Here is a 288,358-nt window from a genome sequence, read left to right as displayed (position 1 = left end):
ACACAATCGTCTCCCGCCACAGCCATGATCAAACATTAATCGAATATCATGTGATTATTTATCTATTTATGCATTCGTGCTACCCACCGGCGCGCTGCCGTCATGACCACGACGCTCGTTGCGGACTCGCGAGGAGAGGTCCGAGCTGGCGACCCGGTGTCCACGTGTTTTATTTGTTTGCGACGTAAATCCTCGTCGAGTTTTACTTGAAACAATCGAAACGTCTCGCGCGTGGTTTAAGCAAACCGCTGAAATTTGCACTACAGCGCACGAAGATGAGAGAAGGAAGAGCGGTATTGCGTTCCTGTGTTTGTAGAATACGTACATATCTATATTATTTAACAAAAACGACTATTTATAATATTTTAACTTATGGCTGAAAATTGACTTTGACCCTTGATATCGTGAATATTTAAAAAAAAAATAATAACAAAACTGTCTACATTTTTCAAGACGTTAATTTATTCAAACGGCGCTGCTTTTTTTTGCGCAGTCGGAATTTCGTGTGCGGTTACACAACAAACAAAAAATGTGTTTTGCTGTCGGTCGCCCGCGATGGAAGGACCCGGACTGGATTCGTCCATCGCGCCGGGCAGCGAGACGTTGCGTCGTGCCGGGATTGCGCCGCGTCGGCACGGCAACGCTTTTTGATGACCCACTCGACCACTGTTTTTGTATTGACGCATTCTGCTTGTTGTGAAAACAAAAAGAATCAACAATGAATAAAAAAAAAACTTTTTGCAATTTACACAACGGCCGACTTTTCATTTCATGGGACGCGTTTTGCAGCAGGGGGGGGGGGGTAGGGGGGGGATGCCTAATGCCAAATGCCAAATGGAATCAATCTTCTGACAATTACCAACTCAACCCGCTCACTCTGGCCACGACTCTCACACAATGTTACAATGTTAGCCAGGCAGTTCAACACGTAGTAGGCTATCACGACCAATGTTATCAATCATAGAAGTTTTTGGGTTAGATCGCGAAAATAGAAATATATTGTTGAACCAGACAATTAGTAATGTTCGTCACGGAAACAAAACGTGCCAATTCGTTAGTAGTACAGCACACCAGTGTGTTGGAGAGTAAACCCAAAATATTTACAATTCGAGTACGACGTTTCGCCAGTAATTACAATTAGCATCATCAGGCAACAGCCAGAGTTGTGGAGAAATCCTCATGTTTCGGTCTTAAATATGGCCATGCACGTAAAAATTTTGCCAAGCAGCATAGTAATTTTCCACTTACTAGTGAACAACTGCATCCTGGCACTCCTTCAACAGAGGAGGAGGAATATCAAAACGACGCCAACTTTCTTGTAAAGCCCTCACTTGGCCAGCAGAGCCTCGACATTGGCATTTAGCTCGTGAGCATATTGCCATCGTGCGCACGAATAGAATGAAAGTTGCCATTTCAAAATAGCAAAATTGTTCTTTGATGGCAATAAAGTGATTGCAAAAGGAGTCGGCATAAAAAATACAGTGAGGGAAAAAAGTATTTGATCCCCTGCTAATTTTGTACGTTTGCCCACTGACAAAGAAATGATCAGTCTATAATTTTAATGGTAGGTTTATTTGAACAGTGAGAGACAGAATAACAACAACAAAATCCAGAAAAACGCATGTCAAAAATGTTATAAATTGATTTGCATTTTAATGAGGGAAATAAGTATTTGACCCCCTCTCCATAAGAAAGATTTCTGGCTCCCAGGTGTCTTTTATGCAGGTAATGAGCTGAGAATAGGAGCTTACTCTTAAAGGGAGTGCTCCTAATCTCAGCTTGTTACCTGTATAAAAGACACCTGTCCACAGAAGCAATCAATCAATCAATCAGATTCCAAACTCTCCACCATGGCCAAGACCAAAGAGCTCTCCAAGGATGTCAGGGACAAGATTGTAGACCTACACAAGGCTGGAATGGGCTACAAGACCATTGCCAAGCAGCTTGGTGAGAAGGTGACAACAGTTGGTGCGATTATTCGCAAAAGGAAGAAACACAAAAGAACTGTCAATCTCCCCCGGCCTGGGGCTCCATGCAAGAACTCACCTCGTGGAGTTGCAATGATCATGAGAACGGTGAGGAATCAGCCCAGAACTACACGGGAGGATCTTGTCAATGATCTCAAGACAGCTGGGACCATAGTCACCAAGAAAACAATTGGTAACACACTACGCCGTGAAGGACTGAAATCCTGCAGCGCCCGCAAGGTCCCCCTGCTCAAGAAAGCACACATACATGCCCGTCTGAAGTTTGCCAATGAACATCTGAATGATTCAGAGGACAACTGGGTGAAAGTGTTGTGGTCAGATGAGACCAAAATGGAGCTCTTTGGCATCAACTCAGCTTGCCGTGTTTGGAGGAGGAGGAGGAATGCTGCCTATGACCCCAAGAACACCATCCCCACCGTCAAACATGGAGGTGAAAACATTATGCTTTGGGGGTGTTTTTCTGCTAAGGGGACAGGACAACTTCACGGCATCAAAGGGACGATGGACGGGGCAATGTACCGTCAAATCTTGGGTGAGAACCTCCTTCCCTCAGCCAGGGCATTGAAAATGGGTCGTGGATGGGTATTCCAGCATGACAATCCAAAACACACGGCCAAGGCAACAAAGGAGTGGCTCAAGAAGAAGCACATTAAGGTCCTGGAGTGGCTAGCCAGTCTCCAGACCTTAATCCCATAGAAAATCTGTGGAGGGAGCTGAAGGTTCGAGTTACCAAACGTCAGCCTCGAAACCTTAATGACTTGGAGAAGATCTGCAAAGAGAAGTGGGACAAAATCCCTCCTGAGATGTGTGCAAACTTGGTGGCCAACTACAAGAAACGTCTGACCTCTGTGATTGCCAACAAGGGTTTTGCCACCAAGTACTAAGTCATGTTTTGCAGAGGGGTCAAATACTTATTTCCCTCATTAAAATGCAAATCAATTTATAACATTTTTGACATGCGTTTTTCTGGATTTTTTTATTCTGTCTCTCACTGTTCAAATAAACCTACCATTAAAATTATAGACTGATCATTTCTTTGTCAGTGGGCAAACGTACAAAATCAGCAGGGGATCAAATACTTTTTTTCCCTCACTGTACTTACCAGCACAATAAGCTCATACCGCTGAGATAATACGTTTGAATGTGGGGAACTGCAGATGATTTATGGGCTTCAAAATTAAATCCCCTGGGTCTGTGAGAAGAAAGCCGACGTGTTAAGTTAAGCACCGGCCTGGATCTACCAATCAGAGTTGCGAGTTCAAACTCAAGTCAAAGTCAGCTTAGTCCATTAGTCTTCGGGAGTCGATCAAATTGGTACAATTTTGTGGGATGTTAGGCATACTTGCGCTCTGGATAGACTGATTCCTAACAAATAAACGTGCAATTTCTTCCCCATGGTTAAACATCTGAACACTGAAATCAGCACCACCCATGTCGATCCCTAATCTGGGGATTTTAACTCGCAGCGTGCTAGTAAAGAGTCACGTGCTAATGTTGCGCACCACACCGATGGATATTATAAATCCCTGAGCATTGCATCTATGACGAAATATTGCACCAGTGGCAAACTCCGCGAATGTCTGGGATAAGCTCTGGATCCAGTGGTGCGGAACTTCCCCGGCGATGGAACGCAAACAAAGTGCTCTGGTTCGGGACACTGAACACATTCCACTCGGCTAACGTTCAACCAATACAGAACCTGTCCTTTCTCAGAGCAGATGGAACGCACGCCCACTCCGCAGCCGACTTGGAATCCAAATAGCGGTGGAAAAGTTTCTACTTAAAATAAGTCACCGGACAACTCATTGGGCCTCACGTAATAACGGAATTGAGGACTGCTAGTCATCTCTCCGGAGGAAGTTGCCCCTACGCTCATTTGTAGCCGCTGCTGGGATTTACCCAGACAGTGTACTTCGTGTGTATGTGTGTGTATGTGGGGAGCGGTAGTGAAGTAGATATCATGTTGCGATATGAACCCGGTCACCCGGGTTCGTTTCCCGCTCACGGCCAACACCAGTGACGATTATCTGAACCGGTCCTGGGCCTTCCCATAGGTCGACTCAGCCTCAAATGAGTACCTGGTGCGATGTGTAAACTTGGCCACGAGAGAGACAAAGGCGGCCGGGCGTGGTACTGCCCCCCTCGTGTGCCGTGCCGGCCTTCATAGGTGCTCGCTAACAGCACTTGCCCCAATAGTCTGTTAAGGCTATACGGGGGATCTGTGTCTTTGTCTTGTGTATGTGTGTGTGGAACTTTTTTCGCACACCGTGCATCGCCAACCGTTCTGATCGGGGGTGCAGGAGGAAGGACAACACGGGGGTGGGGGGTGGTGAGGGCGCACGCAATGCAATGGGCGCCGGTTCTAGTGCCGGATTAAGCTAGTGCGGGGCCTCTAACATACGTTATAAAGGGGTCCCAAAATAAAAAAAAGAAACACATTTTAAACTTGCATTGTAAAGTAATTGTATTTTTTCATTTGCTGTACAGCAGGTTAATACGACAAATCGCTAACCTTTAACACCCAGTCGTTCATAAAAGTCGAAGGCGGTATAGTACTATAGTAATAGAGCAAGTGCAGAATCACTGAACCGGAATAAGATAGCTTGAAAGCATTTAGCGCGGGGCCCTTGAAAGTGCGGGGCCCCTTGCTACTACTACTACATATGCAGCTACTTTTGCTCCGGGGTACTCAGTCTGAAACAACGACCACGTTTTGAAATCGCCCAGTCCTTCTGTCCACATGGCGGCATTAATGGGGTACACCGCAGTTAGTCAATCGCGCAGGTACACGTGTGTGTATGTGTGTATGTATGTATGCTTATGGGGAGCGATAGTGTAGCGGTTAGCGCGCTGCGCTATGAACCTGGCGACCCGGGTTCGATTCCCGCTCACGGCCAACACCAGTGACGATTATCTGAACCGGTCCCGGGCCTCCCCTAGGTCGACTCAGCCTCAAATGAGTACCTGGTGCGGTGTGTAAACATTGCCACTAGGGAGACAAAGGCGGTCGGGCGTGGTGCTGGCCACCCACCCCCTCGTGTACCGTTCCGGCCTTCATAGGTGCTCGCTAACAGCACTTGCCCCTACAGTATGTTAAGGCTATATGGGGGATCTTTGTCTTTGTATGTATGCTGAACTGTTTTCACACCGTACGGAGGCATGGTGGGGGTAAACTGTGGAGTAAACCAAAAGAGCCTCAGTAGGGAATCTTTATAGCCTGACAGCCTCTTCAGCACCTTCGATGAGCACGGTTGGCTGCGTAGGGTGCAGAAGAAGTTCAACGTACATACATTCAGTGGAGGACCTTCAGCCAACAGGAGCGTGAGCTCGCAAACGCAGGGCTGCGTCTTTTACTTTCACGCTTGAGCAACAAACAAGCTGTGCAAGGACATCACGTGTGTCGCATGAGGAATCTCCTCTTTGGTAGTTGTGTCGCCTGGCATGTGATGTTGTTTTAATGTTTCCCTTTTGTGTAATAGCTTCGTCGTTTTGCGCTTGCAAAGTGTAACTCACAATCACTTCATGCAGAGTGCAACTCACAGTCACTTCATACAGAGTGTAACTCACAATCACTTCATGCTGAGTGCAACTCACAATCACTTCATGCAGAGTGCAACTCACAATCACTTCATACAGAGTGTAACTCACAATCACTTAATGCAGAGTGTAACTCACAGTCACTTCATGCAGAGTGTAACTCACAGTCACTTCATGCAGAGTGTAACTCACAGTCACTTCATACAGAGTGTAACTCACAATCACTTAATGCAGAGTGTAACTCACAATCACTTCATGCTGAGTGCAACTCACAATCACTTCATGCAGAGTGCAACTCACAATCACTTCATACAGAGTGTAACTCACAATCACTTCATACAGAGTGTAACTCACAATCACTTAATGCAGAGTGTAACTCACAGTCACTTCATGCAGAGTGTAACTCACAATCACTTCATACAGAGTGTAACTCACAATCACTTAATGCTGAGTGTAACTCACAATCACTTCATGCAGAGTGTAACTCACAATCACTTCATGCAGAGTACAACTCACAGTCACTTCATACAGAGTGTAACTCACAGTCACTTCATGCTGAGTGTAACTCACAATCACTTAATGCCGAGTGTAACTCACAATCACTTAATGCAGAGTGTAACTCACAATCACTTAATGCAGAGTGTAACTCACAGTCACTTCATACAGAGTGTAACTCACAGTCACTTCATACAGAGTGTAACTCACAATCACTTCATGCAGAGTGTAACTCACAGTCACTTCATACAGAGTGCAACTCACAATCACTTCATGCAGAGTGTAACTCACAGTCACTTCATGCAGAGTGTAACTCACAGTCACTTCATGCAGAGTGTAACTCACAGTCACTTCATACAGAGTGTAACTCACAGTCACTTCATGCAGAGTGTAACTCACAATCACTTCATGCAGAATGTAACTCACAGTCACTTCATGCTGAGTGTAACTCACAGTCACTTCATGCAGAGTGTAACTCACAGTCACTTCATGCAGAGTGTAACTCACAGTCACTTCATACAGAGTGTAACTCACAGTCACTTCATGCTGAGTGTAACTCACAGTCACTTCATGCAGAGTGTAACTCACAAGCACTTAATGCAGAGTGTAACTCACAATCACTAAATGCAGAGTGTAACTCACAATCACTTCATGCTGAGTGCAACTCACAGTCACTTCATACAGAGTGTAACTCACAATCACTTCATGCAGAGTGTAACTCACAGTCACTTAATGCAGAGTGTAACTCACAGTCACTTCATACAGAGTGTAACTCACAGTCACTTCATGCTGAGTGCAACTCACAGTCACTTCATGCAGAGTGTAACTCACAATCACTTCATGCTGAGTACAACTCACAATCACTTCATGCTGAGTACAACTCACAGTCACTTCATGCAGAGTGTAACTCACAGTCACTTCATAAAGAGTGCAACTCACAATCACCTCATACAGAGTGTAACTCACAATCACTTAATGCTGAGTGTAACTCACAATCACTTCATGCAGAGTACAACTCACAATCACTTCATGCAGAGTACAACTCACAATCACTTCATACAGAGTACAACTCACAATCACTTCATGCAGAGTGTAACTCACAATCACTTCATGCTGAGTGTAACTCACAATCACCGATGAACTGCAGATGAGTCCAGGCTCCTGCCTGGACTTGCAATGCAGAGGGCATTGGTTCGATCGCCCTGGCTCATTCTCCCCCACGAATGAAGCCTGCATCGAAAACGAGCATTAAGCTGAATACACGGCTTCCTTCCGATGTAAACATTCAGGGTGGGAACGAAACGGCAGCGTGCAGCTGGCAAATACCCTTCAGGGCTGCCAACGCGGGCATTGCGCGTCCCAATGTCAAAATCAGAATATGCATTCATGCTGGACGAATCCGATGAGCTATGAAGTTTTTTTTGTTACAGATGTACAGTAGGTGTGGGTCAGAAAGTTCCAACAACAAACACTACAAAATCACGATTGGAGTGCAAAATATAGGAAAAGTAAACAAATCACTTAATATATACAATTAAACTAAACTTTATGTACCTTTCGATTTAAAGCTTTCGTGACTGCAAGGATTCACCTTCTTTGGTTCTTTCGGTAGTCACGTAGAATGAGAATAAAATAATAAATTGATAAAATCAAATGACACAATAATATTCTCACGACGTTTTGGCCCCTTCACCTGATGAAGGCCGCTTGTGTTGTGGCCGAAACGTCGTGAAAATATTATTGTGTTATTTTATTTTATCAATTTATTATTTTATTCTCATTCTACGTGACTTTATGTACCTTACTAGCTAAAGCCCACAGAGCTATTAGCTTATTTTTTTTACAAAAGCGATCTGGCTATCACAAATGTTCTCATCAAGGAGCGAGCAGTGGTAGCTCGTGACCCCGAGTTTAACGCAACGATCCGCCTCTATCTTGGCTTCAAAAGTTCAGGTGACTCCTGCTGTTGTGTTACAAAAACAACACAAGTTTAAGTGCTTTCTTGAACAAACCACGGGCCAGCGCTCACCCCCTCCCCGCCGCCCAACCCTCAGCCAGTGGTGGAAATTCCAAATTCCTATGTTGGTGACTATGGTCAAGGATAATGATGGAGTGGCTCCCAAGGAATGGAAAAAAAACGTCCTAGCGCACGTCGGCGAGGAGAGATGGAGTGGCAAAATTAGCTCGTGTTAGGTGGATAATATCAAAGTGGGGTCACTAGACGTACGTAAAAAAAGAGCTGTATAGCTCATCGGATGCTTTCAGTATAAAATATTCAGATTTTGTGGACTCGTGAGATAGCAGCGGCTCGAGGAGGCCTCATCAAACCATGGATTAAATATCGCCGACTATGAGGATGACGACGACTGAAAATGACTGACAAGTCCCCACACTGCACAAGCCATGGGGCTTCGAGGCCTACCACTCCTTGGGGGCGCACGGTGTCGAGATGTCAATTACCTGGCCTGGTATACAGGAGGTCGTTGGTTCGATCCCGATCCTGACCCCTGTATATTTGGAGTTTGCGTGTCTCTCTCCCCGTGGGGGTTTTCCCCTCCATTTGTGATAGCCAGGTCGATTCTGAAAAATGGGAGGGAGGGGGGAGGGTGGCACACTCGACAAGGTTGGGCTAGACGGACGAGAAGCTGAATGGAACACGGAAGTTGTTTGAAATTGCAATCTTCCAATTGGGAGCCACAAGCTCCACCACACCTCGTCCACCATACCGGTCGCCAGGTTTCATCGCTGCTGTGTCCGCACCGGCCGGGAAACCAGTTAAGAGCCACCCTTAACGCAGCGTCGTCGGAACAAACTGAAAAATAAGTTGAGCGATCGGGGGGGGAACTGAATCGTCCAATTACTTATTCACAGGGTTAACTATATATATATACACACACCGCGGAACATTTGCTTACACGCGAGCCGTGGGAGATCCACCCGCCAGGAACAAAGAGCAGCCACTGATCTACGAGACGGTGAAGTGGCATGGCTATCGGGTGGCGCGGTTTGGGGCAAATACTTTCAGCGGCGGCCAGGGTTCGAAGGGGCGGTGAGACCGGGACAGCTCCCGCCACCCCCCTTTCCTCCTCCACCCCTATTTAAATTGCTCGTGCCACGACGCCGTATACCAACAGCGCTGCTTCGCCAATGCCGTAAGGTTGATACGCGCACAAAAAAAACCAAACAACCCAATGCCCCGATGTCTCGTGCTATGATTTACATGTTAACAAAAAGGAACAAAGTAACCCTTGTACTTGTACGTGCACACATCCTGGCTGTTGGCACGATGATTAAAGCGCAAGAAAACGGTGAAATGCATAGCAAAGCTCGATTGAACCCATCCTTCCTTTGGTGGGGGGGGAGTCAGTACAACTTTATAATAAGTCGATTTAATACGTAGGCTTTTGCGAGCAATATTATTCATAATAAAGGTTTTTGGGTTAGATCGCGTTATTTATAAATGTGTCACAACCCTCCACCACCCGACACGGCCAATCAGTAAAAAAAGTGTCACGTTGACAAAAGACAAAAATGGTTCACTACTTTAGCCCACCGGTGTGTCGAAGAGTGAATCCACAACATTTACAATTTTTTGAGTACGACGTTTCGCTGGTAATTAAGATTAAGATTGGTTGTCCGATGGAGTGACTGGCCTCAGAAAAGAATGTGGAATTTCCACGACGTCTTCTCCTTGTCGTACGGCTGCTGATGTAGATGCAGAGCTACAACTACAATGTCACATTCAGGCGGTGAAAACCCAGACAACCGCGTCAGGAGCAGTGGAGCGTATCATCGCTGTGATGTCTCCTTTCGTATTTGTGGATCGGGCATCTCGGCGTCAAACGCCGTACGGTCTGTTCTGGATGACCACAGTCGCACACTGCTGGAATTTTTTTTTTTTTTTTCCATTTGTGCATCAGGTATCCACATCTGTCATGGTTTGTGGCAGATCCCAAGGATCGTCTGTGCTGGGTCTTTCATTCGGTGTTTGTGAATTCCTTTGAACTCCATTCAGCTCTCTAAGCTTCATACTCTTTGGTTCTATTTGGTAAAGACACGTAGGTAAAAAATAAAACAACAAAAATCACGACGTTTCGGCCACAACACAAGTGGCCTTCATCGTCGTGATTTTTGTTGTTTTATTTTTTTACCTACGTGACTTTACCGAATAGAACCAAAGAGTATGGATCCTTGCAGTCACGAAAGCTTTCAATCTAGAATCTCTAAGCTTCATTGCAGTTGAACTCGCATTGTTGAAGTTTAAGCGAATAGAACCAAAGAGTATGGATCCTTGCAGTCACGAAAGCTTTAAATCTAGAATCTCTAAACTTCATCGCAGTTGAACTCGCATTGCTGAAGCTTAAGCGGGTGGCTCCAAAAGGGGCTTTGCGTGACTTCAAGCGATGTCGAGAAGACGTTATTGCGGTCCTGATGAATGGGAAGGCGATTGCTTTCCTCAATTCGCGGGACTTCCTGGAGGGCTGCAGTGTTGCGGCGGATGGCTTGAGTGGAGAAATTTGCGACGGCACGGAGAGCCATGGCGTTTGGGGGTCGACTTCCAGTGACACGACGCATTGCAGTGTTCAGTTGGACATCAACAAGTCGGGTGGTGACTACTTCTGGTCGATATTGGTGCACAGTAGTCGGCTACAAAGGACACAAAGGGCCATCGTTGATGTCCGTAGCACTTGGTGTGTTGATGCTCCCCAGTTTCTGGACCAGGTTGACCCTTGTTTGGGGTCTTGACATCTTTCGGTATTTCTGCCGCTGACTCAGGCTTGCCAGAGGATATGCGCTCTGCCACCACACTCGCCCCTATCAGGCAATCACTGCAGCTCGACTCGTGAAAACAATCTTAGGAAGTTAGTCAAATACAAAACACGTGTGAGGCGTTGTGTAAAATCGGCAAGCAATCCATGACTTCAAATTTACTCTTCAAAGCTCAAAAACCCAGCTAAGCCGCAGCGTGAGCGCTGGAAATCAGTTGATCTACTGGAAATCAGTTGATCTACTGGAAATCAGTTGATCGCACACGGAATGCAGCTTGCACCACGCGCCAGCATCCGATCGCAATGCTCTCTTTGATTCAACTTTGAGAAATCCGCCCGGAAGGCCAATAGGGGTGCAAAAAAACACACGTGTACGCTTTTGTTATTTAAACACATTTGCATCTGCCAGCGATCGTTGCCGATGTACACATTTTTGTTCGTTAAACTTAGCCACGGTGTGACCATCCCCCTCCCCCTCCCCAACGTCGTCTCAAAACCCCAAACGCCTATTGTGTTCATTACTTTAAACGCTGCGTTTGGATTTCCCCGAAAACGGGAGCTTTTGGACGGGAAACATTTTCTTAGGCGATAACATTTGTTTTGACTATCGCACTCACGATAATTGTGTGGGTTGCATTGCAGACAACGATTACATCTTTTGTTACCCTCATGTCCTGAGGCAGGAGCATCCCTGGAAGTGCGTCTTGTTTTTGTTGTTTTCCCTGCGGTCACTGCCAGAGATGAGTCCGTATTCTGGTACTTTATTTCTCACTTTATATTTTCCACGACCATGCTGGCCTGGGCTTTGCTTTTTTTTCTTTTTGGAGTTCGGGATTGTCGGCGGGCGGTAAGGCCACCGCGACTGGACTACAAAGTACAGCGAGTCCTCGCTTAACGCGGTAGATACGTTCCTGACAAATGCAAACAACTATTTCCCCATAAATTATGTAACGATGAAGTTTGGCGAGATGTGATGTACTACTACGCGCACCGCGCAGTGAGATGGCGGGACAAATAATTCGCGGGTACGCCGCCGCGTTCCTGTATCATTCCGTATTGTATCACAGTACCGTTCAGCCGCGCAGTTCAGGAAAGTAGATCTAAGGCTCATTATAGCGGCGTGTGTTCCGCGTCATGATGGGACGCGCATTACACGTAGTGTCAAAAGTGTTCCCGAATGTAAGAACTGCGTCCCAGCGAAAACGCATCATCGTGTGAACACACCACGTGGTAAGTGAGGACTTATCATACGCCTGTTCATACAAGTCCGAGAGTGCCAAGAAAAAAATTCGTGAACCTCTTAGAATGTTCACATATTTTAAAGATAAACCGTCATTAGATGTTAATCTAAGTCCTAATAATAGATAAAGATAACCTAATTAAACAAATTACACAAAAACATCGTAGTCTTTCAATATTTATTCAGCATAAAATATGTGAACCTTTAGATTCAGTAACTGGTGACACCCCATTGAGCAGCATTGATTGCAACTGAGTGTTTCCTGTAACTGTTGGTCAGTCTCTCACATCGGATTTGATAAAATTTTGGCCATTTCCTCCTGACAGAACTTCTTCAACTCGGTGATATTTGAGGGTTGCCTTGCATGGACAGCTCGCTTCAGGTCCTGCCACATCATTTCGATGGGGTTTAGGTCCGGACTTTGACTTGGCCATTGTTAAACGCAGATTTTCTTCTTCTGCAGCCATTCTTTTGTAGATCTGCTTGTATGTTTAGGGCAACTGTCTTGCTGCAAGACCCACTGTCGGTTAAGCTTCAGCTCACGGACGGATGGCCTGGCATTCTCCTCTAGAATGTTCTGATACAATGCAGAATTCATGGTTGTGTCAATGATGGCAAGCCGTCCAGGTCCTGAGGCAGCAAAGCAGCCCCAAACCATCAAATTCCCACCACCACCACGATGCTTGACGGTGGGGATGAGGTTCTTCTGTTCGAAAGCAGTGTTTGTTTTTTGCCAAACATGACGTTTCTCATTCTTGGTTCTTTCGGTAAAGTCACGTAGAAGGGAAATAATAAAACAAAAACAATAAAATTATCACTTTATTGTTTTATTTTTATTATTTTATTGTTTCCCTTCTACGTGACTTTACCGAGAGAACCAAGAATATGAATCCCTGCAGTCACAAAAGCTTTAAATCGAAATATAACTTTTCTCATTGAGGTGAAACATCTTATTTGGTTCTTTCGGTAAAGTCGCGTAGAATGAGAATAAAATAATAAAATTAAACCATAAAATTCTCACGACGTTTCGGCCACAACACAAGTGGCCTTCTTCAGGTGAAAGGAACAAACCTGTCGGGACGACAGAGCTACAATGACCGCTGCTAAGATTTGCAGCGTCTTTTAAGCTGGTTGAGAGAAGTGAGGCACCCTGACAAAGGGGTTTACATATCAAACAGGAGACTTTAGCATTGAAACAGTTGAGGGATTAGCTTGTGACTGGTCACAGAAATAGCTATGTTAAAGTCAAAGCCTACACATCCACAGAGGCACCTAGTGCATGGACGCCAAAAGGGCTGCAACAACTCAACTATCATACAGTAAACCGATGTGAAAAAAAACCTAAGTCTAAATTACATCAATATAATAAATGTACTCAATATATCCTTCAATAAGCAGAGCTTTTAACAGCAACTGGGTATACACTACACTATATAATGAATACCATATAGTAAACAGATAAAAGACTAGAATATAAACTACCTCAATCTTATCAATAAACTCTATATATTCTCCAATCAGCTGAGCTACCAACAATAAGTCGTTATATATCACGATGCTATATGGTGAAAAAATGGGCGGATTCTTACCCTCCACATCAGCACCACGGACTGCTTCGAGCCCCGTTCAGACGGACGAGTCCATCATGGTCGGAACAGAGGAGAGAGACAGCTGCGAGGCGCTGTTATACTCCATGTTATAAACCATACCATTAACCGTGGTGTGAGAAGTATTAAGAGCCAACGCCAGCGAAAGAGCTGCGGTCTGAAGGTCACCATAAAATAATTAATTAAGAACCGAAATGGTTTTAAACATCTTCCTTCTCACACCACGGTTAATGGTATGGTTTATAACATGATTATAACAGCGCCTCGCAGCTGTTTCTCTCCTCTGTTCCGACCATGATGGACTCGTCCGTCTGAATGGTTGTGTCAATGATGGCAAGCCGTCCAGGTCCTGAGGCAGCAAAGCAGCCCCAAACCATCAAATTCCCACCACCACCACCACCACGATGCTTGACGGTGGGGATGAGGTTCTTCTGTTCTCATTCTTGGTTCTTTCGGTAAAGTCACGTAGAAGGGAAATAATAAAACAAAAACAATAAAATTATCACTTAATTGTTTTATTTTTATTATTTTATTGTTTCCCTTCTACGTGACTTTACCAAAAGAACCAAGAATATGAATCCCTGCAGTCACAAAAGCTTTAAATCGAAATATAACTTTTCTCATTGAGGTGAAACATCTTATTTGGTTCTTTCGGTAAAGTCGCGTAGAATGAGAATAAAATAATAAAATAAAACAATTAAATTCTCACGACGTTTCGGCCACAACACAAGTGGCCTTCTTCAGGTGAAAGGAACAAACCTGTCGGGACGACAGAGCTACAATGAACGCTGCTAAGATTCGCAGCGTCTTTTAAGCTGGTTGAGAGAAGTGAGGCACCCCGACAAAGGGGTTTACATATCAAACAGGAGAATTTAGCATTGAAATAGCTGAGGGATTAGCTTGTGACTGGTCACAGAAATAGCTATGTTAAAGTCAAAGCCTACACATCCACAGAGGCACCTAGTGCATGGACGCCAAAGGGGCTGCAACAACTCAACTATCATACAGTAAACCGATGTGAAAAAAACCTAAGTCTAAATTACATCAATATAATAAATGTACTCAATATATTCTTCAATAAGCAGAGCTATTAACAGCAACTGGGTATACACTACACTATATAATGAATACCATATAGTAAACAGATAAAAGACTAGAATATAAACTACCTCAATGTTATCAATAAACTCTATATATTCTCCAATCAGCTGAGCTACCAACAATAAGTCGCTATATATCACGATGCTATATGGTGAAAAAATGGGCGGATTCTTACCCTCCAGATCAGCACCACGGACCGCTACGAGCCCCGTTCAGACGGACGAGTCCATCATGGTCGGAACAGAGGAGAGAGACAGCTGCGAGGCGCTGTTATACTCCATGTTATAAACCATACCATTAACCGTGGTGTGAGAAGTATTAAGAGCCAACGCCAGCGAAAGAGCTGCGGTCTGAAGGTCACCATAAAATAATTAATTAAGAACCGAAATGGTTTTAAACATCTTCCTTCTCACACCACGGTTAATGGTATGGTTTATAACATGATTATAACAGCGCCTCGCAGCTGTTTCTCTCCTCTGTTCCGACCATGATGGACTCGTCCGTCTGAATGGTTGTGTCAATGATGGCAAGCCGTCCAGGTCCTGAGGCAGCAAAGCAGCCCCAAACCATCAAATTCCCACCACCACCACCACCACGATGCTTGACGGTGGGGATGAGGTTCTTCTGTTCTCATTCTTGGTTCTTTCGGTAAAGTCACGTAGAAGGGAAATAATAAAACAAAAACAATAAAATTATCACTTAATTGTTTTATTTTTATTATTTTATTGTTTCCCTTCTACGTGACTTTACCAAAAGAACCAAGAATATGAATCCCTGCAGTCACAAAAGCTTTAAATCGAAATATAACTTTTCTCATTGAGGTGAAACATCTTATTTGGTTCTTTCGGTAAAGTCGCGTAGAATGAGAATAAAATAATAAAATAAAACAATTAAATTCTCACGACGTTTCGGCCACAACACAAGTGGCCTTCTTCAGGTGAAAGGAACAAACCTGTCGGGACGACAGAGCTACAATGAACGCTGCTAAGATTCGCAGCGTCTTTTAAGCTGGTTGAGAGAAGTGAGGCACCCCGACAAAGGGGTTTACATATCAAACAGGAGAATTTAGCATTGAAATAGCTGAGGGATTAGCTTGTGACTGGTCACAGAAATAGCTATGTTAAAGTCAAAGCCTACACATCCACAGAGGCACCTAGTGCATGGACGCCAAAGGGGCTGCAACAACTCAACTATCATACAGTAAACCGATGTGAAAAAAACCTAAGTCTAAATTACATCAATATAATAAATGTACTCAATATATTCTTCAATAAGCAGAGCTATTAACAGCAACTGGGTATACACTACACTATATAATGAATACCATATAGTAAACAGATAAAAGACTAGAATATAAACTACCTCAATGTTATCAATAAACTCTATATATTCTCCAATCAGCTGAGCTACCAACAATAAGTCGCTATATATCACGATGCTATATGGTGAAAAAATGGGCGGATTCTTACCCTCCAGATCAGCACCACGGACCGCTACGAGCCCCGTTCAGACGGACGAGTCCATCATGGTCGGAACAGAGGAGAGAGACAGCTGCGAGGCGCTGTTATACTCCATGGTATAAACCATACCATTAACCGTGGTGTGAGAAGTATTAAGAGTCAATGCCAGCGAAAGAGCTGCGGTCTGAAGGTCACCATAAAATAATTAATTAAGAACCGAAATTGTTTAAAACATCTTCCTTCTCACACCACGGTTAATGGTATGGTTTATAACATGATTATAACAGCGCCTCGCAGCTGTTTCTCTCCTCTGTTCCGACCATGATGGACTAGTCCGTCTGAACGGGGCTCGTAGCGGTCCGTGGTGCTGATGTGGAGGGTAAGAATCCACCCATTTTTTCGATGGACTGACAGCCAAGCAAAGGAATGTGCCCGAGAGGACGACCACCATGATTATGGAGTAACTCCATTAACTATTACTACACTGAAGACCCATGGGCGATAGCAACGGCTTAGGGAGGCCTTCATCCAGCAGTAGATTGATCATTACTGCTGCTGCTTATGATGACTCTCAATATCCATTTTAGGTACGAATGAAAACCAACATCCTAATAGACTGTAGAGACAATATCCCCCATATAGCCTTAGAGACTGTTCGTAATAAGGCTGTTTGCTAACACCTATTAAGGTAAGCATGGTACACAAGGCAGCACTAAACCCAGCCAACTTTATTTCCTCACTGTTGATATTTTACACACCACACACAGTATATCATTTATGGTTGAGTCTACCCATAGGAGGTCTGGGTCTGGTTCCGATATCACTCGCCACTGTTTCCGGGAGTTAAATTCAGGAAGCCCGGTTCCGGAGTGCTGTTCGCGAACCCCTACATGGCCATTCCCCTTTGCACGTGCTTCGTAATTTTATGACTCAGCAAATCCAATGTGTTACTCAACACAAGCGTCACTTCTTCCCGTGTTTTCCTCTTCCGGCCGGACGTGTCTCTTCGCCTTATGAAGCAAATATCCCTCCTCACGATCTCATAAGTGCATAACTTTCTCCTGATGTGGTCATGTGCAAAAGTTTTATAATTGTGACGTGTATTGCATCTCGATTCAAAGCTTTCGTGACTGCAAGGATTCATCTTCTTTGGTTCTTCCGGTAAAGTCACGTAGAATGAGAATAAAATAATAAAATAAAACAATAAAATTCTCACGACGTTTCGGCCACAACACAAGTGGCCTTCTTCAGGTGAAAGGGACAGACCTGTTGAAGCTCTGTCGTCCCAACAGGTCTGTCCCTTTCACCTGAAGAAGGCCACTTGTGTTGTGGCCGAAACGTCATGAGAATTTTATTGTTTTATTTTATTATTTTATTCTCATTCTACGTGACTTTACCGAAAGAACCAAAGAAGGTGTATTGCATCGTCTGTTATTCTCTTGCAGCACCCCCCCCCTCGACCCTGGATCCCTTCCACATCGCCATCCGCTCTGCAAACCAGCTCAATCCCGTGCGCAGGGGAAGGATGCAGAGCATAAGCAGAAAGAGGCGGGGCCTATTCAAGAAGGGATGGGGCCTATTCAGGAAGGGGCGGGGCCTAAGGAGTAAGGGGGCGGTGCTTAGAACAGTAAGTGCTGGGTCCTAAAGAGGAAGAGACAGGGCCTGCAGAGGTTGAATTTCACTGTTCATTTAGGGTGGACATCTGTGCAAAAGAGCTTTACAGCTCATCGATTTCCTCCAGCATACATCAATATTCAGATTCTGAATCAAATACGTGCAGCGGGCAGTACATTGCAGGCCAACTAGCCCAACAATGATGTCTCCATCATTGTTAGGCTAGTTGGCATTTTATATAAGCCACACAACAAAGCGGAAATCAAAGCGAAAGTGTCTCCATGATCCATTTGTCATTACCCACTTATGTTAGCAGGTTTCGTGCCAGGGGTGGACATGGCACTTTCCGATGGCCAGGAATATCCAACCACGGTTGATGCCTCAAAAAGTGGCAGTCGTTTTATCGGTTCCTGAAGAATTATAGGCTGTGAACAATTAAAATTCATTTCACCGCTCCTCATGCCACTGCTGACGAAGGCCCCCTGATGCTGTCAGTCACTGGGCTTCTTTGACCATACTTCACCGCACTGGTGCATTCGAGCAGGTGAAGGGCGGGCCCGGGAACAAGCGGAGCTATCACTTGCCACTTGATGCGTATAACACCTCCGACTAGCGTGGTTGTCTACGTGCGGTGCGAAAGGAGTTCAACATACGTACATATATACATTGCATATTCCAGTAAGAAAAATTGCGTGGCTGAACATCACTGCCTCGCTGGGCACTTGGAGCTGGGAGCAGGTGAATTGGGACCCGCGATGCATCCTCGAATCTCGTGGGCAAGCGTGGATGGTCGAGCCACAGCAGTGCGATCGGCGAAGACCTCTATAAAGTACCTCAGTAGATTTGGCGCGAATGGGCAAATCCACGATGACAAAAAAAAAACTTGCGGCGATGAGCATTGGGTTTAGTGTATTTTATGCAGTATAAACATTTCTGTGGTGGCATAAGTCACGCTACGTTGTAGATGCCACTTTTGCATGAAAGCACTGAATTCAATTCATGGATGTCTGAGAATCACAGACCGTGCCAATTACAACATTGGCTGTGACGAACGGCAACGTGTTAATATTTCCCCAGATGACTCAGAGTGATGAAGGAAGTGAAGGAGCTCTATGTGTAAAAAGAGAAAGCCGTTGATGATCATTCCGGGGGAGCGTTGGCCTTGTAGCCAAATGTCGCATTAAACTAATAATTGCTTCACGGCACGATTGGAAAAAAAATACCGAATGAGCTCAACGGATGCCATAAAACAACTTGCATTCTCAAAACCATCATGCGATGAATAAACACGTCAAAAACTTGGGACTCGCTCAGCAAAAGCAACGTGACGTTAACCGCACCGTGGTTGGGACCTGTGCAGTGTCATCTTGGCGTGGTCTGGGATTGTTGCCCCAATCTTGATACATCGGACTTATATCATAAATGTGTGCATTATTCATTTATATTCTTTAGGCTCTGTCGGTAATGTCACGTAGATAGAAAAATAAAACAAAAAAATATGTTAATTATTATTATTCTACCTACGTGACTTTACCGAAATGACCAAAGAATATGAATTCCTGCAGTCACGAAAGTTTTAAGTCCCTTTTATTTATTTATATTTCGTGACTCGCTTGCCATTTTTCCTATTTTGCACTGCTATCGGTGTTTTGTTTGTATAATTGACCCCGTGCCCATATGGGACATCTGCGAAAAAAGCGCTCCATAGGTCATCGGATTCCTCCTCCGGTCCAAATAACGATTCTGATTCTGACTTGAGTCAGCAACCATTTAGTATAGCCTTGTTTAAGAGACGGGGGGGGGGGGGGGAGGTGGACAACACAGACCCCAGGGTTGGGACGTGACGCAGCGAAAATGTGAACAAAACTCTAAACGCGCGTTAAACGTTAAACGGGAAACGCACACGGATCTGCTCGTGCCATTCTACACTAGCCCTGCCCCCCCCCCGTGTAGAAGTGGGCAGGGCGTTCACGACGCCCGTCGGTTGACTCGACTCATCTGTGCATTTGTCCATGCAGAGCGCCCCTCCAACGACTGCGGGCAGCCGATTAATTGAACAGACGGAAGCACTGACGCACGGGCGCATTTTAGACGGTTGCGGGCGTTTGTTGAACTGAACTTCGGAGAAAAGAATAATAATAATAATCCATCACTTCTGTTAAATATTGCACCGGCAATGTTTTTACTTGACGCTAACAATTTAGACGTATGGCTGAGCGAGACGCTGCGGGGGCTTGAGTCCATTCAATAAAACCTCTCGACCACAACGTAGATGTTCCCTCCTCTATGCTCCGTAAACTCATCTGAAATGTGGTCATAAATGTTACCCCTCGCGGATGCGATTGACCCAATTTAAGTCGAAGGCAAAAAAAACCACGTGGTTTTGTGCAAGCATTATTTAAAAAGTTTTGCTGGCTGTCTGCCTGCCTGGCGCATGGGTGGGCAAATGGTGACGTCACGGCGCACATCTACGTTGTCAGCCGCGTCCCACAGCTTCGAGCCAGATTCGTGCGCGCTGACGTCACTCCTCCCACCCACTCACCCTCCATCCCGGACCGTATATCCCACGCAAATACGCGGGCAGTGCGAGCAGACTCAAAACAAATAATCCTCGTGTGACTGATGTAGAGCCACATCTGGCTTGTTCGTGCCTGTGAAGATGGTCGTTATGGTGGCACGAGAAGTTGTTCTGGAGATGGGCAGATCGATGATCGATGTTCTATTGCCGAGTTGATGATGGAATTCGTTTCGAATTTCCACTCCAGAGTGGGCCGCATGAAGGCTGCCCTCTTCCACTCGAAAAAAATGAAATTATTACAAGTTATTAAACTGTGTATTAAAGATTATATTATCATTCGAGGCCGACAACAATAACATGCATTTCAGCACGTTAAAGACCTGGAGCCATGAGGCCAAGGCTCAGGTAGAGCCTGAGAATCACGCAGTCAAGAAGTTCAGCGTACATACAAGCCGTGGACAAGACCGCAAGCCTTTTAGGTGGTTGCCAGTGGCAAGATCCGTGCCTATCATAATCATTATTTGATTTGTTATGTGGCGCCTTTCATGGAAATATCACTAAGCAGCTTACGTGTGTAGTGACTGTACTTGTCACTGTATGGTGCCGGGCTTGCGAAGTCACGGCCGGTAACGTTGTCATTACGGGCAGCCCGGGTTATGGGCTGCAGTACCAGCTCAAGCGGAGGTTGGGTGAGCGCTGGTTAGCGTGGAGGCACCGCGAGCTGGCTCCCAGTGAGGGAGAGTGAGGGAGCATCGGCCAGCCAGGGTTACTCTGGGGCATGACACTCTGGCTGACCTGTTGTCACGTGACCGGACGGTACTGGAGGGGCCGGTGGACGGCGGCCGAGGGGCGGTCACGTGGTTCCGAGAGGCTCTCGGGAACATTCGAGAAGGAGCTCGAGAAGCCTGGAAGGTGGGCGGGGCTGAGGGCGTAGCCAGCCCCAGCCCGGGAGCGTATAATGGGAGCTCCGTGAGGAGCTCGGGGTTCTTGAAGTGTTGGTGTTGGAAGATCCACGTCGGGGAGAAGAAGCCTCTAGCCACGCGGTCCGGGACCCAGCTCGTGGTCCGGACCGGGATAGCGAACCGTGTCTAGTTCTGCCGTAGCGTGGTGAGATGGGCATTCGAGACCCGAGCGTAGTTCGTGTTACTTTACGTGTTGGTGTCAATGAATAGTGTTGCTCCCGAGATAACGTCTGCGACTCAGTTGAAATCGCTACACGTGTAAAAAAAAAAACCCGCAACTCCACGTGCAAAACAAGATCAATCGGGGCAATGAAGGGTTTGTTAAAAGAGCCAGACCATGGCTCCCACCCTCAAAGACCAAGGTTGAGGCCACAAGAGCTGGGAAAATGTCATTGAGGAGCCAATGATGAAAACGTTGCATGGATGACCTTTGTAACCCAGTAAATGTGAGGGTTTGCCGAGAGACAAAGGCTTTTTGGAAATAAATAAGTAAATAGCCACTCACCTAGCCTAACGGCTCATGAGTTCGAACATTCTGGACGTCTGTGAAAAGGGGCTTTATAGCTCATCGGATTCCTCTAGTATAAGTACATTTTCTGATTCTGTCTATGGGACCTTTTTGGCAGTACCCAAGATGATGAAAAAATAAGAATAGGTTTTAGCCTTTCTGGCAATAAAACAGGCGGTGTTAAGATATTCAAACATCAAGTTGCAAGGCATGTTTTGCCACAAGTATGTGCGGTTAATGCAGACTTGATGCCTTGCATTTAGTGTTTGAATATCTTAACACCGCCTGTTTGATTGCCAGAAAGGGTAAAACCTATTCTTACTTCATCATCATTCTGATTCTGACTCTTATTGGCGAGGAGCTATCACGGGGGATTTGGGGGGAGGGGAGGTTGAGCTGACATAGGGGTCACACAAATCGGATTTTAAAGGTGGAGAGCTATTCAACTCGGATTGGTCGTCGGAGAAAACTCAATGGTACCAAGGGGTCGCTTGGGAAACCGTTATGGGGGAAATGAATGAGATTGGTGGAGAGTTGTGGAAAGTTCGCGAACGGACGGGGAAGAGAATCCACGGAGGGGTAGACCTGGGCTTACGGTGGCGTCAGAACGGAGTTAATTCCCTGACGCGTGACGCGTTGCACAGAAAACATAATATAGGCGAAGTTCAAGACTCACCCTTCTGGAACTCCTTTACAAATGTGTTAACATTGCATAACAACAACTGCAATATAATACACGAGGCATATATATACGTACTACTTGAAATCCCACTGAGGCGGAAAGAGGAACTCATTACTCCCTCAGCAAAGATGATGGTCGGCGGATTTTTGCATCTCTGATTAGCGCGGTTGACTATGTACGGTGCGAAAGAAGCTCACCGTACATACTTGCATGAATTAGAGAACGTATATGCCAGTCAGAGTCATCATCTTGACCGTTGGGAAATATGAGTACAGTACGTGATGATGGGGAGTGACAATTCGCGAGAAGGGATGACGGTCAGTGGTTATTTTGGCTGCTATAAATGTCCACGTGATAAGCCATTTCGTTGAGCTATCATTAGTTATAGCCAGTTCGTTTCTAGAAAAAGAAGCTAATAGCTCGGTGAGCCTTACCTGGTAATATACAAATAGTTACATTTTATTGTTTATTCATTTTTAGTGATCTGCTAACCTTTCCTATACTTATCGTGTTTGTTTCATGTTTGTTGTTGTAACTTTCTTACTTGGACATTTGCGAAACGACTGGATATCTGTGCAAAGAGCTTTATAGCTCATCGGATTCCTCCAGTATAAATACATATTCTGATTCTATCATACTGGACATCTGTAAAAAAAAAAGGAGCTTTATCGCTCATCGAATTCCTCCGGGATAAATAAATGTTCTGGTCGAGACTCACAACGGAGTGGCAGAACAAAGGAGGTGGGGGGGGGGGGAACCACACCCTAAAGGATCTCCACCCACGGAGATGGATCACTTAAATGAACTGCGCGTGCTGGAGTGGGATGGATCGTTGTTAGGTGGCGAGACTGCTAGAGACGGCGGCCTTCACCAAACGGTAGGGAGATCAGGGCCGGCGGTGATGGGCGATGACATTTGTTGTTCAGCGCTTTGTGACAACGACGATGATATTCTTCGTTCTTTCGGTAAAGTCACCACGTAGAAGGGAAACAATAAAATAATGAAAAATATCAAACAATAAAAATTCTCACGACGTTTCGACTGCAACACAAGCAATCATCGTCTGGTGTGAAAACCACAGCAAGAAAAATTTTTAGCCACTTTTTTAAAATGTTCTTGCTGTGGTTTTCACACCTGCTGATGATTGCATGTGTTGCAGTCGAAACGTCGTGAGAATTTGATTGTTTTATATTTCTATTATTTTATTGTTTCCCTTCTACGTGACTTTACCGAAAGAAATCCCTGCTGTCACGAAAGCTTTAAATCAAAACGACGATGATGTTGTTTTTGTATCGCCCCTTTCGTTGTTGCCGAACAAGAATAAAAGTGTCATATTGGAGGTAATTATGTTCGTTGAACCGTGAAGCCCAATGTCTATAAAAGGCTAAAATGTTATTCAGAAATGTTTGCCCAAAAAAAATAACTGAGAAGATACGAATCAATATGGCTCAGCTTGCACAACGACTCGCGTGAATTGACGAGGAACGTATGTAGCTTTAAATCCCCTTTCATTTAAAGTATGCGAGCTGTAAATGTCCCATAAAGTGCGTCTAAATCTTCTCGAATTAGCACTTGGACCCACCCCGCCAAAAGGTTGAAGAGTACAAAGGGAGGCGTCATCAGCTGAAATGCGAACGAACGGAATGCAGAGGAGCCCGCGTCGAGATGGTTGATAAACAAAAGCGACAAACAGGACACTGCCGAATGATCTCTTTAATGGGCGATGATTCATGGGAAACCTTTCAGTAAATTTGCGCACATTCAGCGCTGCCATTTACCGACGAATCGTCGTAACATTTTCCTAAAAGGCCAAAGAAGGGGCGAGAGTGGCCACGAGAGCTCCTGGTGTCGTCTCGTGCCAAGGCGCTCGAGAAGAATCGCAGCGCCGAGGATGCTGCGGTGGAAATTCACGAAATCTTCGTCGTCATAAGGGTGCGGAGGTGACGGCGATGGTGTCAGCTCGGTAGCCGGTGATGGCAGAATGAAAAACAACAAAACATCAGGACCCTTGTGGAAAAGAGTATCGGGACCCAGAGCATTAATGACAGCTTCCCGTATATTATAATAATTATATATTTTTTATTATTAATGTGGTATATGTCACTGATACGTGTATTTTTTTCACCTATGCGGTCTTTAAGGTTTGTTAGCATTCGCACATCGCCTGTACCCCCACTTCTGTACAAAAATCCCGTGTGTCTCTGTCGGTCTCTCTCTCTCTCTCTGAACGCTGAACTAGAAGCAGCATATTTATGCAGAGAAAGAGACGGTCAATCAAAGAGACAGACGAAAACCAAGGGATGTCTGCAGCCCAAACTAAAACAGAGGCAGGGAGCTGACGGCACGGGCGGATAGAGGAACGATGTTCTAGACAATGGGGGCAGCAAAGGAGAAAGAGTGACCTCCCATTAAGCAAAGGTTGACTGCGGGTTTTGACGGGAAGCCTCGGTTGATGGAGTAAAGAATGCTTGGGGCGGAGTAAGTTATAAAAAAAAATAGTTTACCAGATAAGACTCATTGAGCTAAATACCTATTTTCAGGAGCAACCTGGCCACAAATGATCTTGTGGAAATTCATAGCAGCCAAACAAAACAATAAAATTCTCACGACGTGACTTTACCCAAAGAACCAAAGAAGATGAATCCTTGCAGTCACGAAAGCTTTAAATCGAAATTTAGCAGCCAAATACTCTAAACGCACGTTGATTCTAAATTTGGGGGTAACAACTGGAGAAGAATCCACGCGATAGAGAACGGGGATATGAAAACATGCAAATTCCAAATACACAACAGGCGCCAGCGTCTGGATCGAACCCACAAGCTCCTGTATACCAGGCGACGCAGCTAACATCTCGCCACCGTGGAGTAATGTGCGATGAGAGAGTAGAGGTAGACAAGGAAATTGGGAGCCAGTGGAGCATAAATTGTAATATTGGGGTGACGTGGCCTCACTTAGGGGTTCAGTTTAGGAGTCTGCCACAGGCATTGTGGATCATCTTGAGTTTTAAGACGAGGATTTTTGGAAGGGGCGGAGATGTGAAAGAGACGAGTTACAATCGTCGAGTCGGGATGCGATGAAGTCATGGATGCAAGTCTCAGTGGCAGCCGGCTGGTGGGGGGTGGTCATGAAACGTGAGGCGTGCGAGATGTTGCACACGTGAGCTCGGGATCATAATCCATTTTAGTCACTCTGATTTGTTTCTTGCACTACGTCTCTCTCCTTGCATTGTCATCGGACGGCTCTGCGCATAACAACAATATCTACGCTCAGCCCATTACCTACTTTTTGGGTCGATAAAACTAGTACCAACTTCGCGGGACCTTAAAAGTGGTTCCGTGTTTCAACTGGCCCTTGCCATTGGAATGTCGATTTGTTACATTCCAAGAGTCGCCAAGAGAGCTGAGCACTCCTCGACATTCATTCGACAGAAGGGTTACACAAATCGATCACGCTCACTGGGGGCCAAAATCACCCAGAATGCCTCCCCCGACCTCATCAAAAGCCCGTTGGCGGCTACGCACGTGACCCGCAATCCAGCACCGTGGAGGCAGCGAGGATTAATGGATCGCCACACACATGCTGTGAAACTCACTCGCCAATGGGCGTCGAGGAGGTGCCGTACCCTGGCTCGCCGGAAGGCAACACAGCCCGTCGAGTGATCGCCATCCGTTTCCGTGAGTGCGGGGATAGAGTGTTGCCCCCTCACGCCCGTGCATTTTCTCCGGGTGCTCCGGGTTCCTCCGACTTGTATCACGCATTGCTTTTTTGTGTTTCGTTTGTTGTCCTTCCCCCCGCACCTACTATTAGCATCGCCGGTTACGTACGGTGCGAAAGAAGTTCAACAGATATACATCATTGGCATTAAAACACGTCTAAAAAAAATAACTACAATGTCGGACCCTCCTGGTACGTGGGAGTCCTACGACTCGACAGTGGTGTCCGTCGACAAATTCAGTGAATTATACGCGTTGTTATATTATAGTCGTCATTACGCTTTAGTTTTTCGCAAGCCAAGGATGGGTGGATCCCGCAAAGCGCTCGGATAGGTGGCTTGCGCCACCACGCCCCGGCTATAGAAATCCTTCAAAGCCTCGTGGCTTCTCCGCGTCGTACAGCTAACGACGCATATTGAGCGTGACCGGAATGTCCCCCCCACCCACCCACTCCGTCCCCCCTGGGTTGTATCGGGGTAACACAAAGCGAACGTAACTCAACCCGAAGCGTCGCGACCACCATTCGGACGGCGGAGCAGACTCTCGTGACATAAAAAAAAGACTCACGCGATGCCCTCTCCTCTGCGATTGCAATCCACTGTTATTTTTAGAGAGAGGGCTGGGGGGTGGGGGGGGGGGAATTGGGGTATGGTTGCAACCCGCGTTACAAACAGCCGCGCGGACCCTGTGAGAAATGTCAGCGCACACGCACGCGCGCGCACACGCACGCGCACGCGCGCTGTGCGCTCCTTGAAAGCTATCACTTCTTTGTAGATGATGCTTGACGTGCGTTAGTGTAAGTGTGTGATGCTGCCCCCCCTACCCCCCCCCCCCCCCCAGCGACTCGTGTGCCGTGCCGGCCTTCGTAGGTGCTACTCGCTGACAGCACTTGTCACCTAACAGTTTGTGAAGTCTATGCGGAGGGGAAATCTGTGGTGTCTTTGTGCGCGCGCGCGCGCGCATGTACGCGTGAACGAGGTTTGAGTGCGCTTCACACGCGCGGGTTTTGCGCGTGTGTGCGTGTGTGTTTACAAACACCGTGAGAGAGCTGGGCTTTTTTTTTATCTCTGTGATGGCCGCAAAAGTTAACGGCAGTTCCAGTAACCTGTGTCTACTTCCCAGACAATCGCAACACCATTGTAACATTGGTATCTCGGAATCAAAATCTACACTTAGAATCGGCATACGGTCGTCCCATTTGTTTACACAGCGACAATGGCCTTTTCAGTCCATTGTCGATCTACTGCTGGATGAAGGCCATGTCACTCACGGGGCTTGTTTGACCATACTTCCCCATGCTGGTTATTGGGGACCCAGGACCCGGTTCAGATACTCGCCACTGATGTTAGCAGTGGTCGGGAATCAAACTCCAAGATATGCCTGCGTTCACAGCACAGTGCGCCAACCACTGCACCGTCACTCCACCACCCCTAAATTTACTCATACCTAAAATTAAATAAGTAAAGTCGGGTGTGAATCGTTTATCATGGCAGTAGCAGCAGCACTGTGGACGCGTGTGGAGTGTACATCGCAGTCCTCCGCTCGTGTGTCGTACCGACTTTGATGAGCGATGCCCAACAGCGAATCTTCTACTTCTATGTTGAATACATTTGAAATTAGTTTCAACCATTGTCAATCCACCAATGGAGGGATACCTCCCCACGCCATGCCGATCATGGGAGATTGTTTTTTTTTACTTACCACACTTCACCACGCCGATCAGTACAGGGTGGTGATAGTGGGAGGGAGAGCAGGACAGCTTCTGATATCACTGATGCTGGCCGTGGCCAAGATTTGAACTGGGGCCCTGCGTTCATCGCTCAGCCTGCGAACCACGAAGGAAAAAGTGCTATGAAGAAGGGACATTACTCGAAACGTCGCCTCTTTAGAACTGATATTTGTGTTTAGTTTATTGTCCTTCCCCCGCGCCTCCGAATTGGCACGGTTGGCTCCGTACCGTGCGAAAAAAGTTCAACGCACATATAGTGCAAAGTGTTTTTATTGCTCCTTATGGACCACTGCCAACGCAACAGCAGCATCAACCACGACCCAACAATTTGTCTACAAAGCAAAGTCAATGACCGACGCCACGAAGCCCAGACACAAGGGCCACGCTGCTCGACGACGCATCCCACTTCCCCCCACAAAGTGAGACGTGCGCTGCATTGCAGAGGCATCGCGTGGCCCGGGCAGCTCCGCTAACACAACACAAAGACAAAGACCCCCCCCCCGTGTAGCCTTAACAGACTGTAGGGGCAAGTGCTGTTAGCGAGCACCTATGAAGGCCGGAAAGGTACACGAGGGGGTGGGTGGCCAGCACCACGCCCGACCTCCTACAGTGAGGAAAAAAAGTATTTGATCCCCTGCTGATTTTGTACGTTTGCCCACTGACAAAGAAATTATCAGTCTAAAATTTTAATGGTAGGTTTATTTGAACAGTGAGAGACAGAATAACAACAAAAAAATCCAGAAAAACGCATGTCAAAAATGTTATAAATTGATTTGCATTTTAATGAGGGAATTAAGTATTTGACCCCCTCTCAATTAGAAAGATTTCTGGCTCCCAGGTGTCTTTTATACAGGTAACGAGCTGAGATTAGGAGCACACTCTTAAATGGAGTGCTCCTAATCTCAGCTTGTTACCTGTATAAAAGACACCTGTCCACAGAAGCAATCAATCAATCAGATTGCAAACTCTCCACCATGGCCAAGACCAAAGAGCTCTCCAAGGATGTCAGGGACAAGATTGTAGACCTACACAAGGCTGGAATGGGCTTACAAGACCATTGCCAAGCAGCTTGGTGAGAAGGTGACAACAGTTGGTGCGATTATTCGCAAATGGAAGAAACACAAAATAACTGTCAATCTCCCTCGGCCTGGGGCTCCATGCAAGATCTCACCTCGTGGAGTTGCAATGATCATAAGAACGGTGAGGAATCAGCCCAGAACTACACGGCAGGATCTTGTCAATGATCTCAAGGCAGCTGGGACCATAGTCACCAAGAAAACAATTGGTAACACACTACGCCATGAAGGACTGAAATCCTGCAGTGCCCGCAAGGTCCCCCTGCTCAAGAAAGCACATATACATGCCATTCTGAAGTTTGCCAATGAACATCTGAATGATTCAGAGAACAACTGGGTGAAAGTGTTGTGGTCAGATGAGACCAAAATGGAGCTCTTTGGCATCAACTCAACTCGCCGTGTTTGGAGGAGGAATGCTGCCTATGACCCCAAGAACACCATCCCCACCGTCAAACATGGAGGTGGAAACATTATCCTTTGGGGGTGTTTTTCTGTTAAAGGGACAGGACAACTTCACCGCATCAAAGGGACGATGAACGGGGTCATGTACCGTAAAATCTTGGGTGAGAACCTCCTTCCCTCAGCCAGGGCATTGAAAATGGGTCGTGGATGGGTATTCCAGCATGACAATGACCCAAAACACACGGCCAAGGCAACAAAGGAGTGGCTCAAGAAGAAGCACGTTAAGGTCCTGGAGTGGCCTAGCCAGTCTCCAGACCTTAATCCCATAGAAAATCTGTGGAGGGAGCTGAAGGTTCGAGTTGCCAAACGTCAGCCTCGAAACCTTAATGACATGGAGAAGATCTGCAAAGAGGAGTGAGACAAAATCCCTCCTGAGATGTGTGCAAACCTGGTGGCCAACTTCAAGAAACGTCTGACCTCTGTGATTGCCAATAAGGGTTTGCCACCAAGTACTAAGTCATGTTTTACAGAGGGGTCAAATACTTATTTCCCTCATTAAAATGCAAATCAATGTATAACATTTTTGTCATGCGTTTTTCTGGATTTTTTGGTTGTTATTCTCTCTCTCACTGTTCAAATAAACCTACCATTAAAATTATAGACTGATCATTTCTTTGTCAGTGGGCAAACGTACAAAATCAGCAGGGGATCAAATACTTTTTTTCCCTCGCTGTATGTCTCCCCAGTGGCGATGTTTACACACCGCACCGAGTACTCAGTTGAGGCTGAGTCGACCTAGGGGGAGGCCCAGGACCGGTTCAGATCATCGCCACCAGTGTTGGCCGTGAGCGGCAATCGAACCCGGGTCGCCGGGTTCATAGCGCAGCGTAGCGCTAACCGCTGCACCACCGCTCCCCCATCCACAACACGAGCACGCCGCCACACACACACGAACGCGCGCGTCAATGCAGCCTCTGCCTCACTCTTGCCACGCACTCCAGCAGGAATCTGGCAGCGATGTGTGAGGTTTTTTTTCTTTCTCCTACTACAATTTTTCCTACATTTATCTTCGTTGAACAGAGTTTGTCAATTGTCGTCAAGGAATGCGCTGGAGAGACGGCGCAGAGCGCTACGAAACCCCGCGCCTCCGATTATCGCGGCTGGCTACGTACGGCGCGAAAAGAAATTTCAAACCCGCATGGCAATCTGGGTTCTGATGAAGGCCGCTTGTGTTGTGGCCGAAACGTCGTGAGAATATTATTGTGTTATTTTATTTTATCAATTTATTATTTTATTCTCATTCTACGTGACTTTACCGAAAGAACCAAACAAGATGAATCTGGGTTCTGTTTTCCAGCCACTTTTGATATCAGTGGTGAGCGATACCTGAACCGGTTCCCTGGCAACCCCTTGATTGCTCACACTGATCAGCGTGGTGATGTATGGCCAAATATCCCCATCATGACTCGTGACAGAAAGGGGTGGACAGGAAGGGAGTTTCGCAACATTTTCGTGATCCCACAAGCATCGCCTCCACAGTGCTGGATTCGAGGCCCGCATAGCCACTACTTTTGATACATTCCTTTTGATGAGTTGTCAAAAGTAAATTGTGAAAATAGAGAGCTCAGAGACATCGGTATTGTCTGTTGCTTATTACGTTTGTGGGTGTTGAACTTCGTTCGCGCCGTACGTAGCCAACCGCGCAAATCGGAGGTGCGGGTTGGAATGACAACAAAACGTGACACACGCATGTCTAGTGAGGGAGTGTCCCAGAACTTCTACAAGCACTTTGTCGAAGAGTGAACAGCAGATCTGGGCAGTAATTGTATAATCCTTTATGAATTGCCATCACAATGCCATTGTCATTTCGGCTGACGACGCTTTTAGAAGTGTAATTATAATTAGCCCCAGGTCTGGGGATGGAAAGGTCAAATTTTATATTTAAGAGACGTGTATGTGTGTGTGTGCGTCACTTTATGGCTCACAGAGCTGAACTTTAACGACTAGAAAATGCGCGTACCGTATGGCCCTTGATAAAAGCGGCATATGCAGAAAACGCTAGGGATTCCATGACGGTATGAAGTAAAAAAAATACTTGGAAGTTTGGGATAAAACGTAGCAGGGGAGTGTTGTGGGTGCGATCAAGACGACGCCATTGTGACAGGTGGTGCACGTGTAAACTAAAAACTAAATAATGTTTTAGTTTATTTTAGCAGGTAAGGCCCACTGAGCTGTATAGCTCTTGTATCAGAGGTGGATTATAATGTGGAAAACAACCGGAGGATCCGGAGAAAAGTCCACGTGACCACGGGGAGAGAGAGAGAGAGAGACATGCAATCTCCAAATATACAATAGGTGTCAGGGTCGGGATCGAACCGACAACCTCCTGCATAGCAGGCGAGGTAGTTAACATCTCGCAAGTTATACCCAGAAACAACCATTGAGCTTCCTTGTTAAGGATGAACACGGGTTGGCGAACAAAAGGAAGACCTCAAATGAAGTGATGGACGTGTAAGAGCAGACCTTGATGAATAGGCGTACAAGATCTGCGAGCTACGGTAACATTAACAACATTGTCCGTGATGACCTGTTGACCTTCACACCAATGCACGTAATTTATCCTACCCCCTCCCCTCCCACTACAATCTTATTTAAATCCCACACACGTGTATGTTGAACTTCTTTCGCATCCTACGTAGTCAACCGTGCTAATCACACAAGAACATGACGGTGCTGACCACATTGGAGCGCAGTCATGTATAGCAATGACCATAACAATAACAAACCGGAGTGTTTTCAACACGCGGCATTGTCATACCTGAAGTCAGCTGTGAGGGCATGAGGAGGAATCCCTCGATCCCCACAGGTCAATGCGTCAGGGATCTGCTAACGCAGAACAATGCTTTGTGCATCCTCCGGCCCCGATTGGTTCCAGCGGAGGTACGGACGTCACTGTGACGCCATAGGCCCATGTCACAAAAGCCCTTCGCACGACCACCACCAACATCGCCACCGCTGCCACTAAAGACAAAGACCCCCCCCCCCCACCCCGTGTAGCCTGAACAGACTGTTGGGGCAAGTGCTGTTAGCGAGCACCTATGAAGGCGGGCACGGCACACGAGGGGGTGGGTAGCCAGCACCACGCCCGGCCGCCTTTGTCTCCCTAGTGGCGATGTTTACACATCGCACCAGGATGCTCACTTGAGGCTGAGTTCACCTAGGGGAGGCCCAGGACTGCTTCTGATAATCGTCACTGCTGTTAGCCGTGAGCGGGAATCGAACCCGGATTGCCGGGTTCGTAGCGTAGCGCGCTACCGCTACACCACCGCTCCCCTCACCAAAGACAAAGGCCCCCCCCCCCCACCGCATAGCCTGAACACCACCAGCAGCAGCAGTAGCAACAGCAGCAGCAGTGACCCCATCCCCCACACCCACAATCTGGAAGCACATGCTTTAACGTGCCGGGTATCTCATGTGTGCATGTACTACGTTGAACTTCATTCGCACCGTGACGACAACGAGTGACTGTCAACACGAGCTGCAGCACGCTGGGCTGGTGCCGTGCACGCAGAGCGAGTGCTGGGGACGGGCCAAGGATTGGCTCGTTAACATTCCCAAAAGGGTTTTGCTCCCATATCTGCGATCATAACTGCTTCTATCAAACAGTTAAGAGAATGAGCTCGGCCACTTGAGTTCAATGCACTGGCGGGATCGAACCCACGACCTCCTTCATCCCAAGCGAGGCAGATAAAAACCTCGCCACCGCGCCACCCAAACTAATAGAGGGTACAATAATATAGGAGCATGAATAGGCACACCTCGTGGTCTTGTGGCAGTGCCTTACACTGATCATCCCAACCGCAAGGCAGCATAGCAGTGTGTCGAAAAATATCGAGTGAGAATTTAAGGCCTGAGTATGGTCACACGATGTGCATGACCAATACGGCATGGAAAAAAGGCCGTCATCCAGCAGTGGATTGATAATGAGACATGAAGGAAAGTAAGCCGATGCCGTGGCAGCTGGGGAGGGCTTCATTCAAGGCCGCGTTCATAAGCCACGCCTGCGATTCAGCGCTTTGGAGGCAGGGGTTAGTGGAGTGCAGCGATCTCATTGAACTTATAAATCCAGTGAGATTGCTCGGTGGCCAGGAGATGGCCGTAAAGCAAGCCGCTTCGTGAACCCGTCTGTGCTGACCTCCGATTGTCAACTCATGAGGCAGGGGGCATACGCGGGGGAGCAGTGAGGCCGTGGCGCACATCGGCTGTGAAGACCGAACACCCCGGCTCCTCCTGCACGTGCTGCAGGAGGAGCGGGGGAGGTGAGGGCTGTCACGTGGCTCTGTGCCTCCGTGGGGCTGACGTCCACTCACACCGATGTATATAACATTGACATGCATACGTATCCATTTATTCTTCTTGCATATAAGACGCTCTAACTGTTTGACAGTCAAGTGTAAAAAAAAGCATTCGCCGAATAAATAGGCAACGATTTCGCCTAAGATCTCTCGTTTACTCTGACACGCAAAGGGCCCAAATGCAGGACCCTCCTGGAAAACGTTGCTTCAGACTCGGCGAGACTTTCGTCAATAAATAAAGTGCATTTTTAGTCATATTCATCAAAATTCAAGGTGTCTCCCTGCTCCTATAATTATCGTCGGGGGCAACGAACATCTCCACCGTGGCCCTTTAGCGAGTGATGGAAATTCCTCATTGCTATGGCAGGAGTGAGTTTGTATGTATGTACGTACGTTGCAATTCGTCGCATGGATTTTTCGCAGGATCCTCCGGTTTTCCCCTCCACATTTAGAATCTACATCGCGCGTTTAGAGTATTTGGCTGCTGTACATTTCCACGTGATAAGCCACTTGGTTGAGCTATCATTTGTGGCCAGATCGCTTCTGAAGAAAAGCTACGTAGTTTAGTTTAGTTCAATGATGATGGCATTGGTGATTTCTCACTTTGCACTTGTCACTTGCACGTACGTAGAACTTATTTTGCAACGTACGTAGCACACCGAGCTAATCGGAGGTGCGCAGGACGACAAACTAAACGCAAAAAAAGCAGTTCTACAGAAATTAGTTTTCAATCGAGATGATTCAAAAGTGCATATCTTCAGCGGCTTCCTAATTTCCAGATTGCCGTAGGGGAGCATCTGAAAGCACGTGACCGCGTTAACCATTCCTCAACAGAGTTAAAAGCTGCCATCATGTGCACGTAGATGAAAACCAAAGCTTGCGGTCAGTTCCTTATAAATAAAAAAAAGCTTCGCCTTGCATTCGGCGGTCCCCCCAGCGACACGGTCCACATGGTCCGGAACAGGGCCCACCGTGGCGGAGAGAGAAAAAAAAGAGAGGTGACGCCAAATACGGGGCACGGGAGGAGCGGGCAGCCATGCGGGGGCACTCGGCCACCGCCATCCCGGGATGCCAGCGCGTCCGGTGATCAGCGGAGTTGACGGTCTTAAATGCTGCGCTAAAAATATAATCTTACGATTTTCTCTCTCTCTTTCTCAATCTCCAAACAACACAGTAGCTCTTATTCAGTAGATACACACACACACGGAGGCTGTGTGCACCAGGCTGCTCACAATGAGTTGAAGCTTTTGTTCGTGAGGAAAAAAAAACCCACAAAGGGCTTTGGAGCGCCTGTCATGGGCACAATTGCTGTACTCCAGTGATGTCACCGCAGTGCCGAACACAATATGCAGGGCATATAAATACACGTGCGCCCAGTGTGGATTCTACGCAACTGAATGACCTCAGAAGAAGTGGTGTGACGTCACCGTCCAGACGCCCGTCCTCCGCCGTGGGCTGATGTGATGTGCTGCAGCTGTGTGCGAGGGTTCACGATGGAAATCGCTTTGTTTCACGATTGCACGATAGCAGCAGCAGCAGCGGCGGCAGCGGCAGCACAACTGCAAAAAATAATTGGCAGAGGAAACAAAAAAACTAAATTTGTGCTCATGCTGTGTCGCTAATTAAACAGATTATTATCTGTTTAAGTAAAAAATAGGTAAAGGCGCAGCACTGTAATTGCTCGCTCAACGCCACTTATTATTATAGACTGCCAGTGCACTCACTCAGGTTAAGAACCAGGCTACAGTCTGCATTATAGACTGCCAATACGCTCACTCTGTTTAATGCTACAGTCTACATTATAGATTGCCAATACGCTCATCAGCTTAAAAACCAGAATCAGTCTACATTATAGACTACCAGTACACTCACCAAACTTAATTACCAGGCTACAGTCTACATTATAGACTACCAGTTCACTCACCAAACTTAATTACCAGGCTACAGTCTACATTATAGACTACCAGTACACTCACCAAACTTAATTACCAGGCTACAGTCTACATTATAGACTACCAGTACACTCACCAAACTTAATTACCAGGCTACAGTCTACATTATAGACTACTAGTTCACTCACCAAACTTAATTACCAGGCTACAGTCCACATTAGAGATTACCAGGCTGCAGTCTACATTAGTGTTTTTTTATTTTATTTCTATTATTTTTACTCACTTTATTTTTATGATTCTTTTTATATCTACATGACTTTACCGAAATAACCAAAGAATAATGTTCATGATTGTTAATTAAGGGGCCTGGTCGACGTGGAGTGACGTCACGTGCGTTACACACCGACATTCTTGGGTAAATATCGGAGTAAATAATAATGGGGGGGGGGGGGTGTGTCCATTTGGAGGACGTCACCTGCTCATGAATATTAATGAGGGGGGCTCTTCGATGTGGAGTGACGGGGGGGAGTACTCCATATTGAGTGACGTCACCCGCTCATGATTATTAATGAGGAGGGGTGGGGGGGGTGTCCATTTGGAAGACGTCACCTGCTCATGCATATTAATAAGGGGGGCTGGGCGATGTGCAGTGACGTCACGTGCGTTAAGGACATTCCTGGGTGATTATAGTAGGTATAGGTGACATGTTTATGCTTAGTTGCAGCTAACTGCACAATTCGAGAGGCAGTATATGAAAGGCAGCAGTAGTAGTGCTCTTGAATGGAGATGATATACCTACTCCTGTAGCTCACCTGGACGCGACAGATTATTTTTCTGAGCTCTCTATTTCCCCACTGTATTTTTTTGTTAAATCAAATTTACGTTCGACAACGCATTACTTTGGTTATCAAAGTGGCGGTGACACGAAGCTGTTATCCAGCGGCGTGGTGGATCGCACAAATATTGCGAAAACTCCCTTCCCGTGGGTGTCGAGGAGGGGCCCGTACCCCGGGCTCGCCAGGACAACGCAGTACAGCAAAAAACAATTCACTCCACCTGTTCTGTCTGTACGGGATATAGTGTTTCCCCCTCGCACACGTGGGTGTTCTCCGGGTGCTCCGGTTTTCTCCCACGTGTAAAGACTCATGAATTGTGGGCCGCCACGGTGGCGAGACGTTAACTACTTCGCCTGGTATACAGGAGGTTATGGGATTCGATCCCGACCCTGACGCCTGCTGTATATTTGGAGTTTGCGTGTGTCTCTCTCCCCGTGGTGGCATGGGTTTTTTTCTCCGAGTCCTCTGGTTTTTCCTTCCACATTTAGAATCAACATCACGCGTTAGATTATTTGGCTGCTATGAATGTCCACGTGATAAGCCACTCCTTTGAGCTATCATTTGTGGCCAGGTCTCTTCTGAACGAGAGCTATACGGCTCAGTGGGCCTTACCTATATATTCTCATCAGTTGCATTTGAGTTCTAGATTTGAAGTTTTCGTGGCTGCAAGGATCCATACTCTTTGGTTTTTTCGGTAAAGTCACGTAGGTGAAAAAATAAAATAAAGTAATAAAAAAAGATTTAATTAAGTAGTTTTCATTTTGTTTTATTTAATTATTATTTTTACGTTGCTTTATCGAAAGAACCAAAGAGTATTCATTTGAGTTGCCTTATTGTGATGTGAAACTGAACCCTCATCTGAAAGTAACGGGGAACTTCCACGATTGATCCAGTATATGAAAAGGCATGAGCACTGCCCTGTGCTCGCTTTAACATCTTTGTCAATAAAACCAAACTAAAGAGGAAAAAACAACGACATAAAACACAACGTTTTGGGCAATGGGTCTTTCTTTCTAGCAGAAGAGGCAAAGAGATCGAAATAGTGAATAGCAGTGGGAGAGCACGCTATACACCATGGGACCCGATACAAATTTAGTTTAAGAATGTGTCTACAACGTCACCTCATTACATATCATTTCCTCTTGAGGCCAGTGCAACTCACGAACGTGTAGAATTTTTGTCTTCGTATTTGCTTCTGTGCTCCTGCCAACGGCCGCAGTTTGACAATTATTGCACGCAGGGACCTTGACCTCACATTCCATCGGCAGTGGTTACAAGAAAAACCGGCGGACGATGTTTGCTGAAATCTGTACACAGCCGACACAAACGCCGAGTTGGTTATCTCCAAGGCGAACAAAATATCTGAAACAAGCAAATAGAGCGCACCTGCGAGGCAAACGCGCTTCCGAACTCCAAAAAAAACGTCGCCCCGGTGTCGTCGCGAGGCCTCTTACAAGTTCACAAGTTTTCTGTGGTGGCATCTGCGCAACCCTCAGCCAGATGCTGGGGCATGCGCGAATCTCATTGCGGTACGGCGGCTTTCACGTGATGCCCCGCCCGACGTATAGACGCGAACCCACACAACCCCATTGTTGGTCCCACGCATATAAAGCCGATGCCAAAAAGACGTCGTTCCCGGGGAGATGCACCAACAACAAACAAACACGCACACTTTGCCCTAGCTCGCCCCTGCAGAGGAGGGGGGGGGGGGAAATATGTTAATTTTCACCGTGACAACCTTTAAGCCACGCTGTTTACGTAACCACCTTTCTCAGACAGGGGGGAGGTGCAGGGGGGGTGGTCAGAAAGGCCAATCACCAAAGATGCAGAGGTTCGTGTTTTCTTTTTTCATTTACGCATTGTGACGGGACACTGACGCCAAGTTGTCGACCGTGTCTGGCCGGTACGACGTGTAAAGTTGTAACCACTCTCAGGAGTTGTGACATTCTCACACGCACACACAAAAAAAGAAGCCTTCAGCCGTGCGTCACAAGGGGGTGGAAGAGCCCGCTGGTTTTTGTTTGAACATTTGAGGCTTGAGATTCCTAGACCATGGATTCTAAATATAAACCAACGCAGCCACGGCAGCCGATGCAATAGAGTGTCAAAACCTTGCAACTTTGTGTTTAGCCTGCCTCACGAGTCAAGTGGTCGTGTTACACGGTGAAGAAACGCCCCTTCTGGAGCTTTTCTCGAGGCTCTTTTATTCGGAAGGTTTCTGCAATTGTGATGTGCGTTGCATAACCATAATCGTGAACACAAAAAAACCTCTACGCTCATTTACTCGAACACCGCACCAAGAGTAAAATCCTCTCATCCACGACCATATTAGCGGCAACTCCTATTGTCTACGGGAGGTGTAGGGTCTATGGAAACTCCTAAATCCTTCCAAACAAATTTAGCAGATACAGGGGATGGGGTGTTGAAGGTTGTTCTTCAACTTGCCGGTGAGCTGAGCCACCAGCAAAACACCACGTGACAATTCCTTTGTTTGGCTGTGTTGGGTGGTGGAGGGTTTCCGAATGACACAGATACGGTCAGATCATTCCATGATCTAACCCAAAATAAAAAAAATTATGAATCGTAATGTTGGCGACGGAAACGTATGTGTTAAGTCGGTCAGATGATATATACACCAGCGGCGGGAAACTGGCGTCTCCCGAGCTGCATGTGGCTCTTTAATCCACCACGTGCGGCGCTACTCGAAGGGACATAACGTAGAACGCACTATCACAGTAGTAGCAAAAAAACAATGCGTGTCTTCCGTGCAGTGCACATGCAGTGATACCCGACACAGTAGTCTCCAAGCGTCCTGGGCTCTCTCGCGTCCCATTTATATATTCCACAAGCCCCTTTCCTGAAGGTTCCTTGACCTGCTTTCCCTCCCAGCCAATCGCCTTCCACTTTTCATAACGGATTCCAAACCGTCCACCCTGTCAATCATCCCCCGTTGCCTGCCCTTTCCATTTTTTATTTACATCTAAAATCCTTTCCTATCCCTGCCTCTAACCAATCCCGTTCCAGGCCCGTTGAGTTACCAATCAGAGGGCTTTGTTTTTACTTCCTGATCATCCGTGTCACGCCGTGTCTACCACATGAGGTAAGTATCGTTGGTAGTGATACAATATCTACATATACATAAACACTTAGATACACTTGGCTCTTCGCAGAGCCCATGGGTACTTGTTGGCTCTTGGTCTCTTCCAGGCTGGCCACCCCTGATACGATGTGGTGTGCACGATAATTATAATAATAATTAAGATTTATATCGCATAATTCATGCTAATTGCATGCCCACGACGCTGTACATTTAATTATAGAAGAGGGCCATATCCTATTAATGAAAACTAACCAAACGAATGAAACCCCCCCAAAAATGTTTTATAAACAAAATGAAGAAATGGCACCGAAACAAAAGGCACACAACAACAACAACACGTTATCACAAGACAAATGAGTCCATGTGGTCTAACTACACATCCCAGAACTCAGCCCAAACTTCTGAAACAAGCCAGAGCACCTTCGTAGGAGGGGCAGTGGAGAACCAAAAGTGATGAGGAATTTAGACCAATCGGTCAAACGTCCAAAAATGCGATTTCCTATTTATCCGAAGTGCACTATATCCTTTACTGTAAATGTATTTGTGAATGCGTTAGCAAATTGGTGATGAACAAATCACCCCAAAGGCATGCGATCTTGTTGAATCTCAGAAGCTAAGAAACCTTGAGCCTGGTTTGTAGAGCCCTGGGGATGGGTGACCACCGCAGTTTGCCAGGTATACTGCAGGTGTAATATCTTCACACTTGGCCAGGTATGGTCCGAACGAAGTTCAACATAGATACGTTTAAGGCTGCAAGGTGGCAGTAGTGTTAAATGTTACACTCCTGGCACGTGTGAGCTCTCTGCAGTACAGGGATTTCCTCCCAAATGCCAAACGTTCATGAATGGCATTGACACAACATCCCAATGAGAGAACCCTTCCCCAAAATGAAGTCTCAATAAAAGTCCGTGAAGTTTTCCTCTTAAATTAATGGGCTTCATTATAATTCTTCACACACATCGGGGAGTGTTTCTAATGTAATTGTCGCGATTTTGTTCACGATCTGCTGTGTCGCCTCAAAATGTATGTGCATGCAGACACAGATCTCCCGTGTAGCCTTAACAGACAGTTGAAGCAAGTGCTGTTAGCGAGCACCTAGTAAGGCCTGAACAGCACACAAAGGGGTGGGTGGCCAGCACCAAGCTCGGCCGCCTTTGTCTTCCTGGTGGCAATGTTTTTACACATCGCACCAGGTACCCAATTGAGGCTCAGTCGACCTAGGGGAGGGTCCAGGAACGGTTCAAATAATCGTCACTGGCGTTGGCCGCCGTGAGCGGGAATCGAACCCGGATCGCCGGGTCCGTAGGGCAGCGACAATTTTCGAACACTCGTGTGTCCACAGTATAACCTTTTTGGCTTCAAGCAGAGCACAACAACATTAGGTGTGTGGCCATGTTGACATATCCTGACGTGGTTACTGCGCTGGAATGGGCCAAGGGTCGTCGTCTGTGTTGGCGTTTGTAGGCTGCTCGCGTTGTTGTCCAGGTGATTACGGAGGAATGGAGGAGGAGGAAGGCATGCTAAGGGTATTACGGAGTGAACGCGGGTTTCCCGAGGCCGGCTGTGTCCGCACGCGCCTAGGCATGGCGACGGCACTCACAGGGGGCACATTCCACGGAGGAAAGGGCATTCAACAGACGGTGGTGGTGGCGTAGGATGGGGCATTTCTTCTGCAAGTGTGCTTATTGGCCGCATTTGTGAATCTGCAGTCTGGTATTTTTAAGGATTAGACTTTTTTTAAAGCATGTAAAAGTATTCGCTGGAATGAGTTTAGGTTGATCCTTAATCCCAGTGTCTCGCCACGGCCTGCTTCCCCGTATTACCTCTCTCCCTCCCGCTTACAGTACGGTGGAAGTTACACTGAGGCGGACGATCACACCCAGAGGCACTTCGTAAGCGCAAGCTCTATGCAGCAATGGTACTCATAAATTATAGGTCAAGGAAGTAGCTTATCATGTGGAGATTTATAGCAGTCAAATACTCTAAACGCATGTTTATTCTAAATGTGTAGGGGAAAACCTGGAGGACCGGGTGAAAAATCCACATGACTACGGGGAGAGAGGCATGAAACGCCAAATATGCATTATGCGTCAGGGTCGGGAACTATCCCACGACCTCCTGCATATCAGGCGAGGGAGTTAACATCTCGCCACTGTGGTGCCCCTGGATTCTTCGTCTCATGAAATCATACCCATTGCGCAATTGAAATTGGGGGGGAAATATATATATATTTAAAAATAAACAATGGAAAGCGTGGTCATGACTTCAAGTGTTATTCATGAACCAGTGGTGGAAATTCCACACTCCTATGGCAGGGAATTTCCTATTCAGAAAAAATCACTGTCATTCCAAAAGGCCATGCAGATCTAAACCCACCGATCTCAGTGGGGCCGGCTCAGTGTTTTGAGACATTTAACCCATTGAGCGACCGGGCCATCTCTGTTGTTAAATAACATTTAAGGGAGTCTCCCATAAAATGCCAAAACGGGGCTTAACGAGTTTTACCGCAATATAACTTTGTTGCGATGACAGGGCCCTGCCAATTAGAGGGAGTGCCGTTGGCATTAACATATTGCAAGCAAAAAAACACTATTCTTAGACTACAAAACCACCTCAAATGAGCAATTGTATTTAAGTGAATGTAATGTGACGCTGCGTACCAGTGCGATTTGCCCACGAGTGTTAAGGCACTCGTGTCTTCGAACTTGTGCGCTTATTTCTTTCCGTGCACACATTTACTTAAACTATAAAAATATAAGCTATTTTTATTTTACCAGGCAACGTCCAACTGAGCTGTAGAGCTCTTATTCAGAAACAACCTGGCCACAAATCATAGCTCAACGAAGTGGCTTATAATGTGGAAATGCGTTGTAGCCAAATACTCTGAATGCGCGTTTATTGTAAATGCGGAGGGAAAACCCGGAGGACCCGGAGAAAAATCCACGCGGCCACGGGGAGAACACGTTAACTCCAAATATACAAGAGTCAGGCTCGGCATCGAACTCGTGTATACCAGGGTAGGTATTTTTAACATCTCGCCACCTGCACAGCCAAATCCCTAACAAAGTGGAGACTCTCTTCTTGGGTTGGTTTCACCACTTTATTTTCCCTTCACATTTGCAGGCCTACATTGAAACGACCGATACACTGGTTGTTGGCATGGATCTTAAACGGATACGATAACCAGCGCTGCAATGTAATGTCTTAACAAGGTAAGGTCCCAGCAATGCCACACTATTACTCCATTGTCGGTGTGTAATCAGATTATGTTTCACGCACATAGCGGTCAAATACTTTCATTATTATAATACTGGCATTAAAGCTATTATAAATATTCCAGTGGCAAGAGTGGGAAATGATCGAGTCAGCAGCTTTTTGAATGCAAGGGCAGCATGAGGCAATATATACAGATCGCGATATAAGGCCAACATTTTCTACAGACCAAACTCAGACATATTCCCCAGTCAGCACGAGGCCTATCAAAACTACACACCTACACCAATCCCATGGCTTTCTGTTCTACTGAACAATCTGCCACCAAATATCCACAGACATGCACAACTGCAAGGGAGTTTTCTTACCAACTGCAACCATCAACCAAGATATCAACGATGTTCCTCCCGATATCTCCCTCTGCCGCATTGTTCCGCTCTGCCGAACAGAGCGGAACAATGCCCACGTCCATAATAAACACCAAATTGGAGACCCAACATGACACAACTCCTGGCTTTGACATTCCTCGAAGACACCGGTTGTTTAACCATCAACCGCAAGAAAAACATCAACAGGCGATTAATCAGAACCAGAATCACAATCTTTATTTAGACTGGAGGAATCCGATGAGCTATGAAGCTCTTTTTCACAGATGTCCTGTATAGGTGTGGATCAGCAAATAAAGGCAAGCCACAATAGTGCCATTGTGCCCATGCAACCCAAGTATGCACCAGACATAGTAATTCACTGTAGTCTGCGCTATTGCAATGAAGGAGGTGCCCAGCTACACCAACTCTCGCCCGAAGCCTTCTCGTGGTAATTATCTCCAGAACATATCACCATACGCAAGAATAGAATAATCGACTGCAATAAAGTTCAACACAATGCCGGTTTCAGATCTCAGTATAATTCAATTCCTGCCACTCCAATACAGATGTAACCCATTCTCAAACTGTTCCGGTCCAACCCAGACAGTTGGCAACGCGAGAGCCAAAAGTCCTTAATACAGCTGTGTGATTTGAAGAAAGTGATCAGGATTATTATTCACTATGACTTTTAAAAATACAGTAGCAAACACTAGGGCTGCATTTACGATACGCCTAAACAAACCGCACGCGATATCAAGTAATCAGAGACCGGTTTATCAATAACTAGCTTTATTACCCGGCTTCGCCTGGGACTTGGATTCACCACGCCCAGCCGCCTTTCTCTCCCCAGTGGTGATGTTCACACACCACACCAGTTACTCGTTTGAGGCTGAGTCGACCTAGGGGAGGCTCAGGACCGGTTCAAATAATCGTCACCGGTGGTGGCCGTGAGCGGGAATCGAACTCGGGTCGCTACACTACAATGCGTTACGCTTCCACACACACACACAGACACACACATAGACACACAGACAGACACACAGACAGACACACACACAGACACACAGACAGCGCGCTAACCGCTACACTACAATGCGTTACGCTTCCACATGCGAGGGTCACGTGACAGATTTGACGTCACAGCTCACTTGCCGTGCAAAAAATAAATGCATTATTGAGCTCCCACGCCCTAAAAAAAAGTGTATTTGTATAATTTGTGCATGGTGTACAGTCTGGAAAGTACCCAGATGGCAAATTCAAGTTTCTTGCATGTCGGGAAGTACGCTAAACATTTTGAACAGACACACATATTCACAACTTTGCCTTTTATATATATGGAGATATAGGGTTTGTTTTAAAAAGTCACCCTGCAAGCAATGGTGGTTGATGATGGTGACGATGGGCACGAGGAGATGGAGTATCCGGTCCCTTAGGCATAACCCCCTCCCTCCCGCCTCTGCCCATGTCCGGACTGGGCCATAGGGCAGCGGTCTATTGGGCCAACGCCTGGCGGTCCGGTCCATTCCGAGGGCCGGTGGGCCCGTTCTGTATGGGGAAATTGCTAATGTGGCCAGAATAATAAAAAAAAAAACATCTTCTTTAGTTCTTTCGGTAAAGTCACGTAGAATGAGAAAAAATAATAAATTGATAAAATAAAATAACACAATAATATTCTCACGACGTTTCGTCCACAACACAAGCGGCCTTCATCAGGTGAAGGGACGAGACTGTCTGGTAGGACAGCGCTGTCCTACCAGACAGTCTCGTCCGCTTGTGTTGTGGCCGAAACGTCGTGAGAATATTATTGTGTTATTTTATTTTATCAATTTATTATTTTATTCTCATTCTATGTGACTTTACCGAAAGAACCAAAGAAGATTAATCATTGCAGTCACGAAAGCTTTAAATCGAAAAAAAAACATGTTTTATGAAAAATATTTCATTACCTCTAATGTCTTATGCTTCATTGCTTATTTACCCTCGCAGTTGGCATTAAGTCCCCGCCGCATTCGGCAGCCCCAAAGATTCCACCTCACCGCGGCCACCTATTTGTGTTTTCATGGACCCGGCCCAAAATGGGACCAACGAGATCGCACGGCAAAAATCACGCCGACACGTCGTCACATCGCTAATCGAGCCATTCCATGGGCCGAATTTGAACCGGTGAGTTTACGAATGACTGGGCCGATTTTTTTTTTGTCCCAGTCCGCCACTGCCTCTGCACCCCACCCCGCAGCCACCGTCCGTGAGTCGCCAGTAAACAGGAGCTGTGGGTGACGGAGCGGATGCGTTTGAGCCTTCTCAGCGTGACTCCGTCTGGCGTCATTGGCCGGGTCGCCTTTCCTCCCCGCAACAGTGAGGCAGGAGCGAAAATAAATGATTTAAGTGTGGGGAAAGAAAAAAAAAACACGGCTGGGTTACGGCGTTGCAGACTGCCACGCTGCGCACAAAACACAGAAATGTGAGTAGACATCAACACAGCCATAACGATATTTACGATGTGCACGCACGCATACCATAGGGCGAGTCTCCCCCCCCTCACCATCCACGTTCATCCAAGGAGAAGAAGCATCGACTGTGCTTTGTTTCACCTTCTTTGGTTCTTTCGGTAAAGTCACGTAGAATGAGAATAAAATAACAAATTGATAAAATAAAATAACACAATAATATTCTCACGACGTTTCGGCCACAACACAAGCGGCCTTCATCAGGTGAAGGGACGTGACTGTCTGGTAGGACAGCGCTGGAGTGATAATATTCTCACGACGTTTCAGCCACAACACAAGCGGCCTTCATCAGGTGAAGGAACGTGACTGTCTGGTAGGACAGCGCTGGAGTGATAATATTCTCACAACGTTTCGGCCACAACACAAGCGGCCTTCATCAGGTGAAGGGACGTGACTGTCTGGCGGCCTTCATCAGGTGAAGGGACGTGACTGACACAACACAAGCGGCCTTCATCAGGTGAAGGGACGTGACTGTCCTACCAGACAGTCACGTCCCTTCACCTGATGAAGGCCGCTTGTGTTGTGGCCGAAACGTCGTGAGAATATTATTGTTATTTTATTTTATCAATTTATTATTTTATTCTCATTCTACGTGACTTTACCGAAAGAACCAAAGAAGATGAATCCTTGCAGTCACGAAAGCTTTAAATCGAAATGTGCTTTGTTTACCAACGTTGGAAGGTGGTTGGTAAGCATTGCACAAATAAATCTTGACTTAAAAGCTTTCGTGACTGCAGGGATTCATATTCTTTGGGTCTGTCTACGTGACTTTACCGAAAGGCCCAAATAATACGTTGCATCAATGTTGCCCCAACGTTTGTGGGAAAAGACGCCCTTTGGTGCTGTGAGTGTAGTCGTCATGATTATCTATAATTGCGAGTGTCGTGTATTTCTATAAATGTTATATTTATGTACTGTGTTTTTTTTGTCGAAATGAAAGATGCTTTTATAAAATAAAGGTACCATTATTTTATTCATTATGTATTCCACTGAGTCCTAACTCTGAACTGTTGTTCTAAGAATTAGCCGAGACCAAAATCTTACCTCTGAACCTAATCGTAAGATCAGCTCTGCCTCCAGGCTTGCACCTGACGCTGAAACACACTCTGAATCGCTTCCACGAATCCTTACATATGTAGTGACACAGCGCCGACTGCTGTCCAGCTGCTGCAACTGCAGGTGGACGCACGCACACGCCGCTGAGCCACATACACGGCTGCGTGCGCCGGCAGGGCGGAGGAACTGGGGCAAGGGCCACGGAAAACCTCATCGGTAGGCCCCTGGAACCCTCTGCTGGGTTCGAGAAGGGAGGCGTGGCCAGGGCGTGGCCAGGGCGTGGCCAGGGCGGAGCCAGGGCGGAGCCAGGGCGCGCCGAGTAGGATAAAAGTAGCGGAGAGCGAGGAGCTCCGGGCTGCCGCTTCTGGGAGTGGACTCGTCTCGTCGAAGCGGCTGCCTTCGCCCCCGATCATTGCGCGGCCCCAGAGTAGTTAGCTGCCTGGGCCGACGCGTTCATGGTCGTGTCTCGGCCGGGCTGTACGGCAGCGTGGTCGAGAGAGAGGAGGTCGGAGTTGGTGTGACGGGATAGTACAGACAAAGAGTGAGACGGTGCCGGCTGCAACTACTTCGTCTCCGACTGAGTGTGCGTGGCCGCACACACAAGCGCAGAGAGAGGAGGACGCTACACTTATTAAGTACACTCGCAAAGACTGCGCGCGCGAAATCAAACAGTCGCTCTTATCCTGAAACAGCAAATCGCTCCACCACACTCTCAACACATCTTCACCGAGGCACACACAATGTATTCCAGCGCACGCCCTTACTCAAAAAACGACGGGAAAGACAAAGATCCCCCGTATAGACTGTTGGGGCAAGTGCTGTTAGCGAGTAGCACCTATGAAGGCCGATAATTGCCGCTCACGGCCAACGCCGATGACGATCATCTGAACCGGTCGTGGGCCTCCTCTAGGTCTACTCAGCATCAAAATGAGTACCTGGTGCGGTGTGTAGTAAACATCGCCACAAGGGAGACAAAGGCGGCCGGGCGTGGTGTTGGCCACGCACCCCTTCGTGTGCCGTGCCGGCCTCCATAGGTGCTCAGTCACACACCGAAGCACACAAAGACCCCCCCCCCCGCATAGCCCAAACATACTGCTAGGGCAAGTGCTGTCCGCGAGCACCTATTAAGGCCGACACGGCACACACAGGGGGTGGGTGGCCAGCGTCACGCCCGGCCACCTTTGTCTCCCCAGTGGCCATGTTTTACACACCGCACCAGATGCTCACTCGAGGCTGAGTCGACCTAGGGGGTCGCCGGGTTCGTAGCGCAGTGCACTAAAAAAACACAACCCCACTGCGACACTGCCACCATACTCAGAAACAACTCGCACACCCCCTCGCTTCAACGCACACACGGTCATGCGTACACACGCATGAACGCTCTCATGCGTACACACACGCGTATCTTCAGCAGCAACAGCCACTCATCGCCACTGTTTTGCGCTGCTGTCATATATTTTGCATCGTTTTCTTGTTGTAACTTGCCTAACCCGCCCCTACTGGACATCTGTGGGTGGGGGGGGGGAACAGCCTTCATAGCTCAATCTAGACTCTTTGGTTCTTTCGGTAAAGTCACGTAGGTAAAAATGAAGTTAATCAAATCACGACGTTTCGGAGGCAACACAAGCGTCCGTCATCAGGTGGGACAACCACGGCAAGAAACAATTGCTGAAGTGGGCAAAAGAGCTGCTGTAACAAGAGGCTATATATTGATTTAAAGCTTTAGTGACTGCAGGGATTCATATTCTTGGTTCTTTCGGTAAAGTCACGTAGAAGGGAAGCAATAAAATAATACAAAATATATATTTTTAAAATAATAAAAATATATATTTTTTATTGTTTCTCTTCTACGTGACTTTACCGAAAGAACCAATAATAAGAGGCTATATAGGTAAGAGAGAGCGGAGGAGCCAGGACGCTCATTGGATTACTCCTGCAATCAAAATAAAGATTCTGATTTTTAAGTGGCGGTGACATCACCATAACGCCAGTGCCAGGCGAGGTGCACTTTGAGGCCACGTGAAGTGTCGAAGGCTCGCTGACAGGACGTCCCCACCTGTGCTCCGCACTGTGCCACGGTCCTGTTTTATTCACCCTACGCTCCGTTCGTTGTTGTGAGCGTCACTCCTCTTTCCTCCGTTGTTGTTGAATGGCGACTGCCTCCAATTGTTCAGTAGCGTCCTTCACAAGCCTCCTCCATAGAGGCCGATCTTGACACCGCAGGTACCAGTCATTGGCAAGTCCACTCAGCTCCACGTTCTCCCATACCATAACAGCTCAATCTAATCTCTAGCCTGTGCCGCGCCCGTTTAACCCCCTCTATCCAGTCAAACAAAAGCTGATTTTGCATGCGGTGACTGGGTATGCGGGCTACATTACCCAGCTATTCTAGCCTGGTCTGCTGGATCTTTCCAGATTGTGAGCTCCTCGCACAATACGGTCTGGTTAAACCAATTGTGGATCATAGGCAGGATAACCTGAATGTTTCAAACCAGTGCAGATGTTCAGAGGGGTTTCGTAAACATAGATAAGGGAGGGCATAACTATGCTTCGCATGGAGCAACAGGCCAGCTAGCTTCCACACAGCGTTACGTAGCCGATGAAAAGATTACGCAGCTTGACTCATTCGGAGTGAAACCTCTGCTGCCAAACCGGAAATAGTCATAAGCGCACTACCGAGGTATGGAAACTCCTCCACTCTCTCAAACACTGCTCCGTTACTCAGTGGGAGTTGAGCGAGTGGAGTGTTTGATGACACAAAACTCTCAGGCAGGTGCTTTGATTTTGTGGGGCCGATGGTCATACCACACCTCTAAGTGGCACATTCCAGGTTCAACAGCAGAGTTTTCAAACGCCTCAGAGTGAGCAGCAATTATCAGGCCATCAGCATACATTACATGGTTGGCAATAGGGAGACATCCTTTGACCGCACCTGGGTATAAATCAGCCTCCCATTATATCCCGCACCTCCGATTAGCACGCTTGGCTACGTTGGGGGCGAAAAAGTTCAACAAACATACATTATATCTGTACCAGATGGAAATCTGTCTGGTACAGCCATGGAGAGTTTATCAAGCTACACGGTCGAAAAAAATGTTTTAATAGTTTATGAGCCAGAGGACATACCTGTTGCACCCCAAGCTGAACAGGGAATGGCTCCGACTTCCAGAAATTCAGCTATATCCGGGCCTGCCCACCATCATGAAGGTCTTTAATGATTAAGAGCCGAGAGTCTGGGACCCCTAAATCACGAGGAATAACCCTTCCCTATTCATGGTATCATAGGCCTCGATCAGCTCAATCAAGGCGAGATGTAAGTTATTTTTAAACACCCTGCAGCAGACGGACAGAGATTATGGGCGTCTGTGCACGACAACCATGTTCTGAAACCACAGTTTGGGGTTGCGCAAGTTTCTACTCAGCGTGCCTGGCAAAGTGATGTTGGATAATTAATTCTCTTTGTAAGAGTGTTTCCAGGCACACCGAGAAGAGTTGGACCACATCAGTCGATCTCTTCTCGAGCCACTGCCGCGCCCGTTGAGCCCCCTCCTTCCGGCGGCTCTCCACGCCTAACGCCCATGTGTGTGTGTGTGGGCGTGCGCCCGTGGAGGTGATGTGCACTCGGCATTCCTCTGTGGCTTTACAAGTAGCTACTGCGAAATGCCTGAACAATCGCCCAACTTGTCGCTCGGAGGACGTGACTAATGCATCACTTTTACTCTGTAGCCACGGCGACAAAACGCCTATTATATTATTAGCCTCCCTTTAACACACACACACACACCCACACACAAAGATCCCCCCGTATATCTTCCAACAGACTGTTGGGGGCAAGTGATGTTAGCGAGTAGCACCTGCGAAGGCCGGCACAAAGAGGGGGTGGGTGGGTGGCCAGCACCATGCCTGCCGATGTATTTTTTTTTTTACAAATCGCACCAAGGTACTAATTCGAGGCTCAGCCGAATCGGCCCTGGACCCATTCGGATAATTGTCACTGGTGTTGGTTGGCCGTGAACGAGAATCGAACTCGGGTGTCCGGGTTCGTAGCCCAGCGGCGCTAACCGTTGCGCCACCGCTCCCCCACATAACCCCCCCCCCCCCCACGCGCGTGCGCGCGTCTTCCCAAGCCCCGGGGGGTATTCCGGTAGCGCCACTCAAGAGACGCCACCCCCCCCCCCCCCCCATCAGTGCCACGCCAAGACACACAAATAGATTCTAGAAATATGCCCGCGAACGCACGGACACCCCACTGGGCGTTTCCACGAGGAGGGCCAGCATTTTGTGTGCGCGTCGAGTGCAAAATATGTGTTGCTCACGCCAATTGCAGGCGGAAGGGCCCTTCCCGAGTCAATATTGCAACGTTGCGTGAACGTTAGACCAACGTTGGGAAAACTTTTCGAGTCCATTGCGTTCACTCGAGTGCAGCCCTACAGAGGCCCCGCCATGTAGAGGGAGCTCGAGAGAACACTCCAGAGAGCCCATCGACAGCAAGTGATCCTGAACTTTGTTTTGGCCACTTCTGTTACCACCCCTTCCCCCCCCCCCCACTTATTGAATTTTGTTTCCACCGGGTACCCCCCTTGCCTGACCCAACATGGTTTTGAGAAATAAATATAGAAATTAATGAAGATCAAATATTTGAAGCACTCTTCCATGTTGTGAGCTATCCTTAGTAGCCGGTAACTCTAAGCGAATAAAAACTAATTCAATGGACGTAATTTGTTCTCGCTCGCTGGTTACCCTTGGAAACCACTTTGTTCACGATCAATTAGTTTCTAAAGGTCTTTCATATCGTTCTAGGTTACAATAAGGATTTAAAACTGTTCGTAGTTATTTTATATTGGCAGATTCGCACGCGATTATTCACGAACGACTCTCGTGTATGATGTAATTTCACATATTTATAAATCTACTCACGTACCCCCAGGGGTTCGCATACCACCGCTCTAGAGGGTACTTGGCCTACTCTTCTACGCTGGCCACTACATCTTGGTATATGTTGATGTAATTTACAGTATATAGTGGTGGTAAACGTGGGCCTCGGATCTTAATAATTTAGTTAAATTCACGTTTATTATTGCATGTGATTTAGAAGGAATCAGAATCTTTATTTAAACTGAAGGAATCCGATGAGCTTTGAAGTTTGTTTTCCATAAGATACACTGTGTATTGTGACTTAAAACTTTCGTGACTGCAGGAATTAATATTCTTGCTTCTTTCGCTAAAAGTGACGTAGATAGAAGACAAAAATCTCAATTAAAAGCAAAAAAACCCACGACGTTTCGATCGCAACACAAGCGGCCTCCTTCAGGTGGAGAAAAGACCCACGACGTTTCGATCGCAACACAAGCGGCCTCCTTCAGGTGTAGAGAAGACCCACGACGTTTCGATCGCAACACAAGCGGCCTCCTTCAGGTGGAGAGAAGACCGCTCGTGTTGCGCTCGAAACGTTTGGGGTTTTTTTGCTTTCAATTTAGATTGTTGTCTTCTATCTACAGTGACTTTACCGAAAGAACCAAGAATGTGTGTATTGTGAATCAGACAACACCTGCGAGTCAAACTGTGCGAGCTGCAACCTCGGTACTGAGCAATGCATACACACCTCGTTTGAGAACCTAAAAACATCGCCACCTCCTTTTGTCGAAGACACCGGCGTAACCGTCAAACGAGTCAGAACATTCACATCTCCTTTACACATGGGAAATTAAAGACACGAGCCATAGGGCGACTGTGCTCATGCAACCCAAACGATGGACCGTAGCGCAAACCACTGCGCTCCTTAAACAGAGCAGGAGGAGGAGGAGGGGAAGCAACATTACGCAAAGTCTGTCCTGAAGCCCTCTCGCGGCCCAGCAGACCTCGACATTGGAACATAGCTCGTGAACATACAGCCTTGTTTATAATATATTACGTAATACTCTTTGGTTCTTTTGGTAAAGTCACGTAGGTAGAAACAATTAAATAAAGCAAAAAAATAATAAATCACGACGTTTCGATCGCGACACAAGCGCTCGTCCTCAGGCGGAAAAAAAAATAGTCCAGCAGCGGAACTGCCGTGACCGCTTGTGTTGCGGTCGAAACGTCGTGACATATTTATTTTGTTGTTGTGTTTCTCTACCGACGTGACTTTACCGAAAGAACCAAAGAGTATGGATTACTGCAGTCACGAAAGCTTCAAATCATATTATGTATAAGCCCATAAACATGCCAACGTCGGGCCAACATTGGCATGTGGTTAGGAACGTTGGACCAAACATGGTCTCGAACGTTCGATTGCTTTGCGGGTATAGAGCGGCTGGGGCCTGCGGTTTTGGCTTGTTGGTTATGGGGGGTTGTTTGAGTATACCTCACCACGCTGGTGGGTTGTGGGAAAGTGCTTACCCGGTAGGGGATCTCATCCCCAACCACGTCGGAGGCCTCACCACGATCAGGCACACTATTTGTATTTTACCAGGTAAGGCCCACTGAGCTACGTAGCTCTTTTTCAGAAGCGGCTTGGCCACAAATGATAGCTCAACGCAGTGGCTTACATCACGTGGAGAATGTATATCAGACAAATACTCTAAACGCACGTTTCTAACCGTGGAGGGGAAAACCGGAGGACCTGGAGAAAAATCCATGCGACCACGGGGAGAGAGACGGACTCGAACCCACGACCTCCTGCATACCGGGCGACGGAGTTAACATCTCGCCACCGCGGCATCGGGAATCGAACAGAATTGTAGAATTCACGGGTGGCGTACTTTGTTCCCAGCAAGCCACTCCGATCGACCGCTTGAACAACAAGCACCATCGCTCGCGAAACGCTTGCACGCTGAGCTCATTTTGCAAAGAGGCATTCTGAGTGTTTACAGCCGGATCCTAAGCAACCTCAAAAAGTGGTGGCGAGCACCCCCCCCCGCTCCCCCCCCCCCCCCCCACCTTGAAAGGATCTTCCTCGGTCATTGAACAAATTCACTTCAAAGCCAGCCGCGTATTTCCCTCGAGTGTCACGGTCAAATCGTGGCCACGCGACGTCATGAGGCTGATTTCACGCAAGCGTGGCGAAGCAAGTGAATATTTTCAGCGGCGTGTTAGAACACAACTCCAGGATACTGTACGCATCTTCTCACGGAGGAATTTTGCACCAACGACTGCTTACTTTCAAAACGGCGCTGTTGGCAATTGTACACGGCGGTGGCGATGAATTCAGTTTGGCGAAACTGAAGCAATTCACAATTGCAAAATAAAAGTTTACACTGAGTAAAGATTCCCATTGGAGTGGTGCACCTCCTAAACTCTGACAGAGGACACCTCGTCTCAAACGGTGTTAGACCAGAGGACGCCAAAAGGCGGTCTAACACCGTTTGGTCTAACACTGTTTGAGACGAGGCTCAAAAGATAGCTGTCTCTGGTGTGGACCAATCAGTTTCAAAGACAGTGTATCATATTATCAGAGTTTGTTTTTTGTTTGCATTTCGACCACAAGTATTGTGGTTAATGCAGACATGATTCCTTATAAAAGGTGTCTTTTTGTTGCCAGAAAAGGGGAAAAAAACTATTCTCACATTTTGGTACTGACAAAGAAGGTCCCATGATGTAAAATAAAACTAGTTAGGATTCGTTTTTCTGTCATTACGTAAACAATCTCTCGATACTCTACCGAGTGCGGCTTGCCTTTCACTCTCAATACACGGGTGAATGTGCAAGTTTGTCTATAATAAATTACTCTGCCACTAAGTCTCATCTGGTGTTTATATGGAAAAAAAACCCCGTAAACCCTGAAGCTTTGTGTGGCAGACAATTCTACATCATTGACCAAGGATGAGTAAAAGGTAAAGGCGCAGCCCTGCAATTTCGTGCTCACGCCACTGCTGGCAGAAGGGGTCTCCACTCGAGGGAGGGCCTTCCCCAGTCGATGTTAAGGGCTGACAGTGGTATTTGAACTCGTTGTTGGAAGTGACGCTGTACTGCACTGAATGGGCTGCACCATGGTGTTTGTGGAAGCCCTCTCATCATGAAACCCAGCAGCATTTGTTTGATTGGCCATACGCTGCTGGCGAGACTCAGAGAGGTGAAATTGGCCCAGGGATTGTCTGCTTTAACGAACAGTTCTGGAAAGCATTCGTTCGGAACAGAAGTCCTGATATTCCTAAGTGTCACTTTACTTCTTGGTCGTGAAAAGTCTTTTTCCCACATCCTTTAACCTGTACACATTTTCATAAGTGTGTGACTTTATAGTGTAATGAAATACTCGAGAGAACACCGTCGTGAATGGTGATGCAGTGCTGATTCGTGCACCGGTCTCTGACCCCCCCGGAGACCTGAGTTCGATTCCTGGTCACGATAAGCATCAGTGCTGAGTGATACCTAAACTGGTTCTGGAGCACCCTTCCAACCCCCCTCACTCCCACAATTGACACATCACGGGAGGGGGGGGGGGGGGGGGGCTTCGTCCAGGGCTCTACTTGATTCGTTTTATGATAGTGAATGCTTTAAGTGAGTGCGGACACTTGTTATCGCGCACCCTTATGGGTTCTCGTCAATCATGAATGTGCACTGATCACACACAGCATGGTCTTAGGAACAACACCGTCTTAAGTATCTTGCAAAACTGGCTCAGACTAAAGTGCGGATCCAGAACATCTGCCAGCAACCGGTTCCAGGTTTTCGGGCCAGAGACCCCGTAACTGCTCTGGCCGTATCGCCGCACCAAAGGTTCGTGTGTGGGTTCAGCAGCAGCTCACCGTGGGCTGGTGATCGTAAAACGATGTCGACTGGGTGGTCCGTGGAGGCTGCTACTGCTCACTGCTCCGCGAGATAAATTCCATTTAGTTCCATTTATTTGGTATAGCCCTGTGAGCCATTCGGCTCTTGAATCGGGTGCAACCGCAACAAACAAAAAAATGAACAAGAAAACATCTTAAAGTGACTAAGATGGAGTGGATCGGTGCAGAACCTTGTAGACGCGTAGGCGTAGTGTCTAAACAATCCTTGTTTGATCGGTAGCCAATGTAACCCGTCTCGTGTCGAGGTAGTGATTGAACAGACTGGAGCGGATGCAGATTCACGGCGCTGGCACAGCCGAAGATGCAGTTACAATAGTTTACTCCATAATGGGTGTTTTAGAAAGATGAACCCGATCTCAAATCGCGAAATCTCTGCAACCACGAACCGCCCATGAATGAAACTCTTACCACTTCAAAGGGCGGGGCAGAATTTCAAATGATCACCGCTAGATGCCTCTCCCAGCGCACAAACAGCCCCTAGCCTCAGTCATTCGCTAGACGGTGACCCCGCAACACAAGGGGCGTTTTGCGTTCTGCAGTTCAGCAAGACTGAATCCGTAATTGCGGTGCGGCGTGCGTTTCAACGGCGTTTTGGCATTGATCCGCCAATGTCAAAGAGCATTCGTCGTGGGTACCGACCATTTGAGGACACGGGCTGCTGTTTATGTAAGGGGAAGAGCACAGGGCGACCACGCACCTCAGAGGAAAACGTGAGAAGAGAGGCGTTTGGGACGAATTCAACTATCGTCTCGATGTTGTCCGTACAGCAGGTGAAGGGCACATAGAGCATTTATAAAATTGCTAGTAAAACTTAATAACGCATTAAACCGTTTGTCACTTTTTGTGTAATTGTAACATGTTGCAATCGTGAAATATACTGCTTTGAAATTGGGTCTATATATTACAAACATCCTGCGTTATGGGATACTTCGGTGACTTTGGCTTTGTATGGGTATGAGTCAAACGCTACCCCGCATATTTTCATCAGAATGCAATAAAATGCCGTGATGTAGCGACTGCAGCGTCTCAAGTCGTGATGTAGCCCTGCACAGTTGCATAGTGAGGGGCACGTCACGTGACATGTGCACGTATTATCTTGGTACTGCAGTTTTCTTGCACACTGCAAACGCTCATTAATGGCAGGGTTCGATCCCGACCCTGACGCCTGTATATTTGGAGTTTGCATGTTCTCCCCGTGGTAGCGTAGATTTCTCTCCGGGGTTCCTCCGGTTTTTCCCTCTACATTTAGAAGCAACATTCGTTTAGAGTATTTTGCTGATATAAATTTTCACGTGACAAGCCATCTCGTTGAGCTATCATTTGTGGCCAGCTCGCTTCTGAAAAAGAGCTATATGCAGTGAGGGAAAAAAGTATTTGATCCCCTGCTGATTTTGTACGTTTGCCCACTGACAAAGAAATGATCAGTCTATAATTTTAATGGTAGGTTTATTTGAACAGTGAGAGAAAGAATAACAACAACAAAATCCAGAAAAACGCATGTCAAAAATGTTCTATTTTGATTTGCATTTTAATGAGGGAAATTAGTATTCGACCCCCTCTCAATCAGAAAGATGTCTGGCTCCCAGGTGTATTTTATACAGGTAACGAGCTGAGATTATGAACACACTCTTAAAGGGAGTGCTCCTAATATAAGTTTGTTACCTGTATAAAACACACCTGTCCACAGAAGCAATCAATCAATCAGATTCCAAACTCTCCACCATGGCCAAGACCAAAGAGCTCTCCAAGGATGTCAGGGACAAGATTGTGGAACTACACAAGGCTGGAATGGGCTACAAGACCATTGCCAAGCAGCTTGGTGAGAAGGTGACAACAGTTGGTGCGATTATTCGCAAATGGAAGAAACACAAAATAACTGTCAATCTCCCTCGGCCTGGGGCTCCATGCAAGATCTCACCTCGTGGAGTTGCAATGATCATGAGAACGGTGAGGAATCAGCCCAGAACTACACGGGAGGATCTTGTCAATGATCTCAAGGCAGCTGGGACCATAATCACCAAGAAAACAATTGGTAACACACTACGCCGTGAAGGACCGAAATCCTGCAGCGCCTGCAAGGTCCCCCTGCTCAAGAAAGCACATATACATGCCCGTCTGAAGTTTGCCAATGAACATCTGAATGATTCAGAGGACAACTGGGTGAAAGTGTTGTGGTCAGATGAGACCAAAATGGAGCTCTTTGGCATCAACTCAACTCGCCGTGTTTGGAAGAGGAGGAATGCTGCCTATGACCCCAAGAACACCATCCCCACCGTCAAACATGGAGGTGGAAACATTATGCTTTGGGGATGTTTTTCTGCTAAGGGGACAGGAAAACTTCACCGCATCAAAGGGACGATGGACGGGGCCATGTACCGTAAAATCTTGGGTGAGAACCTCCTTTCCTCAGCCAGGGCATTGAAAATGGGTCGTGGATGGGTATTCCAGCATGACAATTACCCAAAACACACGGCCAAGGCAACAAAGGAGTGGCTCAAGAAGATGCACATTAAGGTCCTGGAGTGGCCTGGCCAGTCTCCAGACCTTAATCCCATAGAAAATCTGTGAAGGGAGCTGAAGGTTCGAGTTCCCAAACGTCAGCCTCGAAACCTTAATGACTTGGAAAAGATCTGCAAAGAGGAGTGGGACAAAATCCCTCTTGAGATGTGTGCAAACCTGGTGGCCAACTTCAAGAAACGTCTGACCTCTGTCATTGCCAACAAGGGTTTTGCCACCAAGTACTAAGTCATGTTTTGTAGAGGGGTCAAATACTTAGTTCCCTCATTAAAATGCAAAACAATTTATAACACTTTTGACATGCGTTTATCTGGATTTTGTGGTTATTATTCTGTCTCTCACTGTTCAAATAAACCTACCATTATAATGATAGACTGATCATTTATTTGTCAGTGAGCAAACATACAAAATCAGCAGGGGATCAAATACGTTTTTCCCTCACTGCATATAAAACGCAATAGGCGTGAACAACTTTGAGCAGCTGGCATTATTACCCTGGACTCAAAACTGCCTTTTAAGACCCACACTGATCACATAGCCAATAATATGAAAACCAAAATTGGATTCATATACAGTAACAAACGCTGTATTCCACCTCCACTTCGTCTGAATGTAGTTAAAGACACCAGCATGCCCATTGTTGGTTATTGCCTCACTTCCGAATCTACCTAAAAACGTCTCATTCCACGAAATCACTCCGCTCTCCGTTTTGGCATTGACGCCCCCGATATATCTCCTCATTGCGACCTGTACACCAACTTCATTGTGTCCCCCTCCTGGATATCCAGAGAGAGGCCATCACTGGGCTCTCTTCATCCTAAAGGCCCTCTTCAACAAATCTGCCAACTTCCTAAAGGTCCACTTAGTTCCTTCTAACTCCCTCCCGTAACCTCAGAAGTTCCTCCTTACAACCGCTAAAACATACCATTTGTTCAAACTTTGCCTGCTAAAAAGTACGTCCGTGTCGCTACTCAACGTTGCTTGAATAACCCTCGCAGCTCATCCACAGCGTTGTTTCCCTCCCTTCACTGCCCCTCTTGATGTCCCTATTAAACCAAAACTCGGACTTTACTTGCACCTGTGCCTAACTTTTTTTCTGGAGCTTCATTATATTTGCGCTAGTTTTTTTATTCTTCTCGATCCGCCTGCGTTTCGTTTACGACTGCGAAATACCTCATTTGTTAGTCCTGCAATATTCCAGGAGGACCCTGTACCCATTCTCTCCAATATCGCTGCTGCCCGTGGTCACGCACCACGGACCTCCTTTGTAAAATAAACCCGGAAAACTGGCTAAACGACACCATCCGTGGAAACAAATACAATAAATTCAAAACACACACCAAATCACACCGCGCATTTTTAAGAGTGTATCCCAAACCTGTATATAACACATGCTCTACGCGCATTCAACAACACAACGACACCCCGCTCCAATCTTTTCTGAGACAAGGCACGACTCGGCCCCTGCACGACGCTTGATCAGGAAGGAAGCCCCATTTCCCGTTCCTCTTCCCGTCTCCACTCCGGCATCGATTCCTCCTTCAACCGACCTTTCCCCCCCGTGCATCCAGACCACGTCACGCAAACTCTTCGGGTAACGCTCCCAGAAAGCAGTCGGGCAGAAGAAAAAAAAAACCAGAGGGCTCGGCATTCACAATGCCTGGCAAACCTCTCCACTGTTGCTGAGTTCCACCATCTGCCATAGAGGGTGCCACATTGGCGAGATGTTATCTCCCTCGCCTTGTGTACATGAGGTCGTAGATTCTATCCTGGACCCTGACGCCTGTGTATATTTGGACTTTGCACATTCTCCCCGTGATCGTGAAAGCCTTTTGTGTTAAAGTCAACATTTCGATTTAACGTGCGTTCAGAGTATTTGTGCTGCTATACATTTCCACGCGATGATAAGCCACTTCGTTGAGCTGTCATTTGTGACAGCCAGGTCGCTTCTGACAAATACCTATATAGCTGAGTGCGCCTTACCTGGTAAAATAACAAAAAACATAGGCACAACACCATTAGGCTCGCTGTGGCAATACCCTGCCACTCACTGCAATCGTTCAATAAGTGAGTTTAACACGTAGGCTTTCGCGACCAATGTTATCCATAATAATGTGCACTCAAATGGTAAATGTTGTGGGTTTACTCTCCAACACACCGGGGTGCTGAACTAGTACCAATTGGCATGTTGTGTTCACGTGACAAACCTTAACTAATTGGCTGCGTTGGGTGGTGCCTGGTTTAACGACGCATTTATATTTACGCGAAAAACCTCTATTACGCGTTCAATAAGTGGTTACCGATCTGTTTCTCCGCTCTCCAAAATTGGATAAATTGAGTTTGCGAGCCCCTTACACAAAAGTGGAAAATTCCTGCTTAAAGCACATAACCTACCCACTCAACGCTTAAGCAACGCCGACAGCTCCTGTTGGGTCAGCTCAACGATATTTCTCATAATGCCACATTCTGACAGACAGGAAGCCCAGACGACCCACAGGAAATCCTCGCGAACGAGGCGATAACACTCGAAGCTCGGCACAGAGGGGTTCAACCCACGAACCAAATTCAATCTACGTTGACCGACCCCCAAGCCATTCTGCCATCTTCTGACCATCTCTCAACCTGACAATTGCACCGTTGAAGTCACGCCACTTTTACCGCGTCACCGTACCGCATAGACCAGGGGGTCGGCAACTTGCGGCTCAGGTGGCCCTTTACGGCTCTTAAAGGATCTGTTTCGTGACGTCGCTTAATAAGAAGTCACCCTATCATATCCACCACAGTGCATTGTGGCTCTTCAAATACTTTTTTTTACCGAATTAGAAAATAAATTGCTCTTCTTGTTATGTTGGTTGTCGATCCCTGGTCTCGAGGCTATAAACTCTCTCGACCAGCAACTTCCTCAGTCGGCAGTCTCAAACCATGCCAGCAAACAGTGCTGGAAGATAAGGCTACAGAACAAGTCGCCCTCTGTCACCGAACGCCAGAAAACGCAGCTCATTCATTAGCCGTGAGAGAGTCGTTCGGAGGATGAGCAGCACACAAAGGTGTGCATTGCATGTTCAAAACCTTATCTTCGCCACCAGCTCAAAATAACCGAATATGTAAGCGCTATTTTACCTTTTAGAGTTTAAACCACCGACACAAATAGTTGAGAAAATGTGGCCATCCCATGTTAAATCGATTTTCTATCTGCTTTCTAGCTTGCACTATTTTTGTTTCTGTTGTGACGGAGTTTCCCGTAATTTTCAGATTTCAATTGTTGAAGTGGTTCATCATCACATATTTGAACCATCCGATGTATGTTAAATTTATTTCGCACCCTAAGTGGCCAACTTCGCGCTATTCGGAGATGTCCAATTTGCTTGTATAGTTATTAATATAAAATTACGTGGTAAGCTTAATTTATACAATTACAGTATTCTCTTATTATCCGTTAACTTGGTATCCGCGATTTTGGCTATCCGCGAATCGCATCTGGAACTCTACACGACTGCTTCGACAGAGAGAGAAAGATGGTGATTAGATAAAGTGATGAGAGAGAATGTGATGAGATCAAGTGACGTGTTTATTGAAGGTTATTCAGATAAACACCGCTGATATTAGCTGTATTCGGGAATCTAACTACGATGATTGGGTTCTGAGCTAACCACACAAACACCAGCTACTCATTTGCGGCTGAGTCGACCTAGGGAAGGCCCAGGACCAGCTCAGATATTAGTCACCTCTCAGCCAAATTCGTAGCGCAGCGCACTAACACCCACGCTACCGCTGCCCCACCAAGGCCAAACACACAACACCCCATTTACACAACACTGCTGCCACCTGCAGTGTTGTAGCTGATGATGCAGCCTATGCGGTCTCGTACTGCACAGCAACGGCACTCTGTCACGCATTCGAGCTGCAGGATTTGTCAACCACAAGACCCCCCCATCCCTCGGCACTGCTTTGGAAGAACTTGAGGTGTGACGCTGCGGTGAACATTTACCCGCCTATAATGGACATCTGCGCAAAAAAGAGCTTCACAGCTCATCGGATTCCTCCAGTCTCAATAACGTTTCGGATTCCACAACACGAAGAGAATTGATCGACGGGAAGAGTGAAGAGAGCGTACATATGACGCAAATCATTATTTAGTATTGTATTATATATTTTGCGAACTGACAGGACTGGTATCTTAAAGAGAGGGCGCTTTGCCTATTAATATCTGCCAGTTCACCAGCATTGCCTACAGCATCCCTGGGCTCGCTGATGAGGATTATGCTGAATGTCGAAACCGGTCCAGAGATTGTTTCCCAGCAGCATTTGCTGGACAAGTGTTCTGATTACAAACACCCAATTGACCTGACCAACCTGGACATCCATTGGTTGGGGTGCAGAGGTGACCTGATTTTAACTACCTCGCCTGGTATACAGGAGGCCATGGGTTTGATCCCGACTCTGACGCCTGTATATTTGGAGTTTTCAAGTTCTCCCCGTGGCCGCGGAAATGTTTTCACCGGGTTTCTCCCAGTTTTTCCCTCGACATTGAGAATCAACATCACGCATTTAGAGTATTTGGCTGCAATACATTTCCACACGACAAGCCACTTCGTTGAGCTGTCAATTGTGGCCAGGTCGCTTTTGAAAATGAGCTACATAGCTCAGTGGACCTTACCTGGTAAAATAAAAAGTTTAGTTGAGTAGATCAGGTAATGACAATATAAATATCACGTTATTAATTCAAGCTTTACTGAAACTGAGGATGACTTTTGAAGTGTCTTCAATCGGAACGTTGGGACAATTCCTTATGGCATGAGAGGACACTGGAGAACCTGGATAATATGGAAAGAAATGGATGGGCACTAAAACACGTGTGCACATACAGGACAATAGTAACCGACATGTACTTACAATAAAACTCATCACATTCGTCAAAATCAGTGGCCTTAAAATTAACCGTATAACAGGCAACGTTTGAGGCAATGGCTGTTAATAGTCAACAATTTCAGGCAACGCCTCTTCTTCATAGCAAATGTTGCTGTGTTGTCCAAAACGCACCTATTATATTTATTTTTCATTTTATGGCAACGTTATTGACGAATGTTGAGTTTTTGTGTTGATGTACAACAACCGACTCACTTTCGTGTCTTCATAGGGTACCGCCAATCACATATCCATGACGGATTTTAGGGCCGATCGTTGCTTTCAAACATTTAAAAATCACGAGGAATTTCAAGAGCAGGGCCCAGTAGAAATAAAGCCGATCGGTTCTAAACGAGATCTTCCTCACTACGCCAATAAATTGCGTGATGCATGTGACGTCATCACGCAGACGTGCGCGGTGACATCACCCGCAACTGCCATAGCAACTTTTTTCGAAAACAGTATACTGGTAAACGGTAGCAGGAATTGTCCGATTTCAGCATAATTCTTCACAAGAAGCCAAGTACTTGATCAATTCAACAGAGATCATATCTTTTTAAGTATTCTTGGTTCTTTCGGTAAAGTCATCACGTAGAAGGGAAACAATAAAATAATAAAAATATAAAACAATAAAATTCTCACGATGTTTCGACTGCAACACAAGCAATCATCATCAGGTGTGAAAACCACAGCAAGAAAATTTGAAGTGGCGGTTTTTTTAACGTTAGCACCACGGAGAGCGATTTGGCAGTTTGTTCAGATGGACGAGTCCATCTATGTTCGGGAAAAGAGAGGGGAGACGAAAAATAATGGATGCGGTCTGAAAGCCACCGTAAGCGTGAACAATCAATTAAGACGCGAAATGGTCTTTGAAGTATTTAGCATGAGACTTAAAGCAACTTGAAACTTGAAGCTGACCCTTCCCTATGAATAAACCCAATAAATCTTAATGCTGTAACATTTGGGTTGCTCATTATAAGCAAAGTTTGTGCCAAATTTCAGTTTTCAGGCTCTTTCAGAACACCATTAGAATTTACTTCAGTCAGTTACAATCCTCAGTATTAGATACATTCTACTGTTTTCGTCTATATTCCTGATCCAGGTTATGCCCTGAAGTAATTTCAACATCCTCAATTTTATGCAATTGTAAATTCATGTATTAAAGAGCGGGGGCAATGATGAGAATTGTATTCATGCTGACCAAGTTGAAGCTGTGAATCATAAAACTGAAACTATAAAAAAAATATTGTATTTTATCAGGTAAGGTCCACTGAACTATGTAGCTCTTTCTCAAAAGCTACCTGGCCACAAATGATAAACTCAACGAAGCGGCTTATCATGTGGAAATTTATAACGGCCTAATACTCAAAACGCATGTCCCTGAATTTGGAGGGAAAACCGGAGGACCCGGAAAAAAAATCCACGCGACCACGGGGAGAGAGACACACAACCTCCAAATATACAGCAGGCGTTAGGGTCGGGATCCAACACACGGCCTGCTGCATATCAGGAGTTAACATTTCGACACCACGGCATCCCACGACCAAGGACGTGCCACACTCCCTGACCCTATCAGCCGCAAACCGAAAAATCTTCATCGGGGCAGAGATTCACAGGCCACACACGTCACGTTCTCACACAGCCCTCGTCGGCCGTGGTAGTTTTGAATTCAGAAGTCCGTGGCGAGGGCCCTGGGAGTGCTCACATGCCGCTCTGCTGCCAGGGGGCGAGGGCGAGTGCCCCGAGCCGCTCCCACTTCCGTAGAGTCCCGTAAAGTTTGTAAGTGGAGTAACATTGAAAACGCTGCAAATTCGCTCCGTGGAGCTGCACTTGGATTTCCCAGGAGGCCGCATGCAATTCTGGAGCTGCAGTTTGGGCAGCACCAGAGGACAAAAACGGAACAAAAAAATCGATTCTTGAATGACTATGTCACCTCGTATGTATGGGGCCTATGTTGTGGCTGTGATGGTGCCAATAGTGCCACAGCCGTACCATGAATTGTGAACGTATTTATCAATTTACTGAAAGAGCAGTGTCGGGCTGAGCTGATGTGTCCGTGCAAAAATCATCACGTTGTCTCAGTGGATTGTGGGTAATGGAAGGGTTTCGTCGCTGAAGCGAAATATTCTTCGGGGCCACGGAGCAATGTGCCTGCCCACGGCATTTGCTTTTGCACTAAACCCTGGAATGGTTTCGACTTCCCCTAGTCTTCTCGGCAGTATGTGTATATGCTGAACTTCTTTCGCACCGTACGTAGCCAACCGTGCTAATAGGAGGTGCGGGGTAAGGGCAACAAACGAACACATAGCAGTTTTAAGTTAGTTTTCAATCTAGATATAAAAGTGCATAGCTTCAGTGGCTTAATCGTGACAATTCACCAATCTGTTGATTTAAAGCTTTCGTGACTGCAGTAATTAATATTCTTAGTTCTTTCGGTAAAGTCACGTTGAAGGGAAACAACAAAAGAAAGAACTAAGAATATAATTCACCAATCCTCTGGTTTGTAAATCATCACATGGCTCGTATTAGTAATCTGGCGAGTCAAAGGCTGTGGCTGTGCGAGAAATGTCAACTCTTTAGACTCAATTCACACTCGCACACCCACGCAAAACCACGCAAGAACCAACACAATGCGGCCCATTTATTATTATAGTTTAACGTAACAGTTTATTAATTAACAGACAACTTTACAATATACAAAGAGTTTTTCAATGCAAGGGACTTCTTTCAAAAATGTAAACGTTAGAAAAAACGCAACCGTGGTTTAAAGATGTGTTACGTTGAAGTGTGCGCGCACGTGCAGGTGCGCGCGGAAAATTGCACGTGCCATGTGTGACTGGAGGCGACTCGTGAAAGACTCTCCAGGGCAGTTTGGGTGCAAGTCGCCCTCAAACAATGCGTTGAAACACACAGCGCGTTTCGGTGTGCAAGTTCGCTATTTCACAATACGAGCGATGCCATTTATGCTGCGGGCAATTCAAAGGACGGAACTCGTGCAAGCATTGCTACAAATCTTTAATCGCTGCATGAGAGGCCAATGATGTTTCTCGAAAACTTGAGCCAAACATTCCACGCAGGACCCTCTGCAGAGAAAGAGGCCCTTGCGACTCGCAGAGGGCAGGTGCTTGGTTGTGCATTTAAACAAAACAAAACATCTATGCAGTACCAAAATATATGTAAGGCTCTATTCAGTTGCGATAGAAATTGGAGGGAACCCGAGTGTTCTAGGCCGAGTGTGCGTTCGCTACGACGAGGTGAAACTGCATAGCCGTGAGACATTGCGAGCGCTTTGCCTCGGACATGTCGCCAGTTAAATGCGCCTGAACGCATGGCTAGCTGAACACGACTACGGCGTGCCATACACATGGCAATCAAGACGCATGGATAGTTGGTCGTTACTATATTGTTGAGAATGGCCGTGTGTGTGCGTGTGATTGTCGGTTGTATTGTACAAGTACAGAGTTTGAGTATGGTACTCAGTTGACGTCGTTGTTATTATAATGCACTGGATATACAAAAGCAACAGGACTTCCAAGCATAGAGCTGTGAGTGCATATGCAATCCAGGTTTCACATTACCATCATCATTGTCATCCTCACTTGGTAACTAAAATGAGCACCGCTTAGTGAGTCTATACCACTGGATCCTGTGGAGTAAATGGTCCCCTGCCATAGGAACATGGGAGTTTCCACCACCTGCTACATCGCTTCAAAGTTGTCTTTACCACACATTACAACAGAAATTGTAGTTGCAGTCTTTTACGACTGCGACTAGATCGGGCTGCTGTGACTTATGTACTTCAATACACTTAAAGTATTGCTTATTACGAGCATGTCCTAAACATCTTCCACTGCAGCATGCATAGCAACCTGGCGTTGTCCCAAGGGAGACCGATTTTAACGTCAGATATAACAGTGCAGGTTCATTGCTGTGGCAGCGGCAGCATCACACAACCCCCCGGAATAACCGACCGGATCACTGATGTCCGGGGGATGAGCACAAGCTCCACCCCCCCCCCCCCGTGCCACTGGCTGATCGGCGAGCGGTCCAGCTGGCTGATCGCTGAGCGGTCCAGCCGCAGAGCGGTCCAGCTGTCTGATCGCCGATTTAAGGGTAAAGGCGCAGGCAAAATTCCAATTGAAAGAGGGGCCCCGTTTGAAGATCCCTTGAAGGCAGAGGGGCCGGATGTGTGTAGAGGTCCACGGAGGTTGAAAAGGGTCGAGAAGGGGGTCCCAAAAAGCACAACGGATGGGCTAGGGAAAACTCAGTGGAGCTTTTTTGAATCTCGTTCGCTACGAGCACATGTCACTGTGTTACCGGAATAAATAAAGCCCTTCCACCAGTATATCTCCTGGACTCCTTTCCAAAAAGTATCGATGTGCACTTATTTAAGAAAAGCGTGCATGTGCCTGTGTGCACGTGTGTTCGTGCGTGTTTCAACGGAGCACGTGGACTGCACGCGGACACGGAACGCGCTGCGTCTTCTGCTACCAAATGTGAGATTCACACTGCGTCATTTTAACCACTCCAACCCCTCCTCCAAGGCGGCGGTAGTTCATGCCTCCATACAACCTGAAACGCAACACCAGCATCACCACCGTGAGCATCAATGCTGTTGTTAACCTCGCCATAATTAGCACCACCGTCATCACAACACCCGCGATAATCAACACCCACATGAGCAACACTACCTTTAGAAACATCATCAGTGCCTTCAGGATCACACTCATTCAAGTACAGCCCTTTTGTAAAATCCACTGCTGGATGAAAGCCTCTGCACAAGGGCCATTTTACCAGACTTCGCCGAGTTTGTCAGCGTGGGTTGACGGCAGGTAGAAGAGACATGGGAGCATATAATACAGTACAACAATGGATGCTGCTGCACTGCCCTCTGCTGCCCACTGCAAATGGGTGATCACCTACTTTGCATAGTGGTCACCCATTCAAGCACTATCCAGTCTCACACTTGCTCAGCTTCCAAGATCTGATTAAAGCGGGCACTTTTCACGTGATTTGGCCAAAGGCGACGTCAAAATAGCCATCGAGCAAAGACGGTGATTACCACGTCGCGCGCTTTCAGATCGCGCTTCTGCTGTCATCTGGAACGCCTTTCCTTCCGACATTAGGAAGCCACTGGAGCTATGAACGTTTAAATCCAGATTTGAGAACTCATTTCTCTCGAACTGCTTTTTAGGTTTTAGCTCGTTGTCCTTCCGCCGGTTGGCTACGTACGGTGCGAAAGAGGTTCAACGCACACATGTACAATCATACAAGATAATCAGAACAGATCTCATTAGCACCACCATACTCATCACCACAGCCAACGTTACATAAACAACGCCACCGGAACCAACAACTACCCACGCAGGCCCCCTGTCCCGAGCCTACCTCCACGTGTTGGCCTCTGCGTCGTAGACCTCGATGGTTTTGAGGTAGGTGGTTCCATCAAACCCTCCGACGGCCATGAGCTGTCCATTGACGACGGCTAGGCCCACCTGTACCCAACGTCATCATCACTATCATCACCACAATCTTATTTGACCACAGCAATATTGTTGCACGCACACCCTGCAGCATTTGTCGCTTTGACACTGAACGTTCGATATATAACAGCTCGGAGTAAAAAAAAAACACACGTCCCAAGTTGTGTTTGCGCCAATAATAAATGTAGAAGAAAATAAGTGTTATGCCACTGCTCAATTGGCAGCTTGCCTGGAAGTTAACTGTGCTCTACAGCATACTGTGTGCGGAGCTGTAGTTTTTAAGATTGTAAGAAAACAGAGGTTCATGTTTCTGCGGCTGTGGCCACTCTGCTTAATACTATAGGTGCATGAAACAAAAAACACATTGATTGTAATCTGCTTCGCAGGAAACGTAAAACAATCATGTGACGTTGTTAGAAAAAGAGCAGGACATGCGTGCAGGTATCACGGGCCAGATTAGCCAAATTGTAATATTGCCCACAAATGACATAATGGGGTAAAATCAAATAGTAACATTGCCCCCTACCTGTACGCTATATCCGTGTGTTAAACATAGCGTCTTCGTGACAGCCTCGTGCTACAAGAATGGCACGAGCACCAAAAGCACTTTATTATTAATCATCATTCTGTTGTATAGTACTCGCTGGTTAAAATAAGCGGAACGAGCAATTGGACGGAAAGGCAAATGTATGGCTAGCGAGACAGAGGGAGGGACACATGGACAGAGGGATGGATGAATATATGGGCAAGAGACAAAGATTTCCCCGATAGCCTAAATAGACTTTTGGGGCAAGTGCTGTTAGCAAGCAGCTATAAAGGCCAACACACAGCACACGAAGGGGGTGGGTGGGTGGCAGGCACCAGCCTTCATCTCCCTAGTGGTGATGTTTACACACCACACCAGGTACTCGTGGAAGTACGGACCGAGGGGCACGACGTTCATTCGGCGGCACAGATGGATGGAACGTACCCCGCTCCGACGGGAGCTCATGGCGACGACCGGGCTCCACGTGTTTCCGCGGGGGCTGTAGCGCTCCGCCGAGCTCAGCTCGGTGGTGTCGTCGCGCCCACCCACCGCGTACAGGCAGTCCTGGTAAACAGCGCAGCCCAGGTGCTTGCGCCGAGTGCCCATTGGCGGCACCGGCGCCCACCGGTTATCGGCGGGGCTGTATCGCTCCACTGCGCGCACACGCGCACACACGGCCATGCGTAATGTACCTTCACGGGCTCTTGGATGGGGCGACACCAAAGGAAACAATGAACGCCAACAACTGAAAAAGTGTGCAAAGAGCCAAATGTGGCCCTGGTGAAGTGGGGTAGGATTCGTGGGAAGGGCGAGTGCTAGTGGCCGATTGGCTAGATGTGGCAGTGTTTGGTGGGCAAGTGCTCCCCCTTCAAACCCCATGCTCTAACTCCCCAGTGAAATGTTTGCTTTTGCAGTTTTTGTCCCAACTTTCGTGGTGTTTGTGGCATGGCACTGACCTTGACCCAAAAGCCACAGAGGATACCCAATGCTCAAGTGAGCATTGGGTGGCGCTCATCACCATTGGCAGTCTCTGGGCCAAAGGTGAACATTCTACATCCTACAGAAATGGCCAACTATTTTGTCACGTGTCAAATGCTTTCACTCCATATTTACCGGTGTAGGCACACTTGTGGCACCACGGTGGCAAGATGTTAACTACCTCGCATGGTATACAGGAGGTCGTGGAATCGAACCCAACCCTGACGCCTGTATATCTTGGAGTTTGCACATCTCTCTCTCTCCGTGGTCATGTGGGTTTTACTCTGCGTCCTCCGGTTTTTCCCTCCACATTTACAAAACATGCCTTTTAGAGTATTTGGGCTGTTATGAATATCCACATAAACCAATTCGTTGAGCTATCATTTTAGGCCAGGTCTCTTCTGACCAAGAGCTATGGAGCCCAGTGGGCCTTAACTGGTAAAATTAAATTTTGATTTAAAGCTTTCGTGACTGCAGTGATTCATATTCTTGGTTCTTTCGGTAAAGTCACGTTGAAGGGCTTCTTGCCGTTGTTTTTTGTTCACACCTGATGATGACTGTTTGTGTTACAGTCGAAACGTCGTGAGAATTTTATTGTTTTATATATATATTGTATTCTTTTATTGTGACTTTACCGAAAGAACCAAGGATATGGTAAAATTAAGTTAATAGTTTAAAAACAAATGAAGCCATGGAAATTGGTAAATGTCAATGTGCTTTTTCTAACCCCTGCGTGGGGCCAATTTTGCCCCACGTATCTGGCAAAACAAGGACTGCTTGGGCATGCTGTGCCATGGCATGAGAACTACATGAATCATCACCTGCAAGACGGGTCCACTAATGTTACACTTTCCAGCTTGTTACATGCAGATCCTCCATATAGCCATGCACACCACAGTTGGGGAAAGTCCTGTTAGCTGTTAACGAGCACTATGTTATTACTGCTGTTGTCAAGCACGCATTGGGTGTAGCCAGCCCCACAATGGATGCCTTTGTCCCACCAGTGCCGATGCTTTTACACACTGCACCAGGCACTCATTTACAGCTGAGACTGGTTCAGATAATCGCCACTGATGTTAGCCGTGGCTGGGAATCGAACCCAGTTTGCAGGAATTTTAGAATAGAGCGCCAACCACTACACCACCGCCCACACTCAAATACTGAAGCACACACAGATACACACAAGGATACATGACAAAGATCCCCCATATGGCCTTAACAGACTGTAGGGGCAAGTGTTGTTAGCGAGCACCTATGAAGGCCGGCACGGCACACGAGGCGGTGGGTGGCCAGCACCACGCCCGACCGCCTTTGTCTCCCCAGTGGCGATGTTTACACACCGCACCAGGCACTCATTTGAGGCTGAGTCGACCTAGGGGAGACCCAGGACCGGTTCAGATAATCGCCACTGGTGTTGGCCGTGAGCGGGAATCGAACTCGTGGAGTAGCACACTAACAGCTAAGCTACCGCTCCCCACACAACATACATGCCATGCGCACACACACACACGGCAACACTCAGCATTGGCTGTGCGAGCCAGATGGGCACGAGAGAGAGACCAGTGTTGAGAGGCGATGTCCCGTCTGAGCCCCCGACTGCATACAGGTGTCCCCCGAGCACAGCCACCGCCACCCCGAGTCTCCGCGTGCTCATAGATGCTACCCGGCTCCACTTGTTCTCCTTGGGGTCATATCTAATGATGAGCGCGCACACACAGAGATTCACACACGCACAGGGAGATCAGATCAACACACACACAGAAACATCTGCCCCGTATAGTCTTATCAGACTGTTGGGGCAAGTGCTGTTAAGCGAGCAGCACCTATGAAAGTCGGCGCGGCGCACGAGGCGGTGGGTGGCCAGCACCACACTCGGCCGCCTTTGTCTCCCGAGTGGTGATATTTACATATCTCTCCAGCTACTCATTTGAGTCTCAGTCGACCTCGGGAATCGAACTCGGGTCGCCGGGAGCTGAACGCAGCGGCGTGCGAACCGCTCCACAAACGCACGCACCGCTCCACAAACGCACGCATGCGCGCGCATTCACGAGTACGCACCTCTCCACAATGTTTAGGCAGCTCACTCCGTCCTGCCCGCCGACGGCGTACAGGAATCCGGCGAGCACAGCCACGCCGACGCTGGTGCGGCACGTGCTGGTGGGCGCCACGTCGCTGCTCCACTGGTTCGTTTTGGGGTCGTACCTGCGCGAGAGCAGCTCCACCGATTGGACAATCACACCGTCAGGTTTCACTGGGTACACCCACAGTCGATCGGCAGGCCGCGTGCGGGAAGGCACACGGCGTGGGTGTTCGCCCACCGATTCCTATTGTTAACTTAGAAAGCAATCAAACATTTTGCCCCAGCCTACATCATTAACACGCTGGGGATGCAGATCTTCTCTAAATCCCCAGGTCGAGTCTGTGGGTGACCGAGATTCTTCCCGTGTAGCCCCCAGGCTATGGAACGCTCTTCCAAGAGATATCATGATCTCCGAGTCTGTAGACATTTTTAAAATGCGTCTTAAAACCTATTTATATACGCCTCCACTTATTACACTTTTAGTTCATTTAGTAAATGGATTCTTAACATTTATTTATAATAAAAATGTTATGCCGAGTATATGCTGCTGCTGTGTCCTGTACAGCACTTTGAGATCCTTGATGAAAAGCACTATATAAATGGCATTAATATTATTTTGCACTATACATTAAAACCTTGGATTGTGAGCATAATTCGTTCCGGAAACGTGTTTGTAATCCAAAGCACTCGTATATCAGATGTGATCACGTGACACTCGGCAGTACAAAGCGTATACGTACTACTCGTATTACAAGACCTCGCTCGTTTATCAAATTAATATTTATTTAACATTTATGCTCGTCTTGCAAAACACTCGCAGACCAAGTTACTCGCAATCCAAGGTTTTACTGTACTCAAGTGCATTCTACTGTACTCCTAGAAGGCAGCGATGGGAGACGAGGATGGAGCTGCTGCACTTCCAATCTGGGTATTAGTGATGCCCTCAGTCTAAATTTCCGTAAAGTTTCTCTTCGGTGGCGCCTGAGACTCTTTCCTGGTCTCATTGACTGGCTAAACGCACTTTAATGGCATTCGATCACAAATCGTGATAATCGAATCGCGGGCGGTGGGGGTCTGGTTGGCTCAGCGCGTGCGTCGCTCTCATTGGCTGAGCAAGTAAAGGGAGCGGGTACGTTTCCTTGGCCGGCGATGCCGCGTGTTCTCACTTCTAAGCGCTATTTAGATAGACATTTTTTTTTCGTAAAATGTTCTCCAGGACCAAGAGCACTATAACGAATCAACGTTCTACGTTGTCACGCTATGCGAGGCCCGCCTGTAATTGTTGACGTTTCGGGGAACGGCCCTTCTTCATAGCACGTGCGTTGAAGGAAATGTATACAATGGCGAAAACTAAACTAAACTATAGACTTTATTTTTCTCTAGATAAGACCAACTGAGCTATGTAGCTCTTTTTCAGAAGTGACCTGGGCACAAGTGGATAGCTCAACCAAGTGGCTTATCACGTGGAAATTCATCGCAGCCAAATACTCCGAACGCGTGTTTCTAAATGTGGAGGGAAAAACTGGAGGACCCGGAGTAAAAATCCACGTGGCCAAAAGGAGAACATGCAAACTCCAAATATACAGGTGTCACAGGGTGAGGATTGAACCCATGAGTTCCTGTATACCAGGCAAGGTAGTTAACATCTTGCCAGCGTGGCACCATAATTGCTATGAAAAAGGCACATTGCCAGAAACGTTGCCTATTACGCATGTATACTTTTAAGGCCAGAGTGTTATTGACGAACGTGTTAAGTTTCCTTGCTGTGCTTGTGCACCACTGTCAATGCTGCAGCTCCACCAAATAATTTATGAACAAGTTAGTTTGTCCGAGTACGTCTGATCCCGTGGCATTCTGAGCATTTATCTAGTACCAAAAACAGTGGACAAATTATGTGTAATGTGAATTAAGATTCCTAATTAGTTGATATACTTATAACCAAGTGAAAAGCCACTGAATGATTTATACTAATAATTATCCACATCGTTAAAGTGTCTGCCATGTACGTCCGGAATCGTCTAAATTGTGGAAATGCCCGTGCACATGTGCATGCATGGATTAGTATGCACAAGTGCAAGCTCATGTGAGAAGAGCCGCAGGTGGAGGTGTGTGGAATAGACTTATGTTGCATGCCCGTGGCCAAGTCTGTGTTTTATGTGTATCGCACATGTAGAGCAATGGCAAAACTGGAGAAAACATCACAATCAAAAGCAGCAGTTCACTATTTCAGGTCTGTACACGAGTGCTGTGGGTCAGCCTTCACATACACAGCAGCACACAATCACTCATTAGCAAAGCAGCACTCGCACAACAGTACACTGTCAATCATACATCATCCACTCATTCACAGCAGCACTCACTCACATGCAGCAGCACTCAGCTACTCACAAACTCATGAAGCAACCTTTACTCAGCGTGGCTGCGTACGCAAGGATAAGATCGCCTGCCGGCGTCTCATGGAGACCTCCACGCCCTGAGGGGTCCGCGCATTACGATCATACATCACTCACCATAGCACTCACACGTGCGTCCCTCAAGCACTCACTCATCCACTAAAGATCCCCAGTGTGGCCTTAACAGACTGTTGGGGCAAGCGCTCCAAGCGAGCACCTATGAAGGTTGGCACGGCACACAAGGGGGTGGGTGGCCAGCACCACGCCTGGCCGCCTTTGTCCACCGAGTGGCGATGTTTACACACCACACCACATACCCATTTGAGGCTGAGCATACCTAGGGGACGCCCACAACCGGTTCAGATAATCATCACTGGTGTTGGCCGTGAGCGGGAAACGAACTCGGGTCACCGGGTTCGTAGCGCGGCCCGCTAACCGCCACCGCTCCCCACAGAGGCACTCGCTCATACGTCCCTCAATCGCCCCCGCTGACGCGCACCGCTCGCTCGCACGCACCGCTCCACACTGTTGAGGTAGGAGGATCCATCGTGGCCGCCCACGGCATAGAGGAGGTCATCGAGCACGGCCACCCCCACGCCGCAGCGCCGCTTACTCATGGAGGCCACCATGCGCCACTCATTGGTCTGCGGGTCGTAGCGCTCCACGCTGGAGATGGCGTCGCCGCTGCACCAGCCACCCACTGCACCGTGATGGACAGGGAGAAAAGATCCCCTTATAGCCTTAACAGACTGTGGAGGTAATTTCTGTTAGCAAGCACCTATTAAACTAAACAAATTATTTAAATGTTAACCTGCTAAGGCCCACTAAGCTGACTAGGTCTTTTTCAAAAGCGACCTGGCCACAAATGATAGCTCAAAGTGGCTAATCATGTGGAAATTCATGGCAGTCAAATATTCTAAACACATGTTTCTAAATGTGCAGGGGGAAAAAACTGGAGGACCTGGAGAAAAAATCCACACCACCACGGGGGAGAGACACATGCAAACTCTGAATATACGGTGGGCATCATGGTCGGGATCGAACCCACGACCTCCTGCACCTGCGCACAGCCCATAACAGCTCACCTGCGAAGAGCACCTCCCCGCAGCGGATGGGCTTGCGGGGTTTCGTGCGGGGGCCCTGCATGAGCGGTCTCTCTTGGGGCAGAAGCAAATAGTTCTTGGCTTCATCCACGAGGTCTCTTGAGCGGCGAACAAGGGAAAAACAACAAAACATTAATGCACGCAGCGCACGGCACAAAAAAAACGAGGGATGGTGCAGGGGGAGGAGGATAATACAAGAATCCCCTGCGATACGTAAGGGATGCGTTGCTGGGAAATGCCACTTAACTCAAAATTACTTAAAGCGAGCTCTAAGTTCCTGTAAACATAATGTTAAAATTAGGGGTTGCGTTGCTAGTCGACATTTCTGGAAAATGCGTGACCAAATGTCATTAAGTGTACAAAAATGTATATGATTATAAGTGAACATACGTTTTAAATAAGAATACAAATAATACTAAAAAGACTTAATACCAGAGATGGTTTAAGAGCTTGCTGATTGAGGCCTCTTGGGGATTTCTGGTGGTACGTGCTATGCATGTACAGCTCGGTATTGCATCGCAAAAGTCCGCTTTCTCCCTCGTTCATTCGTGTTTCGCATATACATTCCTTTTAAAAATCGTGCAAAGAAAATTTGCACAATTATTAAACTAGGAACGCAATTGCGCAAAAACTAATTTGCAATTTTTTTTCCAGAAAGCATAAGAAAAACATTACACTTGTGTGATGAAATATTTCTTAACTAGGGGTTGTTCAAGGGCGCCTATGGCGCCCCTTACAACCATTTACGGCCTTAGGCCACGAAAATCACAAAAAAAGTTGAACACGAACGACGCATTCACGCAAGCACCCGATGCTCCGTTTTGAAGTTTTAAAATGAAACATCTTTGAATTGTATTATGTTTAGAACTAGATAATTGTATTTCTTCATTAAAAGCTTATATCATTTTACATCTGGAAGACTTAATTGAAAACGACATTCCGTGTGAATTTTCCCTCGTCGTTAAGTAGATGGCCTTGCTGGGGGTTCGGTTCGATGCGGACTTTCACCTGTTTGGGATTGCGGGATCGAGTTAAGGCGACATAGAGCTGCTGGCCGTGTGAGAAGACCGCCGTCTGCAGATCGATTCCAACGTAATCGAACGTCTGTCCCTGCGCCTCCGTCGTTCATGCAGGGGGCGCGTAGGTTTGCAGCGCCCCCTGCATGAAGACGATGGAAAGTGCAGCGTTCATCACAGAAAGTTGCGCGCTTATATAAGAGTATTAATCAGAAACGTATATGCAAAACAATGCACAATGCGGAAACTTATCGCGGGGGATTTCCTGTACCTTTGTCATGATTCGTGTGGGTCACCACAATCTTCTAATGTCAAACCGAGCCATAATTAACACTGTAAAAGTCCCATATTGCCAGTCAAGGCTCAGCCCAAGCTTGGCTCTGGTTCAAGTAGGCCATGGCTCAAATCCATGTGCTTCATTTGAGCCGGCCTTGGAGCACGATCCCAGCCATGCTCAAGATTTTCTCCTGCGCCAAGCCATGGATGATGAGCCGCTAACGCGTCTCTGGAAGCAACTCAGCAGTACACGCCTGAACTGAGCCATGTTAAGCCAGGGCTGAGCTGAGACTAAGAATATGACCCGAAGAAGTCTACAGCCATGCCTCACACTGGTCTATCCAAGCTAGGGGAATGGATAACCCAGAATTATAATAGAAGTGGGTGGAATGTGTAGTTGATTTTTGTTGAAATTATAAGTTATTTTTTTCATTTCATCGTTCAAGCTGGCTTGCATTCTTTGGGAAATATTCCCTTCTTGGTCAAAAAATGTAGATCATTCTTGTCAGCAGCAGGAAAACAAACCTGTTATATTGAATTAACAGTATCATTGTGAGTGTACATGTTCGCAGGAGTGTCAAATTTATGCATCTACGTTCTTGACTCGCCTAGTTATTTTAAGTAGTACCATTGCGAAGGTGTAATTAAAGGATATTCAAGTATTACATCAAATTCCGGGGTCCACTCAGCCTATCTTTCCTCCAGCATGGATACAGCACGTACCGTTTTGTGAGATGTCAACAGTGGTGATCCCATGCAGAGATTGGCATGTACAATAGACCGACCCCAACTGGACGTCTGTTAAAAAGAGCGTCAAAGCTCATTGGATTCCTCCAGTCTAAATAAAGATTCTGATTCCGAATGTGATATCTCGACTACAGGCTCTGCCTTCAAACGAGGTGAGCTCAAGCCCCATTGCTCACTTGATCAAGGATTCTGACTTGCGGAAAATGTCACGAAGAAGTCACGGCAGGGACCGCCGGAACAATACATCACCTTCCTGAGCCAAGGTGACGGTTTTTACGTTCACAGAAAATGTATTCCAACATTCGTGATTTTCTGCGAATCCTGTTCAGCTGATGACGCGGAAATTGGCATGGCGGCCTCCCGTGAGTTTCACGGAACACAAGCACCACTCGTGACAGCGTGGCCGGCTACCTGCATGCCTCATCACTCTTCACCAGAAGGTCCGTCCCCACTGTGCCCACCAGGAACTTGGGTGTGAGCAGGGGCAGACGGACATGTTGCAGCACCTACACAAAGACAAAGATCCCCCGTATAGCCTTTAACAGACTGTTCGAGCAAGTGCTATCATGGGGACCTTGTTGACCAGTATCAAAGTATTAAAAGTAAGAATGTTTTACCCTTTCTGGCAATAAAACAGGTGTTAAGATGTTCAAACACCAAATAGAGTCATTTTGCATTAACTACACGTATCTGTGGTTAATGGAGACTTGATTCCTTGCAAAAGGTGTCTATTTGGTGTTTGAACATCTTAACACCTAAATTTTGATTTAAAGCTTTCGTGACTGCAGGGATTCATATTCTTGGTTCTTTCGGTAAAGTCACGTAGAAGGGAAACAATAAAACAAAACAAATATAAAACAATACGATTTAATTATTTTATATTTAGTTTTATTGCTAGAAACGGTAAAACCTATTCTTATTTTTCACTGAGCAAATGCTGTTCGCGAGCACCCTATTGAAGGCTGGCACGGCACACGAGGGGGTTGGTGGCCAACGCGACACCCGGTGCCTTTGCCTCCCGAGTGGTGATGTTTACAAACTGCACCAGGTACTCGTTTGAGGCTGAGTCGACATAGGGGAGGCCCAGCGTGATAACCGTTACACTAATGCACACAGACGCACACACACACACACGGAGAACAAGACCCCTCGCTTAACCTTATACGGCAATAACAAAAGTACAGCATCTTGAGATGCAGCTGCATTTAGATGCTATACAGATATACATTGTATGGTTTCATTGGATTGCATCATTGCCTGCTAGAGAGATCCACTGACGGGACTTTGTCCAGATTGATACACCCATACACAAACAAGACACAGGCCTTCCTAACGACAAACCGGCTGCTTAGGCACATGTGTGGAGCTTATTATTTTGGCATCACACATACCCATACACCTGTGCAACCCAAGAATTGATAATACAAACACTGGATGCTCATCTTCTTTGGTTCTTTTGGCAAAGTCACGTAGAATGAGAATAAAATAAAAAATTGATAAAATAAAATAACAATAATATTCTCACGACGTTTCGGCCACAACACAAGCGGCCTACGTGACTTTACCGAAAGAACCAAAGAAGATTAATCCTTGCAGTCACGAAAGCTTTAAATCGAAACTGGATACTCATTTTAGGTAGAGTTCACCAAGAGGAGACGGGCTATAATCAAGTACCATGCGCCCCATGTGTGTGGCTAGGAATTCAGGCTGGGATGCTGTGATTGCGTCAGTGCGTTTTCAGAAAACTATTTCACTGCTATCTATGCTGTAATAAATGTTCAACAAGACGAATAGTCACACACTGTTGACACGATTAAAGCACACACGAGATTTGGGTGGTGCTCATCAATGTTGGTGGGGCCCCGAGCCAGTGGTGGAAGTTTTGTCGTCGTGCAGCCACTGTTTCCTATTGCCATCAGCAAGAGGAGCGATATAGTTACTGCTACTATGTGTGCTTTATGCGCTTTTATGTTGTCAAGCATGCGCGCCACGCTCAACTAAGTGGGGATGTACTGAATAATTGATTAAAAAATTGGTTCTTACGTTCACAATAAAAGTATCAAATTTAGTTTCAGGAAGAAGTGATTACTTGATTGATTGACTGAGGGACGACCAAGCTACGTATAACAGATTGTTATCGGGTGATATGGTGCTACGATACCAGCAGATGGCAGTGCAGCAAGATCAACTGTTGTGCTAAACTGGTCAAACATCTCTGTGTTGCTTTATATGGTTTCCAAATTTTGCTAAACCCTGTCTGTTTGATATGCTTCTCTCTCTGTGTCTTCTGTTGTGTCTGTGTTAGTTCCCCCTACTTGGGTGTCTGTATATACATCTGGGGTTATGTGTTTCCCCTCTCTCGTAAATTTAGCTCTTCTATACCTGATGATGGCTGCTTGTGTTGCAACCGAAACGTCGTACGCTATGTTATTTTATAATTTCTTATTTATACGTGACTTTACCGAAAAAAAACACAAAGAGTAATTCCTGCAGTCACGAAAGCTTTCGCACCAAGTCTGGTCAAACATCTAATAATAGGGTTTTTCCACTTTTTTTCTGGCAACAAAACTCACCAATTGAGGCGAGGCTCAAAAGAAAGCCGTCTCTGGTGTGGACCAATCAGTTTCAAGGACAATGCATCATATTATCAGAGTGTTTTTTGTTTGCATTCTGACCACAAGTATTGTGGTTGATGTATACATGATTCCTCGTAAAAAAAGGTTTCAATTTTGTTGCCAGAAAAAAGGGGAAAAACCCTATTATTATATTTTGGTACTGGCAAAGGAGGTCTAATGATGGTCAAACATCTAGTCTCCACCTGAACTAACACGCACTGCTTAGCGTGGCAAAATCTGGTCGTGTCACCTCCACGACCTACACAGCATGGGGAGACTCTCAACCTGCAGTGGCTTTACATTAGGGGCGTACACGTTTCCTAGCGGAGGCCTAGGAAGGACGCAACCACCGATCAGCGGTTACGCAAGCGCGCACACCAGGCAGGCACCTGAGGGAGCTGTGGCCGGCGCTCCTGGATGTTGTATTTGACCCAGGCGATGACGGCGCTGTACACCTGCTCCTCGCTGCGCACGTTTAGCTCATCGCTGGATATGATGTCGATGAGCTGGTTGGCAGGAAGCAGCATGAACTCCTCACTCTCCATTACCTGCGAAGCCACAGATGCCCCGCTTCATATCAGCCTGGATTACTGGGCACAGTGTTATTAGGGAGCACCTATTGATAGCTGGGTGGTGGTGGTACATGCCTGTAATCCAGCGCCGTGGAGACGAGGGGTGGTGGATCACACAAATGTCATAACTTAATTCCCGTGGCTTCACCGACAGGATAAAGCGGTAAACCAAAGATGTGAACTCGGTCCGTTCCCTCTGTATAGGACAGTACTGTCGCCTCGCACATGTGGGTTTTCTCCAGGTGCTCCGGTTTCCTCTCACATATATCAGCACATTAAAACACCTTCGTGTATAGAGGACCACAAACATTTGACGCCGGCTCACCACCTGGCTGCTGCTGCCTTCCCGTTTGACTATAGTTCCTCCTAGCACACCTCCGAGTCATTCTCTCGCTCGTCTTCGAGAGCGAGTGGATACTGTGCGGCACATTGCGAGTTGAAATTGTTTATTGCACCGAAAACTGAAATTGTTGGAAGATTCATTACGCTTTGTGGAGATTAGTATAGTGCCTTGACAGCCACACGTGCTACTTGCAACACACACTTAATTGCATTACAAGTACCCTCAACTGCCCACGTAAGCATAACTTACATACATACAAAATTACACCCACACAATAAGTTACCAATACAATGAAAGTGAACGGCAATCTCTTTTGCACGTCACAATGAAAGTGGCGGAAGTATATTTTTTAAATGAATCCACAGCCAAATAAAACAAGAGCCTCTTACAGACACACTCCTTTGATAATAGGTTTTTCCCCTTTTTTTTGGCAACAAAACAGCTGTGTTAAGATGTTAAAACACCAAACTGAAACCTTTTACAAGGGATCATGGTCTGCATTAACCACAATGCTTGTGGTCAGAATGCAAAAAAATCTCTGATAATATATGCATTGTCCTCTGGTCAAAAACGCATCCTCTGGTCTAACACCGTTTGAGACGAGGCTCAAAAGAAAGCTGTCTCTGGTGTGGACCAATAAGTTTCAAGGACACAAGCATTGTGGTTAATGCAGACATGATTCCTTGAAAAAGGTTTCAGTTTGGTGTTTTAACATCTTAACACCTGTTTTGTTGCCAGAAAAAAAAGTGGAAAAATCTATTTACATATTTTGGTACTAGCAAAGGAGGTCCCATGATGTGACACACACTTAGGCTCTGTTCCAGGTTGTCCGAGATGAGTCTGCAACTTCATTGCGCAGAAGCAAAATACTTAAAAGTTACTTTAAGTCTTGTACTCTCGTGAACTAGTGATATCGTTGCAGCACGTTAATTGAGTTACATTAATGTGCTGCAATGATATCACTAGAACTTTTTGGCAGCACTTCGGAAAGTAAATTTTAAAAGCTCTATCATAACCAAAGATGTGTTGGACAGCCCAGCATACACAGGCTAGGTGCTTGCAAAAACACAACTCTGTCTCGGCTTGCATTTTCCTTTAATGTGGCTCAGATGATAAGAGCACTGAGGTGGCACTGTCTAGATCCTGGCTTTTGAATTAAGGCCTGTGATTAAAATGGGTTTTAATGTGTAGTGATTTGATAGTATCAGCCCAGTGACCAATGACTACACACACAAAAACCCAACAACGTTCTATTTAGTTCTGCTGTGTGTAGAGTGGGTTGTAAAAATGCTGTTTTTTATGGTGCAGATCATACGCCACAAAAGTAGCTCTGTGATACCCCGCCTCTGCAGGCTGTCCTTGAATATGGGAAGTTGTAGCACTGCACTGCGAGAGAAACCAACGAATACTTGGGGGCTCGTGACAAGACACCCTAAAGTACAACTGGCCCAAACATGCGCTGTGAGAGTGAATCTGCATTGACTTGGTGGCTGTGTCGTCTGGCACGTGTGTCTGCAGAGGGCCACCTCCTGGAAGTTGTGCTGCGTGAACTTGTCGGCGGTGCGCAGGAGGTCTCGGCACGCGTGCGTATCGGCAAAGGCGCGGATTCCCAGGCAGTTGGAGGGATCGAGCTGCCGCTTCAGGAACTCGCAGCAGGTGTCCTGTATCTCGGCCAGCTGAAGCAGGCAGGCGGCCGGCAGCAGGGCCTGCACGTTGCACTCCTCCACCGTGATCTGTGATCGCAGCAGCGCAGACTGCGTTAGAAGCAAGCGGTGTTCTGCTCAAATGCAAGAATAAGTGAGATTCTCATCTCGTTTTACGGACCTTCGCTGGTTGTGGAAATTCTGCTGTCCTGTGGTTCAGGGGTGAGCCAAACAGCTGCCGACTTTACACAAAGTGGTACTAATTTTATAGGCCCCAGCGGCAAGGTAAGCCGAGTAGAATTCCAACAGGGATATGAACTCACAAACTTCTTATTGGGTGTCACGCTCTCTAAGCACAGTGTGGCTTAGCCAAGTCAAAGTAAACCCCAAACAAATGTCATTTCCAGCTGTGATGGCATGCAGCTGTAATGAATATACACATATTTGATTAGCACGGTTGGCTATGTATGATGTGAAAAAAATTCAACATAATACAATATTTCGTCATGTACTGTAAATCTATCAACATAACCGATTATATTTTCCAGGGTCTCCCTTGCAAGAGATTAACTCATTATTGTCAAGTGTATATAACATTTTAAATTGACTATAGATTACATAATGTCATGTAAAATGTATTATGCACTGCCGAACATCTGCAAAACCAATTAAACCCATATTCTATGGGTCTTTCGGAAAAGCCACGTAGATAGAAAATAATACAAATATCACCACGTTTCGATCGCAACACAAACAATCGTCTTGAGGTGAGAGAGCTCTGATATACAGCTCTCTCTCACCTGAAGACGATTGCTTGTGTTGCGATCGAAACGTCATGATATTTTTATTATTTTTCTATCTACGTGGCTTTACCGAAAGACCCATAGAATATGTATTCCTGCAGTCACGAAGGCTTTAAGTCAAATTTTTATTTAAAGCTTTCGTGACTGCAGGAATTCATATTCTTGGTTCTTTCGGTAAAGTCACGTAGAAGGGAAACAATTAAATAATAAAAATATAAAACAATAAAATTATCACGACGTTTCGACTGCAACACAAGCAATCATCATCAGGTGTGAAAAACCACAGCAATATATTTTTTTTAAAGTGGCGTTTTTTTTAAACGTAAAAACACACCTTTTACTATATATTTATGAATCTACATATAATCGTGCATGTAGTGGGTGTTACAAATAAACCACTAAATACAATGTACTTACTGTATGTTATGTGTCGTGTACCATATAACACAGGAATTCCACGCTATACGTTGCATTGTTTTGCAAATTCGTCGTCGAACAATTTGGGAATAGAATTCCTTACGAGTGCGGAATAAAAATTGGCTTCATTTTTTTACTTGGGACGCACGTTGTGAAAACTGACGATTTTGCCGTGTTATACCACACGATACACGCATAGCGCGCACCACCGAGAATCCCTCCGCCACACGGCGGAAGCTGGACTCGACAACGTGGAGGAGTCGGTCATGGTGGCGTTGAGTCCCATGGTGAGGACCTGTCAAATGAGGATCTGATACAGCTTGAACAACAACAAGCGGAGGAAGAGGCCAATGAAATTATACCACCACCACGAATGTTAAAAAACTTATCAGGGCCTTTTATTAATTTGGAAGCAGCAATGGACATCTTCAGTGAGGATGATTCAAACCGCAAAACGTAGCTGTGCAGTTAACAGGATATTAACTAGTAGCATTCACAGCTACAAGCTGGTACCAGCAGAATAAGAAAATTCTGTGCATTTATCTTTCGACAGATGCTTTTTGAAATGTTCTTCCATCAGGCCAGAAGGTCTGGAGAAGAGCCTATGAAGAGAGACAGAGGCAGCTGGTCCTGCTCCTTCATCTGCATAACTCCACCACTGCTCACCACAAGAGGCCTCGATGAGAAAGCTTTTCAACTATCTCTGGTAAATTATAATTATTAGCATTTATTATTAGTTAAAATGAATGTCAGCTTACAATCATATGCATTTTGGTACACATTATGACAGCTATTTTTTTTATGTTGGCTAGGAACACAAACCCTGGTTTTAACATTATGTCTGTGGAATATGATAGTTCACTTTAAGTAATTTTGAGTAAAGTAGCATTTTCCTGTAACGCATCGTGGGGGATTCCTGTATTATACTCCTCGCACTCCACCCCTCCACCTAACCCCCCGCAACTCCTCCACCATCCCCTGTGTATCCAAGCACTATCCAGGCTCAACAACCCTGCTTTGCTTTTGACATCCCATAAGATCAGGCGCATCCCAGCTGATTTGGTCATACACAACTGACATTACCCTTTGCCTTAAACACTCAACACAAAGGTTGATGTCTTTCGCTCTCCTAAAGTGGATGAGAGTCCATTAATGGCCCAGCCTGCTAAAGCAACAACACTGTGTGCACGGCTGGTGGCATCACCTGTGCCGTGTAGGCAAAGTCAATGAGCAGCTCCATGGCCGTCTCGTCGACGTCACGGATGGACACCTCTGTCTGCCGCGACTCGGCCAGCTCGCCCGTGAACATGGCGTGGAAGTAGGGGGAGCACGCCGACAGCACCACTCGGTGCGCGTAAATCTTGCGGCTGCCCACCTGTCAAAGACAAACGGGTTGGTGGGGCGTGAATGTGCGATGCTATCACTGCGCCTCCTCTACTGGGAGGTGGGTCTGTGGGAGGCGAGAATGCTATTGCTTTTGTAAGATTATAGAGCACGGGGCAATGGCGAGATTTTTATTCACTGCAGAGCAGGGTGAAGCCATCAACTCGCTACGAGAGCTATATTGTGTTGCTAAAGCTGGTGGTGGTTCAAACTGTGGCGGTTGTGTGGGTGATGATGTTATAGAGATGGGGAAGAAAATATAATCTTGTGAAGGTGGTATTGGGGATTGCGACGGTCCGCTGGTGCTTGTGACGTTGACATTTGTGACGCTCGTGACAACGCTATTGGGGGTGGCGACGGTGTGTGATGATGGTATTGGTGACGGTGCTCGTGGCAACGTTCGCGTGCGTGTGCGAGCACGAACCGCCAGCACGACATCGCAGAGCTCGCGGTGTCGCCGGAGCACGCTGATGGCCTCCAGGGTGATGCGTGGATGCTTCTCGGACATGTAGACCATGCGCGCTGGTGTAGGCACGCCCTCGGGCAGGGCGTTGGGGTCCCCGCCGCCGCTCGGTCGGCTCGTCACGTCCATCGCTCGCAGCATTGCTGCGCACGCGCGCCAGCACAAGCCACAGTGGCAGCGAATACAAAGTCGAGGCGAGCTTCAGTCACAAGAATTAGCAGAGGCAAATTTTTGCTGAAACGGCCAAAACGCATCACCCTTCGTGACTTGCATCACTGCTTGCCGTGGAGATGTTGGCACGTTTTTTTTTCCAGAATTGTAACAAAAGGGGAAAAAAAACTGTCAACAAGCATTTAATGGTAGTCATCTTCATCGAGAGTCCTGAGCCTGTGATAGAAAATCTACACTCCCCTGGTGGGGACCATTCTATCCACTTTCATAAATACTTTATTCATATTATACAATTTCATTGGCAGGGGCCAGTCTCCCAATAAGACAAGCTGTATTGGCTTAAAAGTGGTAGTCATTATGAATGCAACAGAAAATGTTTCTCAAGTCCAACTCCAACTAGGTTAAACTGCAACTCCCAAGTGAATCTGAACTCGCAGCTTATGATTGAGTTGAGTGCTCTATAAACACTGCGCCGCTCAGCTATGATCATATCCTGTGCTGTTATCCTCTACAATCCAATACCCAACTTGGAGTTAACCGAGTATTATTTTAATTTGATTTGGGTTAGACGTTGACCAATCGCATAGTCATCATCCCTAAGGGGGGTCTATAAAATTTGTACCATTTATGAGTGAAACAAACAGTGGCCATTCTACAGAGACTGGTCTCTGCCATAGCTCTCTCCCCTGGCTCAGGATTACCAAAAGCACCAAAAACCATGTTAAGGTCCACTGAATTTATTTCCTTTTCACAGACAGTTGCCCAGACACCTCGCAGAAATAGTACTACTGTATAATATATTTCGCCTGGCTGAACAGGGAATAAGGTATTGACTTGACAGCACACGACTATTTCGTAATTATTTGCATGGGTAAATCCAACACTACGTCGTTGTTAGAATGCTCAATTGCTACTCGGTCGCTAAGCAGCAGTCCAACCGCATAGAAATTTGCCATCTTGGCATCTACTAGAGCCAAAACCGAGGCTTTCACAGTCACTCCTGGATTGTTATGACGCCACGTGCAGTGAAACATGGCAAAGGTTTTGTGACAAGCAGACAGTGCAGGCAAGTGAAGCATGTGATTTAATCAATAATGCTTGTGGTAGGGTGCTGTTGGCACACCTGTGGAGGAAATTGTTCATCGGTACACAGTCTGTTCTCCTATAACACAGTAGTTGCGTTCGTGAAGAACACTGGGTTGTGGAAAAATTGCGTTGTAATAAATACTATACAATATAGGGTAAAGCAATAAAACGTGAGATGCATACGCAAGCTGAGCTAACACCGAGGCGTGTAGGTAGCATCTAGAAGCGTTCAGCAGCATCCCGCCTTGTGTGATGCTACGCCGAGGCATCCGCACAACCTCTTATTCCTCTAAATTGCGTTATATCCAATTGACATCCGCGTTATAAAAAAGGTGTTCCCTAATACGTTCATCGCGTTATATCCAATTGGCATTATGAAAATACACGTTACAGCACTGCAGTTACTTAAGTACATCCCCGCTCAAATTACCAATGGGCCAGCACACATCTCTGCAGGTGGTCAAGAACCGAAAATATAAATTCTATATTCCCATGACAAGCACCTTTTTACTACTCTTGGCATTCCACAATGTGGTATTCGTTTCATCAATCTCAAAGAAAATTGTCTGAGGTAACCTCTGACTGGGATTTGAACAAGCAACCTATCTCGTAATTTGTGAGTCAACAATTCTGACAACATAAGAGCACCACCAAGGTCACACAGAAAATAAACATTTATACACACCATAATTCTTTATTCAGCGAACTCACTGAATATATCAACACTCTTGTGGTGTTGGGAGATATGATCATTTTGTAAATATCAATAAACCACAGTATTACAATTAAATCCATGCATGAGAAGTTCGCACTTAAAACGTCTGCAGAGATGGGTTGAAGAAGCTGTTTGCTACACTGCCATTCCTGGCCACCGCATAACCAAGTGGGTTGGAATTGTGACACGTGAAAAAAATCTGTAATTAGCAGATAACCGACAGCATGTATAAGTTGTGTGCAATTTAAAATTTTTACGTTTCAACTATGTTTCTACAAAATATACGGTTTATTTTTCAGAATATAAAAAGCAGTTTAGTTAGTTAAAAATATATATTTAAAAAAAAGTGTGACTATTTATATGGCTCATCATGCCATGATTTCAGAGATACAGATGCAATAGAGAATCACATCGGGGTACAGCCATGGACGAATTGCTTCATCAGGTGTCTCTCACACAACACTAGATGCCATTTTTAAACTCTAAAAGAAGCAATTCTCTGCAAACCAATAACTATATATACTAGCCTTTTGCCCATCCAAGGACGGGTGTATTTCAGTAAATCTGAAACTTTCAAGCGAAAAGCAGACCGTGACGTGATATTCATTGCATCAATTCGTGTGCAATTTGTAAGGCCGCGGTGACAGTCTTATTTCATTTTAAGTTTATAATCCCTTGTTCATCATGACGTCCTTTTTACTTCGATGTCTCAATAGCGTTACGGAGAACACGTGGAGGGGGGAGGAGGCCCCTCGCCCCCCCATGTGGAGTGACGTCACCAGCTAATTATTATTAATGGGGGGGGTGTCCATTTGGAAGATGTCACCTCTTCACGATTATTAATGAGGGGGGCTCTTCGAGGTGGAGTGACGTCACCTGTTCATGATTATCAATGAGTGGGGCTGGCCGACGTGGAGTGCCGTCACGTGCGGGACACACAGACATTCTTGGCTCATTATAGTAGTATAAATACTGTCTTTATCAATACCAGCCCTTTGAACTAGGCTGCACTCGTTTGTATATATTATGCAGTCATTAGTAACCGGACAACACTTGGAAATCTGGCTTAGAATCTAGGCACGTGTATATTTTTCACTGTTCTTAAAAGCTTCCATGTGCTCGTATTCCATGGTCCACAAAGTCTTTCATCAAACCAAATTACACATGTTGGCACCTTCACGAGTGCAAGCAACTGCAGCTGTGGAATCTAGAGAGGTGGAATAGTGGGTTGAGTGATCAACCAGAATGGCGAATTACAGGGGTACACCACCTTTTGCACTCTCATTTACAGTCATTTCACAGTGCCTTCAAGAACTCCTGCATTATAGCCTTGCCATTTGTCAGTTTAATGTTACTTATAATTATAACGTTGTATCCCCTAAAGTGCACGTAATTTGTAATATTGTTTAACATATAGCTTTGAATGACTTTAGTTATTCTGAGAGTAGTGGCACAATCATTAGCGCAATTGTGTATTGACTCTGTGAACGTGGCAGACAAAGTTTGATCCCTGGCCATGACTAAGAATCAGTGTAGAGTGATATCTGAATCAGAACTTCATCCAGCAGTGGACTGACATGGTGATATAGTTTTTGTTTTGTTATTTTCATGAATGTACAATTCATTTTGTGCATTGGAGCCTTGCACCTGCATGTATCCTTGTCAATATACTTACACTAGTCTCCTCTGCTTGAGACTTGAGAGCTACTTTGTGATGAGGGGAAACTTTCTGCCAATATTTTGTGGAAAAATGGTCAAACCAGCAGAAAAGTTGATTTGGCCGTTTTTATTATGATTATTGATGTCAACTGCCTTTCCCTAAACCCATTAATTATATCGCATTTATCTGAATAGGTTCTTAGTATGAATCAAGATACGTTCCTACATACCCAAATAACTTTCCACCAACATACTTGATTAGTGCCTCCATAGGGCATAGGTTAGAGAAACATCTTCATCTAAAAGGACATTGAGCATAAGCCATAAGAGTGGTTGAACATGAGGAGCGGCAACTCAAAAGATAACAATTACCAGTCCAGTAACCACATTTTTTAAATAGCAAGTTTCATGTAAATCTGTTTAAACCCACATATTATTAGAGCACTACACAGTGCTCATCTCTTTTGCTGGTCCTGAGCCCGAAAAGGGATATTCCACAAGTGCAAGTCCAAATTTCACACAGCAGCCACTATTATTTGGGTCTTTCGGTAAAGTCACGTAGAACTTTTTTTTTTAGAAAGACCCAAAGAATATTAACTCCTGCAGTCACGAAAGCTTTAAGTAAATATTTAACAGCAGCCACCGTCAAACTCCCATCAAGTGGTGCTCATTTTACTGCCTGCTAAAGGAGGATTAATACATGGGTGAGATAATTTAAGTAATACGGGTAACAGCTGTTTCACTAACTATTGGTAGCAAGCCATTTTTGGAATTCTGCTCCTCCTCCACTAATCTCCTTCAAGGGACATCCACCCAGGATATGCAATATTGGCCCCGAAATTCCAAATAATCCCCACACTTTAATTATGGTGGTGATGGGTCAGTCTGATCTAGCTGGGCTTTTACCACTTGTGTCCTCAGGATTTACAAACTGCTTTTTCATTTCTATGGCAGTGTGGTGCAGTATTAGAATGTCCTCACCTAGCTGGTCACGTCACGATGTGGCACAGCATTTGACTAATAAAGGGAACGCAATAGCTTTAAACTGTGGTCAAGAGTTCAGTGAGTCCATATTTTCCCTGGTGCTCATAAATCGAATACCACTGTTTATAGTGATTGTCCGACAGAGGCTGGCCCCTTCTGTTAAATGATGAATGTCTACCACTGGCTCAGGAATGCCAACACAGATGAGCAATGGGCCACACTCATAAGCGGGGAGCCACTTTAACTTACAAGTTTAATTAATTCAACATAGACATAGCATGGTATATGAACAGTATAATTTTTCTCGACTGAACAAACGACCAAAATAAAACCAATGCGGCATTATGAATGCAACTAAATATAAGAAATCTAAACTTAACACAACGCACAGCCGTCCTCTGAACAGCTGGTTCAGTCCTGCTCTAATAGGGCTCTCGCCATAACACACGGAACATTCCTCTCAGCAAGTTAACAGAAATAAAATGTAAGATAAACACTAACTTAAATTTATTTCTCCAACTCACCCGGAGCACAAGTTAACCGTAGCCACTTAACCAGTGCGCGGTTGCACTGTAAACACTGTGATGGAAAAGTGGCCAAATACATCAAAATTACATTCGTGGCAACAGATAAAGTGAGGCAAGGAGTTCTGAAGTGGGGGTGATAATCCCACCAGGTGATAATTGTACTCCTAAATCACAACCAACCAGCCACGAGTAATAGCCATTCCATTGATCCCAATCAACTTGCCAGCACTGGTACAAATTTTGCTCTTTGACGCTTATCAACGTGCCATATCCATCCGCGTGCATGAGCCCTCCAAATTGACCCAAAACAACTAGGCATGAGCACTTTCCCTATCCCAACCTATTCGCTAACCAGCCACTCGTGTGAGTATTACCCTTGACGCTCATCAACTAGCCAAGCAGCCATGCCGATCCCATCTGTACGCCTTCTCCGTAACACCTTTTGCGCTTCGCACGGGCAACCTTTAAAGCTACTGACGGTAAGTGGGATCGTGGACCCGTCTGTGCAGATCTTAAGTGTTATACAACTCGCACGTTGAGTTTTTTTCTCTCTCTCTGGGTATTCCGGTTTCCACCAATAAGAATGAGCGAAGATTCGTAGTTTTTTTTCTGTGCTGCGTAATCAACCGGAAAACCACTGCAACGTTATGGAGACTAAACTGAATACAAGGTGCCTAAACTTAATACTCCACAGCTGATCCTGCGAAAAGATGATCCCGGTGCTCTCGCTGTCCTGGATAAATGCTCTGACAAAGTCAACAATATTAGAATTACCTGCCAGTGCATCCGTGGTCAGATTTATAAAAACAACAGAACATATTAACAGTTGGGAATCGATTATTTTTGTTTACGTACGTGGCGGCATTTCTGGCACAAATCTGCCACTCACAGCGCCGTCACATTAATACTCTACAATAAAATAAAACATTTCTAAACAATCAGAAAAATGCTTGTTTAAAATACAGTATTCCCCGACGCGCGACTCCCCTTAGTGTAGCGACTCAGTGACGCTTTCCTGGCTGGATGCCACTGCAGACTGAATCCCAATAACTACGTTATTATCAGAATCGATATTATATTATTAAAACTATTATAACAGTTATAACCTGCGCACGACCAGGCAAGAAGAGTACACTGTCCCCCCCCCCACACCCACTCCACCGACTCTCGACTAGATCCGCAGGCCGGGGGAGCCTCCACCGTGTCCCGTCTGGGCGTCCAGGCGAGACCGAGGTCTCGGATGAGGCCCCGCAACAAACATCACCGCAGCGACACTCAAAACATAATAAAAACTCCCGAGTGTCTTTGAGCAGGAACGCTCAGCCGCCTCGCTCCCTCACCTGCACTGCAAAGCCTCACGTTGCGGCGGCGGCAGCAGCAACAACAACAACAGCAGCAGCAAGCAATCAGCCAGCAGCAGCTCCGAAGCGATCGTAGAGGCGAGGGAAGGCTTGGTGGAGAAGGGGGCGGGAGCAGCGGAGACCTCAGCGACTGCCTCCACCCACTGCAGGAAGTCGGCGGCGGAGCCTGGGGTATGGCCGGAGCCTGGAGTACGGGCGGGGCCTCAAAGTTCACAGAGGCTGAAAAAAAAGATCTCCAAAATCTTGAATAAACACAAGATCCAGGTCCGTTTTAACAAATTACATAAAATCCGTGATCTGGTTCCGTCTGTAAAAGATGTGATTCCGGACATACAGTACCCTGGTGTCTACAAACTAAGTTGCCCCTGTGGTAGTAGTTACATTGGAGAAACCAAACGACATGTCTCGGACCGCATTCGTGAACACAAAGCAGACTTTAAACACGGTAGGACCAACACCTCGGCCGTGGCAGATCATTGTTATAATTCAGTAGGCTCACATGACATTGACTTTTCCAAGACAGAGGTTCTTTGTAAGCCATCTGGCTACCATGAGAGATTCGTTCATGAGGCTATCCACATATACAAGCACAGAGACAATTTCAACCGAGAAGATGGATTCTGGCTTAGCAATCATTGGAAAGATTTGATAAACCATTTCAGGTCTTAATTGATTGTTCACGCTTACAGTGGCTTTCAGACAGGATACATTTATTTTTCGTCTGCCCCCTCCTCTTTTCAGAACATAGATGGACTCGTCCTTCTAAATAAACTGCCAAATCGCTGCGCGTGGCGCTGACGTTTTTTTAGAAATAAATACACCGTTTTAAAAATAAATAAATAAATGCAAACCGACACACCTGATGACGACCGTTTGTGTTATGGTCGAAACGTCGTGAGAATTTGTATTGTTTTATATATATTTTATTATTTAATTGTTTCCCTTCAACGTGACTTTACCGAAAGAGCTAAGAATATGAATAAGCTGAAAATACTCTCTGGTTATATTCTTGGTTCTTTCGGTAGAGTATTATTGTTTTATATTTGTATTATTTTATTGTTTCCCTTCTACGTGACTTTACTGAAAGAACCAAGAATATGAATCCCTGCAGTCACGAAAGCTTCAAATCAAAATTTTACTCTTTGGTTCTTTCGGTAATGTAACGTTGGTATAAAAAAGATATAATTAAATTTTAATTACGACTTCAGCAATTGTTTTTCTTGCTGTCGTTGTCTCACCCGATGACGGACGCTTGTGTTGCGCCCGAAACGTCGTGATTAATTTTTTTTAATACCTAAGAGTATGGATCCCTGCGGTCACGAAAACGTCAAATCTAGACTGAAAATACCACAATTAAGTACACTATTAGCATAATTGTAAGTGATTCGTAACGCAAAGAGTGCACGCGATAGCAGCGCTTCGCAAGCACCTCAATGTTAAGAGCCGTTACACACGCAATGTTGCGCACATCCATGTCATCATCGGTCATGACCAATCCACTGCTGGGTGCAGGGCCCAAAGTGATTCATTGGTTGGGTGCTGTAAAATGAAAAAGGTCGAGAAACACTGACGTGCAGCATCTCCGTCATGCATCTGTCGCTTCTCATAAAGGGACAACATCTAACAATAGATGTTTGCACATCTATTGTTACTTACATTAAACCTTTATTTCACCAGGTAAGGCCCACTAAGCTATGGAGCTGTTTTTCAGAAGTGACCTGTCCACACATGATGGCTCAACGAAGTGGCTTATCATGTGGAAATCTATTGCAGCCAAATACTCTAAACGCGTGTTTATTGTAAATGTGGAAGAAAAACCGGAGGACTCGGAGAAAATCCACGCGGCCACGAGGAGAGAGAGGAACGGAAACTCCAAATATACAGGCGTCAGGGTCAGGATCGAACCTAACGACCTTCTGTATATTAGGCGACGGAGTTAACATCTCGGCGCCCACATAATCTCCCCGTTTCTCTCTCTCACCATCGCTCTTCTTATTCCCATCTGTCCCTTTCCTGTCTCAATCTATCTTGCCTCTCACTAAACCCTGCATCCCACTGCTAGTCGCTTGCCCTCGCTCTACTCTTTCCGTTTTGCTCTCTTTCCTATCCATTTGACGCCCCTTTTTTCTCATGTTCGTTCCTCCCCGATTCCTCAATCCCTCTTAATATCCCTCCCTCATCTCCCTCTATTCCCCCCCTTCTACCTACCACCTCAACCAATTCCTCAACAGTGTACTTCACCGCTAACTCACCACCTGAACCTCCCTTCTAGTTTCGTGCTGTCACCATCCTAGAATAATTAAAAAAAAACATATTCTCTGAAAGTAGACTTCCTGTGTAGGAATCAAATGTTAGTGTAGCCCTTTCTTGGTGTTCACTTTCAGTTTCTTGAGTATCTGCCTCAGTTTCTAAAAGTTTTTTTTTTAAGAGGAGTCTAACTTATTCTATTAATACATTACTCTTTAACAAATTAGCTAATAGCTCAGTGGGTTTTACCTAGTAAGTAAAACAACTTTTATTTGCATAGTTTGAAGGTTATTTGTTTACCTTTGATATACTTTGCACCACTGTCGTGTTTTTTTTGTATTGTTGTAGCGTTGTGACCCCGTGACCCTACTGGAAATCTGTGAAAAAAGAGCTTTATAGCTCATCGGGATTCCTCCAGGGATAAATATTCCGATTCTGCCTCTGAGTCGTTCTTTATCTACGAGAGTCAGAGAAAAAACTTTTTGCCGGTCGGCTCGTTACAAATTTACATTTTTTATCATCGTGTGTCATGTATTTATGATGCCTTTATGGTGAAAGCACCGCTCCTACCTCGCGCGTTGCAGTTCATGAACGCAACCCCGTACGTGACGAATGTGGGGGGAGTTGTAGTGCGCGAACGCTCCCTCGTGGCAGCACGTGTGTTCCGCATGGCGCTCCGTGAGTCGCACGTGTTCCCACCACAGTGGTGTTTGAGTGCGGGCAGGGGTTGGTGGTTCGTGGTTGTTCTTGCAGTGCATGGGGTGGCCGGTCGGTCAGTGCGGGTTCGTGAGTGCGGGTTCGGATATCACACATACCTCTGTCCATAATACAGGGTTTTTTGGGGGGGTTTACCCGTGTTCTTGTACAGGGAAATTGAGTTTTCAGGTTCATACGAAGTACAACCCGTTTCAATACGGGCAACATATGTTTTGTCTATTTGTTTGCGTTTCTCCCTTGTGATGTAACTTTGTATAGGATGAACGTTGAGATTTATAAGGGCATGGGGTGACCAATAAGGTTTGAATTGGTCTGATAAGGGACAGGTACGTATCACTCGCCACAGATGTTGGCCGTGGTGCGAACCGAAATCTTGTTGACCGGGTTCATATCTAAGTGCGCTCACCACTGCGCCACCGCTCCACCCATTGCACCAGCTTGCTTCATGTGCCGTACTGGAATATGGTTTATAAAGCGCCGTACCCGTGTGCCACGCGTTTCACACGTGCCTCTCCTGTGCCTCTCCTATACATCTGTGAAAAAAGAGCTTTACAGCTCATCGGATTCCTCCAGTGTAAAATATATATTCTGATTCTGTGTAACTCTTTCACATCGCGTATATAACTCAAGGATGACCTCGGTGGAAATCAAAATATCCGGAGCTGCGCGTGAGCGTGACCCGCGACTTCCGCCACATAGTTCAATCTACTACTGGAGGTTATTTGACCATACTTCACAATTAGCACGGTTGGCTACGTACAGCGAGAAAGAAGTTCAACATACAAACTATTATACACACCACTACTATCCAGTACACCATACACGACACGGCTACATACTACACTACGATATACTACAATATTATACACTACACTACTATACACTCTACTCCATTGGGAACTAATTTCTTTAGAATGTATTTTTGTGTTTAGTTTTGTTGTCCTTCCTCCGCACCTCCGATTTGCACGGTTGGCTATGTACGGTGCGAAATGAGTTTTACACACAAACTACAATACACTACCACGGTGGTCATTCCTGTAATGGACTGCTGTACTTAAGTACAGCACAATTATGCATTGTGTTGCGCTGCCATCTGCTGCCCACTTAAAATTACCACGTTATTGACCTGGACTGTATATGCGTGTGACCCACGTGCTAGTACTGGGTGGAGCCATCCGCCTATGGGTGAGGCACGCTGCCCCTCGTGCCCCGGGGCTGCCCTGTCCGAGGGCCCACCCCCGTGGGGCCTGCACGGCCTCCTGCCTGGTCTACGAGGCTCACGGGGAGCCACAGCACGTGCTCCGGTATGGCCCTTCAGATTGATTCTCTCGGTCCGTCTCGTTGCGTCTCATTGCCGCTTGAGAGGACAGCCACCGTTAGGTTGAGCTGTGACATTGGCTTGTGTGTAGGAGCTCGATGGATTGTTGCATCGCGAGACCGTGAGCAACTCCAATGGCTTTTGTTGGGGGGGGGGCCTTACTTCGGTAGTGGATAGATCTTGGCTATTTGTTTGATACAGCGGGTAGATAACGAAACGATAAGGTTTTATTTATTTTATCAGGTAAGGCCCACTGAGCTATATAGCTCTTTTTTCAGAAGTAACCTGGCCACAAATGATAGCCCAACGAAGTGGCTTATGTGGAAATGTATAGGAGCCGAATACTCGAAGCGAATGTTTATAAAATATGGAGGGAAAACCCCAAAGGAAACCGGAAAAAAATCCATATGACCACATTGAGAGAGAACACGCAAACTCCAAATATACAGGTGTCAGGATCGAGATCGAACCCACAACCTCATGCATACCAGGCGAGGGTGTTAACATCTCGCCACCGCGGGCAGCTAAAACTCCAGATTCATACCTAGGGTCTCAGCAGTGCTGGCGCGGTGCTACCGACATTCCCCTTATGAGCCGCCCGTGCATCACCTGGGCACCCTACATGTCCTGTCCTCACGTTGCCCGCTGTGTTCGCTTGTGCCAGGTTAGAGGAGCGGACCCTGCCCCCGGTTGGCGAGGGAGAGGTACGGGTTCGGATGCTCGCGGCTCCCATCAACCCGGGCGACATCAACATGGTGCAGGGTGAGCAGCGGCAGTGGCGGCTGCTGCTGCTAGAGCAGTCGACAAAGCCCCGCGTCACGCAAAACGTGACTTCCAGGAGCAAAGGGCAGACTTGTCGTGGCTTTGTGGGTTCGATCCTGACCCTGACGATGCATGTTTATTAGGAGTTTGCATGTTCTCCCCGTGGTCATGTGGATTTTTCCTCTGGGTCCTCCGGTTTTTCCCCCCACATTTGAGCAACATGATAGGTCAACTCGATTAAAATTTTAACACGCAAAGAGTCGAGCACTCTGCAGAGGCATCAATCAGCTGTATGTTTCGTGCGCCATTTATCTGTATATACTGTACATTTTTTTACCCTTTGCTTAAAGGTGTAAAGACAGTGCGGAGCGATAGTGGGACAGTATGGTTCCCCGGGACCATGGCTACTAATGGACGTGCTAATGATTGATGAGGCAAACGTTGGCAGGGTCACGTGAGGGGGAGCACGGGATCCAGTGGCGGGGGAAGTGTAATTAGAGCGATGATTGACAAGAGCAGGTGCGGCGAGGAGGATTCGAGAATATGGGCGTGGCCGGACCGGGCGAGGCTTAAGAGCCGGCTGCGAGTCAGAGCTGGTGGCTGTTGGTGTGGGGAATCATCGTCTTCTCTATCGTCTGCGAGTTGTCTTGAGGCCAGAAGCTATGTTGTCTCTGAATAGAGTTGTCTTAACTTCTCCAGTGTACAGAGTCACTCGCCAGAGTCACTCGCAGTTGCTCGTTGAGTTGTCAGTGGACTTTATTCATAATAAATATACGGAAGATAAGACGGTGTCTCTGAGAGATACATTACAAAAGTATAAAATTACATCTGATTTTTCTTTTAACTGTTTTAAATCAGTTATCTATTCATTAGTGGGATGGAGCGGTGGCACAGTGGTTAGCGCACTACACCATAATCTCAGTGACTTGCGTTTGATTCCCGGCCATGACCTGTGTGGTGAAGTATGGTCAAACAACCTGACGACTAACATGGTGTTAGCAGACCTTTGTCCATCAATGAATTGACACAAAATTGGAAATTAACTTGATAATCAGATGAGTAATCTTTCGTTGTGGTTCATGTCACTCTAGCCATGAGTTTGACTGTGTGTTTCAGTAGGTTTAAGAAAGGCTTGTTGTGGTGCATAGTTTTACAAAATGGTCATGGTGTGTGTTTGTATTGGACAGGTAAATACGTGGTACAGCCGCCCCTACCTGCAGTGGGGGGGAATGAGGGTGTGGGGCAGGTGGAGGAAGTTGGGTCAAAGGTCACGACCCTAAAACTGGGCGACTGGGTCCTGCCATGTGACTCTGGCTTCGGTGAGTACAAGTCGACTGGGCGTCATTTCACCGCACGATTTACGGCACCGATTAAATAACAGACACGGCCATGCTTATAATGATGAAATTCAACAGGGAACATTCAGTCCATTCATTGTTTAAGCTCAGTTTTTAGTGCCGCCTGTTACCAAATAACCCAGATTGTGCCCGATAGTGCTTAACTGCATGACCACCCATGCATGACAGCTTGTTATAGGCTGATGTGGGGCTACGTGGTGGGCAGAAGAGATTAGTGCAGCAAAATATATCGTGCTGTATTTCTTTATTTATGTATCCCTCACAACCCAACTCGCATGCTGTGGGGAAACCCTAAGAGCTGTACATATCTGGCAAATACATGTCCCTCGTTGTAAATTAATTAGTTTTCACGTGACATTTAGAGTAGATCCATCTGCAAAATCCTGTTTTCTGCTAGTGCCAGTAGGTCTGCAATTTGTCCTGTTATAACCAAACAAATCTATCTATCAGTGGCAGGGTGGGTGGCAAAGTATTTTCCCCTACTGTGTGGATCGGAGGTCATTTTATGGAATCTCAGGTAGTTCTGTGGTATCCACTTCCACAGGCCGTTCTCTAACACAAATGGGCGCAGTGCTCTGCGAGAGTTACGAATGGATTCTTTGTCTCATGGCACGACAACAATACCACAATCGGGATTACATTTGGGGGGCAAGGTGGCGAGATGTTCACTACCTCGCGTGGTAGTTAAATGGTGGGTTTGATCCCGACCCCGACGCTTGTATATTTGGAGTTTGCATGTTCTCCCTGTGGTCGTGTGGATTTTTCGCACATCCAACTAGTACGGCTGGCTACGTACGGTGTGAAAGAAGTTCAACATACATACAAATGGCAAAAGCCCAATGCTGAAGTGCCGCTATCATGGTCGTCAGAACGTCGAGGATTTTATTTGACCGGCAAGTGGGTGCCACTGGTTTTTCCATCCTGTCCGTGCGTCCGTGGCGGTGACACTCGGGAAAGGCACATGGAGGACGAGGGCCGTGTGCCCGGAGGCCGCCCTCCTGCGCGTGCCGCCTGAGCTGCCCCTGCTGAGCGCCGCCACCATCGGCATGAACCCTGCGAGCGCCTACCGCATGCTCCACGACTTTACGATGCTGAGCCCAGGCAAGACCGGCACTTCCATGTCTGCCACACTTTGGCCGCACAAGCCACGCGCCTGCTCGTGATTGCAAGGATTTAACCCCCACCTCTCCCCGCCCCTTCTACGATTCGACGTATCATCACGATTCAAGGGCTTCTATTTGTGCATCGTATTTGTGTTTGGCACTGCAGTGCATTTAGTTGGTCGTTAGTTTAGCACATATGCTGTCGTGACCAATATTAGCCATAAAGGTTTTTTGGGGTGGATCGCCTAAGTATTAATGTGCCGTTTAACGTGCCCCCACCCGACACAACCAATTACTAAGTTTTGCCACGTAAACAAAACGTGCCAATTAGTTACCAGTTCAGCACACCGGTGTGTTGGAGGGTAAATCCACAATATTTTCAATTTGAGTACGACGTTTCGCCGGCAATTACAACTAGCATCATCGAGGAGACGGCCAGAGTTGTGGAGAAATCCTCCTGCTTGGTTTTGACTGCTTGGCGATCTGGCACTTCACGCAGGTGACACGGTCATTCAGAACGGAGCGAATAGCGCAGTGGGCCAGGCCGTCATCCAGATCGCGGCGTCCCTGGGGCTCGTGAGCATCAACATCGTCCGAGACAGGTGCCCACGCACGCCCGTGTCCTCCGCACACACTGCAATGTTGGCACTGTCGTCTGCCCACCATTACAGCAGTGTTTAAGGCCCGTCTTATTTGTCTACCGAAATCTATTCGTGCTTGGCGTGAAACGGTCCGTGGTTAAAAGTAACAAAATATATACGCACACAATGCAATTTTCACCTGAACATGTTAGACTTTCATGACCAATATTATTCGTATTAAAGTTTTTATTTTATTTTTGTTATCGTCAAAAAATATTCACATATCCTTCTCTCCACGTAAAATATTTTTTTATTATTTCTTACGCATTCCATCAGCCACATGGCCTTCTGGGAGTGTATCATTTTAGCAGCATTGCTTCACAACCAATGAAACTCTAGACTGGTTTTGACATTCGGTGTATGCGTGTATGTATGTTGATCCTCTTTCGCACCGTATGTAGCCAACCGTGCTAATCGAAGGTGTGGGATGCTGGATTGAGTCATCCTTTAACCGAGATTTGAACTCATGTCACCCAGGGCTGGGGAACCTGTGGCCTGCTGGTTTGATACAGCCCGTGACTTCATGTCATTAGGCCTGCCACTTCTAAATGACCCGGGAACAATATATTTATCCATCGCCGTGAGCAATCGAACTCCACTGTGTCTGCTTTGGCATCACTGTGCTAGTGAGAAGAGAGCAGGCACAGATCTCGCACAAGCATCGTAAGGGTGAGCCATAGCTATCTTTCTTATTATCGTTGGACAACGCTGAGGCATGTGTTAATGTGTCCCGCCCTATACCGAAGTTATTTGAAAGTCCAATTTTGACCGAAATCTGTGTGCTGCGTTTATTGTTTCAGGCCGGAGCTGCCCAAGCTGGTGGCAAAGCTGAAGGCCCTGGGCGGAGACTTTGTGTTCAGTGAGGTGGAGCTTCGAAGGCCAGACGTCAGGGAGGTGCTGAAGGTGCCGTTGTTTGGTTCAACACGTTCGTCAATAACACCGTGGCCTTCAAATAAAAAAAATCTATAATTGCCAATGTTTTGGGCAACGACCCTTATTCATAGCACAAAATTATAGAGGCGAGAGAGATATAATGGTGAAGGTTTGGAGACTGTATTTTACACCATGGGGCCTGATGAGAATTGAGACAAAAAAGTGGTCCCCAATGCTGATTCACTTTCTCCGGCCTCACTGTGTGCTATTAAGAAGGGCCATTGCCCGAAATGGTGACTATTATATATTTTTCCTTTTAAGACCACAGTTTTATTGATAAATGTGATTTTAATTTTTTATTATTTGTGGTCATGGATAAACGCCAATACAGCATCACCGAACATGTTTTCGGAATGTGGAATTTGGTATCCTTTATTTAACCTGGAGATTAAATAAACCCATGGAGACGCATGAAGCAGCATCGCCTCTCTTGCAAGGGCGGCCTGGTTCACATCAGGAACAGCTGAAGAGCACAATGAATTTAAAGCATTTAAATGTATCGAACGTAGACTAAAATTGACGATAAATCAAAATGTTACAATGAGGCAATGCTAAAAGGTAACCTTGCACTTAAAATAAAAAGACTTATTTTTTTTGATAAAACTTTACGAGAGGAAGTGACTACATTAGGCAAGTAGAGGTAATGGAGAAATGTACGTAGAATACGATCAAGTGTTAACAAACTGGCTGAGGCAGTCATGAAACATTCAAACAGTCACTCAAGCGGCTTCATCAGTTTTTCTTCGAACTCGGCTATGGTCTAGGATAAAATTTAGACGCAGCTGGCGAGGCCAAGCGCTTTTGTTAATGCAGTTTGCACAGATGAATAGTGTGCTTTCCCACCATCACTGTGCAGATTGAAGCACATTTCCAATTGAGAAATTATTCCCCAGCAAGATAAATAAATAACAACAGACCTTCACCTGTGGAAGCTGAGAAAACCAATGCACACAAGGGAATACTACTCATAGGTGTGTGCAGATGGGTTAATTAATCTACTTGCTGTACTTTCATTGCCTGGCCACCTTACGACCCAGCAGGTTGGGGAGTTTCACAAATCTGCACTGTCCACCAGTTCACAGCTCTGGGTCACACGCATGGGCCTTCCTGCATAAACTAAACTTAACAATTTTTTTTATTTTACCAGGTAATGCCTACTGAGCTATACAGCTCTTTTTCACCTGGCCACAAATGATAGCTCAACAAAGCGGCTTATCACGTGGACATTTATAGCTCTTTTTCAGAACCGACCTGGACCACAAATGATGGCCCAACAAGTGGTTTATCATGTGGAAATGTATAGCAGCCAAATACTCTAAATGCATGTTGATTGTAAATGTGGAGGGGAAAACCGGAGGACCCAGAGAAAATCCTACACGACCACGGGGAAAACACGCAAACTTCAAATATACAGGGATCAGGGTCAGGGTAGAACTCACAACCTCCTGAATACCAGACGAGGTAGTTAACATCTCGCCACTGTGGTGCATAGCAAGTACATGAGTTTAATTATTGTTTGTATTATTACAGATGGACCAGCGTTTAATGCTCTTCCATAGTTGCATTCAGAAGGTGGTGGTGGTGGGCCTTCCTTTTGAGTTGCTACATCCCTCTTTGTTAATCTGCTGCTGGATGAGGGCCTCCCCACGCATGCATAAACACAGGTGTTATTAATGTAGACTGACACGGCAACATGGGCAGCAGAGGCAGGAGTGCAGACACATCCCTTGTACTGCACTATGCTCCCAGTCGTGTGCCCCTGCTCGTAATAAACATACGCAATTGTGTTAATCGTCGGCTGTATTCACTTTACACAAGACACTCATGCTGATTTTTGTTTCCGAGCAGATGCTCTGCAAACCGCGACTGGCGTTGAACTGCGTGGGAGGACAGAGTGCCATGGAGCTCCTTCGCAACCTCGAGTGAGTGCAGATGGCTCAGAGCGAATTCACTTTTTTTTTTTTTTACAATAGCTGTGAACGTTTTTACATTCAGACCCTTTCTTTGCGTCCAATGAAAGCGTTCGCATCAGTTCTGTCATTCCAGTCAGCTTGGACGTTCGTGAATGCTGAGCCAGCAGGTAATGTTAAGAGTTAGAATTAATCTTCTGAAAAGATGTTGAACGATTGTTCTCAATATGACAGGAATCGTCGTCAGTGTTGATGCGTAGCGAAGTTCACTCGCTCGAACTTTACCGATTGCTACATGAAGCGGCAGCCAGTCAGGGTTGGAGTGGCACAAAGGGGGCGACTTTGTTAAATTTCAATCAGCCGTCATAGATTAAATGTCGCTCGTGGAATGCGGCGAGAGATTAATAGCAGAAAAGAGGGCATTTCCATGGCTGTATGATCATAACAAGTTGAGGTCACAAGAAAATAAAATAATTCCTTGGACGTTGTCAATGTCAAACTTGTGAGTTCATTGGAAGTTTGTTGGAGGGGAATGGAAGGTGCTTGAGGCCTGGGTCTAGTCAATTTATAGGCAATGTTTATATTTTAAATGAGTCAAACTGTTAAAACATTTGTGTGACCTATATTGATATTATAATTCATCATGATAATTTGACTGTATTGCTCAGAAATAAATGTGTTTGTGTGTTGTTGCAGCTTCATAACATTTACGTAAAATGGGCTTATAATCTCTGCGGAGGACCTTGAAATTGAAGTGACGTCATGTGTGTTCGCAGTTTGGGCCGAGCGTAGGCCTAAACTCGACCCAGGCTAGAGAGGATATAGACACCACGTGGTCTACCACGGGATCCCAGCATGTTTCGAAGCCCTACTGCAGTGGTGCGAACTTGTTTTACCTAACGTAAGGCACGTGCCGTTCACTAACCGTGCGTAAACCCAGCCTAAGTCTGATCGGTAGACTTTTTCGACCCCCCCAACTGTGCTTTGAACCCACAGGCGGCACGGGACTATGGTGACCTACGGCGGAATGTCGATGCAGCCCGTCATCATCCCCACGGCAAGAGCACCGCCCTCGCGTACCACCAGCAGCATTCTTGGCATGCAACTTGGCCAACTCCTAGTAGACTAACTCAGTGGCAGTAGACGGACACAATGAGTGGGGAGTACCTACCACCTAACATGAGGGTGGCACCCATATGCACCCTCAATGTAAGATTACGGATAGTCCCCGAGTTACGATGGTCCGACTTACGATATTTCGATCTTGCGATGGCGATACGACAAAATTGTAAAATATTTTACATTTCGCGCGGCAGGCAAACGCAGCGGCGTACGAGGTACGATACTGTACGTTGGGACGCTGCCGGGATGTACGCGTCTCCCGCCTTGTGTGGTGATCCCTCACTCTCACCCAGCGGTCGACGGAGTTAAGTTGTCCTCGGTGTTAGCACGTGTATTTGTTTCCGTGTTTTTTGTGTTTCAAAAGCATGTTCAAAGTTTTTATAGCAGATAGGATTGATTCCTGAAAAAACGTTCTATTAAATTGCAGTTCATATAGGTAGGCTAAGAATTTACCTTGTTTTTTTACTTTACATTTTACTGTGCAATACAGTATTGTAATTAATAAATACATACAGTATATAGATAATACAGTACGGTACTGTAAATTGCTCTGTTTTGCTAAATTATCACCATTCTTTAAGACTCCTGGGTAGGCTAGGCCATCATATTTTTGACTTACGATGGGGTCGTCGTAACGCATCTCCATCGTAAGTAGAGGACTACCTGTACATGAGATGCGCATCTCTGAATAGCACGGCTGGTTACTTAGTGCGAAAGAAGATCAACATACACACGTGAGAGCACACCTTGTGGATCAGGTGTTGACTGTATAAAAGCTGAGGGATCTAGCAGAAGGAAGGTGGTAATGGCGAGGTGTGGTGGCATCAGCGGCACTGGCTATGATGATGACCTCTTGACCTTCATTGGTGGAATCACTAGTCAATTTTGACGTGATCGCTGAATAATTTTATCGAGGATTCGAATGACAATCTCGGTGAAGCGAGCGGCAAAAAGTATCTCCTTGTGGATGACGTGTCATTCCTCTGATTATGCGTGTAAGAATACATGGAAGCAAAGGGCAAGGTGTGGTGGCATTGGCTACACACTGGCAATGATGACTTGTTGAACTTTAGAAACACGCGTTTTAGACTATTTGGTCGCTATAAACGTCCACATGATAAGCCACTTTGTTGAGCTATCATTTGTGGCCAGATCGCTTCCGAATAAGAGCTATATAGCTCAGTGGTAAAATAAAAATAGTTTAAATAGTAGTTAACTTGAATGCCTCCCCAGCCATCCCAAGTAACTGCCTCTCAATGGGGGGGGGGGGGCACATTGGGAGATTATTCGCGTTCATAATAGCTTGGCGGTGATGGCTATGCATGCCTGTAATCCAACACTGGTAGGCGAGGATTGGCGGAACGTAAACATGATGTTTGCGTTCAGGAGAAGGCATTACAGCGCGTCCATCAGTTTCCAGCTGTATGGAGATACGGGTGTTGCCCCCTCGTACACGTGTTTTTTTTCCTCTGGGTGCTCCAGTTTCCTCCCACTTGTACAAACACTCATCAATTGACTGAAAACATCTTAAAAATAAAAGCGAATGCAGGACCCTCGTGAAAAAGTCCAAATCAACATCACTTTCCTGGAAAAATAATGATTATTACGAGGGCATCAACCCTCCAGGCTCCCGATAAGATTGACACTGCTGACACGGTTACCTTTTCCGGCTCATTTCCTTTCACCATTAATATGTAATGATGGTCCTGGCGGTGTTGGTTGCGTGCGCGCGCTTCGTCTGTCCTCGTCAATCTCCCAGTGGTGCCTGCGATGATTGAGAGCTGGGGCCCCAGGCCGCAAGTGGCATGCAGGAGATGGGTACAGCGCCGTGGGCTAGGTGGCCGGGCCTATCGCGAAAGCAGCAGTAATGCCACAGAAAACCCCTGTGTCGCTGCCCTGCTCGTCCAAACACGAAACCGTGTTTAGTTTATAAATTACAGGTATCACCTCGATTTACGAACGTTCGGTTTACGAAATTTCGCGTTAACGCAATTGCCAAATTACAAACACTTGTTGATTAACGAAATCGAATATCCGCGGGAACTGAATTTCACACGGCAGGCACTATGACATCATCTAAACAAGAAGCACCCTGGGAGTCACGGTATCCCCTCAGTGTAGCAGTAACACCTCCACATCACCTTTCCAGTCATTCCAGCATGCAGATCTTTTGGCGAGTGGCCTGAAAAGGTTAATTATTTTTGTTGTGCATTCATTATTGTTCCACCGCTTTAATATTTATGTTCTTGATAATTATTTTTGGTTCGTGAAAGGTTACATCCGTGTATGTTTTTAGGTTGGGAGTTGAGTAGGAATGACTGTCCAAAACACATCCCTAGTTTTTTCGTATGAAATGAATGGGAAAAGCTACTGTGATTTACGAACATTCATTTTACGTGCGTTTTTTTAAGAACGCATCCCTTTCGTAAATCGAGGGATACCTGTACATAGCAAATTGCATGAACTACATTCCTATATATCACAGGATAACCAACTGTATATTAAACTTCGCATAACAACAAAACACGTTTCTGACCATACCACCCCACCACTGATAACTAGAATCGTGCCTTCCTACAGCACACCCTCACTCTAGACCACATGGGGTGTCGAGAATATTACACCACCACACCGCTACGCTAAACTGCATCACTTGTACATATATTACCTCCGATTTTGTATTACATATTACCCCGCACCTCCGAGTAGAATGGTTGGCTACGTACGGTGCGAATGAAGTTCAATATACACACATTACCTTTTGTGAATTTTCACAAATAAGAGGAGCTTCCTGGCAAATACATCTTAGGTCTTCACATTATCAAGGATAAGAATGTGCGGATAAGAGGGATTGAATTTGCAAATAGGATTGAGTAACTGTGAAGGGGTTTCCTCTGACCTCGCCGAAGAAGTTCCTCTTTAACTCCCGTTTTCTTTTGTTGTTTTGGTCTACAGAGCGCGCTCATCTTCAATGACATAAAGATTGTGGGGTTCTCGGTGACTCGATGGAAGAGGCTTAATTCTCATGGTGAGGCGAATGAGAGAAAGGTGATCTGAGGGTGGCGTCGCGTTATTACCGTACACGTGCCAAACGTGAACACACAAGCCACTTTAATCCTTCGGTGGCGGCGAGGCTGGGCATGTTGTCACAGTTCTATCTCGCTTGGTAGTCACCGTTGGCCATGAACATTGTGTGTTTGTGTGTGTGAGATTCCCAACCACAAGAACAGGCAGTGGTGCTTTGCAGATTCATCGTTGGGAGTTTTGGGTGCTATGTCCGCCCTGGACAGTAGGGTCCCACACACTGCTATAAAATCCAACAACCCGAGTTCAGTTTCTTGCCACGGCTAATATCAGTGGCAAGTGATGTCTGAACCAGTCAAGGGCATGGTCTTTTATCAACCTGCACTGACCAGCGTGGTGAAGTAGGATGAAACAACCCCCATAACCAGCACTACGTAGGAAGGCCTTTACCCAGGAGGGGCTGTAGCCTGTTGTTGGTCTTTATCTCCTCTATGGATGGAGATTCTCCTGCCACTGGTTTTCTCATACTTAAATAATTTCTTTAAACCTGCAAAACCATAAAAAGCTCGTCGTAAAATGAAGTCAAATAGGAGATTCCAAGAGTCGCCATAGACTATTGATCAAATTAGTTAATGTTTTATATCAGTCTCGAGTTACGTTTGTGTCCAGAAACGCAGAGCAACATCGAATACGTTTAGACCACAAGCCATCGTGGGAACTCGTACTCTGCTTTGCATGCTCTTAAGTGTGCACTGGGCCAGTGTTGTTTTTCACTGACACTGCTGAGGAGTCGGTGGTGGAAATTCCAAGATCCTCATGGTGGGGAACCATTCCAATCATAGAGACGACTATTGCTAACGTCTCATAAAGTGGTTTCTCGATAGACCATGGATGATTGATTGCTGGAGTCAACCCCCAACCTCTTCCAGTTGTGAATCGAGCATGCTAACCAAATTAGCACCGTTGGCTATGTACAGTGTGAAAGTGGTTCAGCATACGTACAATAAAAATCTGAGCATAGCAATGATAGGTTGTGTTTTTAGGAGACAGCGCAGTGTGTGCGAGAAATACCGGGATACATTCAGGGGTGCTGTGCTCTGATACATTTGTTTTATTAGTAAATCCTGTTATTTCCATGAAGACAATTAGAGCACCCCCCCTCCAAAAAAACCAAATATCTGCCAACGCTGTTTTTAGCACACGCTGCAATTGAATGGTATGTTGCAATATCAAGAGGCGGGTGGTGATGATGCTTATGCGTGTGGTCAGATGGCTCGGCGTACAAGCGAATGCTGGCCGAGCTGTGCTGCCTGGCTCGCTCGGGAAAGCTGACCGCCCCGGCGTGTTCCGAGGTTCCGTTCCGGGATTTCCGGGCGGCGCTGGAAGCAGCGGCAAAACCATTCACTTCGGAAAAGCAGGTCCTCGTGATGTGACGTCCCACTGGTGCTGACTTGCTCAACGGCGGTTTTCTCGTTCATTCGTGGGCGCTGATCAAACGCGGGCAGCCTTGTGGTGTGACACCGGAAGTTAGGGGGAGGTAATTAAAATATATAAATCCACATTTTATTGTATCCATCCACCAGCCTTGCCTCCATGGTGCTGGTTTACCGCCATGCACCACCAGGCCTGGTACTTGGTGCAGGCACAAGTGTCATTTACTTTTAATTTTACCAGGTAAGGCCCACTGAGACGTATCGCTATTTTTCAGAAGCGACCTGGCCACAAATTGATGTCTCAACGAAATGGCAAAAGTCTGTGGCTTGTTGTGCTCCTAGAAGAGCAATGCATAACTATAAGGGTATTTCCAGTGCCGTCAGGCCAGATGCGTTCCGTTCCTTGGCTGCCACTGCGTCATTTTTCTTGACCTACGGCCATCATCCCTTTTAGCAACTTGTCCTGTCCAAAGACACTTTTAACATTTCGATTTAAAGCTTTCGTGACTGCAGGGATTCATATTCTTAGTTCTTTCGGTAAAGTCACCACGTAGAAGGGAAGTAATACAAATAAAACTATGAAATTATCACGACGTTTTGATTGCAACACAAGCAATCATCATCAGGTGTGAAAACCACAGCAAAAAAAACCCACTTTTAACAGTTTAAATTGTGTCAGTAACCGATGCCCTCCTATACTTGTTTTCCTCTTTCTGTCAATGTCATTCTAAACATGGGTCACTTCATGCTTCTTTGTCACGCTATTATACATTGTCAGCATTTTGGATGTTATTGTTACGTTCGTATTTATATGAATTGGCTCCTATGTTTGTTTTGTACTTGTGGTGAACTTTGTGTATGATGAAAAGTAATAAAGCGTTGAATTCGTTATGGAGTTCAGCTATTAAAAAATACTCCAACCTGCACTTTGTCCCACTTCATGTCCGGTTCACCTTCAATTGCCGTCTCCCTATGGCCAAATCACCCGGGATGCAACCAGTCTCATCAGATCTTGAGCATGGATAGTGCCTGGATCGTGACCACCTTGTGTAATAGATGTTATAGGCAGAAGGAATACGTAGCAGGCAGCAGGGAAGGGTGCAGAAAAATGCATTATTGTAATTATGTGATTTGGAGCCTTCGTGACTGCACGAATTACTCTTTGGTTATTTTGGTAAAGTCACGTAGAAAGAAAAATAAACTAAATAATAGCATACGACGTTTCGATTGCAACACAAGCAATCATCATCAGGTACGAATGAAAGAGAAAACAAACCTCGTGAACTTAGAAATACAATGCAATACAACACAGAGAGTCGGCTAACATAACAGTCAATACCCTACCTGGTTGATTACGTTCTTCCAAAGATTGCTAAATTTGAGAGAGAGACAAAACACAGACACGGAGACACATAGACACACATGCCAATCGATGTGCACATCTCAATGAATTGGAACTAAAAGACAAGCCACACAAGTGTGATTGTGGCCATATAACATGAAATATGGACCATATAGTAAACTCATAGACCCAGAGATACACAGAAATACAAAGAGATACAAACAGATACATTTCAACTCATCCCCTTGAATTCCGGCTCACTCCCCCAATGTCAACTCACCCCCTTGAATTTCAACTCAACCCCTTGAATTTCAACTCACCCACTTGAATTCCGGCTCACCCCCCAATGTCAACTCACCCCCTTGAATTTCAACTCAACCCCTTGAATTTCAACTCACCCACTTGAATTCCGGCTCACTCCCCCAATTTCAACTCACCCCCCCCCCCCCCAATTTCAACTCACCCCCTTGAATTTCAACTCATCACCTTGCATTTCAACTCACCCCCTTAATTTCCGGCTCACCCCCTTGAATTTCATCTCACCCCCTTGAATTTCATCTCACCCCCTTGAATTTCATCTCACCCCCTTGAATTTCATCTCACCCCCTTGAATTTCATCTCACCCCTTGAATTTCAACTCACCCCCTTGAATTTCATCTCACCCCCTTGAATTTCATCTCACTCCCTTGAATTTCAACTCACCCCCTGGAATTTCCGGCTCACCCCCTTGAATTTCATCTCACCCCCTTGAATTTCATCTCACTCCCTTGAATTTCAACTCACCCCCTTGAATTTCATCTCACCCCCTTGAATTTCATCTCACCCCCTTGATTTCCGGCTCATCCCCTTGAATTTCCGGCTTAGGCGACGACCCCTGCGTATTAAAAAGGAGGCATTGGAAAGCTGAAATTGAGCATAAAATTCACTTGAAAATATTCAACGTCTAACTAAAACTGCAGATGTTCAGAATATTATATTGAAATTCTCTCATAATTATAAAATATTAAAGTAATTATAACTATGTAAAAAATACTTGAAACTTTGTAGTAGAACGAAGCTAAATGGAGAGTACAATTATAACAATCACATTCATTCCACAGACTGAAAAGCCCTGGTAGAATTATTAAAATCTAAATGTTTAATGACAATCATTAAACATTTTTACAAAATTTATGCTTCTCCATTCTCCCATGGAGAAGCAAAATGCTCCTTCATGGAATAAATAAAAGGTGACCTTAGTAAATTGAAATAATCAAATAGTTAATAATGAAAATTTATCAAAATTACTGTTATGACAATTATATTGTTTATATGTATTCAATGTTGCGCATTTTGATGTGACGTCACATTTCTCAACCCCCCCCCCCCTCGTCACACATCGTCATAAATGTCTGAACCCCCTCCCCCCGCCCCCTAGGTGTGTGACGTCATTTATGGACGGCCCCTTTCCCTAAAATTCCTACTTACCCCCGAATTCCAGTTTACCCTCAAATTCCGGCTTACCCCCGAAATCCGGCTCACTCTCGAATTCCGATTTATCCCAAAATTCCGGCTTATCCTCAAATTCCGGCTCACCCCCAAATCCCGGCGCACCCAGAATTCTGGCTTACGTCCGAATTCCGTCTTACCCCACCCTCCCAATTTCAACTCACGCCCTTGAATTTCATCTCACCCCCTTGAATTTCAACTCACCCCCTTGAATTTCATCTCACCCCCTTGAATTTCAACTCACCCCCTTGAATTTCAACTCACCCCCTTGAATTTCAACTCACCCCCTTGAATTTCATCTCACCCCCTTGAATTTCAACTCACGCCCTTGAATTTCATCTCACCCCCTTGAATTTCAACTCACCCCTTGAATTTCATCTCACCCCCTTGAATTTCATCTCAACCCCTTGAATTTAATCTCATCCCTTGAATTTCAACTCACCCCTTGAATTTCAACTCACCCCCTTGAATTTCAACTCACCCCTTGAATTTCATCTCACCCCCTTGAATTTCATCTCACCCTCTTGAATTTAATCTCATCCCCTTGAATTTCATCTCACTCACTTGAATTTCATCTCACCCCCTTGAATTTCAACTCACCCCCTTGAATTTCAACTCACCACCTTGAATTTCATCTCACCCCCTTGAATTTCAACTCACCCCCTTGAATTTCAACTCACCCCCTTGAATTTCAACTCACCCCCTTGAATTTCAACTCACTCCCTTGAATTTCATCTCACCCCCTTGAATTTCAACTCACCCCCTTGAATTTCATCTCACCCCCTTGAATTTCATCTCATCCCCTTGAATTTCATCTCACCCCCTTGAATTTCATCTCACCCCCTTGAATTTCATCTCACCCCCTTGAATGTCAACTCACCCCCTTGAATTTCAACTCACCCCCTTGAATTTCATCTCACCCCCTTGAATTTCATCTCACCCCCTTGAATTTCATCTCACCCCCTTGAATGTCAACTCACCCCCTTGAATTTCAACTCACCCCCTTGAATTTCATCTCACCCCCTTGAATTTCAACTCACCCCCTTGAATTTCAACTCACCCCCCTTGAATTTCATCTCACCCCCTTGAATTTCAACTCACCCCTTGAATTTCATCTCACCCCCTTGAATTTCAACTCACCCCCTTGAATTTCATCTCACCCCCTTGAATTTCATCTCACCCCCTTGAATTTCAACTCACCCCTTGAATTTCATCTCACCCCCTTGAATTTCATCTCACCCCCTTGAATTTCAAATCACCCCCTTGAATTTCAACTCACCCCCTTGAATTTCATCTCACCCCCTTGAATTTCATCTCACCCCCTTGAATTTCAACTCACCCCCTTGAATTTCAACTCACCCCTTGAATTTCAACTCACCCCCTTGAATTTCATCTCACCCCCTTGAATTTCAAATCACCCCCTTGAATTTCAACTCACCCCCTTGAATTTCATCTCACCCCCTTGAATTTCATCTCACCCCCTTGAATTTCAACTCACCCCCTTGAATTTCAACTCACCCCCTTGAATTTCATCTCACCCCCTTGAATTTCATCTCACTCCCTTGAATTTCAACTCACCCCCTGGAATTTCCGGCTCACCTTGAATTTCAACTCACCCCCTTGAATTTCAACTCACCCCTTGAATTTCATCTCACCCCCCTTGAATTTCAACTCACCCCCTTGAATTTCATCTCACCCCCTTGAATTTCATCTCACCCCCTTGAATTTCATCTCACCCCCTTGAATTTCATCTCACCCCCTTGAATTTCAACTCACCCCCTTGAATTTCATCTCACCCCCTTGAATTTCAACTCATCCCCTTGAATTTCAACTCACCCCTTGAATTTCAACTCACCCCCTTGAATTTCATCTCACCCCCTTGAATTTCATCTCACCCCCTTGAATTTCATCTCACCCCCTTGAATTTCAACTCATCCCCTTGAATTTCAACTCACCCCTTGAATTTCAACTCACCCCCTTGAATTTCATCTCACCCCCTTGAATTTCATCTCACCCCCTTGAATTTCATCTCACCCCCTTGAATTTCATCTCACCCCCTTGAATTTCATCTCACCCCCTTGAATTTCATCTCACCCCCTTGAATTTCATCTCACCCCCTTGAATTTCATCTCACCCCCTTGAATTTCATCTCACCCCCTTGAATTTCAACTCACCCCCTTGAATTTCATCTCACCCCCTTGAATTTCATCTCACCCCCTTGAATTTCATCTCACCCCCTTGAATTTCATCTCACCCCCTTGAATTTCAACTCACCCCCTTGAATTTCATCTCACCCCCTTGAATTTCATCTCACCCCCTTGAATTTCATCTCACCCCCTTGAATTTCATCTCACCCCCTTGAATTTCATCTCACCCCCTTGAATTTCAACTCACCCCCTTGAATTTCAACTCACCCCCTTGAATTTCAACTCATCCCCTTGAATTTCATCTCACCCCCTTGAATTTCAACTCACCCCCTTGAATTTCAACTCACCCCCTTGAATTTCAACTCACCCCCTTGAATTTCCGGCTTCGGCGACGATCCCGGCGAGGAGGAGGCTCCTCCCCCCCCCCCTTCCTTGCTCGCGACAGCTTTGCTGCGACACCTCGTTTCACGACACCTCCTCGTTTCACGACACACCCTCGTTTCACATCGCGGCCTTTGGCGCGCGTGCCCCTCGCAGCTTTACGGCAAGGTGGGTGGGGGGTTGTTGGCGACGTTTCGCGATGGCAGACGCTGGCGAGCCCGGCACCTCAGCGTCGCTCCGCTCCCGCTTCGACGGGGCCGCCTCCCGGGTGTCCGTGCTGGCGTCCAGCCTGCCCAGGGACGCGCTGCTGCAGCTGTACGCGCGGTACAAGCAGGTGAGCGACGGCGGCCTCCGCCGTGCGCCGCTGCGACGCAGGTCGCGGAGTACGGGGGGGGGGGGTGGAGATAGGCCCGCGTCTCCTAGTTTCTTGGCCGCAGCCTGTAGCCTAGGCCCCCCGCTGAGGGGATGGCCGTGACGAGGGGTTCGAGTGAGAGGGGACCGGGTGAGGTGGTGGTGGTGGTGGTGGGTGGGTGGGGGGCCTCAGGCGCAGCTGCCTCGGCTGGTGAAAGGCAGCGGAGGTGGGTGGCACAGTGGGGGGAGCGCAAGTGTGGTGCGTGTGTTCCAGTCGTCTCGTCGACCCACGTGCAACCACCTTTTTTACCCGGTGATCATCCCGCAGCGAACAGCTCCGCACTTGAACCGTGGGCCGCGAGGTGCACCTGGCCTGGCACGAGCGCTGTGGCGAATAGGCGGGGCGATTTTGTGAAGTTAAATAACAATCAGAATGTTTATTTAATACTGGAGGCATCCGATGACCTATGAAGCAATTTTTTTTTCACACTCAACGGATGTCCAGTAGGGGCAGGTCAGAACGTTACAACCTCAAAATATACAAAAACCCGAAAAGAGTTCAAAGTATAGGAATGGTAAACAAGTTAATTAATATATACAACTAAAACTAAGCAATGTTTCTTACATTACCACTGCTACTCGCTTCTTATTCAGAAGAGACCTGGCCACAAATGATAGCTCAACGAAGTGGCTTATCATGTGAAATAATACTAGAGCGTTAGTCATTGTGGGGTTTTTAGGATATCGTACGATGTAAGGTTGACCATAATCGTGTCGTTTTCAAAATACAATTATTGTTGCTCATGTTATCATAACTGTCTCATCTGCCGACAAACAGAAAATAAACCGAGCATTTAAACTTGTAATTAGCTATGCTTTGTTAAATGTGTGCTTTGAAAAATGTGGGTGTTTTTTTTCTGAATAATTAACGGCATAGACCATTCCAGCGCATGGTTGGGGCAGGTCGCTTGTGAAAAGGAGCTGTATAACGTAGTGGACCTTAACTTGTCAATATTCTGGAGCTAAATGCCACTTTATAGAGGTTTGCTGGCCACGAGAGGGCTTCACGAGAGAGAGAGAGTTCGTGTAGATTTGGTATTTCCCCATTTAAGGAATAGCAGATCAAAGTACAGGGGATTATTATATGATCCATAGTTCTGGCTGCATGGCCAAAATCGCATTACTGCGGCTTGTGTTTAATGTATCTCTATGGGTCTCAATGTGTCTATTGGCTTACTGTTTGGTCCATAGTTTTGCCACAGTCGCACTCCTAATTTTCCAACGGCATAGTTACATAGAACGGCATTTAGCATTATGTATGTGATGGACACAATGTGCATTATAAACGTTATGTAGCAAGTTATTATTTGTAAGACTTAAGGTAGGGTTATATTGAGTGAACTGCAGTTGAAATGTTTTTCGTACCGTCGTACAGCAAAGCAGAAAACAAGAAGATATAAATGTAACCTATAATTACTAAATTAATGGGAAATCAAGATTAATGGAAACTGATATTGGAATGATCGCGATATTGTGCGATTTGATATTGTATCGTGAAAAATTATATTACGACCACCCCTGTAAATCACCAAGTCACTATGTTCACAGTTGGCATATTCTTAGTCTGAGCAAACAAAAGCGTTTGGAAATCAGTAGGACATATTGGATTATGAATCTTGTATGTGGTGTACACCCTGCAGGAGTGTTGTATGATATTAATATAACACTCTCCTCTTGCGTGCATGTCACCAGGCTTCCATTGGCAAATGCAACACAACTAAGCCAGGCTTGTTTGACTTTGAAGGCAAGCAAAAATGGTAAGCTCTATTTATGAGTTGCTGCGTGCCGGGTGATAGATTTATCCATTCATTACTTGACTTGTTCGCCTGCATCCAGAGCAGTAATACAATTGTGTTGATTGCGTAATGATGCATCGATTCATCAGCTCGTAATACCTGCATTACATTACATGTGTAAGAATATTATTGGTTCTTTCGGTAAAGTCACGTTGAAGGGAAGCAATAAAATAATAAAATATATAAAACAATATAAAATATATATAAAACAATATATATTTTATCATTTTATTGTTTCCCTTCAACGTGAGGAGAGTGTTATATTAATATAAAACAATATGTATTTTATTGTTTCCCTTCAACGTGACTTTACCGAAAGAACCAAGAATATGAATCACTGCAGTCACGAAAGCTTTAAATCAAAATGTGTAAGAATGTTTTTCAACTCATAATGTATACAGTAAAGAATGGGTTCACATGGCCAGTATAGCCACAATTGTCCGATGTATTCACCACAATATCAAAATAATTGATTCTTGAATATAATTGTGACATAGAATATTAACAGTTCATTGAATCGATGGGTGGGATGCATGTACACCTGTAGTGTGGCGAGATGTTAACTACCTCGCCTGGTATACAGGAGGGGACATGGTTTCAAGCCTGAACCTGACACTGGTATATTTAGAGTTTGCATGTTCTCCCCGTGATCGCGTGAATTTTTCCATCCACATTTAGAAATATGTGCTTTGAGTATTTGGCTGCTGTACATTTACACATGATAAGCCACTTCTTTGCGCTATCATTTGTGGCCAGGTCGCTTCTGCAAAAGAGCTATATAGCTCAGTGGGCCTTACCTGCTAAAATATAAAGAGTTTAGTAGTTTCAGTAAAACATTTTATATTACAGAGCTCTGGAGGTTTCATCGAACATTTTTAGTTACACGGATACATTGTCTGCAAGTATCTGCGCAGCTGTTTGTGGAGAATCTGCAGACATCGAATGATGATATTTCACAGATGTCAGCGGGTGTCGCACAAGTGCACAACCATTGCAGTAATTGTTAAGCATCATCAACTGGGATGAATGCACAAAGGCCTTTTGGTGCTTGCAAGAGGGTCTCCTACTTCTTAAAACGAATGTGTTCAGTCATGGTCAGGGCATGCATGAAGGTGTCCGCTCTCAGTGGGCAAGCAGTGCCTTAAGGGAAATTCGAATGGCCCACGACTAAACTGCTTACAGATTCACTTTAATAGGTTATATCCAACACTAGACGCCACTGTTACATTCTGTAATTGGTGTTTTGCTGCATGTCATTTTCACCGTGTATATTTCAGCTCTCGGTGTAGAACAAGGCTGAAACTCAGTAGGTGTTTGGAACCATGTGTAAATAACCACGAGGAACAGTGATGCAAAAGCTGTTGGGTTAGATACTGATCCTATCAGAGATTGTGCAGACTGCTGATTGTGCCATCCTAAGGGTGGCGAGATGTTAACTACCTCGTCTGGAATGCTGGATGGCTTCGGTTTGATCCCGACCCTGACGCCTGTATATTTGGAGTGTGCATGTTCTCCCCGTGCTTGTGCGGATTTTTCTCCGAGTCGTCCAGTTTTTCTCTCCACATGTAGAAATATGCGTTTAGAGTATTTGGCTGCTTATAAATTTCCATGTGATAAGCTACTTGGTTGAACTGTAATTTGTGGTCAGGTCACTTCTGAAAAATAGCTATATGGCTCAATTAAACAAGTTGAGTTATATTTTGATTTAAAGCTTTCGTGACTGCAGGGATTCATATTTTTTGTTCTTTCGGTAAAGTCACGTAGAAGGGAAACAATAAAGAGCCAAGAATAAGTTTAGTTATAGTTTAATAGATTCTAGCAACATTTTAGCACTTATTTTGGGTAAAGAAACAATCCATGCTGTTTGCATATGAATTAACCTTAGTGTGTGCACATTTATGTACCTGTGTGTTGTTGTGTTTTAGGGAGGCATGGAATGCACTGGGAGCCATGTCAAAAGAGCAGGCTATGACTGAATATCTCGCTCTAGTCAATAAACTGGATCCCCAGTGGTCGGAGCAGGTGAGTAAGCTTTTAGGTGTGCTCTAGCCTAGAAAATGGTATACGTTGCATGGCATATGTGTATTTGTCTGCACATGATGTTAAAATATAACAGAAATCAAATGTGTGTGGCCATCTGGCCCTTATTGTCACAAGCTGTCATGTTTATCACTTGTGTCTATGGTGGTCTAATTGTCATTTACAATTGTTACCACAGTTGTTTAAAGCCCCTTCTATAAATGAGCTACAGTGTGCATCCTGTGTCATATCTGTGCTTGTACATACTCTATGTACAGGCTTCCAGTTTTAGTCAGCTACACGTAGCAATGCAATGCATATCGCGTAACCAGTAATTTGATGGGGCACCTGCAGTGTACGTGGAGGACAGAAGTTAACTAACAATAACATTTTAAAGTGATAAAAAAATCACCAGCAATAAAATAGCCTTATAATTACATCTTAATAGCGTGAACCCTTGACTCTTTTGAAACTTGTTTGGATAAGACTGACTGATGGGTGGGTTCAGCGATGGGCAGTTTTGGTTAAAAAGCAAAAATAGTAAAATTTCGATTTGAAGCTTTTGTGACTGCAAGGATTCATCTTCTTTGGTTCTTTCGGTAAAGTCACGTAGAATGAGAATAAAATAATAAAATAACACAATAAAATTCTCACGACGTTTCGGCCACAACGCAAGCGGCCGTCTTGAGGTGAAAGGTCGTCCCGACAGTTCTGTACCTTTCACCTGAAGACGGCCGCTTGCGTTGTGGCCGAAACGTCGTGAGAATTTTATTGTGTTATTTTATTATTTTATTTTCATTCTACGTGACTTTACCGAAAGAACCAAAGAAGAGCAAAAATAGTAGGTAAGGGCTCAGGGAGTCAACTATTTCAAGGGAGACCTGGATAGATAAATGGGGCAGATGTGACCTTAAGTAGGCTTTTAGAGTACAGGCGTTAAGCCTATTGGCTGTCTTTTAAATGGAATAGGATCACCATTTGATCTTTTTCCTGTCTATGAAGTGACTGGGCCTGTCAAATGAGCGTGGAATTACCACCACTGCCACAGGTCGTAGACACACATTAAGTGCCTCCCCACATTAACTCGAGTGGGGAAACTGCTGACTCGTGTCACTCACATGAATGCTGCCGACCTTGGATGTGCGCCTCTCTCGACCCGCACAGGTGAATTTGGAAGGGAACCGCAAAGTCACGTCGGGCTTTGGCCCCGTTATGAGCTCACTCTACAAGGAGGAGATCATCAGGTGAGTGTTGATGGTGGACGGCGGTGGTAACTGCCTTTCAGCGAGCCGTTTTACAATTCCGTCGTCCCATGTTCATTCCCAGCACTTTAACACCAACGGCAAATTAGGCATTTGAACCTGGCCTGTGGCTCACCTTGGTTGACGCAAACTAAAATGTATAATATTATGTTCATTAATGTGAATAAGAGCGCTAGCAGTGAGGCAAAGGCTGCTTTGTGTGGGCGGTGCTGGTCAGACCTCCCCTTTGGTGTTATTTGCTGACCTATATAGGTGCTCTAAAACAAGGAAAAGCAAGCAAAATGAGCTATAAGACTAAACTGAACATCTTAAGAACATGCGTGTTCAGTACAGCTTCGTATGCCTGCGAGACATGGACGTAAAAAAGACTGACAGAGCTAAGATATTGGCACTCGAAATGTAATGCGACAGAAGGATACTTAATCTAAGCTGAACCAAGAAGAGGGTTGTGCATAGAAGAATACCTGATGATGCAGGCAGTGATGAGTAGGAATCTGGAACTATTTGGACACACGTGTAGGATGGACAACAACAGGAACATTAAAAGTGTTGTTCGGGGAAAAATGGAAGGAACAGGAAAGGGAGGAAGACCTAATAGAGAATGGCTTCTTGATGACGACATAAGAGATTGGTGTCAGAAAGATGTGGTACTACTTGAGCATATTGGCACAGGACAGAGGAAAGTAGAAACAAATGACGACATGTGCAGTGGAGACCTACGGGCTATCTGCCCATGGATTGTGATGATGTGATGATGAAAACAGCATGTGCCTCCACCAGTTGGTATGACCATTATATTTTTTATGAAGAAATCGCTCGTGAAAGCTCATTGTATGGTTCTGATTGTATGAACGTGTGTGCAGGGAGGAGGACAAGACTGTATTTGATCATTGCAAAGATAATGAGGTGAACCGACTGGCAGCAGCCCTCAAACAAGATGCCTTTGACATAAACCAGCGAGATGAGGAGGTGCGTGTACCTGTGTGTGTGTGAAAGAAGTTCTACATACATACACGTAATAATTATACGCCTTTACAGAATGCAGACTTGTGTAATTGTGCGTGCGAGCTGTGTTTGTGTGTGGTAGCTCACTACGAGAAGCTCCTCTTTGATTTTAGTGGCAACAGCTATATTTAAAGCATTGCTTAGGACCAAATCACCCGGAATGTGCTCGATCTTGTCAGATCTGAGAAGCTGAGCAGAGTCTGAGCCTGGATAATGCCTGAATGGGCAAACACCTTTGCTTAAACTGTTATCGATTGATGAAATTCGTGGTGGGAAGAGGGCAGTGCAGCGAAATGCATTGTTGTACTGCCCTCCTATGCTCCCATGTCTGCTCCCGGCCTTCACCGACCTGCACCTACCATCATGGTGAAGTCATCCGTGTCGTGGTTCTCATCCAGCGGCGGATTGACAAGAGGGTACTTGTCCATTTGAAGCATCGTCAGTTGGTTAATTTGCCCTGCTGTACAATGTGCTTTGTTAAACTAGTACTCAAATGTGGCTTCTGTGGGACTGGCTGCACCAGCCACTCATACATTGCTGGCCTGTAATCAGTAACACCCTTTGTAGCCAGGTAAGGATCCATGAAGAAATTAATTGCTTTAAAAAAATTGCGAAATTCAACATAAGCATCGTATTGACCACACCACCCCAATCATGAGCCACGCTAGCCCTAAATAGTGCTTACTGACAGCACTTGAATCCGTTTATGAGCTATAAGGGATAATAATGGTCTCTTCTGTATGTGCGTGCTTTATCATACTTAATGTGCACGGCAAGAGGAGGGCCTTCATTTCGCAGTGGATTGACAAAGGGCCATAAGTTAACCATCGTCTGTGTGTGTAACTTGCGTGTGTGCAGGGACGCACACTGCTCCACTGGGCCTGTGATCGCGGGCACCTTGAGACGGTGGAACTTCTGTTGAAGCGTGGCGCAAATGTCAACTCGCAGGTAGTACCGGCCGACGTGCACATGTTGGGGTGGTTGGTGGAGCAGCTATGCCGGCTATGTTGGCAGTATGGCAAGTGTGGGCTAGGTTCCATCTGTCCCATCTGTATGGGATAGAGTGTTACCCCCTTGTGCAGGGGTGGGTTTTCTCCCAGTGCTCTGGTTTCTCCCCTCATGTATAAACACTCACCATGATTAATTGGCTGAAAACGTTTTAATATGTGCGCCTCCATGTTCGCACATTGGGCAGTGTTGTGTGATGCACTATATAAAAACTCAACATTTTTATTGATGTATGCCAGTGTGTTTGTATATTAACGATCTGTTTGGCATCCTAAACTGATCTTGGCCTCTATTCGGTTGACTCAACTTCAAATATGTACTTGGTACAGCATGTGAGCATCATAACTGGGGATATCTGCAGCGAGGTATGATGTTGGCTACACCACCACCACCTTGTATGTCGTTCCAGTCTTAACGGGTGCTCACTAACAACACGTGCCCCTGTGGTGTACAAGGATAAACAGTGGATCCTTGCAATTCTGCTGCTGTGTTCATCATGATAAGTGAATGGTGGAGCTGGCTGCATATATTTGTTTGGCGGTTGATGGCGTCAATGATATCATAGCATCTACCCTGTCACTGGAGCGCTGTGGTGGTGAGATGTTAACTACCTTGCCTGGTATACAAGAGGTTGTGGGTTCGATCCTGACTGACACCTCTATATTTGGTCTCATGGATTTTTCTCCGGGTCCTCCAGTTTTTCCCTCCACATTTATAAACATGCATTTAGAGTATTTGGCTGCTATACATTTCCACATGATAAACCACTTGTTGGGCCATTATTTGTGGTCCAGGTCGCTTCTGAAAAAGAGCTATATAGCTCAATGGCCCTTACCTGCTAAAATAAAAAGAGTAACTAGTTAATACCAGTGGTGCCTGCACCAATTACCAGGCCTGGTGGTGCACGCCTGAAAACCAGCACCATGGAGGCAAGGCTGTTGGATGAATACAATACAATTTGGATTTATATATTGTCTAAAATGTAGCCACATCTCAAGACACTGCATGGACTAGTGGCCATATGTATTACGTAGTGAAACGTAGACAAAGACTGAGATCACCTGTATAGCCTTAACAGACTGTTGGGGCAAGTGCTGTTAGCAAGCATCTATGAAGGCTGACACGGTACACTAGGGGGTAGGTGGCCAGCACCGCGCCTTTGACCGCCTTTGTTTCCCAGTGGTGATGATTTTTATACACCGTATCAGGTCCTCATTTGAGGCTGAGTCGACCTATGGGAGGCCCAGGAGCGATTACAATCATCGTCACTGGTGTTGGCCATGAGCGGGAATCGAACTCAGATCACCGCGACACCTAAACGGAGATTTATACACACACACCATTGGTTGCTGTAAAACTCCCAACGTGTAGAGATGCGAGGTGACCAGGAGATGGCAGTACATCAAACGGATGGATTTGTGACCCATTTATGGATGTTTCTTGTCCGCTTTGTAAGCATAATTTTTCTCCCGCTACTATGGTATCCTGAAAATGTTTTAAAATAAAAAAATAAGTTGCCCAACACCCAAGTGCTCACCCCCCTCCAGAGAGATGTTGAGGCTTTCCTGGGTAGAACTGCTTTTTGTGTTTGAGTCGGTTGTCCTCCCTCCGCACCTACGATTGGCACGGTTGGCGATGCACGGTGTGCAAGAAGTTCAACATGCGTACGTCAATAAACCGTTACTGGGCACGCGACAAATTGCCATGCTCACAATTCGATGAATCGTGTTGATTGGGGATCACATTGTGATTCAATAATTATTTTATTAGCTGTGGCGGGGGTATCGAAAGCCCCTTTTGGCCGCAGGGTTTACATGAACCAGTTTCATCATGGAATCAGAAATAATTGATATTCACACGCACGGTGCCTCTGTTCATATAATAAATATCCTTTATGAATTGATGCATTGCTAATTATTTGCTTGATCACATCCCCATCATGTGTTTGTTCATCCAGTCTAGCTCTGAAAATAATGTATAATAATGGACATTTGATCATGGAGCGGAAACTCTCTATCGAGCCTTGTAGTATTGACTGAGAGGCATATTGAAATGACCACAGTGTTTGTCTTGTTTGGAAGCAGGTTGTGGATGTTTAATGGCCTAAACCTGTGTGATTTGTGGCAGGACGATGAGGGACAGACAGCTCTGCATTATGGTGAGTTGCCACACGTGGATAGAGACATGCATGTACACACTCACACCTATCTGGCACGCATGCACACTCACACTGCATTTACTGGATAATGCACTCTCGAGCACATTTGTATCCACTGATACGCCTTTTCCCTGATGGTGCCATTGGGCTTGTGACATAAAATTGCTTGATTCAGCCCATCATCATTCTGGGGGTCGATAAAAACGAACACCACCTTGTCGAAAAGGCTTCATAGAGTCACCGGCTCCATCTACAGCAATGGAAAATATCCACCACTGGCTTCCCGCTGTTAAGCGAGATGAGTATTGAGTGGAGAAACACGTTTATTTTTGATGACACGTAATTACCCCTTACACTTGCGTGTGCATTTCATGTCGTGTTAGTACCGCGCACATTGAGCTGTGCACATTTTTCGGTGGACACTCAAACCCTTCTGTCTCCCATTTCTTTCGCTTGCACACAGAGCAGCCACCTGTAGATTGCCCGAGCCTCATGCTGTACCTGAACACGCGTCGGCTAACGACATGCCCGTATGCCCTGCCCCCTTGCTCAATGGGACAAGCGTGCGGCTGCGACTTCCCAGCCGCCGTTCGTCTTCTCCTGGCATTTGGTGCCGACCCATCGATCCCCGACTCGGAGGGGACGCTACCCTCCCAGCTGGCCGACACCGCGCAGACCGCACAGGCTCTCACGCAGACGGGATAGCACCGCCCACACTCGCCCACAGGCAGGCTGCCTCAACACGGCAATCAACGCTACTCTTCTCGCACCACAGACGTGCGCTCGCTTTGGATGGCAGATGCCCGATTGGGCTGGCACCATCCGCGTGTTCACGCAGACTCCCACCAGCACCACAGGCCGTGTTTGTGTGACCGGTTTTGAGTAGGTTGGGCACGGATACTGCTATCGTCCTTTTATCCACCCTTGATTGGACCTGGTTTATGAGTGTTAGAGAGTTGATGGTCTCAGCCTGGTCACCAATGGTCACTTAATTTGGAATATTAAAGTTTTGATTAATATATGAACATCACCGTTACGGCAAAGCACTCTTGCGGGTCATGCAGCATTGCAACTTGTGACTTCGCAGGAAGATCCGTGATGTCACGTTCCAGTGCCATTCTCGGACAGTGCGTAATGTTGCACGGCTCGCTGTGAGAGTTTTCGAAAGGTCATTGCTTTTCTCAAGAGCGCAATGGCTGTACACATCAAACGGAATATAAATGGGAGAGAAAGAACCTCGGCATCGGTGGCTGGGCTTGTCACCTGCTCCGTGACCAAAGTGGCTTAAAGTTCCATTTAGTCTAGTTTAATAGTCTCTTGTTACGTTTCATTTTATCCCCTTCAAGTTTTTTTTTTTAATCGAAGCTTTTCTGAGTTTGAAACTATTACAAGTGCGCAGCGCATTGTTACCCACCTGCAGCCACCAAGGAGCTGGGGTTTGTTTTTGCCAGTCATTCAAATTAAAACAAAGATACCCCGTATAGCCTAAACAGACTGTTGGGGCAAGTGCTGGTAGCGAGTAGCACCTATGAAGGCCAGAACGGCACATAAAGGGGGTGGGTGGCCAGCACCACGCCCGGCCGCCTTTGTCTCCCTAGTGGCAATATTTACGCGTCATGCCAGGTACTCATTTGAGGCTGAGTCGACCTAGCGGATGCCCAGGACCGATTCAGATAATCGTCACTGGTGTCGGCCGTGAGCGGGAATTGAACTCGGGACGTTGGGTCCGTAGCGCAGCGCGCTAACCGCTACAATACCGCTCCCCACAATACAAACTAAACACACATCCACATGCATATGTAAACACTTATACACACTTTCGTATATAATTACACTCTAGGGCACAATCACGGCACAGTCACGTAAATAGTACAAAGATTAAGATCCTCATAGCCTTTAACCGAATGCTGGGATGGCGCTGTTAATAACATTCACAGCCCTTTGCCAATCCACTGCTGGATGAAAACCTCCCAAAGTCACGTCAGTCATCAGGTTTGATTGACCATACTACACCACATTGGTCATTGTGAGTTGGTGAAGGGAGGCCCGAAACTGATGTATATTTCACTACGAACTGACGTTAGCTGTGGCTGGGAACATGAACTCGGGCCACTGGGTTCACAGCACAGTGCATTAACCCCTGTGCCGCCGCTCCCCACAAACAACGCAAAGATATACATACACACACAATGCAAACGTATAGACAATAGACTTCTACACATTCATACATGGTTAAACATGAACACACATTTTAAACGTTCGCAAATAATTTTGCACAAGCATCGCTCGGACGCGTAAATATTCACATGCAAAGTCACACTCTCATACGATCAGTGGTCACAATGTAAATGTAGAAGTACCGGTGTGAAACCTATTCATCCTCAACCCAATGTTTCACTGCCGTCTCCACTCTGCGGAGACATCGTAGAATAGGAACCGTTCCGAAATGTACTGGTAGAAAGGACTGGTGTTCTGAGAAGTTCTGGTATATTTCCACCACTGTATATGACAACATATACACTTAAAACGAACACACCCACATACACACACAGTGAAACGCGGTGTAGAAAAGCATAAACACGCGTACAAAATAGGCTGTGCAAGTTTATAAACACGGCTCTGGTCCTCTTTACATGCCGACCACTTAAAACTGGTCATGGAAATGAAATGTTTGTACGCTTGAATCAGGATTCATGCACTTACATGCATGTACACAGCAAGTCCTCGTTTATCGCACTCGTCATGTATGCGTTTATGAAAAAGTGCAGCATTTAGCGAAAACGGCATCGAGCGAAAACAATTCCCCCCATAAATGTAACGGTAACATTTGGCCGGATGCAGTGGATGCGCGCACAGCGAGAAAGCGAGACCAATAGCTGCGGGTATGCACCGGCGTGTTGCCGTAGCTCTCCGCGCAGCGTGTCACTGCACCGCTCGGCCACGCAGCTTCGACAGAGTAGTCCGGCGTCGACCCCTCGGAAAGCGCATTCGAACGGTGCGTGCACGAAAAGCGTTCCATAACGGTAGGAGCGCGTCGTGCCGAAAGCACCGTCGCGTGAGTGCGCGTTAAGCGAGGGCTTGCCGTACTGGCACGAACATGCCACACTCACTGCAGCTTGTAGCATCTCCACCGGTGCGCAACACATGCCACGTGGCCTGTGAACTGTCGAACATTGATGTATGACGATGGTTTTGGGCAGCTCCGTTCAGACTCGCGTTGCCATCCACAAACTTTACCGGTCACAGCAAAAAATTACTTACAAATGAGCGCTTGCACACAAGTCTACTCCCCCAACCCTGTGATGTACATATATTTGAGTGATGTATTAATATAGCTCCAATGACAGCAGGATATTGATAATTGAAAAAATAAATTGCGTACTCATTCGGCCTATCATTGTTTTTTGTGACATTAATTTATTTCTTTAATTTAATTATTTTATTGCATGCCGTTCACAATTCTCTTTGGAACGATTAACACAAGGTCACCAGTCCAAAGAACGTGTGGTGTATAAATGGGTACGTTATGCAAGCCGTTGTTTTAATAAAAAAAAACATACACAAAGGAATGAGGCACTCGTGTTGTATACGATGCAGTTTTGTGTTTTCAAGACTTTCGTAATGCTTTTCTCTATTAATTTTCACATATTGGCCATGGACATCCATGTATGTAACTCACCACGGGTGCAGCTCCCATTTGGAAGGTCCCAAGAGTTCAATGAAGCCATCGTCACTGCGCTCGATACAATTCTTGCCACTTTGGGAAGCGAAAATTGGTCATCGTCTGCTGGAGGAGAGTTGGATCCCCCCTGCGGAATGTCTGCCACTCTTGGGAGCCACGTGTTTATATCAGAATCATGAATCTTTATTTATACACTGCAGAAATCTGATGAGCTGCGAAGCTCTTTTTCACATCTCCTGTGGGGGGTCAGAAAGTTACAACAACAACAAACAATACTAAAAAACCGATAGGAACGCAAATTGTAGGAAAAGTCATCAAAACACTAAAAATAAATACGTTAAATAGATCATGTAAATTCTCATTGCAAAAGTACAATTCCCAAGCTTGTCCAAAGCAGCAAACAAGCTATGATGTGTCAACATAAGCATTGTGCTGGCCACACCAAAGTATAGGAAGGAAGTAAATCACTAAAATAAACTAAACTTTGTATTTATTCGATCAGCTACAGTGAGGGAAAAAAGTATTTGATCCCCTGATGATTTTGTACGTTTGCCCACTGACAAAGAAATGATCAGTCTATAATTTTAATGGTAGGTTTATTTGAACAGTGAGAGAATAACAAACAAAAATCCAGAAAAACGCATGGCAAAAATGTTATAAATTGATTGGCATTTTAATGAGGGAAATAAATATTTGACCCCTCTGCAAAACATGACTTAGTACTTGGTGGCAAAACCCTTGTTGGCAATCACAGAGGTCAGACGTTTCTTGTAGTTTGCACACATCTCAGGAGGGATTTTGTCCCACTCCTCTTTGCAGATCTTCTCCAAGTCATTAAGGTTTCGAGGCTGATGTTTGGCAATTCGAACCTTCAGCTCCCTCCACAGATTTTCTATGGGATTAAGGTCTGGAGACTGGCTAGGCCATTCCAGGACATTAAAGTGCTTCTTCTTGAGCCACTCCTTTGTTGCCTTGGCCATGTGTTTTGGGTCATTGTCATGCTGGAATACCCATCCACGACCCATTTTCAATGCCCTGGCTGAGGGAAAGAGGTTCTCACCCAAGATTTGACGGTACATGGCCCCGTCCATCGTCCCTTTGATGTGGTGAAGTTGTCCTGTCCCCTTAGCAGAAAACACCCTCAAAGCATAATGTTTCCACCTCCATGTGTGACGGTGGAGATGGTGTTCTTGGGGTCATAGGCAGCATTCCTCCTCCAAACACGGCTAGTTGAGTTGATGCCAAAGAGCTCCATTTTGGTCTCATCTGACCATAACACTTTCACACAGTTGTCCTCTGAATCATTCAGATTTTCACTGGCAAACTTCAGACGGGCATGTATATCTGCTTTCTTGAGCAGGGGGACCTTGCGGGCGCTGCAGGATTTCAGTCCTTCACGGCGTAGTGTTACCAATTGTTTTCTTGGTGACTATGGTCCCAGCTGCCTTGAGATCATTGACAAGATCCTCCCGTGTAGTTCTGGGCTGATTCCTCACCGTTCTCATGATCATTGCAACTCCACGAGGTGAGATCTTGCATGGAGCCCCAGGCTGAGGGAGATTGACAGTTCTTTTGTGTTTCTTCCATTTGCGAATAATCACACCAACTGTTGTCACCTTCTCGCCAAGCTGCTTGGCAATGGTATTGTAGCCCATTCCAGCCTTGTGTAGGTCTACAATCTTGTCCCTTACATCCTTGGATAGCTCTTTGGTCTTTGCCATGGTGGAGAGTTTGGAATCTGATTGATTGCTTCTGTGGACAGGTGTCTTTTATACAGGTAACAGATTTGCATTTTAATGAGGGAAATAAGTATTTGACCCCTCTGCAAAACATGACTTAGTACTTGGTGGCAAATCCTTTCTTGGCAATCACAGAGGTCAGACGTTTCTTGAAGTTGGCCACCAGGTTTGCACACATCTCAGGAGGGATTTTGTCCCACTCTTTGCAGATCTTCTCCAAGTCATTAAGGTTTCGAGGCTGACGTTTGGCAACTCAAACCTTCAACTCCCTCCACAGATTTTCTATGGGATTAAGGTCTGGAGACTGGCTAGGACACTCCAGGACATTAAAGTGCTTCTACTTGAGCCACTCATTTGTTGCCTTGGCCATGTGTTTTGGGTCATTGTCATGCTGGAATACCCATCCACGACCCATTTTCAATGCCCTGGCTGAGGGAAGGAGGTTCTCACCCAAGATTTGATGGTACATGGCCCCGTCCATCGTCCCTTTGGTGCGGTGAAGTTGTCCTGTCCCCTTAGCAGAAAACACCCCCAAAGCATAATGTTTCCACCTCCATGTTTGACGGTGGGGATGGTGTTCTTGGGGTCATAGGCAGCATTCCTCCTCCTCCAAACACGGCGAGTTGAGTTGATGCCAAAGAGCTCCATTTTGGTCTCATCTGACCACAACACTTTCACCCAGTTGTCCTCTGAATCATTCAGATGTTCATTGGCAAACTTCAGACGGGCATGTATATGTGCTTCCTTGAGCACGGGGACCTTGCGAGTGCTGCAGGATTTCAGTCCTTCACGGCGTAGTGTGTTACCAATTGTTTTATTGGTGACTATGGTCCCAGCTGCCTTGAGATCATTGACAAGATCCTCCCGTGTACTTCTGGGCTGATTCCTCACCGTTCTCATGATCATTGCAACTCCACGAGGTGAGATCTTGCATGGAGCCCCAGGCCGAGGGAGATTGACAGTTCTTTTGTGTTTCTTCCATTTGCGAATAATCGCACCAACTGTTGTCACCTTCTCACCAAGCTGTTTGGCAATGGTCTTGTAGCCCATTCCAGCCTTGTGTAGGTCTACAATCTTGTCCCTGACATCTTTGGAGAGCTCTTTGGTCTTGGTGGAGAGTTTGGAATCTGATTGATTGATTGTTTCTGTGGACAGGTGTCTTTTATACAGGTAACAAGCTGAGATTAGGAGCACTCCCTTTAAGAGTGTGCTCTTAATCTCAGCTCATTATCTGTATTAAAGACACCTGGGAGCTAGAAATCTTTCTATTTGAGAGGGGGTCAAATACTTATTTCCCTCATTAAAATGCAAGTAAATTTATAACATTTTTGACATGCGTTTTTCTGGATTTTTTTGTTGTTATTCTGGCTTTCACTGTTCAAATAAACCTACCATTAAAATTATAGACTGATAATTTCTTTGTCAGTGGGCAAACGTACGAAATTAGCAGGGGATCAAATACTTTTTCCCTCACTGTATATAGCTGTTTTTCAGAAGCGACCTAGTCACAAATGACAGCTCAACGAAGTGGCTTATGTTTAAATTCATATCAGCCAAATACTCTAAACGTATGATTCTGAATGTGGAGAGAAACACCGAAGAACCCGGAGAAAAGCCAATGTGACCACGGGGAGAACATGCAAACTCCAAATATACAGCAGGCGTCAGGGTCGGGATCGAACCCCCGCCCTCCTGTATACCAGGCAAGGTAGTTAACATCTCGCCACTGAGCACTGCCCGTTTGTCATGAGAAGGGAAACATTTGGACTCTGCACTGGCTGCATATGTTATACATCTGCTGGAACTAATCCTTGGCTCACTGGTAGCATGCACGTCTAAATAGGAAGGGTTGGCGAATCACACATAGATGGAGTGTGCATGAGAAACCTACCCTGATATGAGGCAGTGCAGCAAGTAGGTTGCTAATGTACACGTGTGGCGTTTGCACAGCTAATTCTGCGCAGACGTGGGTTTTATTTAGGCATGGCCGTTTCCTACCTTGCAAAGAGTCGGATAGGAATTGGAAAAAAGACTGAACAAATTAATATGACCATACTGTATACACATTTTCCTCATTTACTGCTTACGCAATCCTATACCCAGGGTCTGTTGTATCCTGGAATGAGCTAAGGTCAAGAGCCTGGTTATGATCTGAGGAAGGTTCTGTTCATCGCTGTAAAAACCTCTCAGCCGGAATTTGGGGCAAGTGGGAAGGCCATGACCGAAATAAAACATTTGCGAAACAACTAAAACTGGTCCATAATTTATTTACGCGCGAATTAAGCCATGCGTGGTAAGGGACGGGGTGTGTATGTGCACGAGCAATTCTAAAGCTATACGTACACAGCACTACTTAACTGTTGCATGGAATTGATAAAATAAAATAACACAATAATATTCTCACGACGTTACGGTCACAACACAAGCGGCCTTCATCAGGTGAAGGGACGAGACTGTCTGCTAGGACAGCGCTGGAGTGTCCTAGCAGACAGTCTCGTCCCTTCACCTGATGAAGGCCGCTTGTGTTGTGGCCGAAACGTCGTGAGAATATTATTGTGTTATTTTATTTTATCAATTTATTATTTTATTCTCATTCTACGTGACTTTACCGAAAGAACCAAAGAAGATGAATCATTGCAGTCACGAAAGCTTTAAATCGAAATTTGTTGCATGGAATTCAGCAATCTCTTCCCCTTGGACCGCCTGCGTGCTCTGTTCGTGCTCTCGTTCACATCAATTTTACAGATGTAATAAATGTGTGTGCGTTGAACTTCTTTCGCGCCATACGTAGCCAACCGCACTAATCGGAGGTGCGGGAGATGCTCGTGTTTCCCGTCGCAAAAATCTGTCCATCGTGCAACGTCCAGTGGAGCCCTCGGCCTCTCTTCCAGCCTCTGCTTCACAGCGATGCTGGTGACTCCAAGTGAACTGAACAGCTGTTCATTTGTCGTTATTAAATTGCATAATGTTTTGCTGATTGTTCAAGAAAGAATGAAATGTCTTGGATATGCAATTCCGTATGAATGTGTAGTAACGTAAACGGAGTCACTATGGAATATAGCAACAGCTACTGTCACAAGAGTGGAACTGTGCGTCTAGGTATGGCATGGATGCAGATTTTAGAGGGCATGGTTCAGATGACGGTCAGGGATAGGGCATGTGAGGATGTGACTGTCTTTGGGCTCGCCTTCCCTTCAATCAGAGACGAGGAGTGGTGGTCGTGGTTACTTATGCCCCCACTGAAGACGAACACCTGTGGAGGGATGCAGGCAAGCCGATGAGTCAGATGCCTTCTATGACTTGTCACAGGTGTTAGCTAAAGTAGCCCCCTGGGATAGAGTCATCTTGTTGGATGACTTCAATGCCCGAGTTGGTCATGATGATGGCAACTGGTCTGGAGTAATTGGAAGGCATGGGCCAGATCAGCTCAATAACAACGGCAGGAGACTGCTAGATTTTTGTACAGCCCATGGGCTTGTAATTACCAACACGCTGTTCCGGCATTGGCGCATCCACACCACATCATGGATGCATGCCGGGTGCAAGCAAGAACATCTGCTGCACTACGTAGTGATGGAACAGCGGATGCAGGCCCATGTCCTTGACACCAGGACCTACCGTGGAGCTGATCTGCCCACTGACCATCGACTTGTCATCTGTAAGATGCGCTTGCCATTCTTCCACTCCGGTGGTGGGTGTACACCCAGGACCCCATTCAAACCCTTAGTGGCTTGGTCTCAGCAAGCTGATGAAAGTTGCAAGCGAGAATTTAATCATCGCTTGCGGCGGGGGTTGACATCGTCCCCCACTCCTGATGTCGAGGGGAAATGAGTGAAGGTTAGGACTGTGGCTCATGCAGCTGCAATGGCTGCTTTGGGTACACGGTCCAGACCTCTCCAGAGACCCTGGCTGACAGAGGAGGTGTTCAAGCTGGCTCAGAAAAAGCGACAGGCCACTCTCATCGGCTACAGCATCCCACGTCGGAGAATGAGGAGGCTTACCGCAGCCTTCGCTGCAAGGATGGGTGGTGGTCGTGGGTTGCTGAGATGGAGGCTGCCTCAGTGGCCCGCGATCACAAATAGCTCTTTAACTCCATCAAAAAAGTAACCTGCACTGCCACACCTATTACCATTGATAGGGGAAAGAACGGGGATCCAATCTCCGACACCCAGGAACAGATGTTTTTATTTAAAGCTTTCGTGACTGCAGTAATTCATATTCTTAGCTCTTTCGGTAAAGCCACGTTGAAGGGAAACAATAAAATAATAAAATATATATAAAACAATAAAAATTATCACGACGTTTCGACCATAACACAAACGGTCGTCATCAGGTGTGTCGGTTTGCATTAAGTTATTTATTTTTAAACGGCGTATTTATTTATTTATAAAAACGTCAGCGCCACGCGCAGCGATTTGGCAGTTTATTTAGAAGGACTAGTCCATCTATGTTCTGAAAAGAGGAGGGGGGAGACGAAAAATGTATGTATGCTATCTGAAAGCCACTGTAAGCGTGAACAATCAATTAAGACCTAAAATGGTTTATCAAATCTTTCCAATGATTGCTAAGCCAGAATCCATCTTCTCGGTTGAAATTGTCTCTGTGCTTGTATATGTGGATAGCCTCATGAACGAATCTCTCATGGTAGCCAGATGGCTTACAAAGAACCTCTGTCTTGGAAAAGTCGATGTCATGTGAGCCTACTGAATTATAACAATGATCTGCCACGGCTGAGGTGTTGGTCTTACCGTGTTTAAGGTCTGCTTTGTGTTCACGAATGCAGTCCGAGACATGGCGTTTGTGGTAGTAGTTACATTAGAGACACTTCACGTGGCCTCAAGGTGCACATAGGCTGGCACAAGTGTCGTGATGACGTCACCGCCACTTAGTGGCGAGTGGCGGTTGTTGTTATCTGGGTGACGCCAAGAGGGCACGTGACCAGCACAGGATAGCGAGGGGGCCCAAAGGGTGACTTGAGGGACACGTGATGCTCGGTCGAGAACCTTCTGGTGAGATCCAGAAGGGGGCGTGGCCGAGGGCGGAGCGAGGCCACTCTCGGGAGCATAAAGCAGAGGTCCCGAGAGCAATCGCGGCTGTCTGTTGGAATGGAACCCGTCGGTGCTACGTCTTTTCAATCCTTGGTCTTCGGTCTTTACGCTCGGCTTTGTGGGTCAGACAGTATGTTACTGACTGACCCGGTGATGTATTTACCCCGTTGTGGTATATTTACCCCGTTGTGGTCTAGTTAACCAAGTGTACGTTTATGCAGTTGCCCTGTTGGGGTGTTATAATAAACGTGTTGCTTCCAAGTTCTAGTGTGTGCCTCCTAATTGGTGTTTTCACTGTTCCAGACATTCCCAGAACCATAAATACCCCACTGAAAATTGGCGAGACGTTTTACGATTGCATAAGCAGCCCTAAGGAGGCTTTAAAATCCAGCAGAGACATTGGATGGTCACCAGCGATTCTATAAGCAAAAAAAAACCTGCACTGTTTGGAAGTTAGCAACGTCAAACACTGCAACTTAAATATGCCGTGTGGTCCACACTTGGCAATTCACTCGAGAACAAATAGACACGGCCAATTGTTTGATGAGAGAGACGCCCATTAAAGCGACTCTAGAAGACAGCAGGAAGACTCTAAAATTGGCCCAGGTAAGGGGCACGATGTGCATCACAGGAATTAGGATGGCGAGATAGATGCATGTCGTGGGTCACAAAGACTGCATCGGGTCACGAGCGAAGATGGGAAGAGAAGAGCTGTGGAGATGAACTACTTTTATTTTACCAGGTAAGGCCCACTGAACTATTTGGCTCTTTTTCAGAAGCGACCTGGCTATCACAAATGATAGCTCAACGAAACGGGCTTACTTATCACGTGGAAATGTATTTCAGCCAAATATTCTAAACGCATGTTTCTAAATGTGTGTGTGTGTGGGGGGGGGGGGGGGGGGAAACACCACAGGAGAGGCATGCAAACAGCAGGTGTCAGGGTCGGGATCAAACCCACGACCTCCTGCATCTCGCCACCGTGGCACCCTGCCGTGGCGCCCCAGATGATGGCCCAGAACAAGACTGAGTGGAAACGGAGGAATGGCAGGTAGCGTGAGTGGGAATAGTGCCATGAAGAGGAGTTTATTTTTGAGGCCCGTTCCCTGACATGCCACGGCGGTCTCGCTGCTGTCTGAGAGTTTGAGGACAATTCCATGGTAGCATTGGCACAAACCGCGTAGAATGTAGGTTAAATACCAAGCGGTTGTGTACATCTAGCTATCTAAACCAGCGCAAGGCTCCAGAAAATCACGTGACTTCTGTGTGGTCACCACCTATCGGAATTCATCCCCTAATTTGTATATCTCTTATCTCTCTAAATCATCTCAAGCCTCCCTTAAATCACGTCACGTGTGTATGTGTGTGGCCACCCCTACTCTCAACGCTCCCCTCTCACCTGTATATCTCTTATTTCTCGAAATTAGCTTAAGCCTCCCGTAAATCACGTGACTCGTGTGTGTGTGGCCACCTCCACTCTGAGCTCCTCTCTCCCCGCCACCGCCCGCTGTGAAAACAGACGCTGCTGCTGCCCCGTGCTGCAGCAGCAGCATCGTCGACGCCCTGATGTAGCTTCTTCCTCCTCCCTCTCATCTCCCCCGACCGCTCTTGCTCCCGTTTCTCCGTTCCTTCTCCACCCTTTCCCCTCTTAATTCCCAATTCACTCCTCTCTCTTCACTTTCATCTCTATCTCTCTCTCTCTCTTTTTCCCATTCGTTACATCCTCGACTCTCTCTACCCCCCTTCCCGGGGTGTGCCACGGGTACAACGTTTTAGACACTCTCCTTAGTTACACAAACTCAACTGGTATGGACACTTTGATTTACAATAAGCATCCGCTAGCATTACGAGTTATGGCCGTAAATGAGCTTAAGACCGTTCCGTAGAGTTTTACTGTATAGTTGTGTTGTCGCTATTAACTACATGATGTGTAGCATTTGTTATTTAAATAATTGAAGGGTAAAAAAAAATGACTCCAGTAATCTGAACGCACAGTAACGTATGCCATGTGTTGTGTGCAGGCATTTTGCACTCCACTCTCCGTGCGTGTTTCATAATTGCCAAGTTCAAGTGCACATGACCATACATGTTCACGTGTGCGTGAGTGCTTACATGGGGAGCGGTGGTGTAGTGGTTGGCGCCATACGAGTTCGATTCCCGCTCACGGCCAACATCAGCGACGATTATATGAACCGGTCCTGGACCTCCCCTAGGTCGACTCCGCCTCAAATGAGTACCTGGTGCGGTGTGTAAACATCGCTACTGGGAAGACAAAGGCGACCGCGCGTGGTGCTGGCCACCCACCCCCTCGTGTGCCGTTACCGGCCTTCAAAGTTGCTGCTGCTACTCGCTACTAACACCACTTGCCCCAACAGTCCGTTTAAAGGCTGTACGGGAGTGGAGGAGGAGGGAGCGGTGTTCTATCTCTTTGCTTGTTTTGATTACAACTTAAACCTTCTCCCGCGCACTCCATCATTGCGAGCGCACGTGCGCGTGAGCGTGCGCGTGACCGCGTGCGAGCCTCTACCAAACATAACACGATGTAACACAATTTTTGTTCGTGGGTACTAAGTGTTATTATTTTTTGTAATTGCTTATGCCTAAAAAGTATATATGAAATGGCTATTCCCCCGCAAACTTTGCTTTTGTGAGCAGGACTTCATGTGAACGAAAGACACAAATGCACACCACGTTTTCTCATTGAAAATATGTCAATTTCAAAATATCAATGTCCCGGTCACAAAAGCAAAGTTTGTGTGGAACAATAGCCATTTACTGTACTTTTGAGGCATTAGCAATTAGGAAATAAGACTTACTACTCAGGAACCAAAAAAAAACCTGTTTTTTTTCTTACACAAGTGTAATCGCTCCGCCCGTTGTGGTGTTTGGTTTACAACCATCCCGTGGGGATGGTCGCGGCAACAAAACTCGAGACGTGATGTCACCCCCTCCTCCGGTACCCCTCCTTGCGCTGCGAGTCGTCCCCCCCCAACCCCCCCCCTCCCCCCCAGGGCTTGTTTACGTCCTCAGACGGCTCACTCGGCATCCATCTATCTCCGTTTCGGAAGGTGTGGCGGGGAGAGCGAAAGAGTGCTCTTTGCCAACTGTGTCAGGGCGAAAAGCGTCCTATCTATCGTTCTCTGCCCTGTGTGTGTGTCTCTCACACGTACGCAAGGGCAACATCCCGTAGGGCAGTGCGCGGCGCCTCTGTCATCTCGCCACGCGGTGGGAGAAGCAGCGGCTAACGCGCTCGTCGCTTGAACGCGCTGTAGAGTTTTTGCGACCAATATCATCCATGATAAGAGGTTGTTGTTTTTTTGTGGGGGGGGGGGGGGCGGTTGGATCGCATGAATATGTGTGTCGTTAAAACCCGCCACCACCCGACACAGCCAACTAGTAAGGGTTGTCACGTAAACAGAACGTAGCCAATTCGTCACTAAGTACAGTACGCCGGTTGTGTGTTTGAGAGCCAAGCCACAACATTTACAATCTGAGTTACGAACCCGGCAGAGGCGCGGGTTCGATTCCCGCTCACAGCCATCGACACCGGTATTCTGTGCCGGTCTTATGCCTCACCTATGTCGACTCGGTCTAAAATGAGTACCTAGTACCGTGCGTGAAGCATCGCCACTGGGGAGACAAAGGCGGCCGGGCGTGGTTGCTGGCCACCCACCCCGCTCGTGCGCGGTGTTCGGGCCTTCATAGGTGCCACTCGTTAACAGCGCTTGCCCAAACAATATGTTAAGGCTATACGGGGGATCTTCGTCTTTGTATATATCCATACACACACACACACACGGAACATGCGTGTGATTTATATCTTTTACGCATGTGCCAATATGTCTCTGTCTGAACCCGCCTCTCGCCTTCACCAGCCAACCAAACAACCTCTTGAGGGCCCCCAGATTATTAAAACCAGCTGTGGCTTTCCTCTCAACCCTCTCTCCTCTCTCTCCCTTCTCATCCACGCCCTCGATCCACGTTTAATCGCATCCACTCCCTCCTCAACCGGCCCTCTCTGTGGCGTTCGCCGTACGTGGTGTGTCCTCGTCAAATTAAGAATAAATACGCGTCCCGAGATATATATAATTGATTTTGCTGCTGTGAATTTTCACATTGATGATATCGTTTTGTGGCCAGGTCGATTCTGAAAAAGAAGCGAATAGCTCAGTGTGCCTTACCTAGGAAGATAAAAAAATAATACAAATGCCGTTTTATTTTTTATATATTTTTAAAGTTTTGTTTACCTTGTTTTTGTATTATTTGCTGTTGTAAAGTTCTGACGGTGCCCCAACTGGACATCTGTGAAAAAGAGCTTCATAGCTCATCGGATTCCTCCAGGATAAATACATAGTTTAAAATATTCTGATTTGAACATTGCGGAGAGTTCAAATACCACAAGGGGTGGGGGGGGGGGGGGAACTAAGCCCATCGTCGATGGACTTTCCCCCGTCATGCGAATGTGGTGTGTCCACGTGTTTGGTCAGGATGCTGCCACCAGAGGCGTGATGGACTTGTCCCCGTCATGCTAATGTGGTGTATCCACGTGTTTGGTCAGGATGCTGTCACCAGAGGCGTGATGGACTTGCCCCCGTCATGTGAATGTGGTGTGTCCACGTGTTTGGTCAGGATGCTGTCACCAGAGGCGTGATGGACTTGCCCCCGTCATACGAATGTGGTGTGTCCACGTGTTTGGTCAGGATGCTGTCACCAGGGGTGATGTAATGGTTAGCTTTACTGTAATGGTCAGCTCACTAGAAACCACAGGTTCGAATTCGATCCAGCAGTATAAGCGTGTACCGCCACAGTGTGGTGGGGTTAAAGTGTGGGTAACTCCAACTCTTCCAAGACGTCTGGCCCAGTGTGGAAGAGTAAGCGAAGTATGCCGTCTAGAGGGGCTCTGCAGAGCTCCCTCTATTGGGAGGCCCTTCTGCCAGCACTTGCTTGGGTAAGCAATTGCAGGGCTGCACCTTTCTGTTTACCCTGCACGGAAGTTGAGCCAAAGCTAAATATCCCCCGTATAGCCAAACAGACTGCTGGAGCAAGTTCACAACCACTTATAAAGGCCAGAGCGGCACACGTTGGGATGGGTGGCCAACACCACGCCCGGCCGCCTTTGCCTCCCCGTTGGCGATGTTTACACACCGCACCAGGTACAGCCCTCATTTGAGGCCGGACCAGCCGAGAGGAGGCCCAGGACCAGTTCAGATAATTGTCACCTGGTGTTGGCCGTAGGCGGGAATCGAACTCCGGGCTTGTAGCGAAGCGTGCTAACCGCTACACACACACACTCCACTCTCACCCATCCCACTCCCTTGAACATTGAGACCACGAACCGGACGAGTACCCCCTACAAGGCTGGCTTTTCTTGGCTTGGGGTCTGCAATGAACCCATCTCGATGTATACCAATCACCCCCCGCCCCCCAACGCACGTCTGTTTACCCACAAAGGTCTCCACCCACGGAGTCGAGAGACGCGGTCGTTTGCAGTTGCGTCTCACTGTGGGATATTTGGCCATTTCCTTATTAGTGTGTGGTAAGAAAACAAGAGTAATTATCGAATGTATAACGTTCAGATCTTTGTCAATCCACTGCTGGATGAAGGCCCCTTCTCCCTATGACGTGTCGGTAACAAGGTTTGGTTTGAGCATACATCACCACGAAGATTATCACTCCATTGATGTTTGCGATGCCTGGGAATGAAAGTCGGCCCCTGCCACGATCATGGTCGCATTTCGCTAACGCGTCGTCAACCAAAATAACAAGAGCAATTTTTTTTTAGGTCAGATTCGGTAAAAAAAATCCTTTAATATTTCAAGAGCCGAATCGCGCTGTGGCGAATACGAGACGGCGAGTTATTCATAAGTAACGTCACGTAGCCAGTCATTTAAGAGGTCGTTCCGTAAATGACGTCACGCACCTGGGGGGGGGGGAGGGGTCAGATATTTGTGACGATGTGTGACGAGGGGGGGGGGGGTTTGAGAAATGTGACGTCACATCAAATAAATGTTTTCTCCTACAACATCAGAGTGCAGGGGCACATTAAATACGCACTAGAATGACAATAGTTTAAAGCGATTTGAAGCATGTTTTTTTTTTTTTGGGGGGGGGGGCAGAGCTTTGTGACGTCATATTTTTAGGGGGGGGTCTCACTTTTTGTGACGGCGTGTGACGCGGGGGGGGGGGTCAAAAATCGCCCAAAATCGCGTGACGTCATTTATGGACGGCCCCCTAAAGAGACACGCGTGCGGAATCCGTAGCTGGACGTTACTGACCAACGGCACGAACCACCGCACCACTTCACGGGACCTCCTTTGCCAGTACCACAATATGAGAATAGGTTTTCCCCTGCAGCAGACCTCTCCAGTGCTGCCGCCGTGGTCCACTTTACTTCAGTGACCCGGGGCTGCTGCGGGGTCAACTTTCTGCCCCGCCTCCTCCCCCCCTTCTCTCCCCCCCCCCCTTACTGCCGAGGCCTACTATATAACCTCGTGCCACGGCAGATCTCTCGCCTAAAATTTCGATTTAAAGCTTTCGTGACTGCAAGGCTTCATCTTCTTTGGTTCTTTCGGTAAAGTCACGTAGAATGAGAATAAATTGATAAAATAAAATAACACAATAATATTCTCACGACGTTTCGGCCACAACACAAGCGGCCTTCATCAGACAGTCTCGTCCCTTCACCTGATGAAGGCCGCTTGTGTTGTGGCCGAAACGTCGTGAGAATATTATTTTATTTTATCAATTTATTATTTTATTCTCATTCTACGTGACTTTACCGAAAGAACCAAAGAAGATCTCTCGTCTACTTCAGCAGCTTTTTTTTCTTGCTGTGGTTGTCCCACCTGATGACGATTGCTTGTGTTGCGATCGAAACGCCGTGATCTAATATTTTTCTACCTTCCGTGACTTTACCGAAAGAACCAAAGCGGAACAAAACAGCTGTGTTAAGATGTTAATACACCAAACTGAAACCTTTCGCAAGGGATCATGTCTGCATTAACCACAATGCTCGTGGTCAGAGTTAAAAAAAAAACTGATAATATGATGCATTGTCTTTGAAACTGATTGGTCCACACCAGAGACAGCTTTCTTTTGAGCCTCGTCTCAAAACGGTGTTAGACCAGAGGACGCCAAAAGGCATCACACAGCACAAAGATAATGCCACTATCAGAGTAATGAGAGCTCGGGTCGAGCAGTTACATCATGGGACCTCCTTTGCCAGTAACAAAATATGATAATATATTATATTCGTATATCATCAGAGTATGTTTTTTTTTGTTTGCATTCTGACCACAAGCAGTGGTTAATGCAGACACGATTCCTTGTAATAGGTTTCAGTTTGGCGTTTTAACATCTTAACACGGCTGTTTTGCTGCCAGAAGAAAGGGGGTAAAACCCTAATCTCACTGCACCACTGCTCCCTGACCCAGAAGCCACCAGTGCCCGTTGGGGCCACGCATTCGGGTGAAGAGCACTCACGCACCGCACCGACCCTTCGGTACTCCATTCGCTTTTACCGATTTCTACAATGGCAGTGTCCTATAACGTGTGCAGTTTTCACGACAAATTTTAATGCAATGCGATGAGGAATGTATTAGGGAAACATTTTTTTTAAATATATGTATAACGCGGATGCGAATTGGATAGAAGGCGATCGAGCGAAAGGAACTCTGTCGCGCGCGAGTAGGAATAAGCGGTTCGATCTTGACTTAAAGCTTTCGAGACTGCTGGAATTCACATTCCTGGGTCTTTCGAGGTGCAAAGAAAATAACAAAAAATTACGACGTTTCGATCGCAACACAAGAATAGGAATAAGCGGTTGTACCGCCTGCCTCGGCATAGCATCACACAAGGTTGGGATGCTGCTGGATGCTTCTAGATGCTACCCACGTGCCTCAGTCCTTGTTCAGCCTGCGTACGCATCTCCCGTCATTATCGCGGACTGCGCTTTACCCTACCCTACGTTATATATCATTATTATTATTCATTAACGCAATTCTTCTATAACGCGGTGTTCTTCAGGAACAAAAACTGCTGCCGCGTTAGAGGTGAACAGACTGTACCTTGCTGTCTCATGCAGGCTCCATCTCAACGTGATCCACCAACCCCAGCCAGATTACAGCTGTGCCACTATGCCTGGCCGCCCGAGTCTCTCGAGTGGAGACGTTTACACAAACTTGCCAGAACACAAACTCTCTTTGGTTCTTTCGGTAAAGTCACGTAGGTATAATAAAATAAGATACATTTTTATCACGACGTTTCGGGCGCAACACACAAGCCGTCCGTCATCAGGCGGGACAACCACAGCAAGAAAACAATTGCTGAAGTGGGAAGCTTGCTGTGGTTCTCCTACCTGATGATGGACGCTTGTGTGTTGCGCCCAAAACGTCGTGATTAAATGTCGTTTATTTTATTTTATACCTACTACGTGACTTTACCGAAAGAACCAAAGAGTATGGATCCCTGCAGTCACGAAAAGTTCAAATCTAGATTAAAACTTCAAATCTAGATTGCCAGACACTTATTTAAGGCCGAGTCGACCTAGGGGAAGTCCGGACCGGATTTGGATAGCACATAAAATCTTTCGTGGCCCGTCACATTATTTCAATCACTCGGGTAAAAAAAAATCACTGTAGCACCACTCCGAATCAAAGGAACACTCGCACGCACACACCAGAGCGCACATTTGCTCGACTTTATTTTGTGAAATTACATTTCGTAAAACGTATCAAATATATATTATTTGTATTATAATCAATTATACAGAACACAATATTAATATAAAACACGTAAATGATTTGTAACTTATGTACTGTATGAAAAACAAGAATCCTTTATGTGTTTAATATGCATTGTTAGGCTGCGAGCGAGGGTCACCAAAAGCGCACGTGGATTCTCAGGACTTCGACGCAGTCGCACCGCACGGCCCGGCAAAGAAGGCACGTGGGGCAACATCCGCACGCAGGCACGCAGGCACGCACACCTCCACATCCACACCACGAGGACAACACGAGCTCACAAAACACGGGACGGCAACATTTGCACAAACAGCTCTTTCCGTATCACGCTGTTTGATTTATACCAAGTCTCCATGAGCCACACGAACTCGAGTTTGAACTCGAAATTGTCATCCGCCGCCAACCCCTTCCCATATTTTTGCGCCAACTCGAGTGGCCCACGGTGGTTAGGGCTGCGGCTTGGGATTCTCTGGGACGGATTTGGCGTTGTTACAATAAGAAAACATCGCAGGTGGCGGGGAAATTTTGACGTTACATTAAAATGTTGTCTTCACCGTGCTCGACTTGTGCGTGTGTCAGGATGGAATTGTATGCGTTTTCTTTTTCTGGAAAAGATTGGCCCAACTCCACGCAATAACTCAAGTAACTCGGCAGACCATGGGCGATTCCTATATTTTAGCCGACCAGAGTTGTCCTTCAACACAACTGGAGTTCTGGAAGAAATTAGGCTAACTCTCATGGAAACAAGGTATTAGAAATTAGTTGGCCAGGTACTGTTAGTGATTATCTTTTAAGGGTCAGCGGCATGAACCGCTCCGCTACCTTTTCCCATTGCCAATGAGTTGGCCACACCATTACGCCTGGCACAAATGTTTAGGCGAAATGAACCACATACCCAAGGACGCACACGGCAGGATCGGACCACCAGCCACAGCGCACGTGCATCGCAGTCAGGAATCGAGACCGGATCACCAGGATCGTAGCGCAGTGCGCTAACCACCACAAAAGAAATACTACGCTGTTGCTTGTACATGTGGTTAAGTCTTTTGTGACTAGACTTCTTGGCAAGAATAAACCAGGGCCCGTGTGAGTTTTAGTGTTGCACACACACACACAATACAAAAAAAATCGTTACATCTCTCATTTGGATATAAAACATAAATCGCATTAAATAACAGACATCAGTCAATGAAAATACAATTCGCAGGCTCTCAAAACAAGTTTCAACAGTTCCCGAGGACCCAGTTGCTTTTTTTCCGACCAAAGCTTAAGAAAGACTTCACATTGTAAACATACGCAGTATATGGTACGATGAAGTGCTATATAGATTAAAGTATGACATCGGGTTAGTTATTCATGTACATGCAGTTTCATAAACAACAAAAAAAACCTGCAGCCGCACGCGCGAGCTCGAGTTTTCTTTTAATATAAAATAAACCTTCACTTCATCGTTGTAAGTCTGGGCCGTGTGTGTCATGGGGGTGGGGGGAGGGGGTCTCATTCGACTCGGGGGAGGGCACAGAGGGCCTCACTCACTGTCGTCATCAGCGGTTGCGGAGAAGCATGGTTCATTCCGCGAGCGTGGTTTTTTTACACGCTTTTTATTTACTCATTCCGTCTGTTGTTGTTGTTGTCATTGCTGTCGTTGTAGCCTCAAATCTTGTAACTCAATTTATACCCACTTTCCAATGTGGTATCGACTGCAGACTTGGTATACTTGTGTCATACTGATGACAATACTATATTCTATCATAAAAAAACATATTTCATAACATTATTTTTTATAAGTTATGTTTCAATTTGGTTCTAATTGTGCACGGTCAACTCACGTTGACTATAATTGGCCAAGGCCCCTTACGTTGTGGCAAGCTTCGGGGCCACTTCCTGGAGTCGTGGAGTTCTTCCATTATTAGTACGGTACATTTCATTACAGGGTGTTTAAAAAAAAGTTTTTTCTTTTTAAATGACTTATTTTTGTCGTGGCCGAGGCAGCGTGCTTGTTTGGAGAGGGTACCGTCTCCAATAGAAAACTCACATTCATCAACGCCGTTTGTGGCCTTAAAATACATATAAGGCGAAGTTTTCACAATTGGCCCGTCTTCATAGCAGATGAATTGACAGGGCCAGATAGTGGATAATAAGAGTTGGACACTGCACTTAATGTCATCGGGGCCCCATGAGAATTATATAAAAATGCGTTCCGATGACCAGGTTATTCAATTGGCAGTATCTGGTTAAACCAGCAGTATTTGTTGACCGAGGCGAACTGATGTTTGAGAGGTGATCAATTAGCTAAGTTTTGTTGGGTAGCTATAGAAAGGAAGTCAATTTTTTTTATTTCGTGATGACACAATTGTCAGGCAATGACAGTAATCTGACATGGACTTCCTACGGCATCCTTCCTGTAGCAACTGTGACCTGACAAGCGTTATGTAGTAACGTAGTTGTACTTGGCAGTTCTCGCCATCATTGATACATTGCACGCCCGATGACTCTGCCGACGAGACACTGCGTATCGGAACCAGTCCAGGGGTTGCTTGCATTGAATCAATACTGCTGAAATTATGTACTCCCACAAGGCCGTCTGCCCGATGGGGTTGTGTAAAAATAACTGCTATTTTTATTTGGAGAGACAGAAATATGAAAGGAGGCATTGTGTCTGTTTAGGCTCCTCGCCTGTCCAGGCTGGTGGAGTGCAATGGAATTGAGTTCTGGCTTCGCGCTTCCGAGTTCTGGATGTAAATTGTTTATTATTCTTGTTGTTGTCCTGATAAAAGTAACTTTTTTTTGCCCGCCCACGAACGGGGTTATTAGAAAGTAAATCTGAAATATTCAATAGAAAAATTGTTCAGCTCATTATTAATGAGGGGGGTTGCCCCATGTGGAGTGACGTCACCCGCTAATAGTTATTGGGGAGCGGTGCGGCATGTGGAGTGCACGACCTTCTTGTGCGTTAGTGTAAATTTCCACGCGGGCTTGAATATTAATGAAGGGGGGTGCTCTTTTGCAGTGACGTCACGTACGGATGTAGCACTGCTGCATATATTTATTTGTTACCGTCACTTTCTGTATAGACACGTCATATTTGAAGCGACTTGGTGTCACACATTATTTAATCTCGACCTGCGTTAGTGTAAAAATCCACCCACTCATGAATATTAATGAGGGGGAGTGGGCATCTGTAGTGACGTCACGCGGAGGGGTGGGCCTCATGTGGAGTGACGTCACGTGCAGGACGGAGACATTTCTGGGTGACTATAGTAGGTAATGGTTCTGAACCCACGAGGGCCGTGTTGTCCATTGACCAGGATTTGAACCCTCACACTCATGCGGCTACAAGCCAAGCCATCGGGACACAGCAATACTTAGACGATACCCACCCCGTGGCAATCACTCAACATGTTGAGACACTGTGGAGACGTTTTATTTTGGCGAGGGCAGCCGACTCGCTGTGTGCATCCAGGAGTGGAAAGCAACCTCCCAAACTCGAATTCATAATTAGTTTACGTTTGTTCAGATCGTCGTGTAGTGTATGACGCCAATTTTCTTACAATTATAACCCCACCTGACAGAGCCAATTTAATAACGTTTTCACGTGGGCAAAACCGTAATGTTAACAAGCAAGCACAACTTCTTTGAAAACTAATTTCTTTCGAACGGCTTTTTGGTATTTGGTTTGTCCTTCCCCCGCACCCCCGATTAGCATTGTTGACTACGTACGGTGCGAAAGAAGTTCAACAGACACACAACTTGGACTTGTATAAAAAAAAAACTCCGTTCGAACGGCAGAGCTATTGCTAACGTTAAACAATTGAATCATTTGGCGGGACCCTGGGGTCCGGCAAAAATCAGGTCAATAATTTTTATTTTTCTTCAGTCCGCCCCACTCGTGACCCCGACAGCAACGCGCCGCCCGCCCAGACTCGCGCCAACAAGCGCCACCAGCAGGCGGCGATCGACACGATGGGCGCCACCCCACCGGCCAAACGCAAGCCCCGGGGGGCGTCCGCCCTCCGGTCAGCCGTCGACCCTCAGCTTCTTTGCCAAGGCGAGCCCCGCCCCCCAGGCAGTGAATTTAACGTGTTTATGTAATTTTTCAACTTTTTACGAAACTTAGTGCCCCGAGTAGCTCTCGACGAGGCCAATCGATTGGCCACTAGCTTTGTTGTTGGTAAGGCAAGACTCGTGTCGCTACGCGGGTTTTCCCACCCCGGGGCAGTGATGGGACCCCGGGGTCCCGCCAATTGCTTCAATTGTTACAGTTAAAAATATGGCCGTTGTACGTACGCGATCGAACCCAATACAAATGATGTCCATCGGTCATGGAAGCCTACACCCCAAATTCTCCCTCCCCCCCCACCCAACTCCACGGACAGCTCACCTTCGAGTGGACGGCTCGCTTTGCCAACATCTGCCACAAACAACGCATACGGGGGCCATGTGGGGGCCCATTAATATAGTGGGGCCATGCATGAGTTGGCATACTACGTATCGACTAATATATACTTATCCTTTATAAGAGTAATATTTACAACAAAAAAACCACACACACATACTCCCTATACATTCGTCCATGCTATACGATGTGGATATATAACTTGATATGCGAAATACTGTAGCGCATAACTTGACAGCCCGACCGAGATAAAAAAAATGTTCACCTACGGCGAAATAACGCAAGCGGAGCGGAAGGTACAATCGTTCATTTTCTTTTAAATCCCACGAAATCCTTTCAAATCGTAGTGACGCAGGAGAAGCGTTCGCCTCTCTAGTGGCTGATAATGGCGCTGCCCCCCATCCCAAGGAGCATGGCAGTGGCGCATTTAAAAAGAGGGTCTCGCGATTATTACACGCTGCACGGCTGGCTTTTAATTACGGACAATTATATTTTTAGAAAATGTCGACTTGGTGGCAATCTCCGTCTTAAGTCAACGATTGTCATTTTAAAAATCAGCTTCGACGACTGGCCAACTCTATTCATAGAAACACACTAAACTATTGGGACCTATAGTGGGGCACAGGGGAACACTTGTCACAGAACAGGGCCAACATTTAATTTAAAACGTAGAGACACGCGGCAGAGCAAAGGGACGTAGAGATGCATGGCAGGGCATAAGAACGTGTCAGGACAAATGGACACATTTCAGGACACGAGGTTCGATGTCAAACACCTCGTCAGGGCTAAACGCGGCAATGTTTGCACAATGATTCGATGCGAAAGGGCGCCCACTCATTATCGGAATACGGTAATATGTGCATGCCTAGAGCCTAAACCATCACCGACGCAACCCAAAAGAAACCTAACTGTTATGCTGTCGTTTTTTAACACCTCGACTGCGTGTCCTTGCCGTTCAACACAAGTGTGAAGCTTCGTTAAAAAGGGAACAAAAGAAGTGAAAGTTACAGTCACGTGGCTTTCGGGAGTGCTGCCCTAGAGACTTCAACTGCGGAGAGACCGCCGTAGCTTTTAATGAAAGGTAGAGGGGGGGGGGCATGGCATTGCGTCGATGCCACGATGCACAATGCATGCTGGAAGCCGGCCATATTAGGCCAATGCAGGTCTGCGCGCGTTGGGGAATTTCAAACTCACTCCATCTGAGAAGCAATTGGCCACGATTCGAGAGTTGAATCGGTGGTCTGCCACGCTGCCAGGGATCAAATTAGTTTTAGCAACAAAAGAAGCGAGCACCCAAATGTGTTGTCGCGTTATGTCCTCCGTTCACAAACATGCAGCCCAAGGACTTTATCTGGCTAGAGCGATATTCTGGTCAATGAAGAGCAGAAGTTGACACGCGGGAAAGAGAGGGGGGGTAATGTACTGCTACTCCCACAGTTACCACTGCCATATTTTCTTCTACAATGGGGGATGGGGGGGGAGGGGGTGTTCTGCGAGACACAGATAGCAGTTTTAAGGGGTCATTGGTCCAAACGCCACTGAATATTAACGGACCTATTTCTCCACGACGATTGTGCCAACACAGGGGTCAGCGAACCAAAGTAACAAGAAGAGGCATTTTTCGAATTCGGTACAAAACTCAATATTTCCAAAGCCGCAATGCATGCGAACACGTACTACACACATTACGTCACGGAGCAGTCCGTATAGAGCCGCAGGTTGCCCGACCCTTGAGCTTACAAGAGGTCATAAACCGACCGCAGATATTGTCCTTTCGCTCTGGCTGACGTTCCGCGGCATAAGCTTGCAGGACCATTCTAAACACCGCGTCCGATGAAAGCAACATCGCGTTACGGTCATGCTGAACTGTACCGAACCACACAGAGGAAGGAGGCCACACTCTAGGCCTGAAATTACCACGTGCGTGCGGCAAAGGGCTGTGATTCGCTGGCTGTGTTTTCCAAGTGGGACGGTGGGGTTGGTGGGGAACTATTTTATTTTGTCGTCAACACACGGGGCCCAGAAGCGAGTCTCCTGTAGCCAGGAATCAAAGAGGCCGTGGCTCCCCTCCAGAGCCATGTCAAAGAGCATCTCCCAGCTCCCAACGAGCGCACGGGCTGGTAGGCTTGTCACTTCCTGGCGGCCCCGAGCCAGCGGTGGGATTTCCGCATGTTTGAGTAAAGCAGGCGGGGGAGGGGGGGCAAGTCTTTCCCGTCTGACCTCTGTTGACTTCCCACAAAGTGGTGCTTAATTTACCAACCCCCCCCCCACCCCCCCGGGAGGGATGATGGGTCGAGTCGGCCCCTGACTGGCATAACGAGCAGGCATCATTTGGCTCTCGCCACCCCCCCCCACCCCCCCACACTCGAATGACCATTATATCTAAAGTTGTGATAAACGAGGTCTATTTCAAAAGGGCATAAACATTGAAAGCTTTTGTGGAAAATTGTACAGCATAAAAAAAAAAAACCAGATAGGTCTTATGGACAAACGGGGCAAAATATGGCAGCTTCATCAGATTTCTCCTAGAGGTTTCCATTGAACTAACATTTAAAACTGTTCCTAATTGTTCTTCAGGTAAAAAAAAAAACTGCTTCAAAAGTAGAAAATGTAATAACAATCGCAGTTTGTCGCAATATTTCAATAAATATACGGAAAATAAAATAACAGTTTCAGATCGGTCGACTGAGAAGAGCATGGTGGGTCTGACCGGCAATGGGAAACTACCATTGCTGTAATGGCAGATAAGTGCTCCGGATGGTGACGGATACCATGCGACAAGTGCTCCGGACGGTCACGAGAGAATGGGACCAAGCAGAGAGGTTGGTGCTCTCACTCACGGCGGCCCACTACCCTCGTTGCGCCTCTGCGTACTAAGAGGGCTGGTCCCCGCCATCAAGGCTGCCTTAGGGTGGACACCAGAAGGTTTTTTTCAGGCCTGGGAAGAAAAAAAAACTTCCCCACCTGCCACCCCCTTCTCTACGGCCCTCCCGAGGCTGTACGTGAACCTATCAGTTCACGCCAACGCCATAACCCTCCAAAGCTTCAGCAAAATCCAAACCACTCTGCTGGTGATTTGATGGCACCACCAGCTTCTCACAATGGCCATCACATCGACGATGTTGATCAAGATGATGGCGGTGATGACGATGATGACGATGATTAACATGGAAACAGCAACTGGATTCACATCTCGTTAAAATCCTCAAACGAATTTGGATTGAAATCGGCTTTGCGACAGAACGGACTCCGCAGAACTGGAAACCGGCAGAGCCCTTGGTGAAGCGCAAGCATCTCACCGGGGTTGGCTGCACCGGGCATCGACTGGAGCATTGCTGGCTACACGTTCCTGGAGCTGGGCCTGCCCCCAACTCAAATCTCAACCACAATTAGCCAGCATTGTATTTCAGTTGTTCCGCGTGATCCAACGCCAGGACTGGTTTTGCCAGATAAATGCCCCCCCCCACTCCTCCCCACCACTGCTGCTAGGGTTGCCACCTCTATCCTGGTTCCCTCAGGATCGTCCATCCTCATGTCGAGGTAGCCATCCTGGGAAATTTGTAAACATCCCGGTTTTTGGCCGTCTGCGTTATGACGCGCCGCTCAAGGCAACGCGATTACGCGTATACTAGTTCTTCCCCTCTTGCGCTATCCATTCCCACTTGTTTTTCTTATTGAGAATATTACATGCACGTATTTTCGAATCGAGGAGACGGCAACCCCGGCAGGCTTTCCGCGCCTGCCCCCCCCCTGCCCCCCCCCGGGGGGCAGGCGCCTCTCTACTTGTCGCTGTCGGCACAGCTGCTCAGGCTCTGCGTGGTGGTGCTGTTTTCCGAGCCGGGGAGCGGGTCCGAGTCGCGCGTCGCGTCTCCCCCGGGGAGCAGGGCGGGCGCCGCCTCCGGGGCGGTCGTGACGGACGCGGCGGCGGGGGCGGGGCCGGCGCGCGTCGCGATGGCTGGAGACGGGGTGGTGGTGGTGGGGGGGAAGGGGGTGGGGGGGTGGGGTGGGGAGACGCGGTACGGAGGGAGGCACGGGCAGAGAGAGAAGGGGTGGGGGTGGGCGGGGCCTCCGCGTCGACGTGTGGGAGCTGTGCTGGCGACGCGCGATGCGACCGGCTAACGCGCTCGGGTCGTGGACCCAGATGGGCAAGCGGAGAGGCAGGGGGAGGGAGAGAGAGAGAGACAAAGGTTCGCACCGTTGGCTACGTACGGTGCGAAAGAAGAAGTTCAACGTACACACAAGCTAAACTAAATTTTTTTTTATTTTACCATGTTAAAATTCCCGCTGAGCTATGTAGCTCTTTTCGTGAAGCGACCTGGCCACAAATGATAGCTCAACGAAACGGATTATCGCGCGGAAATTTTAAGCAGTCGAATACTCTGAACGCTTGGTGTTGATTCAAAATGTGGAGGGGAAAACCGGAGGACCTGGAGAAAAATCCGCACGGCCACAGGGAAAGCGAGACACGTAAACTCCAAATATACAGCAGGTATCGTCAGGGTCGGGATCGAAACCCACAAACGACTTCCTGTATACCAGTCGAGATGGTTAACATCTAACCACAGTAGCACATATATACATATATACAGAGGAAGGCCGCTGCGGAACACGAGGAGATGGACATGGTGAGCACCAGGGTGGGAAACCAAGAGGCAGGGTCTTCGGAAATTATGGTGGACATATGTTGAACTTCTTTTGCACCGTACATAGCTAACCGTGCTAAATCAAACGTGCGGGTAAGGAGGTCCCTTGCCAGGATATGAAGGATTGTGGAGTGGACATGGAGATGATGGCCCAGGACAAGAATGAGTCGAGAGAGAGGAGCAGGAAGCCATATCCACACAGAAGTGGGTTAAAATGCCAGGAAGAAAATAGGAGGCTTCAGTTGTTTTATTATAGGGAAGACAGCTCTGAGATCTCGAGCCTGGTGGCGCTGTGGTGGTTGGACCTGTCCACTCACAATTGAAAGGTTAAAATGTCCAGTCAATGATCGACTTGACCCATCATCATGGTCAGCACCTTTCTATGATCAGCAAAATAAGAACCACTTTGTGGGAAGTCGGCTGTCCCACTGAAAGACAGGCAAATCGTAATGCCATGGGGATGTGGAATTTCCAACACTGACAGGGCTACGAAGAGATAACAGCACCGCTCAATGCCCTTTTGAGCGGCAGGGGAAAACAGTTTCGTTTAGACCACCGGGTGAGATAAAGGTGGTTTACACGTGGCTGACACCGGCCAACACTCTCCTCTTGCGCGCCCGTGCCAGACCCAATTAGGCGCTCGTCAGCGGCAGCAAGGAAGTGCCAACCAGCGGCTCCGCGTCTCTTGTCTATGCGCGCGTCCACGAACAGGCGTGTGCTTTTCTACCTAAAGAGCCAGTCCTGCTGTGGATGAGCCAGAGCGCAGCGGTGAGGAGAGCGCCGATGAGGAATGCGCCAAACGCCACTCCTAGCACCGACGGCGTGTCGACGCCACGCAGAGCTGCACCGCGGAGAGAGACGCGCGTGGTTAGCCGGGCGCTGCCTGCGGACATACGTACGTAGAACTCCCTTCGCACCATACAGTCAACAGTGCTGATCGGAGGTGTGGGGGAAGGACAAGCGGAACACAACTAGCAGTTACAATGAAATTACTTTTCAATCTATATTTAAAAGAAGTGCATAGCTCCAGTGGCTTCCTAATACAATGCAATCATCACACTCGCATGCACCACCAAACACCCACACTGTCACAGTCACATCGTTAGCACCCTGTGCTAACCCCGCACCTCCGATTAGCACGGTTGGCTACGTGCGGTGCGAAAGAAGTTCAACGTGCATGCAAGCACCAAATACCCACACTGGTGCAGTTGCTCACCGTTACCGTGCAGCTGTTCCTGGCTGGTGGTGGTTGCGATGACGTGTCGCAGGGTCGGACCGCGGAAGTTGATCATGCAGGGTCGCGCGGGCACGTCCGGGCACTGGGCAGCACGGCATGGAAACAACAGCAGAGGGGGGAATGTCAGCAATAATGTCATGAGCAATGCCAAAGGACCCAAAAACAGCTGTCAGACAACAACGCCAACAGGCCCAAGAACAACGTTAACAACAATAACGAGAACCTCAACAACACCAGGAACAATGGCGACAACAACATTAACATCATCAATGCCAAAAAGCGTCACCTCGACAACTGTGGTCTATGGGTGGCCACACGGAGTGGCTTCCCACAGTACAAACACAACACAAGTCCGTTTTCGCACACGAACCTAATTGCACGCATAAGGCGAGCTCGCTTTGTAACCGAATCAAATCGCGTGCAAATGCGACACCAACATTAAATTTGGGCCAATGACGCGAACGAGACGGAATAAGACAGAACAACCAACCAACATGTGACACAATTAAAGAGAGACGAGAAAAAAACAATTCTTTAAATCAAACTGCGATGCCCACCATGCACCTCCTTCTCCGTGCCTCTCTGGATTACACGGAGGCACGGAGGAGGGAGGGGGGTGGGGGAGACGAGGTGGAGGAAGGGGCGGGTCGTACCTGTATCTGTGGCAGCTCCATCATGGACAAGCACACAGACACGTTGCAGTGCAGGTACTGGAGACGCGCGTCCGAGCGAGGGGACAGCGGGAACCGGAACCTCATACTCGCCTCTGCCATCGCAAACAGAAAGACAAGGGCAACCACCGTCTCCCATGTGGCCCACACAGGCCGTTCGCGAGTCACATACGAGGGGCCCGCACGACGCACGAGGCGGGCGTTTTGTGGTGCGGTCAGCACCGCCAACGCCTGGCCACCAAAGGTCTCGCGCTGGTGCCGATGTTTTACGCGCCGCACCAGGTAGTCATTTTATTCTTTAGGGAGAGGGACAGAAAAGGTCTTGTTCAGAGGCGCCCTGGCCACACACGATAAGCTCATCGAAGTGGCTTTATATCATATTGAAATTTACCAAAGCCGAATAAAAGCTACAACGAATGTTTCTAAATGTGGAAGGCAAAACCGCGGGGAGAGAGAACACGTGAATATTCATATGTACAACAGGGTCGGGATTGAACCCACGACCTCCTGTGTACCAAGTGAGGGAGATAACATCTTCTCGCAACCGTGGTGCCCCGGTAAACTCGGCAAAGCCCAGGACCAGTTTCAAATAATTTGCCGCTGTGGGCCTGGGCCGAGAACTCAGGTTCGTAGCATGGTGCACGCCAACCACTCGCTTGCACAATTCACTTACACTGAGGAAATCGGTACCAATCAGGGTTGGTCCCCTCAGGCGATATGACCAAGGGGGGAACATCTGGGTCAGGCCAGATGTGTTTTTGCAGACTACAAATACAATTTCCATTTGATTTATTAAACGACTAAATGTCGTTTCACAAATTGGTGTCTCAAGATGTGTAAATTATGGGCTTTTTACGTGATTAATGAGGCAGGAAGAATTTTGGGGGGAAAATTGGGGGCAAATTTTTCTCCATGCTGGAAAGAAACAACGGAGCACATTCATCATCACCGTCATCTCAGCCACGATCCATCCCCCACGGCTGTATGAAGATATTCACATTATCTGTAGATACAACTGAAAGATCACGGCTGCTGTGATGATAATTATGATATCCAATGCATTACCTCAAGGCTAATGGAACCGGCAATACAACAAAACAAGACATATGAAACAGGAAATAGGACAAACGAGACATAAACACGAGATTTTTTTTTTTAGATAAAACGTTTTACTTCAGAACCCTGTAGAGTGATAATGAATCCAATCATTAGGGAGCTGGAGGGGAATAGTGATGACGGTGCCGAACCACCACCCTCCCCTGCCACAGTGTGTCCACACGGCCCCGCTATAAGCCCCCCCAAGCACTAACAGCCCGGGCCCAGTCAACGTGGAATGTCGGGCCAACGTCGGGCAAACGTTGGTACATTTTACCAAGTGGGCCCCATTTGACCAAACCGCATTGACCAGTGCGGGTGATGTATGTTCAAACGATGCCCGTAACTGACACGGCGCGGGGAGAACCTCTATCCAGTAGTCGATTGAGAATGGGCTGTGTATATACTTGCATTACCGGACCACTCCCCCCCCACCCACCACCCGCGACCTCAACGTTTCGTCTCACGACGCATGTGGTGGGACAAACATTTCGGGTGAACCTCGAGCTACCGTAGGAACGTACCTTCACCGGCCGGGGCGACCCTCAGAAGCTCCACGCGTGAGTTCACAGGACAGAAGTTGGCAATCAGCGAGTCGGCCTGGGCAACACAGAGGCAGCGGCGGCGCGGTCACACGAAAAACAAGCTCGTTTTGTGAAGTTAGGAGAAGAAGAAGAAAAAAACTCAACGTACAGTATGAAAAATAAGAATAGGTTTTACCCTTTCTGGCAATAAAACAGGCGAAAGGGTAAAAACATTCTTACTTTTAATACTTTGATACTGGCAAAAAGATCCCATGATAAATGTACAGCGTTACTCGTGTAAAGTGGGTGTACAGGTAACAAACAACACACCCCAAAGTCACTGTCATTACCACTTCCTTAGAAGAGGATAGATTAACCCTTTCCCGTTCGTAGACATCTGGAAGTTGTAGGGTGTGGGGGGGGGTCCTGCTCACTGCTGAATCTCGGAATGCGTAAGCGGTTCGGCGTAAATTTTATTTAGAGAGGCGTAGTGCCGTTGTTTTTAAAGACATTGTTGCTCACTGCAGAGAACCGTAGTGACATGACCTCTGCACTCTACAAAAACTGGCACCAAATTGTGCCACACGCCTTCCCGCGTGGCCTTGTGCGAGTCTCGTACCGATAAAGTTTTGATGACGTACACATACAAATCACACGAACGTCGTCGGAACGGAATCGGAAGAAAAACTGATGACGTACACGTGCAGCATTGGAATGGGAAAGGGTTGAGCAGGTCGCCATTTCAGGCAATGAATGACGCCAAAGTCAGGAATCGAACCCAGGCCCCTTCTTGCTGCGAGGCGCGTACATTACCACTGCGCGGCCACCCTGATGCTCCATGCCCCATTCCAGATTGTTTAATCCCTTTGCAGGCCAACCATTTTTTTATTATTCTCAGAGCTGTGATTTAGCCAAATTATGATTTTGTTTTTACGTAATGTTATTTCGTACAATAATTAGTGGCAGAGCTGGTACCAGAGATCCGCTAAAGTTGAAGATCTGGTTTCATCACAAGTGGCCGAATTCAAATCCAGAATTTCAATTTGTGCCTTTTTCCTATTGTCGTATGGCTGCTGATGGAGATGCAGAGCAACAACTACAATTTCACATTAGGGCAGTCAAGCCGGGCAACCACGTCAGGAGCAGAGGAGGGTATCGCCGTGATGTCTCCTTCGTATTTGTTGAACAGGCACTGCGTTGTCACGCATTGTACGGTCTATTCAGGATGATCAGTTGCACACTACTGGGAGAGTTTTCACATTTTTCATTTGTACATCAGGTATCCGCATCTGCCGTAGATTGTGCAGTGGATGCGATTTAGGGTGGACCATGAGCTTCTTGGAAGATAAAACCCAGGGATCTTCTGCGTTGGGTCTTTCACAACTGGGTGTTTTGTTCGTGTTCATTGGTGCCAGCTCAGTGCTTATTGACCCCCGGAGGCACCTGGCCAACGCTGTAGTGCAGTAACCTCTCGTCACACACCTCTGGGGGTAGCTGTGCAGGTCCCTCAGATTCTGATAAAGCTGGTGACCCCACGGCAGGTTTTCGGGAATCCGAGACAAAGCACGCTTGCGCAAAAATCTGCGCTCCCGGAATCTGTGCGGAAATCTGCGGAGCCAAACCAAGACGGGCACAAACTAAGATCGACAATTCAACGTGTTTTTTTTTTTGCACAGGAGCTTATACCACCACACATTGGAGTTTAAACCGGAGTAAAATTAATCCAACATGGTTAGGATTCCTGAACCTTGCGTTGGCGGAAGCCACATTTTGCGGATTTTTTCATAGGAGAAGGGGTGGTATAACTGTCAAGTTCATGTCAAATATCAATGCAGTCTGCCTTTTTCCGCCAACACAGGATGGAAACTCGAGTAGCGTTGGGAAGGTTCCTGCAGATTCATCGCCCCTGCGTCAACCCGCAAGTGTCATAAACCGCCCACGCGTGAATAAATTAGATTGTTGAACTATTCCATAAATACAATAAGTCCCTTACCTGCCCACCCCCCCCCAACACATGGGTCAAACAAGAGTGTTTTATATTTCACCCTGGCACAGCGTTGAGATCCCGCCTAATGGAATGATGACAGCCGCATGGGTTCTGGTAACGTTGACCTAATTTCTCCTCCAACCAGGATAAACGTTTTTTGGCATTGTGCATCTTGTTTGACACAAACACGTCTCAAGGCAAGCGTGGGGGCACAGCTGTGAGTGGCTTTTCACCAAAATTAACCAATTCCTTTCTGTGGGCTTGACGGCAGCATTAACGTTCAGGGAGGCCAAATGCCAAAGTCGAGGAGGTCTGCTCGCCACTTACGAGAGAGGGCTCCAGGAGAGAATTTGTGTAGTTTTGCTTCGTTGAAGGACGGCCCAGACTACAGTGGTATTTACGATATGGTCTCTCCTGCCCTCTACCAATTGAAGAAAAGGGGGAACTTATCCTCCTTTTCCACAATATTTTATTTGATTAAACATTTTATCATCTACCTTCCGTCCTCTCACCCGGATCCCAGATGGCATTCCAAGTCCTGTGTTGCCTTTAAATGACACACTGTCACGTGGTCTACAGTTCGGGTCACATGGCCACAAACCGCACTCCTGAGATTTGTCTGTAATCTCCGAATACGTGAAGGAGATGTTGCGCATCAGCCTGTTGATATTCTGATGATGTTGCTGGTTATACGCATGTCTTATTCGAAGATAAAATAACTGGTGCACATCAGAAACACCATCGGACCCCTTCAAAATATTTACATTTAAAAAAAAGAATCCGCTGATAATGTAAAACAGACCAAGGGAGCTTGCTTATTACATGCAAATGTAAAGGAAGATTCCGCATTGAGCCACACAGGGTACGGGGGAGAGAGTTCCGTCAGCGAGCACCTATCACGTTTGACAGGGCGCAACGTGTGGTGTGGGTCAGCATCATGCCTGGTGGCCCTCAAGTGTTGCTTGTGCTGAGATTTACACAAAACAGTAGGTATTCATTTAAGGCTGAGCCAACCTAGGAGATGCCCATAACAATTTCTGATGTAATTTTGCCACTCATCTTAACTCCGGATGGGAAATCGAACTCGGCGCACTAAACTGACATATTACCGCTCCCCACAGCACAGACGCACACAAACACACAGCACACGCAAAGCAAGGCAATGAACAAAGAATTAGCTATTTGTACAGCAGAATTACCGTGATGAAATGAGATGAGAGTTGATGCCGAGGAAGATAGTAAATTAATATGATGGTGTGCGAAATAGACGACCGTGAAAGTGACGGTGAGTGGTGAACGATGAGAAAACATGATGAATGCGGAGGGAAGTTTGGAAAGAAGAGATTGGCGCTCACCTTCACAAAAACATCGCTTCCCGTTTCTACCAAATCCGTAATGGGCTGCACGAACTCGGAGTCCTTGAACAGGTCAAACGAGTAGATGGAACGGTCCAAGAATTCAGGCTCCATCTGTTCATTGATTCCTATGTGGCCTGGAGCGCCGTGCGGGTTTGGTGGCGAATTTTTAAAAGGTAGGGGGCAGTTGAGCTGGAAAACAAAACAGAGACGCACATCATCATCACCACCAACAACGACGACGATGACGACGACGACAACGACGTCACCATCACTGCCGCCGCCATGGTCACAAAGCGGCGAATTCAACGACGCACCGGAGAAGCGAGCGCTTTTGATCGTCTTACGTTGACGGTTCGCAGGATTCCTTCGCCCTCAGACTCGGGCACGTGGCCCGGATTAATCACGATTTGGATCTGCGCAAACAAACAAAAAAAAACATCCACACACATGGGATACAACCGACGATTAATTCAACTGCGCGCTAAACGCACGACGACAAAGCAAAAGACACGATTGGCCGTTCACCCACGCACACCACGGAGGGCAAGCGCTGCTCACGAGCACGCCCGTTCGTTATGCGCAAGCGTCGGGACGGACACCGAACGCCGCCGACCGCCTCTGCCTGGCCGGCAAGTTCTCAAGCTTGCAAGCCACTATTCGGCCTTTTCGGATCTCGCCGGCAGATGGGGCCCAGTTGCGCGGGTTCTTTTGTGCTGATGCGGGAGCCCCGTTCCTGACGTGTTGATGGGAGTGCCCTAACCAATAACATCCGTACAGACCAACTGTTTTATTAAGAAGCCTGGCTGCCGCTGACAAAACCCCAAGGATTAAGAGGTTTACTCAACCACAGTTGTTTGACACGAGTCTGTGAGGCCCGGCATGTGAAGGGTATTTAAATTTGTATGGGGAAATGCAGCATGGAGGAGGGTCGACGCACGAGATTTGTTTTCCAATTGGGGTAGCAGCCACGAGGGTCGCCAGGAGTCACGAATAAACAACGATGGACGATCACGTGCAACAGCGATGCATCACGAGCGCGAGGCTTGAGTGCGTTCAGTGCAGACGGTGCAATTGCACCGGGGCCAACGGGGCCTGCAGCGGCCCAGGCACCCGACTATTAAGTCAAATGGACAGTGGCGGGTGAGCAGCATTTCATCCCGTGCCCCCAGGAGCCCCACGGAATACCATTCATCGGAAGCACGCAACGCTGGCTGCCGTCTACTGCAACGGTCCCCATACATAAATACCGTTCCGAGCACGAAGGCTTCGGGGGAAGTTGGCAGCCTTTAGCGGGCGGCCCCCCCTCGTGCCATCTGCAACAACGGCCACCGGGACCAACCCCCCCCCCCCCCCGCGTCCTCCGCCCCGCGGGCTCTGCCTCCGCGCGGCGGGCACCTGGTTGGAGTAGGAGATGAGGCCGTCCATGAGGGTGAAGTTGGAGCTGCAGTTGTGGTAGTCTGTGTGCAGCACGAAGTGCGTCTCATTCTCCATCGCCACGCACCGCTCGTCCAGGAGCGTCACGCGCAGCGGGGTGCCGCCCACCAGCTGCACAAGCAGTAGACGGCACGACAGCGTGCAGACACGGTCAGCTGCGATTGCGCGCACAGCGTCGGGGCGACGCGCCGGGTTTCGAGGACCGGCGCTAAACGCAATTGGTCAGCGAACGGTGGACGAAAATCAACGCGCGTGCAACGACGATGACCTTTGACTAATGACACCAAGCGCGAGTGACTGTGATGGGACGTAACCAACAAGTCTGAATGAAGACGCAGACCGGAGGTGAATTACTCAAATTATTGGAGACCACGGTGCACCCAAGGAAGGGCAACACACAATCGCCTATCTGCGTGTGCGTAGGTATACGAAAAGATTTACGGAGTTCAACGATCACCTGACTTGATAATAATGACATGGGTTGGAGGGGGGGGGGGATATTTGCTCACCCCTTATACCGCGATCCATAGGCAAGAGTGTGTTTGACAGCATTTTCAACTGCTTTAGTCGACGAGACTAAGAGAACGATGAAATGAAATCCACAAACTAAGACTTGACAAGAAAAAAAACTCTACAGGTTGCAGTCAACTCGACCTCAGACTACGACTGTAATCAAACACTCCCCCAGCTAAGTTTGACACTGGCCCTGCCTGTAAACACTGTCCACCTGGGTCGCCTCACCCCTCCACGTGCTCTCCACTCCAGTCTCCCACTAACCAACACCCTCCCCAGTCAGCCCTCATTCTCTGCTGTTCCTGCTGCCCCCCCATAGTCTGGCATTTCCTTTCTCCGGCCGTCTACAATGGCCTTCCCCCATTTCAAGTCCGCGCTCAACGATTTAGCTTCTTCCGCTCCACTTCCTTCGCAACTTGTCTGTTGGTTCATTGCCGTGCCCCGTTCTCCCTTAGACCCCTCGCCCCCCCCGCCGGGCCCCCCACACGCCACATGTTTATTCCGTCACACAGGATCCTGGGATGCGCTCTCACTATTAGATTTAGATAATTTGGCTGCTATACATTTCCACACGATAAGCCATTCATTGAGCTATCATGTGGCCAGGTTGCTTCTGAAAAAGAAGTGATGAGCTCAGAGAGCCTGATCTGATAAAATAAATATTGTTTGGTTTTAGTTTATTTGTTTATTTTTAGTGATTTTCTTACCTTGCCTATACTTTAAACTCCTATTGTTGTTTTGTATTGTTTAGTGTTGTAACTTTCTGACCCACCCCTACTGGACATCCGTGAAAAAATAGCTTTATAGGTCATCAGATACCTCCAGTATAAAGATTTTGATGTGGATTGTGTTTATCCGTATTATAGAGACATACATTTTCATAATTCAGATGTTAATTTTCACGACGATGATGACGTTGACAGTGATGCTGCATATATCGACGTGTGATGTTTGCGTAGAGATTGTTGACAATGTTACCGTTGTGCTACAATGACGACGACGACTATCGATCGATGATAATTACGACAACGTCAACGATGGTGACGATTTTAATATCGGCGATGTCGACCTATCGTGCGCGAGTGAGCACTCACAATGGACGCTTCCTTCCACACGCTCACGATCATCTTCGTCTCCAGGCAGCGCAGGGTCACGCCCATCTGCACCTCCATCTCCAGCACCACGTCCCCGTGGCTGTCGTGCTTCATGCCCAGGCCCGGCGGACGGTTGTGAGGGTTTCCCGAGTCAGAGCCGGCTCTCTCCGACGGGTTCACCGGCCACAGAATATCTTGCCCCAAGCGGAACGAGGATAGCATTTTCTCATCCAACGGAGAGATCTCCTTGCCGTGCTGGGACGGAAACAGCCTGACATCTCCCAGATCAGAGAAGGCGTGGGCGGGGATGTTTATTCCTTCTCCATCGGGGCTGTGGGTGTGGTCATCGAGGTCTGGAAAAAGAAGACGTAGGATTTGCCATGAGATATCTGACCGAGAAGGCCCAACAACTAGGCGTGTGAACATCGGCAGCGGGGAAACAAAGGCAGCCAACCACCCCCTTGTGTGCTGTGCCGGCCTTTGTAGATGCTCGCGAACAGCACTTGGTCCATATGGGGGATATTCATCTTTTGTTTCATGGGGAGTGGTAGCACAGCGGTTTGCGCACTGCGCTAGGAACACGGCGACCTGAATTGGATTCCTGCACATGGTCAACATCGGTGATGACTATCTAAACTGGTCGTGGGCCTCTCCTAGGCTGACTCAGTGTCTGGTATTGTATGTAAACATCAGCACTGGGAAGATCAAGGCGGCCAGGTGTGGCGCTGGCCACACCACCCCCTCATGTGCCATGCGGACCCGAATCGATCCTCGCTAACAGCTCTTGCCCCCAACAGTCTGTCAAAGGCTACATGGGGGATCTTTGTCTTTGTGTGTGCATGTGGTATGTCAGTATGTGCAAGCATACCAGGTGAGGGTGGAGGGTTTCTGTTAAATCCTTTTTGAGGTTGGAACTTTAGGAGAGGCACTCTGTCAACCTGCACATCTGCCGATTCTGAAACAAATCACACACAGATAGAAAACAATGGACAGATACAATCTTACACACACACAGTTCATGCACACACAGACAAATAGACATGCACAATCTCACCAAGCCAGCAAGGCTGAGGCTCTGGGTTCGAATCCAGGCCTCAGCCACCTGTTATTATACCAGGTGCTAAAGTGTAGCGAGTTGATGGTCTCAGGTCACGAATTACTTCACGGAACAAAAACTACCACATTAATTCTAGTCAGGATAATTTGTCGATTGAGTCTAACCAATCGACTTGAAAGTTATAAAATCGATTACTTTGGGCCAACTTTACAAATAGCAACTACCCCATCATCCTGCCCCTTGAAGGCAGGAAACCCCCCACCCCTCGTCTGCAAGCCACATCCAGCGTGACGTGGCCAATGGTGTCAATGACATCACCAAGACCCCCCCCCCCCAACTATTTCCGGGTTGTCGAACCGATAATTAAATTGGTAGAGTCAGCGATCACTGGTAATGACCGAATTACCCAGCTCTAATTACTCATTTAAAACTATTTGTTTTTACCATTTAAGGCCCACTGAAATAAACAACTCTTTTTCAGAAGTGACCTGGCCACAAATGATAGTTCAACAAAGTGGCTTATTTGGAAATTTATGGCAGCCTAAATACTATAAACGCATGATGTTGATTCTAAATGTAGTGGGGAAAAACTGGAGGACCTGGAGAAATATCCATGTGACCACAAGGAGAACATGCAAACTCAAAATATACAGGCGTCAGGGTCGGGATAGAACCAACGACCTCCTGTACAAGAGGTTAGGTAGTTAACATCTTCCCCACCGCGGAACAATTTAGCTTGTCACTATATTCCACAAATTCCATCTCCAAGGGCTAAATCACTGCAATTTGATAACCGTGCAATGCACACACACGCATTGCAGGACATAAGGGGTGTGCCCCCAGTGTTGAAATTAAAAATGTTGAATTAAGGGGACTTCAGGAGTAGTTCTGCAAAGCCAACTTCATGGGCCTTCTCTACCAAAATGTCATCCTGCTCGCCATGTAAGTTCTGAAAAGATATCTCACAACGCTGATAGAACAATTGCTCATAGTTGTCTCCCCATGCCACCCCTAAAAAAAAAAGTAAATCTATAATCGTAACATAAATATTTATATCTGTTATAGGGTCACATATGAGAGGCGAATCAAAGTTTGTGGCCTGACAGAAGGAGGAATAGTACAAGAAAAAATGGAAAATGTTCAGTTAAAATTAATACATTTTGCTACTCCAGATTGATTAGCACAAATGTATTGCTACAGAAGGATACTGCATCTAAGCTGGACCCAAAAAGTGTCCAACGTAGAAGAAAATGGGTTGCAGATACAAGAAAACAACCTGATGATGCAGGCAGTGATGAGGAAACTGGCACTATTTGGGACCCATATGTAGGATGGACAACAGGAAAAAAAAGTGTACCTTTTGAAAAATGTAAGGAACCAGAAAGAGAGGAAGACCTAACAGAGAATGGCTTCTTGATGACGACATAACAGATTGGTGCCACAAAGATGTGGCACTACTTGAGCATATTGGCACAAGACAGAGGAAAGTGGAAACATGACGACACGTGCAGTGGACACATGGGTTGTGATGATTTCACAACAATAGAATAATGGTCATGGTCTACATGCATTGGGTAGCAAGGTGGTGACTCTCATGCCTCGCTCGGAGCAAGAAGGGCCTAACTTCGAACGCCATGCTGTGTGAAGTTTGTATATACCCCCCCCCCCCGCCCATCTGTTCTGCATGGGTTTCCTCAGTCTTCGGGTTTTCTCCCGTAGCTATAAAAAAAAACTGCACACAATGTAACTGGCATCTGCCAAAAAAAACCACCCCAATGCAATCGACTCAATTCGGATTACACAGGGCAATATCGCCACCCCTACTGCAAAACATTGGCAGGACCCTCTTTGAGACGAACAAAAAAGAGTCTTGAGACTCATGCGAGGCTTTCCTGGGTAAACAAGCACAATAGAAATACTAATAATACATCCGTCAGCACAGCCAGCACAGCTCACGTGGGGTACCGAGGTCTGCAGGGATGGTCAGGCGGATGTGGTTGGCCTGAGCGACCAACGTGTAGGTTGCCACGGGCGACAGGCCCCGCCTCCGAGCCCAGCCAATGAGGTCTCGGTTGGGGCCCATGAGCTCCTCTCCTTGTATACGCTGCACCGTCATTAGCTGCTTGTGGGTGACGCGGCCAGACGTCTGGAAAAAATGAGAAGGCGGCGTTTGGGTCGAGGCAAATGGAATTCAAAGCAGTGCGACGCTCACCTGTGTGTGTGTGTGCTTGTTGGTGCGGGAGTTTAGTGGTTAGCCCAATGCACTTTGAACCAGGCGACCCGAGTTCAATTCCTGCTTACGACCAAAAACAGTGACGAATGATCGACTTAGTCCTAGGCCTCACGTAGGCACACTAGGGCCTTAAATGGTGCTATGCTTAAACATCAGCACTGGGAAAACAACAAGCGACCAAGCGTGGTGCTAGCCATCCACCTCCTCATGTGCCGTACCGGCCTTCATTAGGTACTCGCGAACAGCACTTACACCCCAACATAGCTGATATACAAATGTGTCTGTGTATTCGGCATTTATTATTGGTCTCCGATAAAACTTTTTTTTATCTCATTTTACATTAACGTTTGTATTTTTTCCATTGGCTTTTATCTCATTTGTCCAATTTCATTTGCCACATTTCGCCTAAATGTTATAGGAGCATGTAACGTGCCTGTAATTCGTATAAGTCCTGGAGGGGAATTTTTACACGCTCAATTCGATTAACCTATCGTGCGCGTGAGAGTTGATTTTTTATCAACGAATGGGTGCAATTAACAAAAACAGCTCAAAGGACTACTGAGGCAGGTATGCGCGCACGTGTTCGTGCCCGTGTGTCGCGTACGTGTGCCGTGAGCAGAGGCAGGCCAGCCGCGCTGTGGATCACCCAGTTGACAGGCATCGGGCAGTACAGCAGCAAGACGACCTCCCGCATCACCTGGCCCCCAAGTGGCCCCACGTCCACCTCCACGTGCACGTCCGTCTGCAGGCCGCTGCGCAGCAGGAGGGCGACAGGAGGAGGAGAACGTCACGACAAACGGGATATGACGTGGGGATCATCACGTGTCGTGGTCTGTGCAGCGCCTTTGCCATTGGTCGAGAGGAAAAAAACTTTCAAATGGCGAAATTAACTCGTGTTGGTGATTAAACGTCTCCTGCTTCTTTGTCGTGAAAATTATCGGCGCCAGCTTTGTCCAATTGAGATGTGTTTCGGTTATACGGGTCAAGATGTGAATCTAGAACAAAGTGTCTCCTCACTACACCAGGCAATAGAGTGGGCACTCATTTCGGTGGACCTGTGGTTATCACAGTGCGATAACCACAGCGCCACCACTCCATCTTTGCTAGGTAAAGTTAGCATAACATAAATAACTGGTTTCGTGTGGTCAACATTATTAGGGTTGGACAATATTAATGCAAATTAGTACTCGGCTTTTGGGATGCAGCGGTGGCGAGATGTTATCTTCCTCGCCTGGTATGCAGGAGGTTGTAGATTCGATCCTGACCCTGATGCCTATATATTTGGAGTTTGCATTTCTACCCGTGGTTGCGTGGATTTTTCTCCGGCTCCAATTTTTCCCTCCATTTTTAGAATCAACGTGCGTTTGCAGTATTTGGCTGCTATAAATGTCCATGTCGTAAGCCACTTCACCGAGCCATCATTTGTGGCCAGGTCATTTCTGAAAAATAGATGATAGCCGAGTGTGCCTTACCTGGTAAAATAAGAAGTTTAGTTTTATTAGGGTTTAAAAAAGGGGATGTGGTGCGTGCGTTGCCACGTGCTCACGTCAAAGGACCGCTGCTTGGTGCTTCCACCTCCACGATGTGGACATCCTGGCCGGGGTGGAGGTCGGGCGCTGTGTGGGGCCTGGGCGACCTCTGACAGCCGCTGACCTCCTGCCTCTTCTCCAGCGAGACGAGGAAGCGCTGCGAGAGGAAGCCGTCCCGCGGGGAGCACGTGCCGAGCTGCGGGGGGTCTGTGAGGCAGAGAGCGCGCACACGCGGGAAGCAACCCACTTGAGCACGTGGGCTGGTGAAATGGAGAGCTACTCAATTTCTGGGAGGCTTAACCTAGACACGTGGTTAGCTGGTAGCCCCTCCCTTTCTTTAACCCCGCCCACTCGGTCGCTAGCCCCATTCACGAAATGAAGCAGCATCCTCCTCCCCCCCGTCTGACGCTGGCCACACCTCCTCTTGCGCATAGACCCCACCCACTCCAGTCAACCCTGCCCACTAACCAGGTAGCTCCACCCACTGCCCAAGTAGCTCCACCCACTACTCAGGTAGCTCAACCCACGAATGAGGTAGCCCCGCCCACTTTCCAGATCGCCTCGTCCACTGATCGGGCAGCCCTGCCCACAGTTTGCCCACCGGCCTCATGAGTTGAATATAAACCAAAGTATTTAGTAGCTTTTACATGGATATATATATTAAAAAACATGATAGGCAAACAAAGAAGGGAAAAAAGAAATATATGTATTTTTTAAATGGGAGTGAGCTGCACAGGAAAACCTCACCCGCACTCAGCCGGATGTAGAAGTGGTTCGCCTGGTCGGCATGGCGATATGACGTGACCGGTCCAATATGTCCGACGCTCCAGTCCAGCAAGGCCTTGCCCGAGCCCACAGGGCTGGGCTCAAACACGCGCACGCACGCCCCCTGCACATGCACGCTCTCCGAGGCCTGCGAAACAAACCACAGTGCGGGCATTTAATGTGTGCGGACGGTCAGACGTACAACACAGCGTCTCAACGACAGGGTGCGCATGCTGGAAAGCCCATTGTTGACCGAGAGGCCAAGTAGGCATATTCGGCTAAATTAAACGAGCAATCGTAACAGCAATTTTTATTAACACGCTCCTGACGATTGGATGTTCGGTTCAGAAAGCGTATTAAACAATACCACGAACCTTTAATAACCTGGCACGTTTGTTCACGTAACAAATGTATTAATTGGCCGTGTTAGATGGAGGAGGGATTACGACACACCTTTTTTTTTTACTTTACTCACGCAATCTGACCCAAAATCAATTACGAATCCATCATGACAGAAATCTTAGAAAGTAAAACAATGCTCTTGCAGTAAATGTGCAAGGTTGGTCCAACGTTCCATATCTACGGTTCACAAATGTAGACATTGCAATGAAAAGAATGGACATCGAAAGCAACTCTTACTCGAGTTTGTCATGTCTGTGTTTAAACAGCATTGCAATGTTGTGCTTTCGTTAGGTGTAAAGTTACTACGGTATCGGAGCGAGTAATAATTACAGTTGCTGTCGAAGAACAGCATTGATTTTCAGCATCAGATTCGACTGTGGTGCACTTAAAAGTCCATGAGCTTTTTTTTAATAAAATAAAACTCAAAGAATTCAATGAAAGGTCTTTAGCAGAGGGAAAAGGCCTCACGTGGACAATGCAGTCGAGCAGACCGGCGAGGCCGTCCGTTTTGATTCGCCAAGCGGTGTCACCTGGTGACGCCAGGACGAGTGTCATTGGCCGGAGCGAGTCTCTGGCCCCACCCTCCCCGCTGATGTCAACCGTCACCTGAACGTTCGTGGAGGACACAACAACAACGATAAGCCATCATCAGCACGACCGATTTTGCCAGCTGCGGCTTACTGGCAAGAAACACCACTGCCTAACAACATTGCCTAATGGTTCGCCTGGTCGGCATTGCGATATGATGTGGCCGAGTCCCACAGCTCTCTCCGTTGCCATTCGTCTAATCAGTGTTAAAGTGGATATACCACAATATTTTTTTTCAGTTTATTTATTTTGGTATAGCCCTATGAGCCATTCGGCTCTTGAATCGGGTGCAACCACAACAAACAAAAAAACACGAACAAGAAAAACATCTTAAAGTGACTATGTGACTGTGCAAACAGAAAATCCAAGAAAAAACAGCAAAATATTCCTGAAGAAAGCACCGTACACCAACGCTGTGTGGAAAAAATCCCAGTGGGATGCAAGTCAAACAACAACCACAAGACAACTTAGATTAAGGCCATCAGTCCAACTCCGTACTACAACAAAACAAACATGTCCAAACCAAAAAAAACGTTTTCCAAATCACCAAAAAATAAAGCCACAATTGCAACGTAACAGTGATCACAGGGAGAGTTGACCTCGACATATAAGCACCGTTTGCCACCAGTGTAAAACACAGGGCTTGAACTGGGCTCACCGGGGATGGAGGCGCAAGTACACGGATCACTGCACCGCCACTCCCCAAACAAAGACAAAGGTCCCCCGTATAGGTAAAAGGACTGTTGAGGCAAGTGCTGTTAGCGAGCACCTATGAAGGCCGGCATGTGACACCGTTTACAAACCGTACCAGGCACTCATTCGAGGCCGAGTCAACCTAGGGGATGCCCAGAACCGGTTCAAATAATCGTCACTGGTGTTGTCCGTGAGTGGGAATCGAACCTGGGTCGCTGGGATCGTAGCAGAGCGCTAACCACTACCACCGCTCCCCACATACACAGCGTAAATACCACGTGAAACGCAGCTTTGCATCATCACCGAGTTGTTTACGTGCGCGTCAACTCAGAAAGTATACCCTTGATTAATAACGTTTACAGAGGTCAATTTAACCGCGCGTTTCCTTCCCAGGGGGGTAGAGGCTTGCAGGGCGCTCTCTGGCACGCCCGTGCACACCCGCGTGCACCTGCACGGCGAGGAGGTCCCAGGTGAGCACAGGAAGCACTGACCTGGCCGTGAACCCGCGCACACATATCCATCAATGCACGCGGCACACGCGCACGGCTGCTCGGGTACCTAGACGCTGCCATGGCGTGTCGGTCAGCGCGAACTCTGGACAGAGGTCACAGGAGGTTCGAACTCTCGGCGCAATGGTGGGATGAATGGGTACATTATTTTTTATTTTTAAATCCTCCCCAGGCCTCAGCAGCATAAACAGGTCGCAGCATAGTTAAGTCGATTGGCAAGGTTGCGTGTGGTAGGGTAAAATGTGCAGACTCCCATCGCTTCCAAGACGTCTAGCCAGCGTGGAAGATAAGGCCAAATGCTCTCGAGTGGAGGTGCGCTTCTGCTGGCAGTGGTGTGATCAACCAATTTCAGGCCTTTTTTGTTCATATCACGTTATCTGAATAGAGTATATGTGTAGTTGACTGGGAATGTCACTGTGTGGTGCCGGGCTTGTGAGGCCACGGGCGGGATGGATACTGTTGTGTGTTTGTACACCCCGGACACTGGGTGTAGTACCAGCCCTAGTGGGGGCTTGGGTGAGCGCTGGTTAAGCGCGGTGGCCACGCACAGCGTGCGGTGCGGGCTCCCGTTGAGAGAGCGAGGGAGCGTCAGCCAGCTGGGGTTACGTTGGGGGCATGATACTCGGGCTGACCTGGGGACATGTGACTGGATGATACTGGAGGGGGGCCACCGGTGGAGGGGGCTAATGGGTGGTCACGTGGTCCGGGAAGAACTCTCGAGAGCCTTCGGGCAAGGGCGAGAGAGATCGAGAAGGTGGGCGGGGCGAGAGGCGGAGCCAGCCCCAGCCCGGCCCGATATAAGGGGGGCCCTGTGAGGGGCTCAGGGTTCTTACTGTTGGAGAGGCAGGAGATCCACGTCAAGCTTGAAGAAGCCTCCAGCCACGTGGTCCGGGACCCAGCTTGTGGTCCGGACCGGGATAGTGGAACCGTGTCTAGTTCTGCCGTAGCGTGGTTAGTTGGGTGGCCACCACCCGAGAGTTTGTTGTGTTAATAGCCCTGGAGTATGTTGTGCTAAGAGTTGAATAAAATGTGTTGCTCCCAAGACAACGTCTGCGATTCAGTTGGACTCACTACACATGTCAATTACCTTCTGGTTCAAGAGATTATATAGGCAAATTAATGTCTCACCTCTGTCCTGTCAGCATCTCGCATTTCACTCCATCTCTATTGGTCTGAATTTCTCTTATTTGGATACACATCTATCGCTTATATCTCTTCTTGCACCTCACAAGGAGCGTATATAATAAATGGGCCCCGTTTAGCCTGAACAGACTGTTGGGGTGAGTGGCCAGCACCACGCCTGGCCACTTTTGTCTTCCCAGTGGCAATGTTTACACACTCGCACAAGGTACTCATTTGAGACCGAGTCAACCTAAAGGGACACCCAGGACTGGTTCAGACAATTGTCACTGGTGTTGGCCATGAGCAGGAATCAAACTCGGGTCGCCGGGTTTGTAGCACAGCACTATAACCACTGCACTACTGTTCACACACGTTTACAAGCATGTACACTCACTGTCAAAACCACATTCACATTCGCACCTACACACATGCATCCACACTCGCATCCACAAGTGCACACCGACACCCACAATGTTGGCCAAGAGCAGAAATCGAACTCTGATCGGCAGGTTTCGTAGCGCAGCACGTGAACCACCACACTACATCTCCTCCACACAGCAAAACTACAACTGCCATTCGCCACCAAATGGCGGTGACATCATCATGGCAATTGTGCCAGGCTAAGTGCACTTTAAGTCCACGTGAAGTGCTGAATGCCCGCTGGCAGGGGGTCATGGGACAGACCCAGGTGCCATGCGTTGACTGATGCACTCGGACACACGCACACACATGCAACGAATGCCCACCTCTCCGTCTGCCGGGGCGCTCTCAAGGCTCATGACGTGCACGCTGCGTGTGCCCGGCGTGTCCCACGCTGCCCGCATCTTCGGCGAGTAGTGGGAGCCCGCGGAGTCCCCGGCTTCGCAGCCCGACGAGATGAGGAACTCCTCCATGGAGGCCGACACCGGATGGCCCTGGAACCCCGGCGGCGAAGTGACGCACTCCGCCACCTCTACAAAGACAAAGACAGCCTGAACAGAGTGTTGGGGCAAGCGCTGTTCGCGAGCACTTATGAAGGCCGGCATGGCGCATGAGGGGGTGAGAGGTCAGCGCCACGCCTGGCTGCCTTAGTCTCCCCAGTGGTAATACTTACATGACTAAGCCTCATTTGAGGCCTAGTCGACCATGTACACAAGAACACAACGGCATATGCAACTTCACACACGTGTGTTGTACGAAGTCACACTCGGGCATCCAAACTATCACAGGATTTTATAAATTCACGCAAGAGATACGAAAACATCCGAACGTGCCGTGGCACTAATCAAATCGAATTTATCCTACGGTAAAGTTAAACTCGTGCACGCTAGGACTTACGTCGGGAGAGAGAAAGGAGGAACACGTGTATGAGAGAACATATGCAGGTTAAGGACATCATTTGAACACCGTTAAGCAAGGCAGGTGGGGCTTGGGCAGGGACGTGTCACGGCTCGAAGGGACGACGGTCAAGAATAAAGACAGAGTGGTAGCCAAGGAATGGAATGCTGTCCAAGAGGACATCTACCGGGAAGACGGAGCGGTGAAATCGACGACTCGTATGCCGGGTGCCAATCGGATCGTCGTGTTACCGAATCGTGAGAGGTGGCGGCGGCTTTGGGAGGTCTTCATCCAGCAGTGGATTGACCACGGCTTACGACGATGAAGATGATGAGGACGTGTGGCACTTTCGAAAGATAATAAAGAAGCGCCTACTCCGTTACGTTTTGACAACAGCCTCCAGGAATTTACCGACTTAACATTTCCTTTTTGCCGACAAATATTCCAAAACGCGTGACATTGATACCAAACGAGGGTAAAAACCGCGGGACCCGGAGAAAAATCCACAAGACCACGGGGAGACAACATGCAAACTCCAAATATACATCAGGCGTCAGGGGTCGGGATCACACCCGTGACATCCTGTATACCAGGCGAGGGAGTTAACATCCTACCACAGACCGCCCCCCGCCCCCCCCCCCGTGCGCACCCGCGTGGATCAAGATGAAGTTGACTCCGTGTTGTCCTGCGCAGGGTCCCTCCCCCACAGTTGCGGAGGCCATTTCTGGGGGAGGTCGCCGCTGTCCCATCTGGCCTCCGATGCCTTTGCAATAACAAACAACGCGCCGCCAACCCCCCTCCTCCCCCCCCCCCCCCCCCCCCAGTAAGCCCACCACCGCGGCCGCCAAGCCAGCTGGGCCAGGCCCTCCAGAGAGAACGCTCCGATCGAAACAAACACGGTGTGCGCGCTCGCCCGGTCACTCCGCGTCGCCGGCGACCTCCTGTGCAATTAGCCCTGGCATTGTTTTGAGTGACCTTCACGGCATCCTCCTCCTGCCTAATGCCTTTCTTCAAAACGTGTTCTGTGACGATGTCCATCCCCCTCGCCGCTGGCTTCTTCCTACTTTGCCAATCTGCTGTTGTCGTTTGTCTGTGCCGGCAGCCTTCACTGTCGGCCGAGTGGAGCGCCCACGGGCAGCGCGCGGGCTTGCGAGTGCCGGCAACTGGGGGAAGGGTTCTCCCGGTGTGTGTTCAGGTCATACCGTGTGCCATTTGTTCGGCACCGTGTCTGTTGTCAGTGTCCTGAGAAGTATATTCGGTCACGAGGTTTTTTTTACATATATATAGAAGCAGCGAAACACAAATTGCATAAATCGCTTGGGTTTTCTGGTTTGGAAGTAACTGTGCTTCTTTTTGTTGTACGACTGCTGATGTAGATGCAGAGCAACAACTACAATTTCATAACGTGGTGGTCAAGCCAGATAACCGCATCAGTAGCAGCGGAGTGTATCGCTATGGCGTCCCCTTCATATTTGTGGATCGCACGGTCTGTTCTGGATGACTACAGGTCGCACGCAACTCGAGAGGTTTTAATTTCCCATGTGTGCATCAGGTATCCGCGTCTGCCATGGTTTGTGGGGACGGTGTTTCGGGTGGACCATGAGCTTCGTGGAAGATCAAACTCGAGATCTTCTGTGTTGGGTCTTTCGCAAGAAGTAACTTTACTTCCCGGGGTGGAGCGGCAGCAAAGCGATGGGGGCACTGTGCTATGAACCCCTGGGACACGAGTTAAATTCCTGGCCACGGCTATCGACGCGAGCGGGCGAGCTGACATCCACCCGCACTCACCAACGTGGTGAAGAAAGGTCAAACAACCACCATGAGCAGGGGTCGGCTAACCAAACTAACAAGAGTCCGTAACAATAAAATAAAAACCCTCAAATATTTCAAGAACCCGCAATGCATGCGAATACGAGACGGCGAGTTCGAAGCAGTCCTTAAAAGAATCGCTTGCGGTTCCAGGGCCACAGGTTTCCAGCCCCTGCCCGTGACTGACACGGCATGGGAAGGCGGCTTTCACCCGGCAGTAGCTTGACAGAGGGCTGCGGTATTTTGTTATAACTTGCGAGTCGGTCTCGACGACGTATTATTAGCATAGTGGATTAGATTGATTTAACCTTGGAAATACGTGCGCTAGGCATGTTGACTTTGTATTGTGATCTATTAGGCATTGGCCGCTGTGGCTGTCCCCGCGTTAACCCAAGCTGCTGACACCATCACTTCCCCCTTTTGTTTTTGGGGAATTTTTTTGGTAAAATATATTTTTTTAAGCTCATGTAAACGTGACAAATGATCAACCGTCACGTGCCAAATAACAGCATTATGATTACACAGGAGAAGCTGAGTAATGTGGGACTAGCGTTATCTGCTTTTAGTAATCTGAACACTTGTAAACATTACAGATTCAAGCGGGAGAAGACACCGAGTGTCGAAATCGGTCTAGAGTTTTTTTGCCGAAATGATGCACTCCCAGAAAGCTGTGTGGCAGATGGGTTCAGTATGGTTCATGTGGAGAGCCCGATTGCTGGCTTATGTTGATGACAGTCAAGGATTATTCCCCAATCGCAGCCACTGCAACAAGAGCGTGGTTTTATTCCCAGTGCATTTCACTGCCGTGGAAACGCTCAGGTGGCGCATGCTGAAAGTAAACATTCTAATTTAATATAATTTTTGGATGCAATTTTCAAAAAAATGGTGTGTTATTTTTTTTTTACAATCCCGTACTTCCACGAGCAGAAAAGCTCCGTTTTTTATTTAGCGACTAAATATTCCAACTGTGCCACTGGAGTCTCGTCACGGCACGAAGGGGTTCACTTTCAGAACTCTCCACTGTGAGCAGAGAAACTTCATCTTGTGCCCGGGGAAGTTTAGAAAGATAAAAAAGCAAAATCACAGTTTTGCTGAATACAGGCCAAAATGCCCAAAATTCCAAGCAGCCAGCAATAAACAGAACTACCAAAAGTGTAAGAGATAAGAGCTAACTGGTTTCTTTCATGAAGCTCATTTACAAGAACTTTGGAATAGGGATGATGGGAGGGGGTAATTCCAAAGTCAAGCAGTGTGAGGAATAAAAGCAGATGGAGAAGTGTTGTGACCTGCAGTGTGACGAGTGCGTGGGTGTGCGTGATGTTGTGACCTGCAGTGCTGCGACAGAGTGAGTGCGAGTGGTGAGCTGCACGCTAGTGCGGTGGTTGAACACAGCATGAATCAATCGGTGAAGTTCAGGGGAATGGTAACCATGGCTGTAGTGATGATAGTCGAATGATGAGGAGGCAATTGACTGCCAGCGATCGAGTAACTGGAGAAAATCAGTGAGTGCCGGATCATAAAAAAGGTGATATCACGAAACCTCTGAAGGTCACCAAGGGACCTCTTAACTACACTAGGGGCATCACCTCTTTACACGCCTTGCTAAGCGTCGATTGCACGGAAACAAAAAAAAATAATAAAAAAAATTGTCATCGTTCGCATTATGCTGGATCAAGTGACAAACCAAAATGTAACGTGACGATTTTTTGGTACAGCCATAGGCAACAGGGCTAAAGTCATTGACTCGCCAGACGCGATAGCTCGTCGGACCAGATGGGTGGCCGACGCTTACCAAGTGTCTCCGGACATGTTACAATCTCGCTCGAGCAACACGGGCCCCCTGGAAATGGGAGCAATCTGAAGGCATCGCACCGCCCAGTGAAAACCTGCTGATGTTTGCGCACAGTCTTACAATAGCCAAACTGGTCGTGTGCATGCATGCACGTGCGTTTTGATTGGTCTCGCACAGCTCGGCCAAGAACAGCGCCTTATCTGAACCCACCGTTATCTCGACGTTCTGATGGAAGCGGCGTCTTCCCAACGTAAATAAACCAATTTAAAAATAACAGTAAAAAAAAACCACGCGCGGTGGAATTTTACAAGTTTCGTAAGCGCCCTCCAGACTTCCGAGAACTCAAACTAACCACGCTTCTAACAGCCACTATCACTCTGCACAACATACTCACCGGTGGCTCATCCTATGCACTGCCATAGGAATGTGGAATTTCCACCATGCTTCCGAGCCACTTAAGGAAGAATGGCAACCCTCCCTCACCCCCCCGCAATGCTCACCTCTTCGGGACGATTCGGACTTTTTCCAGACAAAGCCCTTTTTTCTTTTCGAGGAAGGGTTTCATGGCCAATACCACGTTCCATGTACTTTTTGGAAAAAAACTCTCAACACATTTGTCAATAACACTGTGGCCTTAAAAATATACAATGCATGATGTTTCGGGCAATGTTATTGTGCAATGCAGCAGCAGCCCCACCAATTAATTGGTTTTCATATATTTTTTTGGGGGGGGGAGGGGGGGGTTGGCCACGCGTGGTAATTTTTCTGCCAAAAAACTTTGGCCATTAATCCCTCCGCCACCCGACAAGATTGTCACATTTACAAAAGAGATTATTTACAGGTGGCCAATGCAGTGATACAAATTATAAAAAAGTTCAAAGTGGCTTTGGAGTTTTATATCTTAAAAAAATATATAATTATGGATCAAATAAATCTCTGTAGAGGCCATAAGAATCAAAACCACACGTTTGGGCAGGCACCAGTGACATCGAGTCACGAGCGTGAGAATTTAGTACTTTCACGTTTTATGATAATTATTTTCAACCGAAATGTTATTTTCACATTTCGGGTATTGAGATTCATAAAAAAAAAAATCACAAAAAAAATCAATCCACATCACAATCCAGAACCATGACAATTCATCGAATCGCTGTGGGGTGAAGCGTGAGATGCCTGCTAATTAGTTCATTAGTTTTGCCGCGTTCTCACCAAACAGAGTTTGGTGGCGCTGTAGAGAGAAGGAGCCTGCCTGCCATCTCTCGATTCCATGGTCTGTGCAAGACGCACCTATTCAGACTTGCCTTCCCATGAAATCTAAAATAAAACAATGGTCCCTTTACATTTAATCATTTTACATATTTGTATTTACTACTTGCCTTTATTGTCCTACTCGTTCTGCGCGGTCGCGCTTTATTTTGCACGCGATCGCACTTCACTCCACTCAGGCGGTGTTCGCCGCCGAGTTCTTGACGCGTTTCTCGTTTCACTTCCGTTGCTGCTCTATGCCCCCGGTACCATTCCCGTTCTGCTGCACCGCCGTTCACCTATGCCTACTTTGATCGAGGGTGATATTGGCACGTAAAATTAAAAAAAGTATTGATTGATTGAGTATGGGCGTGGAAGATGAATGGGGCGGGGGGGGGAGTTCAAGTCTGGGTTTCCCCACCTGACAGCCGGCGGGGCCACATCCGGACCGATGAAGGCCGCCTGCAGAGCCACGGCCCGACGAGACACGGCGCTCACCGAGACGCAGAGAGACACAGATCGGCGAGGCGAGAGATAAACCAGAGATGGAGATGAGAGAGCCGTTGCCAAGGAGATACAATTGAGCAGGACTGAAGCAAGATAAACAAGACGGAGATGGGATGACTTGAAGACAAGCGGTACAGAATAGTTGTCACAGCTACAGGTATTATGACGCCGCAAAGCCAAGCGACGCTCGTGTTTAGTGTTGTGGCTGGCCGGATAATAGTTTAAGAACCCCGTGGGTTAAAGGGTCATCGGCTGTATCAATACAAGCACCGTGGGGTGCCACGGTGGCGAGATGTTAACTACCTCGCCCGGTATACAGGAGGTTATGGGTTCGATCCGGACTGACACCTGCATATTTGGAGTGTGCGTGTTCTCCCAGTGGTCGCGTGGATTTTTCTCTGGTCCACCCCCCCTCCCCCCCCGCTATTTCTCCTCCACATTTAGAATCAACATCACGCGTTTAGGGTATTTGGCTGCCATAAAGTTCCACATGATAAGCCATTTCGAAGAGATGTTATTGTGGCCAGGTCACTTCTGAAAAAAAGAGCTTCATAGCTCAGCGGGTCTTACGAGGTAAAATGCGGTTTTTATTTTTAAACTCTGGGTTCCAATGAAGGTAGCTGCCCATGATTTCAAGATCTCCACAACATTGAGACTTTACTCTCGCAGAACGCTCAACAATGACAAATAAAGTCCACGTAGGTACGTAGGCAGGATTACCAGGTTATTGTGCGTAGCAAATCACTAAAATAAATCTTTATTTGGCACAGTGCCCTTCACCATACATTGCGGCCATGTGCTACACAGACAGCAAAAAAGGTAATAAATGAGAAATAATAGCAATCAATAATTATGCTGACGAGTAAACAAAGCATTAAATAGAGAGATTCAAAGGCAGGGCAAACGCATTACAACGTGAACGACAGATTATAAATTGTAACTACAAATTGGGTTTTACAAACTGCAACAGCTGGTCGCCTCCCAAACAAAATTAATGTTCGTTTTTATTCCCCCCTCTCTCCTAATTTTGCCTTTAGCCCAGCTGTGCAGAGCCAAGGATGCATCACTTAATTATGTTGGCACAGAGCAAGCCACTCGCTGGGTTATTACTTTCACCGGCACCAAGAGAGGGAAAGGAAAATCTCGACCTTTGGGACGAGTGGCCTTACCCGACCACAACAACGCACTTCGGCTCTGAACAAGGCCCAATCTTCAAGGCATTTGTGTTAGATCGCGTACATGTGTGTCGTTAAACCCGCCACCACCCGACACGGCCAATTAGTAAGGCTTGTCACGTAAACAAGGCATGCTTTTTTCGTGACAAGTTCAGCACACCGGTTGTGTGTTGGAGAGCAAACCCACCACAGCATTTACTAATTCGAGTACCATGACATTTCGCGGGTAATTACAACAAACAGCCTTGTCAGGTGACAAGCCAGAGTTGTGGAGAAATACTACTGATTAGGTTCTAAATAGAGGGATAAATGTGATGTCGCATATGAGCCGATCAGGTGCAAAAACCAGAGGGGGGTGGGGGGAGGGAGGGAGGGGCTCATGTGTTCACATAAATAACAACCCAAAAACGTCGACAAAGGATAATATTGGCCGACCAGATACACACCTTTGCGATGACGCAATGCCCGTGAGAAAGGCGGCGAGGTTTTTGATCGATGCGAGAGGCTCGGTTTTAGGCCAAGTCGGCGCCTCCTTGCTCAGGGCAAGCGCGAATGCGGTGCTCACTCTCAAGCCCCTGCGCACATATATTGCGCCCTGTCAAACTCCATCGGTGCTTGCTGGCGGCACTTTCGCCAACACCCTGCGTGGCTCAAACGCGCACGCCTCTCCTTGCTGTACGTTTGCGAGTATCAGCCAAGATTGCTCCCTGCGTGGCAGTGTTTATCTTAATCGGTGGATTATTTTTTTGTTAAGTGGAAATCGTTTGGAGGGATCAAAGAAAAGGTGTTGCTGATGTGCATCCGTTATTTTATCTCCAAAAAGGTACCGGTGTAACCATCAACGTCGTCGGAACATCAACAGGCCCTATTGCACACATCTCCTTCATGAATGGGAAATTAAAGATTGTGGCCACACGACCCAAACTATGGACCACACCACTGCAGTCTGCACTCCTTCAATACAGAGGATCATCAAAACTACGCGTACTCCCTTCTCTCCTTGAAGCCCTCTTGTCGTGGCGAGACCGAGATATTTAGCCCCTGAACGCATTGCCATCATTCGCAGGAACAGGATTGGGGACAGAATTCCCAGCAGTGGCCCTGCACCGCTCGATGCGCGAGTTCCAAAAGGGGACATTAATCCATCTAATTCACGAGACGGCCAATCGTGCAATTGGGACATTAAGTGGAAGGGGGGGGGAAACATACGACACCGAATAGAGAGTAAGCATTTCCCGCGGTACAGAAACGCATTCACCACTGCGAGGCCCAAGGCACGACCCCAGTGGGATGATGCAACCCAGACAATGGAATGCAGCGGTATCTGGAGAAACAATCTGCAGTCATTTGAGACGATTAATACAATTCACAGATTGGAACACCGGTCGGCATTCGTGAGCGCGAGTAGGCGAAGCTGCCAGCCAGTCGGCTGCTCTACGAATTCTATTCCGCCACGATGCGACAAATGTCAGGAACGTCGCGATTTGTATGCATGGAGAAATTATTTCGCACTGTACGAAGCCAACCGTGCTAATCAGAGGTGCGGGGGAAAGGACAGGACAAAAAAAACAGTTCTAAAGAAATGGGTTTTAAATCTAGATTTAAAAGTGCATAACTCCAGTGGCTTCCTAATATCGGAAGGAAGAGGCCGTTCCAGACGGCCGCAGAAGAATACCTAAAAGCGCGCAATGCAGTGACCAACTTTGTTCGACGGCTAGCCAAAACCCGCTGCGAGGGTGACCGGAGTTCGCTTGGTGGTTTGTATGTATATATGTAGAACTCATTTCACACCGTACAGTATGTAGCCAACCGTGCTAAATCGGAGGGTGCGGATGTATGATAGCACTACAGCCCTAGGCTGCAAGGTTCCTACAGCAGTGGTTCTCAGAGTGTGGTCCCTGGACCACCAGGGGGGTCCTCGACGGTCCTCCAGGTGGTCCGTAGGGGCTGTGATGCAAACGCAGATGGATCCGGCCAATAACAACGTTTATAGCTTTTGTTTTGGGCATTAATTAACATTTTACTCAAGGCTATTTGATTTTAAAAGTTAGGTAACCTACCCCGATTAAACTACTCTAACCCCAGAATCTTAATTCCCCCCCCCCCACACCCCTAGAAAATACTGATAGCTGCATAAAAAAATACATGCTCTGGTAATATTAATCATTGTGTACGACTGGTATGGTGAGAGAAGTGAATGCGTTTTGTCACCAGGGGTAGGGGGGGCTGGGTGGTCCGCGGAAATATTTGCATCGGCCGAACAGTTCACGGGCCACAAGAGTTTGAGAAACACTGCCCTGGAGTCGATGTGTTACGGTTCGTGACTTTTTGCCACACCCCGTAATTGCACGGTCGCAACACTCCGTGGCCCTGAGTGTTTCCTTCAAGACAACAGAGCGTGAGAGATCGCCATCGTGGGAGACTCATATCTGGATTCTGGGGACTGGGCGAGGAAGACGTAATCGCATGTGCGGCTGTGCGGTGCATCAGCTCGCGACCTACGCCAGCCCATCCCAGAGTTGGCAATTGTACCGCACAACGACGGGCGAGTTTGCCGAGCACTGGAGGATGCGTGAAAAATTTGAATAGGTTTTACCCTTTTTCGATACTAAATTGGGTGTCAAGAGGTTTAAACACCAAATTGATATCGGTTTGAACATCTTAACACCTGCTTTATTGACATAAATGGTCAAATCAATTATTTTTTTTCATACTTTAATACTGGTAAAAAGGTATAGCGGCTCATCCAGAGCTATACAATGTTCCGATATGTGCTTTGTCTTTGCACTGTTCGCCTTTTGGCGTTCTGTCTGACACTGGTGAGACTAGACCACAAAGAAGGCTGTCTCTGGTGTAGGCCAATCAATGTCAAAGACAATGCATATATATTATCAGAGCATGTTAGTTTGCATGTTCACCACAAGTATTGTGTGGTCAATGCAAACTTGATTCCTTACAAAAAAGGTATCTATTTGGTGTTTGAAGATCTTAACACCTGTTTTATTGTCAGAAATGGTAAAAACCCATTCTCTGCAATCGTCGCTTGCAGATGTTTTGCTTAAGGGACATTGTTTTTTGCCACGCCAAGTAATAATGACTCATCAATCTGTCAGTGGGCTTCTGTGAACGGCCATTAAAACTGGAAGCAACAATTATTACATGGGAGGGGGTTGGGGAGTAGGGAAGACTTTTGGAAAGTAATCAGTTTGATTTCCGATTAGTCATGGAAAAGCCACGAGGATGAACGATGCCGGATTTTGGTGAAGGCGGGGAGACGGGATGCATTGCGGACGTGCGCTGGGAGGCTTAAACAGGGAGCCCAACCATCATGCCTCTTCCTTGGCAAGAACGAAGGCAGAAGAACGGACGTGGCGGGAGAGGGAGGGGATAGATGTCGCCAGGGAGCGGACCCAGCTCGGCATGGAGAACATCAATGGATCTTGCGCCGAGAAGAAGTGCCGCCACACGCTGATCATTGACCTCCGAATCCAGGAGTTGACCACGATGGATGCGAGAGAGAAAGTAGAAGCGAGGCATTGTAATCCCACGCGTGTATTTTTTTTTATCACGTAATGTAATCAGAGTGCTCACGTTGTTATACGATTACAGTACTTTAAAAATGTTTATGTACGCTGTGTTGAACTTTCTTCGCACTATACGTAGCCAACCGGCAATAAAAAACATTTTCTCAACTTACCGTCTTCGCAAAAACGGTCACGCATCTCGCCGACATCGCGTGCAGCGACTTGGCTATCGAGCATCGCACAGGTGGTGCATCTGCACATTTGATTTCTTGCAACAAGGGCCCGTGTCAACCACGCTAGAGGCCATCGAGGTCCGGGAAACAATTTTGGGCCTCGAATAGCCTCCGGTTCAGGTGAAGTAGGCCTACTTTTTATTGTATAACACGAGGTTCAAATGCATATGCGAATATTTAAAAAAACCTATTAACTATTTTTTATTTTATTTCTACTAGGTAAGGCCCACTGAACCATATAGCTAATTTTCAGACGCGACCTGGCATCAAATAGCTCAACGAAGTGGCTTATGTGGAAATGTAAAGCAGCCAAATATTCTAAACGCACGTTGATTCTAAATTGGAGGGAAAACCCGGAGGACTCGGGAGAAAAATCCACGTGATTAGAAAGACACGCAAACTCCAAATATACAGCAGGCGCCAGAGGGTCAGGATCGAACCCACAACCTCCTACATACCAGGCGAGGTCGTTGGTTCCATCACGCCACCGTGGCGAGGATGTTAACGACCTCCTGCATGCCAGGCGAGGTCGTTAATATCCTCCCCACCGCGAGATCATAGAGATACACAACAGCAGCTCAGGAAACGCAGGCCTCAGAAACGTATTTGAGGAATACACAGGCCGTCCGTGCTACTTGAACTGCCGACCCCGGAGTGAGCAGGGCCCGAGTGGGAATCGCTCACATTACAACTCAATTACCGACCAGGCGCGCCGTGCACGCCGGCGAGACGCGCGGCACGCGCTCTCTGCCTCGAGCTCAGAGTGTGGGGTAACTTCAACATCTGATTGGGAAGCAGAAGCCGGATTAGTGCGAGAGTCGCTCGTAAATAAGCACAGGCGCCAAAAACAAAACAATTACAAAAAAATTATTGGCAAGCGGCCATTGGTCGTCTTACGCCGCCATTATTCTTATGAATAAATTAGGACAAGGGAAAGCTATTGCCATGCGGGCTCTTCAAGGTTTGATCGAGTACGAACACAATCAAGAGACCTTACCTGGTAAAATAAAAAAAAGTTCATAGTTTCAAGACGGGGCACTGCTCAAAGCCCTTGTGCTCTGCACGGAAGAATGGTTTTACCAATGGAGCAATCGATAAAGAATGTATTAAATTGAAACTAAATTACTTTTATTTTACCAGGTAAGGTCCACCAAGCTAGGTAGCTCTTTTTCAGAAGAGACCTGGCCACAAATGACAGCTCAACGAAGCGGCTTATCATGTGGACATTTATAGCAGCCGCATGTTTCGAAAATGTAGACGGAAAAATCCACGCGATCACGGGGTGAACATGCAAACTCCAAATATACCAGCATCAGGGCCAGGATCAAACACACGACCCTCCTGTATACCAGGCGAGGTAGTTAACATCTCATAGCCACCGTGGCTCCCACGACTATGGCGGTGCTTCGCAACCGGTGCACCGCGGAAAAAAGTCCTCCAGGTGTTTCCGCAGTATTTTCAGAATCGTAGGAAAGGAAAGAAGCTGGGACAAACGGACTTTCCTCCGTGCCGTTCAGTTGGCCGATCCAGCTCTCACTCCTGACTGGCCATCTGTGGGAAAAAAAGCTTTATAGTCCATTGGATTCTTCAAGTGTCCATAAAAATAGTACGATTCTGATAAAAAGGCAGACAGCAGTGGTCACAATCACAAGGCCAGCAACCACGCACAGTTTAATAATAATAATGAAAGTGTGACTTCCCTGCACCAGGTACTCGTTTGAGGCTGAATTGACCAAGAGGAGGCACCGTGCCATGGCGATCGGGTTCTAGTTTCCACTGTTGCCGAGCAAGGTCGGAAATTGAACCGAGCTCTCTAAAATCGTAGTGCAATCGGCGAATGGCCACTCCGATACCACTCCCCTCCCAATGCATACAAACATCACCATACACACTTGCATAGACAACTACCAAAACAAACACCGGCACTCGCATGGGAAGTGGCGAAGGGGGGGGGTCGGCACCAAGACTGAACACCTTTGTCGCTCCAGCTGTTTATGTTTGACACGCTGCAACAGCTGCTCCTTAAAAAAGGTCGAGTCGACGTAAGAGAGGTCCTGGAACTGCTTTTTATGCCACTCGCCACTGATGTTAGCCATGGCTGGGAATTTAACCAAGTTTTTGGTCTGGGTTTGAAGCGCAATATACACGCAAAGGCTACAGAACAGATCTCGCATGCAGGCGGACGGACAGCGACGACGGTGCCTCTTCTTCATGAAGCCTACACAGGCAGCCGGGGCAAGTTTCCATGACGGAGCAGGGGACAATCTCTTGTCAAGCGATACACAACTGCTGCCAGATCATCGGAGCCATCCGCCTCTGCGTGAAGAGTGCTTGGCACGTGTCCACGTACCCCGGCAGAGAGAGAGAGAGAGTTCTTCCGCTGCGCAGTGCTCGCTCCCTTCCCTCGGGATGACGGTCATGACGCATGCACGCACGGCCAAACAACAACCGCCGCTTATGTAATCCGAGGAAAACCAGGAACGACAAGCCAAGTTCCGCTCAGTCAGTCGGCACGCCGCTCCACGATCTGGGCACGGCCCCGCGACACAACGTCCGGGAAGGGTTTTTCATAGCCAGACGATCGCCGACGCTGCCCGCGCTGCTAAGGAGGCGCCGCGGTGGCTAGGAGATGTTAACTACCTTGCCTGGTATACAGGAGGTCGTGGGTTCGATCCCGAACCTGACGCCTGCTGCTGTATATTTGGAGTTTGTGTGTGTCTCTCTCTCATCATCATCACGGTGGCAAGGAGATGTTAACTACCTCGCCTGGTGTACAGGAGGTCGTGGGTTCGATCCCGACCCTGACGCCTGTATAATTGGAGTTTGCAAATTCTCCCCGTGCTCGCGTGGATTTTTTTTTTCCTGCGGCCTTCCGTTTTTCCCCTCCACATTTAGAAACATGCGTTTGGGTTAATTGGCTGCTGTACATTTCCACGCCAGAAGCCACCTCGTTGAGCTATCATTTGTGGCCAGGTTGCTTCTGAAAAACGGCTATATAGGTCTGTGGGCCTTACCTGGTTAAAAAAAAAACAGGTGTTCTTAGTTCCTAGCTTCCTGGGGCATGCTCGCACTGCTTCATCAGAGCCGCAAATACTTTCAGCAAACTGAAAACGCATCGCTCGGAACAGAGGGCATCGTATCGTTTTGTTTCCACCGAGCGAGGAGTTACAATATCGACGATGGTGATAAAACTATTCTCAGCATGTGTGTAAACACGCAACGTTACATATTTAAAAAAAAGCACAGATGGTTGTCCTATGAATGTATTTATCCCATGCCATGTGGAATGCATGATTTCCATCACTTGTCCAGGAACACAATTAGTGATGGACGCAGAGCTTCTCCGAGCGGGGAGATACTTTAGATTTTTATGCCGCGAGAAAGTTCGGCCCTCTTTGCCACCATCCTCTTCTGCCCCAACAGCAGCGAGGGCAGATTTACGACCAGACCCCCAACCACACGCGATCTGCCTAAAGGGTAACTTGCGGTGGCACCCATTTATACTGCTCGGTGGTACAGCGGTGGGTCGGGGGGGGGGCGAATTTAAAAAGCTTGTTTCAACCGCCACGCCAGGAGATCGAACCGGTGACCTCTGACCTCTGGATTGCAAGTCTATTGCCACGAGAGCACCGCGTTCCACTTCATGCGTGCAACACTACTGGCCGTCATTTGTAACTCATGGCTCTGCTGCTGCCCTCTAAGCGTATCAAACGCTGCAGGAAAATCGCTGGATTTTTTTTTTAAAGGTTACCGTACATGCCAGTGTTTTGCCAGCAAAACAACATTTAAATTACGTAATGAAAAAAAAATAGGAGGGGTTGCTTTTGCGGAGACTCCTGCTACTCGGAAAACCATTGCATTCACTAGTGCATGAACGGCTCCGCTCGTGTTTGGATTAACGCGATCGCTTGCTTACTTTACGTCTTACGCGAACATCCCACCAACTGGCTCGCCGTGTACGGCAGCTCCCGCTGTGAGTTTACTCTTTGCGAGCCGAAAGAGTCAAACAATTACAGCTCTGTTGATACAACTGCATTTTTCGTAAATGGAACGTTACGGGACCGCATTCATAATAATTTTGATATTTATGTTTTCAACGTTATGCGGACTTTAGCCAACAGTTTACAAAGCAAAACCATGCAGAAAATGTAAACACCACCTCGGGACACATTATGCTCAAAAAGGGCCGGTTTTAACAGTGACGGTGTTTACATGAAGAAGCAGATGAAGCATCATATTCAAACATGCTGTGATCTCATCTGAATTTTGATCCACGAGCATACATGGAATGTTGAACTTCTTTCACACCGTACATAGCCGACCGTGCTAAATAGGGAGGTGTGGGCGAAGAACAAACTAAACACAAAAAAGAGTTCTAAAGAAAGGAGTTTTCAATCGAGAGTTACAAGTGCATAGCGCCAGTGGGCTTCCTAATATCGGAAGGAAGGGCATTCCAGACGGCCGCAGAAGCGGAACTGAGAGCGGGCAATGCAGCGACCACAGTCTTCGTTCAATCGCCAGCCAAAAGCCGCCGCTGCCGCGAGAATAACTGGAGTTCGTGTGATGGTGTATGGTCCTTGACGGGATCAGCGAGGTATTGTGCTTCATTTGTGGCAAGCACTTAACGTGCGTAACTAGTGCCACCTTATACAAACTTATTCACTCGGCAACCAGAAGCCAATGCAGCTCGGTGAGCACCGAGCCGACCGAATCAACCGCAACGCGTCAGATCCCAGAAACGCAGCAGCAGTCGGGCAGCTTGGACAAATCTTCTTTGGTTCTTTCGGTAAAGTCACGTAGAATGAGAATAAAACAATAAGTTAATAAAATAAACTGACACAATAAAAATTATCACGACGCTTTATTTTATCGATTTATTATCTTATTCTCATTCTACGTGGTGACTTTACCGAAAGAAGCAAAGACGATGAATCCTTGCAGTCACGAAAGCTTCAAATCGGAGCTTGGGAAATGCTTCGTTGGGCGACCACAATGCGCAAGAGGCAGGTGGAGTCGGCTTTGTGGGCAGCAGAGGGCTGCGGAGCAAAATTAATTATCCGTTGTGCACCCCCCCCCCCCCTTCCCACATGGTGCAGGGAGGCTCTCATCCAGCAATGGATTAACAAAAAGGGCTGGACACACGTACATACACGAGCATTTCCAGTCTCAACTGGTTAAGGTCACACACGCGCACACGCACGCGCGCGCGCGCACATCGAGTTAACAAAAGCAGATGTTTCTTTGAGGTAACAAGCGTGGCGTAGCTATCAAAAGGTACAGGCGATGTAATTGCACCAGGGCAAACACGGCCTGGACGATGGCCCAGGCGTCGACCACGAAAGCTGCTTGAACTGCATGCCACTCGCTTGGACACGCGCCTCGACCCCGTGCTCGCGCAGAAACGCTGCGCTCACCTTGTCCACATTGATTCAAGCAGCACGCACCCTGCTCGTACGCTGCACCAACATAAACCATGAGAAGAGATTTACATTATGAGGCCTCCTTTGCCAGTAACAAGATATAGGAATAGGTTTTACCCCTTTTAACTGGCACAAAAACTGACACCTTTATTCAAGGCATCATGTTTGCAATAACCACAACACAAGCAGTCAAAATGCAAACAAAAAAGACAACTCTGATAATAATATTGGCACTGTCCTTGAATTTGATTGGTCCACACCCGAGACGGCTTTTCTTAGAGCCTAGTCTCCATTGGTGTTGGATCAGAAGACACCAAAAGGCGTACAACTCAAAAACAGCGCACTATCAGAGTATTGAGGGCTCGGGGTGAGCATTTACATTATGAGACCTCCTTTGCCAGTAACAAGATATAGGAATAGGTTTTACCCTTTTAACTGGCACAAAAACTGACACCTTTATTCAAGGCATCATGTTTGCAATAACCACAACACAAGCAGTCAAAATGCAAACAAAAAAGACAACTCTGATAATAAGACTAGGCTCTAAAGAAAGCCGTCTCGGGTGTGGACCAATCAAATTCAAGGACAGTGCATATTTTTATCAGAGTTGTCTTCTTTGTTTGCATTTTGACTGCTTGTGTTGTGGTTATTGCAAACATGATGCCTTGAATAAAGGTGTCAGTTTTTGTGCCAGTTAAAGGGGGTAAAACCTATTCCTACATGAGAAGAGATTTTTGGTGTTTAGTTTGTCGTCCTTCTCCCGCACCTCCGATTAGCATGGATGGCCAGAATTGGTGTGAAAGAAGGTCAACATACACGCAGAAATACAAATTGGACAAGAAGCCTCGTTGGATTATTTTTGCGCCAGGGTCCATGCCAACCCGTGCCACGCCACAGACTTCCGCTGCCGTCGCTCCGATCCTCCGAGAGGTCGCTCTGTGTTGCGAGCACTCAACCAACAATGAGGAAGGTTCCTGCGTTCAAATCTAGACTCTGTACATCACCCCCCTGGGGCTGGTAATACGCGTACTGACCAAAACGGGGGGGGGGGGGGGGGGGGGAGGGAAGGGAGCCAAAAACGGCTGCCCAAATATAGACTGGCCCCCACCATAAGAATGTGGAATTTCCACTGCTGAAGGAGGGCTGCCAAATGAAAATTAGTGTTGTCCCCTGACGTCTCGGAGGAATGTAGAGTGTTGCCATATATATTAAAAGAGTAAACACGAATATGACTCCACTGCTTTGGGTTTACATCTGATCTCCGCTGTGTACATTCACACAGGCTGGAAAACTCGGCTTCAGTGTCTGCGCATGGGACGATTCACTACCTCCCCCCCTCCCCCCAATCACCGCAGGCTTAAGAAAAATCGGCACAATTCGGGACTGAGATTCCATTCGAAGATTTTGTTTTCTGCAATGCGACAAATACACTCCCTTCTGCAAGAGGTTGCAGGCGGTCGCGTGCCCCAAATCACAAAAGACACGACGATTCTAGAGACGGAGACACTCGCAGGCACCGTTTGATGCGTGCGTCACGAGCCTCGGAAGGGGGCAGCGGTAAGCACGGTGGGGGGTTTTGCGCTCTGGACTATGAACCCGGTCACCTCTGTTCAATTTCTGGCCATGGCCAAGTGACATATCTATATCCAAACGGGACCTGGGCTCTTCTCTAATGAGTATTATTGCTATTTTTTGTTTTTATCCAGGCAAAGCCACATCGTGTCGTAGGACCTCTTTTTCAGGAGGATGCTACATCGTTTTTGTTATTGTTTTTTAACAGATACTTTCGGCGAACGAATGAGCGTTTTACGCATGCAGGAGGAAACCGGAGCACCCTGAGAGAGAAAAAAAAACCACATGCCTTGCACGAAGGGGGGCGACGCTCTATCCAACGTATAGATGGAAACGGATGGCGATCGGTCCGAGTCTCTGTAGCTACCTTTTCTCAAGGCGAGCCAGGGCATGGCACCCAGATGCTGCGGTCATGTCTTTCGACGGCACCGAGCAAACGTCAGAGTTGTTCTGCCCACTGCGGACAGAAATGTCGTGACCCGAGGTTGACGTCACCCTCACACCACACCACGGTCGCATGGCAGGACTGACGCTCGAGTAGATGGTGCAAATTAAACATTAAAAGGGTTCTGGAGTGGATTTTGCACCAAACCGTTGTCACTGGCGCCGTTGGCTTCCATTGACAGAGACGCCGCGAGGATTCTAAAACTAAACCAAAAACATAATAATAATAAGGTTTTTCCCCTTTTTTTTTACATTCAACCAAAAACTTTTTAATTTGACCAGTTCAGGCCAACGGAGCTATGTAGCTCTTTTTCAGGAGCGACCTGGACACAGATGATAGCGCAACGAAGTTGCTTCTCGCGTGGAATCTAATACAGCCATATGCTCCAAACGCGCGATGTTGATTCTAAATGTGGGGGAGAAAACCGGAGGACGCGGGAGAAAAATCCACGTGACCACGGGAAGAGAGAGACATGCAAACTCTTAACACGGGCGTTGTCGGGGTTGGGATCGAACCCACGACCTCCTGCACACCAATTGCGGGAGTTGTAGTCTCACCACCGCAGTGGCCGTATTCCGTCCTCGGCGTTCCCGTCATTCGACGGCGAAAATTCTCGACGACAGCCGCCGCTCGTCCGAGTTACCGACCGCCATCCCGAGGCTCGCCCGTGACTCTGCCAGTCTCACGGCATTGTTTGACGTAGTCGACCGACTGACGCGCGAGGGCACCGTTTTTGCCGCGAGAACGTTGTCGCACGGTGGCGAGCGATTTTCCCTCCAAACGCCGCTCAACTACTTTCACCTTCTGCTCAGGTGTTCAGCCGTCCGTCTGACGTGTGGCAATGGGAGTTACATCAGCGACCTCCGATCAGCACGGTTGGCTACGTACGGTGTGAAAGTAGAAAGATGTTCAACGTGCATACATACTCCATTTAAAAAAAATGGTAAAATTGTTTTCTCAGTAGCTTTTGAAATTGAGAGGTCAAGGAATTTTTAAACAGCGGTGTATTGACCGACGCACCCTGCCCGACACACATTGCACACAGATTTAAAAAAACCCTCAAACTGGGCTAGAATTTTACAAACAGCAGGGTTACGCAGACTTCCACATCTCGAGGCTGCATTTCGCATTCAGGGGGAAATCTGGTACGATGGTTAGAAGTGGAAGATTTCAACTAGGGTGGAGTTTTTTTTTAAGGGCAGCGCTTGAAACGCGGCGAGCGCTCGGAACCCACCAGGCGAGCTGTTTGCCGGGGCTCCTCGCGGGAACGGAATTCGAGTTGACGGGGGGTGGGGGGGTGGGCGCACAGATGGTGCAGCAATAAGAAATAGCGATACGGTGAAAAACAAGAGAGTGAAAAGACCACATCTCCCCTTTCGGTGGCTTATTCGCAAAGAAGGTTCGATACTCGTCAGCCCTCAAACCTAGATTGAAAACTCATTTCTTTAAAAGTATATATGTGTTTTTTATTTAAATTGAAAAATAAGTTGCCTAACACCCAAGCGCTGACCCCTCCAGAGAGATATTGAGGCTTTCCTGGGTAGAATTGCTTTTTGATGTGTTTAGTTTGTTGTCCTTCCCCTTCAAAGCTCCGATGAGCAGGGTTGACTCCGTACGGTGCCAAAGAAGTTCTAAATACCTGTGGACATTGTAGGTGTTTTGAACGTTACGTTGAAACGTTGACAGAGCGGCCCTGCCGCCACTCGCTACGCGTGCCACTGCTGGCGAAAGAACCTCCAGGCGGCGGGAGCCCCAAAGAGCCACTCTTAGACGACATATATCCTACTCTTCGACGCTGACCAGGCATCGTGGACGAGGTGCGAGTACACCGTGCGCCCCTTGCCAATATGGCAACCGCGGTTCAGAGTGCTACATGGACAGAGGTGGGCGGGGATTTAATGGACTTGCTTCACCGGGAGATTTAACTGCTGCTACGCCATCAGACTGAATCTAAGCAGTGACTCCAGGATCGCAAGGCCAGCGTGCTAAACCACTGCACCAAAGCAGCATCCCTCTCTGCTTTAAACGAGACAGAAGTTATGGTAAAAATAGGGCAGGGTTTGGGGTAAGCGCGAGAGCTACTGGGGGTGTTCATAGGAGCAAGTCGATGACCTGGCATGGAAAGCAATGGCTGCATGTACGTATGTTTAACTTCTTTCGCACCGTACGTAGCCAACCGTGCCAATCGGGAGGTGTGGGCGAAGGCCAACAAAACTAAAAACACCAAAATCAGTTCTAAAAGAAATTAGTTCTCAATCGGACCTTGACAAAGCTGTGCGCCATTTCTCTAAACTGTCCTTCGAGTCCATCACAGTCAGCGTCATCATCGTCCCCCAGGCTTTCATCCCACACCCGGGCTTGAGCAGGACACGACACTGGGCGGAAGAGATTATGGCCGACGACCGAGGGACTCAACCGAAAAGGAGGAAGAAAAGCATCCAAGGGGGTCGCCCGCTGCGTGAATCCCGGCGCGTGTCAGGCGCTCAGCGGGTTGTTGTTGTGTTGGCAAGGCACGCGAGGAAAATGGTGACGGCCTTGGGGGGAGGCCTTCAGACACAGCCAAGGGTTGAGGGATCGCGGGACGATGACTTTCCCCGTCCCATGCCGACATTCAATTACCCTCGGCGCGCGCAAGTGCGCGCGCGTGCACGTAGGAAATATTTGCTACGAGCAGCGGCCGTCCGGCTTATTTGTCCACGTTTAGACAATAACACAGCTTCTCACTGGAGCGGCAGTTTTATAAAGCGGGAAGGGGGAGGGCGCTTGCCGACTTCATCGTCGGGGGGTGGGTGGGTGGTAGAGAAGATACCAGCACACTTGTTATAAATGAGAGTAAAAAAAAAACCCAGCGTCAAGTGGAAAGTTTTTTCTGTGCGACGACGACGCGGTAAGACACGAGAGCTGATGCAAGGTCGACAGCTTAAATTTCTACCGCAGGACTAACGTTGCGATGCATTCGTCTTGACAATTAAAAACCACTTCCGATCTGCGATGAATGCTAATTTGTTTTCATTACAAAATGACGTGTTTAATTGACAAAACGTGAAAAAAAACCTCCCAAGTTGTTACAGAACGTGTAACGAGCCCGCGACATTCGTATGTCAAAGGTCGCTCCCCCTCCCACACACGAATTCCCCGCACCGCTACGGCTACAGCATCTCTCTAAACTAATCTAAGGCCCACTGAGCGACCTGCCCACAAATTATAGCTCTACGAAGTGGCTTAATCGCGTGGAAATTCATAGCAGACAATTACTCTAAACGCAACGTTTCTAAATGTGGAGGGGGAAAAACTGGAGGGCCTGGAGTAAAAGCCAGGCGTCAGTCGGGGTCGAACCAATGATCTCCTGTGTACCAGGCAAGAGTGAACATCTCGCCACCGTGGCGCCCCACTGAGCTCCACTGGTGTTAATCTAAAGCTACTGTAATATCTCTACTGCAGAACATCTGCACCGTCGCAGGACGCCAATGAAGTACAGCCCAACAGCTCATCGGGCCCTTTCTGCTGAAATAAATAAAATCTAACATCTAAAATCCACACTTGTTTTGCAATTCAATTCTATGGATGTTACCGTTAGGATGAAGTCAACTGGCTCATTGCCACATGTCCGTCAAACCCCACTGTCACCCAGGAGACATTTAGGTGGAGGGTTAAATTATATTGTTCCTTTTCAGGAACATCCTATTTGGAACTATTGGACGATTCATTTGTCGAGCAATGTCGCTTGTTTGGAGGAAACAGGAGAACACAGAGGAAGCGCAGAAAAAAAAATGCAGGCTGACGCTAAAAAAAGGTCCCCAATATAACATCCAGCCTACTTGCTGTACCACCTTCTAAAGGCCACCAAGACAGCCATGGATGGATTTTCAACGAGGAGTGCGACGATATAAGCCCTGTTCATTAATATCAAATCGTTGTTTGTTGCGTAACAGCCGAGTAAAGCTTTCCATTATCCAAAAACGGAATATTTTTTTCTGCAAGTGGATTCTGCTGGCGGCGCATGCTGCGATCTGTCGCGTGTTTTACTTCTACGACTCCGGTAGCATCCCGATTATAACCGTCGACGATTTGGATGGATTCCGTCAAGTGCGGCCCATTTCCAAATGAAAGCACACCTCATTCCTCTGCGCACGAGATAACATTTAAAATCTACAAAACTTAGGAGGAGGACGCGCGATTTTTTTCTTTCCATCCCGCTCGCAAACATTTAATTTCGTCCAGCGCATCGATTTCCCTGCCCCCCCCACCACAAGCAACTTTTCGTCCGAACAAAACAGGGCACCCACACCCACCCCACCCTCGCTCTCTCCCACTCCAAACGGTAACGGGGCAAAGTTTTGAACGCCGGCACGCACGAGCAGATCAAAACGCCTGGCGCCACTGGGGACGAGCGAGGACGCGTGCCGATTGCCCTCCACCCCTCCCGGCTCGCGGGGAGACAAAGGCGCGATAGGAAAGGGCGCGGCGGTGGCGGTGTCTCTCACCCCGGCCAGGGCAGGGATCGCAGCTCGGGGGACGGCAACAACAATGCCCCTCCCTCCCTCCCTGTCTGCTCGGCTCCGTGCACATTTTAGGCACACGAGTTTTGTTAGCGAACACCTGTTAAAAAAAGAAATATCATCATCAACTGCTTTGTGTTTAGTTTGTCGTCCTTCCCCCGCACCTCCGATGAGCACGGTTGGCTATGTATGGTGCGAAAGAAGTTAAATGTACATACATCATCATCATCCTTGGCCAATCCAGCACTGGTCTCCTCCCCCCCTGCTCACATCGCGTGGTCTCCAGAGGGGGTGAATTTAACATACTTCACCATTTTGATTTAAAGCTTTCATGACTGCAGGGATTCATATTCTTGGTTCTTTCGGTAAAGTCACATAGAAGGGAAACAATAAAATAATAAAAATAAAAAACAATAAAATTATCACGACGTTTCGACTACAACACAAGCAATCATCATCAGGTGTGAAAACCACAAAGAAAATTTGAAAGTGGCGTTTTTTTTTTTACGTAAGCACCACGGAGGACAATTTGGCAGTTATTCAGATGGACGAGTCGGAAAAGAGGGGGAGACGAAAATAATGGATGCGGTCTGAAAGCCACTGTAAGTGTGAACAATCAATTAAGACCCGAAATGGTTTATCAAATCCTTCCAATGATTGCTAAGCCAGAATCCATCTTCTCGGTTGAAATTGTCTCCGTGTTTGTAAATGTGGATAGCCTCATGAACGAATCTCTCATGGTAGCCAGATGGCTTGCCACTCTGCGCCCAAACTTATGGAAGAGGTACATGGATGACACTTTTGTCATCTGGCCACATGGCCGGCCTGCTCTAGACCAATTCCTCGAGCACAATTCCATACACCCAGCCATCAGATTTACCATGGAAGTTGAAAAAGATAGCAAGCTACCTTCTTTGGATGTCCTAGTAAAAAAGAGACCTGATGGTTCAATGAGCCACTCTGTCTACAGGAAAGCTACCCATACGGATGCTTACCTGAAACCGGATTCCCACCACCATCCATCCCAGAAGAATTCCCTCATCAAGACTCTGCACCATAGAGCCCAATGCATATCCGACCAGGAACACATAGCCAGTGAACTCAAGCACGTACACCAAGCTCTTAAGGCTAATGGTTATTCCGACTACACAATCCGCAAAGCTATCACTCCAACCATGAAGAAGGACCCTCTTGAGGAGCCTTTCAAAACCATCACTTTATCCGACATTGCGGGGATCACAAAAGAGATCTCCATTATATTGAATAAACACAAGATCCAGGTTCGATTCAACACATTACATAAAATCCGTGATCTGGTTCCGTCTGTAAAAGATGTGATTCCGGACATACAGTACCCTGGTGTCTACAAACTAAGTTGCCTCTGTGGTAGCAGTTACATTGGAGAAACCAAACGACATGTCTTGGACCGCATTCGTGAACACAAAGCAGACCTAAAACACGGTAGGACCAACACCTCAGCCGTGGCAGATCACTGTTATCATTCAATAGGCTCACATGACATTGACTTCTCCAAGACAGAGGTTCTTTGCAAGCCAAATGGCTACCATGAGAGATTCGTTCATGAGGCTATCCACATATACAAGCACAGAGACAATTTCAACCGAGAAGATGGATTCTGGCTTAGCAATCATTGGAAAGATTTGATTAACCATTTCAGGTCTTAATTGATTGTTCACGCTTACGGTGGCTTTCAGACCGCATCCATTATTTTCGTCTCCCCCCTCCTCTTTTCCGCCAAATCGCTCTCCTTGTGGTTTTCACACCTGATGATGATTGCTTGTGTTGCAGTCGAAACGTCGTGAGAATGTTATTGTTTTATATTTGTATTACTTTGTTTCCCTTCTACGTGACTTTACCAAAAGAACCAAGAATATACTTCACCATGTTGGTCAGTATAGGTTGGTGAAATGGGGGGGGGGGGGGGGGGGAGAGCCCAGGACCGACTCGGATATTACTCGTCGCCGATTTTAGCTATGGTCGGGAATCGGACTCGGGTCAGCGGGGCTAAACCAGACATGGGCAAAGTACGGTCCCCGGGCCCTATACGGCCTATTGGGCTTTTTAATCCGGCCCGCCGAACGTGTCCAAATATTATTATTAAATTAAATTTTACCTTTCTCCTGTAATGCCCCCATTTCCCCATTAGATGGCGCACTTTGACCGGGAGTGTGGTGTATAGGGCTCGGATGTTTTCATGATGTTTGATCAGTCACGTTACGACATGTTTTTGTATTGTTCATGTTCGTGCGATTTGTTAAATTGCCTTGCAAATAAATGCTTTGCTACCTGTTAAAGGCCAAATCCTTTCATGTAATGATTTTTACATGTCATTTATATTAGTTCACACAAACACTCCATCCATCTGTTCCTGGCCCGGTCCCTCTGTCAAATTTTAGAACCCATTGTGGCCCGCGAGTCAAAAAATTTGCCCACCCCTGGGCTAAACCACTGCGCTACCGCTAAACTCCCCCCAAGTAAAAGTTACTTTGAACAATAAATGCCCAATTTGGACCGGTTCAAATTTCGCTTGCAATGGATGCTAGGGGTGGTCACATAGGGTGTGGGGGGCTCATTGAGAGTTCCAGGTAAAGAGCAAATGCATCAGCTGTACCAACTTGCTGTGTTTTTATTCACCCGGCGCTCCACTCATTATTGTGAGCGTCGCTCCTCCGCCCTCCGCTGTTGTTGGAGGGCGACTGCCTCCAACTGCCCAGTAGCGTCCTTCACGAGCCTCCTCCAAAAGAGGCCGACATTGAAATCGCTGGTACAAGTTATTGGCAAGTCCACTTAGCTCCAAGTAATAGAGCTATGTCATTCATGTAACTGCATCTCACAATGCTAAGCAATCCACAAAGGTGGAGGTGCATAGAATAAGACGTTTTCAGCTAATTAATAATGATCAAGCACGTGGGAGGCAACCGGAGGACGTGCAGAAACCCCATGCACGCATGGGAAAGGATGGGAGTCATCAGCCGTTGGGTTGCTGTGCAGACAACAACAGCAGTTTTAACAAAAGATCACAACACACAGCCTGCAATCAAGAGCACAGTGATGGTCACCCTCAAGTGAGATCGGCCGAAAAACTAACTTGTCAATATTCTTAGTTTTTTCGGTAAAGTCACGTTGAAGAGAAACAACAAAATAATAAAATATATATAAAACAATAAAAAATTCTCACGTTTCGACCATAACTCAAACGGTCACCTGAAGATGACCGTTTGAGTTATGGTCGAAACGTCGTGAGAATTTTTTATTGTTTTATATATATTTTATTATTTTGTTGTTTCTCTTCAACGTGACTTTACCAAAAAAACTAAGAATATGAATTACTGCAGTCACGAAAGCTTTAAATCAAAATTTAACTTGTCAATGTTTATTAAAAGAAACATCCCAAACAAAGACCGAGTCAACCGGTACCAATCGGCGGGAAGCAGACAGACAATGGTTGCCATACGGAGATAATGGCTCCGTGAACATAGTACTGGGAGTTGCCGCCACTGTGCCTCTGGAACAGTCCGCTGCGGGAAAAAAAAAAATCCAACCGAATCGAGCGCTCTCGTGGTCGGAGACCATAGAACGCGCGGCGACCGCCGGCGCCACTTCGAAACACCTCGAGCAAAACCTCGGCGGATCGACGGCCGATCGCCGCTTCTCAAAAATAGCTCTCGGGCGTGCGCGGTGAACGCGATGAACACGGTGGACGAGCGGCGAGCACGTGCGTCACCTCGGCGCGCGTGACGCGGAGGCCGGCGGTGCCGAGCGGCCGGCCGGCCGAGCGGCCGGCCGCTGCCGCTATTTTTGCTCGGCGGAAGGCGGCGGCGACAGGAAAGGACGCGGCGCGCCTACAATGGCGCGTCACGGGCGGAAACGGCGGCGGCTCTTTTTCTTTAAATATAAAAAAACAGAACACAATTCCACCCCCGATGCCGTTTGTAGGAGCCGAGCCCTCTTCGTCCCTTCGTTATCGGGGCCCGCAATCGAAACGCACGCGGCCGTCGTCGCCACCACCGCCACCGCTCGCCGGCACCGAGATTTGTTATTTCAAATATTGTTCTGAACAACTGGAGCCTGGTAGGCGCGGGGGGGGGGGGGTGGAGGCACTGCTGATGTCGGCGGCGGTGGCGTCTTGGAGAGGGGCGACGCTCGGCGTCGTGCTCTTTCAGCGGGGGGGGGGGGGGGGAGTCTGCAGTCTGCAGCGGGATGGGGGGGGGTCCTGAGGGTGGTGACTTCGACGCAGTCCTCATTATCCCCGAGTCACATGGAGGGGTGGCCGGGTGGCTCAGAGTTCAGGGAAGTGGGCTACCATCACTGGCATTCTGTGTTCGAGCCACCCATTGTTAGACCGGGTTCTAAAGCGGAGAGAGTTGATGGCCTCGGCTTGGTCAACAATGACTGCGCACAAACAAAAAAAACCTCCCCCATCTTATTTACACTTAAATAAATAAAAATTCCATCTTTGAGAATGAAACATTTCGGTTTGATGGACATACAACCATAATTTTTTGCAGGGCATTAAAACTGCTGCTCTCTGACACGGGGTGATGCAGTGTTAGCTGCGATTCATAGTTCATAGTTTCATAGTTTCATTTATTTGGTATAGCCCTTTGAGCAATTCGGCTCTTGAATCGGGTGCAACCGCAACATACAAAAAAACAAAAACATGAACAAGAAAACATCTTAAAGTGACTTTGTGCATGTGCAAACTGAAAATCCAGGAAAAAACCCATCAAAATATTCCTGAAATAGCACCGATTAAGTCGATCGTAACATTGAAATACCGTTTAGGGAATAATTTAGGAAAAATGCCAAAAACATTACTATACTGTGGTTCTGTGGTCAGAATGCTCGGCTCCCAAATCAGGCTGAGAGTTCAATGGCCCCGGTTTGGTGCAGTGGCTGAGCACGTGGTCCCTCAATGCCGCACAGGGAGGCAACGAGGGTTGGACCGACCACACCGATGTCGGGAAACTCCCTTCCCGTGGGCGTAGAGCAGGAGCAATACCCTGGCTCGCCAGGGGAATGCAGTACAGCAACAATGTACTCTGCCTTGTTCCGTCTGTATGGGATAGAGTGTTGCACCCTCGCAGGCATATACTTTTTTTTCTTCCAGAAGCTTCTCCCACATGATACACTCATTAATTGGCCAATAACGCCTCAATAAGGAGAGAGGAATAGAGACCTTGCAGGGAGGGGGAGAGGGAGGGTGGAGAGGGAAACTTGTCACCAATTCATCGCCTCGCTGCTGCCTTTCCCACTCCTCTGTGGCTCCTCCTCGTACCGCCGAATTGTAGCCAACTGTGCGAATTGGGAGGTACGGGGGAAGGACAATAAACTAAAACACAAAAAGCAGCTCTAAAGAAATTCGTTTTCAATCTAAAAGTTGAAATCATTTTCATCTCTGCTGCCCATAAATCTCCTTCTGTGGTGCACATCACACGATTGCTCTGGGGTAGCCATGGACACCTGGGCTCGGTACTGGTTTCGAACGGTAACGGGGAGCTGTGTCCGACACTGCATCGTGGGCTTTGAGATGCTCTTTTGCGGCCGTCTGGAATGCTCTTCCTTCTGATATTAGGAAGCTATGTACTTTTAAATCTAGATTGAAAAATCATTCCATCAGAACCTTTTTTTTTGTGTGTGTTTAGTTTGTTGTTCTTCCCCCGCACCTCGAATTAGCATGGGATGGCTATGTACGGTGCGAAAGAAGTTCAACATACGTACGTACATACGAGGTGGCACCGCTCAGATCCCGGTGAAAAGTGGGCGAGGCTCTGCCCAATCCTGGGCCATCTGGCTCAAAACCTTAATAAAATCAAACTCTGCGTTCAAATTCGGGTTCAGATGTTCGTGATTAAAATCCGGGTTCAAGCGTGGAAAGTTGATGGTCTCTCCACCCAGTCGCCAATGACTAGAACAAAGAAAAAAATCACGCGCAATTTAGTTTGTCGCTCATTTTGGTAAACGAGTGCTGCGGACTAAATGAGTGCGCAGTTTGAGAGCCGTGTGGCACGCGCCCTCGGCGTCTGCCACCTCGTTGCTCACGAGGGGGCATCTTTACGGTACTTCAGAAGTAGTTCCTGCTCTCGTGACATCGTCTTCCGGGGCCGTTGTCCAACGATGCGATGCGCCGCTTGCCGTGAGAGTTGCGAACGCAACGGTTCGTCTCGTGGGCAGCGTGCGAGAGCAGAAATGGTAGAAAGTAACAAAAGAAGAAACAAAATCACCGCAGCTCCCACTGCTCACGCACTTGCAGCCTCACTTAAAAATCAGACACAAATTTTTTTATTTTTCTCACCAGCGTCCTGGTCAAAAATTATAGCTCAACGAAGTGGCTTATCACGTGGAAATTTATTGCAGCCAAAATGTGAAAATTTATAGCCACCGGAGGACCCGGATAAAAAAAATCCACGTGACCAGGGGAGAACACGCAAACTCCAAATATACAGAAGGCGTCAGGGTCGGGATCGAACCCACCACCTCCTGTATATCAGGCGAGGTAGTTAACATTTCGCCACCAGTGGCGCTCGCAACCAGCACAACGATCCATATTTGTTTTTTTGTGTTCAGCCAGCACTGTGATTTCATGCCAAAATGACGAGAATTTTGGCACAAGACTACCACGTTGGCCGAACGCGCAAAAAACAAATGTGGCTCGCACCTCACGTGTGGCTCGCTCACAAAAGACGGAGGACCTGCTCAGAGGATCGCTGGGGACAGATAGCAGCAGCAGCAGCAGCAGCGACAGGGCAATGAGCCAGCACTGCCACGGTCCGGCACTCGTCGACGAGCTGTGGAAAGGGGGTGGCGAGGGGGCTGTCTACGGGACGTCGGGGATGCATGGCACTCCCTGGTGTATATGCGCGCGCCTGACGCTGTGTACGTCCGTACGTGCACGGACGTCCATTGACGTAAGCGTGTTTTGATCAGACGTTTCCGTTCAATCTCTCAGCCATTTCCATTTCCTAATGCCCTCTCCGGCCCTCTACCTTCACCCCGGCAGCGAGTCTCCCCCCCCCCCCCCACCCCGTCCTGTCCCTCCTCCTCCCCCAGCTCACACACACACAAAGACAAAGGTTCCCCATATAGCCTTTCATTGATTGTTGGGCCATGTGCGGTTAGCGAGCAGCACCGATGAAGGCCGGCATGGCACAAGAGGGGGTGGGTGGCCAGCACCACGCCCAGTTGCCTTTGTCTCCCTAGTGGCAATGTTTTACACACCACACTAAGAACTAATTTGAGGCCGAGTCGATCTAGAAGAGGCCCAAGACTGGATCAGATGATCGTCACTGGTGTTGGCCGTGAGCTGGATTCGAACGCAGGACGTCGGGTTCGAAGCGCAGCGCTAAACTCCCGGCCCACTGCTCCTCACCGAGCCACACAGAAAAAAATAACCACACACATGCACAAAGACGCACACACACACACCAACATTCGTCAAACGTTTCCCAAAAAATGTTAGGGAGATCGTAAGTTTGATCGTTATCGAACCACGCTTAACGATGAAGTTGGCCAAACATTCCAAGTTTGGACCCTCCTCAATGCGGGTCTTGAGTCTCTTTCGCGGTGGCTCACGAAATTTTATTCTTTGATGGTGAATAACGGGCTGGTTTAAAACGATCACCGCGTGGTTCTTTCCCCACAGCCTCGACCGTCTCGGCAACAGCCAAAAGCCGGGTTACTCGAAATCACCATCCCAGTAAACACGGAACGCCGAGGAGCTCTGAGAGAACGCCGATCTGCAGTGACGGATTGCAAACACTAAATGACGTCAATGGCTACGCGCAACCGTGCGCGCCTCCCACACCACATTCTCTCGCTCCCCGCGTCCGAACCAGGCCTGGGGGCCAGCCACCAGACTGGTACCGCGTTCCGACGTACGGCAACGCCGCGCTGTAGCCTGCCAGCTGGGGCTGCTGCTGTTAGCGAGCACCGTCAAAGCCTCCACCTCAACCCTTGCTCGGTGGGAAGTCGCTCCTCCTCCTTTGCCGCTTCCCACGTTCTGGAACTCCCTTCCCCCAGCCACCGGTGTGCTCTCAACTCCCTGCCCCTGTTATACTCCAGGCTCAATGCTTCCCTTTTTCCTCCTCTGCCTCTCTGGTCCCAAGATGCGGTAACATTTAGATGCTATATAAAACCAAATAATGTCGTACCGTATTGTAGGGGAAGTGCCCCAAGTTTGGTGGAGTTGAAGTACAGGAGGCCCAGTCCCAATTCAGGTACCCCAACTACCATGATTGTATGTAGCACAGGTCACTAGGAATGTAGGACTGCACTCGCCGCTTCACATCACAAAACGCATAATGGTTAGTGGGCACCTATTTAGGCTGGCATGGGACACGAGGGATTGGAGCTAATATTAAATCACACCGCCACCCAGGGAGTGCGAGGACAGGTTCAGATGCCACTCGTTGTCGATGGACAGTAATGAACGATGTGGATAGCCAGATTATAACGGTGCACTGGCCGCTACACATGAGACCAAGATCCCCCAATATAGACTGTTAGTGAGGCACTTAAGACCAGCATGATAAATAATTACACATAAGACAGGTCACCGCTGTTTGGACGGAGGCCTCCGCTCACATCATGTTGGTCATGAGAGATTGCTAAACCATACTTCACCACTCTGGTCAGTTGTGGATATGTGAAAGAGGGTGCCCATTATTGGTTCCGGTGGGCTGTAATTGAATTCAGATCGCTGGGTTCAGAGTGCAAACCATTGTTCCTGTAAGCTTACACTTACCAGCGTGTAATTTGCCAACCTGAGATTAATTTGAATTTATATTCATTAAAATCTGGCAAATCAATGACATTTGTAAGTCACTGATGTGTAGTGGTTAACATGTGGCTTGGCCACCTTAAGCCTGGTAACACACACACTGTGGCAGTGACTTATTTAAGGCTAAGTCAACCTACACTAGGCACCACTAGAACCACAGCACCAATTCTCTCCAAACCCACAGGCACACACACACACTACAGAAACACTCGCATGCATGCACATGTGCACACAAGCGTGCATGCACAAGCGCTCAAAGACAAAGATCCCCCGTATAGCCTTAACAGACTATTGGGGCGAGTGCAGTTAGCACCTATGAAGGCCGGCACGACACGCGAGGGGGTGGGTGGCCAGCACCATGCCTGGTCGCCCTTAATCTCCCTCGTGGCAATGTTTACACGTTGTACTAAATTGAGGCCAAGTCAAGCTAGGGGAGGCCCAGGACCAGGTTTGGATAATCGTCACTGATGTTGACCATGAACAGGAATCGAACTCGGGTCGTCGGATTCGTAGCGCAGTGCGCTAACCGCTACACTACCGCTCTCCATGCCCCCCCCCACACACACACAAGCACACAGAAACACACACGTGCTCGCACAGACCCACGCCGGTCACTCTTCCCCCTGCCCGGCCCCACTTAGGGTTTCCGTTTTGGCTGCAAGCGCAGTCTGCGTGCGGCTCTGTTTACTCTCTGTCTCTCCCTCAGTCTCCCTCACTCGCTCCCTCCCTCCCTCCCTCCACATCTCTCCCTCTATCTCTACTGCCCACTACATCTCTCTGATCATCCTCCCTATCTCTTCCCTCCTGTATCCCTCCCACCCTTCCTTCCTTTTCCCTCTCCATCTCTCCTTCTCTCCCCTTCACTCTCCCACCCCTAATATATCTCCAGCACTCTCCATCCCTCTTCTCCCTACATCTCCCTACATCTCCCCCATTCTACCTCCATTCCTCCCTCCCCTCGACATCTCGCTCACTCTCCCTGCCTGCATCTCCCCTTCCCATCTCTATCCCTGCCTCTCTATGCTTCTCGTCTGCCCCCATCCACCATCGCCTTTGCTAGGCACAGTTTGGAACCAAATCCGGCCGTTATACTCGTGTAACATCCACTGTGCGCAGTGCTGGGTTGGGTGGTTACTTTTTTTGACAGCAATCCGACTCCAGTCCAATGACCGATGACTCGAGATTTTAACAGCAATCCGACTCCACTGCAAGTCCTCATTACTGGAGGTTTCGGAGGCAGTGGACTGCGTTCCTGCACGACTACACTGTCAAAGGCGACATAGCCTGCAAGACTGCTCCCAGCCATGGAAACGCGGAATTTCCATCCACGTCTCTGTACCGCCAATTTAATAGTAGGGCACAGCACCATGTGACCGATCGCTTGAGTAGCGAGAGAGAGAGCGAGAGAGCGAGACGTTTGATGGGACCCTTGACGTGTAATTGGATTACTTTGACGATTAGGCGTGGTTCACATTAGATGTGGCCACGTGTGACGTGGGCGCCCCGGTTGCCGACGACATCGCATCCCCCCAAGCTGATGCCTTCATCCCCTACTCGTTCCTTCGTGTTCTTATTCTTCCTTTGAAATGTACGCAAATTAATTGTCAAGAGTAGCGGCGTTCTGGCAAGGCAAGGCCTCCCTGCCTTGGTAATCCGATAACAATATATTATTTAAAAAACACAATTTTTTTTTAATACTGTATTAATAAACTAAAATATTTTTTTTTTACCAGGCAAGGTCCACTGAGCTATATAGCTCTTATTCAAAAGTGACCTGGTCACAAATGATAGCTCAATTAAGTGGCTTCTCACGTGGAAATGCATAGCAGCCAAATACTCTAAACGCATGTTTATAAGTTGCTGATATCCTGGCCAAACAAAACCGTGATCCAATTCTGGGCCTCCTCTATGTCAACTCCGCCTAAACGGTGTACCCACTGGCTATGCGACGTGATCAACGTCACCATTTGATGAAGTCAAAACGGCAAGGTTATTTGGCCTCACTGCTCACCCGTGTTCCGCGTGGCTTTAATAGGCACTCGCCAACAGCTCGTGCCCCGAGTCTGTAAGACTAAACAGTGTTGTTGGCCAAGGTGGGTGTTGAAGTGGTTGGAGCACTTCTCTCACAATTCTGGCAAACTGGGTTTAAGTTCTGGCCAAAGATGGTAATATTGGCAGTAGGTTATCCGATACTGGCCTGGACCTCCGCCCCCCCACCCCCATGTTAACACGGCCTCGAATAAGAAACCTCATGGGATGGCATATTCGTCTTCAATAATAAATCGACCACAAAAACGTTGAAGCCATTACTCTTATGTGGCCTTAAACACGTGCCAAGGGGCCGTCCATGAATGACGTCACGCGATTTTGGACGATTTTTGACCCCCCCCCACCCCCTCGTCACGCGGCGTCACAAAAAGTCAGACCACCCCCTCAAATATGACGTCACAAAGCTCTGCCCCCCCCCCAAAAAAAAACATGCTTTAAACTATTGTCATTGTAGTGCGTATTTAATGTGGTGCTGCACTCTGATGTTGTAGGAGAAAACATTTATTAAAAAGTATATTTATTTAAGTAGAACGTGCTGTCTATATTTATTTAAAGTTGCGCATTTTGATGCGACGTCACGTTTCTCAACCCCCCCCCCCCTCGTCACACATCGTCACAAATGTCTGACCCCCCCCCCAACCCCCTAGGTGCGTGACGTCATTTATGGACGGCCCCCCCCCCAAGCCTGGCACGATCTCAAGTGGCGTCTCACACTGCTTGCAACTCAACGGTGGCTGCTGCTGTGTGTGGGGAGTGGTGGCATGGTGATTAGCGCACTGCTCACTGAAGCTCCGCCGCTGCTGGTCATTTCACATCGGCTATTGCCTCACCAAGGTTGGGGCACCGCGGTGGCGAGATGTCAACTCCCTTGCCTGGTATGCTGGAGGTCGTGGGTTTGATCCCAACCACGTTCCCCTGCATATTTCGAGTTTGCATGTTTCTCCCCGTGGCAGCGAGGATTTTGTTTTGTTTTTTCCTCCGGTTTTTCTCTCCACATTTAGAATCGCCACGCGTTTAGAGTCTTTGGTTGCTATAAATGTCCGCATAAGCCACTTTCGTTGAGCCGTCATCTGTGGCCAGGTTGCTTACGAATTTAGAGCTACATATAGCTCGGTGGGCCTTACACCTGGTAAAATAAAAAGAGGCCAACTGGGCCCAGAGATAAATAGTTGCTACGGAGAGGTGAACGATCAGAACTCGGAGTGACAAAGAAGGTCGGCCATGCGTGACGCCAGCCGAGTCGCCCAATGGCGTTCTGCGCCGCCATCAAATCGGCGCTAGCGGACAAGATCGAGAAGCTACGCAACTGTGCGCGGTGGAGTGGCCTGCATCGATTTTATGTCGCGGCAGAAAAAAAGCAGCCAGGCATCTGGGACAACGGAGCCAGCCACACCTTCCATTTTGTGTGCGTGCGCCTCCCTTAATAGACACTCACTAACAGCAATGGACCCCAACAGGGGGGAGGGAATCTTTGGTTCCTTGTACTCACTCAGTGACTCTCTCCCGAGTCAGTCCCCACGCCCTGCTTCTCTCTCCAAGTTTAACTTTGCTCCCACCCCCGGCTGCAGTTCGCTGCCATTGTCGTTGCCTGCATTGTCGTTGCCGGCTCCAGTTTGGGTGCAGCAGCATCATCGGCCCCAAGTTGCCGGACAGCAAGATTTATAAATCGTCTGGCGGCCCGGCAATGTTTTTTATTTTTTTTATTTTACCAGGTGAGGCCCACCGAGCTGCATAGCTCTTATTCGCAAGCAACCTGGCCAAAAATGATAGCTCAACAAAGTGGCTCTATCAAGTGGAAATGTATAAAATCGGCCCAACACTCCAAACGCATGTTTCTCAATGTTGGAGGGAAAAACTGGAGTACCGAAGGAAAAAAACAATCCGTGCCACGACGGGGGAGAAAACACGCAAACTCAAAATACACAGAAAGCGTCAGGGACGGGACCGAACCCACGACCTCCTGCATGCCAGGGCGAGGCAGTTCACATCTCACAGCCACCTCAGTGGCGCCCAGGCACAGACGTGCACACCGTGGGGGGACGAGGCGACGTCTTCGTCCACGGCGTCACAACGGTCGACGTGGGGTGACCATTGCAAGCCTTGTCGCTTGTGCGTGGGCCGCTGAACACAAAGCCAAAGAGGCGCAGTCTCCGCAGCGGCGGTGGCTCACGCCACCGCCGCTGGCGGACGAGCCTCTGCCTAGAGGGAGCTCTGCCGAGCCCTTAAGAGCCTACTCCTCCCGGAATCGGTCGGATGTCGTGAGCAAGGTGGAAGCACCCGCGCTTCACCCCCCCCCCCCCCACCACGCAACAACCTGCTAATTGACTAACTGTTTGCGTACGCATTCATACCGCTGTGTGGACAAAGGGTGGGGAGGGGGCAATTATCAGATATTTGGCCATTTGTTTAAACCTCTGGTCGCGCCGGGAGATCGAACGGGCCACCTCAGAATTGCGAGCCCGGCGTGCTGACCGTTCACCCCACGGCAGCGACCCGCCACTGGGTGAACGGCGAGCGAGCGGATCGCCACGAAGTCTCCTTCCTTTGAACGTTCGGGGTTCACAGCAGGGTTCGACGTGCGGTAGACGGTCTAGTCAGAGTTTCCTCCGCAATCGCACGCCGCCGGGTGCTCTTTCTTTGAATCTCACACTTGTGAAGGGCAGCAGCGGGATTGTTTCAAATTGGATTTCACCGCACTCTCCGGATTTACAAGATGCCCCGGAAAATAAGACTCACTCCAAACTCGTGATCGGCGCCAATGCAGTTCTACAAATCCGGTCTCAGGCACACACACACACATTGCACACATCTACCGGATTTATAAGACAAACCCCCAACTTTTGCTTTTAGAACGCAGCGGGGAAAAAGTGCGTCAGCTAATATGAAGAATACGGCCACGTGCACCATTGTTTGGGAGAGAGATGGCGAGTAACAGATTGCAAACCAACCCTGTCAGCTCTGAAATTTCCTCGACTGAAAAAGCAGAAGTGTCGTAGATGTGGAAACGTCGTGATTTAATTTATTTCATTTTATACCTACGTGACTTTACCGAAAGAACCAAAGAGTAGAGTAGGTAAAAAAAAAACTATCAGCTGGAAACCGTCTAAACATTGCCGCTCCCCATTCTAATGCGCAGACCTTGACCGTCCTCATCACCTCAGTCAGCCAGTGTTCCGTATCGAACTGCGTTCTCCCAACTCGGGTCACCTCCCGCAGCCAGGGCAACAACTTCAACACTCACGGACAAGGGCATCCTGCCTATCACCCCTTAAGCGACAGATTCAACACCGGTGTGTTTAGTCAGCCATGATTTGATTTCAGCCTTTAAAAAAAAAAAAACTTCCTTTATGCTACCAAACGTTCCTGCTAAGTCACTCAGATTTTTTTTTTACCAAATCGGCATTCAAGTGTGTCTGTTGCGAGTGAGTGTTTATATGTGTGGGAGTGTCTGCACTCTCCTGTAAGCAACTCAAAAGCCATGACAGTTGGGCCACACACCTATCCACGTGAGTTTTGCCCCGCCGCTCCGATCTGGGCGAGATGAACTTTCCCGCACACTAATGAGCACAAACTTTCAGACATTTGCTGGAAGTACTTGCAGATTGTCGCCAAATAAGAACAACATGGATTATTAGGATTCCTCTAAAAAGAAAACTCACCCAAAGTAGCCAACTAAACAATGCGCTGACAAAACACATTCCAACCATCCGGTAAAAAAAAATCCCATAGAAGCTTAAACAAATAAAGTCGACATCTAAAAAGCAACTTGTTTCCCCGTGAAATCCCTCAATGCAAAATAAACCTCCAGAAGTAGAAGAATAACCCCTCTGAGTTGGTAACACTGCCCCACATCCTCCCACCACCATTGACCACAACCACCACCACCACAAACAACACCCCCCCCTTCCACCCTCCCACGGTTACACAACTCAGCGAGACCCAGAGGCGACTTCTTATACCCCCCCACCCCCCAAACTAAAAGCGGTGACGTCGTCTGGGGTCGGGTAGCCTGGTCAGCACTTCCGTTCTTACCGGGGGGGGAGGGGGGGGGTCCAAGAGATGGTGCCCCCCAATCTACAACAGCATCGCCGGGTGTGGGAACTCAGAACTCGGGGTGGGAAGAGAGGGGGGGGGGGGGGAAGAGAAATAGAGATGGAGGCTTGGGTCCTCACGTCCATCCATCCGTACGGCGTCACTCGGGAGCTGCCGCGGATTTCTACCGGCGACGACACCCCCCCGCCCCCCCCCACCTCCCCCCGCCTACGAGCGGGCACACGCACCTGCCGAGGCGAGGGGCACCAGGCAGGTGAAGAGGATGAGCCAGCCGCAGGGAACCATCGCTGCCGTCCGCCTCGGGCCTGCTCGCCGTCCGCTGTCCGACGCTCGCTCTGCGCACCGCCGGAGGAGGAGGCAAGGGGGATAGCAGCGGGGAGAGCGAGAGGGAGAGAGAGAGCCCGGGGAGAGGAGTGAGCTCCTCGCGCCGTCTGCAGTTCCCCGAACGCTGCCACCACCACCACCACCTACGACGACAAAATCCGGTGCCGGGTGTCCAGACCTGGACAATGGGGTCTTGGAGACTCTGGAGTCTGGATTCTAGAGTCAGGAGTATGGAGTTGCTGGAGTCTGGACACTGGAGAGAGGAGGTAGGAGCCTGGACTGGCAAAGGCTGAGTCAGAGGAGCTCAGGACTCCTGGTTCCACGGATTGGGAACTCAGACTCGGGGTTGGGGTGCTGTGGCAGTGTTAACGCTATCAGCTGTGCAGGTGGTGAAAGCGCACCGTGGATCAAGGGCCAGAGGGGTCTAGACGCCAGGCCAAGTGGAGTTGGGGGGATGGGGGTGGGGGATTTGGACAGGCGGGTGGGGACCCATTTTATTCCTCGCACGGGGGCCCTTGCCAGCCAGGCTATGCCACTATATCCTGGGAACTGGTTCTGGGTTCCAGTGTCTGGGCTGGGTAAGGGAAACAGGACTGGCGCAAGAGTTTCAGGCGAGGGCAACATTGGGTCAATGGTCATACACCACTGTGGTTACAATTATACGCGACACATTTTTGTTTTTAAAAGTAAAAACATCTTTCATTGAAAATAGTTTGGAAATTCGAGATGGATAAAAAAATACGTATATCTCCTTTGATAAATATATCCCACTTCAGGTCACAACAATTATTACGTGTAGATAATAAAAAAAATGTTGGACCCAGTTATTGTAATTGTGGTCGATGTAGTTTTCCCCACAGGCATCTACAGCCATCTTGTGACTCGCATCTTCTCAGCATAAATGTTTAAATGAAAATAGCGACAGTACTGAGAGGGTGGTGACATTGATTAGCCAGTGTCTGCAATCCCATATTTACCATTGTCTAAATAACGAGCTGACGTATCCATTGTCTTTATGATTATGTTATCAATCTCAACACGCACGAGGCTGATTTAAAACTACGGAGCTATTTGCCTCTTTTTCCGCATCTACCTGGCCATAAATGATAGCCCAACAAAGTGGCTTATCACGTGGAAATGTACAGCGGCCAAACACTCTAAAAGTATGCGATTCTAAATGGAGGGCAACACCGGAGGAATCTAGAGCAAAATCCACGCGACCACGGGGCGAGAGAGACACGCACACTTCAAATACACAGGCGTCAGGGTCGGGAATCAAATCCACGACCTCCTGTATATCAGGCGAGGGAGTTAACATCTCACCACCGCGACGATTGACCTTGATGGTTCAAACCAGCTCCGTGCTGCGACTTCAGGGGACTGTATCGGTGGTGCCCTGTGCGTGCATTCGCCGCTGCTGCTGTTACTGTTGTCCCCCACAACAAGCCAAGCTGGTGACTCCATCAATTCCCCCTTTTAAAAGATTGTTTATAAGATCACTCAAATTACACGCCCCCCCCCCCCCCCCACAAAAAAATTAAAGTCATCAACAAATATAATCTAGCGGTACGCACTAAGTAGCAGAAATCTGATTAGGCCAACTTTAAAGGTCGAATTGCATGTTGGAGGAATATGCGCCTTCGATAATTCTGATCCAAGATTACGCCCCAGCTGCTTGATGTACCTTTGCAAAAACGGTTTCCCGTAAACTGCCGGAAAACCCGGGGCGGAGCGAGTTTCCTCTGCGGAACTGGAGCCACGATTCCATCCCCACGGTCGATCCTCGCCAGAGAATGCTAGTCCAGGCCAGGCGTCCCCCTAACTCCGGGTTTTCTCCACAAAATTTTCTCGCCATTTAAATACGAATTAACACCACGTGAAATAGAGTCGATTCGAATAACGTTTGAAGTCTGTGTGATTCCACGTGTGTGTGTGTGTGAGCACGTACGCCATGTTCCACACGATGCAGACAAGCGAGAGCTGCTTCGTCGAGGCAAGTGGCACGTGTTTAACAATTATCGGGCGCGCGCAGCGTGGGACGACCGTGTAATTTGTATTTGAACGGGGAGTCAAGTGGTGAACGCCGCGGGCGAAGAGGGAGAGAGAGAGAGAGTAAGAGAGAAAGACGGAGCGTGGCAGGTCGCGCCGACTGGAGTTCGGAAAAGCCTGGCGTCCTACGCACATATACTTTGTGGGTATCCAGCTCGCCCTTTGGGAGAGCACCTGCCTTCAATTAGCAGGGCTGGGCGAGCGGGAGAAGGGGGAGGTTGGCAGTGCTGCAATTATCGCGTTTATTCTGGCGGCGTAGCGAGCTGACAGGTGGTACCCGGCGCACCGAGGGCTCCTGTGCGTGTGGAGTTGATGTGGCCACAGACATTTCGAGCAGAGACAAGTTGGGCCGTCACCGTGAACGGAGCCCACCGACCCCGCCACCTCGTTCGCTCGCTCGCTAGAACCACGGCCAAGGATGCGAGCGAGAACGGTTCAGGATCACGTAAACGTTGCATTTTGTATTCGCGGGGGGGGGGGGGGGGGGAGTGGGTAAGGTTTCAAAACGTTAACATTATCTTGTTCAATATCTATACTTGGTTTTGCGTCAGATGTTGATTTGTTTACGCATCGCAAGTTTTCTTTGGCTGTATTTATCTAAACCCTCAGATTTCCCACGAAAAAGAGACTTATGGTCTCAATGGGCTCTTAATAATAATAAATAGCAATTCTCAAGACTGTCACTCTACCGCTGGATGGGGGGGGGGGGGGGGTATGTTGACCATACTTCACCAACAAAAACGCCCAATATTTATGGTGCCAAACGAAGGCGTATTTAAGACTCACTGGAAATTCCCTAGACTCAAAAAGTGCCACGTTAGAGGCTCATTTTGCATGGATGTATCTATCCGCGCCCCTCGCAGTTACATTCCTTGCCACGATATCTATGGTTGCGATTTAATTCAAGGACTTATTAGAATTTTATTTTTAAACACCGCTGTAAACGTAGCGGACTCTAGTGGTTGGAGGGGGTCGCACGAACCCGTTGCATTAAAACACATACGAATCTAAAAGCATCGATCGTCAGACGCACGATTTGATGCTCTTATCGCGACGAGCATCGAATCCGTTACGATGATGTACATGGTACTTTTTGGTTTTATTCGGTAAAGTCACCCTTTGGTGTGGGCTCGCATCGGGGGGGGGGGCCTTTGATGTGAGCCCACATCGGGGGGGGGGGTCCTTTGATGTGAGCCCATATCGGGGGGGGGGCCTTTGATGTGAGCTTTGAGAAGTGGGTGTTACCCGCAGCATTCTATCAAAAGGCTGCTTAGCCCAGCCCTCCCACCCACTCACGCCCCCTTACTTACTCCTCCCCCCTCCCTTAACCTGTATATAATCCAAGGTCGTCTCTGAACTGTGCTCCTAACACAGATATTCTGCGTTGACTTTTCCCCCTGAAGACGGAAGCTTGTGTTGCCTCCGAAACGTCGTGATTTAATTATTTTCTTTTATTTTGTTTTATTTTATCTACGTGACTTTACCGAATAAAACCAAAGAGTACGAACCCTTGCAGTCACGAAAGCTTCAAATCTAGACGTAGATGGTGACGTACGCGTACTTCATCGAAATGGAATCGGAAGACCAACTTAAATAAAATAACTTTATCGGTACTGAGGCTCCTTCAAGGCCCTATGGGAGGGCGTGTGGCAGCTAAGAAGAGTGCAGTCGTGTCGCGACAGTTCTCTGCGATGACTGCAAGGTCTTTAGAACACAACGGCGCTATGGATCTCTAAATAAATTCATTCTGAAGCGCTTGCGCGTTCCGAGATTCGGTGGCGAATGAGACACACCCTGCAACTTGCAGTGGGTCCAAGAACGGGAAAGGGTTAAGTTCAATTGATTAATGGATAGATTAACGGCTAGAGCGGTTAACGTGGCCCAGCGGTAGCGCATTCGCCACTTGTTGCAGAGGTTCACGGTTCGAATCCAGCAGCCGCCACGATTGTTACTCGCGAGATGTTGACTACCTCACCTGGTATGCGAGAGGTAGTGGTGGGGGGGTTTGATCCCGACCACAACTTGCGTATATGTGGAGTTTGCATGTTTCTCCACGTTGCCGTGTGGATTTTCTGCGGGTCCCCAGGGGTTTTCCCCTCCACACATTTTAGGAATCAACATGCGTTTAAGAATATTCGGCTGCTATAAATTTCCACGTGAATAGCCACTTCATTGAGCCGTCATTTGTGGCTGGGTCGCTTTTGTAAAAAAACAAATAAAGAGCTATATAGCTCAGTGGGCTGTCCATGGTAAAATAAAAGAGCAGTAATAGTTTGTGTATGGCGATAATACTACGACAGCAGATGTTAAAGATCCCACGACCGCCACCGAACTCATAGACTCGCCACCTCCGCGTTTAAAATCGGCGAACACAATTTGCACGTCTCGTTGTGCACCCTTTGAGTGTGCCGTGCATCTGCGCGTTTGGCAAAACGTTGCTTTTGATGAATAAATAAAAAAAAAACCCTCGACGTCATTGGCAAGAGTAGGCCCTCGCATTCCTGCGCGAGGAAAAATAAAAAAAGAGTGATACCGAACTCAACAAAAAAAGGAGCCGCAAATGATGCAATTGGGATTATACACAGCGATCGCTGCCCCCTTACTGGCAAGGTCTCGCTTGCAAATCAGACTATCCTGCTCTCTTGGACTCCTCACCTGGTTAAACAAAATAATAAAACAACAATTTCATTGGAATGCACCTCACATTTTGCCAAAGCCTCAATAGAGCCCAAATGGCTTCAATGCGGAGTGAAACCGCTAAGCACCGTCATGCGCGGGGCGGCTGGTTCTGATCGCAGCAGCAGCAGCAGCCGCGTACTCAGCAGCTCCCCATGGTAAGCGGGGCAGCACTTGCCTCCCCGAGGGGGGGGGGCGGGGGGGAAAAAAAGGAACAGAATCTTTGGCCAAGCGATTAATTTCACCGATCGCTACCGCAGCAGCAGCAGTAGCAGCGGCGGAAATGGCGCGCGAGTCTCCTTTGTGGCTTCATCGTGAGTGGCCAATTGCGTCCTCCTCTGAATTTAGATCAGAGCTGGGTGAACCTTCCCCTTAATGAGGGCCGAATCGACTCTAAAAACACTTTTGGTCGGCAGCCACGGGTTAGCAAAGACAAAGACCCCCGCCCCCCACCTATAGCCTTAACAGACTGTGTTGGGAGGTGCTGTTAGCAAGCACCGATGAAGTCCGGCACGGCACATGAAGGGGGGGGGGGGAGGGGGTGGCCAGCACCACGCCCGACCACCTTTGTCTCCTCAATGGCGATGTTTACACACCACACCAGGTACTCATTTGAGGCAAAGTCGACCTAGGGGAGGTCCAGGAACAACACACACACACACACGCGCATGCCTCAGCCACTTCTGTTAAAGCAAGAGGCCCATATCAGACAGAAGAGCCTTGAGAGGGACCATAAACCTAGAAACACCGCATCATTGCATCCGTTGAGAATATTATCCTCCGATACCAAATTAGTGCGGCTAAGATGCTTTCAGTAACATGGCCTGCTTTACTCTTTTCTTACATCCCATGTACACCTAAATCCAATCCAAAGCTGTAAATCCCCTTTTGTCTACATGCAATAGGGGGGAGTGTAGGGGGGAGGGGGAGGTTGGGAGGTAAACCAGAGTACCCAGAGAAAATCCACACGACCAAACCAGCGCGGAGTAACACACAAGGGAATCCAAAAGATGGGACCGCTATCCCACTTGCTGTGCTGCCACTTGACAGCCGTGGGTTTCGGGAGTTTCACAGATCTACGCGATCCGTCGACCCTTGCCTCCAAAGCGTCGGATCGCACGGCCGGGGGCACCGTGCCGGCCGGCGGTTTTTGGCCTCTGCTGTGCGGCGTTCTTTAGCTGATGTGGTGTAACGGTTGCAGATTGTTCAAGGGTTTCTGTGTTCCTCCTTAGCTACTATTAAGTGTAACTATTCACGTGCCAATAAAAAAAGTGGTCATCAGCAATACAAAAAAAATGTAATTCTCATCAGGCCCCAGGGTGTTAAAGCGCGGTCTCCAATGGCTATCCCCACGATTCCTCAGGCCTCCATATTCGTGTGCGATGAAGAATGGCCATTGCCCACTACAATCACCTATTATTAGATTTTAACTATTTAAGCCAAACAGTGTTGACTGTTATTTTGTGCATGTGCGCCACTGGCAACGCAGCTGCAGCGTCACCAAATAATTTGTTTCGTTTATATATTATAGTAATGTGTATGCACGTGCACGCACTTTTAACATAACAATGGTAGTAATTGCCTACATTATCTCGGGAAAAAGTCTCAATGACTCTCCGGAGTGTTTCGGGAAGGTCCCAGCATTTGCGGGTGTCTGGAAAAATTCCTTGAATATAAACATTGCTCACATCACAACCTTCACAACATTTCCTCTCGGTTTTCAAAGCACCACATTGTGAGTGCGATCTCCGACCGTAAGCCAGTGCGAGTCTGGTTGTACCCCCCCCCCCCCCCACCATCTTCCTGCTTCAAAGGAGGCGGGGGGGGGTCATTGCCTGGAATGTTAGCGTGATATATTTGAGGATCATAGGTCGGAGTTTTTGACGCAGGCGGTGAGACTTTGTCTGGACTTGTACCCACGACTGCCAATGCAGTCTCTCGATTATTCAGAATGGATTTGTGTGTCAATATCCTAATGCCCTCATCCACCAGACGAAGGCCAATGAATAAAAGTTGGTCACGTGAACAAAACTGCCATTTAACGATTGGGCACGACGTTTTGCTTCTAGTTACGACCAGCATCGTCAGATGGCTACCAGATATATGGAAATGTTCTAAATAGGTGGTGTGAAGTCATCGGAGCTCATGGACGCAAACTTTCCTGATGATACCGGCTGTAACTAGCAGCGAAACGTCCGTACCAAATTGTTAAATGTGTTGCGAGATCGCTCTCCAGCAACACACGGTTGTGCTGAAGCAGTAATAAATTGTCACCTTTGCTCATCACTTGGCAATTTTTATTCCATTGGCTACATCGGGTGGAGGAGGGTGTACGACACACTTTTTTCACGGGATCTGACCCCAAAATCATATCGGTCGCAAAAGCCTACGACGTGTTAAAATGCTGTCTTTTATAATTAATAAAAGAAAGAGCGATGTATACGTTGGAGGAAACGAAAGCATGCAGAGAGAACCCATGCATGCGAGGGTACAACACTCTACAGCCGAGTCAGACTCTCCATGTGGTGTAACAGCTCATCAGGGCCAAGAGTCTCACAAAACACATGATCCACCAGCCCTCGGGTAAAAAAAAAATTGCTGGATTTTGCCCGTAGGCTTTCCGGACCAATATTATCGAGCGTCATTCGTCAAAGCAAGCAAACGCTGGACTGGTGTCAACCTTCTGGGTCCCATCAGCAAAATTGGGCTTGGTAAATGAATGCCGGATGAGCTCATCGCGACGGCAGTCCCCGTAGAGACGGGGGACGGACGATACCGCCAATGCCTCGGGCGGGGATCACGGCTGGACACATCTGGCCGAGAGCCGCTTGGCAGGATGGCCCGGGTGGGTGGGGAGTGGGTGCCACGGAGTTAGGGAATTGGGGGTGGGGGGTAGAATGTAGGGTGGGGGGGAGGGGACTTGAGCCTAGCTCCAAAGCTCCAGACCCCCCACCACCCCCCCCCCCCCCCCCCCCCACTGTTTCGGCGTGCGGAAGCGATGGGGGCCCATTGTGGCCGCGAGCATCACTTTCACGATCAGAGCAGCTCCGGAAACGCCTGTCCAGCCCTCGAGCGGAGAAGAGAAATCCCCACGAGAAAAAGGAGGCGCAGGAAGAGGAGGAGGAGGAAGAGCGGCAGTGGGAGGAGGACGAGAGGAAGGAGGGGGTAGGAGGGGGTCACGGGACACGAGACGAGCTGACGCCACCACCCCCCCTCCGCCCCCCATCACCGCGGAGACCGCCTGGGGCTGAGAGCCCAGCAGGGGAGCCCTGTTGGGCTACAGACCCGGTGGCCACACCGACACAGGGGCAGGGATCGGCCAGGGTTAGAGTTTGAAGAAAGTTCACGTCCAGGCAGAGGCATAGGGGTTAAGATTATCAGTGGGATAAGGGTTATCAGCATTGTTAGGGGAAAGGGAGCTGATTTTGTGAGCTTCACGTTTGGTTTCGTGGCAGGGGTTCACGTTAGGGCTGGGGGTCAGATTCATGTTGCGGAGCTGATTTTGAGCTTTAGGTTCTGGTCGGTGGCAGGAGTTAGAGCTGGAGGTCATATTCACGTTACAGTTGACGGCAGGGGTGGGGGATTATGGTATCCTTTGGGTTTAGGATTAATACCGAGGCGTCAGTGTTGGTGGTCGGGGTTAGGGCTAATGGCGGCGGGTTTGGTTGTGGTTTGTGATAGGGCTGGTGGTCAGAGTTAAGTTGGCGATAGTGGTAGCGGTTCAGGGTTGGGGTGACGCCAGGCAGGGCTTTAACATGGAAGTTTAGAGCAAAGGGACACATCTATATGGGGTTGGTGCAGGTGGGGTTGATGGATCACATGGAGATCGTCTTTTGCTTCGAGACTCACAGTCGCTGTGCTACAAGGAGGACCACAGTACAAATCGTAGTACAGCAAATATCCGTGACGACATTTTAGCGTTATCCCCTCGCATGCATGGGGTTTCTCCAGGCACGTTGGTTTCCTCGCATGCGCAAAACACTTAAACTTATAACAAAATTTATATTTCAATGCAGGGCCCTCATTGCAATGAGTCGAGGCTCAGCGAGGCTTTTCTGGTTAAAATAAAAAAAATCACAAACTGCACTGCAAGGCTATACCCCATGTCTATGTATGCGTGTCTGTGCGTGCAGAATTCTAATCGTAGGAGAAATTCGTCAATCTTCCACCGACTCACTTTCATTCTAACCGTCACGGATCAATCCCTCAGTAGCCCAGGAACCCCTTCACAGAGTCTCAAGGCACATTTTCAGGAGGGTCCTGCATCGAGATGTTTAGCCAATGGAGTGTGTTTTGCCCGAGGGAGGGAAGTTCGCTAGTACCAACGCGTACTAGTGGGCGACACTCAAACATATTTACGGATCGGTTCTCATCCTGCTTGTTGTAGTGTCATCTACAGGCCAGGTAGGAGGAGTCTCACACACACCAATCGTCTCTGCGTGATGATCCACCAACTCCACCCTCTACTGCGCCTTTCATTACCACCACGGAGTGAACACACTTTAAATATCGTATGCATGTATCATATTGTGAGAACAAAGCCCTTTTGCAAACAATGGTGTTGACATTGTACTTTAATTAAAGGCAAGGCCTCGTTAATTATGGCAAGGCCTCGTTTGTGAGCCACGTGCATAGGGGGGCGACAGTCACTTCACCCTGCAATCAGAGGAGCTGAGGAGCAAAACGTTCTTGATCAACAAAAGGAGTTTTCAGAACATAAGAATAAAAAAAAATATATTCTCAGACCCCATGCTGTAAATAAGTCAGAATCAGAACACTGATATAAACTGGAGGAAATTCGAGGAGCTATTAAGCAATTTTTCTTACGTGTCCAGTAGCAGTCTCCAACTCTGAGTATCCACTCAGTCTCTCTGATGGAGAGGACAATCAGAACATTGACGGGCCACTGTAGGATGAAAGATGCAAGCCACAGTCGTGCGAATGTAGCCATGCAACTCAAACCACGGGCCACGTCGTAAGCCACTGGGGTCTGCGTGCCTCCAGCAGAAGAGGAGGAGCAAAGCTACACGATATTTCTTGTCGCCCTCTCGACGGGAGCAGACCTCGACATTGGCAGAGCTCTTGAACGTATTTCCAGTCGCAAGAATAGCAGAAGGCCTCTCCACGTATGCGCTTTGAAGAAGGGCAATTGCCCCAAATGTCGTCTATTTTATATTTTTTTTTTATTGAAAGTCACAGGGTTATTGGCGAATGTGTTGAGGTTTATTTTTATGTGTGTGTGTGAGAGAGACGCTCAACAGGATTTGCTGGGGAATTAAACTTGTCATTCCGAAATAACGGCGATGTCTCAACATGATGGGGCAGTCACGTGGCATGACCGTGTTTAAAGTAGGGGGGCATGCAATAACTCGTGGGGGGGGGGGGGCGGGGGGACGGTGGTTCGACACACTGAAATGTGAGACGCATTTTGAAGTGGTCCAACGTTTTCCGCCCCGAAAACAGGAAAACAAAAACCTCGACCTTGGTTGGGTATAATAAAAAATGCAGACGAATTATCACGCGTGTCATGGGTCAAGATGCACAACACATGGACGCAACGGACAGCAGCCTCACGGCCCACAGACAAATCAGGGATTACAGCACCCTGATATGTAAATGACTAATGACTATATTCTTGGTTCTTTCGGTAAAGTCACGTAGAAGGGAAACAATAAAAAAATATATATTGCTGTGGTTTTCACACCTGATGATGATTGCTTGTGTTGCAGTCGAAACGTCGTGAGAATTTTATTGTTTTATATTTTTTTATTATTTCATTGTTTCCCTTCTACGTGGTGACTTTACCGAAAGAACCAAGAATATGAATCCCTGCAGTCACGAAAGCTTTAAATAAATAAAAAGACTAATGACCAGTTGCTTCGACGTAGTTTTCTTGTGGTGATGGTGTTAAACTGGGCTTAACTGCTCATTAAATATGTTCTCAGGTGCTTTCGCTGTCCTGGAGAAGCGGGGGGGGGGGTTCATAAAAATATTTTCTGGAGCTCAGCCCCGGACAGTTGCAATTAAAATAAAGCCCCACAGAGTTACATATTTTACCAGCATATCTTGGACTTGACTCTTAAGAATTTATAAGGGGAGCCGCCCCCCCTTCAGTAGGGGAGGGGGGCTCGGTCCCCTCTAGTCTCCCATGGTGATACGGAGCCGCGATCGGCCCAACTACTTGATAGCCGTCACCAATACTACGGCAACGGATTCTCCCGCGTGGGACGCTGCCGCTCCGAAATAGGACCCCCATCTCGAAATGCCCCACACCGCCCTACCTCGGAAAAAAAAACATAAACCAGCAGGAAATAACCATTTAGGTGACCACGCATTTGACCCCGAAAATTACGTCAAGTTACAAAGTGGCGTTGTTTTTTCATCGTCCGCGACCCCCCGCCCTCCCCTCAAACGTCCTGGGGGGGGGGGGGGGGTTCTGTTGCGAATTAGGATTTGACCTTTAGAGCGACCTTGCATTTGACCCCAGAGACGAGGTCAAAATTTCAAAAGCTGCAATTTGCTCGGTCTCATTCGTCATGAATAAAATCTGCATGGACAACATCGTGGCCTTAGCCCGGCTGCAAGATGGTTACATTAATCATCGTCTACTCAGAATGAGCGACGTTACGTAGATAAAGGGCTCACAAATCCTACACACACGATAATTAAATAAGGAGACAAGGCAGGACAAATTGAGATCTGGACGGCCTGAAGTAACAAGCTAGCAACCCCGCCCATGAAAGAGGAGCCTCCACACTTTGTCAGTAAACTTGACCGTGCTGGGAAATGCGCACTCGTAGAAAAGGGCGCACGAGCGAATACCGATGGGGAATACTCACGTCCTGCCTCGCGCGAAAGCTCACCGCACGGGTACACAGCGTAGCAATCGGTTTTTTTCTGCAACTATTACACGTAAAAATATAAAATTACTTATTTCGAAAGCCATCAGCTTTGTTTCAAGACCAGCAAAAATCTGGACCCGATTTGAAATTCAACGTCTCATCAGCAGCCATGCTCGCTTGAATCAATGTTGGTGAACTGTCGATCTGACAGGCAAGGACACTCTTTTTATGATACGGGTGCATAGTTTGACGTAACATTTATATTATAAATACCCAAACATAATCATGAGCGACGTACATGAGAAGCAGACTTTGTCTGCTCACTTATTTTATATAGGTTTGAGCGACGTACATGAGAAGCAGACTTTGTCTGCTCACTTATTTTATATAGGTTTCTCAACACCACGATGGTAAAAGTTAGACTTGTTTTACAGAGCACTATTGGTACCGCGATTTATAGCGACATATTGGACGGGGGTTTTATAGCGATCGTGAAAGCGTGTCACTCTGACCTCTGATGGACACTTTTTATTTTCCCATGCACAGGTATCAGAAGCAGCCTGTGAGCTCCCTTTAAACATAAATGGACTACCGCTCGGTAGAAGCATTGAAGCGACGGTCGAAAAAGTAAAACTGCCGACTTCGTCATTCTATCCGGGCCTTAATGTTATTGTTCCCGATTCAAATTTATAAAACGAGGCAAAATAAGATGGAAGTGGCATGTTGAGCCGATTCCCAGAACAGGGTTCAACTTATAACGATAAATGTACATCATAAACGCAGATTCAGGGCCATTGTTTGACACATTAGCTGACTGCGTTTGGCCGCGACAGAGCAATGGTCATTAAACAAAGTAGCGAGTATATTTGAAGTCAAGGGCAGTCTCCCTGGCAACAGTAATGTGTGATGATGTTTTTTTTTCCGTTTGTCGTCTTGAGCCAGTGGTGAAAATTCAACATTCATATGGCCGAGGCTAGTCTGTAACTGAGAAAAAAAGCATGCATCATCATAATCCACCCAGACTTGGCCACAATGAAACAATTGAAACTCTAAAAATAAACATCGTGACTCAATAGAATGCAGAATTATATATATTTTTATCCGTAGTTATACGTATAAAACGTTAATGTAACAATACAACATTTTTTTCAATTGTACCATTAATCAACATTTTGGTCAAGAATGACATCTGGTTGGAAAAATACACATTAACTTTGTTCAAAGGTGAACGGGCTTTAGGTTTGGTTCTCCGATAGGAATGTGGAATTTACACCAACGTCTCAAGACCATGATCATGCGCCTAGCATCATCTCTGGAGTGGCTAAAGTTACAACCAAGTTGTGACAAGGCACTACGTAAACTGAAATCAAAGCAGTTATCCTGTGGAAAGACGGGTCCATTGCAACAGGAACGTGGAGTTTTCACCATTGTCTCAAGACCATCATCAACAACTCTCTGGGACCGATAAAATCGGAGCAATATTGTGATACTGCACTACTCTCTATATGTGGTTGTCCCGTGGAAGACCTGTCCCCTGGCATAGCAATGTGGAATTTCCGCCAACGGCTCAGAGCCACCCCAACACTCATTTTAGGATAGGCAGCGTTAACACCCGTTTGAGCCGAGACGACGACCTGATTTGACTCTGCCCGCAATTTCTGACCGAGCGGACCACGAAGAGGCACGTGCTGCACGGGGTACCGGATCGCACCGCGGACAGGCGACGCTTCAGCGTCCACGTCCGCGCCGCCGCCGGCGCGCAAGAGAAACGGCCACGGCTAGGAGCTGGGCCAACACAGACGAGCAAGACCCCGGCGCTACAGCGGGCAGGACACGGGTGCGAGTGGGCACGAGTGGGCACCGCGTGGGGGCGGCGCGTCAGGATTCCGCGCCAGTGTACAGTTACTCTCGTCTGGACTGGCCCTCGCAGCGGCCCTCGTGCGCACGTGTAAGTAATGAGGCACGATCGCCGACACGCCGCGCCATGGCCCCTGCCCAGCTCCCCGCCACCGGCCCCCCGCTACGGTCCACAAGGCTAAACAATATATTTCCCCCCCCCCCACTTCTGCATTTTTTGGTCTGTACAATTTTCTTTGTCTGTACAGGTTAAATGGAATGTTTTCTGCTAAACCAGTTTGATATATCTAAAAAAAAAACCCAGATCTTCATTACCTTCAATTTTTCTTTGTCTGGGCAGCTAAACAACCAATTTTTTTCTGCCCTGCAAGGCTGTAAGGTTTTTATGCGCGTCTGTGTTTATGCGCGTCTGTGTGTGTGCGCGTGTGTAAAAATCGGCGCAGCCTCAAATGAGTACCGGTACGGCGTGTAAACATTGCCACTGGGGAGACAAAGACGGCCGGGCGTGGTGCTTGCCACCCACCCCCTCGTGTGCCGTGTTGGTCTTCATTAGGTGCTCGCTAACAGCACTTGCCCCAACAGTCTTTTAGGCTAAAAATGTGATGTTTGTTTTGTTAAAGTATGCACATAGATTACAATGTTTAGGATTTTCCAAGAAAACTATAAAATCTTATCTATTACACCTTCAAGTGTGGTGTTTATGCTGGTCCCTTGGCATTTTGGGCCTTTGGGCTGTATGCTCAGCAAATGCGATGCTAAAAAACAAATACGCATCATGTATGTATGTATACAACATAATTACAATCTGACCGCATCTCAAGATCCTGCATAAAATAGGGGAGCACGCACTTCATAGGGACTATTGGAAGCAAAGAGGTTTTTTTTTGTTTTTTGTGGTAGGCTACAGGACGCAGGTGGCACATAGATGTGCAATTAAAGATATTTTATCGAGCAAATAATCATTCGCGTCGGGTTCAGCAAGCCTGACGATGGGACGAGTGTCGAAACCAGCTCAGAGTTTGCTTGTCTTGAAACAATGCTGCTGAAATCATGCACTCCCAGAAGGCCATGTGGATGATGGGCCGTGTAAGGAATGCTTCTATTTTTTTTTATGAGACCAATACGTGGCTCAGTTGATGAGACACTGCGTGTCGAAACTGCCCGAGCTTGCTCGTCTTTCAACCTATTGTCGGTGCATATATTGCACGTAGGAAAGTAGGTTGCTTGTACAACATTACGAATAATTAATCGTACAACCTGGGATTCATAAATTGCCTCCAGTACGGTCTCTCACGTGGCATGTAGCAAAGGGGCATACACTTGGGGAAGAGGTGATGATAGGAAGAGGGCCGAGCAGTGGAAAAGTGGAGAGACTGGAGAGGGTTGTCCTGTAATGCATGAGTCCCCTTGGGCGTGGGCAGAGGGAAAAATTAAAGTTTAAGTTTTGTACTTAGTGAGATGGAGTTAATATTATAGACCACTTTGGGGCGCGGGGGCTGAGGAGACATCTTAGACAAGAGGGGCAGCAGAAGAGAAGAAGTGACCACCCGCAAACTGGAGGTAAACTGCACGCTTTGCCAAGAAATCATGGGCCAATTGGTGGGTGGATTCGCAGTGGAGTTGGAGAGTATGTGTGCAGTGTGGAATTTATAAAAAAAAAAATCCCAAACAGGGCCGTCATGAATAATTCACAAAGCCCTTCAGCATTTTTAGCCATGTCAATTGACTGGTGAATAAAGCATTGCCCATGCCATGTTGGTCGGAGGAGTCGTTGGACCATATTTCACCGTTTGTTTAGTTTGTCGTCCTTCCCCCCGCACCTCCGATAAACACGGTTGTGGCTACGTGCAGTGCGAAGTACTCGTTTGATCAATTCCAGAGCGATGACGGTCCGCGTCAGCTGTCAACTACGGTCAGCATCAACACCGGGGCAGATGTAGATGGTCGAACGTGCGTGGTGCTTACCACCACAGCGACATCGCCACCCCCCCCCCCGCCGCCGCCACCCCTTGCCTCTCAGTGATCCGCGGACCTTAATAGGTGCTCACCAACAGCTGTTTCCCCATAGAACGTTCAAAAAAGGCGTTGCGAGTTGAAAGGTGCTCCGTGAACAAACGGCGCGTGCCCTGCGTACGCACGCACGCACGCGCCGTCGGCCCTTGTTTAGGAGCTGGCTTTTGAGCGGGGATAATAACGGCGATAAATCAGAACACGCGGCCTGCTGCGGCTGCAGTCTGCGTGCGAGCACAGCTGTGCTGCGCCTGAACTCGGCCGTGCTGCGCCTGAACTCGGCCGTGCTGCGCTTGAACTCAGCTGTGCTGCGCTTGAACTCGGCTGTGCTGCGATTGAACTCAGCCGTGCTGCGATTGAACTCAGCTGTGCTGCGCCTGAACTCGGCTGTGCTGCGCCTGAACTCGGCCGTGCTGCGCTTGAACTCGGCTGTGCTGCGATTGAACTCAGCTGTGCTGCGCTTGAACTCGGCTGTGCTGCGCCTGAACTCGGCTGTGCTGCGCCTGAACTCGGCTGTGCTGCGCTTGAACTCGGCTGTGCTGCGCTTGAACTCAGCTGTGCTGCGCTTGAACTCGGCTGTGCTGCGCTTGAACTCGGCTGTGCTGCGCTTGAGCACAGCTGTGCTGCGCTTGAACTCAGCTGTGCTGCGCTTGAACTCGGCTGTGCTGCGCCTGAACTCGGCCGTGCTGCGCCTGAACTCGGCCGTGCTGCGCTTGAACTCGGCCGTGCTGCGCCTGAACTCGGCTGTGCTGCGCTTGAACTCAGCTGTACGCATGCGCACGTGACGTGGCCCCCGGGGCAGCGCCGTTCACCGCTTGTTGCAGGACGTTCGTGGTTCGACCCCCCCGGCGGCCGACCCGGTTATCCCCGCGGGTGTAATAAACCACGATAATACCAGGGTCAGGATCGCACCCACGACCTCCTCCATACCAGGCGAGGGAGTTAACAGATCGCCAAAGAGGTGCTGCGCGAACACGGGAGGCGGGGGTAGAGCCGAGGATGTAGCGAATGGCGAAAGAGCGAGGAACGGGAAGAGAGAGATCATTGTACATAGGAGGAAAAGGATGCAAAAGGAGAGGAGAAAAATGGGGGAGAGATGAGGATTATGAAGGAAGAAGCTGCATCAGGGCCGCGACGCTGCTGCATTGAGCGGCGTCCGTTTTCACAGTGCGTGGTGGCGGGGGGGGGAAGAGGTATTCGGCGTGGCCACACAGAAATCGCGTGAATTACGGGAGGCTTCAGCTGATTTGGAGAGGCGTAGGGGTGGATGTTTTCATCTCTACCAGTTTCTCGCTTTGTTTTAACAAACAAAAAAAACAGATTCGCATCGTGTGCAAAGGGCATCGGATCGTTTGCGCTATGGGGGGGACAAACACTCGGAAAGGCAAACATTGTCCGGAAACAACACGAGTGCTGGGCCACGCGCGTCAAACCACGACCGCGCGTGGCCCAGCACGTGAGGCAGGCGTAGCGGAGAGACCCCGCGAGTAATGCAGGAGAGAGGTTCACGCACGCGTCAAGTTCACTTGTTTGAGGCAGAGCAGGCGCCACGGGCTCTTCTTTCACGTATACATGCATGTTGAACTTCTTTCACGCCGTACGTAGCCGCCCGCACCCATCGCAGCCCCACCAAAGCAATCGCAGGGCTGCACGCGGACGCGTGCAGCCCTGTGGTCACACCACTGCTGGAAGAGAGTCTCTTGTGCAGCCCTACGGTCACACCACTGCTGGAAGAGAGTCTCTTGTGCAGCCCTACGGTCACACCACTGCTGGAAGAGAGTATCTTGTGCAGCCCTACGGTCACACCACTGCTGGAAGAGAGTCTCTTGTGCAGCCCTACGGTCACACCACTGCAGGAAGAGAGTCTCTCGTGCAGCCCTACGGTCACACCACTGCTGGAAGAGAGTCTCTCGTGCAGCCCTATGGCCACACCACTGCTGGAAGAGAGTCTCTTGTGCAGCCCTACGGTCACACCACTGCTGGAAGAGAGTCTCTTATGCAGCCCTACGGTCACACCACTGCTGGAAGAGAGTCTCTTGTGCAGCCCTACGGTCACACCACTGCTGGAAGAGAGTCTCTTATGCAGGCCCTACGGTCACACCACTGCTGGAAGAGAGTCTCTTGTGCAGCCCTACGGTCACACCACTGCTGGAAGAGAGTCTCTTCCCCACACACTGTGGTTCCTGGTGGGTTATTTGACCATACTTTACCTGCAGCCAATTGTCACTGTGGGTGTGTGAAGCTGGACGGGGTTGGGGGCGGAGCATAGAAGTGGAATCACAGAAAGCACAGTACAACTTTGGATTTTGATGCACTGCCGTCTGCTCCCCCACAACGTAGCCATGCACCCTGTGACCTGTTTGCGCATCGTGGTCACTCATCCAAGTGCTATCCAGGCTCAAGCATGCTTAGCTTGAGATCCGATGGGATTGGGCGTGTTCCTTCCGGGTTGATTTGGTTGCAAGCCAGACAAAGACACCAAAAACAGGACCCCGACCCACGAATACGTCAAAAAACAATGACACGCTGGTCCACCCCCTATGCCGACACGCTGATCCACACTATGCCGACACGCTGATCCACACTGTGCCGACACGCTGATCCACACACTCTATGCCGACACACTGATCCACACACACTATGCCGACACGCTGATCCACACACACTATGCCGACACACTGATCCACACACTATGCCGACACACTGATCCACACACTCTATGCCGACACGCTGATCCACACACTATGCCGACACACTGATCCACACACTCTATGCCGACACACTGATCCACACACACTATGCCGACACGCTGATCCACACACTATGCCGACACACTGATCCACACACACTATGCCGACACACTGATCCACACACACTATGCCGACACGCTGACCATGGTACTCAAGACTCTGCTGCACAGATATTTGACACAAAGCTTTTACACAAGCACTTGACACACACTTTGAAAATTCAACACGTATGCTTGGGGCCGTCCATAAATGACGTCACGCATCTAGGGGGGGGGTCAGACATTTGTAACGATGTGTGACGACGGGGGGGGGGGGGTTGAGAAATGTGACGTCACATCATAATGCACAACTTTAAATAAATAGAATTGTTATAACAACACTAATTTTCATTAATTTTCATTATTAACTATTTGATTCATCGTCTTTGGTTCTTTCGGTAAAGTCACGTAGAATGAGAATAAAATAATAAATTGATAAAATAAAATAACACAATAATATTCCCACGACGTTTCGGCCACAACACAAGCGGCCTTCTGACTTTACCGAAAGAACCAAAGAAGATGAATCCTTGCAGTCACGAAAGTTTAAAATCGAAATTTAACTATTTGATTATTTAAATTTACTAAGGTCACCTTTTATTTATTCCATGAAGGAGCATTTTGCTTCTCCATGGGAGAATGGAGAAGCATACCTTTAGAACATGTTTTAATGATTGTTATTAAACATTTAGATTCTAATGATTCTAACCAGGGCTTTTCATTCTGTGGAATGAATGTGATTCTTATAATTGTACTCTCCATTTTGCTTCGTTCTACTACAAAGTTTCAAGTATATTTTAAATATTTTATTATTATAAGATAATTTCAATATGATTGTCTGAACATCTGCAGTTTTAGTTAGACGTTGAATATTTTCAAGTGACTTTTATGATAAATGTAAGCTTTCCAACGCCTCCTTTTTAATACGTGTTTTCTCCTACAACATCAGAGTGCAGCGCCACATTAAATAGGCGCTACAATGACAATAGTTCAAAGCGATTTGAAGCATGTTTTCTTTTCAAAATGGAAATATGATTGGGGGGGGGGGGGGGGGGCAGAGCTTTGTGACGTCATATTTGAAAGGGGTCTGACTTTTTGTGACGCCGTGTGACGATGGGGGGGGGGGGGTCAAAAATCGTCTAAAATCGCGTGACGTCATTTATGGACGGCCCCTTTGTATGTCACTTAACGAAAGCAGCCACACAGAGACAAGGACTCCCCCCTTTAGCCCGATGGAGTGCTGCTGGTTGGTCGTGCCTCGCAAACCATGGCAGATGTGGATACTTGATGATGATGATGATGCACAAATGCGACTCAATACCAGATTCAGAAAGACGACGAAGCAGGAGCCATCAGCATCATCATCACGGCAAAGATGCACCACTCCGCTACGCCTGACGCAGTCGCCTGGCTTCATCATCCACCACATTGTCACATTATAGTCGTTGATCTAAATCCACATCAGCGGCACCTCCGATGAGCACGGTTGAGCTACCGTACGGTGCGGACCAAGTTCAACATACATACAAAGCAGGCGGAGTGGTTAGCACCATGCACGCACAGCCACTTTGGGTCTATTACTGATGTTCGGTTTAATTAAACCACAAACACTCGAAATACAGGGTGTTTGGAAAAGATGGACTCAATTTCAAAGCAAAGCGAATTCAAATCGGGTCCATCTCTTTCAAACACCCGGTACTGTGCTCATGTTAGGCTGAGTCAACATAGGGTCGGGGTGGACGCCATATCGGTTCCGATACCAATTTTCACAGATTCTGTGCATTACCAGGAAATGAAATCCGGTTTTTGCGGGACGGTAGTGTACTGTACAAATCACACCACCACAACACCACCAATACACCACGAATACTCACCACAACACCACTAATACAACACCACTCCTCACCACAACACCACTAATACAGCACCACTCCCCACCACAGCGCCACTAATACAACACCACTCCTCACCACAACACCACTAATACAACACCACTCCCCACCACAACACCACTAATACAACACCACTCCCCACCACAACACCACTAATACAACACCACTCCCCACCACAACACCACTAATACAACACCACTCCCCACCACAACACCACTAATACAACACCACACCCCACCACAACACCACTAATACAACACCACAGCACCACTAATACAACACCACTCCCCACCACAACACCACTAATACAACACCACTCCCCACCACAACACCACTAATACAACACCACTCCTCACCACAGCACCACTAATACAACACCACTCCCCACCACAACACCACTCCCCACCACAACACCACTAATACAACACCACTCCCCACCACAACACCACTAACACAACACCACTCCCCAACACAACACCACTAATACAACACCACTCCCCACCACAACACCACTAATACAACACCACTCCCCCACCATAGCACCACTCATATAACACCACTCCCCACCACAGCACCACTAATACAACACCACTCCCCACCACAACACCACTAATACAACACCACTCCTCACCACAGCACCACTAATACAACACCACTCCCCACCACAGCACCACTAATACAGCACCACTCCCCACCACAACACCACTCCCCAACACAACACCACTAATACAACACCACTCCTCACCACAGCACCACTAATACAACACCACTCACCACCACAGCACCACTAATACAACACCACTAATACAACACCACTCCACAACACAACACCACTAATACAACACCACAACACCACTAATACAACACCACTCCTCACCACAGCACCACTAATACAACACCACTCCCCACCACAACACCACTAATACAGCACCACTCCCCACTACAACACCACTAATACAACACCACTCCCCACCACAACACCACTCCCCACCACAACACCACTAATACAACACCACTCCCCACCACAACACCACTCCCCACCACAACACCACTAATACAACACCACTCCCCACCACAACACCACTAATACAACACCACTCTCCACCACAACACCACTAATACAACACCACTCCCCACCACAACACCACTAATACAACACCACTCCCCACTACAGCACCACTAATACAACACCACTCCCCACCACAACACCACTAATACAGAACCACTCCCCACCACAACACCACTCCCCACTACAGCACCACTAATACAACACCACTCCCCACCACAACACCACTAATACAACACCACTCCCCACTACAGCACCACTAATACAACACCACTCCCCACTACAGCACCACTAATACAACACCACTCCTCACCACAACACCGATTGAAAGTTGTCCTATGACCCGCCCAGACCTCGCAAGCTCAGCCGGTCTGGGCCTGTGCGGCGCTTGGGGTTTGCGACGAGCGCGTGGCACCAATAGGGTGCCACATGTTGGCTACGTACGGCGCGAAAGAAGTCCAACATACACGCGTACAGCCGGCACTGGCCAGCATGGCAAGGTTAATAACCCCTCCGCGACCCGCAACTGCGTGGGGGGTGGGGGGGTCGCTCATCCATCCAGCAGTGAATTGACTGATACAGGGGGCGGGTGGAGTCGCTCATCCATCCAGCAGTGGATTGACCGATATGGAGCGGGGGGGTGGGGCTACTACTACTACAGTACTAACTGTGCGCGTATGCACAGAGCGAGTTGAACTTTTAAATGGAACAGCGAGGCGTCCGCGTGCGGCAAAAGGAGGGGAGTGGTGGCGGTGCGACTCACATCGCCTCCCCTCGTGTCTTCTCCCGTGCCTCCTCTCGTCGCCCGTGTTCCACGCCGTCACCGTCTCCTCGTCGTCTTCCCCCACGCGTCTCCTCGCCACTGCGTTTCGTGAGCGAGTGGGAGCGAGGCGCCCAGATTTTAAACGGATGCGGGGGGGAGGGAGGGAGGGAGAAGGCGGGGAGGGAGGGCGTGCGCTGATGATGTGGAGCGGTGGCGCAGTGGTTGGCGCAGTGCGCTACGAACCCCGCGACCCGAGTTGGACTCCCACTCACGGTGTGCGCCGATTATATGGAGCGGTGGCGCAGAGGTTGGCGCAGTGCGCTACGAACCCCGCGATACGAGTTGGACTCCCACTCACGGCTAACGTCGGTGACGAATATCTGAACCGGTTCCGGGCTCTTACCTACGTGTCCTCAACCTTTAAACGAGTACGCTGTGCGGTGTGTAAAACGTCGGCATTTAGGAAGACAAAGGCGGCCGGGCGTGGTGCTGGTCATCCGCCGACTCGTGTTCCGTGCCGGTATTCATAGGTGCTCGCTAGCAACACTTGCCCCAAACTGGTCTCTGAGGCTATAGGGTGTGGTGGGGGGCATATGTGTCTTTGTAATGGTGTGCGCGATGGGAGAGTGTCGGAGGATGAGCGTGTTCATGACCGTGTGTGGGACGTCGCGTGTGCATGGGGGAGGCTCGCCGAGGACGCTGCTGCTGCGCAGTTGGAGGCACTCGCCCTCCAGCAGCAACAACGGAGGGCAGAGGAGCGACAATAACGAGCGGAGCGCCGGGCGGCTGAGATGCTGCCGAGTTGACACAGTAGTAGTGGGGGGGGGGGGCACAAGCTGGGTGCATCTGCCAGCCATCTCGGTCAGTCATCTCGTGGCACCTGGGTCTGTTCCGTGACCTCCTGCCAGCGGGCGTTCGACACTTCACGTGGCCTCAAAGTTGCGCGTAGCCTGGCACAAGCGCCGTCACCGCCACTGAGTGACAAACGGCGGTTGTTGTCAATTGGTGAATGAGACGTTGTGAGCGATTGTATGCGTGTGATGATATTGAGATGGTGCAACGCATTATTGAGTGTGTATTGATGAAGAGCGAGTGATGGGCTGTGTGCATAGAGGGTGTGTGTGTGTATGATGCACTGCAGAGTGCGTATGATTGCTGGCCCATGAGCTTAGAGCCAGATATTTCACTGGTCGTTACCACCTGGGGTCCCATAACTTTCACGGTTCCAACTTCTTTACGACCAATAACGGTGAATTATGCCGTAACAATTTGAAATGAGTGGGGTTACCAAATTACGCGCTCTCAATCGGCATGCCAACTAATTGAAACTAAAGTTTTGCGAGCTCACGTGGTATCAATTCTTGCGTGTGTGCAATGACGGTCAGAATGAAAATCTGTATTTATACCGGCAGAATCCGATGAGCTATAGAGCTTTTTTATCTCTCTCACAAATATCCAGTAGGGACGTGTCAGAACGTTACAACAAATTAAAAACAAACACGATGTGAGTACAAAGTATAACGCCGATGGGCACACGCGACCAGAAGTAGTCACAAGCACGTAGCAGTAAACGTGCCAACGTTGAGCCAACGTTGGCACGTGATTGGAACCGTTGGGCCAACGTTCCATGTTCACTGGCTTCTCCCTTACCTGTTATTTGGCTAAATGTGGATGTTTGTCTTTGTTGTGGCAACGTATGTTTGGAGATGACCAATACCAGCGGTGTCAAGATCGGCCTCTGTGGAGGAGGAGGCTCGTGAAGGACGCTACTGGACAGGTGGAGGCAGCCGCCCTCCAACAACAGCGGAGGAGCGACGCTCACAACAACGAGCAGAGCGCCGGGCGAGTAAATCGCAGCAAGTTGACACAGTAGGGGCGTAGGCGGTGCATCTCTGCCAGTCGTCTTGGTCAACCCACAGCACCTGGGTCTGTCCCGTGATCTCCTGCTCGCAGCAGCGAGCCTCTGACACTTCAGGTGATGGCCTCGAAGTGCACCTAGCCTGGCACAAGCGCTGTAGTGACGTCAACACCACGTAGTAGCGAAATGTGGCTGCTATTGTGCGTGGGATTTACGCGTGATGGAGTGTGCAATTACGTACTTGATGGAGTGTGCGACTGTGTTGGCATGTGTGAGCGATGGAGTACGTTTGCCAAAATGTAATGGAATACGTAATTGTGATGGTGTGCGTGTTTGTGTGTGTTAGTGTGCATGGCATATCGTTTCACCTTAATATCCATGCCTGGCCACGCAAGTTCAATTCCCGCTCTTGACCAACATCAGTGACGAATATCTAAACAGCTCCTGTGCCTCTTCGAGATTAATGCAACCTTATTTTGATACTTGGTGCAATAAACATCAGCACTGGGGAGACAAAGGCGGCCGGGCGTGGTGCTTCCCACCAACCCCCTCGTATTTGCCATTCCGGCCTTAACAGCACTTGCACACCCAACACTCTGTTAATGTTATACGGGGAGAGATACAGCATGTCTTTGTGTGATGGAAGGGTGTGCCGAATTGGATGTGCGCGCGTGTGATTTTGTGTAAAGGCGCGTATGATGATGTGATGGATTGCGCACGTGTGCGCTAGCGACGGGGCGTGGGTGCTGGAATGTGTACGTGCTGGACGGCTGTGTGCGCGAGACGAAATATATCTTAAACAGCGCTCGGTCCTACCTGATCAGACCAAAGGGGGGGGGGGGGGGCTTGCTTTTGTTGTGGGTACGTCCATACATGATCGAGTGCAAGCTTATACGGCAGTGCAGAGTGCGCGCGATTGAGGGTGCACGTAGATTTTTTTTGCATGCCTTGTTGAATGCACGCCTCCATGACTGTGCAATCGCCACTGCATGCTTGCAGAACGTGTGCATTTGTGCCTGCCGGTGTATGTATGGTTGCACGTTTTGTGTTTGGAAAGTAGTGTGTGTGGCAATGTTTCTTAGATGGTTGCTACGAACAACACGCCGTGGCCTTTAAAGTTATACCGGGAATTCTTGTATTTGTAAATTGGTGGCAGTCTGCGCAAGGAGGAATCACAGAGAAGTGGGAAGTCAGTCGCTCGATGAGACGGCGCCAACAATTGCCAAAGCTTTAGGGTGCTCTATATATATTAAGGTGCTCTGGACCAATTAAGGAGTGTTTTATTTGTGGGAGGAACCCGGAGTACCTGGAGAAAACCCACGGGTGCAAAGGGGGAAACACTATCCCAGAGGCGGAACAGTGTGGATCCGCACTGTTGCTTAACCTCATTCTCCTGGCTTCTCCTCGACGCCAAAGGGAAGTTCAGCAACTTTTTTTTCGAGCCACTAACCCTCGCCACCAGTGGGCGCAACGGTGGCGAGATGTTAACTACCTCGCCTGGCACGCAGGTCGTGGGTTTGTTCCCGACCCGGACGCCTGCTGCTGTATATTTGGAGTTTGCGTGTCTTTGTGGTCGCGTGGACTTTTCTCCGGGTTTTCCTTCCACATTTAGAATCAACATGCGTTTAGAGTATTTGTCTGCGAAACATTTCCGCATAAGCCATTTCGTTGACATATCATTTGTGGCCAGGTGGCTTCTGAAAAAGAGCTATATAACTAAATGGGCTTTACCTCTAGATTTGAAGCTTTCGAGAATGCAAGGATTCATACTCTTTGGTTTTATTCGGTAAAGTCACGTAGATAAAATAAAACAAAATAAGACAATTAAATCACAACGTTTCAGAGGCAACACAAGCTTCCGTCTTCAGGTAGAAGTCTCTGTAGAATGTGTCAAGTGCTCTTAAGTGCTCTTGACACATATATTGACTATTCCACCTGAAGACGGAAGCTTGTGTTGCCTCTGAAACGTCGTGATTTAATTGTCTCATTTTGTTTTACTTTATCTACGTGACTTTACCGAATAAAACCAGAGTATGGGCCTTACCTATCAAAATAAAAAGTTATAGTTTATGCATTGCAGACCATGTGTATAATGGTAACCACCACCCAGCTACTGGTTGGCATCTGTAGGGATGTTTCTAATGTTGTGATTAATGCGTATATATACATGTGTTCATTTTAAGGCCACAAAGTGTTTACAAATGTGTTTGAGTATTTGTAAATCGTGCTTGCTGCACCACTCCCAATCCAGCAGCATCACAAACTGTTACTAATGTCACTTACGCACTTTTCCCGATAAAAGTGGCGTTCACGTGGCATCGGGTGACATCCCTATTATTCGCATAATAGAATATGAATTCGATCCAAAACGATACGAAATGGTCCTTAGAAATCTAAAACAGATTCTTAGTATCCAGGCCTGTTGTGTATAAACATCGGTATTGAGACTCGGGCAGCTGTGTCTGCAGTGTAGAGCTGGGTGAAAACGTCTGTGTGTTTTGCTTCGCATGCGTTGCGTGTATATGCCATACGCATCTGTGCCAGCAACCACAGGGGCTCACAGACTTGCTGCACAGATATCAGTTATTGTTGAGGGGGGAAAAAAAGTTCAAACAATAACAAATTAAAGCCATGGGAAATATACAAGACACGTGCAATTGTTATACTTGAAATTCACTGCACATGTATACGCATGTGTATTCACGTGTGTACAAAGACCCCCCGTATAGCCTAAACAGACTGTCCGGGCAAGTGCTGTGAGCACCGATGAAGGCCGGCATGGCACACGAGGTGGTGGGTGGCCAAAACCATGGCCGGCCGCCTTTCTCTCCCAAGTGGCGATCTTTACAGTCGACCTCGGGGTGGCTCAGGACCGGTTCAAATATTCACCACTGGCATTAGCTGTGAGCGGGACTAATTCGGGTGGATGGGTTCACAGTGCAGTAAGCTAACTGCTACACTACCGCTCCACGTGTGTACGCACGCGTATACCACGTACGCCAAACATGCGCATATGGTGTGCACGCGTACTGCAAGGGTGATGTGCGTGTTAAGTGTGTGATGTTTTTGATATCGCGGCCACCTATACATCAGGGCGTCTAAGAGCACTTTGCATCGCATCTCATCTCAACACATTTGAAAGGGCACCCCCAGTGACAGCTGTCCTTGTGTGGCACAAGGCGACCTAGTAGGGCACGATTATTGCCGTGTAATTTGTCAAGTGTCTCTGAGACATTTGCACACACTGTGTAAGTGTAGGAGACAGGATACGATACCACGTGTGTGTATGCATGCATGCACGCATACACACACGTGCACGTGTTTGTGCTACAGTGGTTAGCACATTACCCTACGAACCCTGGCGACTTGTTTTACAATTCCTAGCCACGGTCAACATCAGTGACAAATGTCTGATGTGGTCCTAAGCCTCCCCCCTTAGGTGGCATCATCCATGAGTACCTGCTGTGGTGTGTAAACATTAGCACCGAGGAGAGAAAAAAGCGGCGTGGGACTGGCCACACCAGGGCAATGACGGCCTTAATCGGCACTCGCTAACAACATTTGCCACAACAGTTTGTAAAAGGTAAATGGTGCATTTTTTTTATTTGTCTTGGTTTTGCACGTACACGTTTGTCTGTGTATGCGAGTATATGCGTGGGTATGCGCGTGGCTCTCTACATGCAAGTGTATTTGCGTGTGATGCGGTGTATGTGCATGCGAGATTGTCTGCATATATACACGTGTGTATGTCTCTGTGTATTATATACGTGTGCGCGCGTGTTTATTTTTTGAATCTCTGCAGGGCTCCCCCCTTGGCCTCCGTCTGGTTGCTTTGTATCTTCTCTCTCTGTTTTTTCTGCTTTTCTTCCATAGAAGCCTTGATCGTCTCCTAAGGGGCAGCGTTCAAACAAAATTTTTAAATAAATAAGCAAAGGCTAGAGTTACAGTGTGTGAAAGCAGCAACGCACACAGGGCAATTACTCCAAGGGAACACACGTTATCAGAGCCGCGAGGGTGAGTGTGATCGAGTGGGTTGGGTGAGTAGGTTGCTGAATGAGTGTGAGTGTCTAAGTGAGAGTTGCTGTCTGGAGGAGTGAGTGGCTGGGTGAGGGTGTGAGTGGCTCAGTGAGGATGCGAGTGCCTGGCTCAGGCTGTGAGCGACTTGGCAAGTCAGTGGCTGGGTGAGAGTGTGAGTGACTCAGTGAAGATGTGAGTGCGTAATTTTGTGAGTAGCTGGGTGAGTAACTGCGAGTGACTGGGTGAGGGTGTGAGTGGCTGGGTAAGGCTTGCGAGTGGCTGAGCGAGGCTGTTAGTAGCTGGGTGAGGGAGTGGCTGGGTGAGAGAGACTCGGTAAAGGTGTGAATGACTCGGTGAAGGTGTGAGTGACTCGGTGAAGGTGTGAGTGACAGAGTGAGGCTGTGAGTGGCTGGGTGAGGCTGTGAGTTACTCGGTGAGGATGTGCGTGGCCGAGTGAGGCTGTGTGATCGTTACCCGTTTCTGTGTCCCTGCCACGATGCGTTTTCGCAGCTCGCGATTGGCGGTGGAGCTGCGGCCCTTGGTGCGGTACCTCGGCTCAAACTTCTGGGGAGCTTTTGGGTCGAAACCCTGCATAGATAAGCACACGGGGCCAGGTGAGCACACAACAACAACCGCCATTTACCACTAAGTGGCGTTGACGTCACCACGGCTCTTGTGCCATGCTAGGTGCAATTTGAGGCCACGTGAAGGCCCGCTGGCAGGTCACGGAATAGACCCAGGTGCCATGGATTGACTGAGATGACTGGCTGCCCGGTGCTCTGCTCATTGTTGGTGAGCACACAGAGACAAATATCCCCTTGTATAGCCTTGACAAGACTGTTGGGGCAAGTGATGTTAGCGAGCACCTATGAAGGCTAGCACAGCACACGAGGGGGTGGGTGGCCAGCACCACACCCGTCCGCCTTTGTCTCCCAGTGGGTTTACACACCGCACCACTAACTCATTTGAGGCTGAGTCGACCTAGGGTAAGCCCAGGCCCAGTTCAATCATTAGCAAGATTGTTATTGGTCATGAGTGGCAATTGAACTCGCGTCGCCGGGTAGTGCGCCAATCACTGCACTACCATTTACCACACAAAAGCACACAACAAATATGTACACACAAGCAACTTACAAACACAGAAAAGACAAACGTGGAACACTGATATACAATGCACACAAACACCCAGCACACACCCCCATGGAAACAAAAGCACACGCAAATACACATACAGAAAACATACACAGCACAATCATACGGCGCAAAGACAAAGATCCCCATTTGGGGCAAGTGCTGTAATCGAGCACTTATGAAAGCCGGCACAGCAGACTAGAGAGGGTGGGTAACCAGCACCACATCTGGTGGCAACGTTTACACACCAACTAGATACTGATCTGAGGCCAAGTCGACCTGGGGGGGGGGGGGTTCCTAGGACCAGTTCAGATAATCATCACTGGTGTTGGCTGTGAGCGGGAATCAAACATGGGTCGGCGGGTTCATAGCGCAGCACGCTAACCGCTACACTACCGGTCCCCGCATCGCACACACACACACAAAAGAAACATTAAGCACAGAATATTTGCACGCAATGTTATAAACACAGAAATACAACCGACGGCACTCACAGGGTATATTATCACGCCGCTGCAAATATTCATAGAGCTGAAGACATAAAGACAAACGAAAAAAAAAATAACCATTCTTTTTAACCTATCAATAGACACTCATGGAAATCGCACATCCTGTTATAGCAAGCGCTGTCAGCGAGCACCTATTCAAGACCGACAAGGCATACAATGGGAAATTGTGACCAGGGCTGATCTGCAACCACCTTTGTCTCCCCCATTGTTGACAACCTCAATGCACGGGGGGGCGGGGGAGGGCTTCTAATTTTAGGCTCGGTCAAACGAGCGGCAAATCAGGACAACATTTGATGAACCCTTCGCTCACGATGCGTACAGGCCACGGGTAGTTTAACACGCGTGCTGAGTAACGTGCGCGCACGGCCCTCGTGTCAATCCACTGCTGGATGAGTGCCTTCCCCATGCAGTGCTTGATCACAATACGCTGGTCAGCGTGGTGGTGGTGGTGGCGGGGAAAGTTGATGAGAGAGAACAGTAAGAACCCCCTCTGAATGACCACCCCTGTGAACGACTAATCGCTTAACGACACGTCTCCATAGAGCCCAATGTATTCGCTTACAGACCATTCCCCTGTTAACAACGGGCTGTTGTAGGGACAGTAAATATCAATTCATGCATTGACTAACCATGTTTCTTTTAATATTATGTGTCTATAATGTTGTTAGTATGTTTACGTATGAATATACATTGTTTAAATATTACTAAGTAAGTTTTTTATTGTGGGTGAAAGAGGATAACTCTCAACGCTATCGGAACGAATTAAGCCTTTAACGTGTATTTCCTAGACCCGCTTAACGACCAAATCACTTAACGACCGGTTTCGTGGAAGCAATTATCGTTGTTAAGAAGGGTTCTACTGCACAACAACGGAGTTTGCTGTGCTGCCCTCCACTGCCCAGCCCGTAGCCTCACAGGACATAACACCTGTTATGCATGGTGGTCACCCATCCCCAGCACTACACAGGCTCAAACCTGCATAGCTTCCGGGACCTTGATGATATCGAAGTGCGTTCCGATAAACGCACTCATAGTGCGCCACCATGATGTGTGACGGTTACGTTTAGCTCTATATATGGCGTCGTCTCACAGTCATTGAGAAACGACCGCCAAGCTTGACAGGTATGCAGCCAGGCAGTGAGTCGGTGCTACCATCGAACAATTTCTGTGTGATCCACCAACCCTTTGCTGCCTTGACGGCGCTAGATTACAGGTCACGTGCGTAGCCACCACTGCGTGGCAAGGAGGATCATGGATCACCAATAAAATAGAAATGCGCACACAGTCCGTTTATCCGTGGGCAATAAACATTTTTTATTGTCCATTGGCTTTAGGGCCTTTTCGGACCAATGTACGTTCTATAAGTTTTCTGTTTTGGCGCTGAACAAAAGGGGCCCCATTGTGAACTATGCAGGCCGGAAAGTTTGCGTGCATAAACAAATTCCGGGGGACAACACTTGTTTAGAAGGCCTGTACAGACCCCAACGTTCAACAACATAAACAAAAGCATGAACACATCGGTCGTGTGGTATGATGTTGTTGTTGTGTTGTGGCGTGTTATTGTGTTATGGTGTGTTGTGCACTCACCAGCCGCTGCACCCTCTCCGCGTACTTTGTTTCGAAGGAAGCCGTGTCCACCTTGCTCAGCATGGCCGGGTCAAGCGTGATGAGCTCCGGCTGAATCTGCACTCGGCATGCCAAACACAAACCAATTAGCAAGGTTGGCTATGTACTGTGCGAACGAAGTTCAGCATACATGCATGCATGTATGCATGCATGCAGGGGGAACGGCTGAATCTGCACTCGGCTGAATCTGCACAGCACATACATTCACTGCACATAAATGGGGAATAGCTGAAGCTGCACTCGGCAGACAAAACACAACCGATTTGCACGGTTGGCTACGTACAGTGCGAAAAAAGTTAAACATACATACGCATATATGGGGAGCAATGCTAGGGGGGGACAGGCAAACATCGACATCCCAGTGTGGTGAGTGGAAGGACCAAAGACACCCGGTGTGGTGACAGGTGAGCGTGGAGAATCTCAGGGTGGTGAGGGGTATGACTGGAGACAACCGGTGTGGTGAGGGACAAGCCTGGGAGAATCTCAGAGTGGTGAGGGGTATGACTGGAGACACCCGGTGTGGTGAGGGACAAGCCTGGAGAATCTCAGAGTGGTGAGGGGTAAGCAAAGCTAAGTATACGTAGTGGACGGTTGCGTAAAACACCTGGAGTGGAATACTCCATTCTTTTGTCTTTTAAACAGAAGAAAACGCCAACGGTGCATGCCTGCAATTTCTTGTTCACACCACTGCTGGAGGAAGGGCGTCCACGAGTGAACTCTCAGAGGGTATTTGGTCTACTCTTCCACATTGACCAAACGCGTTGGCAGAGGTTGCGAGTACCCACACCTTACCCCACCGCGCGCGTCCTGCAAATCGACTCGCTGCATTGCAGCCATTCACACCGTTGGGTGGACAAATGTGGGTGGATTGACACTTGGGAGATGAGATTGAAACGGTCTTGAAGCAGAGGAGGAGAGGGAGGGGTCTTAGGCCAGCACTTGAAGGGGGGACCAGTTGGCAGTGTGAAGGGAAAACGGATGTTCAGTGCAGTCAGCCTCTGGCCCTTTGGGACAGCTCAGTCGAGCCACGTGCACGCACACACATGTGTGCGTAGGCTTCTACCAATGCGCCTGTGCTTCTTTTTTAAAATATAAATACAACAGCTCTCGAGTTACCAATAACAGCAAAAACGAAGTCACTTCCTACCACGCGTACACATAGACTGTCGGCGGTACAGCATGATAGATCATCGTTCGTCAGCCATGATATATCCACGGATAGATGAAGGTCTCTCCAAGCCGTTGCCCTCTCACATTGCACAGGAACTAGATGGACTGTTGCGTGTCCTTCCAGTATCACTCTGATGCCTCATCACCACCATCATCTACGTAGGTATTAACCTTGCTCCCTACCCATTGCAACCTATTCTTCCTGCCACATTCTATTCAACAACCTCCAAGTTGCTTATCCTATCCTGCCATTAATATCCCATGGGGCGCCACGATAGCAAGATGCTAACTACCTTGCCTGCTATACACGAGGTCGTGGGTTCAATCCCAACCCTACCGCCCGTATATTTGGAGTTTGCCTGGTCTCCCCATCGTCATGTGGATTTTTATCCGGGTCCTCCGGTTTTTCCCTCCGCATTTAGAAACACGTGTTTAGAGTATTTGCCTCCTATAAATTTCCACACAACAAGCCATTTCGTTGCGCTATCATTTGTGACCAGGTCGCTTCTGAAAAACCAGCTCTATATATTTCAATGGGCCTGGTAAAATAAAAACAGCATGAGTAGCAATGGCACTATTATCCCCGCCATGCGCTTATACTAAACGGGTGAAATAATTCTGTCATAGTTTCTCCGCGAAAGCAGCTTCGTGACGTTGCTCTAACAAAGCGAGAGCAGAACTCTCCCCATAGCGAACTCGCTGCACGCAGCAAACGCGGTCGGGAGACTTGCCCAGCCTCGGCCGGAGCGAGGACTTTTGCGCCAACGGAAAAGTACGCCGCTGATAAGGCGGGACGCAATTCCCACCCCCCCCCCCCCCCCACTTCAAATGGGCCACCGGCGGGGGGGGAGGGGGGGGGCGCAAGCGGCGTGATAAGCGAAGGGGATCACGTAGTTGCGGTCAGCGCAGCTCTTACGATGCAGATAGAGCTAGCGCCTAGCCCGTCAAAACATCTCTGTTTGCAGGGAGTGCCTTCTCGAACGTTATCTCGACCTCACTCGGGCTTGCTGCGGAGCGATGTGAACGTGGCTGTCGTCACCGTGTCGCGCAGTGAAATGTCACCAGCAGTCACCGAAAATAGCTTAGTTAAGTTTGCAGCCCCTTGTCAAGCCACTGCTGGACGACGAGCTGCGCTGCAGTGGCGAGTGTTAACTACCTCGCCTGGTATGCAAGAGGTCGTGGGTTTGATCTTGACCCCGATGCCTGTATGTTTGGAGTTTGCATTTCTCTCTCCCCGTGGTCACGTAGATTTTTCGCCGGGTCCTCCGGTTTTTCCCTCCGCATTTAGAATTAACGTGCGTTTAGAGTATTTGGCTGCTACTATATATTTCCACGTGATAAACCACTTAGTTGAGCTATTTTTTTTGTGGACAGGTCGCTTCTGAAAAATATCTCTATAGCTCAGTTGGCCCTTACCTGGTGAATTAAAAGTTTAGAGGTTTTAGTTTTAAGTTTCATGCCATGTTGGTCGCGAATGAAGGTTGTTTGAACATTCTTCGCCACACTTGTTAGTGCAGGCTGGCGAAGGGGGTGGGTCCTGGGCCCGGCTTAAATGTCACTCACCACTGATTTTAGCTGTGGCTGGGAATTAAACTCACGTGGCCGGATTGACAGTGCACTGTGCTCACCACTGTGCCACCAGCTCACTGCTCGGGACCACAACAATAGTAATAATAATTATGTGTCATAAAAAACTACATACAAAAATGTGTTTAATTTATTAATAGCATCGTCTTTCAGCCGACGTGCCTTTAAGAGAGGCGGTCCTTTGCACAGGCGACACGGATGCAGTTCGCTCTCTTTATGGACTCATCAGCAGAGTCATGCCCAGTTACAGACTGACATGGGATGTATAAAGTAACCTCAGAAAAACCTGAGGGGGGCCCCCTGAGAGTTGCAGTCATCATAATAAGTGATTTTAACAAGGGTACACGTTCGTGCATAAAATACGTGTATATGTTTTCCAAAGGTCACACTCTCCAACCGCACAACTTAATAGGGCCTTCGTTTCCCCGGTAAGCAAGTTGACACAAAGCAACAAATACCCATTTCATGGCAAGTCTACTTCGGGCTCATTGCTACCAGGGCTGGACACCAATTGAAAGTGTTGCGCAGGGCCAGGGAACTCCATTCTGGGTTGGTGGATTCATAGCGCGCCAAAACAGCCACGTTCTTGCGAGTACATTACGGATTCTTCGGTGCGAGACGGAGGTGAACTCAGAAGTTTCAGGGAAAACGTTGTCACCACCACAACTCGCCACCGCTTCCTTTCCGTCCGTATCGCAATCGAGATTCAACCGAGGCCTGCTATCACGGTCTCAGGGTCACCATCTGGTGGCGACGGTGAGAATCCAGCGACCTCTGGATGCCACTCAAAGAGCCTGCACGGGTAACTTTCCCTCCTCTATCCTGCGCACGAGTCCCACCCATCACAATCTTCACTTGCTGATTAAGAATATGGTACTTTCACCGCTACGTTCTATTCCAAACATCCGAATTGCTTAAATTATCCTGGCGCAGAGTTTCCAGCATCCCATGCATTCAGAGGTTGTATGCCTCTTCTCTCGTTGCTTAGTCTCACTCTCTCCGCAGCTGTCACTCCTGCTTCACTCAGGCCCTAACGCTCAAGGTGACCTCTGCTCTTCTGAGCGATTTGTGCGGTCCATTAAAAAATACTTGGCCTGCGAGTGCGATCCGCCTGTTGACCTCTCTTCACAACCTAACCTCCGCATGTTGGACAGAATCACTACCGAATTACCAAAAACTCCTGTAAAAACCCCTCCACATCCCTCTCGTCACACTGACATCGCACCTCCAATTAGCCCCCACATCTCCGATTAGCACGGTTGGTTACGTACGTACGGTGCGAAACATGTTCAACATACATACATATTATTATAATGCAACTTTACCCAGGAAAGCATCATTGAGTCTCAATAGTCTCTTTAGGAGGGTCCTGCCAAATTTACGCAATAGGGGGGCAATGCTACTGCTGTGTGCGTGTGTGTCTCATCCCAATCCAGTCCTTTTCGTGTATTGGAATGTTTGGCCAATAGCATTAACATTGCACTTGTTTTCTTTAGCTATGGGAGGAAACTGGAGCCCGGGAGGAAACCCATTGCAGAACACGAGTAAAGAACACGCGCTCCACAAAGAAAGGCGCCAGAGTTGACAACCAAACCCAGGACCTGCTTGCCGTGACGCACAAGCGGTGCCACTGCGGCCGCCCTGCTGCGAGAAAGCCATCCCTCCTCATCACCGCCATCGACAAAGCTCTCGGAAAGTTCAACGTGAAGCTGCAGAGTCTGGCCCTGTTGACTCGGGAGCAACGCGCCCATCGCGACTGCCTCACCCAATGCCTGTCGCGCGCCGCCGACGAGCTGATAAAGTGAAACCAGCCACTCTAACGGGACACTGCGCGCTTCCTGCTCGCCGGCGATTTTGTTGAAATCTCCGAGTCCCTTGAACAGGCGCGATTAGCGGACGGCCCCTGGAGCACATGCAGCGCCAACAATAATCCCGTCGAGCACGGCCCGCAAACGGGAACAGCGCTATCGCATCCTTCCCGGAGAAATCGTCGCGCTCCTCAGCACCGCCGTCTGCCAACGCGACACTTCCTCCATCACGAGGGGCGAGATTCGCTCACTGCCTGAGCAGCGATGTGGACAGAACCAGGCCCAGCTGGCCCAGTCTTCCCAGCGCTGATTTGGTGGCGCCACAGTGGTGAGATGTTAACTACCTCGCCTGGTATACAGGAGGTCGTGAGTTCCATCCCGAACCTGACGCCTGCTGCTGTATATTTGGAAGTTTTTTTATGTCATCACTGTGGTCGCGTTGAATTTTCTCTCCATACTGTATTTGGCTACTGCTATAAATTTCCACGTGTTAAGCCACTTCGTTGAGCTATCATTTGTGACCAGGTCACTTCTGGAAAAAAAAACACCTCTATATCTCAGCGGGCCTTACCTGGTAAAATAAAATATAGTACGAGTAGTTTACTTTCATGTTCACTACCATCTGTGCGAGGTGCTTATTTAAGAAAGAGTCAAACTCGGCGAGCTCTGTGTGCAAAACCGCCGTACCGCCGCTCCCCACGCAGTGTGCAGAGGTGTTGTTTCGTCTGTGTATTTTACGCGTACATGTGTTTGCGCAGGTGTGTATGTGTGCATATGTGTATGTACGTATACACACGCTTGTGTGCTTAGCCACCCGACGCTTACAAAAATGAGCAGAGCGCCAGGTGACAGAAACACGGCGAGTTGGCATGGCGGGGAGTGCAGGTGATGCATCTGCTAGTGATATCGTTTAACACGCAACATCTGGATCTGTCCCGTGACCTTGTGCCAGCGAGGCTTTGCCACTTCGCGTGGCTTTAAAGTGCACTAAACTTGGCCCAATTGCCATGAAGACATCGTCACCACCCATTGGCTGTTGCACTTCTTCAGTGAAGGAATAGCAAAAGCACGCAAACTCTGTCCTGAAGCCCTCTCGTGGCAAGCAGACCTCGACATTGGCATTTAGCTCCTGAACCATATTTCCATGCACAGGAATAGAATAGTGGCGGCTGTTGCTGTTGTGGGGCTGAGACACGGCCTAGCGGTAGCATGTGTGTCACTTGCAGCGGCCGCCCAATTATTACTGTGGGGATATTAACCGTAACAACAATGCATGTGCTGTTTTTGCTTCGCAGTGGACATTAAAGATCCCGTGACAACGTTCACAAGAGTGGTGTGCCGGAGTTGGGGTAAAATATCTTCCACAAGTTAATCAATTGGCATTTCACACAGCACCAATCACTGACCCCGACCGGCAGACTAACCGCCCCAGGTGACTCTTACACATAAGCCTCATCCTGGTCTTTTGAGTTCTCACCTGGTTTTAAACAAAACACGATTGAACCTTGTTGTATGCAGGACTGCGTGCGTGTGCGTGTGTGCGTGCGTGCTTTACCTTCTCCAGCAGAGCCTTCACCTCCCACTCTTGCCTCTGTTTCTTGCTGCGCAGAGGATTAGCCTCCAACGCGTCGAAGTTGGGCTCACCCGCTCCTGCACACCGCACGCAAACACAATTACCATCGGCGAGCACCCATTAAGGCCGCAGAGGAGTTACGGAGGCTGGCGTGATGAACACACGGCCAATCGCGTCTCCCGAGTGCGAATAATGATGAGGAAACGCCACGCCAGGTGCTCATTTAAGGCTGAGATGACCTAGGGCAGCCACAGGCCACTGGTGATGTGCGTGGCCAGGTATAGCCCTTGAGCCCAGACCAGACATTGCTGTTGTCGGTACCACCAGAGGTGACGTTAACTTTTGAAGATCCAATTTCTATGTGACTAATAATAGTGAATTTTGTGGGAACCATTTGAAATCAATGGGTCAACATATAATTCAGCCATATTAGCCGAATAAATAAATCTGTGCGACAAGAGTTTTGCAACCTCAGGTGGTGACGAATTATGGTTTGGCCCATGGGCTAGCACTGAACCCGACGGGTCCGGGTTTACAATGCCATGTACTAACCATCTCCGATTAGTACGGTTGGCTATGTACGGTGTGAAAGAAGTTCAACATACGTACATTTACTCCAGCGATCCCCCCACACATAGACATGCGTGTATGCACATGCACAATACTTCAGAGGGGGCCGGTGAAGATGGGGAGCAGAGATGCTGTAGCATAGTACAACAATGTATTGCACTGCAGTATCCTCTCCCTGTAACCTAGGCCTGCAGCCCAAGCACCTGCCCAGTCATCGGAGGTCAGATTCATGAACCCACCCCAACAACACCTCGTTACCATTAACTTAAGGCGACTCTGGATGACCGGGAAACCTACCGGGCACCAGGAGGCTCGTGAAGCCATTCCCATGGCCGAGACCAAGCACGTCTTCATAGGGGCAAAACTGCAGCGAGTGAGCGTGGTGAGGAGAGACGTGCGTCAGGTAGGGCCGGCCCACACCAAGGTGGGTGTCCTTGTAGACCTGCAAAGACAAAGATCCCCCGTACAGCCCGCACACACCGTTGGGACAAGTGCTGTAATTGAGCACCTATTTAGGCCGGCAATGCACACGAGGGGAGGGGGGGGGGGTGTGGCATAGCACCACTCCCGGCTGCCTTTGTCTCCCTAGTCCTGTTGTTTATACACTGCATCAAGTACTAATTCAAGGTTCAGTCAACCTATGGGTGGCCTAGGTCCAGTTCAGATGTTCGTCATTGATCTTTGCCATCTAACATTGGCCGTTAGGTTTGCAGCACAGCGCGCTAACCACTGCACCACCACTCAACCCAAATACAGCTGCTCAGACACAGACGCAAAAAAATTTAGGAGACGAAAAGTGGACTGCACCAAGCGTCATTGACAGCACCAGTGTGCTCTCAACGGGTTTCTTCACAAAGCATATAGTGCCCCCTTGTGATAAGATCGCTTCAGATCATTCACCACTCATGCAAGCCACCGCTCGAAATCCAACTGAGGCCTCCGGGTTAATAGCACAGTGCGTTAATCACAAAACCACTTCACGCACAAAGATCCCCCGTCTAGCCTTAACAGACTGTTGGGGCAAGTGCTATTAGTAGTGAGCACCTATGAAGGCCGGCAGAGTACATGACTGGGTGGTGTGGCCAGAACTATGCCTGGCCGTCGTTGCCTACCCAGTGGCGACGTCTAGACACCGCACAAGGTACTGATTTGAGGCTGAATCAACCTAGGGGAGGCCCAGGACCGATTCAGATAATTGTCACTGGCGTTGGCCGTGAGCAGGAATCGAACTCGGGTCGCCGGGTTCATAGCATAGCGCGCTAACCGCTACACTATTGCTCCCCACTGCAGCAACCGCCATTTGCCACTAAGTGGCGGTGATGTCACCATGGCGCTTGTGCCAGGCTATGTGCACTTTAAGGCCACGTGAAGTGTCGAATGCCCACTGGCAGCTCACTGCATGCAAACTTGCACACACACTGCCACACTTATACCCGTGCACACGTGCGCACGTGCGCAAACAGGAATGGATGCACGTGCACCTGTACAACGTTGCCGCAGGTGGCGGCCAGCAGTGAGCGGTGGCTGAAGTCCAGGTTGGAGGCGCCCGAGCTGAGGACGTACGAGTGCAGAGGCCTGTAAGTGCGCACGTCCCAGACTCGCAGCTTGTGGTCCAGCCCCGACGTCGCCATGTACCTAGGAACGTCGCAGGGAGGGGCGTGGCTACCGTATGCATGTTGAACTTCTTTCGCACTGTATGTAGCCAACCTTGCCAATCGGAGATGGGGGGGGAGCGATGCGGGGAGTAGTGGTGCAGCGGTCGGCGCGCTGCGCTACGAACCCGGCAGGCCGAGTTCGATTCCCACTCACGGCCAGCAACACCGGTGACGATTATCTGAATGGGTCCTAGGCCTCCCCTAGGTCGGCTCAGCCTCAAATGAGTACCTGGTGCGGTGTATAAACATCGCCTCCGGGGGAAACAAAGAGCGGTCAGGCGTGGTACTGGCCAGTCACCCCCTCATGTGCCATGCCAGCCTTTATAGGTGCTGTTCGCTAACAGCACTCGCCCCAACAGTCCGCCAAGGCTATTTTGTGGATCTTTGTGTTTGCGCGCGTGCGTGCGTACGTACGTGCCGGTGCGTTCCACGGCGACGGAGCGCACGGCTCCCCGGTGGCATATCATCTTGACGAGCGGCTCCTTCATCGTGGGGGTCCACATGGTCACGGAGCCTGCACCCACACCGGCAACAGCGCCGTCAGCACACGGGAGGCAGGAGGGGGAGGGGGGGCGCCCGTGGAGACACGGCACACACGCCCCTCACGCGCCTCGCCCCAAACATCCCGATGTAGAAACGCAGAGCTTGGGCAACTGTTGGGGGCGACGGTGGTGGCTGCGTTTACGCTCAACCGTGCGATACCCCACGCCTCTGTATGTTCTAAGGAAATCCGGGCGGCGTGTTCCGAGCTTGTAACCGTAATTTGAAAGCAATAAACATCGTCAGAAAACATGTAAACAGGTATGGCCCTCGTGCCATTCCACTGCTGGATGAGGACCTGTCCATGCCGTGCAGGTTGTGGGGGTTATTTGACCAGACCTCACCACCCAGGTTGAAGGTGGCGAGTGATGATATTGGGAGCATAGGACAGTACAACAATGATTTGGTTGCGCTATCTTCTGCTCTGCACCACTTAATGGTTTAATAAATAGTGAATGGTCTTGACCAAAGCCAGAATAATGGAACGTTTAGAGCCATGAGCCTATTAGGTTTCTGGACCAGCGTTTTCCCGCTGCATTTGTTTAAGAAGGCAAACTCCGGGCTGCTTTTAACTTCCACGATACTTATCGGCAGTGTGTGGTGTCCTGGCGAGTGTGGTGTCGTGGTGAACGTGCAGTGTGCGGTGTGTGGTGGCGAGCGTGTGGTGTGGTGGTGCCCATGTCGTGTGTGGTGATCAAGCGGTGTGCTGGCGAGCGTGCGGCACGCTGGTAAGCGTGGGAGGTACGCGGTGAGCGTACGGTGTGGTTTGTGAGCGTGTGGCGAGTGGCTGCACCATTGTGGTGACCCAGGTTCACGATGGCATTGTATGGGTTCGTGCACATGGTCTGGAGGCTGCCCCCTTTGGTGCAGATCGTCGAGATCTCCTTCCCGATGCTCACGTCCAGGTACTGCAAGAACCCCGATGAGCTCTGCCCAACACACACCACACAACGAAATGACAAACATCCCAAGTTAAAAGGGTAAAGTGCTGTTAGCAAGCACCAATGAAGGCCGACAAGGCATGCAAAGTCGCATGAATGGTAATTTTGAGTTTTTTTTATGGTTATATGGTGCCCCATATACCAGGGCGTCTCAGAGCACTCGCCATCACATCTCATCTGAATTTGAGAAAGCACCCTCAGTGGCAGCTTTCCGTGTGGGCACAAGGTGACTGGCCTGCAAACGGGCATTCGTCTGCCAGTAGAGGGCGATTATTGCTGCTGCGTTGAGCGATTTGTGGCATAAAATCTGGAAAATTTATTTTTCTTTAATTACCTGCAAATTACGCCATTGGGAGTATTATTATTCAATCAATATTGCGGTCAACAAGATACCCACACACTGTGCAAGGTCAAGTCTAGTTTATTTGCTTCACCAGGTAAGAACTCCCAAGAGACCAGGAGAGTCTCAAAGGCAAGAGCGGCCTGGGTCGGTGGGTTTTAAAGCTTAGAGTGTCGAACGACAACTTAGAGAAGTACAACAGCTTGATCAGGGTCAGCCATTGCTTTCCGTGTCGGGCCACCGGCGTTTCCATAAAAGATCATATTCTTTACTTACATGCAAATGGGTTGCACAGGCAACAATGCGTGGTGATGTTTGGGTGCTTGCGTGGATTAACGGTGGCTGGCATGGCCCAGCGCGATGTGATGCTGCGTGGCTAGGCGTGGTGTCATTTGTTGTAACGTGATTAGTGTGGCGTGGCCTGGCGTGGCACAGTGTGGTGGAATGCGGCATGGCATGGCCAAGCACGCCGTGCCTTGGGCATCATACAACTTGGCATGCTATGGATCGGCGCCTGCATGCTGTGATTTGGCGCGATGTGGTGTGGCGTGGCACAGTGCGGCATGACATGGCGTGCTACCGCGGTGGCCAGCAGGAAGTGGTAGGGCAGGAACTCCATGCGGGTGATGTTGTGGAAGCGCTTGAGGCAGTGCAGCTCGATGCCCTGCGAGTCGTACACGTACACCCAGTGCAGCTGGGCCACGGCGAACATCGCCTCCGTGTGCAGCCACCTGTACCCCGACGCGGTCACAACAACAGCACGGTCATTACCCGGTGATCCGGGGGGAACATAGGGAAGGTGCTAATAGTGAGCAACTATTAAGGAAAACAACAGCAGCGCGATCATCACCCAGGTGCTGCTCGCAATAAACTATTAATGATGGTACAGGAGGGGAGTGGTGTGGCCAGCCCAATGCCAAGGCCTCTTTATTTTCATAGTGGTGATGTTTACATGTTTGTGCTGGGTATTCATTTCAGACTGAATTGACCGAGGGGAGGCCCGCAACTGCTGCTGATATCATTTGCGACTGATGTTTCCCCACTGCCGATGCTGGCCATCTGTTTTTTTTTCCAATCCCAAAAGGTGATTTCATTTCAATGTGTGTGAATGTATAGAGTATGGCAGACAACCCAGTATTCACCGGTGTGCATTTTAGATTTTGCTCTGAAATTATTGCGCGTTTAATAACGGCGGCGGAGTTACATTTGATCCTGACATGCCACCATCACCACTCCCTTTATAGGCACCTAAAGCAAAAAAATCGCTCGTTAATATGTACACACAGTTCAGTGGCCATTATGTGACCAGGAAAGAGCCCAGCGAGACAACAGGAAACTTTATGCAAGTGACGCACATGAGCACAGGTGTGAGAGAAAGATGCAATCAAACTTGAGTAAGAATCAGTATCTTTTATGGGTTAAGACTGGGCAGGTGTAATAATCTCAAATGAGAGCTGTCAACCCTTCACCACCTGACAAGAGCCACACAACTCGAGCTGTCATGTGGGCATTGTGACAATTGATTTAAGTTTTTCATAAAAGAATGGTTCTGTTTATAAATAGAACAAAAACATGTTGTTATTTTTTTACGATTCTGCTTATTTTTCAACATAACCGGTTGCTGACAAACAAAATAAATTGGCACATTCCCACGTGACACTATGTTTCATTGGCTCTGTCGGGTGGTGGAGGGTATAGCTGAAAATTGGCATTATATCTTAACGATGATTAACTAAATATGAATGGTAGTGTAGTGGCCAGCGCGCTGTGATACCAACCTGGCAACCCGAGTTTAAATCCCGCTCAAGGATCTATAAAAGTGGCGAATATCTGGTCCCTAGGTCAACTAGGTCTACTCAGCCTTAAATGTGTATCCAGTGCCGTGTGTAAAACATCACCACTGGGGAGACACAAGCAGCCGGGCGTGGTGTTGGCCACCCACTCCAATCGTGTGCTGTGCCGGTGGCCTTCATAGGTGCTCGCTAAGCAGCACTTGCCCAACCAGTCTGTTGAAGGCTACAGGGGGGATCTTTGTCTTTGTTTGGCCGTGCGAGTGAACGTACTTGATGTCCTTGACCGTCTCCATGACGTTCATCTCGCACATCAGGGACTTGGTGACCCAGTCAAACGCAGCCACGTGGCCCCGTGTACCGCCCAGCAGCAGGTGCCTGGACAGCAGCGCAACACAGTTACAATAAAGTACAATACGTTACAGTACAATACGTTACAATACAATACGTTAAAATACATTGTAGTACAATACGTTACAATACATTGTAGTACAATACGTTACAATAACATATCGTACAATACAGCACAATAGACTTATAGCACAATACGTTACAAAACAGTACAATACAATATCGTACAATACATTATAATGTTGCAAATGAATACAATAGGTTATTTGATACATTACAATACAATGTTGCAATTTGGCAGATTGCAATACAATAGGTTGCATTTCCATACAACACGGTATAATTCGATACAAATCACCATACAATTCACCATAAAATAAGTGTTTTTACAACGTACAATTCAATGCAAAAGTTTACAACACAACATAATACATTACAAAACAGCACAAGACATCACGTTAAAAAATGTTACAATACAGTATAAAATATTATAAATCAGCGGTAACGAGCGGCTCACTATCAGAAGGTGGCGAGTTCAAAATATGATTAGGAGTTGACTCAGCCCATCATACCTCTGAGGTTAATAAAACTAATACCACTTTGTGTGGAAGTCAACAGTGGGTGTTTCTATGGAGAAACTCACCCCCATCACAGGAATGTGGAATTTCCACCACAGGCTCAGGGCTATAAACAGGAGATGATCACTGCCTCAATGCTCTTTTGAGCAAGAAATTACTTGAAAATTATAATACACTCAGTGACATGTACAGCTGTTTTGTAAAGCCACTGTTGAATAAGGTCCTCCCCACGCTGTGCAGGTTGTGGGGGCTATTTAACCATACTTTACAAAGTGAGCCGGTGTGGGTCGGTGAAGGCGGGGAGCATAGATGCGAGAGCGTAGGGGTAACAGCAGCGTGCTCACAACTTGATCTCCAAGGTCTGCGAATACCGTCTCAGCACCGCTACCGTCTGGTTTTAGGTCTTCTCCTCCCCCTGGTCACGGGTGTCTGGGTGCCACTTCAATGCCCGTCTCAATAACCTGCCCACCGCCTCCATTCTAGACATGTCCAACTGATAACCACCTTTTCATCCCTATTACAATAACTGAAGTGCAATTATCTTTACACCGGGGGTGCCTGTGAGTGAATGTTTATTTTTACATTGTGTCGTTCATGCAATTGCACATCACATTCGCTGAGGAACCACAGACAAGCCGGAAGGCCACCAGGCGGTGAGCTGGTGCCAGCAATTGCCCAAGCTCTTCGATCCTCTATATATTCAGATGTTCATCCAAATAATCAGCGTTTATATATCCCATATTGCCGGACCGCCTCCCTCCTGGGAAACCAGGGTATGGTACCACCTCGAAGCCCACGGGGAAGGGAGTGTCGCAACATTCTGGCGATCCACCAAACCCCATGCGCAGGAAAGAGAAACGGAGGCATACCGGCCAGTGCGTGTGTAATCCACTCGATATGGCCCGAACTGGTTCAGGTCCAATTCAAAACTCTGTGAAAGGGAGAGCAGCAAGACACAGAGACACGCGTACACGCACACGCACTTAAATGCACATAGAACAAAACACAGATCCCCTTGAATAGCCTTATTAGACTGTTGGGGCAAGAGGTGTTAGCGAATACCGATGAAGGTCGGTACGGCGCACGAGGGGGTGGGTGGCCAGCACCACGCCCGGCCGCCTTTTTCTCCCTAGTGGCAATGATTACACACCAAACCAGGTACTCATTTGTGGCCGAGTCAACCTTGGGGAGACTAGGACCGGTTCAGATAATCGTCACTAGTCTGGGCAAATCGCCCGATGATGCTGGATGTAATTACCAGCGAAACATCACTCAAATTGTAAATGTTGTGGATTTACTCTCCAACACATAGGTGGGCTGAAATAATAACTATTTGGCGTTTTGTTTAAGTGACAAATCCCTTACTAATTGGCTGGAGGGTTACGACACATTTATACTTACCCGATCTAACCCAAAAACCTTTATTATGAGTAATATTGGTCGCGAAACCCTACGTGTTAAACTCGGATCGGAGGGTTCATAGCCAAGCGTGCTAACCGCTGCACCACCGCTCCCCACTATGTGAACACAAACGCATGCATATGCACACACCCAACTTCAGTTCAAACTTTGATTTAAAGTTTTCGTGACTGCAGTAATTCATATTCTTAGCTCTTTCGGTAAAGTCACGTTGAAGGGAAACAATAACATATATATAAAACAATAAAAATTATCACGACGTTTCGACCATAACACAAACGGTCGTCATCAGGTGTAAAAAAATGACGACCGTTTGTGTTATGGTCGAAACGTTGTGAAAACTTCAGTTCAGTTTATTTAGTTCAGTTTATTTTGGTATAGCCCTGTGAGCCATTCGACTCTTGAATCGGGTGCAACCACGAGAAACAAAAAAAAACTAAGTACCTTGCTGGCACTGGTGATGTCCACCTCATCCTGGATGTCCCTCTGCGTTATGTACGACGTCTCCTCACCCTCGTCCGGCTCTATGAACCTGTGGACATCATTGCATCTTTATTCATCCTGGAGGAATCCGACAAGGTGCGACTCTTTTTCACAGATGTCCACGAGGACATCATTAAGGAACGAAACAGGATTTCTCCACAAATCTGGCTGTCCGCCCGCTGATGCTAGTTGTAAATAATGGCATGTTCTGCTTACGTGACAAACCTTACAAATTGTGCTGTGTCAAGTGTTTGGCGGGTTTAACGACACATTTATATTCACGCGATCAAACCCCCCCCAAAAAAACCCCCTATATTATAGAGGACATCATTGCACCCAACATTCACTGGCCTTCCATAAACACACGGAAGAAATAAGGTAACATTCTGTAATCAAAACTGCCTTACTTTCATATGTTAGTGAGAGCGCTGTTCAATGACCCTGGCCACCTGAGCTAGATGCCCAGTCACTAACAGCAGTATATGCTGCTGTTTGATTCCCAGCCAATGATAACATCACTGGATACGTGCTTGCTTCACCCGGGTCATGGCTAACATCAGAAGCGTGTGAGAACTGTTTATTTCATTTGCCAGTAATAAAATATGATAATTGTTTTTTTTACCCTTTTATCTGGCAAACAAAACTGACACCTTTTTTTACAATGTAAACATGACTCCTTGTAAAAAAAAGGTGCCAGTTTTGTTGCCAAAAAAAAGGGTAAAAAACGAATGATCATATTTTGTTACTGGCAAATGAGGTTTCCAATGGTGTAAATGCTTACCCCGAGCTCTCATACTCTGATGGTGCATTGTCTTTGAGTTGCGCGCCTTTTGGCGTCTTCTGGTCCAACACCATGTGAGACGAGGCCCTAAAGAAAGCTGTCTCGGGTGTGGACCAATCAATTTCAAGGAAATTGCATATATTATCAGAGTTGTTTTTTGTTTGCGTTCCGACCGCAGGTATTGTGGTCAATGTAAACATGACTCCTTGTAAAAAACGTGTCAGTTTTGTTGCCAGATAAAAGGGTAAAAAAACAATTATCAACTGTTTATTTGTTGAAAACACCACCAGTAGCTAGTTTCTTATGTATTGGACCCAGGCCTCCCCTATATTTACTGCAAAGATCTTGGACTTTCCATGTGTGTGTGTGTGTATGCGTGCTTGTCCCAGCAGTCTCTACGGTTCACAAGCAATCTCTGATCAACTGGAGTGCGATGCTGCGGGGTCCTCACCCTTGCGTTTCAGGCAACAGCAGATCACACCGTGCCGTCTGCTGGCTCGCCAGCTCTGCATTCTTGGTAGCGCGCTTCACCAACTCTCGCAACGCCCCGGTCTGCCGTCCTTTCTGCGCCACACCGCCCGTGTTAGACACGCCGTGAGTCCACGTGCCACACACACACACACGTATCTAGTCCACTGCCAAAGCAAACAATGCGTGGCACATGACACTCGACGTAAAAACACACGGTCTGCATCACAAAGGAGCGCAACACACGATGCACACACACACTGGGTACACGCACCAGTTTAAACTTCTCTCCACGCTGGAACCGCTTCACTCTCGTCTCTGGCAGGGGCGCGGGACCAAAGAACACGTCCTTTGACTGGGAGATGAGAAGGAAGACAAAGGCGGTGGGGTCACAACAAGGGGGGCGTGTCAGTACATTGCAATCTGAATCATGACTATATAAAACACATCATTCACAACCCTATCTCAATCAATTGCTTCAGACCCCTGGGATTTGATCCAATTTCACCACGCTGGTCAAAGAGGGTTGATAAAGGCGGCCCCAGAACTGGTTCACAGATCAATCATCACTGGAGTGTGCCATGGCCGGAACCACAGCACTGTGCACTAATCTCAGCACTACCTGCACCACCCACAACCATCATACTTAACGCCCTGAGAACGATTGTTTAATGGCGTTTTATCAATTTAAATATACTATTATCAAAAACAATCTATTCCTGAGTTTCCTGGCTAGCTGCTGGCTGGGCACCTCCACCCCAACAATAACTTTATTGTTAGTGGCTGTGGGCCGTAGTCACAAAAAACTATCTGGGTAACTGGCTAAACGAGTCTTTTCCCATGTAACAATTAAACGTTGAATTGGGCGGAAGTGGGAAGACATATAATAGATGACAACGAAGAGGTGGGAGGAATGGACACAGAAGACAGACATGGTTTATTAAAAATTGCTCTAACTTTTAAATATTGTGCTCCTATTAACGCAATTATTTAAGTCCTAGAGAAGAAAAAAAACGTACAATACATATTATCTTGGCATTTTAGAAAATAATAAATCAGATTACTTGTGAGTGCTTCCGAGTACACGAATGTGATAAGAGTATGAACATGTCAGCTCTCTTATTTTCTATTGCAGAGCAACAAATTCTCTACTCGTGAATGTACAAACAATGTACATGGGATGTCTGTGTTTGAGGGGTTAAAAGTTCAAATTGAGTGAGATTATGGCCGAGTTTGGAGTATGCATCTCCACGAGATACGAGGTAATTGAGAACAAGTGAAAGTGAACCCAGGATTCTCTGATTGTGGACTGGTTTTAAGAAACACACAAAAAAAACAAATATCCCCATATAGCCTTCCGCAGACTGTTGCAGCATTTTCAAGCCAACACAGCACGCGAGGGGTTTAGTGCGGCCAACACCACCCTTCAACCCCTTTGTCTCTCCAGTGCTAACTGTTTACACAGCGCGCCAGGTGCTTACTTCATGCTGAGTCGACCTAACGAAGAGCCACGTCTAGTTCCGATATCACTTCTAGCTCAAATTAGCAATGGCCAGGAATAAAACTCAGGTTGCTGGATTGCTAGTCCAGTGCAATAACCACTGTTCCCCACGCACTTGAGGTCATAAAGTCAAAGCGTCTCCCTGGTCAAACGAATATGGGGCGGCATTAATCTCTGTTATTGGCAATGAGCCAGTAGTGTAAATTCCGCGTCGCCATACCAAAAGGCCAGTCTCTCCATCAGACAATCACTTTTCTAAAAGTGGAATAAAATTTTTTTTATCAAACATGGAGGGATAATGGACCGGGCCGACCACCGATCAGGAATTAAATTCTGAACCTTCAGAGGTGCGAGTCATGCACTCTGCCACAGTGCCCTGCCACAGCACCTCTCACGAAATTTTAAGAATTCTGTTGAAGCTTACGCTTAACTAATGTCGGGCTATGGAAAAACACGAGGTGCCTGGAGGCGATTTAAACAGGCACAGACTCAGAACAGGAGTTCCTAGCCAAAGTGAAGGCCTTTATATTAGGTCACGTAAACAAGCTGCAGTCGGTTAGGAAAAAGTCACATCAGGTGCGATCAGTTTACATGAGATAATCAGGTTTTAAGCGAACCGACGCTCTTGTAAACACGCAGCTAACGAGGAACACTGCTATTCGTGTACACTTGCCTGCTGTGCAATAAGGCTCGCATTGCATACAAATGTGGGTTTTTATGTGTGGGTGACTGCTACACACAGCGGAGGGCAGAGGAGCGACGCTACGAGAGCACCAGGCGGTTAAAACACAGGTGGTGCATCTGCCAATCATCTCAGTGAGTCAACCCATGCCACTTGGGCTTATCCCATGACCTGCCAGCAAGCTTTCGCGTGGCCTCAAGGTCCACCTAGCCTGGTAACGTTACCGCCACATAGTGGCAAACTGCGGTTGTTGTTGTAGCTGCTGTATAAGTTAGAATAACGGGAGATGCTATTGTACTTTTCATCAATGAGAGAATACAAAATTGAGAAATCAGAAAAGTGAATGGTTTGGAAACAAATGCAGGCACCTACAGGAAGCAATTCAAATCGAATCCAACATATGGGTACACATTTTAATTCTTATTTCAATTAGTTGAACACCGTTCTTGAGCATCTTTGGGATCTTTTTGTCTGGCGCAATGTTTTGGATGTTTATAATATGCAGTATTTTTATTATTTGTATATTTTTTTATGCAGCAAAATGTTTTTCGTACCTTGATTTTTTTCCCATCTCCAACCGAAGCCTCCCTTACACAAGAGGCCAAAGTGTTTCTCACCTGCTTTTAAAACAAAACATTGTGTAACTGAAGCACCCTTATGGACCACCCTGCTGCCACTCACCTTGGCGGATTGCGAAAACCGATGTTGCTGAACTTTATTTTCAACCTCCCATCTCTCGGGCTTCTCTCCCTGGCTCCGTTCTAGAGGAGTCTTGTTGATCATCACATCTTCGAATTTTTCAGGCTCCCAGTACCGCTTGGCTGGTTTCTTCTACAAAGTGGGCAACATGTACGTATGTATGTTGAACTTCTTTCACAGCGTACGGAGCCAACTGTGCTAATCAGGGGCGCGCGGGGGAAGGACAAAAAAATCTAAAAACAAAAAGCAGATCTAAATCAATTATTTTACAATCTAGATTTTAAAATGCATAGCTCCAGTGGCTTCCTAATATCGTAAAAAAGCGCATTACAGAAGGCCGCAGAAGCGCATCTCAAAGCGACAACGCAGTGTTCATCTTTGTTTGACGATTAGCCAAAAACCGCTGACAGGATGACTGGCGTTCGCATGATGGTTTATGATCCTTGACGAGATCTGCAAGGTATTGCGGTTCGTTTGTGGCAAGCACTTGGTGTGTAACGACTGTTACCTTATAATGTATTCATTCGGCAAACGGAAGACATGAAACCCGTTGTAACAACACAATGCGTGCAGAGAAGAGCACATGAAGTCCATTTGCTGGGTGTGGTGCCACACTGCATATCAACCGTTAAATGTGCATAAATAGTGAACAGGCCACACTGTACAACCGGGGAAAAAGGTTAACTGTACCAGAACGTAACCCAGCAACATGTGTTTAAAGTATTTGGTTGCTATACATTTCCACGTGATAAGCCACGTCGTTGAGCTATTATGCGTGGCCAGGTCGCTTCTGAAAAATAGCTACATAGCTCAGTAGGCCTTACCTGGTAAAAAAAAAAGTGTTTAGTTTAGTCGAGGCTCGCTCCCTAACTAACTAGGGAGCCAGCTTCGATTAAGAGCCCTAACCATACTAGTTAACATTACCCTAGTCTTACGTAAAGTTATACAAAATTGGCCATACGCGCGCACACACACACACACGAGATCATAAGAGGCACTACTTTAACATATAGGGAAAAGGGTAAACATGCTATGGCGTAGCGGTTTCAAACCTTGTTTGGCAACTACACCCCTTGTTGAATTGTTTCAAGCGAGTAACAAACCCCCTTTTGCCTGACCCAACATGGTTCTAAGAAATAAATGTATGAATAGTGAACATCAATATCTCAACTAACTCGCGCGCAACTGCAAGTGAATAGAAACAAATCATCCGCTGCTCTGCATGCGTGGAGTAATATGTTCGCGCTTGCCGGTTACTCTTTGGAAACTTCATTGTTTACGACCAATGAGTTTAGAAAGATATTTTACATCGTTCTAGGCTACCATATGAATTTAAATGTTATCGCAGTTATTTTATGTTGACAGAACCATACTTGAGTATTCACTAATGACCCCCGTGTATGATGTCACGCATTTATAAATCACCTCGCGTTACCCCCGTTTGAGAAGCACTGCTCTTGAGAATACGGTATCAATCTTGACTTTTTTAATATCCTAATGACGATTGCTTGTGTTGCGATCGAAACGTCGTGATATTTAGTATTATTCTTTATTCACTTTATTTTCATTTTTATTACTTTATCGTTATTTTTTTACGTGACTTTGCCGAAAGACCCAAAGAATATGAATACGGTATCAATCAGGCGAACTGTACAGTATTGCAAACGCGAGTATTCTCTCCTCCGTGGGTATTCTCCAGGCACGCCAGTTTCTTTCCAAACACATGCTTCTTTTTAAAAGGGCCAAACATCAAGCAAGCATCTCAATGAAGCTTTAAAGAAGAACCCCCCCCCTCCCATAAACCTGTTACTGACTACTGTGCAACACATGAACGCTACCGGCTCCGGTTAGGCCGTGCGGCCTTCACACAACCGTCCTGGCCTAGCGCAACCCCGCCGTATCCCCCTCGCGCTCCCCTGGCCGAAGCCGCTAGCCGAGCCCGGGATGCGGCGACCCAGCCAGGCCTCACTGTGGTTTAAACCGGCACCGCGGCGCCTATTTAAGCAGCGAGCAGCGTGCGGCTCGCGTGCGGAGCGAGCGAGGTCGCCCGTTGATGCGGGAGTCTCGGCGCGGCTCCTCTCACCTTCCCCTTCGCCGCGGGCTTCGACTTCTCCTCCGGCGCGTTCGCCTCGCCCGCAAGTTTGCCGCTCGTCGCCATGCTCGCCTCCCACGTGTGAAGCGAAGCGGCGCGCGTGACGTCATCGCGGCGGTTGCGACACGGGCGCGCGTGACGTCATGCGACGAAGTTTGAGAGCCGTGACGTCACGCCGCGTGTCAATCAATGGAACAAAGTAATACAACAACAAAAAATACTGTGGGGGTTTTTGTTGTTGTTGTTTGACCAGGTAAGGACCGGATGAGCTGTGTTCAGTGCCGGATTATCCTAGTAGCAAAAGTAACTGCATATGTAGCTACGGGCCCCGCACTTTCAAGGGCCCCGCGCTAAATGCTTTCAAGCTATATTCTTGGTTCGTTCGGTAAAGTCACGTTGAAGGGAAACAATAAAAGAATAAAATATATAACAATAAAATTCTCACGACGTTTCGACTGCAACACAAGCAGTCATCATCAGGTGTGAAAACCAACGGCAAGAACACTTGAAAGAAGTGGCGGTTTGTATTTATTTCTTTATTAACGTTAGCACCACGGATAGCGATTTGATAGTTTGTTTAGATAGACGAGTTCATCTATGCTTTCAAGCTATCAATTCCGGTTCAGTGATTGTGCACTGGCTCTATTACTATAGTACTATACTGCCTTCAATTTTTATGAACGACTGGGTATTTAAGGTTAGCGATTTGTCGTATTATCTGGTTGTATAGCAAATGGCAAACATACAATTACTTTACCATGCAAGTAAAACATGTGTTTTAATATTGATGTGTTTTTAAAAAAAAAATTAGGGCCCCTTTATAAAATATGCTACAGGCCTCGTACTAGCTTCATCCGGCACTGGCTATGTTGGCTCTTTTTTAGAAAGCGACCTGACCACAACGGAGTGATGCATCACGTGGAAATGTAATAGCAGCCAAATACTCGAAACGCACGTTGAGTCTAAATGTAAAAAATCCACTCGACCACGGGGAGAGACGCAAACTTCAATTATACAGCAGGCGTCAGGGTCGGGATTGGACCCGGAGCCCTCCTGCGAGGGAGTTAACATCTCGCCACCATGGCAATGCGTTAATGCCTGCTATGACATGGATCCGAACCGGGGAAGATTGACTGAGACGTGAAGAAAACTGAGACGTGATCAACGAGGCATGGAGAGGTGTAGGGGCCGTGTAATTAGAATTCCGATGAATCTATCAATCGATTACCATGGGTAATTTCCTATTATCATGTTTTTAAGAGTCGATTATGGTAGATGTATGTAATGTCTCGTTGTTTTTTTTGTTAATGATTGTATTAGTGATGGGTTAATAATTGCGTTAACCATGGACTCGTGATGGGTATATTATGGGCTCGCGAATGTTTGGTTCTTGAATCACCTCGTGATGTTGAATCGTGCAATTGGTAACTAAAGATAGAAACATAAAAACTGTATACCAGAATGTTTTCAATTAAATTCTAAAATATGTCCTTTGCATTCTTTCAAACCAGACTTACTCGTCTCGCTTATCATGCTAACATAGCCATTGCATTAGACATCACGACATTTACCATTGACGCTCGTCAAGATAAATATTTGAGATGAACGGTTATGGCAGTGACCCTGTGGGCCCACAGTGTATCAAGGGAAATCTCCAAGTGGTGCCGGTGATACCCGTGAAGATGATAGCACGCAATGGCGGAGCCAGGATTTTCAGGTAGGGTGGGGGGGGGCAACCCCTCCAGCAATGAAAAATTATAGGAGTTGTTGGTAAGGAAGGACTTGTCCCTTGCTTTTTATCCGAAGTGAGCCATCGACCAGGGGTCGAATTCGAACCGTGTGTGATTGGCATCACAGCTCGCTGAAGGTGAATGCCTTCAGGGAAGTCGTGTACTGTATATGCAACTGCGCACAATTCTGAGTCACTTATAACTGCTTTGCCGTTACTTATTGCCAATTATGGACTCAGACTATTGTCCTATCATCTCATAGAGTCCCTGGCAGTGGGGGTCGCAAAATGCCGATGTATTACTAATAATCCCCAATGATCCGATCAAAATCCCTAATTTCGATCGGATCATTGGGGGGGGGGGGGGGAGGACACGTGCCACCCCCCCAACTGGCTTCGCCAGTGATAGCACGGAACTTACTATAGAATAATGGCCACGAACATATTTAGTTGAGTCTAGATCGGTTTATATGTTTGTATTTCTCCTTGAGCACCGCGTACAGTACAATGAAGTCCAGTAATTGTTTATTCCATTTGTCGCATTAAAATAATTCAGAACTTATATTGAGATATCTGAATTGTGTTCAAGGACATACACGGTACTTACGATGGTTTTAAACGCATCAACTGAAGTAATTCAGAGAGGTTTATTTTATATATATGGCAGTGGAGAGAGGAGACGGTGGAGCTCCACTGGAATCTTAGATGTGGCTCCAGGCTCTGGAACACGCAGGGAACCCCATCTCCAACTTTTCTGCAGCTCCGAGAGCACAGCATTGGCACTAAGCAAACTCTGCCCTGGAACCAGCAGATCCTGGCCAAGCCAACTCCACATAAAAAAATAACGATGTAAGGCCTATTAAGTTATATTGTACAGCTCTTTTTTTGGAAGCGACATGACAAATTATAGCTCACCGAAGTACTTTATCATTAAGTGGAAACGTATAGCAGCGAAATGCTCTAAACGCATGTTGATGCTAAATGTGCAGGGGGGGAACGGAGAACCCGGAGAAAAATCCACACGACCACGGGGAGAACATACAAACTCCAACTACACAGGTGCCAAGGTCGGGATCGAACCCACGCGCTCCTGCACACCAGGCGAGGGAGATAACATCTCGCCACCGCGGCACCATTCCCATACAAAGGGGTTGGCAACCAAAATAACAAGAGCCATTTTTTGGAATTAGTAAAAAAAAAAGTAATATTTCAAAGCAAGTGGTAAATAGGAGACGGTGGTCCTCAATAAATAACGTCCACGAAGCAGTCCTTAAAGATCCGCACGCGGCTCCGAAGTCATCAGTGTCCCTTTACACTCATTCAGCGATGGGAGGCGCTGTACTACAACTGGTAGCTGTGAGCCCGCGATGCAAGGGTCCAGTGTCGTCCAGCGCAGTGCTCTCTTTATTACAAGGCAACCGCTGCTGACTCCAACACGGCGTGGCGTAGCAGAGCCAGGGCGGTGCTTATCTTGCAAACCACGGAGGCACATTTACAATCACACGCAACACAAATACATATAACAAGCGGTGTTTCAAGCAATGCCCCTTTTTCATAGCGCACACACACACAGACACGAAAAAGGGCCATTGCCCAAAAACGTCGCCTATGACATATATTTCAGGCGGTGTTGTAGACGAGTGTTCTTTTTTAAGTTTGAAAACGATTGGCCAAATATTCTGATACAAAAAATCTCCCAATAGAGATGCGAGACTAATCTACGCTTTCCTGGAAAAACAATGGCATTGCTTCCCATGGTGATGGGCAAATTATTCAAGCTTTCGTGACTGCTTAAAATTACTCATTGTTCTTTTTCGGTAAAGTCACGTATGTAGAAATACAATAAAATTATATTAAAACAAAACAATCACGACGTTTCGATCACAACACAAGCGATCTTCATCAGGTGTCAAGAACAAATCATGGAGGTAAATACAACACAAAGATGAGAGACAAGAATTCAACAAACCTGAAAGAACATTATGTGAAGCACAACCAGTCAGGTCAACAACACAGCTAGACACTTCCTGGCGGACTTTGAACACGAAATTTAACACTCTTCTGAAATTCGTGTTTTATGGGTTTTTTTTTGGGGGGGGCATAGCTTTGTGACGTCATATTTGAAGGGGGGTCTGACTTTTGTGACGCCGTGTGACGAGGGGGGGGGTTAAAAATCGTCCAAAATCGCGTGACGTCATTTATGGACGGCCCCTAAGTCCCATTGCGCTGCATAGGTCTTTTTCAAAAGCGACCTGGACACAAATTATTGCGCAATGAAGTGGCTTATCACGTGGTAAATGTATAGTCACCAAATAATCTAGAAATCATCATTCTAAATTTTATAGCGGCCCGGAGAAATATCCACGCGACAACAGGGTGAGATAGACATTCAAACTCAAAATATATATACAGCAGGCGTAAGGGTCGGTGATCGTACAGACACAACCTCCTGCATACCAGGCGACGTAGTTAACATATCACCAACGCGTCTAAAAAAAAAGGGCTGTTAAACATTGAAATGTCACAATTGTCATTGTCATGGCTAATTGCGCACATTGCCACGGTGGGTAAAACAACAAAACACGTTTGTGAGCGCAGAGGGTGCCGTTGCGCTGCTGATGACACCCGCGGGGGTTGGATGCGCGCGTGTTCGCGGGGCTGTTAGGAAGCCTGGAATGGGCACCTGGCGAGACGCTGTAGTGTAGAGATTCTAGATTTGAAGCTTTCGTGACTGCAAGGATTCATGCTCTTTGTTTTTTTTTTCGGTAAAGTCACGTAGGTAAAAAAAATAAAAATAAAAAAATATCAATAAACGAAAACAACTAAATTGAATCACGACGTTTTTGGAGCGCCAACGCAAGTGTCCGTCATCAGGTGCCCTTCGCTGTGTTTGTCCCCACGTGATGACGGACGCTTGCGTTGCGCTCCAAAACGTCATGATTAAATGTAGTTGTTTTCATTTTTTTCTCTTATTGATTTTTTTTTACCTACGTGACTTTACCGGAAAAAAAACAAAAAAGCAGTGTAGAGGTTGTGTATATGTACTGTTGTGTGTTGAACTTCTTTCGCACTGTGCTTAGCCAACCGTGCTCATCGGAGGTGCGAGGTTGCGCGTCGCGCTACGAACCCAGCGACCTCGATAAGGGCCAAACACCAGTGACGATCATCTAAACCGCTACCGAGCCTCTCCCCTAGGTCGACTCAGCCAAAAAAAAATGAGTTCGCGGTGCGGTGGTGAAAACGCCGCCGCTAGGGAGACAAAGGCGGCCGGGCGTGGTGTGCCGTGCCGACCTTCAAAGGTGCTCCCTAACAACACTTGCAGGTTATACGGGGGGGGAGGGGTGGGAGGTGGGGTGGGAGGTGTTTGTTATGATGCAGACGGCGGCGGCACTCAGGGCGCGTGCGTGCTCGTGTAAGGCGCGAGGCATCGCTCCCACGAGAGCCGAGCGCGCTGGCGCGTGCGTTGGAGGGAGAGGTCCCCGGGGTGCGCGCGCGCGCCCGTTGATTCCCGGCAGGTGAGACGTGTAAACATCGCCATTGGGGAGACAAAGGCAGCCGGGTGTGTTGCTGGCCGCTCACACCCTCGTGTGTGATTCCGGCTTTCACAGGTGCTCACTGACGCCACTCGCCCCACCAGTCTGATCGGGGCTGTACGAATGGAGATATGTGGGAGCGGTGACGCAGCGGTTAGCGCTCCGAACACAGTGGACCCCAAGTTCGATTCCCTGCTCACCGCTAGCTCACAAAAACGGATCCATATCTGAACAGCTCTTGGGCCCCCCCCCCTAGGTCGACTCAACCCCAAATGAGTACCTGATGCGATGTATAAACATCAGTATTGGGGAGACAAAGGCGGCCGAGCGTGTCACAGGTCACCCACTCAATCGTGTGGGCCTTAATTGGTGTTCGCTAACAGTACTTGCGTAAACAGCTTGTCGAAGTATTATTATTTATTGTTGAAGTTTATACGGGGGATCTCAACGGGTTGTCGTTAATATCGGCAACATTGGTTCAGCACAACCAAACGCTGGACTCGTTTCGACATTCAGTGTTCATCTTTATTTGAAGCTTTCGTGACCGCAGGAATCCACTCTTTGGTTCTTTCGGTGAAGTCACGGAGGGTAGAAAGAATAATGAATCACGACGTTTCGATCGCAACACAAGCAATCGTCCTCAGGTGAAAAAAGATACAGCAGGCGAACATCTGAGGCTTCAGCAGTTCGCCTGGCTGCGATCGAAACGTCGTGATTTATTATTATTTCTACCTCCGTGACTTTACCGAAGAAACCGAAGAGTATATTCAGTGCATCATCAGTCTTTAGTCTTGCTTGAGCCAATGCTGGTGAACTGCCAGATGTTTATGTACAATGAGCCTCTCGTTCTTGCGAGATACGGGTCCCGAGTTGAAAGCAAATGCAGTTCTATATAACACATAATTTATGACAATTTGTTTCGGGCTTGATATCGGTCCGTGCCTATGTGCATGCGTGAAGAGTCGTTCTTGCGTCTATGTATGTGTGTGTGTGTATTTTGTGTGCGTGGAGGGTGGTAGTTTAGTGGTTAGTGCACTGCGCTACGAACCCCGGCATCGAGTTCGATTCCCGCTCATCTAGGTTGACTCAGCCGTAAATCAGTACAGCACCTCGTGCGGTGTGTAAACATCAGCAATGGGGAAACAAAGGCGGCCGTGCGTGGTTACTGGCCACCCACCCCCTCGTGTGCCACGGTGTCGGCCTTCATAGGTGCTACTCGCTAACAGCACTTGCCCCCTACAGTCTCTTAAGGCTACACGGGGGATCTTTGTCTTTTTGTGTGTGCCCGAGGGTGAGCTGTGCGCGTGCCCTGCAGCCATGGCTGGCTTTAATGCTCCGCGCTGGGACACCTCAACACATGAGGCCCTTTGTCCGCGCTGCTCGGTGGACTCTTCCAGAGACGGCCTCAGCAGGCCAGGCAGTGGTGCCATGCGTAGATGCATCGCACTGCGAACAATTGATAACAATCATCATCGACCACGGTCATGGGAATTCTTTGACCATACTTCACCACTCTGGTCAGTGAGATTTTGGTGCCCTAAAGGACTGGTTCAGGTATCATTCGCTACAGATTCCTGTGGTCGGGCATTGAACTCAGAATTCCTGGTTCATAGCGCAACATGCTAACCACGGTGTAACTGCTCCACCGCTTACGAATTAAGTTAAATTATTTTTAAAAAAATATTTATTGGCCTCTCGTGGAGGTGATGAATATTCCACGGAAGCGCCCTGAACAAACAGCGCCCATTCCCATCCTGTCGTCTTTCTAATAAATGTTTAATTTTTATTTTGTGGACAAATGCACGGAGCGCTGCTCTGGTTTGTTCCAATCTTGCGACATCACTCCTAGCGCTGCATACCTACGGACCACACCACTATGAATGCGCCCCGTCTCATCCGATATTGCACAAGCAAATCAGATTTCAATGTGTTGCGTACTTAGATGGGTGACTGCATAGGAAGACCAGGTTTGGTGGGCTTAGGGTGCCAGTTTATCGGGACATGGCAGTACAGCAAATCCGTCTGCGTGGAACTCTGATAGGTAACTCTGTTTTCCTCCCATTTGCCACACACTCAGTAATGCATTTCCTCAAACATCTCATGATAGGACCTGCAGGAACAAATATAGATTTAAATAGCGAGGCTGTCCTGAGCAAAGGACGTTTAGTTACAACTGAACGATTGCGAGGGGAGTGCTGTCGCTGATTTATATTGTATGCAAATTAAGACCAAACACTAAACACATATCATGCTAAGCGGTACCGTACACATCTAAATTAGAGGCCGACCGAAACTGGCCGAAACCGAAAGTTAACTTTTTTGGCTTTGGCCGAAACAGAAACTATGCCGAAAGAGGCCATCTGCCAACTTTCGGCGCCGAACCCGAATTTCGGTCGGCCTCTAATCGTCAGACTTTGAATCTCGGTATCAACACGCGTGTAGACTGAAGCGAACGCAATACATAAGCCAAGGCGGGCAGGCGGCTGGGAACAGACAACAGAGGCATTTTGTTGCCGTCCCGCCAAAGAGACTCCACCCACGGATGGAGATGCAGGCTGCCGTCTGTTGACCGGTCGTATGTACATTAGCAGACCATGGTTGCGGCTGTAACCTCGCTCCCAAGCTGCTGCTGCTGACGTGTGTGTGTGTGTTTGCAGCCTATCGCATAGGATTTCCTAGCGCCGACTGACCGGCCGATAGGCAGAGTGATAGACTTAGCGCTAGGCGTTATATTCTACAAATAAATCTTCGGTTGACGACCGAAAGTCAATATCAGTTTCGGCCGAAACCCAAACCAGACCGAAATTAAAAAAAAAAACATTACATTTGGCCGAAACAGAAAGTATGCCGAAAGAGGCCATTTGCCAACTTTCGGCGCCGAAACCAAAACCGAATTTCGGACGGCCTCTAATCTAAATGTTAGTGGACCGCTGGTAAACAAACAAAAAACATCCCTAACCATTGTACCACGTTGTACATGTTAAGAAGTACATAGAATGAAAGACCGCGCCAAATAGCCTGACGGCTCACAGAGCATCCGGGGTGCCGACCCGTGACCTTCGTGGGGTCCAGAACTGAGCCAACCGCCACTGCGCTGGCAAGGGGGGCCGATTCCCCAGTGCTCACGGGGAACGATGCGCTGAGGCTGGGCCGCGTGGCGGGGTTCCGTGGCCCCGTGAGCGGCTGATGAACGCGAGGTTCTCTCAGCCGGGGTTCCCATCTCCCACGGTGATGGTTGGGGGGGGGGGGGCTGAACTTGGTCCGTTAATTAAAACTGGCTCCCCGCCGCTGGTGTGGTCACACGAGGCTGCATGGGGCTGCGGCGACAAACGCAGCAAACTTGACCACAATTCATGATGCAGAGATGTTCGTCCGACCTGTGAGATGTTGGTTGAAGTGAATTATTACCGTATTGACATCATGATAATATACGTATGCATTTTCTATATGTTAATATAATTGTGAATATGGTGGCCCCAAATTGCTGCAGATGTTACTTGAGCCCATTGCATCATGTAGTGTGGGGTTGGTGAAAGTGGGGAGCATAGACGTGGGAGTATAGAAGTACAGTACAACAATGGATGTTGCCGCACTGCCCTATGTTGCCAACAATGCAGCCTCGCAGAAGCCTAGAGCATCAGTTTATGCACAACGGCCTAGGGTACCTCTGTAATGAGTGCACAATTATGGGACGGGGTAACAAATTCCTGCGGAGGGAGCTGGTAGGAACGTTGAGTTGCTCGGTAAATGGCCAGGGTCAACGGCGGCGGCACCACGTGGTGTATTCCGCTTTGAAAGGACAGGGCCCACTGAGCTGTATACGATTCCGAATTGACCTTGCCTCGAATGATGGCTCAACGAATTGGCGGCTTATAAAGTAGAGATTGAGAGCAGCCGCACACTCCAAACGCATGTTGTTGATTCTCCACGTGGAGGGAAAAATGTCGTGAAGATGGCCGGACGTGGTTGGTGGCCACCGACCCCCTCGTGTGTGCCGCGGCCTCCTTACCCACCCAGCCCCTCCCTCTCCACCCAGCCCCTCCCCACCCCCCCCCTCCCCACCCAGCCCCTCGCCACCCTGCCCCTCCCCACCCTCCCCTCTCCACCCAGCCCCACCCCTCCCATTTTTGGATGCACGACGGACGGACGGACACAATAATCCCCTGTGGGCTGGTGGAACCAGGAGGTTCCTACCGGTATAATAAAGTGATATTAAGACCAATATGAATAGACTAGTAACGTGCTGCAAATTCGGTTACCCGAGTTTGATTCCCATCCACGGATAAAATCACTGTCGAGTGATATTTGAACCGGTTCTGGGCCTCCCCCTTCACCCACCTATGTTGACCAGCGTGGTGAAGTATGGTAAAACAACCCTCATGACCGGCAACTTCTGGGGAGGCATTCATCTGGCAGCATGCTGACAAAAGGGCTGAACATTTTTATTTCAACTAAAAAGTATTTAAAACTAAACTATTTTATTTATTTACCAAGTAAAGCCCACTGAGCTATTAGCAATTTTGAAAAAGTGACCTGGCCACAAATGATAGCTCAACGAAGTGGCTTATCATGTGTAAATGTATCGCAGCCAAATCCTCCAAACGCGTGTTTTTAACTGTGGAGGGAACAACAGGAGGGCCTGGACAAAACTCCACGCGGCCACGGGGAGAACATGCAAACTCTAAATATACAGCAGGCGTCAGGGTTGGGATCGAACCCATGGCTTCCTGCATACCAGGTGAGGAAGATAACATCTCGCACACATGGACAGTGTCGTAGCAGCCGTAAGTGGTGTTGCTTCTTCTCATTTCGCCTCCGTGAGCCAGCATTTCAAACTCCACATTCCTGTCTCTCGAATTGTTATAAACGTGGTTTAAAAAGTTTGACAACGGCAAACGATCCGAACATCACCGACCGGCAGCTCAAACCCAGGCTTCCCGCGCTGCTCACTCAGCACTCTGACGCGACGAGGGCACCTTGGAAAACAAGGGAGCTTTTGAAGATTTCAGCTGGAGTGACGACGTCCTGAGAGATAGGTTCACCTCCCCATCCGTGCATCCCCCCCCCAACTGACCCCCACCGACTCGCCCAGGCCCCCATCCTGGCCGAGTCCCGCCCGGCTCGTGTAGTAGACGCGATGCTTCGGGCACCCGGGTTTGTCGGGAGGCCGCTATTGAGTGTAATGGATCGGAAAGGCGAAATTTTGGCACCATTAATTTTTCAAAAGCGTGCGATTCCTCTGCATTTCTCTCCCTCCGTATGCCTCCCGCCCTCCACCCCCACTCTCGCGTCTCCTCTTGTTCCATTACTCTCCCCTTTTTACTACCCCCTCTCCAGCGCATGCCAACATCTTCAAGTGCCGGAGAAAGCCGTTCTAAACGAGAAGTCAATCCAGCCGAGATCCGTCACGGGAGCCCCCTCGGAATGGATAAATCGCAGCCGGCGAACCGGGGAAATAGAGAGAGCTCTTTGCTGTGCATATTATTAACGGGCAGGCATGTCTAGGGTCTGCTCGCCAGTGTTGGCATGGTGGTTGGCTCGAGTCTTCCTGCTCGCAATCCACGTCAGCCTGATGATGAGGCGCCACCGCACCGCGCTTTTAAGTGTGGGAGGAATGCATGCGCGTACACAAAGACCCCCCATATAGCCTTAACAGACTGTAGGGGCAAGCGCTGTTAGCGAGCACCTATGAAGGCCGGAACGGTACACGAGGGGGTGGGTGGCCAGCACCACGCCCGACCGCCTTTGTCTCCCTAGTGGCGATGTTTACACACCGCACCAGGTACTCATTTGAGGCTGAGTCGACCTAGGGGAGGCCCGGGACCGGTTCAGATAATCGTCACTGGTGTTGGCCGTGAGCGGGAATCGAACCCGGGCCGCCGGGTTCATAGCGCAGCGTAGCGCTAACCGCTACACTATCACTCACCACGTACACACGCACGCACACACACACACACTGAGAACACTTAAACATTATCTGCGACACAACTCAATAATTAATTAAAAAGCGCGGCTTTTGGGATCTTTAAAAGGTTTTAAAGAACGAAGTAAAATACCAAAAATACACGCAGCGGCGGGGCGACGGCAGCGGCCACCGCCGCTAAGAGTGTACCTTTCAATTTTTAACGCAAAGTTTTAGTCGTGGGGGGGGGGGGCGGTTTTTCTTTGCGTCGCACTAATAAAACAAAAAAGCGCAACGGCGAAAAGACCACGGCAAAATCACTGCAGCGGGGGCCACAACACATGAATTTTTCACGCGCCCTGGTATTAATATTAATACTAATAGCAAGCTTGCAGGTTTCTGTGGCCTGGGCTATTCCTCGGAGGACGAGTCTCACGAGGAAACCCACCCGATCGCAGGATTGGCGCGACTCTTTCCAAAAGAATAAAATAAAAGCATGGATTTGAAAAAAAAAAACCCACCACCACCACCACCCGTAACCGCAAAAAAGGTATTTACAAGAATAGCTCTTCATTAATTGATGGGGTAAGGGGGATGCGACTGCGAGGTGGAGCGAGGGAAATGCAGCGTGCCGCGATTCGCTTTAATAAAACATGGGCACAGAAGAAGGGGACGCATTGGGCTATCTATCTGTGCGGCGTTGTCTCTCTCTCTCTCTCTCTGCGTGGGAGTTTGTAAAAAATGCGTGTCTGCGCGTGCATGGGACCAGTGGCCCAATGGTCACTAACGGGGGTTCTCGCTGGAGCACAAAGCGTACATAACAAGTTTACGGGACCGCTGAAATGCGTTGGTCCACTTTATACCTTCGATAAAAATACATGGTATATATCTATAAAAAATATATATTTGTATGTGAATGTGTGGTTTATGCGGTGGTGCAGTGGTTAGTGCAATGCGATTGTATCCAACGCTCTATAGTGATAGTGATATTCCCAGTCACGACTAACTTCAGTGGCCAGTAATATCTGAACTGGGCCTCTCCCGACTTCACCAACCTGCACTGACCAGCGTGGTGAAGTATAGTCAAACAAATCCAGGTAACCAACAGGGTGGGGATCCTTCAATCCAGCAGTAGGTTGACAAAGGGATATTATTTATTTTAATTGTTTTCCAAGTTCATAGAATTTCATGGCTGAACATATTTGCATTTTAGCTGACATTTCAACTCTTTGGGTGGCTTCGTGCCAGTCAACATCATCAGCCAGTGTCTATCCTCTGCTGGATGAGGACCTCCCCACGCCATGTCGCTCGTGGGGGTTATTTGACCATACATCACTAGGTTGATCAGTGCGGGTTAGTGAAGAGGTGGGTCCCAGGATCGGCTCAGACATCACTGGACACTGATGTTAGCCATGGCTGAGACTGCAACTTCGGTGGCCGGGCACATAGCGCAGTGCCCAAGCGGCTCCCCCTCTTGCCAGTAGTCTCGTAATGAATGTGTTGCATTCAGCAAGCTTTGCTTTAGCGGGTGAGGCCCATTGAGACAAATCATGTCTTTTGCTTATAAGCATAGTGTCGCGCGTCCCTTCCTCCTTCTCGCTCGAGGCCTGTGTGTGCGTGCGGGTGGCGTGCGTCGCACACACACTCAGTCGGAGACGAGGTAGTCGCAGGAGGCACAGTCCTTCCCTTTTATTGTTGTTGAGTTCACGCCACCACTCAGAACCCCTCTCTCTCACGATCACGCTGCCGCACGACCTGTCCCAGACACGACCCTGTCTGCGTTGCACCGACGGCGTAGACCGGGACAGCCAGCTACTGTCTGGCAGTGCAATGATCGGGCGAAGGCGGCAGCGATGAGGGCGGCGATGACGACAACGATGACGAGACGAATCCAATCCCAGAACTGGCAGCCCAGAGCTCTCGCTCTCCGCTTCTTATATTCCCTTCTCATACCCACCAGAGGGTTCTAGGGGCTTCCCCACGAGGTCTACTGTGACCCTTGCCCCAGTTCCTCCGCCCTGCCGGCACACCAGTGTATATGCTCAACGGCATGTGCAGTAAGTGCCCACCTGCAGTTGCAGCTGCTGTATAATAGTCAGCGCTATGTCCCCCCCCCCCCCCCCATTAAAAAAACAGCCATCCCGGCTGTCAATACAGCAGCAACAACTCAAAGAACGCCAACGAGAAAGAAAAAAACTTCCCCACAATCCCGTTACAACCGCGGCCTCCCCCGCACTCAACAACACATTCCACTGCTCCCCGGTGTTACCCCGATAACAAACCAAGACTCACCCCAACGCAACGCCCCCAAACTCGCGAATCAGCAACTCTCCCACAGGCCCCCTCCATTCGTACATCGGCGACACCCCACAAACAACGCGGCGCCCCTGAACTCGCAAATCGGCAACTCTCCCACAGGCCCGCCCCCCCCCCCCATCCGTACATCGGCGACACCCCACACACAACACGGCACCCCCGAACTCGCGAATCGGCAACTCTCCACCAGACCTCCCATCCGTGAATTGGTGACACCCCAACACAACGTGGCGCCCCCCTGCCCCCCCCCCCCGCAACCGACACACCACCTCAATCTCCCTTTAACCCAGGCCCTTAGCCCCAACACCCCCTCACCCTCAGATCCCTTCTCAGTGCAAAGGAGAATCCCCCCATGTGGGGACATGGCTCACGTGATCCGGTGCATGGCGCCGGTCACCCCCGTCCCAGCGGGGTCCTGCACCTCCGGAATCCGGAGGGCCAAGAAACGATGGAGACGGAGTCCTCGGGTCAAAGGGCATGGCCCCTCACTGCTCGGCAGCGCCCGCTCGGGTCCGGTCCCCAAGACCTCGCACTTCGCAGTCTCGGTAGGTCTCAGAGACCCGGTCCGACGGGGCTTGAGTTGACTGTGCCGGTGGCCCCACGAGCACGGGTGACTCTACAGGTACTTACTCATCAGTGTGGCCCGACCCACCACACATGAAGCACTTGGGCGCGGGTCTCCAAGGCAGAGGGAGCTGTCCTCGCCGCAGGTTCTCCCGCAGGGGTGTTGATGCTTGAGCCCCCCAGCCCCCCACCGCTGCCACCATATCTTGCAGGCTCCATGTTTCAGCCTCCCACCTTTCCCGCTGCTGTTTCTCCTCGAAGACCTATATCTTCCTGGCCACCATTGAGGATGAAATTTATGTGCCGACAGTGGAGGGCAGGGCAACCCTCAATCTTCTCGCTAGCTCCCACAGCCTCTCCGCCACTCGAAGGTTGAGCGCCCCCTCACCCAAGAGTGGGTATGCATCACGTCGCAGCACCAGCAGTGCTGCCGGGAAGGCATCGAGAATCTTGTCCTCCATCCGCTCCCTCTGTAGAAATCTTGTGCGAGCCTCCCGTGCCAAATCAGGAGCGGCCTCCTGCAGCTCCGTCACTCTTCGTGCCTCAATATGGCGCCTGCTTGCCACGGGAGGTCCTCCGGTGACAAAATGGCGCTCACCATGTGAGCAGTCCCCCTTCCAGAGCCCCCTGCTCCTGGTCCGATGGAAGCTCCCGCTCTGTTTTGCCCGCTCTCCTCCGTGTCATCCCCTGGGGTGCGCACCTCATGCCGGCCCGCACCCCTCTCCACATGGCGCTCCTCCGCCATGCTGCTTGGTCGGCGCTTGACCACAGGAAAATGTCAGCCACTATCCTCGTCAACGTGCAGCTCCTGCTCTCTCTCCGTCAATGTGCAGCCCTCGTTCTTTCTCTCCGTCGACGTGCAGCCTCTCTCTCCGTCGACGCTCATCCGCTCCCGCTACCTGGCATAGCTACTCTTTCCATCGACGCTCGGCCACTTTCTCTCCGTCAACGTACAATAGCTCTTTCTCTGTTGAGGCGTAGCCGCTCCCGCCTTCTTGCATAACCGCTCCCGCCGTGGACGCCCAGCCGCTCTCTCTCCGTCGACATGCAGCAGCTCTCTCTCTGTCGAAGCATAGCCGCTCCCGCCTCCTTGCATAGCTGCTCCCGCCGTCGACGCCCAGCCGCTACGGATGCGTAGCCTCTCGCCCCGCAATTTTGCGTAGCAGCTGTTCCGCCGATCCGCAGTGGCTCCTCTGCTGCCCAGCAGCCACGGGTTTGGTAAGTGGGGTCTGGGGTCTCGGGTCCTGGCGATGTCGGAGGGATGACCGTCTTGCCGTCCTCATCCCGACGACACTACAGGTGTTTTTTTTAAATACCCCACTCCTGACACCAAATGTAGTGTTGTGCATCTCTTCTTCTTTTTCGCTCGAAGCTTGTGTGTGATTTGTGATTTCCAGATGCGTGCATGGAGTCGTTTTCAAGGGGGTGGATTGTACCCCAATGGTCTATGAGGGAGAGTCATTATATTGTAGTGGGTGTTGATAGCATTATACGCGGTCACTGCTACTTACCTGGTGTAGCGCCAGCCATAGGTCAACAGGGGGCGACAGCGAGTACAGTCTGTATTATGTAATGCCGTTAAGCAGGGAACCCAGAGGGCGGTTGGGAACCGGAGGTACACACCCCAGGCCCCCAGTGGGGGCTGGGGGATTACGCAATAATCCAGGTCCCTCCAGAAGGTTCCAGAGAGTAGGCGTGGCCAGGGTCGGAGTGACCCTGGGAGCTGTATATAAAGTGGACCCCTGAACGGGTTTGCCAGTCGTGGTCAAGCTGAAGACCCGAAGAGCCGGCCTAGCCTAGGACCCTGGGAACCCCCGGACACGACGTCCTTCTAAGGGCCAGGACCGAGCGGGCCAGTGGCTGGGACCCGAGGACCTTGGCTGGGTCGGGTCAGCTAGCCTCCCCTAGGACCCCCTAGCCGGAGGGCTGATATATCGAAGAAGTGGTCCCAGTGAGTAGGACACGCTAGCCCGGAGGCTGTACCTCCCCAGGGTATCGGATGGAGGGGCCGATACCCCTTTGTGCTAGGGACCTCGTATTATAGTTGTTATTGTTATAAATAAACGTGTTGCCTCCAGTGAAGACTGGGTCTCCATTCATTACCACTACAATATCATAGCTAGGAGGGCTTCTATGTTGTTAGATGTAGGGGATGTTTTGTCTATTCGGGGGTTGCAGGCCAGGTTCCATTACTCCTCTATTATGAAATTATCATGAGGGTTCGACTATAGGTTCTTTGTGATACATTTTTTTACGGTGGATGTGTTAATTGGTGCTAGATTATAAACATTGCAGAGTGTCAGAGGGGCGTCCTCCATTTTGCCATGCGCTATTATGTATCTAACAGAAGGGTCTACTATTTGTTTGGAGGGTATGAAAGGTATTTTTTGTGGATCAGGATTGTGACACCTCTACTTTGAGGTGTGTGTGGCACTGTAAATACCTTTCCCACCCATGCACGCTGTAGTTTAGCGGAGTCAGATACAGTTAATTTGGTTTCTTTTAAGAATGTAATATCAGTTTTTCAAAAATTAAATTATCTGAGGGGTTTCTCTCTCTTTATTGGGTGGTTGAGTCAATGAACATTTAAGGAGGTGATTTGTAGGTAAGCTGGGGTAGGGATAGGAAGCTGCTCACCCCTGGGCATTATGGAGGTTGAAGAGAGGTAATCGGGGGGCAATAGGCAAAGGAAGGTGATGGGGAAGTGTGGTGTTGTTCCTCAGCTTTCGATTTTCATTTATGCTTGATTCTGGCCTACCACCTACAGTAGGCCCAGTGGTGCATTCTGATCTACAATCAACTACAGACAATTTAACAAGCATACTTTTTTTCATGTAATAACAATATATTTGTATTCTTGGTTCTTTCGGTAAAGTCACGTAGAAGGGAAACAATAAAACAATAAAAATATAAACAACCAAGAATTTGAATCCTTGCAGTCACGAAAGTTTTAAATAAAAAAATATATTTGTAGCTACGAAAAAGGTAGAGTTATCTATTACAAACTAGTCAGTAGGCAGAGGAAGGGAGAGTGTCTTTTATCGTGAAGGTTGGGAGGTACTTTATCTTACTCGGTAATGACTGAGTGATGACTGCAGCCCCTGGGGTGCTGGTGTCTATCCACTTCCAAACGGCAACCAATGAAACAATAACATGAACATTTATGCACAAACCCTTAAAGTTATCACATAACAGAGTGGAATGAAAAAAAGCCATCCGGCTCTTGTATCTATTAATGCCATGTATCTTTTCTTGGATCTGGCCTGTTTAATGGTCATATGTAATTGTATATATAAGGGTGAGAGTAGGTGGCATGGGCCGTTCAACTGCCGGCCCCATAGACCCACCCCCTCGGTTCGTGCACCAGTAGGGTTAGTTATAGGTTGTGTGTCCCCCAATCTGGGACAAAACCAATAGTTATGAAATGTCATGGAAGGAGGAAGTCCCCCCAGCCGGCGGGTAGAGGCTCACATAGTCCTCTATGAGGGGTGGGGGGGGGCGTGCTTCCAAAGTGTAGTAGACCTAGATAATGTTTTGTGCCGTGACTATCTATGGCTAATGAGAGAAAAGTGGCTGTTCGTCGCCACCGGTTTACGGCTTTGTGAGACATGGAATTCCGCCAACTTTGTTGACACTCACGCATGCTAGAACGATGGTTTCGTCGATCCAACTTATTTTTGGACAGGCAGGTGTGGGTAAAATATGAACAGAAATGGCACCATGTCTACCGTGAGACGGAGTCATCATACTGGAACCAAAAATTCACTCAGCAGTCTGCTTAGCCGAGCAAGCTGTGGAGCTCCATAGCAACTTCTGGGGACGGACATGGCAAAGAAACTAGGAGCAAATTGCTCGTCAGCGCAGAACCTCATGAATTATTTCACTCGGAAGGTTGCTGCCATTCATCGGGAAATGGAAGGCAATGCTCCTGAGTTATTTTTGCCACTCGCGCCAGCCGTTCTGGATATGTTCGTGCCATTAACAGCTGAGGAAATCCGGAGGATCATCATGGCTGCTCCAACAAAGTCCTGTGCACTGGACCCAATGCCGACAAATATTTTTAATGAGTTTCTTCCAAAACTTTTGCCTTTCATCACGAACATGTCGAATGCTTCACTCATGCAGGGTTGTCTACCAACTAGCCAGCGCCATGCTATAGTCACAACATGTTTGAAAAAGGCTGGAGCAGACCCCTCTGACAATAACTACAGGCCAATCTCCAATTTGACATTTATGTTGAAACTAGTCGACAAATTATTGATATGTCGTCAGCTTATGGCCTTTCTAGAGGAAAATAGCCTCATTACAAAACTTGAATCAGCATACCGGTATGGTCATTACAGAGAGACAGCGATGGTAAAGGTCATCCACGATGCACTCATGGCAGCTGACCGTGAAGTCACGCGATTCTACTTATTAGACCTGTCTGCTGCGTTTGACATGGTTGATCACAACATCTTAGTCAGCCGCTTTCGAACTGCTTATGGTATCCAAGGCACTGTGCTTTCATGGACTGAGTCCTTCATTACAGGTTGGACACAAAGGGTCAGCTTTGCCGGTAACCTGTCACACAGGTCATCGGTGACGTGCAGTGTGCCACAGGGAGGTGTATTTGGCCCAGTGTTCTTCCTACTTTACACCGCTGATGTCAAACTTACTTCCATACCAAAGCTGACTCGTGTGTCTCACACGTCCCACACCTCATATTGTGTCAACAAGAGTTTAGAGCTTTTAACAGACTGCGAGAAAAGAAGGCTCACCTGATCGAGTCGCTAACCTTTCTCAAGAGATGCCGCGATAACAAGGTAATACCGATCGCATTTACACTCACATCTGCTGCTGTCACTTCTCCTAACGCTAAACGGATTTTGTTCAAAGCTAGCCTATCGCTAATCTCAGAGAGAATAAGATTGCTCCGATTTGAACTTGATAATTTAGACAAGACTCTCTTACAATCACACTTAAAATTAACAGATAAGATGTCCATTGTTTTATATATATTTTATTATTTTGTTGTTTCTCTTCAACGTGACTTTACCGAAAAAACTAAGAATATGAATTACTGCAGTCACGAAAGCTTTAAATCAAAAATGTCCACTTCTGATTGGGACCATGTAGATAACATGACAGTTTCTTCTTCTACTTCAATGTCAACCAAATGTAAAGTTAACTTGATTGCTAAATTCAACCTCCTGTCCAAAAATAAGCCAGAGCCACACGTTAAAAAGTTAGATGTTAACAATTTTGTCATCAATCAGAAAGGGGTTTTATCAGAATCAGAAAGGGTTTTATTCGCCATGTAAGTTCACACCGACACGGAATTTACTTTGGCAGGATGGTGCATACATTCAACATATAGGAATCTAAAATCTTAAATAAGTTTTAAACAAGTCTTACTATAATAAGGGTTAAAAATCTAACACCAAGGGGCTGAATTATATAAAATTAAATACATATCGAATATAAAATAGCTTTAAGATATAATTTAAAAATAAAAAATACAAATAGGGTAACATAGTTAATATCGGCAAGGTGTCGTTATGTAGATCAAATGTTAAAAACAGTGTTAGCCCTTGGCCTTGTTTAACAGGCCAGCAGCAGATGGGAAGAAACTGTTTTTATGGCGTGAGGTTTTGGTCCTGATGGACCGAAGCCTTCTGCCGGAGGGGAGTAGCTGAAACAGAGAGTGTCCAGGGTGGGAGAAATCGGCCATAATCTTCCTCGCTCGCCTCATGGACCTTGTCGTGTGCAGGTCCTCGAGGGTTGGTAGATTGCAGGCAATCACCTTCTCAGCAGTGTGGATGATACGCTGCAGTCTGCTCTTGTCCTTGGCAGTGGCAGCAGCGTACCAGACGGTTATGGAGGAGGTGAGGATGGATTCAATGATCGCTGTATAGAATTGCACCATCATTGTCTTTGGCAGGTTGAATTTCTTCAGCTGCCGTAGAAAGTACATCCTCTGTTGAGCTTTCTTGGTGAGGGAGCTGATGTTCAATTCCCACTTGAGGTCCCGGGAGAGAATAGTGCCCAGGAAGCGGAAGGACTCTACAATTTTTACTGGGGAGTCTAACAGGGTGATGGGGGTGAGTGGTGCTGTATTCTTCCTGAAGTCCACAACCATCTCAACTGTCTTTAGAGCATTTAGCTCTAAGTTGTTCTGGCTACACCAGGTCACCAGATTGTCAGCTTCCCACCTATAGTCAGACTCATCCCCACCAGAGATCAGCCCAATGAGGGTGGTGTCATCCGCAAACTTCAATAGTTTGACGGACAGATGATTGGAGGTGCAGCTGTTGGTATACAGGGAGAAGAGCAGAGGGGAAAGGACGCAGCCCTGAGGAGTTCCGGTGCTGATGGACCTGGAGCCAGAGACTTGTGTTCCCAGCTTAACGCACTGCTTCCTGTCAGACAGGAAGTCTGTGATCCATTTACAGGTGGTGTATGGCACGTTCAGCTGGAAGAGCTTGTCCTGAAGCAGGGCAGGGATGATGGTGTTGAAGGCAGAGCTGAAGTCCACAAACAGGATCCTGGCGTAGGATGCTGGGGCGTCCAGATGCTGTAGGGTGAAGTGGAGGGCCATGTTAACTGCATCGTCCACAGACCTGTTGGCTCTGTAGGCAAACTGAAGGGGGTCCAGGAGAGGGTCTGTGATGGCTTTGAGGTGTGCCAGGACCAGGCGCTCAAAAGACTTCATTACCACAGATGTAAGGGCGACCGGTCTGTAATCATTTAGTCCTGTTGGCCTTAGCTTTTTGGGCACAGGGATGATGGTGGAGGACTTGAGACAGGCTGGTACATGGCATGTCTCCAGGGAGGTGTTAAAGATGTTGGTGAACACCGGAGACAGCTGGTCAGCACAGTGCCTGAGGGTGGCTGGAGAGACAGAGTCCGGCCCGGCTGCTTTGCGTGGATTCTGCCTCTTGAAAAGTCTATTAACTTCTCCCTCCTGAAAGGAGATAGTCGTCTCTGTAGTATTTGTGGGGGATGGGGCCTCTTGGGTTGGAAGGGGTGGTTCAGGACAGTCCAATTGTCTTTCAAATCTACAGTAGAACTCGTTCAGGTCGTTGGCTAGGCGGGAGTCGTTAGTGGTGTGGTGGGCTCTGGGTTTGTAGTTGGTGATCTGCCTGAGCCCTCTCCAGACAGAAGCAGCGTCGTTTGTAGAGAACTGGTGTTTTAGTCTCTCTGAGTACAGTCGTTTAGCCTCTCTCACCGCTTTGCTAAACCTGTTCTTCGACTCCTTGAATCTGTCTCTATCTCCACTCCTAAACGCTTCCTCCTTCTCCAACCTCAACCTTCTGAGCTTTGCTGAGAACCAGGGCTTATTGTTGTTAAAGTTCACCCTGGTACGTGTTGGGATACAGCAGTCCTCACAGAAGCTGATGTAGGACGTCACAGCCTCTGTGAGTTCATCCAGACTATTGGTAGCAGTCGTGAACATATCCCAGTCAGTACAGTCTAAGCACGCCCGCAAATCTTCCACAGCCTCACTGGTCCACTGTTTAGATGTCCTCACAGCAGGTTTACAGAGTTTTAGTTTCTGCCTGTATGCAGGAATCAGGTGGACCATGGCATGGTCAGAGTGTCCTAGTGCTGCTCGGGGGACGGCGTGGTAGGCTCTACTGACTGTAGTGTAACAGTGATCCAGAGTGTTCCCTTATCTGGTTGGGCATTTAATGAATTGTATGTATTTGGGGAGTTCGTGGCTGAGATTACCTTTGTTAAAGTCGCCAAGTACGATAACCAACGAATCTGGATTTGCTCGCTCCACACTCAGAATCTGATCGGCGAGCATGCGTTGGGCCTCTTTAACCTGAGGACAAGGCGGCAAATAAACTCCGACCAAAATGAGCGACGCGAACTCGCGAGGCGAGTAAAACGGTTTACAGGTTATAAAAATTGATTCAAGGAGTGGAGAACAATGTTGCAGAATCACTGTGACATCTACACACCAGCCACTGTTAATGTAAAAACAAATACCACCGCCTTTCGTCTTGCCGGAGAGTGCTATGTCACGATCCGATCTTACAAGATGGAATCCTGCTAGTTGTAGCGAAGTGTCCGGAATCAAATCACACAGCCATGTTTCCGTGAAGCACAATGCAGAAGCTGAAAGAAAGTCTTTGTTTTTTACCATCAGTAGCTGAAGTTCATCCATTTTGTTGCACAGTGAACGTACGTTGGAGAGGAAAAAGCTCGGAAGCACTGTTCGGATCCCGCGTCTGCGTAGCCGTACTAGAGCCCCCGACCGTTTACCCCTTGGGCGGCGTTTCGTCGCTTGAGCAAAGCCTAGCGCGGCATTGACTAGAATGCCTACTAATTCTGCCGCTGGAAGCAGAAAAGTAGGAATTAAATCCACAGGAGTTGTTTCCCTGATATTTAAAAGTTCGTCTCTTGTTAGAGAACTCCGAAAATCTTGGCAAAACACTGAATTGACAGACAAAACAAGACAAAACAGGGCGCACCGACCGGCTGAGGCTACCATCATCAGCGCCATCTTCGCACCAGCACGGGTGTGCTGAACAGCAGGCCTCTCTCACCAGCACTGGTGTGATGAACAGCAGGACTCTCTCACCAGCACTGGTGTGTTGAACAGTAGGCCCCTCTCACCAGCATGGGAGTGGTGAACAGCAGGCCCCTCTCACCAACACAGGTGTGATGAACAGTAGGCCTCTCTCACCAGCATGGGAGTGAACAGCAGGCCCCTCTCACCAACACGGGGGTGATGAACAGCACGCCCCTCACACCAGCACGGGTGTGATGAATAGTAGGCCTCTCTCACCAGCACGGGTGTGATGAACAGCAGGCCCCTCTCACCAGCACGGGTGTGTTGAACAGCAGGCCCCTCTCACCAGCACGGGTGTGTTGAACAGCAGGCCCCTCTCACCAGCACGGGTGTGTTGAACAGCAGGCCCCTCTCACCAGCACGGGTGTGCTGAACAGTAGGCCCCTCTCACCAGCACGGGTCTGTTGAACAGCAGGCCCCTCTCACCAGCACGGGTGTGCTGAACAGTAGGCCCCTCAACACGGGTGTGCTGAACAGCAGGCCTCTCTCACCAACACGGGTGTGCTGAACAGTAGGCCCCTCAACAGCAGGCCCCTCTCACCAGCACGGATGTGATGAACAGCAGGCCCCTCTCACCAGCACGGGTGTGCTGAACAGCAGGCCCCTCAACACGTGTGAGCTGAACAGCAGGCCTCTCTCACCAGCACGGGTGTGCTGAACAGCAGGCCCCTCTCACCAGCACGGGTGTGCTGAAAAGCAGGCCCCTCTCACCAGCACGGGTGTGTTGAACAGCAGGCCTCTCTCACCAGCACGGGTGTGCTGAAAAGCAGGCCCCTCTCACCAGCACGGGTGTGTTGAACAGCAGGCCTCTCTCACCAGCAAGGGTGTGCTGAAAAGCAGGCCCCTCTCACCAGCACGGGTGTGTTGAACAGCAGGCCTCTCTCACCAGCAAGGGTGTGCTGAACAGCAGGCTCCTCAACACGGGTGTACTGAACAGCAGGCCTCTCTCACCAGCACGGGTGTGATGAACAGCAGGCCCCAAAACAGCAGGCCTCTCTCACCAGCACGGGTGTGATGAAAAGCAGGCCTCTCTCACCAGCACGAGTGTGTTGAACAGCAAGCCCCTCTCAAGACAAAACAAGACAAAACTGGACAAAACAGGGCGCACCAACCGGCCGAGGCTGCCATCATCGGCGCCAATCATATTAACATCCCAATTTCCGACAGCCTAAAATCGGTACTAGCTAAAGGGTTTAATTTCGCAATCACCCCTAAACACATCCCAGTGGATGATATCATTGCCCAGGTCGACGTAGCCCTCAAAGGCTTGGGACACATCCCCACAGACGTTGCTAGATCTGAAATCGCTGCTATCCTCAAAAACGCTAAGAAACTTATTAGCAACATCAGCATGGACGAGCGTTTTGAACTCTCTAAATATAAAAAAACATAGATGACATTGTCACCCTTTCAGCCGACAAGGGCAATGCCACTGTCATCATGGATAAAACCACTTACAACAATAAAATCCAGGACCAACCGCCTGGCTACAAAAAACAACAATATCATCACTAAATCGACTTCTCTAATCGATCAAACGAAGCAGAGCTCCCTAAAACCTTCGGCTGCTAGACCAACCAGATTATATGGCCTTCCAAAAATCCACAAAGTAGGTGCCCCGCTCCGTCCTATCGTCTCCACCATTAACTCGCCCACCTACAAACTGGCCCGATTTCTTTCTGAGACCCTGCTTCCTTTCATGGGCAAGTCCACCTCAGCTGTACTTAACTCAGCTCACTTGGTTTCTATAATCAATGACACCTCACTGTTTCCAGATGATTTGCTTGTCAGTTTCGATGTAGTCTCTCTGTTCATCAATGTACCTGTACCTGACACCATTGCAATCATTGAAGACTTGGTCCAACAAGGACTGAATCCAGATGTACCAACTTTGGTAAGGCACTGCCTTACCAACACATACTTTACCTGGAATGGTACATTCTACAAACAACATGAGGGTACCCCAATGGGTTCTCCCATATCGCCATTGGTAGCGAATGTTTTTTTATGGAGAAATTTGAGCCAGATGCCATCAAGACATCCACGCTACGTCCGTCCTTGTGGAAGAGATACATGGATGACACGTTCGTCATCTGCCTACATGGCCTACCAGCACTGAACCAATTTCTCAACCACATCAATTCCATACACCCGTCTATCAAATTCACCATGGAAGTGGAAAAGGATGGTAAGCTACCATTCCTGGATGTTTTGATCGAGAAGAGACCTGATGGCTCGTTGGGACATTCGGTCACAGGAAAGCCACCCACACGGATGCCTTTCTAAAGCTTGACTCCCACCACCATACAGCCCAAAAGAATTCCCTCATCAAAACACTACACCATCGGGCCCGTTGCATCTCCAACCAGCACCACCTAGCCAGTGAGTTGGAGCACGTACACCAAGTCCTCAGGATGAACGGATACTCGGACTGTACAATCCGCAATGCTGTCTCCCCAGCCATGCGGAGACAACCTTCTGAGGATTTAACCAAAACCATTACTTTACCATACACAGCAGGGGATACCAAAATATTTCCAAAATCTTAAACAAACACAAGATCCAGGTTCGTGTCAACACAGTACACAAAATCCGTGATTGAATCCCATCTGTAAAGGATGTGATTCCTGACATGCAATACCCTGGTGTCTACAAACTGAGTTGTGGTTGCGGCCGCAGTTACATTGGGGAAACGAAACGACATGTCTCGGACCGCGTTCGTGAAAACAAGATAGAACTGAAACATGGTAGGACCAATAACTCTGCCGTTGCTGATCATTGTTTTAATGCTGCAGGCTCACACGAAATTGATTTTTCCAAGACGAAGGTACTCTGGAAACCCACCGGCTATTATCAGAGATTTGTTCATGAAGCCATCCAGATGTATAAACACAGACACAACTTCAACCGAGAAGATGGATACAAACTGAGCAATCATTGGAAGGACATTATTAACCAACTCACTGTGATGTTTCCATCCTACCTGCCTATGTCAGCTGTTATTTCCGACTTTCCGAGTACATCACCAGGTGAAATATCTGTGAGGCGGCCCAGCCACAGGAGGATCCCTGCCACCTCCTGTAGCTGGGACTGTCTCACATTGACATTCTCATCTCTCACATTTACGTACAAATTCCTTCTCTAGCTCCGCCCACTTACCGTTGGGTTGAGCCCACCGAAATCCGATATAAACTCTTGTTGCAGCAGCTCTTTCTTCTATGTCAGCAGTTCTCCTGCTGTATCTGTTCCACCTGCTGACAATCGCTTGTGTTGCGATCGAAACGTCGTGATTTATTTTATACCTACGGGACTTTACCGAAAGAACCAAAGAGTGTGACTTATCCCTGTTACATTTTTCAGCATAATGGTAGACTCTAGGCTTTGGTATCAAGTTGTCAGGCACTCTTGTGTGTGCGAGTGACAACACGACTCACCTTTGGCAGTGATCATCCACTTCAGCATGTGCGACCCTGGTCTCTGGCTCAGCTCGGTGCCGACCCCAATATGTGCTGGTGACAACGCGACTCACCTTGGCAGAACCCATTTGCCTCTGCTTCTATGCATCTGTAACCTGCCCCAGCGTGGAGTTCATGACCATCGTTTGTGAGGATTGGGGTCCATCAGGACCTCTTTTCAACCCCTCTTTAAACAGTCCAGCTCACCTGAGCTCTTAGCACACAGGCACTCCTCAGCATAGTCAACCGAATCGAGGAACCACCGACCCTTACAAAATACACTTTTGATATTTAACAAAACTAAACACAACACAAAACAATCACATTAGCCAACCCACTGATGTTTCCCTGAAAGCCACCCAACCGTGCAATGGAGTCTCGACTCTGAAAACTATTCCTGGCCTCGTGCAGGAGTGGCTTGCAGCCTCAGACCCCTGGACACTGATGCACTGATGACATGCCAGTGACTAATTGCAGCAAGGTGGATGCCTAAGAGACTCGTAGCCTCTGTAC

General features: G+C 48.0%; 6 protein-coding genes and 2 long non-coding RNA genes across 14 annotated transcripts in view; 4 read left to right on the top strand and 4 right to left on the bottom strand.

The window, feature by feature from the left end:
• The window catches only part of LOC116938978 (uncharacterized), a 3,949-nt gene extending 3,196 nt beyond the window's left edge, over positions 1–753 (top strand). The window contains exon 2 of the mRNA XM_032946766.2: positions 1–753. This exon is cut by the window's left edge and continues 1,400 nt beyond it. The gene's annotated coding sequence lies outside the window, so the exon portion shown is untranslated.
• Positions 754–65,544: 64,791 nt separating this feature from the next.
• KLHL20 (kelch like family member 20) lies at positions 65,545–92,425 on the bottom strand. The gene is made up of 13 exons (XM_032946765.2): positions 92,242–92,425; positions 85,721–85,902; positions 85,118–85,288; positions 82,577–82,783; positions 80,525–80,683; positions 77,932–78,026; positions 75,464–75,579; positions 74,895–75,078; positions 71,964–72,107; positions 71,466–71,599; positions 69,372–69,580; positions 68,307–68,413; positions 65,545–67,490 (listed from the first exon to the last, which is right to left on the bottom strand). Exons 2-13 carry the CDS (start codon positions 85,898–85,900, stop codon positions 67,406–67,408), a joined length of 1,791 nt encoding a protein of 596 aa, XP_032802656.1. The 5' UTR covers positions 85,901–85,902; positions 92,242–92,425; the 3' UTR covers positions 65,545–67,405.
• Positions 92,426–95,079: 2,654 nt separating this feature from the next.
• Positions 95,080–109,756, top strand: MECR (mitochondrial trans-2-enoyl-CoA reductase). Of its 5 annotated transcripts, none has more exons than XM_076061128.1 (11): positions 95,080–95,187; positions 96,386–96,530; positions 97,209–97,306; positions 98,494–98,625; positions 99,622–99,765; positions 100,267–100,369; positions 101,209–101,302; positions 103,190–103,263; positions 104,248–104,308; positions 107,329–107,401; positions 108,667–109,756. In XM_076061128.1, the coding sequence occupies exons 1-11, from the start codon at positions 95,097–95,099 to the stop codon at positions 108,828–108,830; spliced, it is 1,179 nt and encodes a 392-aa protein (XP_075917243.1). In that variant the 5' UTR covers positions 95,080–95,096; the 3' UTR covers positions 108,831–109,756. The 5 variants fall into 5 exon arrangements, with proteins under 5 accessions (XP_075917243.1, XP_032802651.2, XP_032802650.1 ...); XM_032946760.2 differs by having other exon boundaries at positions 101,209–101,311; XM_032946759.2 differs by lacking the exon at positions 95,080–95,187 and adding an exon at positions 95,212–95,281 and having other exon boundaries at positions 101,209–101,311.
• LOC116938976 (uncharacterized) lies at positions 108,486–114,264 on the bottom strand. The gene is made up of 3 exons (XR_004402354.2): positions 114,175–114,264; positions 110,996–111,046; positions 108,486–108,903 (listed from the first exon to the last, which is right to left on the bottom strand). It is a non-coding gene; the product is annotated as an uncharacterized LOC116938976 (long non-coding RNA).
• Positions 114,265–114,306: 42 nt separating this feature from the next.
• ACBD6 (acyl-CoA binding domain containing 6) lies at positions 114,307–127,412 on the top strand. Of its 2 annotated transcripts, none has more exons than XM_032946762.2 (8): positions 114,307–114,522; positions 116,292–116,356; positions 118,321–118,417; positions 119,579–119,658; positions 120,540–120,645; positions 121,540–121,629; positions 123,817–123,847; positions 124,311–127,412. In XM_032946762.2, exons 1-8 carry the CDS (start codon positions 114,388–114,390, stop codon positions 124,550–124,552), a joined length of 846 nt encoding a protein of 281 aa, XP_032802653.1. In that variant the 5' UTR covers positions 114,307–114,387; the 3' UTR covers positions 124,553–127,412. The 2 variants fall into 2 exon arrangements, with proteins under 2 accessions (XP_032802653.1, XP_032802655.1); XM_032946764.2 differs by having other exon boundaries at positions 114,327–114,522; positions 124,410–127,412.
• A 15,588-nt stretch (positions 127,413–143,000) lies between these two features.
• On the bottom strand, positions 143,001–231,754 carry LOC116938972 (transforming growth factor beta receptor type 3-like). Of its 2 annotated transcripts, none has more exons than XM_032946757.2 (19): positions 231,615–231,754; positions 209,575–209,682; positions 171,654–171,859; positions 168,464–168,601; positions 167,576–167,741; positions 166,846–167,035; positions 165,904–166,051; positions 165,032–165,212; positions 162,878–162,964; positions 162,010–162,362; positions 160,364–160,513; positions 159,313–159,381; positions 158,966–159,157; positions 157,106–157,231; positions 155,624–155,699; positions 153,987–154,099; positions 153,313–153,415; positions 152,824–152,937; positions 143,001–151,408 (listed from the first exon to the last, which is right to left on the bottom strand). In XM_032946757.2, the coding sequence occupies exons 2-19, from the start codon at positions 209,630–209,632 to the stop codon at positions 151,233–151,235; spliced, it is 2,646 nt and encodes an 881-aa protein (XP_032802648.1). In that variant the 5' UTR covers positions 209,633–209,682; positions 231,615–231,754; the 3' UTR covers positions 143,001–151,232. The 2 variants fall into 2 exon arrangements, with proteins under 2 accessions (XP_032802648.1, XP_032802649.1); XM_032946758.2 differs by having other exon boundaries at positions 153,319–153,415.
• Positions 231,755–237,045: 5,291 nt separating this feature from the next.
• Positions 237,046–261,889, bottom strand: WDR46 (WD repeat domain 46). The gene is made up of 16 exons (XM_032946756.2): positions 261,775–261,889; positions 259,674–259,823; positions 257,084–257,164; positions 256,793–256,905; positions 255,522–255,609; positions 254,528–254,589; positions 253,003–253,107; positions 251,520–251,670; positions 250,452–250,587; positions 249,533–249,632; positions 248,945–249,098; positions 247,761–247,905; positions 246,876–246,970; positions 240,717–240,812; positions 237,964–238,077; positions 237,046–237,361 (listed from the first exon to the last, which is right to left on the bottom strand). The coding sequence occupies exons 1-16, from the start codon at positions 261,847–261,849 to the stop codon at positions 237,254–237,256; spliced, it is 1,773 nt and encodes a 590-aa protein (XP_032802647.1). The 5' UTR covers positions 261,850–261,889; the 3' UTR covers positions 237,046–237,253.
• LOC116938971 (uncharacterized) lies at positions 238,015–246,648 on the top strand. Its single transcript, XR_004402353.2, has 2 exons — positions 238,015–238,103; positions 245,009–246,648. It is a non-coding gene; the product is annotated as an uncharacterized LOC116938971 (long non-coding RNA).
• Positions 261,890–288,358: the final 26,469 nt, after the last annotated feature.

The sequence above is a fragment of the Petromyzon marinus genome, chromosome 5, assembly GCF_048934315.1.
Source record: "Petromyzon marinus isolate PM22_M1 ecotype Great Lakes invasive population chromosome 5, UKy_Petmar_22M1.pri1.0, whole genome shotgun sequence".
NCBI classification, from domain to species: Eukaryota; Metazoa; Chordata; class Hyperoartia; order Petromyzontiformes; family Petromyzontidae; genus Petromyzon; species Petromyzon marinus.
The sequence above is the reverse complement of the archived record's forward strand: the minus strand, read 5'-3'. Positions and strand labels throughout refer to the sequence as shown.

What these genes read in the sequence shown, in the direction of transcription:
- KLHL20 (XM_032946765.2), bottom strand. Translation starts at nt 85,900, where the DNA reads ATGCTGCGAGCGATGGACGTGACGAGCCGACCGAGCGGCGGCGGGGAC. An exon ending in ACTTTGCCTACACGGCACAG is followed by an intron (nt 82,784 to 85,117) that starts GTGATGCCACCA and finishes CTGCGATCACAG; the next exon opens with ATCACGGTGGAGGAGTGCAA. An exon ending in AAGAGTGATGAGGCATGCAG is followed by an intron (nt 75,580 to 77,931) that starts GTAGCCGGCCAC and finishes TCGCCGCTCAAG; the next exon opens with AGACCTCGTGGATGAAGCCA.
- MECR (XM_032946760.2), top strand. Translation starts at nt 95,097, where the DNA reads ATGAACGCAACCCCGTACGTGACGAATGTGGGGGGAGTTGTAGTGCGC. An exon ending in TGTGTTCCGCATGGCGCTCC is followed by an intron (nt 95,188 to 96,385) that starts GTGAGTCGCACG and finishes CCCACGTGCTAG; the next exon opens with TACTGGGTGGAGCCATCCGC. An exon ending in CTTTACGATGCTGAGCCCAG is followed by an intron (nt 99,766 to 100,266) that starts GCAAGACCGGCA and finishes CACTTCACGCAG; the next exon opens with GTGACACGGTCATTCAGAAC.
- ACBD6 (XM_032946762.2), top strand. Translation starts at nt 114,388, where the DNA reads ATGGCAGACGCTGGCGAGCCCGGCACCTCAGCGTCGCTCCGCTCCCGC. An exon ending in TACAAGGAGGAGATCATCAG is followed by an intron (nt 119,659 to 120,539) that starts GTGAGTGTTGAT and finishes ACGTGTGTGCAG; the next exon opens with GGAGGAGGACAAGACTGTAT. An exon ending in TAAACCAGCGAGATGAGGAG is followed by an intron (nt 120,646 to 121,539) that starts GTGCGTGTACCT and finishes GCGTGTGTGCAG; the next exon opens with GGACGCACACTGCTCCACTG.
- LOC116938972 (XM_032946757.2), bottom strand. Translation starts at nt 209,632, where the DNA reads ATGGTTCCCTGCGGCTGGCTCATCCTCTTCACCTGCCTGGTGCCCCTC. An exon ending in TGCTCGACTGCATTGTCCAC is followed by an intron (nt 167,742 to 168,463) that starts GTGAGGCCTTTT and finishes TTTGTTTCGCAG; the next exon opens with GCCTCGGAGAGCGTGCATGT. An exon ending in GACCATCCCTGCAGACCTCG is followed by an intron (nt 162,965 to 165,031) that starts GTACCCCACGTG and finishes GATTTGTTTCAG; the next exon opens with AATCGGCAGATGTGCAGGTT.
- WDR46 (XM_032946756.2), bottom strand. Translation starts at nt 261,849, where the DNA reads ATGGCGACGAGCGGCAAACTTGCGGGCGAGGCGAACGCGCCGGAGGAG. An exon ending in AGCCCGCGGCGAAGGGGAAG is followed by an intron (nt 259,824 to 261,774) that starts GTGAGAGGAGCC and finishes CCCACTTTGTAG; the next exon opens with AAGAAACCAGCCAAGCGGTA. An exon ending in CGGAGAGGGTGCAGCGGCTG is followed by an intron (nt 238,078 to 240,716) that starts GTGAGTGCACAA and finishes TTATCTATGCAG; the next exon opens with GGTTTCGACCCAAAAGCTCC.